The following is a 272334-nucleotide window of genomic DNA, read 5'->3' as shown; positions in this document are numbered from 1 at the left end:
GGGTGTATCTGAGCCGTGGGAGCCTGGGTATCAATGAGACAGGAGCTGGAGCTGGGCCCACGGCTTTAGAGCTGGAGTGTCACCCTGCCCCAGCCAGCGCAGGTGTGGCCAGCGAGGCTGCGGTGTAGAACCCAGCCCCAGCTGCCTCTCTGGGTGGCAGCAGCCTGAGTTTATCCGCTCCACCCCTGAAGCAGGCACACCCTGTCATTAGCCAGAACACCCCAGAGCAGCTGCTCCACTCTGCCCAGGGAAGCGAGGGGGCGGCAGAGCCGAGGTAGACGGGGACAGGGGCAGAGCAATGCCCTGGAGTGGGGGAGAGAGAGGTAAGATGGCAGCAGGGAGCCATTTCACCCTTGGCGACAGGAGAGGCAGCTATGCCAGCTCTAGGGGGCAGCTGGTGGGAGTTAAACCCGCCCCACTCTGCAGGTTAACCCCACCCCGCCAGGGGCTGCCCCTCTCCAAAAATACAGCAAAGGGCATGTGGGTTACAACAGTGCAATGCCCCACGTTATGTGCCAAGCCCCAAAGAAGGGACCCTCTCTCCCCACCGCCATGACCTGTCTGATCCCTTCCCACAGGGCAGAATCCCCACATCACGTTCTATGAAATACCTGGCTAGGGAATGGCACCCCCCCCCCCCAACACCTTCCCCAGACTGGGGTCAAGTTGTTCCCCTCCCCACAGCCCCGCCTGGCAGGCGACCCCAGATGCCATTCAAGGCTTCTGTGGGTCTTAGCGCTGCCCGCTGCTGGCCTCGACTCTGGCAGGTCCCAGCCACTCAGGGCCTGGCCCACACAATTACCTCATTCAGGTCCCCATGTGTGTGCGTGGGGGGCGGGGAAAGAAGGGCCCAGGGGTGGGGACGGAGAGCAGGTGCAAGTGTGCGCGATCTCAGCACTGCCTCAGGCCTCCAGCCCTCTATTCATACCCGGCCCACAGGAAAGCATTCCTCCGCCCAAGGGCTTTTAGGAAGCCAGGAAGAAAGAGCCATGCTGTTCCCCTCCCGGTGCTTATTTCGGGGGCATTCCTGAGGTCTGGGCGCTCCCCCCCCAGCACCCCAGCCTGGCGTCGGCTTTCACACAGCCAACAGCCCAGCCGCCACCCATGAAACAACTGCTGCTTCCTCCCCTCCACGTCCCAGGAGAGAGCGCAGAACCTGCCCTGAGACATTGCGCCGCCCCGCTGTGGGGGGAGAAGGCAGGGACCCGGCAGGGAGCAGGGGATGCTGCAGGGAGGGCATGAGGAGGGGAGCCGAGCATAGGGAGGATGAAGCTGTTGGGCCAGGTGCCAGGACTCCTGGGTTCTATTCCTGGATCCTACTCCCAGCTTTAAAGGGCTTGGTCGTAGCCCCAGCGCTTGGTGTCTCAGTCTCCCCTCCCAGTAACTGCCTGAGAACCTCCCAGCGAAGCGCCTGGAGACCAGAGCAGGGGCCAGATGCTGGTGCAGCCGCCTCGGGGGATTCTTTGCTCCCGGTGGAAGCGGCGCCCTGCCGGCTCACTTCAATATTTGACCTTTCCCAACAGGAGCGGAGCCACAGATCAGACACCCCAGCAGGCAGATGGGCACATGCAGCCTCGCCAGTGGGGCACAGCTCCCCGGCGCTCGGTCCCCCCTCCCCGCTTTGCGAAATCCACGCTGGTGAAACCTGGCGCTGGGTGCACCTGGGGCCGACCAGCCCCTCCGTGGTGTGGCAGCCGGCCAGTTGCCATGGCATCCGCCGTCAGCTCTGCGTGTATTTTCTTAACCAGGGCCTCCGTGGGAACCTGGCCCGCTGCCTCCGCATTCCGCTCGGGCTTTGGGGCAGGCAGTGAAGCCCGGCCGGCAGCCATTTCCTCCTCACGTCCCTCCCTCCGGCCCCGGGCAGGCCACAGGGCCCCCGCGGGCACAGGCCACACAGCGTCTCTCTGCCCTGTCTTGGGCTGAGCCTGCCTCCTCTCCCTCCTCTGAGGAGGAATAATCCTCTGGGTGTTTGTTAGTTCCCACTCCCTGGCTCCCATGCCAGCATGGCACAGAGCAGCCAACCGCTTCCAGCGCCTCACAGCACACCCCTGACGTGTCCAGCCAGGGCCCTGCCACCGTGGGCCAAGTGCCCCTGGGCTCCCACTTACAGCCCTGCTGATGCCCCTCAATCCTGACCCGTATCCTAGCCCTGGGCTCCTGTCCTCTGCTGCTACCTCTCAGTCCTGGCCAGTGGCCTCCCTCTACCAGTCCATACCTAGCTTGCTTTGCACCTCTACCAACACCGCTCTAGAAAACTCCCGCACTTCCGCTCCAGGTCCCAGCCGAGCCCCCTTCCACTGTGGCTTGCTCCAAATTCCATGCAATGAGATCACGAGTGACTGCAAAAGGCTCCTTAACCCTGATCCGCAGCCTTTCCCCGCACCCCCTCGCTACACGACTCCGGCAGTTCAGATCTTCCATCTGCTGCTACACAAGACGCCCTCCAGAGCCTCTGCTCTTCTGGTGCACCTCAGCCCTGCCCTAGAGCGCCTCCCGCCGCTCCAGAGCTGCACCCACCCCTGCTGGGCTGACCTGGTCCAGATGTTCATGCATCTGTCCAGCACCCGCAAAGAACCAGCTGGCAGGACACCGCCAAACCCCAATTCGATATTGCCAGCTCCTTGCATGGCAACCTCCTGCTTTGGCATGGATGCATCCTAAAACCCTCGCATCAGAAAGGGGGTGATGCCCCTCAATCTTGACCTGCATCATCCCCTAGTGGGAGAGCCCCAGTGCCCAGGAGAGGTGTGGTGATTACGGCAGGGGAGCCAGGACTCCCGGGTTCTATCCCCAGCTCTACCTCAGCATGTGGCCTTGGGCACATCACACCCCCAATCTCTGCCTCAGTTTCCCCAACTGGATAATCTCCCCAACCTGGAGGGTTTCCAAGGCAGTGAGATCATTAGCCAAAAGCCATTCTACAAGTGCCAGTCGCTCTGGCAATGGCGCCCGCGCCCCCACCCCTCCCCGCTTGCCACCGACAAAATCCAGCAGGAAGGGTGGGAAAAAGAAGGAAAAACCCATCTCCTCCCCTTAGCAGCTAAACTGCTGACAGGCCACCAGCCTGCGGCCTTGAAACGCTACAGCTCCAGCACCACCTACAGGCATGGAGAAAAACCAACACCAAGGGAAATCCAGTGACCAGAACCGAGAATCCATGGTAATGGAAAACCGAGAGCATGGCGTTCACAGCCTTGTATTAATACGATCGTAGGCAGACACACACGCCGTGTGTCCAGGTGACAAGCTTCCCACTCCGTCCCTGCTTTGCAGGGCATTTCAAACACCGCCTGGGATTTTCCACTGGGTTCCACTCCACCCCAGCATCGGCTCCCAGGAACAGAGGCCTTCTGTGAAGGTTTATCTCTGTTCCCTGCTGTGTGGACTGGGTGGGGTGTGTGGGTGGAAAGGGGGAGGCAGTATTTTCCAGTGCTGGAAACAAGGCAGCAAGGCTATGTGGATGGAACAATTAACGAAGCGGAGGTTAATCATTAAAGAAGCCAATGGCCCATGGAATAGCAGGGCCCAGCATTCCCTTTGGAGGAGGAAGTGCCAGAAAACTCCTTCAGAGGCACCCAAGGGTGCCTGGGGACACACATACTGGTTAACACCCTAACCTGGCCTTGCTGTTCCAGCACACCGCACACCTGGCCTTTCCAAACACACCAGCTGGCACCATGTTTTGCTACCCCAGAGAACGCAGAGTCCCCGTTATTTGGGCCTTTTGGAGCAGGGCTGGGCTGGCCAGCAGATGGGCTAGGAATTTGCTCTGTGGAGTTACTCTGGAAAGCCTCAGCCTTGCAAGAGTGGAAGGGCTGGGACTGGGGAGGAAGTTATCAAGGCAGAGCAGGCTCCTGAGAACAGCATTCCCAGACAGCCCGTCAGCCTCCCAGCCCTCCCTGCTCCACACCTCATTAGTGGAGAGGAGCCCCAGTCAGCCAACATCAGACTCAGCTGCACAGGGGAGCAATGGATGGGGGTGGGTGGGAGATGGTGGGGGGTGTGTGTGTGATAGTCATTCCCCTCTGAACTGCTCCTGTCCCACACAAGGCATGCAGAGGGTGCTACCAGTGTCGGTGCATAGACACTGGAGCGTAAGTACTACATAAGAACGGCCAGACTGGGTCAGACTAATGGTCCATCTAACCTAGTATCTGGTCTTCCAACGCTGGCCTGTGCTCAATGCTTCAGAGGGAATGAACACAACAGGGCAATTGCTGAGTGATCCATCCCCTTAGTCCAGTCCCAGCTTCTGGCAGTCAGAGGTTTAGGGACACCCAGAGCCTTGCACCCCTGGCCATCTTAGCCAATAGCCACTTATGGGCCTACCCTCCATGAACTTATCTAGTTCTTTTTTGAACCTTCACAACATCCCCTGGCAATGAGCTCTGCAGGCGGGCCACGTCGCGTAAAGTACTGCCTTATGTTTGTTTTAAACCTGCTGGCTATTAATTTCATTGGGTGACCCCTGGTTCTTGTGTTACCGGAAGGGGAAATACACTTCCTTATTCACTTTCGCCAAACCACTCATGATTTTACAGATCTCTACCACATCCCCCCGCCATCGTCCCTTTTCTAAGCCCAACAGTCCCCGTTTTTTAATCTCCCTGTATGGAAGCTGTTCCATATCCCTGTTTGTTTTTGTTGCCCTTCTCCGTACTTTTTCCAGTTCTAAAATATATTTTTGCAACTGGGTCAGAGCAGGTATCCCCTTCTGAAACGCACTAGAACGACAGGGCCCTGCAGCATTCAGAATTGGCACGGAGAGCATGGGGGGTACGGGGAGAATGTAGGGGAGTCAATCCAACAGCAACCAGAGAGCTCTGCTAAAACCACTGCAGCCACAGCTCAGCCTCTTCAGCCTTTCCCCTGCATTGGAAATCCGGGTAGAACCAGGGAAATATCTTCCCCCTTCACCGTCGCTCCCAACTACAGGGGTGGGGAAATCGGGTGCTTTGGAAACATTCCCTAGCAGGATCCACCCCCTGTTGTAAATTATTCCCTGCAAGAAGAGACGCCAAATCGGCTGCCACCAGGCCCTTAAGAGACACTGATGTTTCAGTTTCCAACCGTTCCCTCTCCGCTGGCTCCCCCATCCCTGTGCAGCAGCCGTCCATCTGGCTGAGATATGCAAGTCATGACCGAAAAACCCCTAATGGAAATAAATGACATGCTCTCCCCGCTGCTCCAGCATGCAATAAATTCCTCCCCAGCCACCCCACCCCCACCACCGATCCAGCTTTTTTCCAGTCAGCCCTTCACTCCTCATTAACATTCCCCTCTCATGCCCACCCAGGGCCATGTAAAGCCCACAAGGCAAAGAAATTCCAACCTGCCCCATAACAACAATGCTTTTCATCTATCCACCCCACAGTGCTCTACAGTCTCTTGTACAGTCTGTACAAGATGGGGAAACTGAGGCAGAGAAGGGACATGACTTTCCCAAAGTCAGACAGCTGGCCAGAGGGAGAACTAGAATGCAGGGTTCCCAAGACCCAGTTCAGTGCCCTAGCCCTTGGGCCATGTTCGCTGACAGCAAGGGGTGCCCCTTTTCTCCCTTAGACCAGCCTCTGACCCCTTCTGTAGTTGTACCTTTCCCCTTGTACTCATGCCCATCCCAGGAGAACCAGAGCTGTTCTTTGCTGGAGTTGTAGCTATCATAAGCACCTTGGCTGAGCAACCTCCTGCCTTCCTAGAAACAAAGGAGTCTCATATCTCCACCCCCAGCAGCAGCCAGGAGCTGCTGCCTTCAAAGAAAGGTGTAACCTCTAATAAATTTGTTAGTCTCTAAGGTGCCACAAGTACTCCTGCACTTCTAACAGGGACTCCCAAGCTTTTCCTTAGCATGAATCACATCATCCCGGCCAAGATGTCTCATGGGGCACCCCCGCACTTGTCTCCATGGGGAAGGAGTTATCCTTTAATGCAAGTAAGCAGTGGGAAATTAAGAGAACCATGAACAGCTGCTAGGCCCACCACAAAGGGCCCTTTGCCTCACCTCTCTCTGTCCCATGATCCAAGCATGTACACGGAAGGAGATTTTAAATCCCCTGCCATGCCCCCAATCAGCGTAGATGCCAAAGCACTAGGGCAGGTTATTTTAGTTTGGGTAAGATACAAGCGAGATCGTTGAGCAGAGCAAATCAGCCGTAGCTTCCGGGCAAGCAGCAGCCAGAGCCCGTGGCAGCGAAAGGATGGGACAGATGCTGGCTTCCTAGTGGGCAGAAAGCTCAGCTCAGAATAAGCTGGGGGACAGGATAACATTGCTATATACATAACAATCCTGGCAATCAGCGCTGATGGGGAAGGAGAAACAGGTTAGCAGGAGGGGACAGTATCTCCAGAGCCTGGGCAAGGGGGGTAGCAGGCTATGGGGGGTGGCAATTACTCCCAGGGGACAGAGGGACTGGGGGACACTTTTGCAAGATGCAAGGTGACCAGCTTATGGGAAGACAGCTTCCAGCACTGCCCCCCGGGGCAGTAGTGAGCAAGGTGGGATGTACACACCACGTAGCAGGAAGTATTTCTGGATAACCAAGAGAGCACACAGATCTAGTGCTGCTGTAAGAGCTGAGAGTCTTCCAGCCCCCATGCAGCATATGCCGATGTTTACCAGGGCAGCCCGATCACGTTGCGCTAAAATCCTAATGACCACACACCCGGAGCAAGGAGCTTGGACCAGCCCGGAAGTTCTCAGCTCTCCTTCTCTGTTGTCAGTCGTCGCAGAGGGATCTGGGGCCTGGCTGGTCAGGTTTCTGGGAGGGCACCGCTTGCCTGGTAAGATGAACAGAGCAAGTCGCAGCTGCCCAGAAGTGCAATCTGCGGAGACTACAATTCCCAGCACCCACCACTTTACGCAAGAGAAGGGCAAGTGCAGAAGTGGACACTGGCCATCATCTGCCATAAAAAGAGGTGCACACCCCCGAGTCTCCGTCTCTGACGGTCCCTGTGCCCACGATCACCCTGCATCTTTGCCATTGCTAGCCGGAGCTGGCAAAAGATGCTCTGAATAGCTAGATGGGTTGCTGATGGAGACACTTTTCTGGTCCTAAAAATAGCAGCTGGCCATTTCCCCAGCTTCCCGGCCTCGCCAACGCTCTTCCATTAGATGGAAAGGAAAAAAAAAACCCACCTTCCGCTGGAAAGAGAGATGCAGGCAGGCACACGCGAGCCACAAATAGAAGCAGGGGAGAGCGCGCAGAAGAGGAATCAAAGCGGTTCCATCCCCAGTTACTCCCAAGACATTTTAATTAGCACTCGTTCTGACTTTGAGGCTTTGCTTATGCACAGTGCAATGCCTGACCTTTACAAGGAGCAGCGATGGGAAAGGAAAACGCACTGTAGCAGCAGAGAAGTCAGCAGAGCTCCAAATACAACGGGCATTTAGAGGCTTTTAATAAATGACAGTGAGGAATTTAACACCATTGGCGCTATTTCTGATCAGGGGAAGAAAAAGAGGAGGGGAGGGGGAGGAGACGAGGCGGCAGCCAAGGGTACATCCTTGGTGGCAGCGCTGAAAATAACCATGTTACACTCAGGCGCCGTTACCGCACAGAGTGACAGTGGGGGGCACACCGCAAAGAGGGGAGTGAGCCACTAATTCTGCCGCCCACTGACCTTTCCTGGAGTCTCAGCCAATTGAGATCACCAGCAACAGGACTTGGATGGTCTCCAGTGGATGCCAAAAGATTGAGAAGAGGTGATAAGAGCACAGGAAGAGGGAGGGCCGACTGATGGGCGTCCTTAGCCAAGTCACTCCCTGCTCTGTGCCTCACGTGGGCTTCAGGATACTCCCCAACTGCCCGGAGGCCCCACTGAGAGAGGGCTTTGCAGTCCTTCTCCCGAAGGAGCTAGGAGGTCAGTATCAGATTAAGACTCTGGAGGCAGATGGTGCCATTTGTGAGACCCACTTCCTAGCACAGGCTCTGGGACAGGAAGGAGGAGAACCAGATTTTCCGCCCTGTTCCAGCCCACTCCTCCCCCTAGGTGATGCTCATCTTCTCTGCCATTTGAGGTGGCAGGTGGGGATTCGCTAGCCCTCAGGGAGACACACTAAGCAGATCACTCCTACTCCCAGCGGGAAGGCTGAGCACAGCACCAATCCAGCCTCAGACACTGGCCAGAGCTAAGGAGCCTTCACCAATATCAGGGTCAAAAATCCCAGGGATGGGCCACAGCCAACGGCCATCCCAGTACATGGAAATATATTGGGTACTCCCATGCCATTCAGGAAGGATCTGTCCCCCTCTCCTAATCTGGGAATGAAGCCAACTCAGAGCTTCCATGTTGGAGGATTGGGAAGCTCTCAGGACGCCTGGTGTCTGGGGAAGATGGAGCAGCATGCTCCAGGGAGGGGGTCAGACACTTTCTGGCCAGCGGCACACTCCTCCCAGAAATGCAGACGAGCGCTGACAGGAATCCCTACAGGCATATGCAGAAGACCATTTCACAGGGAGAGCTGAGGTGGGTGATCAGGGCGGGTGGGACGTAGCGTTTTGGTTTTAACTCCCTGCAAGCCATTACTACGCAGAAGGAGATAAGATCCGAGTCTAAGGCTGCCCCACTGGGCCGTCGGCACCTAGGTTTGCACAGCACTAATCCTTCCATTCAGGCGGATTGTTCTGCAAGCTGGTGCCAGGGGATGAAGAATGTGACTTAGACGAAACCTTCAGCATGGTTCTCCATGGAGATGCACCCCGCTAAGGGGACCCCTCACAGACCAACCCTACATGCCTCTGGGGCGACCGCTCCCAGCTTCACCCATCCAGACCACAGCTGGGGCAGGAACACCCTCACAATTAGCACGTCACCTGCAGAGGAGCACTGTGCAATTTGGCTGGTGCAAACCATGGGTTCCGTTCCACAGACTGAACCTGCCTCAGAAGAAGGTCACACACGGCAAGTTGGGGCTTTTGTTTTCTTTAATTGATCAAAGCGATATATCGGCATCAATCTGTCTCACGCCATCTGTACAAACGGGCGGGGGAGGGAGGGGAAGTCGGGCCCAGCCCCAGTCCATGGCTTCTGCACATCGACAACAGAATCCCTGCAACACACACAAGTGGAAAGGTTTGAAAGGGATCCAGGCTGAGGGAACAATGAGGAACACAGTGCCTTTCCTCTGGGGGCTTGGAAGTTGTTCATGGCCAACAGCCATTTTGTGGCCTATGTGAAACAAGGCATTGAGAACCACGAGCACCCTTGACAGCCCCAGGGGAGTGGACAAGGAGCAAACCGGCCATACAGACCAAGCTCTCCTCTCATCCATGAAGATGACCAGGGGCTAACAGCTGGGCAACCTGTCCTCTTATACCTGCTCAGGTGGTCTCTGGGGCTTCCCGTGCAGCACCTTTCAAACCCAGCAGGCACTCAGCCAAGCGCCAAGGCTCAGCATGCCATATGCTGGCAGGATCGTGCACTGAGCTCAGGGGGCACTGGGCAGAACCACAGAGACAGGAGAAATTCGCTCTCACTGAGGAGATCAGCGTCAAAATGGGGGTGGAGGCATGTGTAGCTATTTAGCTTAGGATGGCACAGCCTGCCATACCCCCCACCTGTAAGTCAGACTCCTACTACCAGCCCATCCCCAAATTTGCCCTGCCGTGTCCGAGGCTATATCTAGAAGCCTTCAGACCCCACAGCGAAGTCTGTAAATAGCAGTGAAATCAGAGTGCCACTATGAATGCAAAGACTCCAGCTTGGGTCAGGAACCGATTGTGTCCAGGCATTAGCTACCTTCCAGTCATTCGCTAACCAGGCACCCCTCCTGCCCTGCAGCCATGATCAGAGACTGACCTGGCCCATGCTGCCATCTAATGGCAGAGGTCTGCTATGGCAGGGGCATACCCCTAACTGCTTTCGTGTCTGCATCTGGTTGTTCACCAAGGGCCAGGGCTGCAAGAGGGTTCCCTCCTCCATCAGGGCAGTCAGGGAAGCTTGGCTGTTGATACACCAATCTCCCACTGGGCTGAGTAGCCCTGCGCCGTGCCGCCTCAGCCCTTCTAGATGGGGCTTCAAAGAGGACTGAGTTAACAACAAAGATCGGAGCTACCCACCAGGCCACGTTACAGATGAAGTGAGCTGTAGCTCACGAAAGTTTATCCTCAAATAAATTTGTTAGTCTCCAAGGTGCCACAAGTCCTCCTGTTCTTGTTACAGAAGATGCTTACCCTAATTACTCCAGGGCTTTTACAAGGGCCTCACTGGCTTCTACGTTAATCTGGGCTTCTACTTTAGCTGTTTCGTCAGGTGCTGCAGCCAGCTGGGATAAGGCCTTATCCAGATTCGACTTAGCAGTCTGTAAACACACAAGCAAGGGGAAGAGTGGTCACTGGGAGATTAGGAGCAGGAAGGTACGTCAGATCACAGCTGCCTCTGGCACTGCTGGGGATTCTGGGGCTGGAACAGCTACTCCCTGAAGTGCATCACTGAGCTGAGCGGGTGGCTGTTATTATGGGGACTGGACGTAACGAGCTGGGCCCCACACCAGTACTGGGTGCCCAGGGTGGGTGCTTAGGGACATCCTTATACCACACACTGCTCATTCAAGTCAAGCCCCTTTTCAAGCACACAGAACCTACGAGGACAAATTTGTCTCAGCAGAGGCCATGGAGACAGACCAAGTGACCTTCTCAGTCAGGGGCACTGTCTGGGGTGTCCCTGGGCTGTGGTTAGACAGGACCTGCTGCCCCAAGTCAGCCAGCCAGGCCCCTTTCCCCAGAGCAGCTGTCACTTTAAGAGAGTCAGCAGCACTGCAGTAACAAACCACTCTTAAAGGGCAAGGGCGTATTCAGCAACGCCACACCAGGCAACTGCTGAGCCAGCAGCATTAAAACCCTCCTGGGAGGGCACCGAGGCGGCTTGTCCTTGGCTGCAGCAGCAAACCCCAGCAGCCCAATGTTGCAGCCTTTGCAGTGCAGGCCAGCCCTGCGCACCGGCACTCATCCACACACAGTGTGTGTAGAGAGACCTGTTCCGTGGGTCTGAGGCCAGCCTGGGCATCGGGCAGCCTACTACAGGGCCCCAGGTTTAAAAGATGGGCCCCCCAAGACTTTGAAGCAGGTGTGGCATTGTGAAAGATCGCTGAACACTCTAGGACAAAGGGAGGCAGTTTGCAGGGAGGGGTTAACTCAGCTTCTGTCCCCTGTATCCTTTAAAGGAAGGTTTAATTCTATGATCCTGGGCAGTGGGTGGAGAGCTCAGGGTGAGGAAACAGACCTTGATCTGGGAAAGCCTTCCTCAGCCACAAGAAGCTCCTGAGACAGGCAGCCCACGCAGGAGGAATGGGGAGCGAATCTCCCATAGGAGACCTCAGCATGTAGTCTGATTCTTTGCCCTGCTAGCAAGCGGGGCCCAGCCCAGCCTGTTCCCCGCCACCCAGGGTGGGCAGGCAACTGCAGGGTACTCACAGTGAGATCCAGCATGTCCAAAGCGGCCACCTCTTCTGCCAGCAGCTGCACAGAGGAGTCTGCATTGACTGTGATGGAACCACTGCTCACTGCAAACACAACAGCAGGGGGTCGGAGTCAGTGGCTGTACTGGGTGGCCCCCAGGTACAGGGCAGGGCTGTGAGCTAAGCCTGGTTTGTGGGGCCAGGTCACAGGACCACGGTGGCAGGAAGGAGTCACAATGGCTGGCACCCCCGTCTGTATCTAGTGGAGCTTACACATTCTTAGCCTGCCCCCACACCAGGTCTGTTGTCAACTATCACTGCCCCAGGCATCAGGTGCTCTAGTCACCAGGACAGACTACCCAGACCTGCCAGGGGACTGGCGTACGTTCTAATGGTGGATCTTCACTTGCCACTCACCCAGGTCATTTCTTCGCTTGTTCTAGGACTCTTACAGCATCCTCCAGCTGAACACCTCAATGCACTTCGCAGAGGGCTCACAAGCCTGCCAGAGTCCCTCCCCTGCCCCAGGAAGGAGGGATTATCCCCATTTTACTGACAGGAGGGCTGAGGCAGAGAGATGAAGTGGCTTACCCAGACTCACACAGTACTAGAGCCATAAATAGGACGCAGGAGTCCAGATTCCCAAGAATCCATCTGTTGGACAACAGCCCCCTCCCAGACCCACAGACAGGACCTAGGAGGAGTCCAGGCTCCCATGATCAATGGTGAAGCAAAGATTCTCCCCCACGGTAACCCCAAAGGGGAGTCCTTCCCAGACAACAATTCCTCCCTGAGGCCTCCTTTCACACTTTCAGGACCCCACCCAGTTTCACACACCAAAGTACTTGGTCACTGTGCCATCCTCGGCAAAGACCGTCACAACTCCGGGTTTCAGGACCTGCAGGGTGGGAACGTGAGCCGCCAAGATGCCAAAGTTGCCGCTCAGTGTGGGAACGTCCACCTGCTTCACAGTGGCTCCGTTGTACAACACCTGAGAGAGGGGAAGGGTGGTTGGGAGCAGTTCTCTACCCCGACAGCAGGAGGCAGTACCAGGCAGACATCAAGCGTCCCTCATCCCATCCTGCAGCTCACTGGCTGAGCAAGGGCCAGAAGGGACCCAGGGAGTCTGCTCTCACAGCATGGGCATGACCTGCTGAGTTAACAGTATCCCTGCCCTGCCCTCCCAGGCTGAAGGGTCGAGCGGGTTCAGCGTAAGCGTACAGCCAGAACGCTTCAGAAGGGTGGGACTCGGGAGGTGGGGAGGGAGTGGGCCTGGCAAACACTGACTGGGAAAGCGCTCCAAGCGCAGGGGGGCGGCGTGAGGAGTCATGGAGTCGGGAGTGGGCGAGAGAGACAAAGGGAGCGGTTTGGAGAAGCTTGGGAAGAGCGTAGGGAGGCCTTAAAGTGAACCTTGGCCGAGGAGGCTGATAGGAGAGAGATAGCGAGGCAGGCTCCTCGCAAGTCCTGCCTTGCAATGTTAATGCTCTGTTCCAGCCCTGGGCATCCCCCGCCCCCCCAAGGCACTCTGCCAGTGTAACCTCAGACTGGAACTGCAGCACCCCCTGCTGGCCCAACCCTTGGGCACCCACCCCGCTCCCCCCATGCACCTCAATCCTAACCTGCAGCACCCCTTGCTATCCCAGCTCCGGAACATCCCCCACACAGCTCTGCCAGTGCACCTCAATCCCAACCCACAGCACCTCAGTTAGCCCAGTCCTGAGGCCCCATGCTAACCCTGGGCACCTCCGTGGCAGGAGACGCAAGCCATGCCAACCCACACACAAGAGCCACCAGCACCATTAGGAATCAGACAGACCAAACATCTCGCTTGTGAGCCAACCCTGACTACACAGGTACGGGGAACACAGCAGCCACAAAAAGGCAGGACTGGAGCGTCAGGAATGCTGAATGTAAGGGGTGTGGCAAACTGGAGAAGTGTGGGCGCAGAGCTGGCATAGCAGGGGGTGCTGCAGGGTCAAGAATGTACTTCGGCTGTAAGATCCTCAGGGCGGAGCTCGCCTTTTCGCTGTGTGTGCAGGGCCCAGCATATCGGGGCCCTGATCTACAACTGGGGACTCCAGTGCTACTGCGGCACAAACGCACAACAGAGCTGGGGAGCTTCAGAACTGGGTGCTGCAGGGTCAGGTTAAGGTGCACTGGCTGAGCTGTATGGGGGCCCCAGGACCAGGCTAGCAGGCTGGGGGTTCAGGACCAGGACCGAAGAACACTAGCAAAGCAGCCTGGAAGATTAGGTTATAATCTGATAATCCAGTGTATTGTGCCTGAACTACTGTCTCCATCTCTTAAAATAATAAGATTTCTATATCCCTTTCACCCCCAATGGTTGCTCCATTAGGGCCTGACCCCGGCCTTCCCCCCTGCTTGCACTGGGCAGCCAGGGCAGATCGTTTGCCCAGCATCTGCTCAAGCACTTCTCTCCATTTGGCAGAGAGCTCGTGCTGGGTTTAAACAGGCCGTGGACAACATTTCTCTACCAGGTGGACACTCTTTGCAGGGTCTGTTATCGCTATGGAACAATCCACAGAGGTTAGATGCATAAATGGCATTTCATGGCTCCCATCAGAGCCTCGGGATCCGCACCCACCTCCCTCCCTCCCCAAGCACTGCCACAGCCCCTTCCTCTCGCAGGGCCCTGCATATGCTCTGAAGGTCACTACACCCAGGCTCCTGATTGTGTGTGTATCTGGGTGTGTGTCTGTGTGTGACAGAATTCCACACCTGGGGACTCTTCCTTGCCATCCCCACATGGCACAGCCGCCGCTTGCTCTAGCATGGGGCTGCATGTTCTGGCACAGGTCTAACTGGGCCGTACCAGCACCCTGCAGAGAACAGCCCTGTGCTAGCCACAAGGCAGGCTCCCAGGGGAAGCTCACAGAGGAGACAGGAAAACAAACAGCCCAGCCTCGAAGGAGAAGAGGCCTGGCTGGTTGGGGACCAACACGACCAGTTCTAACACTGCAGACTGCTGGGAGCCGGGGGCAAGGCCTGGCCTCTCCCCTACTTAGGGAGCCCCCAGGCCAGGAAGTGCAGGGAGATGTGATGGGGGGGTTCAATTCCCCCCTTCACTCCCCGGGATTGCCCTACACACACACACTCAGTGCCCCACCCCTCATACCCCCCCGGCCTTGGCCTAGGACACCCCCCCACACACCCCTCTCGTACCCCCCGGGCCTCGGCCTAGGACCCCCCCCACACACACCCCCTCGTACCCCCAGGCCCCGGCCTAGGACCCCCCCCCACACACACCCCCTCGTACCCCCAGGCCCCGGCCTAGGACCCCCCACACACACCCTCGTACCCCCAGGCCCCGGCCTAGGACCCCCCCCACACACCCCCTCGTACCCCCAGGCCCCGGCCTAGGACCCCCCCCACACACCCCCTCGTACCCCCAGGTCCCGGCCTAGGACCCCCCCCACACACCCCCTCGTACCCCCAGGTCCCGGCCTAGGACCCCCCCACACACACACCCTCGTACCCCCAGGCCCCGGCCTAGGACCCCCCACACACACACACCCTCGTACCCCCAGGTCCCGGCCTAGGACCCCCCCACGCCCCCCCTCGTACCCCCCGGCCCCGGCCTAGGACCCCCCCCACACACACCCTCGTACCCCCAGGCCCCGGCCTAGGACCCCCCACACACACACACCCTCGTACCCCCAGGTCCCGGCCTAGGACCCCCCCACGCCCCCCCTCGTACCCCCAGGTCCCGGCCTAGGACCCCCCCCACACCCCCTCGTACCCCCAGGTCCCGGCCTAGGACCCCCCCACGCCCCCCCTCGTACCCCCCGGCCCGGCCCGGCCGAGGGCCCCGGCACCTGCGTGGGCGAGGCGAAGGTGAAGGACATCTGGGCCGGGCCGGCGGCCGCCTCGGCGTAGGAGCGGGCCGGGGCGCGGCGGCCGGGCAGGCGCAGCGCGCGGGGCCCGAGGGCCAGGAGGCGGCGAGCGGGCAGCATGGCGGGGCCGGGGCGGGCGCGGGGCGGGCAGGCCACCAAGGGCAACGGGGCCAGCGCGGGGCACCCTGGGAGAGGGACGGACTGCCACGCCCACAATGCACCGCGCGAGGGGCCGCCCTGATCGCGCTGGAGACCACAAATCCCATAAGGCACCAGGGCAAGGTGTGTGTGTGGGGGCCTCTCTTCTGCCGCGAGGTCTCATGGGAATGGTAGTCCTGATAACGCCCCAAACTACAAATCCCATGATGCACTAGCGCCAGGGGGCTTTGCCGCCGCGAGGCCTCGTGGGAATTGAAGTACTCATCAAAATAATACTGAGGCTATGAATCCCACAATGCACTGGGGCAGGCCTCCGCTGCCTCTAGGATTCCTGGGAGTTGTAGTTTTTTCCTCCCGTGCCTTGCTATTTACTTCCCACCTATTTGTTTATTGTAGGGTCGGGTTTTCCTCCTACCTCCCCACAAAACCACTCCATAGTATTTATGACCAGGGCTCTTTGTCCCAGCATCCATTTCCACCTGGCGGGTAGTGGCATGCACAGGGCCCGTTGCATGCAGAGCAGAGACCATTTTATTAATAAAAGTAGGGTAGTGGAGTTACGTATAAAGAAATGATGTGATTTACAGCTGTGTAACGGGACTCAGCCAGCTTGCCCTGGCCCTGCCAACGCTCTTGGGAGGGAGAGTCCCTGTGCCACTGTTTTGCATTAATTTTTAGGCAGTGTTAATAGTAATAATGTAATTAATTAATAAATATAGTTAGCTCATGTCCAGTGCTTTTCATCTTTAGCTCTCAAAGCCCTTTACAGAGGAAGTCGGTATGACTATCCCCATGTTATGGATGGGGAAACCAAGGCACAGGGAGAGAATCACTTGACCAAAGAAAAGTATTTCCCTCTGGCGAGGAAAGCTTTTTAATTTTCTTTCCCCTGCAGCCTGTGTGTGTGTCTGGGGTATTGAAATCTCACGGTGTCTGTCTCTTACATCTCAACAGCCTTGAAACGCAGTCCCTCAAAACCCGAAATGTGCAACAGGAAAAAAAAATCAGTTCAGTTTAAACTCCACCAATTCTTTCGCTATTGGTCCGATAGTCTCTGGAGCCACCATGCCACTAACAGTGCTTGAGACTCAGCAGATACCAGCTACCTGTTCAGAAATGGACACACGGAGGGACTGTGTACTGTGCATATTACCAGCTCTTAGCATGAAGGCCTGAGAAATAGCAGTCTTTATGCCCAATTCTGAATCATGATAAAATGAATGGAGGGGAATGGGAAGAGGGCCTCACAAGGATAGTGTGTGTGTGTGTGAGTGTTACCTGGCAGGGTATACATAACAACCCTATGGCACCAGAAGAGGGCACTCCATGCATGGAGATAGGATCCATTCAATCTTCTTTTCCAGTGCCAGGCATTTCATACACCACAAGGAGGAAACAGCAACCGGAAAAGCTCCATCTTTAAAAGGAAACCCAGTTTGTCCATGCATGACTGATTGGTGGAAGTGTTTGCAGGTGTCTCTAGGTATGAAGGAATCATAGAAGATTAGGGTTGGAAGAGACCTCAGGAGGTCATCTAGTCCAACCCCCTGCTCAAACCAGGACCAACCCCAACTAAATCATCCCAGCCAGGGCTTTGTCAAGCCAGGCCTTAAAAACCTCTAAGGATGGAGATTCTACCACCTTCCCAGGGAACCCATTCCAGTGTTTCACCACCCTCCTAGTGAAATAGTTTTTCCTAATATCCAACCTAGACCTCCCCCACTGGCAACTTGAGACCATGGCTCCTTGTTCTGTCATCTGCCACCACTGAGAACAGCCAAGCTCCATCCTCTTTGGAACCCCCTTCAGATAGTTGAAGGCTGCTATCAAATCCCCCCTCATTCTTCTCTTCTGCAGTCTAAACAATCCCAGTTCCCTCAGCCTCTCCTCATAAGTCATGTGCCCCAGCCCCCTAATAATTTTCGTTGCCCTCCGCTGGACTCTCTCCAGTTTGTCCACATCCTTTCTGTAGTGTGGGGCCCAAAACTGGATGCATTACTCCAGATGTGGCCTCACCAGTGCCAAATAGAGGGGAATAATCACTTCCCTCGATCAGCTGGCAATGCTCCTACTAATACAGCCCAATATGCTGTTAGTCTTCTTGGCAACAAGGGCACACTGCTGACTCATATCCAGCTTCTCGTCCACTGTAACCCCTTGGTCCTTTTCTGCAGAACTGCTGCTTAGCCAGTCGGTCCCCAGCCTTCAGCAGTGCATTGGATTCTTCCATCCTAAGTGCAGGACTCTGCACTTGCTGTTGTCGAACCTCATCAGATTTCTTTTGGCCCAATCCTCCAATTTGTCTAGGTCACTCTGGACCCTATCCCTACCCTCCAGCGTATCTACCTCTCCCCCAGCTTCATGTCATCCACAAACTTGCTGAGGGTGCAATCCATCCCATAATCCAGATCATTAATGAAGACGTTAAACAAAATTGGCTCCAGGACAGACCATGGGGCACTCCACTTGATACCGGCTGTCAACTAGACATGGAGCCGTTGATCACTACCCATTGAGCCCGACAATCTAGCCAGCTTTCTATCCACCTTATAGTCCATTCATCTAATCCATACTTTTTTAACTTGCTGGCAAGAATACTGTGGGAGACCATATCAAAAGCTTTGCTAAAATCAAGGTATATCACGTCCACCACTTTCCCTATATCCACAGAGCCAGTTATCTCCTCACAGAAGGCAATCAGGTTGGTCAGTCATGACTTGCCCTTGGTGAATCTATGTTGACTGTTCCTGATCACTTTCCTCTCCTCCAAGCGCTTCAAAATGGTTTGCTTGAGGACCTGCTCCATGATTTTTCCAGGGACTGAGTTGAGGCTGACTGGTCTGTAGTTCCCCAGATTCTCCTTCTTCCGTTTTCTAAAGATGGGCCCTATATTTGCCTTTTTCCAATCGCCACGAGTTTTCAAAGATAATGGCCAATGGCTCTACAGTCACATCAGCCAACTCCCTCAGCACCCTCGGATGCATTAGATCCGGCCCCATGGACTTGTGCATTTCCAGCTTTTCTAAATAATCCTTAACCTGTTCTTTCACCACTGAGGGCACTCACCTCCTCCCTGCACTGTGCTGCCCCCAGGGCAGCAGTCTGGGAGCTGACCTTGTCTGTGAAGACTGAGGCAAAAAAGAATTGAATACTTCAGCTTTTTCCACATACTCTGTCACTAGGTTGCCTCCCCCATTCAGTAAGGTTCCCACACTTTCCCTGCCCTTCTTCATGTTGCTAACATACCTGTAGAAACCCTTCTGGTTACCCTTCACATCCCTTGCTACAGGCAGATGGATCAGATTAGATGGGATGAGTCCCCAGGACAGTCCCATCCATTGTGTCAGATTTGTATGAGTACAAATTAGATTTGAGAATGGAATATGAATTTCAGATACATGGCATAGCCTCAGAGTTGGCCCCCCCATGCGCCCTCCCGCACCCCCATCCTTGACCCCAGAAAACCCCATCCACTCCTTCATCAATTATCACTCACTCCCAAGTCAAGACCCAGCTCCCTCCAGCTCCTTAGCCGCCTCCCTCTGCACCTGTCAGTGCATGGGTTTCTATCGGTATTTGTCAGATACAAAGAAAATAGATCCAGGGCTTCCAGTCAGAGAGAGAGAGGAGAGAGAGAGCACTACAGATCCATCAAGGGAGTTTAGCTGACACCATGGTAATAAACCAAAGCCCCAGTGGCTTGCGGTGGCCTGATTCACAGTTTTCTTCCCCTGCTGTTGCATTCTGTGGACCTGAGTCTCTGTTACTCTGATCCTGCACTTGGGGTGCTCTGTTGCATTCTGAGGCCATGCCCAGCCCCCAGTGGAAGTTAGAGCAGCCTGAGGGTTTTATTTACAGAAAATAGCTGTAATGCACACACCCTACACGCACCCCATGCCAGGGGCTGGGAGCAGGGACAGTGAAAAACCCTTGTGGCCATTCTACACTGGCTGGAGAGGCCCCTGCCTAAGAGGGCTAGTTCTGGACACTCTATGCTGTAAAGGTGCCTTAGAGTAATGGTAACTCAGGCCCTGGATGTTTAAAGGTAATCACCAAACTCCAGATTCAGAGAAACCTGCATGGACCCCAGCCTACTACACCCTGACTCTTCCACGAGGACAGAGCCAGTCCCTAACACCCCTAGGAATCAGGGCAGTCCAAACCCAGATCCCAATCTTTGGTGAGACTCCATTGGAGTCATTGGGGTGGCACCAGGTTGGACACAGGAGGATCAAGAGGGACAAACAGAACCAACAGGATTAAAGGTTGCAGGGGGTTAAGTGGGGGTGGGGGGAACTGGGGCATCAGACGGGACTCAGCCAAACATGCAGTGAGACCTCAGGGTGTCTGAACAGGGCTGGCCTGTCAGAGCCCGATCCTGCAAAGTGCTGAGTGCCTTCGACTCCCAGTAACTGAGGGGAGTTCTCGGCACTGAGCCCCTTGCAGGACTGACCCATGTGCCAGGCAGAGGATTCCTAACCCAGTTACAATCCAGAGGAACAAACCACCTGATTAATGCTCTCCTACTTTTAACTGAGTGTATGGGGGGTGGGGCTGCTAGAAACCAGCTCCCATCCCTGGCCCTAGAACCCCTGGGGTTGTCTCTAGAACCAGCTGGGTGCTACACTGGGGACACCCAGCTGGTGTCTGCCTCTGCCCTGACCAGCCACCACTGCCTCCAGCAGGCAAGAGCCCAGATCTGTCTCCTAGGCCCATTGCAGGGTATTCCTAGAGGTGCCCCTCACCAGGGTATCTGGCCTCTAGGTCTGCGGTAGCAGGGGCCTCTTTGCAGGGGCGAGAAGATGGAACTGAGAGAAGGGAAAGGCAAGAAGATGCCCTGGGGTCTGCTGGGAGAGGGTCTCTGCCCCCTTTCTGCCAGCTCTGCCCCACCCCTCGAGTCCTGGCTGCTTCTCCCCAGGGCACCAGGCTAGAGGGAAGGGGCGGCTCTAAAAGCAGAGGCTAAATCCACTGAAGTCAATGAGAGTTTTGCCAGAGATGGCACTCGGGGGCGGGTGGGATGCCGGGGGCCAAGCGGGCTCACCAGAGGGCCTGGGGAAGGGGGTGGCTCAGCCCAAGGAGGGGTTTATACTCCCCCCCCCAGCTGTGCTTTGTCTCCCGCCTGGGCCCCCTGCTGAAGCCAGCCTCTGGCAGCCTCTTCACATTCTCCTCAGCACCAGCTCCTCCATCAAAGGCATCTGGAGGTGTCGGCATCACTGCGTGGGCACCGCACCTCAGCGGGAGCCAGGGGGGAGCAGAAGCGAGGCTGCCAGGGCTGCCCACCCCCTCCCATTAATCCTCTCCTTCCAGCGAGCCCCTCCCCCTGCCATTAACCCCCTGCCTCCCCCCATTAACCGCCTCTTCTCCCCTTGGCTCCCCCACTAAACCTCCTTCCTCTCCTCCCCCAAAGCCCCACCCCCCGTTCCCTCTTCAGCCCCACTTGGGGGCACAAACACACAGCCTGCTCCACCAGGCTCCTGGTTTGTTATCAAGGGGCTGGTGTGGGGGGGTTGATTATCTGTCTCCCCACAACGCACACATGCCCTCTGCACAGGGGGCTGGGAGCCCTGTCCCGGGGAAGGGGGCACGGCTCAGCTGAACGGCTCCAATGGCTGAGGTATAGGCTTCCTCCAGCTTGCTTCTAACCTGCTGCTTTCATTCAGGAGCATGCTGCCACCTAGAGGTCAAGCTCACAGAGACGATAAAGGACCTACTACTACTGCCAGGGCAGGGAGCGCTCCTTTCGCTCAAGGAGCTGACGCCTGAGTTCAGAACTGCAGGTCAAGGGGCCCAGTGGGAGCTGGCTTTGTTGTCTGTAGCAGGCCAGCCCAGGGATGACCTGAGCCACTTTAACCAGAGCTGTGCCTCACTCTCCCACTCAGCCCAGCCCTTGTTATCTCTCAGGCCAGGCCCCGCACCCCGGCCAGCCGGCTGGGACAAACCGAGTAGCTGGTGGTGCGGTTGTTGCTCTGAGCAGGGCTGATTTATTTGCTGTGGGGCTGCAGGCTGCAGAGCCGGGGCAGGGGGGCGGCACCTGGGCTGTGGCCGGACCATTTTTTGGCTGGGGTAATCCTGGGTGGCACTGTGACCCCATGCGCCAGGTGACAATGTCACTCACTCCCATTTGGAAGGGGCGGGTATAGGGGCTCATGGGGTGGGTGGGTCAGACTGCTGGGGGGCACCTGTGAAAGGAAGAGGGTGGTCAGGTGTGGGGGGGACCCAAATCTATGGCTCCCCCGCTTTAAAGGGTGCTCCGCAGCCCCTGTGCTGGGGGTAGGCGTTCCCCGCTGGGTGCCAGGGCTTGTGGGTAGGTGGGGAAGGGGCTCCCAGGGACTCCCACTCCAGCTGGCTGGCAGCGCATAGTGCTTCCCTGAAGCATGGCTCCTGCAAGCCCCTGGCCCCGTGGGTCTCTTCCTCCCCAGGGCAGGGACCTCGCTAGCAGCTTCCTGCCCACTGTCTCACACTCCCTCCAGGGCAGGGATGGCAGCCTTGCCGCATGCAGGGGAACAGAGCTGCAGCCAGTGGCTCTGGGCTGCACCAGGCTCCCTGGGGAAGGGAGGTGATGCAATCCAAGTGATTGGATTTAGCCACAGGGCTTCCAGTTGGCAAAGGGAAGGAAGCCTGGGTGGATTCTGGAGCCCTGCCCACTCTCCAGGCTGTTCAGTTACTCATAGGAGGAAATGTGACCTTGGGGCACGGCACCCTGGGAGTCATTCTCTTCCACCTGGGCTCCGCTCAGTTCAGCCTGCAATCGCCATGTTCTGACTGCCCAGGATTGCCAGCGGGGCTAGAATTGCAGGCTGTTGGACCTGAAAGCCCAGGCCTCCAGACCTTGAGCTAAGGTCAGTGGTTTGGAGTCAGCTGAGCCCCTGTCTACGCTGGGTGTTTTGTGCACTGAAGCAGCTGCACCCAGTGCCAACTCCCAGCATAGACAGGCTTGCACAGATGTGAGATGGGGCTGCACAGGTGTGAGATGGGGCTTGCACCAACACAGTGGGCCTATGTGAGGGACGTAGTAGGATAGCCACAGCGACGTAGTCACACCAGAGCCAGTTCCCCTAGTCTAGACAAGCCCTGGAGTTTTCCAGCAGCCAACACACCTCCCCTGGGGATGGAATCAAATGTCCCTATGCTGGAGCTTAACCCCTGGGACAGGGCAAGGGGAAAAGCAGCCAGTTCATGCTACACAATTCCAGGCTGGGATATGTTGCCGGAGCGGTGCCTAGGTTTGTGCCAATGTCATTCGCTCTCCTTGATGCCCCCGGCAACCCCAGGATCTGCGTCCCAGGGGAGGGTTGGCTCAGCACCTCCTGGAGCCAGACATCTACAGCCCATGCCATTATATTCCCAGCACCCACACAGACGGATTAAATAAAACCCTACTATCCTCTTGCTGGAAGGTTGTGATGTAACACAACTTTATTTCTTAGAATCCAGAATGATAGCACACAAGAACCTAAAAACAGAGAGAGAGAAAGAAGGCTGCTCCCGAAAACAACAAGGCACAACCCAACCCCACCTTACGCTAGGCTGGATGTCTACAGACTGACTGCTGCTAGCTGAGACCCAGATCTCACACTTCCCTACAGAGCCCCTCGCTGGCCAGCAGGACCAGGAAACCCCCTGACACTTAAAGTGATAGCTTAAAATTTTAACAGTTTCTATACTTCCCATTCCCAGATCTCTCTGTTCCCTTTGTGATCTCAGGCCTGTCTACACCTAAAACTTAGGTCAATGTAGTGATGTTGCTCAGGAGTGTGAAAATTCACACCGGTAAGAGCCATCGTTAAGCCAACCTAAGCCCTGGTATGGACCCCTCCTGGGGTGACTGAAGAATTCCTCCATCAACCTAAGGACTGCCTCTGGGGGGAGTGGATTTACTACAGCACTTGAAAAGCCACACCCATCTCAGTAGTGAGTGTTTCTACTACAATGCTCCAGTGCTCCTCAATTCCTGCAGCCCCAAAAACCCAATAAATTGGTTAGCCTCTAAGGTGCCACAAGTACTCCTTTTCTTTTTACTTCATGTCTGTATCCATGGTTATTAATGATCCCTGTAAGGGTTTGCCCTGCTGTCCTCTCCCTGCACAAGCTGTGTACTTGTTGGCTGCTGCACACCTCCCTAGAGACAGCCGCATTTCCCTGGGGCTGGAGATCCTTGTAGATTAGAAAGCACTTTGGGATTCTTCTGGGTGACAGGTGCTTACAGAATACTGTCGCCCTCCTGAGAGGGTCTCCCACAAGCTCTGGTGCTTGCTCAGGGGATCCCTGCAGGTTATAGACATCTAACCAGTGGGATATGGTCTGGGCAAAGAAGTTTGCAATCAAGGGGAAACAGTTTCCAAACTGCCTTGCCCCTGTTGCATTTTCACGCCTAGAAAACCACCCCTATCCTACCCCACTAGCTTGTGCAGCAACCACCCCAGCACTGCTGTTGCCTTTTATTTATTGGGTACCTGCAATCTTCCGCACCATAGCTCCAGCCTCCACCATTTGAGTTAAAGGCCAAACTCCAGAAGCCAGCAGCAGTAGGAGGCTGTTATCCTCTGGTTAGCCCACCACATCCACTCGGTGCAGCACCTCTAGAGGTGGCTGGGACGTGTAGAGAGGCTGACGAGCCCGCTACTGCCTTGGCCCACAGAGATGGTGCTTTTAGGACAGGCTCATGCACTCAGATCCAGAAGGCCCATGTTCCATTCTTGCTACGAATGTAACAAGTGGTGGCCCATACGGGCATAAAGCCACGAACTTTGGGCACCCAGCCACTAGGGACGTGACACATGCTGCCAGCGAGTCACACCATCCATCCCGTCATCACGCGTCCCCTCACAAGGGTGATTCTATTTTTGCAAGCGGCCACCAAAAGTCCTCCTTCCCCCAGGGCTCTCTTGCGGCTGAGGAGATAAAAGCATTGACGGCTGCTGACTTCCAGGAAGAGCCCTGGTAGCTGGCAACCCCAGCCCAGCATCAGCAACTTGTCACTCCTTATTTTGTAACAGAGGAACCAGAGAGTCAGCAAAGATTCCAGTGAAACTCTGGTGGCCTTCGGCCCCAGCCTAGCCAGCGCTGAAAGAAAACTCAAAGCACATCTCCCCTAAAGGGTTAAGACGCGCTGGGAACACGGAGCCTGATTCTCAGTTACCCTGCCCCACACTCAGCACAGGGGTGAGGGAGTGACTTGAAGCCACCTGTGCACTCTCTATATTCAGGGGCCGTGCAAAGCCCCACCTGGCTTGTGGTGTAAATCAGAGCTGATTCAGGGCTGCTCTAGCTTATGCTTGGCTTCCCATGGCTCCCTGGGATGCAGAGAACTATCCCAGTGCAAAGCGCTATGGCCACATGCCCTACACCAGGGGCTGGGCGCAGGCCCAGAGCACAGCCTTTGCACCAGCTTGGGGTGTCCCCATGGGCAGAATGGGCCTCAGAGGACCTTTCCACCCGCAAGGCCTCTTGATGCTGACAGAATGGCATGCAGCCCAGAACAGGCCCCACCGGGGCTGAGGGTTCCTACGTCTACACTGCAAAAAAAACCCAGATGCAGCCATCTCCGAGTTGGGTCTCCTGACCCCGGCTGGCACGACGGGACTAAGAATCGCGGTGTAGATAGTCCTGCTTGCACTCCGGGCTCTAAAACCCAGCAAGGGGCAGCGGGGGGGGGGACGGGACTCCAGGGGGGAAAGTCTGCGCTGCGATTGTAGGGCCCAACCCCACAAGCCAGAGTCAGTCGACCCGGGCTCTGAGACTCGCTGTCATGGGGTGGTTTTTTTGTAGTGTAGCGGTACCCTGGCTCTGAGCCTCCCTTGGAGTGGAGTCGTGCTGGGGTGAGGGAGGGGGGACCATGGTTTATACAGCTGGGCAGCCTGGATTGTTAGGGAAGATGCAGAACATCCCTTATTCTAGGCAGGTTCTTTTGCAGAACGGTTGGACTATATATTGCGGGGTGGGGGGAGTCTTTTACACCCCCCCCCCATGATGTGCAATGCTTTCAGCATCCCGCCCCCCCTTCACCCTCCCGCGGCTCTTGTATGAGCGTTCCATCACGTGACTCCCCCCCGCCCCCCTCAGAGGTGGGCGGAACCCGTTTCATTCATAAATCCTCTGGCTTTTCAATCAAAATTAAGGTGCTGGAGATCGTTGGGAGCTCATTGGTTCCCCCCGTACATGGAGCCCCCGCGTTGCAATTAGGTGAGTGCCCCCCTGCCCCGCGCCCCAGCCCCGATTCCGACCCAGGCAGAGAAGCCTCGGGGCTGTCATTTCCCTCTCTCTCTTTCAACCCTCGGGCGCTTGCCGGGGGCGAAAGAAGAGTTAACAAGAAACGGAAAGGCAGCAGGGTCCCCTCTGGCGCGGATCAGGTGCCTGGCTGAGGACCTGCATGCGTGATCTCGGAGCGCGTGTTCGGGGGGGGCCGACCAGACAGAAAAGTGGTTCTTTACAGAGGGGGGGGGTCCGGGGGCGCTGCATGGCCATTCCTTCTGCCGATCGCGTTGTTTTTAAAAGCTTGATCGGACTTGAGGGTGACCCGAAAAGGGGGGGGGGGAGCGGCTGCTCGCCCCCGTCAGAGCGATGCGGAGAGGGCTCCACAAATGAATCCGATTTCCGGGCACACCAGGGAATGCGGGCAGGTGAAAGTGGCGAACAGCGCTCGGGCCGGGTGTGCTTGCCAGCCGCCCGGCAAAGCAGAAAGGCGCCTTTGGACCGATCGCCAGGGAGCGGGGGGTGGCCAGGGAGCAACCCAGCGTGTGACCGGGGCGAGAAATAGCAGCCAGGGGCGGATGAAGCCGCTGGAGTTTGTCGGGCGCAGCAGAGAGGCGGGCTGCGTGTGTCTGTTCCGCAGGCTGCTTCCAGCCCCGGGACCCAAGGCGAGTGAGGTCCGGGTGTTTTCACCGAGATGCAGGAGTGCTGGGTGAAACCACGGCCGCCCGCCATCATCATCTTCATCCTTCTAACAGGCAGCGGGCGAGCCATCCCTTATGCTCATACATTTAAAAGAGGGAGAAAAAAACAAAACAAAAACCACCGCCACAAAAAACCCCTCCAAGCCCCAGTCAAAAGATAGAGCCTGGCTGGGAGAATTAATGGATTACGATTCTGATCAGCTGATCGTATTACTCCTGGCCCTCTGTGTGGGGGATGCAGTCACATCCGTGTGTGGGGGTGAGAGAGAGAGATGGGAGTTGATCACTTTTGTGTAGGGGCGGGGAGAAAAAACCTCCAGGGGTCGTGCGGGGGCTGGGGCGAGCCGGGAGGGGTGGGGGTGGGAAGCTGCCTTGCTTTCAAATATTACCTCTTTGAAAGAGGTGTGGGGAGACAAGAAGGCAGCCCAGCTGCCCCATCCTTTCACAATTGATTTTTGACTTCGGGTGATAGGATGTTGAACTATCTGCTGAAAGCATGAGTACAAAGGAAGCAGCGGAGCAGGGAGGGGGGCTGAACATAGGTGCTGGAATGAGGGGGGCTTCTGCACCCCCTGGCTTCATGTGGTTTCCATCCTATAAAGGGTTTACGGTTTGGTTCAATGGCTCTCAGCCCCCCTCAGCATGAGCTTCTTCTTATCCCCCCTCCCTGCTCTGAGCGAGATGCTATTTCTGAATTCTGCCCCTGGGGAGGCGAGATGGCTTTCTTTTGGGCCATGATGCTAACAGCAGTTTATTATTTTTAATGGTCTGTGACAGGAGTCTGTCCACCCCTTTCCTTATTAGTATTATCGGTTATTTTTGTCTGGTTGAAACAAAAAACAGCAAATACCTCTTAGCCTATATCCACCCTGTCAGCTGACCTCGATTTTTCTCTCCCAGCTGGAGAGAAATACGAAATGTCAAGTAAAAACCAAGCAGGAATCATAATGTTAAAAAAAACAAAAAAAAACCCCACCAGATTTGTATTTGTTGGATTCATTTGCTAACACAGAAAGGAACCTGCCCACAGAGGAATACATACACAGGTGCAGACAGAGGGACATATGCACACAGATCTGCATGCGTATCACCCACAATATGCAGAGAATCACTACACACACACAATCTCACAGTACGCGCTGAAGGCCACAGACACAGTTATGCATTCGTGTTACACACATTAACACAATACACTCAGAGGGACACACACAGATCTGCCGGCATATTACACTTAGCATGCACGCATATTGCAGACACACCATACACATAAACATATGCTTACATCCAGACACGCATGCATGTTATGTCCCTTTTCTGACGGTCACTCACACCACACACCCGTGTGCACAAGCGCACACACCCTGCTCCTTTACACACCCCTCCTGCCGACATCCATGCTCACCTTCTCAGGAAGGAATTTTGCTCCTTTTAAGCCTTGCACACAGCTCTCCTACCAGACCAAGCAACCCCGGTTGCAACATGGCTGATGGCACATGATGGCCCAGAGCTGGCAGGATCAGCCCCCTGGCATGAAGGCGGGTGCGTGGGTATGAGTGTGTGCACATTTGCATGTCTGTGACTTTGCTTTCCCCTTTGATCTATCCACAGTTGAGGTTAGTTCACACCCCCGCTAGTGTGTGATGCCTCTGGACAGGAAGTGAGGAATCTTCCACCCTCACCAGAACAGTCTCAGAGGCAGACAGGACAGGAGAATCAGCCTCTGGAGTGAAGGAAGGCTCTCCTCCCCCACCTCATAAGGGGGGTCAGTTCCCTGAGGCTGGCACAGGCCTCTCTTCTGGCCCCATTGTGGAGTGGGGGCAGGCTATGAATTGCCTCCCTGCTGCCAGACATGGGGAGCTTTGGGGTCTGAGTTACAATGGAGGTATGGGGCACATGAGCACTGAGCTACCCAGACTATGGGAGTAGGTAGGTGGATAGATCCACCCATGACAGGCAGACCCCAAACTCACTGGCCTTGCATCTCTCCTCTGACGCCACATTGCTGGGGATTGGCCTAGTTCTGGAGACCTGTCTCACACAGGTGGCACTGATGCTCCTATTTCTGGCTTCCCCTGAAGGTGATGGGGAGTTAGGTTTGTTCAGCCAAGCCCCTTGGAAGCCAGACCCCAGCTGCCATGCAGTCCCCAGAGAGCCCAACTGAGGTAGCAGCTGGCTTGCTGCATACACGGCGCTCTGTGCGTGTAACAGGGTTTGTAGGCCGGCCGAGGAAGCCGTCCAAGGTGCTGGCGGGGGCGGATTGTAGGGAATCAAACAGCACCAGCTGCCTGACTGGCAGGATGCTCCCACGGCAGATACAGCCCAACTTGACATGTTTACTTCTGTTTATCAAAACCTGGGCTGGCCTTGGAGAGAGATGGTGGGTGTGTACGAAGGCCCCAGCATGGGATTATTATCATCTGCACGATGGTAGCCTCTAACTGTGGCTAGGAGCTGTATGGACAATGTTTTGAGACATAGTCCCTGCCCTGAAGGGCTGACATGCTCAATAGACTAGACAGAATTATCCCCATTTCATAGGTGGGGAAACTGAGGCAAGGAGTGAGTAAGTGAATTTCCCACAAGTGCAGAGGGTAGGAACTGAACCCACATCTCCAGAGTCTTAGTCCAGCACCAGGGCCACAACTTCCTCTCCACGCTCAATCTGCCTCATCTCTCACCAGCTGGCCTCAGCCCAATAGGAACAACCAAAAGGCTGGAGTCATGGGCTCTGCCACTGGCCAGTTGGGTAACCTTGGGCAAGTCACTTCCCCGCTCCGTGCCTCAGTTTTCCCACCTGTAAAATGGGGGTAGCGATACTGACCTCCTTCATAAAGCTCTTGGAGAGCCACTGCCTGATAAGAGCTACTGGATCCTTGGCTGGAATTGGAGACAGCCACAAGCAGGCTGGGCGTTCATGGACAACACAGCTCCACAGCAGTTTGGGTCAGGAACTGGAAGACCCTCTGTCCGAAGGATACTGGGTCTACCTGGAGGGGGACTGAGAGGAGTAGGGTTCAGGCAGGACGCTGTGGTTAACACCCAAGAAGCATTGGAAGGGGGTGGGGAGGGATATTTAATTACCACGAGTGGCCAGAGCCCTGGGGCGAGGTCCCCTTTGAAAGAGGGGTGCCGGCCACTGATGCTGTCTTCATGGAAGCTCAGAGCTGATGGCAGTTTGCAGGGAGAGCCTGTTGCCAAATATACCCGAACCTTGCCAGCCACTGGAAACCAAGAACCCTTCCAGTCAGTAAGCACCAGGGCTCCTTGCTTAGCATTGCCGGACTCCTTCATTCCTCCTGCCCCCTCCTCCTCCTCGCATTCCTGCAGCTCCCTCTAGCCCTCGGCATGGATATGCCTGGAGCTGGGATATGCTGGAGGGACTTGGGGTTTGCTCAGCCAGCCCCAGGGTGTCCAGACAGGCAATGTATCCCCTGACCCACCTTGGAGCCAGTCTTGGCGGCCTTCCCTGCTTCAGGCTGCCTATGCAGACGCAGCAGTCGGGGGGGCGGTGCCGGGGAGGGGGGAAAGATGCTTTGATGCCCCAATACCCTGGTGATGAGCTTGTTAAAACCATACAGTGAGAACGAGATGGCCAGAGCCTGTTTTATGTATCATCCAAATGACATTGGGGTCCATAGACTCCTACTGAGTCCCCTGCAACCCCCTCCCCCACAGCACAGCACCCCCTAATGCCAGGGGGGGTCAACTCAGAGGAAAGAGCCCTCCCTCAGGGCGTGGCCTACAGCCTTCCCTGCAGGACAGTGCCCCCGAGCACTGCGCTGGGGCATTAGGGTCAGCCCTGCCCGCAAGGGGAGAACTCCCCGGGTGGGTCATCCACCCCACTCTCTGCAGCGCTGCACCCCCGAACGCAGCACTGGCTGAGAGAGGAGTGACTGCTCCTGGCGTGTCTCTGACGATCCCCTGCCCAAGCGCTAACCAGGCCCAGCCCTGCTTCGCTTGCAAGGGTTCCCCAGAGCCCAGCTTGTAGGGGACAGCAGCCATTAGCTCACTAAAGGCCTGGTGGGCCCAGCCCAGCCTCCTCCCTTCTTGCCCCACCAGTTCTTCCTTTCTCCCCCCGGGTCCTGCAGCAGGCAGCGTCGACTGGGGCCTGGGTTTCCACCAAGTGTGAAGCGGCCTCTTGCCCGCCTGCCGTGGCATCGCCACGCCTCCCCGCCCGGGCCCCTTTCATCTGGGGCCAAACATTTCCCGGGCGGCGCCAGCCCAGGAGCCTGTCTCCTTGCGGCGCTCGGGCCAAGACAATGGCGGCCTTGTTCCCCCTTTATGTCACCATGGAGACGAAATTCCTCCATGATGCGGGGAAACAGGCCCAACATTCTTCTCATCGGCCTTCACCTCCCTGGTCACAACAGCCCCCAGGCCCTTCCCCAGCTGCCCCCTTGCAAGGAGGAGTGGGGGGCAGGCCAGCCCAGACCCAGCTGCCATTAGGATTGGGGTGGGAGCTTGGCACCAGCTCAAGATGTCCTGGGCAGGGGTGACCTCAGGCCAGTTGAGGCAGGGAGGCCTTGTCCTAGCCATGCTCCATAGGGCTGGCTTTGCTGTCCCCTCCTCACCCTTCCCTCTCCCTCCATTCTGTTCTCTTCCTTTCTTTCCAGCCCCTGATCTCCAGCTCCTCCTCTTTTCCGTTTCGCTGGGGATCCCAGGGTTCTGGGGACTCCGGGGGTGGGTGGGAATCTTATTCTCCATCGCAATCTGAAAGCCCAAGTCTCCCCGACCCCACTCAGTACTATGTTGCCTGGAGCCCCGGGTTGGATGGGAGGGCAGCCAGCCCCTCGCCCAAGAATCTAGAGCCCTGTGCTGGGGGTACCAAGGGAGTATGGACAAAGGGGTGCAGTGAGCAAAAGCTCCCACTGGCACAAGCCCTCCACCCTGCCCTTGGAAGCTCCTGGCACTGACCAGGATGATGATACGGGGCAGTTTGAAACAGCTTTCAGAGCTGGGAGAGGGAGGCAGCTGGGATCTCCCTCCTGGGAGCAGGGGAGGAACTTGCTGAGCTAGGCTCAGGGTGCATCTCCAGGCAGGGACGGAGCAGAAGGAGCAGAGTCCCTGATCTGGGGCCTCCTGCACTGGGGCTGGTCTGAAGAGGCTCAGAGGCCAGACCCTGATGCACAGCAGCCACCCCCCAGGATGGTCCATTGCCGGCGTCAGTGCCTGGCTGGTGGCACCGCTTGGCTAAGAGAGTGGTGCTGTTTCACTCGTTACGCTGCCGCCATCTTCATGGGCACCCCTCCTGCATGCTCCCCCTTCCAGGGCGAGTGCTCTCATCTATGCATGGGGGGGTGGAGGAAGGGAGGTAGGAGGGGTGCCCATCTCAACCCCTTCTCTCACCCCACCCCCTGACAGTAGAGCAGCTAGTGGAAGAAAGGTTGGTCCAGTGGCTAGAGCACCAGTCTAGGCTGTGGGAAGCCCAGTTCAATTCCTGGCTCTGCCACAGGTGCCATGCGTGACCCAGGACAAGTCTCTTAGCCTCTTTGTGCCTTGGTTTCCCCATCTGTACAATGGGGATAATAACACTGGCCTACCTTGTGAGGGGTTGGGAAGAGATGGGGAAATGCACGGGTGTGATAGTAACAAAGACCAGATAAGTAGCAAAGATAGAAACTGACATTGGGTCGGGAAGGCCTTTTCTCCCTGTTGCACATAGCGGCACACAGACAGGTGCATAACTTCTTCTGAAACTTTCCTGATTGTCCGTGAGACAGGACCTCAGCCTAGCTGGCTCAGCTGTTCCTAAACATCTGTGCAATGACGGAGTCGTCCTAGGGGAGTGAACCCGGGACCTTCAGAGGTAAAGGCCTCTGTGGCTGAGAATCCCAATCTGGCGCTACGTGAAATCAGAGGCCTGCTTCTTTAACTGTTACTATTTGTATGACAGCAACACACGGAGGCCCACCCACGATGGGGACCCTGTTGTCCCAGGTGCTTCACAGACACTCTGAGAGAGTCCGTCCCGGTAGACAGGACACACAAAAGATGTGAGGGAAACCAGTGTCACCTGCTCAATTAATATTTTATTCCTGATCTGATTTCAAACGGATTTTCAAATAGCCCCGACCGTCACCAGAGGAAAGCAGAGATGGGGGGAGAACGCCCCGCAGTTTGAAAACTCCTGTCCCTGGCAACAGGCCACGTGGCAGATGAAACAGACCCATGGCCCCGGGGAGAGGGAGTTCCAAGCCCACTTTCAAGCCTGCGCTGATAGTTAGAAGACAGCTCTCTCTAGAGAGGAAGGCTCAGGTACACACTTCTGTATTTTAACATCCAAAATCCAATCCAATCCTTGCCTTACAGCAGGCATCTAAATACCCCCCTCAAGTCCCACACCCGCCAAGTATCCCAGAGATAACATTAACATTGCAGCATGCTCAGGAGTTTAACAGGGCCAGGCTCTGCTCGTGCACTGAAATGCAGCCTGCTCTGGATTACAACGTTAACAGCACACAACACTATACATCTGCTTTCAAGGAGCTAGGAAGGCAGAATGTAATTGCAACCACTGAGCCAGGTTCTCTCGCCCCGGTGCTTGTGGAAAGCACCACTAAGTCTTTAATAACCCTGAGCAATCAGGACATCTTCGTTTCCAATCTGGTCCTAAAGAGGGCACCAATATCCCACTGACTCAAAGAAGGGCACTGCTTATTGGTACTGAGTCACCCCCACCACTCCCTTCCTCTGCTTCACTCTAGGACACAAGCAACATCCACTGAAGCTAATTACAAGCTACAGTAGGAGAACAGGCTCCTGTGTTTCTCCTCTACAGGTCTCCTCTTCCAGATCTCAACAGGCCTGATTCTACTTAGCTTATGAGAATGGACAAGATCACAGTAAAGTGGCAGCAGTGAAAGCTACAGTATCCCTCCCCCTTCTGAAATGTTGTCTAGTTCTCTTCAGAAGCCACCCCTCAGCAATTAGCTGCAAAGCTCTTCCCTAACATTGGATGCGGGCTCGGGAGACGCCCGTGGGTGGTGGCTAAAACACTGCCCATGAACGTCTCCGCGGTGACAGCTAGGGCAGTGAAAGCCAGGAGCCAGCTTCCCTTTAACCTGTTGCAGAGCAAGCCAGAGGAGCCGGGCTAGCTGCACTGGAGGGTGACTTTCCAGAGAGGCAGCCTAAACCGCTGACCCACAGCCCCAGCTGTGACCCAGAAGGTGGAGTCCAGCTGCCACTTAGTGCTACTTGCCGTGGGGGCTTTGGAGACCTCACAGCCCCATTATTTCGTTAGTATTCCCGGAGACCCTACGGCGGTAGGTGCTGTACGCACACAGCGTCTAGACAAAGGGCTCGTTTAGCCTCATTTTACAGGAGGGCAGCTAAGGCCCAGAGAGATTCAGTAACTCTCCCACGGTCACGCAGAACCGGTGGGAATCAAACCCAGCCCCACCTAAGGAAGCCAGTACCTGAAGCACACGGACAGTTTTCCTCTCCTAGCTGGGCCCCCTGAACGCCTTTCCCTTACACTGCCACTTGAGCCGGGATGGCAGTAAGCCAGGGCCCCTGAGAATGAAAACTCCATGGACCATCACCCCTACCCTGAGCCATCCGGTTCTTTCCCTTCTGAGCCCCTGACGAGAGATGGCTGGAGAGGTTCTCCAATCACCTACTGTTTCAGCTTTGCTCATGGCAGCGTTGGGGGGACCCCCTCCTGAAGAGAGGGTTCCGGGGGCAGCTGTTGGGGCTGTTGCCAGGCTGTTTCAAATGCGGGCACCTCGTCTACTGGAGGGCTTCTCCTGAGGCTGTTGCAACTGGAAGGGAGGCTGACTGGGGTGCAAAAAGCCAAGTGCAGACAAGATGGGAGAGGGAGTTTGTGTTTGCGTGTGCATAAGGAGGTGACCTCACCATGTGACTCATCTTAACCTTTGATCATCCAGGCCCGGGATGTGGAGGCTGCCGTTTGTGTGGGGACAGTGTGGGGCTGGAAGGTGAAAGAGCACTGGAAAACTTGGTATGCCCCATGCAAAAGAGAGGCAGCCAGGTGGTCTAGTGGTTGGCGCAGGGGGCTGTATCAGGACTCCTGGGCTCTGCCCCAGCTCTGGGAGGGGGGTGTGGCCCCACCGACCTGCTCTCCATGGCACGTCTAGCTCCCATCCCAAAAGGGGAACGGTGGCCCCAGGATCAGTGAGTGAGACTGACTCAAGGAACTGCTGTTCCGTGCTGGGGACTCACTAGGGAGAGGCTGCGTCTCCTCTCCCTCCACAGGGCAGATGGCTCCTGGGGAGGAGCCATGACAGAGTGGGAGACCGTGAATGGGCCAGGGCGTCATCCCTGCAGGGGGCAGCTTTCCCCGGATCCATTCATCCCCCTATGTCCCCCACCCATTCATCGCCATCCACACACCCCTCCCTCCCCTAGCTATCCATCCCCATATAGACACCATCCATTCATCCCTCCCTCCCGGTCCACACCCCCCCTCCAACCCAGCACTGTGCCCCCCCTCCAGCCCGGCCCCCCCGCCTTGCCTTAGGGCCCGGTTGTACCCCTCCCCACAAGCGATCCAGCCGCGCTGAGCTGGGAGCACCCCCCCGCCCGAGTCACTTTCACGCGTGGGCTCGAGTCAGGCTCTCGGCTTGCAGCGGCTGGGTGGGCGAGTGAGCTCATGGAGCCGCGTGGGGAGGGGACGCTTCATTCCCCGGGGCTGGAGGCGAGGGGGAGCCGGTGTCTGCGCAGCAGCAACCTGCAGAGCAGAGGGGCTGGCGGCTTCCCTGCCGGGCAGAGGATGAGCAGAGCCCCCGGCGCGCTGGAGCAGGCAAGAGGAACTGATGGGGGGGGGGCAGGGAACCAGAGTGAGAAAGGGGCGGGCGGGGGGGACCCCGAGCCCATCACACCCCTGTGTTAGGAGCCCCCTGACTCCTACCAGCCTCCGGACGATCCGCCTTGGGTCCGCTTCTTCCTCCCTTTTCTAATTCGATTTACCTGGGCAGGCATTAGCCGCGAGGAAGTGCAGGGATTGGGAAGGGAGGAGACGGTGTGTGTGCGATGGGGCGGGGGCTGGACGCAGGCAGCATCCGAGCCCACCCGCGGTTGGTGCTGCCGCCCCAGCCCGTGTGAACGGGGTGGTGAACCGGGATCAGATCCGAAGCGAGGCGGGAGGAGGACGGACCGGACCGGACCGGACCTGCCCAGCCTAGCCTAGCCCAGCCCAGCCCCAGCGCTTCCCCTTCACTTCTCGCCTCCACGTGCGGGTTTTTCATTCTTTTGTTCTCGGGGTGTCATTTTTGCCTTTCTCTTCCGGGTTCCAGGAGGACTTTCCAGCTGGGACAGACCATGAGCAATGACTTGACTGCATGGGACAACACGACTGAGAGCACAACGGTAAGTGCCCCAAGGGGGGGGAGCTGGATCCCCCTCCCATCACTCCTGGCCCCTTGCCCTCGGGCACCCTGCCTGCCCCATGTGAGTCTTTGCACCCGCCTCCTTCCCAGGCAGGAGATCCAGGTATGAGGCTGTTTGAGATCCATGTCTTTCCCTTCCCTGCACCTCCTGGGAAGATTTTCTGCTCAGGAAGCTGGAGGGGATCTTCCCCTTGTTCTCAGGAATAGGGGGGAGACGGATCTTCCCATGGACATCCCAGCAGATTATCCCACAGCACCTGTCCCCAATGAGACGCACCTGCTGCTTGGAAATCACTCTCTTGCTGTTCTGGGTGGTGTGAAGTGGGGCCAGCTGCTCAGGGTGTGGGTCTGAGTGCAGTGAGAGAGAAAAGGCCAGGGGAAGCTGCAGCCTGGGAGCTTTGGTACCCACCGATATAATTCTTTGGGGGGTGGGGTGGGGGAAAGGGACAGGTCATTTAACAAAGCTTCCCCATCCGTGATAGACACACCCCTTCCTCTGGGGGTCAGCAAGTCAAACACTCTGGCAGGATTTTGAAAACAGGGCCAGGTCACTTGGTGATCAATACGAACATCAGCAGCTAGGCCACCGAATGGGGATCAATGTTCATGCTCCAGGGCCTTGGCTAGGTATTTGTTCACAGGGATCAGGAAGCCCTTTAACCCCCCCACAAGCAACACTGTCACAATTGGCCTAATGCATTATGAGAAGTGAGGGCCTTTCTGTGATGCCCTGGGTATTGTCCTACCAGATGGGAGTGGCCAAGAGGTGGAATTCTGTCCATCTGTCTAGCCAGGTGCAGTTCCTATGTCCCTCTATCCATAGAACACAATAGCAAAACTCCCCCTGACTTTACCAAGGCCCTGATTCAGCCTCATAAAGGTGGCCACACTGGGTCAGACCAAAGGTCCATCTCGCCCAGTGTCCTGTCTTCCCACAGTGGCCAATGCCAGGTGCCCCAGAGGGAATGAACAGAGCAGGGAATCAGCAAGTGATCCATCCCATCGCTCATTCCCAGCTTCTACAAACAGAGGCTAGGGACGCCGTCCCTCATACCACCAAGCTGGGGCAATCTATACCTGCTTCTGGTACCTGCTGTTAATCCCACTTGCACCTTGGCCTGATGCTTAGGTAAAGAGGAAAATAAGCTTAAAGCCCCCTCACCCTCACCCACAGTACCTCACCCAGGTACATCCCACAATCAATGGAGGTTGCTGGTGAAAGGACTGCAGGGCTGGGCCTTCTACCTTCCATCCTAGGCTACTTCGGTCATCGCTCTGATAAAGGGTCATCCCTCTGATGCCGCCACAATGGTTTACAGACCCCCAAGGCTGGGATCAGGGGAGGGATTGATTCTGTGCATGGTTTTGTCAGCTCTGCTGAGTCACAAAGTCACAGTGCAAATGGAAACACCCCACATCGGGCATTCTACACCTGCTCTGTGGCTAATAATCGGTCTGTGCTCACGGGGACCAGATCCTGTTCTTCAACCAGAGTAAATCCAGATTGACTCCGATGATTTTAGTGGGGTCACTCCGGATTCACCCTGACCTGTCTGTCTTACATGATTGTTAGTCAAGGGAGCCGCCAGGGGTCTCCAGATGAGGGGACTATTCCAGTTTATGCAGGAGTCCGGCCCCAGCTCAGCTCTTGGGGTGGGGGGCGGAAAGGGGAGCCCCAATGATTTGTATCCAGCTGGAGCCCCTGGGGTTTTTCCACCCCTCCCTCTCCAGGGCTAGCCCACCCCTCAGGGTATCGGGCACTACCCTGCCATGACATCAGAGCAAGCCGGAGAAAGCCACTTGGGCTGCCTGTGTCATGTCACACAGCAGCTCCCACCCAGCACAGAACGCCACCTGCAAGCGGGTATTTCCAGGGCAGGAAGACTTCGTGCAGCCAGATTAGGAGGAGGGTGGCACGTGGTACTGAGGTCACTGACTGTCCTGGGAGAGAGGGAGGAGAGGCCAGACTCTGCCCGTGACAGAGACTCAGGGGGAGGAGTGCAAGACAAGCCAGAGGAGAGAGAGATGATGGGGGTGAAGATACCCAGGGCCAGGCGAGTGGGAGAGGGAGCCAGAGGCCGTAAGACACCAGGGCAGCCATGGCAGCAGCCACCCACTCAGCAGTGGACATCTGCTCAGTGACTACAGCAGGGAGTCTAAGAGCTAGCAAGCAAAGTGCATGAGTCATCCACCTTCCCGCTGGGCCCTGGGGAGATGACTCTGCGGGAGCCACGGATGAGGGCTGGGCCCAGATGGGTGCCCAGAGCTTAGCTAGATAGATGCGTGTGTATCACAACGGATGGATGGGTGGGTGGGTTGGTATGTGTGGGGAGGGATGGACCGAGGGAGGGAGGGGTTGGTATGTGGGGGCAGGGACAGACCGAGAGAGGGAGGGAGGGGTGAGTATGTGGCCGATGGATGGATAGATGGGTGTGGGGCGGATGGGAGGGGTGGATAGATGGGGGTGTCGGGGAGGGAGTGGTGCCTGGATACACAGATGCAGGGGGAGGAAGGTGTGGATGGATACACAGATGGGTGTGTTGGGGAAGTGAGGGATGGATGGATAGATGGGTGTGTGTGGGGATAGAGGGATGGATACACAGAATGGGGGAGGGGTGGATGGATACACAGATGGGTGTGTTGGAGAAGGGAGGGGTGGAAGGATAGATGGGTGTGTGGGGATAGAGGGATGGATACAGAGATGGGGGTGTGGGGAAGGGAGGGGTGGATGGATAGATGGGTGTGTGGGGATAGAGGGATGGATACACAGATGGGTGTGTGGGGAAGGGAGGGGTGGAAGGATAGATGGGTGTGTGGGGATAGAGGGATGGATACAGAGATGGGGGTGTGGGGAAGGGAGGGGTGGATGGATAGATGGGTGTGTGGGGATAGAGGGATGGATACAGAGATGGGGGTGTGGGGAAGGGAGGGGTGGATGGATAGATGGGTGTGTGGGGATAGAGGGATGGATACACAGATGGGGGTGTTGGGGAAGGGAGGGGTGGAAGGATAGATGGGTGTGTGGGGATAGAGGGATGGATACACAGATGGGGGTGTTGGGGAAGGGAGGGGTGGATGGATAGATGGGTGTGTGGGGATAGAGGGATGGATACAGAGATGGGGGTGTGGGGAAGGGGGGGTGGATGGATACACAGATGGGGGTGTGGGGAAGGGAGGGGTGGAAGGATAGATGGGTGTGTGGGGATAGAGGGATGGATACAGAGATGGGGGTGTGGGGAAGGGAGGGGTGGATGGATAGATGGGTGTGTGGGGATAGAGGGATGGATACACAGATGGGGGTGTGGGGAAGGGAGGGGTGGATGGATACACAGATGGGGGTGTGGGGAAGGGAGGGGTGGGTGAATATCCCATCATGCCTTTGTTCGTCTCCACCAGGGCAGGACAGGAGCCTCAGACTGGCTGGCAGGAGGCCAGGGTCCCCTCCCCCATACCGTGTGTGATTCCGGGTACCCCCAAGATTCTCCCTTGCACCGGGGCGGCTGATTTAAAGCTAAGCCTGGCCCAGCTTGCTCAGAGTCCCGCCCGGGCAGCAGTGAAACCCTCAAATGTCAGGGTAGGAAAAAGAAGAGGAATAGCCCGGGTCACCCTCAGCTGGTTGATCCTGCTGCTGCGTGGAGAGCACTGGGATTCGGTCACTGTCCCACCCACCCCGGGCTCCCCTCCCCGCTGCCACCCAGTGCCCTTGGCCCAGAGGGGTGGCTCCCGGGGGCAGAGGGCACGCGGCTGGGGCTCTGGCTGGAGCCGGTTATCGTTCCGTTTTCCAGCTGAATTAAAAAATAAGTCACATGATTTTGATTTCCTCCTGACATCCCGATGCGTTGCCATGGCAAAGGCTCCCCTGTCACCAGACCAATTCAACGTTACATTCCTCTCCCCCGCCCCCTTGGCCTCCCCTCCCCTGACAGCCCCAGCACTCCCCCTTTTCCCACCCCCCACACCTCAGCTGTCACTTCCGTCCAGTGAGAGATGCCCCAGCTGATCCACCCAGCAGGGATGGGCTAAACCGGGGGGCAGCCCCCGTGCCCTCTCCTGCCTCCTAAGTTTGGACTAAGGGTTAATGGCCGTGCTCTGGGATGCAGGACTCCTGGGTTCTGTTCCCCCACTCTGCTGGGAGAGTGTGATCTAGTGGTTACAGCAAGGGGCTGGGAGTCAGGATAGCTGAGTTCTCGCCTCTCCCTGCACAGGCTGGCAGGGGCTACTGAAGGGCCTACCCAGAGTCCGTGCCCCTCCCCTCCCCTCCCCACCCCATTGCATGCTGCCTGCCCTCCGTGCATGCATGTCCTTGGCTGGTTCCAGAGGATATGGGAGGGAATTTCATCCCAGGTGAGGTCCAGTCAGACTCCGTTCCCAGGAGGGCACATGGGGGCCAAGGAGTAAAGGGAGGTCAGTAGGGATCATCGGGGTGAAGTCAGGTCAAGTGAGGGCTGCCAGGTTCGTGGCTGGGGTGAGACTCTGGCCAGGGAGGAGTCACTGTTTCCTAGGAGTGTCCTGGCTGCAGTCCGGTGGCCGGGGGAGACTTTGGCACCTGGGAGCGGGGATCAGTGGATGAGACCCCTGGGAAATAGCAGCCATCGCTCTATGGAGCAAACATGCCAGGTTCCGCGGGGGAAGGTGGTGGAGCAAACTGGGGCTTTCCTGATGCAGGAGCATCAGCTTTCTCAGTATGGGGGATAAACCAGCCTCCAAGTCCCTGGGGGAGGAAGAGATGCCTCCCGTAAGCAGCTCAATGCACAATGGTTCATGCACGGCCAGCGAGGACTGCACACTGCCAGAGATGGGCCTCTGCTCTGCCTTCCCGGCTGCCCCCAGGAGTCCCCTTCACGCACGCTGCCATCGGCTCGTGCCACAGGCATGTTTCACGAGGGCCCACTGCTGGCCAGCTGGGAGGGGGGTGAGGAGCTGTCTGTGCCAGCTGTCAGAGCGTGGGCCCTCCTACCCTCGTGTGCCCCAAGCCTGTGAATGCCTTTACCATGCAGCCATTGGGGAGGCGCCTGCCTGAGCCCAAGGGAAAGCCCCTGTGCAGGGCTGCCCCGCACCGCCGGTGGGAGTGCACGGGCCCCGTAGCTCAGTCTGCTCTGCCCACAGACAGTGCCCGGCGAGGTGAACACGCAAGATGGGTATGTGCTGCTCCTCGTGCTGCTCTCCATCTTCATCGGAGGGACCTTGGTCCTGCTGTCCGGGATCCTGATTGTCTGCCGCCGGTGCTGCGAGACGGACCGCAGGCACTCCAGGTAGGGGGGGCTCTGCCAAGCGCTGCACCACCCACAACCCCCGGAGCCCGTCTGCCTCGGTCCCTACAGTGCCCCTGCTGGGAGAGGCCGGGGCTGGCATAGCTGGGAGCTTGGTAGCAGGGGTCCCATATGGTCCAGACATCTGAGTTCAGCAACAGCATTACCATAAAACAGTGCGAACGAAGGGGCTTATGATCAGGATCCACCATGGCTGCGGAGATGCCAGTGGAGTAGAAGAATTTAATTCCCTTGATTAGCAGCTCCATTTCGCCCAGTGACAAACAGCCCTGGCCTCTGAGTCGGAGAGACGGAGAAAGCGCCTCTCCCAGCTGCCAACGGCTTGAAGCCAAGGCCCATGCTGAGCTGTCCATTGAGCCCAGAGCCTGTCGCTGCACCCAAGTTGGCACCCTTGTGCCCCTGCACTGACCTCAACTCTCATCCCCTACACCCAGCCTAGCATCCTGGACCCATACACCTGCACTGCATCCAGTCCCCAATCCAGGTGCCTCCTGTGTTTCCGCTCTGCCCCTCAGCCGGCTCTGCACCTGACCCTGCACCCCCATGCATGCGCCCTGTACCCAGCCCAGCACCCCAGTTCCCTGCATCCACCCAGTCCCTGCCCGCAGCTCTGCGCCATGCCCTGTACCAGCCCAGTTCCCATGGTCCACAGCCATCCCAGAGACAACTGGGTTTTCCTAATACAGATTAAATCCCTTAGCAAAGGCCTGAAATCTCCCACTGGCTCCTGGGATGAGAGACCCCCAGGGCTACCAAAGTGAGATGCCCCAGAATAGCTTCCCCCTCCCCTCCCAGGGACAGCTGGACTCCAGAATCCAGTCCTAAGACCCCGTGCATGGAGATGTGTACATAATGCCTGTGTAGACTGGAGTATGTGTGTGGGTGTGTGCCATATGGGCCGGTGTCGGGGTGTGTGCCCTACAGACCGGAATGTGTGTGCAATGTACGGACCAGCACATTCTACGGCCTGCTGTGGGGTGGAATGAGCATGCCAGGTGTGTGCCGGAATGGACCAGTTTGGGGGTGTTGTGCAGACCGGCAATGGGGTAGGTGTGCACTGGGCGGGCTGGTGGTGTTTTTGCACATGGTATGGACCAGCAGAGGTGTTGGGGTGTGAGCTGAATGGACTGGCACAGGTGTGGGGGGCGTGCGATATATGGCACAGGTGTGAGAGCACGGATGTGCCCTGGAGACTGGCGTGGGAGCTGTACTGAGGGCACCAGTCTGTGACTGTGCATAAACCAGCACCCACTCCCCTGCCAACAGGGCATGTGGCCCGGTGTCTGGCTCCCTGCCTGTGTGTGCATGGTGGGCGGGGGGGCGTGATTGGAGGGACCTGCATGGCTAAGCAGCCCCTTGCACCACTGGCCTGCGGGGTGAGGGACACTGAGAATAACCCATCTCTCCTTTCCATCCACCCTTTGCTCCCTCCCCTCTCTGGGCCCTGCTCCCTCTGTCCATCTCTCTGTCCCTCCCCATGCGTCTGTCTCTCCCTCTCCCTTTGCAGAGCCAGTGATGACCCTGAGAAAACCAACACCACGTACCTGGATGACTCTCAGCCTCCGCAAGGTGAGTGCCCCCCAGCCCCCGAGCCCGGCCAGCCCCAGCCCTGCCCATGGAGATGGTCGCTAGGGCTGGCTATGCGTTGTCATGGAGACCGTTTCCCTACATCTCAACCCCCATCACGTGTAAATATACCTGCTGTTCACTGCGGGGGAGACGGGGTGTAGGGGGCTTTGGCTGCCCCTATCCATGGCACTGAAGGACTGGGGTGGGGGAGCCCCAGGAGCTGCCACCTGAAAGTTGCTGGGGTGCTTCATGCCTCCCCCTGCAGCCCCGCCACCGGGGCCAAGCCATGGGGGCTGTTCACTCCACTCAGCTGCCTGGCGCTGTTACTAAATACCCGCCACGGTGGAGCAGTGCCCCCTGCTGGGAAGGGCCGGACCGGGCACACATATCGGCTGGGCTCTGCCCAGCCCCCTGCCGACACCCCCCTGCTGGCTTCCATAGCCAGGGGCAGGAGACCCTGAGCCTGTCCCCTCCAGCGGCTGGCTGGGGCCTGAGGGCGCTGGCCTACGGGCTCCCTGAACGCCCCTGGGTGGAGCAAGTTTGCCGAATCTCAGCCCAGGGGCTGGTGTCACACACCAGCCTCCCAGCAGTTGGCACTGGCTTGTGCTGCTTCAGCCCTGTGGGTCGGGGGCTGCCAGGCTCTCGCCCCCTTTTTCTCTACATCCCACTGCCCCACAGCCGCGGAGCTGCCAGGCTGCTGAACCAGCCGGCCCTGTGCCCACCAGAGGGGGTTCCCCCGCCACCCCCCTGCCTGGTGAGATGGGGGGCTGAACTTCTGCTCCCCCGTCTGCACAGAGATCACCATCAAGGTGGACGACCCCGACTGCCTGTCGGCCTCCAGCTACCGGGATGTGGAGACGGAGCGTTTCCTCTCGTCCAGCTCCTCCACCGGGCGCCGGGTCTCCTTTAACGAGGCCGCGCTCTTCGAGCAGAGCAAGAAGACCCAGGAGAAGGGGAGGAGGTATGGGAAGGGGGGGAGGGGCAGAGGGGTGCAGCGGGGAGAGGGAGGGGGTAAAGGCTGGGGGGAGGGCAGGAGTGAATGATGTGGGTCCGGTTTGGGGTAAGGGGGTGTGGGGGTATGGGTGTGGGAGGAAGGAGTGTGGGAATATGGGTCAGGGTTGGGGGTGAGGGAAAGGTGGGGGGGATGGGATGGGGAGGGGAGGGGAGGAATGGAAGGGGTGGGATATGGGTGAGGTTTGGGGTAAGGGAGTGGGGGACTATGGGTCAGGGTTGGGGTGGGGGAATGGGGAACGGGAGGAGTGGAAAGGGTGGGTTATGGGTCAGGTTTGGGGTAAGGGGGTGGGGGACTATGGGTCAGGGTTGGGGTGGGGGATGGGGAACGGGAGGAGTGGAAAGGGTGGGTTATGGGTCAGGTTTGGGGCAAGGGGGTGGGGGACTATGGGTCAGGGTTGGGGTGAGGGAAGGGTATGTGGGGGTGGTACGGGGCAGGGCAGGGGAGGAAGTGCAGGGCCCCCAGATGGGCACTGACCCAGTGCCCCCTGCAACGTGGGCGTGAGTCTATCGCCTAGCTGGATGGCTCAGCCCATGCCCCGGCTCCGTGGGGCAGGCTGAGGAGCTGGGCCGACGAGGGACGAGGCTGGGCAGGCGCCTCAGGTTGGGCCCTGGGCTGGCGTCAGGAGGATGGATCATGGGGAGGGTCCTGCATGTGGAGTAGTAGGCCCGGGGGGCTGCGGGTAGCGTTGGGAGCAGGGGGCTGGCTCTGGCGACTCCCCATCACCTGGTGCCCCCCGTGGCAGGTACACGCTGACCGAGGGGGATTTCCACCATCTCAAGAACGCCCGGCTGACCCACCTCCACGTCCCGCCGCCCGCCCTGAGGATCATCACCATCCACGAGTGCGAGTCGACCGAGAACAGCCTGGCCATGTCGCCCCGTCTGCCCCCGGCCAAGCCCAGCCTCGCCATCTTCCAGGTGAGCCGGGGCTGGGGCCAGCACTCGCCCCCGGGGGCAGAGACTGCCCCTCCCAGGGGGCAGGAGGGGGGCTCTAGGGGCAGTGAGAGCCCTCCCGGTGGGGGAAGGAGACGGGGAGCTCTGGGGGCAGAGACAGCCTCTCCTGTCATGGGGTAGGAGGCACCTTGGAGGCAATGACAGGCCAGTCCCACCCCAGCTTCTGCCCTCTCACCCCTCAGTGGTTTCTCTGTGTCTCCATCCCACAGCCCCCGGGGGACACCCTGCCCCAGACAGCCCTGACCGCCCACACCATGTGCCCCAGTTCCGCCCTGCCTGGCGACACCTACAACTCCACCGTGGACACCAGTTTTGCCGAAGCCAGCCCATCCATCTCCTCCTCCTCTGGGGAGAGCCCTTCGGTGAGTCCCCCGCCCCCCATGGACTGGGAGAGAGATCACAGCACCCGTGGGTGCTGGGGGAGCAGGGGGGAGTGAATGGCAGGGAGAGTGGGGGCAGGAGGTTGGAAGTGGTGGGGGTGGGGACTCTCTCAGCCCCTTTGCACCCCACACAGACTCAGCGTGCCCTGGAGGGGTGACTTAGCAGGCCAAGCACCGGGTGCCACTCCCCTCGGCTGCGGATCCCAGGCAGGTTGAGCTCAACTCTTCCCTGTCCCAGCTGCAGAACAGGGAAGGGGGCGAGTGTGGAACCAGCCCAGGAAAAGCCAATGCCCTTCAGGCCCCATGAGGGGGAGCCCTTGGCCAGCTCCCTCCTCCTCCTGCCTGTTGTGCTGGGCCCTGCCTGGCCCCCTCCCTCCCCAGAGGTGGCTGCATTTCTATAGTTAGGTACAGAGTTAAGCACTTTGATGGTCTTTGGGAGTCAGGGGCTTTAGTTGGGGTAGCCCCCTCCCACGCAGCCTGAATGTTGTGGGACTGTCCCAGTCTTTATTGCAGTGTATGCCCCCCCCCCGTCACACTGGGGGACCCTCGCTCCGTAGCATGGTGACCTAAGAGCCTTTTGCTGGCGCTGAGGGGAGCTGGGAATAGACCAATATGGGCTCTGCCTCCCACTCCCCTCTGTAGGCCCATGCGGGGTGGCAGGGTCCTGTGCCCAGCGCGCTCTGGGAGCAGGACGGGGCAGGCGCGAGCTCTGAGGGCATTGTTCATGGTTGGCCGGCCGGCCGGCAGGCAGCCCTGGCATTGTGCGTGTCCGCTGTGCCGTGCCTGGCTCCTTGCCGCCCCGTCGCCTCCAATCGCTCTCTGCGGCACCCACCCCCAGGAGTCACTCCTCCCCCTCCCTCTGGCCCTCCCCTTCCCCCGCTCCCAGTTTGAAGGGGCCGCCAGGAGTGGGAAAGGCACGGGCGCAGGCAGCACCGGACCCGGGGAGCCCCCGCCACCCCCTGCCCAGGGCACCGTGCTGCAGTTCTTCACCCGCCTGCGGCGTCACGCCAGCCTCGAGGGCACCAGCCCCTACTTCAAGATCAAGAAGTGGAAGATTGAGAGCAACCAGCGGGCATCCAGCCTGGAAACCAGAGGTAGGTGCCCCACCCCCACCCCCGCAAATCCTCGTGGGAGGGAGGGTCAGTCCTGGACCCAGGAGGTGGGGCCGCCCATCCCCCATCCGGTTGAATCCAAACTCAGGGGCCCCACTGAGCCTTTAGCTTCTCCCAGGCAGCTGCCAGACACAGGGGCCGGCGGACCCAGCGGCAGGGGGGCTCGCTTCTGTGCCCCATGTGCCTGTCTGCCCAGCTCCCATCCCCTGGGGCCCCGTGGGAACGTCTCCAGGTCACTGCCAGGTGGTTCTGTCTAAGGCCACCTCCGCCGTCGGGAGTGGACCCCACAGCCTCGCCGGGGCCCTGGGGAGAGCAAGGTGGGTCTTGCCCCCTGTGACCTGTCAGACACGGGCCAGATCTTCAGCAGGTGTAAATCCGCCGAGGCTCCACGGAGGCCAGTTCTGATCTGCCCCAGCTGGGTCCCTGCCGCATTAGTGAAGGCCAGTGAACAAGCCGGAGGAGATCAGCCTGTCCAGAGGGGTCAGAGCGGTTAGCCTGGGCGGGGTCTGTTACCCAGCATGCCCAGGGCGGGAACCCCATATTTGCCATGGGAGGTGCTCGGGGTAGGGGCAGTAGGATTAGAGCAGTGAGGTGATCCCTGGAAATGGCCAGCGAACGCAGCAAAAATGACCCAGAGCCCATTTTGCCTTGTAATGACATCCCCACCGCCTCAGCCCCCCCTCTCCTGGCGCTCCCCCCTAACATCCCCCCCTTGCCTTTGCCTGCCTTTCAGGCTCACCCAAGCGGCGTCAGTTCCAGAGGCAGCGGGCGGCGAGCGAGAGCATGGAGCAGGAGGACAGAGACGCCCATCAGACTGGCATTATCCAGTACATTGCCCGGACAGACGACATAGCCTTCCGCCCCATGGCTGGGCCCTTCCTGCCATCCCCCTCCAGCCCCTCACCCTCTCTCGGCAGGTATTTTTCAGTAGATAGAGGGGATAGGGATGGCTGGGTCAGGGCACAAGGCCAGGGGGTGGGATGGGTTGTCTCATTCCCAGATGTCAATGAAGGGGACATTCCCACCCCCAGGAAACCAGGTCATAGGTGGAGAGAGATTTCAGCCACATTCACACTCCCCTTTGGAAGGGCCTTGTCACAGGGCTCCCCCCCCCCACTTCAGGCACCCTCTGGCATGACAGGAGCACCTGCCTCAGTTTCCCCTCATTTCAGCCATAACAAGCACTCAGTCTCTCAATGTCCCATGCAAAGTTGCACCCTGGGCATATTTTATTCACAGGCATGTCCAATTGTCTGGAGGGTGCTCACGGTAAAACCGCCCTCCCAGGTCGCACAGTAAAGCAGCGGAAGATACCTCGATTTTCCACACCCCTGCTCCAGGGCCATCACTTCCAGGTTCCCTCACCTGGGTGTCCCTCAGCGCTCGGTGTCCTGTTCCTCTCAGCACCTCCCGCCCCCTCCTCCAGCCCATCTCCCGCAGAGTGGCCAATCTCATGACTCCTTGCCAGCCCCCTGGCTCTGGTTCTGCAGCTCTTGGGGCTGGGCAGCAGGCCAGCCCCTCTGCCGGACGTCTACCCCTTTGCTGGGCTCCTCCCATCTGCCCAGGCCCGCCTCCTCCTTTGCTTGGCCCACCTGCAGCGGCTGGGAGGGGGCTTATCAGTCACAGGTGCACTGGCCTCTTATTGCTTCAAGGGCCAGTGTCGCCCCACGACAGGCCCTCTGTAGGTCTGGCGGTGAGGCCCCCAATCCACCCAGGGAGCCCTGGAATTCTCCCTCAACAGCTCTGGGGCAGCAGCTGCTTGGGAGGTGCAGGGCAGGGGAATGGGCTTGGCAAGGAAAGGGACCCTGGCCAGCACAGGGGGGGCAGCAGGAGGTTGGAGCCGGACACCCACCCCAAGCCCTGTCTTGCTGGGGCAGAGGGGCTCATCCAGCCCCTCCCCCTGGGTGACTGCCCCCTGGTGCTCTTAGTGCCATCAGGGCCAAGCAGGGCAGAGACAGTCACTCCCTTTGCCCGGCTAAATGTTGGCACATGGAGCTGCGTAGCGGAGAGCCAGTCCCGCCCCAGCGTGGCCAGAACAGTCGTGGGATTGGGGCCATCTCCTGCTGCACCTAAGCCTCAGGGTCAGCTGGAGAGATACCCAGGGCAACCTTTACCCTCTGCCTAGGCCTGGACGGGGCAGCAGGGTCAGAAAGGGAAGGGAGCTGGGGATGCTGAGGGGGGAAGGCGGGGTGGGGGGAGATGGGGATCAGGACAGAGGGAAAGGGGGCTGGCAGTGGGTGTGTGGGGACCAAGAGGGGTGGGAATTTCTGCTTGCAAGGACTTGCAGTTGGATGGTAAGAAATGAAAATGTCTCCGTAAGGCGCCAGGCCGGTGCAGAGTTGGTGCCAGCCCAATGCTGGCCCAGCGTCTGCGTGCTGCTTCCCAGGGCAGCCCCTCTGCCCTGCCGGTGCTATAACATTCGTGGGTTCTGCCCCCAGGTTAGAGCCAGCAGAGGCGGGCGGGGGCAGCGTCCCCAGGGCGCCCAGCACGGAGCAGCAGACCATCTACCACGACATCTGGAGCCTGCGGGCCTCCCTGGAGCGGTGCGCCTCGTCCGAGCAGAGCAACGACCGGGACTCCGTGCGCAGCGACGGGGGCGACGGTGTCTGCTCGGCCGGGGGTGGCGCCCCCGCCTTCCCCTCTTCCCTGGAGGAAGCCGAGGGCCTGGACGAGTGGCCGTGGGCCCGGCCCAGGCAGGAGAGCGCGGAAGCAGAGCCGGGCACACGCAAGCTGCTGCAGATGGACAGTGGCTACGCCTCCATTGAGGCGCCGAGCCGGGCGGGTGAGGACGGGCATCCCAAGGGCCAGACGGCCTCGGAGAAGCGCATCTGTTTCACCAGCGCCGGACGCAAGGGCACCATCTTTGAGAGCTTTGAGGGGCACGAGCCCGAGGAAGAGGAGGAGGAAGAGGGGGCGGTGGGGGGGCCGCTGCCCCACAGCCCCCTGGCCCGGTCCCCCTATGGGCAGATCTTCCTAGCCCGGGATGCGCTGCCCCGGCGGGACTACAGCATCGACGAGAAGACGGACGCCCTCTTCAACGCCTTCGTCCGTCACGACCCGCAGTTCGACGACTCGCCCCTGCGTGCCAAGCACCGCTCCCGCACCCACCTGCGCAAGCAGTGGCAGCGTTCCAAGCAGCACAGCGACCCCGGTGTGCGCTACCCCCCTGCCCTGGAGCGCCACCGGACCCCGCTGCGCCGGGGAGGCAGCCTCAGCTACCCTCCGGACAGCCGCTACCACGGCACCCGGCCCCGCGTCGCCAGCACCGAGGCGGCGGGCGAGGCCGGGGACGGCTCTGCCGTGCCCAACGCCGACGCCAAGATCCAGGTGATCGAGGAGGAGCCGCCCGAACTGGCTGGCGACCACAAGCTGGCTTCCGATCCCTACGACGAAGATTGCCCTGGCGATGGCCAGGGCCCAAACTGTGGGCCCCAGCCCCTAGGGGCTGAGCTGATGGACAAGATCATGGGGGGGCTCGAGGACAGGCTGTACGGGCACTTGAGAAAATCGAGAGAGAGTCCGGAGCGTCTGGTGGCCGTGGCCTCTCCCGACCACAGCCCCGTCTAGGGGGCGGGAGAGCAGACCGAGCTCACTCATCCACTGAGTCAGGCTTCAGGGCTTCAACCCCTTCCACAGCTGGCACTGCCAGCACGTTCAGGGCATTCGAACGGCGGCAGGGGGGTGTGGATCTGCCCGGACAGATGCGCCCGGTTCGAGGGGATCGGGCTCCGCCTGGACGTTCCTGTCGCCTTGGAACGGTCCAGGGCAGAGGGCAGGCTCAGCCCGCCCTGTTTGAGTCTGGAGTGGGGGGTCTACTTGGATGTACCCATTGCATTCAAGGGCTTTGAAGGGCGCAGATCTGTACAGAGGTACCCGCCCGTGGGCGGGATCCAGGGGGGCACAGATCCACCCAGATGTACCCGCCACAGGGTCCAGGGGGGCACAGATCCTCCCAGACCCACCTGCAATGTGGGTGGGTTCCAGGGGGCACAGATCCACCCAGGCACACCTGTCACAAGGGCGGGGCCCTGGGGGGGATCCCCTGTGAAGCAGCCCCTGGCCCCATGCAGGCCTGGCAGCCGGAAGGGGTTGTTACAGAGGCGAGGAGTGTTTGCCAAAGCAGGCGACTCTTCCACGGCCAGGAGGTTGATTTTAAGGGACTTGTACTAATAACCCCCCAAACTCTTACCTCACACCGTAGAGCTGTGTAGCACATATGACACCCCCCTCCCCCCCAGTCCTGGGGCATGGCCCCCTCCCCTGCACACCCCACGCCCCCCACCCTCCTCTCTCTCTCTCTGATTTTTTACAAGCAATAACGTCTCTGTCCGGAATCGTCCTCGCAAAGAAGGGATCGGGGCTGGGATCCGCGGTGCTGGGAGTGGAGATGGGCCACTGAAGGAGGGGGAGGGCAGCTCCAAAGTTTCTCCGGGAGGGAGGCATTGCTGGGGGCAGCAACGCATTAGGGGGGTGGGGGAGGTTTGAGGCCTGAGAAAGCTGCTGCCCCCTTGTGCCAGTTACTTCCCTCTTCCCACCCTGGGGACATCTCGACCCAGGGCAGGGCTCATGGGCTCTTGGCTTGAAGCTCTGGTGCTGGGACCTACGGGACAGGGGGTACATGGAGCAGCTAGAGAGGGGGCCCAGGAGATGATGGTCCAAAGGGGAGGAAGGAGCAGTGGGGCAGTTGGATGGGAGGCCAGGTCCCAAGCAGAATCAAGGGGCCAGCAGGAGATGGTGGCAGGTGTCACTCACTTCCCTCCTGGGACTGAGACTGAACCAGGCCAAGGGCCTGGCAGGGAGGGGCAAGAGGGGGGACCGCACCAAAACCAGTGAGGAGTGAGGCTGAAGGAGCCTTGCTCCGCAGCTCTGCCTCTGGTACCCCCATACAGAGGGTAACCAGAGCCCCGGCTGGAATGAGTATCTGCCCCGGGCTGCGTCCCCTGGGTCGGGAAGCGGGGAGAAGCTGAGGCTTCCAACTGGACAGGCCCTTCAGCAACTGCTGCTAGAAAAATCTCATTCTCCAGGTGCCAAATTGAGGGTGGGATGGACACTCACACAGTGCCATGGGGCGGGGCGGCTCCTGGAATGGCCTGGAACTGGAGCCTATCCCCAGGTATCAGTTTCCCGGGGGGGGGGGGGAATGCTTGCTCCCCATCCCCCAAAAAACTAACTGGCTCCTCCTTTCTCCTTCCCTATATTACTGGGCCCAAGTGGGAGAAGGGCCTAGATCTAGCATGCCTTGTGGGGCTGGTGGCAAGATGGGGCAAAGGGGGAGTCAGATCTCCTAACTCCCCTTCTCCCCCCAACAACTTTATACCTGGAAAGCCAACACCCCCCCTCCTGCTTCTCCTTGAACTGCGCTCCCCCCAGTTCTCCCCCAGGGAGCAAAGTGATGGGCTTTATTTATTATTTATTGATTTTTATAGAACTGGATGGATTTGCTGCTCCATGGGGGGGCAGGTTCCGCTTTTTATAGGGTTTTGCTCATGTATCAAAGGATGAGAAGCAAAAAGCTTTGTTATCCGAAAGACTCGGTCAGCGCAGGGGAGGGGGAGGGGCAGGGTGGGGTGTGGGGGAGGAGATGCCAGCCACATTCGTATCCTGCCCTCCCCCCCCATCTTGGTGCTCTTGTCACCCCCGTTCCTGGCTGCGCTTCGACATTTGCATGTGATCAAAGAGGCTGGGTCGTTCCTCTGCAGAGTCTGTCCAAAGCACTAACATGAAACCACAACTCTGCCTTTTTCAACCTATAAAGACCAAGTGTCGAGAGTTTGCCCTGCTTTGTTATTGCCTAAGCTCCTTCTGTCAGCTCCCCCGACGCAGCCAGGGCCAGCCCCCCCATTGGGACCATGCTCCAGGGGCCTCCTGGGCAGCAGGACGGGCACCAGGCAGGCTCCCACAGCAGGGAGCTGGTGGCAGAGGCAGCCGAGCTAGGACTAAAGTGCCAGGCTTTGACAGCAAGGAGGGTGAGTCTTGCCTGGGGCCCCTGGAACTTTTCAGCATGGAGGGTCCATTTGCTCTTGCTATCGTTTACCCCAGTACCAAGTGGGGGCTGTTCTGATTTGGGCATGCCCCAGTGCCCTGGAGAGAATGATGGCACAGCGACTTTGGCCCTTTAAACCCGACAGGAGGGCTCCTTCCAAAAGACCTATTTTAGCCCAACCCCAAATTCCTGGGCCAGAAGCAGGGCTCCTGGAGAAGGTGCTCTGGCCTATGCTCCGGGGGTCAGCCTGGCTGAGCACCCCAGGCCCTTCCAGCCTGCAGAAACTAGGACATGCATGTCCCCTCTCCCCAGTGACCCCTTCCAGAGCAGAAGACACCAGCATTGGAAGCAATTCTTGCAGGCAGGTAGCAGCTTCCGCTCCTGCAAAGGGGGCCCAGGGCCCCTGTCCAAGGCCTCGGCACTGGCTGAACCTGCCTTTCTAAGGACAACCCAGCCTGGCAGAGCCCGTTGCAACTGTTGGAACGGAGCCCAGCGAGGCTCAGGGGCTGACAGCTCCTTCCAGGGCTGGGGGTGAATGCTGGGCACTCCACTGTGGGTCCAGGATGAGTTGGGCCTAGCTCCCCAGGCCTGGGGAAGGGGCTGCCCTCTCCAAGAAGCTGGCGACTGGTGAGCACCACAGCAGGAGATAGATGAGCAGTGGCAGGGTGTGCCCAGCACCAACCTCCTGGCACAGGCAGGGCAGCTGTTGACAGAAGTCGGAGGGTGGGGATGGGACTCAGCTGAGGCAGCGGAAGCCTAAAGTCATCCATTGTGTGAACGAATGGAGAGTTGTCCTGCAAGAGGATGGACTTGGACACAAGCCACCAGCACCTGTAAAGAACAGGGGGTATGGGGGACTATTTACAGTTCGCTAGACAAGGGGTTCTCAAATTTCATTGCACCACAACTCCCTTCTTACAACAAAAATTACTGCACAACCCCAGGATGGGAGACTAAAGCCTGAGCCCACCCAAGCCTCCCTAAGAGGGCCAAAGGCCAGCCCTGGCGACCCCATCAAAACAGGGTAGTGACCCACAGTTTGAGAACCGCTGCACTAGACCCGGCAGCAGGCCCATCATGCAAGGTGCAGGGTAGATGAGCAGGATTCCTGCGAAGAGCAGGTAGAGGGAGGGCCAGGCCTGGCTGCTGCAGCAAAAGCTGATTTCAGGGACCTGCTGCCCCATCCCTTATATGGGGAGAGCCCTAGGCCCTCAAGGATTCAGCAGCACCGCTGCCCCCTACAGCTGGCTCAGGGCAGCGTTGGCAGCAAGAGCAGCTGCAGGGCATTCCCCTAGGCTCGCAGCATCCAGGGGGGTGCATTCTACTTGAGGAGCTCGGGCTGAGCTGGGGCCCTACCTGCCACAGCCACCCCAGCACAGACCCACTGTTAGTCTTGTGCTATGACTTTTCCCCCAAGGAGGAAGCCTGAGAGGAGAGATTTGTCTCTATCTCGGCTCAGGCCTGGACAGTCACTGGCCTGACAGGAAGCAGAGAGCTCCTGACCAGGGCAGTGCCGGCTACACAAAGATAGGGAGACACCATGTACATTTGGACAACAAGGAGTCCGGTGGCACCTTAAAGACTCTGAAGAAGTGAGGTTTTTACCCACGAAAGCTTATGCTCAAATAAATTTCTTAGTCTTTAAGGTGCCACCGGATTCCTTGTTGTTTTTGTGGATACAGACTAACACGGCTACCACTGAGAAACTCCTTCCCTACCCAGGGAAACGCCAGGAGCCTTGACACCCAAGCTCTCCCCGTGCTAGCCCCTCAGACCCCCATCCTTCCCAGCACTGGGAACAGAATTGAGGAGTCCCCACTCCTCCACCCTGAGATGAGGCTAGCACAGGGTCAGGATCACTATGCGGGCAGGGCAGCTGTGCCTGCTGCCAGTGGCTGCCCGCAGCAGGACGACCAGGAGATCCACCTCGCAAGATTGGTTTATTTTCTTTTAAAAAAAAAATTTAAAAAAAGAAAAGACGCAGCAGAGCGCAGGCCAATCCCCCTCCCAAGCCCTCGGGCAGCGTGCAGTTCTTGGATGGTCTCACTACCTGGTTCTTTTCCTCGTCGGATTTATTTTAAACACATCACGATGTGTAGGAATCTCTAAATATACCGCAAATATAAACAAAAAAGAGGAAAATATATATATATATATATATATGTATCTATAGAACAGTAGTCTAAACCATAAAGTGCACAGCCATGGCTTTACACAATTCTACTCAGTGAGGGGCGGCAGGGGGATACCCCCATGCCCCGTAGGGGGAGACCTCCACCCAGGCCCTCCCCCACCCACCTCACCCTCCAGATCCCAAATTAAAAAAAACAGAGGTGGTGTCTTGATTGGCAAAGAGTCGATGCAGAGGAGGGGCTGGCTTGGGCGCAGCTGGAGAGAGATGGTGGGGGAGGTCGAAGGCCCCTGCCAGCTTCGGGGGTCCGGCGCCGCTGAGAGGGGGGATTGGGAGGGGGAAGGAGAGGGTGGTTCTGTTTTCCTCCAGGGTTTCTCTTTTTGGATTGCAAGCTTAGTCCGCTACCGGGAGACACGGCGCTGGGGCGAGGATGGCGGGACGTAGGCTGGCCCAGGCTCCAAGACAGGCTCTGGGGGAGAGGAGACAAGACGCTGTTAGAGGCGGATGGGGCCTGGGCAGCAGGCTGGTGGCACAGGCCTGATTTTCCCCCAGAGCAGCTCTGGCCTGGTTCCAAGCCTGAGGCGAATGGCACCGCTGGTGACTGGAGACTCCGGCTGACTACAGTGGGGAGCATGGTGGGGGTCACACACACACACAGGGGTAAAGTGCCAGGCTAAGTCAGCGGCCACCCTGAGGCCTGGGCAGTGGGTGGGATCTCAGCCTAACGCTCTGCCATAACCCTGGGCAGGGCAGGCGAGAGAGGGAGGAAGGGGCTTGGGTGGGAATTCCCAACAGCCCTGCAGCCCCCACTTTGTCCAGCGTGTCTTGGCATGGGCGAAGCCCAGCTGTTAACACACAGGCACCACTGAGCCTCCAAGGGAACAGGGACACTGCAAAGAAAAACAGGTGGGGCTGAGTCTCCGGCTCAGGCCAGGTAGATGTCTGGGCTGAAAGCCAGTGAGGGGCCAGGATCCGAGAGTCCCACTTTCTACACTGCAGTTGTAACCCCGCAGCCCCTGCCTGAGCCAGCTGACCTGGGCTCTGATTCGGTGTGCAGTGCAGAGGTACCCCTAGAGACTCCTTCCAGAGGCCAGCTCTCACTAAGACTCCCCTGCAGCACCAAGGATAAGCCCCACGCAGAGCCCCAGGGGCAAGGGGTGATCAGGAGACCACAGCTAGGGCAGCCCCCTCCAGGCCAGGACAGGAGCCCCTGCCCCCAGCCCTATAAAATAACCTGCACTTCCATCGCACCTTTCAGCCATCAGTTTCTCCCAGTGCTTGGAGGAGGTCAGTCTCACTAACCCCTCTGTGGACAATGAGGCACAGGAAGGGAAAGTGACATGCCCAGGGTCACCCAGCAGGCCAGTGCCCAAGTCGGGACTAGAACCCAGGCACCCTGACTCTGTGGCATGACCATAGGCAAGGCCCATTGTGGCTCTATAAAACAGGGCTAGCAGGGCGTTCTGCCTCACAGCTAGGGGGTTAAATTGGGGAGGGAGCGGGAACTTATGACCCAGAATTAGGTTTTGTTAAAAGACTATGAACACCCCCAGTCCTGAGAAACGTCCCTGTTCAAACCATCAGATGAAGACTCCCTTCCACCCAGCCATGACCCGCCCCCCCAGCGCCAGCCACGACCCTCCCCGAGCAGCGCCAGCCTGCAGGAGAACCAGAGCAAGGCAGGGAAGGAGTCTGACCGTGTGGTTAAGGAGCCCTTGGTTCGATTCTGCCCCCAACTCTCCATGTGACCATGGGCACGTCTCTGGCCTCAGCTGTATAATGGGCATAACCAACCTTCCTTCCTCCCATTAGCTGCCTTGTCTATGGAGATTGTAGGCAGGGCAGGGCCAGTGTCTGGCACCCTGGGAACCCCCATCTCGGAAGGGGCACTTAGGCCCTCTTGTCCACAATCACACTGCTCTAGTCTCCTTCTCCAGCATGGGCAGCAAGAAAACGAGTTCAAAAAGCTCCATTAAAGGCAAGGAACAGATGAGGTTGGTTTGTTTTGGTTTTTTAATGTTTCAAGGTGTAAACCAAAGGGGAAGGACAGCAGCAGCCACACAGGAGTGTCCCTTTGATTAGCCCTGGGGAATTATGCTTTGAGATTTGACTGCAAGTAACCAGACTGAAGGGTCAATCCTCAGCAAGGGGCTGGAGGGAGGGAACAGCTCCAGCACTAGGGAGCTGGACAGGAGGGAGAGGAAAACCAGCTGAGGTTTCTCCCCCCAGTGCTAATTCCCCCCCCCCAGGTGACTCACTCCCAGCCATGAATTAAACATTAAAGTCACCACATGGGCCTCATACGTCAGCCTGCCAGCTGAAGGGGGAGGAATGGGCTTTTATTCCTGGCTTGCCCCCGAAAGCTGGTTGGGAGCCAGACACCAGCACCCTGGCCCCATGGAGCGCGTGTGACGAGCGAGCGGGGACCAGGGATGAGTCAGCACTGCCTGTGCTTGTGAATTGGAGCGGCAGCAGAGCCGCTGGAGGGGGTGGAGGGCAGGCTCGGCTCTGCGAGCACCGCAGCCAGGAAGCGAGGGCCACGTACGTCAGCCAGCTGACATGGGCAGGGGATTGGCATGGCTGCTGGCCCACGCGCCCACCGCCTGGGATTTGGAGCTACAAACCCTGGTGCTAAAGCTGCTTTCCCAAAGACAACATGCCCCGGCTGTTTTCAGGGGAGAACCAGCTCACCTGTCTTAAGCAACTCTTGCCCCACTTCTGCCCCTGACCCCTTCAAACTGCCTCAAACCCTATTCAGGAGTGTGAGAGCATGTGTTAATGGGAGCTGGCCCTGGGGTGGGGGTTTAGCATGGTGGGACCTTAACCTGAGCCCAGGGGGGAGGCATGGGGTGAATTTTGGGCTTATGCCAGCGGCTCTGGCCTGGCGTCTCAGCCGTACGGCAAGGCTTCTTTTGACGCATCAACTCTGCCGAAGCGTCCCTGTGGAACAGAGGCAAGGCCGGGGGGGGGGGGGGTGAGGGGGGCAACGCCCACTCCCTCCCCACAGCCATAGTGCAGCAGCTGCAGCCCCTCTTGGCTCATCCAGACGCTGCTGCGGCATGTGAATTTGGCAAGGTTTCCAAAGGGCAGCTTGGCACTCAAGGCCCATGGAAAGCCGAGGGGAGTTGGGGGCCTGGGGGGCCACATGTCTGTGGTATTCTTCCCCGGTCCCCTTCTGCAGCCGGTGGTGGGGCTGCAGAAAGCAGGGGATCCATCACCCACCTTGCCTGAGCAGAGGAGCAGCTGGGGGCTGGAGCCCTGAGCCAGGACTCAGCTGGGCCCCCTTGCTACCAGCCACAGGGGGACTGACTTAACCCCTTCCTGGAAGGCAACAGGCAGACTCAGCCCATTCTCCCTGCATCCTGAGGACACTGCCCATATGCCAGGGCTACACAGGGCGTGGGGACAGTGGAAGTTCTCTGGGGGCAGATATGATGGGCCTTTCACTGCCCCCCAGGGTTTCCTGTGCCCCTCAGGCTGGGTGCAGCCCAATCGCTGCTCTGCGGTTGACTTCCATTCACCCTGGGCCTGCTAACCAGAGGCAGCTGAACTGGCCACTTCCTCAGGGAGCGGGGTGGTGATGGTAGCAGCAGGGGGGTGTGCACGCACGTGGATGGGTTCAGGTCACAGGAGCCTGCGAGGGCATTTTGCTTGAGTCTGACCCACTGCCCCAGCCCAGGAGGTAGCAGGTCAGGGAGGCTGGAGCAAATGGAGGCAGGTTCTCAGACCTGGTTCCATCACTGTGGGACCTGGGTGCCGACAGGGAGAGCAGAATGGCACCATCCCTGCCCTCCAAGGGCAACAGAGGCTGCCCTTCCCGTTGGCTTCCAACAGTTGCGAAGGGCAGAGACCCCAGCGCCCTGGGCTGGGATGCCCCTGCGTGGGGTGCTGCTTTCCTCAGAGCTTGGCCACGGCAGATGGAGACACCTGCATGGAGGGGGCCCCCCACATCATCAGGGGAGGAAGCAAAGCAGCCAGCTCCCTCCTCCCAACCAGGAGCTGCACTGCTCTTAACCCCCAGCAGGCTTGGCAAGGGGACAAGGGGGAGGCTGCGGGGGTTTGCTGGTCATGCCCCATTGCCTATGGGCGGCGAGGATGCGTACCTGCGAAGAGCATGCGCACATCGGGCTCACTGCTGCTTGCAGGTGGAGAGCTTGCGGATCTTGCTGCTGGCAGAGCAGGCCTTGCGTGAGGGGTTGGACGAGGCGCTCGCCCGCCGCTCCGCTTTCGATTTGGTGCTCAGCTGTCCCGGCTCCGTCCCATTCATGCACACCGGCTTGGGCAGCCCTTTGCTGCGGTTCTGGCCATTTGGCGCTGCCTCCTCGTCAGGCACCTGTCCTGGAAGGGAAGCAGGAACCAGGGTTAGGCAGGTGGGAGAGGCGGAGAGGCAGCATGCTCTGGTGGATTATAGTTGAACACCCGTTCTGCTGTACTTCTGGATGGATGTTGCTTGCTAAGTGCTCTAGGATCCATACGCTCACTGGGATTACTCGACATTTGCTGTTCCTCATGGGGACGCAGGGTAGGGTTAGTGGCCTGAGTCATTAGAGCAAGGGATTCCCAAGACACAGCTGTTTGCAAAACTCACACTGTGTTCTCACTTTTTTTGCATGCACCTGGAGCTCAACCGGTGCCTCTAACCCTCACAAGAGTGGCCACACTGGGTCAGCCCAAAGGTCCATCTAGCCCAGCATCCCATCTTCTAACAGTGTACAATGCCCGGTGCTTCAGAGGGAATGAACAGGTAATTATCAAATGATCCACGTGGGATTTCTTTGAGCCCGGTCCTGGTCCACACTGCCCCCTTGGGGCAGGAACACTACAAACTTTCCCCTGAATAATTGTTGTAACTCCAGGTTGGCACAAGCTGAACCAAGGTGCTAAGAGAGAAACGCGTGTGTATAGCAAGGCTCAGGCTGTTACCAGCTGGAGGGGTTCCCGGGAGTCTGGTATCACTGAACCTGGATGGCTCAGGGTGATCTGCTGTGGCTGCTGAACCTGGGTTATGCCCATTCCCTGCCCTCACCAGTGTTCACGTTCCTCACATCCTGCAGAGGCTCCCTTCAGAAGCTCCGCCCTGAGAGCAGCATTTCAGAGTTAGGAACGTCCCTTCCCTGTGTGTTCCCTGGTGGATCTGAGAGGAGCCGAACCCCACATCCCAGAAGAGTACGAGGCACAAGCAGGCAGCCGTACCTTGCTGCAGGAGACAGGTGGGTTGATGCACTGACAGCTCTTGCAGCGGGTTCCTTCATCTAAAGTGAGCGCCGCTAACAGGACATCTGGGACTCTGGGAGGGAAGCTGCTGGCTCCCCATCCGGAAAGGGGGCTGAACGACCCAGATCAGGAGAGGGTCGCAGGGGGAAAACGAGTTTACACCAAGCAGCAGGAGAGACAGCACTAACTCGAAGCAGGAGCTACTTCAGTAAGGATGCAATTCACCCCCACGCAGAGGCCTCTGTGCCACTTATGACCCAAGGGGGTGGGGGGTAGGCCTGGTGCTGGCCATTCTGCATGGCAGTGAACTGCACCCCAGCTGCCCTAGAGAACCCCATGCATGGATCACGCCCCCAGTGCCGAGCGACCCAGCGGCAGCTCAGAGGAGTGACTCAGCTCTGCAGAGAAACCATTTCCAGTGGAATCAATTTCACAGCCTGCTCACATTCTGGCTCAGGTAACGTGTGTTTGGCAGGGACCTGGAGGAGTGACATTAAACGAGAATGGCAAACACCCACCCAGCTCAGCGGGGTCCCAGGCACTGAGGAGCGCACAATGCATGTTGGCTTAGCCTGCCCTGCTGCTCAAGCTACCCCCATCAGATGTAGGGCTCACGAGGAGAGGAGTTGTCACATTGCTTATCTCTCCCCCTCCCTGCCTCGCCACTAGACCCATCCAAGGTAATTTCCATCTTGCAGAAACGTCACGCTCCAGGGCCCTTCAGTTATGACTCAGAGGCTTGAGTGGAAGCAAAGGCTGTGAGGCAATTATGTATAATTTTCTTTAAAAGGATGCGCAGATCCTTTCCCCACCAAGGCCATGTCACGTCATCACTGTGCGTGTGCCAACCATCACCCCATCTCTGCTGAGCCCCCCGGTAGGGAGGAGAGTGATACATGGTGGTGGTGGTGGATGTCGTTTCCTTAGGTGGGGATGGGGGTGGGTGGGGAGAGTTTCAAGGGCCACCGGGTTCATCTGGAATGGCTTCGACTGTCTCCAACAGGGGACGATGCACCACAAACCCCAGTCACTGCACGCACACCCCTTCCAGAAGGGGTGGCCCTGTCCTCACCTGGCTATAGCTCCCTCCGAGGCTTCATGTCCCCTCATTGGGACAGGCTGGACAGCTCGGGGATTTTACTACGCTGAGACCATGGCTCCCACCAGCAAAGCGTCAAAGCCCCAGAGAGGGCAGCACAGTGTATCCTGCCACACCTGGTCATGTTTCCAGCCTCTGCCAACCCCAGATTTCCCACGGGGCAGCATATTACCTCATAGGTCTCCGCAGCAGATTGTCTCTACCCCCATCAGGTCCGCAAACCGCCCCCCACCCTCGGCCTCACTCTGATCTCCCCTGCCTGCCCCCCATTACTGCACGGGCTTTAACATGCATCCCAGTGCTAGGCATTTCAAATCCTAGTGGCAGTTGGAAAAAAAGTCATTTAGAAAAGCTGGAAATGCACAAGTCCATGGGGCTGGATCTAATGCATCCGAGGGTGCTGAGGGAGTTGGCTGATGTGATTGTAGAGCCATTGGCCATTATCTTTGAAAACTCGTGGCGATTGGAAAAAGGCAAATATAGGGCCCATCTTTAGAAAACGGAAGGAGAATCCGGGGAACTAGAGACTGGTCAGTCCCACCACAGTCCCGGGAAAAATCATGGAGCAGGTCCTCAAGGAATCCATTTTGAAGCACTCGGAAGAGAGAAAAGTGATCAGGAACAGTCAACATGGATTCACCAAGGGCAAGTCACGACTGCCCAACCTGATTGCCTTCTGTGGCGATAACTGGCTCTGTGGATATGGGGAAAGTGGTGGACGTGATATAGCGTGACTTTAGCAAAGCTTTTGATATGGTCTCCCACAGTATTCTTGCCAGCAAGTTAAAGAAGTATGGGCTGGATGAATGGACTATAAGGTGGATAGAAAGTTGGCTAGATTGTCGGGCTCAAGGGGTAGTGATCAATGGCTCCATGTCTAGTTGGCACTGGTATCAAGCGGAGTGCCCCACGGGTCGGTCCTGGGGCTGGTTTTTTTCAACATCTTCATTTAAGATCTGGAGGATGGGGTGGATTGCACCCTCAGCAAGTTTGCAGATAATACTTAGCTGGTGGTGGGGAGGTAGATATGCGGGAGGGTAGGGATAGGGTCCAGAGTGACCTAGACTGGAGGATTGGAGGTTCGGGCTAAAAGAAATCTGAAGTTCAACAAGGACAAGTGCAGAATCCTGCACTTAGAATGGAAGAATCCCATGCACTGCTACAGGCTGGGAACCGACTGACTAAGCGAAAGTTCTGCAGAAAAGGGCCTGGGGATTACAGTGGATGAGAAGCTGGATATGAGTCAGCAGTGTGCCCTTGTTGCCAAGAAGGCTAACGGCATATCGGGCTGCATTAGTAGGAGCACTGACAGCAGATTGAGGGAAGTGATTTCCCCCCTCTATTTGGCGAGGCCACATATACTGGTGAAGCCACATCTGGAGTATTGCATCCAGTTTTGGGCCCTCCACTCCAGGAAGGATGTGGACAAATTGGAGAGAGTCCAGCGAAGGGCAACAAAAATGATCAGGGGGCTGAGGCACATGACTTATGAGGAGAGGTTGAGGGAACTGGGTTTGTTTAGTCTGCAGAAGAGAAGAGTGAGGGGGGATTTGATAGCAGCCTTCAACTACCTGAAAGGGGGTTCCAAAGAGGATAGATCTAGGCTGTTCCCAGTGGTACTAGATGACAGAACAAGGAGCCGTGGTCTCAGGTTGCAGTGCAGGAGGTCTAGGTTGGATATTAGGAAAAACTATTTCACTAGGAGGATGGTGAAGCACTGGAATGGGTTCCCTGGGGAGGCGGTGGAATCTCCATCCTTAGAGGTTTTTAAGGCCCAGCTTGACAAAGCAATGGCTGGGATGATTTAGTTGGGGTTGGTTCTGCTTTGAGCAGGGGGTTGGACTAGATGACCTCCTGAGGTCTCTTCCAACCCTAATCTTCTATGATCTCAGAGAATTCATTGGTAGCAATAAGCCATGAAGGAGGGGAGGGGATGCTGTGCTCTAACACACACAACACAATGCGTTCCCTGCCACGTAAGGGAACGCATCCAGCCTGCCTTCCCCCAACCCCGGCATTTGCCTTTCACTGGCACAGCATTGGGGCAGGGGGTGCCCACATGGCAAGGGATGGCAGAACCCACGCAGAGGCTCTGACACAGGAGAGGGAATGTGATAGCATACAAAAGCATGCCATGATCCAAGAGCTGGAAGCAGAAGCTAGCTAAATTCAGGCTAGAAATTAAGTGCATGTTAACAGTGGGGGTATTATCCCCAGAATATCTGATCTGGGAAACATGGCAGATTCGCCATCCCTTGAAACCTTAGAAAGAAACATCCAATCTTGATTTAAGAGACACACTTTGAGCTCAACCCTGGGATATTGGGCTGAGGCAGGAATGACTGAGTGAAGGGTCCCTGGGCTCTGTTCGCCGGAGACCAGACGAGAATAGCATCATGGCCTTACAAATCTACGGCTGTCAGAAGCAGGTTTAGCTCCTTGCTCTCAGAGCCAAAATAGCAGTTGCCAGAGAGTGTGATGTGGAAACCATGGCCCATGGCTCTAGAAGGGATGTAAAGCAGGGAGGGCCCCGGTCCTGCAGTCACACTAGCATGCCCTCCAGGGGTGTGGACTAGTCCCTTTGTTTTCTCTGCAGAGGGAGCACAGAGTGGGTAACACCATTCAGAGCAAAATAGTTTTCGCTCTTCCTCCTGCTGCAGTTCATTCGCTTGATTTTTTTTTTAGCAAGACAAATACTCTAGAGCAGGGCCAGTCAGGAGGTCACAACCACTCTCCCTTTTCCTCATATAGTTGAATGGGGTGGAGGCTCCTGGCTAGATCTCAGCTACATGATGATTGGGGGAGGAGGGGCGGATGTCCTGCTATGAAAGATTGAGACCCATTTAAGACTGAAGATTAGTGCCGGGGGGAATGGGGGGTGGATTTCCTAACCTCGGGATGATTTCAGGACAAACATTTGCCCATTGCCTGTCTGAAGGGGTCCTTCCCGCACCAGTTTCACATCCAAGGCCATTGTCCCAATGCCCCGTCTAACCTGCTGGAGAACATGGCAGTTAGTTTTGTTTTGCATTCAGATTCTGGGCTGGCTGTGGGATCCGTCTTTCAGGCCCAGGTTGACATTTTTAGGGGTAATTCACTAGTTTTGGGTGCCCAACTTGACAGTCATGGGGGCCCAGCGCGGGGACTCCAGCTATCAGCTCAGCACCCTGCGACAATCAAGCCCCAAGAGGTTCAGGGTGACCACCCAACCCGAGAGGAGAATTTTGGATCACATTGGTTTAAGCGCCTTGCATAAGAGCACACAGGGCAGACCATGAAACCCAGCTGTCCTAGGCCACGGTCCAAAGCAGCATGTGATTCTGGAAGCCCCAGCCTGATGCATAACAAAGTGCTGGGCACCATCCTCTGGCAGAGGAGGCCCCTGTATAAAGCTGTCCTGGTGGGACCCCCCCAAAATCAATAGGCTTAGCCCACTGCGCCAGACAGCACCCCACAGCCACACCTCCCCACGGAGAGGATTCAGGGGTTTATCTCACTTCTCGCCAAACCCCAATTACGTGGCTGCAGCACCTCAAATAACCCCGCTCAAATCGGAGCTGAGCATTTAAAGCTCCCCTCTTCCCTGCTCATCTGAACACGAGCCAAATCAATTAACGCTTCCAACTGGGGGAAAAAAAATCCGACTCATTCATCTGTCTTTTGTGCAACGGCTCCCTGCCCCCCCAAAAGGAGAATTCCAGAAAGCTTCTCTGGATTTTGGGGGGGAAGGAGGGGGCAGGAGACACGAACATCTCACAAAGCTAATTTTATCTCCTTTCTCAATCGCTGAGCGTCAGCAGCTCTCAATGAAACTAAAAATTTAACACTTGATGGAGTTCGGCATCTTTCCGCCCACACGGAAGCCTGTGACCCACTGTGTTGCGGCCGTTAGAACAAGCATTATTCTGCCTTCCCATTATCAGCAAAGCGGCGGTACAAAAAAAGAGGGACAACAGCCACTGAGAGCGTGCGTGTTTGTCCTTGCCACCACTCAGGCTTGCCAATCATGCGGTCCAGCTCACAGACACAGAGCAGGTTCAAATGAAAACGCCTCTTTCGCAAAGTGCTTTTGAACCGACTGCACGCACAAACACAAAGGATAGAAATACACTTTTGCAAACACTTGACACTTATTTTTAGACTCTCGTCTAGGCTTCGTTTTCCAATCCCTTCCTGGATGTCAGGGAGTGAAAACAAAAACAAACAAATACAGCAGCCATTTGTGTCTGCATGAACCTGCGGATTGCGGTTCAGGCTGAAGAGGGTTAACAATGGGGGATGGACGAGACAGGGTGCATCCCTTTTAACCTGAAGTTTTGAGACAAAGCCAGCAAGCAGGATCCCTAACCTCACTTAATGTCACCCTTGGAGTTGAAAAAGGTGAACACCTCTGGAAGCGATGGTTTGTGACGTGCCAGACACCAGAATGTGCTCTCTCCAACAATTTCCTCCGAGGAGACATTTAACAGATATTGAGTGAGGGACACCATGTTTAAGGCTCTTTGCAGACCAGCATAAATCTTTAAAGAACCCTTTAAAAATAAAGCACATTCTAAAAATCCCCTTCTTCCTCTGATCAATGTAAGGTTTAATGAGGCTCCTTCCCTCCTCCCCCAACAGAACTCCCACCCCCGCCTATGAGTCACTTGTTCGCTCGCTCTCTGCTGCCCGATGGAACCACAGCTCAATTGATCAGAGCCATTTGCAAGTGTTCTATTTTAATGGAATTTCACTCCATTAGAAAGCGAAGGCTGGCAAAGCAGAGCAAGTTCACGAGGCTGGGAAGGGAAGATAATTTGTTCTCTTTGCAAGCTGTCCCTTGATTTCGGAAACACACACACATACAGAGCAGAGCCCAGCTTGCACTGACGCCCATGTCCTCTCCCTCCTGCTCCCCAAACGTCCATTCCCAGGGAAGGTTTCACTCACCGGAACTGCAATCTGCATGTTACAAGTTGACAGATGCCACGGCTGGAAGGGACCAATGTGATCATCTAGTTTGACCTCCTGTGTCTGACAAAGGCCACAGAACTTCCCCATATAAGTCCTAGGGCAGATCATTTAGAAAAAACACCCAATCTTGATTTAAAAATTCTCAGTGATGGAGACCCTGGTGAATTGTTCCAATGGTTAATTATTCACTGTTAAAAACGTACACCAAATATCCAACCCTTGAAAGCGGCTTTCCTGTATATGCAGTTTCACCGTATCCCAGTTCACTGGTACCATTATAATTGCCTTAATAGCTATCCCTATTTGAAGGGTCTTAGGGAGCCCTGTGGAATGACCATCCCTCGGCGGGGCTGATCAGAAGCCACGGAATAAAGTGGGCAGCAGGTCTCTTTAGTCATGTACCCAAACTTGGATCAAACCAGCTTCTGGCAGGCTCATGGAGGCAGTCTGTATGTACTTTGCTTTATAACCTTTGTAGGTCACACACACAGGATGAGCCAAGCCATAGCTCATTTGTTTGACTTAAGAAGGAGCTGTACCATATTAATCAGGAAGGAACTGTGCCCTTTATTTCAGCAAAGGCATCTCTACAATAGATGAGCAGTCAGGGCTAAACAGTGATGGGGCGTTTCGGGCAGTCACTCTCTCAGCACTGGCCTGCGCCAGCTATCTCATCACCACTGTACAACTGTTCTTTAGGAAACTGGGGTTCTAGGAACATCAACAGCCAAGTCTTAATACAACAAAAGATGTGTTACCACACTCACGTAATTGTAATGAGTGCTGCTCTGTGCAGCTGCTATTAACCAGAGTGCTCTATCCCTTTGAAGATGTACAGAGCATGCAAGAGAACTCCAAACATCTTTCAGTAATCTGCATGTCAGCTTGCTGAGTGACAGCTCTTATTTGGGTTTAAATGCTGTTTGCATCAGAAGCACATAATGGTAGAGATGGCTGCTCCAGCTACAATCTTCCCTTGTTACAAAGCACCTGCCTGCCGAGGGCATAACATCCGCTGAGATGAGTGGATGAATGCTGCCGTTAGGATAGTGCTGCTGGAGGCTCAGCCCTGCCCAGGGCAGGGTGCTGCCCAGGCAAGGTAAAGAGCACGGAGCACGGGGACCACAGACCTGGCAGTCCCGAGTCCCTGCCGCACCGCCACTAAGCGTACAGCCAGGCTTCCACCGGAGATGGAAAGCACACCTCCGGCTTGATGTCTGCGCCCTAGATTCGATTGACCTAGCATGCTAAAAACAGAAGTACAGCCGCAGTGGCACAAGTGGAGGCTGGGGTACTTGCACAAGTACCTAGGGGCCTGGGAGGGCTTGTCCTCTGGGCGGCTAACCCATCACGCTGCTCATGCCACAGGCTACACTTCTATTGTTAGCTTGAGCAAAGCTAGCACGCGCCTGTCTGCTTGAGCTGGAAATTACACCTCCAGTGCCAGTGCGGCTGTACCCGAAGGAACTCCTATCTAACAGCAGGCGGGAAGCCAAGGAGGACAGGCAGAGCTCAGGGGCACATTAGCAGGGTGGCTGCACTTAAGACCGTGTCTCCTCAGACACATTCTAGGCACGGGGGCTTGAGGCTCATCACTTCTCAGCGCAGAGCCTATGCCTAGTGCTTGGCTTTACTTGCCCTGAACAGAGACAATCTTATACGCCCTGCTGTGCGCCACAGAAGGAACCACAGGACCAGGACCTCTATTGCCTCTGGACTTGAAAGGAACTCTGCAACACCAGGCTGGAGTGCTACAGCTCGGAGGTTCTGCAGGCTTGTGTGTGACCGGAACCAGCGTAAGGGCCATCCCTGTGAACATGTTCACGTGTGATCGCTCTCTACAGCCGCACCCGTACACAGAGCTGCACCGTTTCTAGCACTGAACTGTAAAGGAATGTAACAGCACAGAACAAACAAGAAATTCTTAAGTATCTCAGCTGGGGTGACAACAGGGAGGGGAACCCAGAAACACTTCAGGGTTAGGCAGTAAGGATTAGTTGGCCAGGGGGTCCAGGCGGCATGGGGGCCGTACAGAAAGCAATCAAAGCAGCACAAGATGGAGCTGCCAGTCAGCAAGGGGCTTGATCTCCCTTGGTGGCAATAGATACCTGGATTAAGCAAACCTTTAAGTACTCAACTCCCGATAACCTTTGTTTAAAAAAAAAAAGCTTCTGTATTAAAAATAAGACTCAAAATAGACAACTGTAGTGTTTCACTGTAGCAACCTATCGACAGAACTAAGAGGGAGCAAGTCTGGCTGGTTAGAGTATGCATCAGTCACAGGAAGTGCCATTGGGACTTCAATGCTGGTTCTCTCTCAGGTCACCTGTACTCTGGGACCATAGGGCTAATCTTTGTTTAACAAAAGGAGCAGACTCCCTCATGGAACAGATATATGGCTTTTTTTAAAGTAATGGTGCCCTGTTACAGGTGGGAAAGATCCTGCTGGGGTGCAGAGAAGTCCGGAGGAGATTCTAAGCCAACACTATAGTTCAAGCAGAAAACGCAACTATCTGTTCTCTCTGGTAGCCGTAACAAACTAGGGTAAACTTCGAACGCCTCTTCAACGTTCCCGTCCACTGGCAGCTCAGCTTCCTCTCCAACTGGCTCGGCAAGATCCCCTTTGTGCTCTGCTCTGTTCTCTCTAAGCCCTGCCTCAGCTTCCTCCTCTGAACCTGGGGAATGCACAGGAAAGCAACAGAACGTGGTTAGAAAAAGAGATGCTTATTCTCTACACTAGACCCTGGGCAATGACGACACAAGGAGCTTGGCACTGTGGGCCCTTCGCTGGGCTGTCAGAGGTGCTAAGTACAACAGATCCATCAGGGAGAAGCAGCGCTAATTTAGGGAATAAATTCACATGATTCAACTTCTCTGTTGAGGAGGAAGAGAGCTGGGTGGGAAGAGGGGAAAAGTGGGGGCTCTGACTCCCACCATTCACTGTTCTAGTCCTCCAAGGGCTGCCACGGGAGCATGTAGCCCCGTCAGACACAGACAGGAGTTACGGGGGAAAGAAATACTGGACAAGAATTTCAAACGTAGCTGCCTCGAGTCAGGCTCCTGTTAGAGCTGCTGGGTGTGTCTCAAAAAAATCAGGTCCCTCAAGCAGGTGTCTAAATATGGCTATAGGCTGGCTATAGCCAGCTTTAGACTCCTAGGTTTGAAAGCACTGACTGCAGCCTCATAAGGCCCCTCAGAGGAACTGAGAAGGCACCAACCGAGTCCCTGGCCCAGGTCCTGGACAGTACAGAAAATATTCTGGCAAATTCTCTTCTCTCCTCCCCACCGCGCCTGCTGTTAGAAAGGCTCTAGAGATGGGGCAGTTTCAGGAGCCTAACGAGTTTTTACATGGAACAGAAGGAGCCTCCCTGAAGAAGCCCTGGCTTAGTGAATGGTCACCTTCCTAGACCATAAACATTGGTCAATGGTACTGGTGGAGAGTGAGGACAGAGGGAGAGAATGCAGCCTTCAGACTAATCAGAACTTCCCAAGGTGTTGAGAGCTCTGCAGTTTGCCCAGCTGGTATTGATACACAAATCCTTATTAGAAATCCTAGTTATTAGGAATGGCCGATTGTCACAGGGGAACCACCACTTGGAAAATTTCACTCTGATGGAACTCCCTTAGTCTTGGAAAGCCAGGCTCCACCCTGCCGAAGTACATGTCCACTTGGCTGGATATTTGCATGGACACTACCCTGGGGTGGATTTTACAAGGAGCTAAGATTCTGCTGGCTTAGCTCACTTTGATCACTTGCCAAAGCAGCAGCAAACAAAGGAAAATCCCACCTACCTGTGTAGGTAGCTGCCTGAGAGGTCAGCCCAAGGCTGGGTTATTACTCCACGCCTTTAAATGTATAGGCCACTCAAAGCTAAAAACTGCCCAGGTTACCTTCATGGTGCTCAGGGATGAGTTCCCAGATCACATGCAGTCAGGAAGCACCCACAGTCTAATTAGGGAGCAAAGGCACAGATTGTCCTAAGGCCTAGCTTCTGCATTGAGGACACCGATCTCACCTTTATTCATACCCTACTCAGAGGCGACGTGGGAGGGGGAGCATGTGAGGTTATGGGTGCCCCCCCCCCACGCCGGTTCGCTGGTTGACTTGTACTGAGCATGCTCAGTAACACTGCTGAAGCCGGCTGCCCTCACTCTGTCCCCCCACTATTGGCAGGCACAGGTCACCTCGGACCCAACTGAAGTCCATGTGAATTTGGCTCAGTCTGGCAATCCTAGACCGCAGGAGCTGGAAGTCTTCCCAAGAGCAGAGATGACCTATCCTCAGACACTTAGGATCACCTCGTCGTAGAGGAAGTCATCTCCTGTACAGGCATTAACCGTAGCATCTCCTTGCAAAGTGACCATCAGACCACCCATACCCGGATGAAGCAGAATGAAGACAAGGGAGCAACTGACATGTTTATGGTACGTAGTTTGTAATCTATTAAGCAGGTAAAGTAGGAGCGAGAAGACTGAGCAACTAATTTGATGGCTGCTGGTGTTAAGAATGAAAGTGATCAAGCCAAGTCTTTGTACTGTGCCCTCCCGGCGCCTTGGCCCGCCAGCTCTCCACATACCCTTCATTTCTTTTTCTCCAGCCAAGTTCCAGGATTTACATGCATCCAGACATTGAAATTTCCAAAGCCAACTAGGGTATTCAGCTACACAATTCCCACTGATCAACGGGAGTTGCATGGTTAAATTCTATCTGGCTCTGAAGACCTCAAGCTGTTTACTGATTTTTAGAATTTGGGATTTTTTCCTGTAAGGCAATTCTGTAACTATAGACAGTTTCAGAGACTGGGACAGGGGAATATAAGCCTCAACAAAACTGAAAGTTAAGCATAACTCTCTGAACTTCCCCTTCCTCCACAAATATGCTATCTGCTATGAATACGGAGTCATCATACCGGGCTTCAGAATAACTTTGAGATGGTCTTGTAAAACTGGCTGTGGAATGAAGCACGTGGAACAGTAAAATCCATCAGGTAGAGGCTATTACTGGATGCAATGAAGGAAATTGGCACATGAGTAGCACACAGGAAAGGGTTTCCTATTTAAGAAATAAAGGACCGATGCATCTGGAGCACCATAGCTGGCTCAAAGATCGTGCATCATTTAATAATTAGGCGGCTTCTCAGCTATTGAAAGCATTTGGCCATTCAAACCATGTTTTCTCCAGAAGGTTTTAAAATTGGCCTGAAACGTTACCTCCCCCTCCCCAGTCCCGTCACCTTCTTCTTGCTTACCTGGTACTGTGAAGTCCTGAGTGTAGATGATATCATCTTCAATGTCATACAAGTCATCATCCTCTTCCTCATTGTAGCCATGGAGATCTTCCAGATAAGGCACCACCGTCATACTCCTCCACCTGTCCTTTGTCTCTGGGCTGGGAGGTATGGGGACCAGAACCTCTGCCTGAGTGTGTTTCTTACGAAACCAGCTGCAAAGAGTCCAAGGGACAGGTTTTCAGCATGGCCTCCCTTTCAACAGGAAGCCCTCAGAGTCTGAGATGCCCCCTACCAATCCTAGCAGAGCGATGCTGGGTTTTTTTTAAAATTAATGGAAAACATCTTGCACTGGTTTTTGCCCTTGTAGGCTTCACCACAGGGCATAGTCTGGAGAGACCAGTGGCAAAAAAGGTGAATCCTGGGGCCTCTTGTCTCTGCAGCAGAAAAGAAAGTACCAGGTGAGCGCGCCACTCCTGAGGGCTGCCACTGAGCTAAGGAGAACCTCTGATGGATCTACAAAACCATCTCTAGCATTATGGCAGCAATGGCTATACACTGCTAGATATACAGGACCATGACAAATACCCACAATAGGATGGCTCAGGGGACAAGAATAGCTCACCGATTCCAACCTGGCCTGAACGAACATGGAGAATGAATTACTGCCACTGCATATATACAGGGGGTTCCTCAAGAGCAGGGTTGGCAGTGAGCAGTGTGAGGGAAGCCAACACTTACTGGTGCTCTCTGAGCTGTACCTGATCTGCAGACAGGAGATTTTTGTCTGTAGTGATGAGAATCAAGCACTTTCTCCCAGCTTTAGAGAGTCATAAAATAGCATAACAGGAAGAAAAGGGAACTTGCAGCCTATGAGTTTAAGAGCTATGGATCTTGACCCCAATCTCCCCCTTCATGGGGATATACAGTGGGATCATGGCACAGTCACTCAATATTTTACCCTTCCACCTCACCCGTCTCGTTGGAATTCTACCACCATTTAATCCATCACCCATAGCGCTGTTCTAACTTGCCATCTGCCCAGAGAGGAATCTCAGCGCCAAATGCCATTATTAATCAGATCAAGAGTCTAACAGTCTTGCATTACATCAATATCTCAGGAGCCAGATGGGTGGCCTTTTCCACTTTTCACTGCCCTATAATAGATGTGCTCCTGTACAGCTCTCAGGGCTGTGCAGTGGAGTTAAAAAAACATTTCCTAGAAGTACCATTGGAGTCCCTGTACACCTAATCTACAGTCCAGAGGAATCCAGCGCACTTGGGTTCTCAGCTACATTCCAAATACCATTTGCCTGTAACAATTCATGGAGTCTTCAGCATGCAGCTTTCTCTGACATGCCTTACCCAGCCTTCACACATTCAGCTGTCTGTAACAAGTGCCCGAGCCCCCAGTCACGCACCCTGACGACTCCACCAGCCTGAAGGATCAATGCCTATGGATTAAGCATTCAGGTGGTCAGGTTTTGGTCATCCAATTGCTTCTTCCCACATCCTATGTGAATCACGCTGCTGGGCAGCTTCAAATCTGGCATGCAGAGCAGCACGTCCTCCAATTTCAACAGGCAGTTCTGTGGGCTCTGCCCAGGAGGGTTATCCCACACACAGGAAGTGACAGGGGCGTTCAAAGCATTCTCACTTAAGGAGTGTCTGGTGTAGAGCAGCTGGGTCCCCGGATGGGCTGCTATCCCAGCATTAAATATTAACCCCCTGCTTTTGTGCCATCGGTTGAAAAGTAATGAATCCACGAAAGCCAATCCTTCCCAGCACTAGCTTGGTAAAGACAACGGTGCTGTTTATCGGGGCTGCCTGGGAATACCAGGGAGGTGCCCCGCACTTGCTGGGAAAGGACACCGTAATTTGTCATTGTAAGCGGATCTGGTCTAACGAGGCTCTAGGATTTCTCCTCCAGCCTATTAGATTCATTTTAGGGCTCCTGAAAGGTGCTGCTTGAAGTCAGAGACTATGTTCTCTACCCACGGAACAGGTGTAGAAAGCACAGCACTAGCCTCCCTCCCCCCTATGCTACACCCCATTTTCCACCAATGTGCCTCAGACCTGACCTGGAGGGTCCATGAGTTCTGCCTCCATCACCCATTTGGTGCTCTGGCCTTTTTGCTGAGACTGCTGCTCCAAGTAATACCAGGTGCAACATGAATGCTTAGATACTGGGTCACATATGTAAACATTAGAAACAGGTTTTGGCTACTACCAACCTGAGACAGATTTGAACGGTTTACCAAAGGGGATGGGAGAAATCCAGAATGGACTCTTGGGAACGTATGCCATCCTGGTTTGTTTTAAATCGCCGCCCCCCCGCCCCCGGCCCTGACCTGGAATTAAGTTGGGACACAGGTCTCCTCCACAACACAAATGCAATCATGATTGTGTTAGAGACTTAAGCTGGTTAGACAGTAAGCCTAAAAATATGGTGTTAGTAAACCTTGTCCAGTGAAAACAAGCAGTTAATTACATTTTCACACACGTGTCTCATTCTACTGGGACGGACCAATCAATATTCAAAGGAGGAGCAAACCTTGTTCAAAACCCAGCTTTGCAAGCATGGCTGAAAATAAAGCTATGAAGCAGCCTGAAGGGGAAATAGATTCAAGTTTTAATATGATCTGTCTAGAAAGATTCTCCCCCACTCATGAAAAAGGTGTTTGATCTTTTTGCACCTAAGAATGTGCTGTCATTTTAAACTGAGAAGATGACATTTGATATGTATGTGCCACGACTTCTTAGCCAATGGTAGAATCATTTCCTACCCCCTTTTTTTTGGGTGGGTGGACAAGGCGGACAAGCAGTTATATTGGAGACAGTAGAAATTGCCTCTTTGAAGGGTCTGGTGCACTGGTTCAGCATTTTAAGTAATTCACAGTGGCAGCTTTTCCTGCCAAGAGTTTGAAGATGGTTCTCAGAGGAGAAATGGCAGATGTGGGGTTTCACGGATGGGCAATGAAGGGAGCAGCGCTCCATTGCAGGAAGTACCAGCTCCATGACCTCCAAGCAGCGCTTCGTTTGCCAGCTCCATATAGTTCTGAAACAACAGCATCCTCAGGGGGATTGGAGACCAGCACTGGCAGCTTGGAAAAGCAATCTATGCTGCAGCTGCCTTTTGGGAAAGATGAGACAGGAGTACCCAATGCTGCCAAAGAGGCTGAAGGAGAATTCTTGGTGATCGTGGACGGGAGAAGCCCAGGATTTGTCAATACGGAATTCTACATTCTGACTAAACTAGAGAGGAATGTGGAAGAGATGCTCATGTATGGGAAGTAAAGGCTCCAAGATCTCACAAGGGCCTGGGAAACCCACTCTTCTTGTGAGCTTTCAGACCTCTTGCACAGTAGGAAGATTGTTTCCAGATTTCCAGAGTTATATGGGAAGCTGGAATGCAAACACTCCCTCGATATATTGCCCATTATCTGCCTGGAGCTCTTAGGTTTAAGATCAGCCTGTCACTCCCCCAGAAAAGAATCTCACCACCAATAATAGAAGATACTTAAATGCACTTGCTCTTTCCTGTTCCCTAAAGTGTCACAGGCAGACTTATTTTTGTTGATCACCGACTTGCTCGGTGCTACGCAACGAATAGGATTCCTGTCCTAAAAGCTTGCTATTCGAGTGGAAGAGGCCACACAATACAGACACAAACTGCCCTGGATGATTGGAAGATTAAGGTGTTCCCATTTTGTATTGACATAGGTCTACAGGTATTTCTACCTTAGGTGAAACAAGAGTGGCAGGCTTGGTGGAAAAGGAGGGATTTGAACACCACTTTGGTTTGTCAATTACAACCATTTGGCCCACTAAACATAACACCGCTAAAATGAAGAGCGAGACTTTCGCGGCACTGGGCCACCAAAGCAGAAGCGGGCAGGTCCACCCCAATTGCATTTTAATCAGTAGTTACGCCTAGCTCCGGGTATGGGGTTTCTTCGACGTACCTGGCGCACACAACCCCGTACTGACTTGGCGGTTGGATTTCCTTTCCGTGGGAGACGGCTCTCAGCAAGGAAGTGACTGTGCAGACACAGCTTCGCTCTGGGCCGATATGCGGGGGGTCATCTAGCAGAGCCACCACTGATTTTTGTCGTGGGCATGGGGCTGGAGGGAACCAAGGGATAAATGCTAGGTACTTTGAGGGGATGGAGAATAGGGGGCAGAAGTGAGAAAGTGGAAAGATGCTCACGGTTGCCAATAACCAAGGAATTCTGAAAGAAGGGCTAGAAATGTCTAGCAGCTAGTGATGTTTGTTTTCCTGTATTTCAGCTCTGCCTCTTTCCTTCCTCCTGTCCTACTTTCCAGGAGAGTAAAAATAGGTTTTATTAACAACTGAAACCTGAATTGCTGTACTGTAGTCATGTTGATAGCATCCTCTGGGAAAGGAATTCAACCATTTACATAAGTATCCATGCTAATCAGAATGTAAAGTGTGAGGAGAGATTCAATGAAGTACAAAAGGAAACCAAAGACCCGTTGGAAAGAGCCCCTCAAGTAATTTGACACGAAGTAGCAGACAGTATTTCCTGTCAAGTCTCAGACGGGGCAGAGAAAATTCTCTGACATGACTCAAGGTTCCGCCTGTCACTCTGTATTTTTTGCATATCTATTGGTAGCAGGCAAAGGGTTTGCTACTGCAGGTCAGGCTACTGCTCCATCGAGTCTGAGCCTGGCTCGAGAAGTTACGGGCCACGGCTTCCTCGTGAGGCAACCACTCATTCTGTGCTAATCTAGGTGGGATAAAATCCCTGCCTGACCCTGCATTGATCAGCTGACATCCTGAAGCAAGAGACTGGTTTTGAAAGCTTTTGAGACGAGACAACAGGATTTCACTGCTTAATCCCAACCATTTTACTGCTGCTTTGTAGGGGAACTGCACCAGGACACAAAATCATCAATTCACTCAGTGCTAAGAGGCTGATGCTTCAGTGACAGTCACACCCGCCCCTTCTTGCTTCCCATTATGGGAGTGGACAGGAGAAAAGCTTTTGAAGGTCTCAGAAGCACCACTCACAGAAAGCACAGTCTCTGGGAGAGGCAGATTCACCTGTTGCTTCTCTTCCCCACCTCCAACAATTTGCAACCAAGTGTAGCAGGAGGGGGAAGAAACCCTTTCTGGCCATTTTGTGGGCTGAGGGAGGACACATGAAGCACAAATGCACTGGGAGAGAAGCATTAGTGACAAAGAAGCCGGTTATGCGGAATGACGTCCAGCAGGGTTGCTGTAATCTACAGGGAGCTAAAGAGGGCAAGGCTTGAGGACAGAAAACCAAGGCTGGAATGAAAAATAAGGTTCTGAAGGCAGACTAGTGTTTAATGAGCATGCCTGGCTTGCAAGCTGAGTTCTAAACCCAAGCCTTAATTCTTAGCAGACTCATGATTCCCTGCTCCTTTCAAGTCACATTTCATCTTCCCTCACACCCAGACTTGTTAGACACGGCTGGAGATCTAAAAGTGCTTGCTGGCTAATTCACTTCTTCTGGGTCAAAAATATTTTAAAATTACTTCTTTACGATAGGGAAGACTGACAACCAGATGCCTAGCTGCAGGCTATTCAACCCTTATCAAAAGGGCAGGTTACTTGCATTTCTCCACCCTCTAGTCATATGGGCCATGAACAGAAACTGGGTTAGGAGAAGGTCAGTACCATTGCACAGAGCTACCAGCAAGCAGCATTCTGATTTCATCCCAAAGACATTATGCAGGAGATTGAGGGAGAAGGAAGTCATACAATAGCTCTCTGCTGGGAATGGCAAGCGAATCAGATGTGTATTCTGGTGGGGGTGCACTAGCTACTCCTACTTAACAGCCAGAAGGTGTCGGGGGCAAACCCTGGTTTCTCCAGCCTCAGTTCAGTGAAAACTGGAAATAAGTACAAAAGAAGAGGGGAGCTGTTTCTCTAGCCGATACTGGATCCGGAGGTCATACTTCAGACTCCAACACAAGAAAAGCGCGGAGGAAGAACGGTGCTCAGAACACAGATGGAGGCGTTAATGCCTTTAACACACTCGCATTAAGAGAGTCATTTGCAGAGTGTGGGTAGAAGAATTAAAAATTCCAACCTCTGTGCCAAACACCGAGAAATAAGCAAGACCCAGAGGGCTGAGCAGGAGAAGAGAAGGAGCAGGTGCTTTCCCATCAGTACCTTGCATCCAGGGGAGAATTTGGGGTTTGCATCCTCCCACACTGCCACAGGCAGGAGAGATGAGAAAGGCCTATTAGACCTCAAGCCCATGGCCCAGCGAGCGCTGGATAGCCCCTTAGGATACCTGGAATATAGGCACGTTACCTACTGCATTACCAAATATGCTCAGAGCCTTTGAAGGGGATTACTGTGGCAATATGAACACAGATTCTGTAGGCTTTCAGTCCATGCATCCGAGCAGCAAGGAAAGCCTTTCCACAGACACCCTTTGCATCTGCTGCTGAGGGCTTTTTGGTGAGTCAGAGAAGAGGTGGCCCACTAGCCTCTGGGAGATCACCAGCAGAGCCCCTGCACTAGGCCAGGCCAGCTTCCACTTCCGCCAATAAAGAGCCAAGTGCTCCCTCTCGCTTGCTATGAACCATTGCAATCATATCTATGGCTGAACAAATCAAGCGTGACATTGTGGGGAAGAAGGCAAGATGGTTGCCTTGGAAACGAGGGGCAGAGGTAGGATTCTGCAGCCACTTCATCACTTTCGATTTTCTTTTTAAGTGCTACTGCAGGGTCATTGAATTAAAGTTACCAAATACAGTTTACGAGCATTAAGCCCTTCAGTAACAGCGCAGGGCACAGAGGAGAGGGTTAGTGATCCACAGGGAACCAGGGGCTCTGCCTCCCTAGCTCTCGGCAGCATGTCTGCACTGGGCCATGTGTCCACACCAGCACTTGTCTGAGTGGCTTACAACAAAGCCTGATTAAAAAAAATTTCATAAAGATGTGCTACTAGGCTGGTTTTCCCCAACCAGCACCGTCCTGGAGGCAGCAGGCTCCAAGGCTCTGTCATTATTACTCATGGGTCGACTATACTCAGCTTAGACTGAATAATTTACCCTGGCTGGCGGGCTAGGAGAATTTTAATTCATTCCAGTTCAGCTGATGGTTCATGAGACTGCAACAGAGAGCGGCTAGTTTTGAGAGAGCTGCCAGAGTGCAGAAAGGGCTGGTACAGCTGAAACAAACCCAAACACTGTGTAAATACAAATTTAATGCAAGAGAATTAATTTAGTTTGGGGGAACAAGGGGAAGGTGAGGAAGGCGTCTGGCAGAAACCAGAGAGTCTACGGCAGGCTCTGTTCCCATTCACAGACGTCATAGGCCTCTACTCACCCACTCCAGGTCATGTGGTGTGAGGAAGTTGCATGTTAAGGGGGGAAGCAATAGTCTTGGGAAGAAAGTGTGGAGAATGGCAGCAGCTGGGAGGGTGGACAATAAGTCTGCACCAAATGTTACCAGGCCCTTTCTGCCATCAGCTCTGCAGTGTGAACAGAACACTAGGCACTTCCACAGCGCGTCATTCGATCTATCATTGGTTCTCACATCTCTGCCTGCACCCAGGGGGCAGGTAACTGCCATTTTATAGCTGGGGAAAACAGTCCCAGAGAGGAGAATTGGCTTGTCCAAAGTAACGTATCTGCTAACGAGCTGGGAACAGATCCTAGGTCTCCCAGCTCCCAAGACTGTTCCAACCAGATTGCTATTTCCCTTAATAGCATGCAGTTTCCTGCACCACAGAGCACAGAACAGAATGAGGACAAGGATGACTCAGGGAACACTTCTCTCTCACATACCGATGGGAGCCTTGTTCTTGCTCATACCCACCTGACTCCAACCTGGAGAAAACACTGGCCTGGATGCCAGAGGCTAGTCCTGCAATCTTCTCGGAGTGCCCAAGGACCTTTACCGTCCACATGGGCAATCACCAGTGACATCAATTCAGCATCTTAACCAAAGGATCAAAATTCTAGAAACAGCATACCAGGGATAAGGAAAGATGCCAGCTACCTCAGGCTTGAGTTGGGAATCTATTCCCAGCTCAGCTGTGGGGCTTTCAGGAAGTCACTTCAATTGCTCTATGCCTCAGTTTCCCACGTGTAACATGGGGATAAATATAGACTTTGTGGGCAAGGGGGCGAAAAGAGGGTGTAAATATGAAGCTGTTACTGATTGTGATGGAAGGTGTTGGAGAGGGCAAAGTGTTATTCTAAAGGTCTCAGAAGAGACAGGACCAGCCCTGCCCCTGGAATTAAAGCTGATCATTTTAGGAATGCGCTTGAAGAAAAGTTTCAGAGTAACAGCCGTGTTAGTCTGTATTCGCAAAAAGAAAAGGAGTACTTGTGGCACCTTAGAGACAAACCAATTTATTTGAGCATGAGCTTTCGTGAGCTACAGCTCACTTCATCGGAAAAGTTGTCTGCCAATCAATATATGGACAGACACCCAAAACTCTCCACTGGCTATGGTCAATTGCATTTAAGCTGATTGTGGCTTATTTAGAAGTTGGGACTAAGTCCTTCCATTTAATTCATTAAAACAAAGCCAGGAGGCATGAATTCTTCTCCAAGCACATTCTTTGCTGCCATGCCAGCATTCGCATGAGGGTGATCGACAGACCTGCCCTGGGCCCAAGGATGTCAGTTTGCAGTGCCTATTGTAATTATTGGGATGTCACAGCAGGAGCAGGGAGGCATTTACTAATGGGGGGGGAGGGAGAGCCTGTTAAGAGGTACTGGCTAAGCCAACAGAAAACTAAGAAGAGATTAATCCTTGGAAATACCAGCTACTGTATTTGCAGGAAGAGAGAGACTCATTACCCTTCCTCTCGGTACTGGAAGGGTTAAAAGCCTCAAGAGCAGCACTTGTGCCCAGTTAGTGGGAAGACTGCCGTTCGAGCATGTGAGGTTTGCCACTGCCCTTTGTGCCTAGAGCTTGCTCTACTTTCTTGTCTCTCCTGCTTGCTCTGACTACCTGCAGGGTCTCTAGAGAAACTCTCTCTTCGCTTGCAGCCTAGCGAGGCTGACTCAAAAGCTCTTTGCCACAAGGGAATCAAGTGCACAGAGCGTTGGATAAGTAGCTCAAATACCTGGCAGCCGACAACACATGGAAGCCAGTGGCCCAGCCCCACCTTTGAGTAGCAGGGACAATGGCAAGCGGTGCATTAATGGTTTTCAGCATCTATTAGCCCATTTCACAGACAGCCCAAGACGTGCTACAATGCAGCACTCATTGACCAGGCACTGGCTTGACTGCAGGAGCCTAGCACCAGCAGCGATGGACTAGCAAGATGGCACGATGGGAGGGGTCCTGAGAAGGGAACAGCAAAAGCATTTGACACTGAAGGAGTCAATGGTGGAGAGGGGAAGAGCAGCTAGTAGCAATATTAGGGTGCAGCAAAAATAAACTTGCATGGACTTGCAGGAGCCCCCGATCCAAGGATCATGGTGCCATGAAGCCAGACGCTTCCTGCTCATGCACAGTTCAAAAGGTCGCCCCTAAAACAGTCCCCTCTACAGGACTAACCCTGGTCTCCTCTACTGCAAGTGCACATTCCTCTCTCAGGCCCAGTCAGACAGCCAGCATGCACGTGTCTCAGAAAGGGGACTGCCAGCTTGCCTGTTAATTTAATGGACCAGGCAGCTGTCTCTTAAAGGCAGCTGCTCTTCAGAGCTTTGCTCTTTCTAGGCGTTAGGGTGAGGTAGCTCTACAGAAAACAAAGTTCAGAGCCCTCTCTGGCTCTGACCCAAGGTCTCCGCAAGCCCCCTATCCCACACTCCCTCATGACAGTCACTAGGGGATCAGACGACAGCACCTCAGCTGCAGCTTTTCCATAGGAAAGACAAGGGGACACAGATGCTTCTGACCGCAGCCAATGGGAGCAGAGCATGCCTAGTGCCTTGCAGGATCAGATCCTGGTCTTTACAGCGTTCCCAAGAGCGTTCTGGGGCAAGCTCATATGCAAGAGCTCTGCTGAGCAGGGGCACTCTTGCCAGCCGCTCTGTCCCCCTACAGGAGCACTTCCTAGTCAAACAGGAGACAAGCTCACACTGCCTCCTTGCTGAAGCATCCTTAGAACACTGTTTGTTCTTGTACTTTCATCCAGCCAGGAAATCTCTGCTCAGAGACAGTATGTTCAAACCGATCCTTAAACCTCAGCGATAACAGGCTGGTTTTTTTAAAAAAAGTAATAGCAGGGATGTGGGGTGGAAATGCGGGGGGAGGAAGGAAGAGAATGATTGGTTAAAAAAGACAGACAAAATATTCCCTGTCCTGGAACCCTTCCTCAAGCACTGGATTCCATATGGAGCAACTCTGCCACTACATTGAAATCCAGTTGTTCCATCTCTTGGACATTAAGAGACAGAAAACATTAATCCAAATCCCTACTTCAATATCCTCAGCTTCAAGGACCCACCCCCTCCCCTGCCCACACTGCTACTATCTGGCCCGTAAATCTCATTATTCATGCGAGAAACACATTTTAAACACCTTCATTATTTACCAGTTAACTGAAATGCTCCAGCTCGATGCTTAAAGAAAAAAAGAACGCCAACTAGATTTACATGCAAGTTGCCAGAGCTCCAGCAGAGCTGGGGGAAGGATACCTAGTGACTTCCATGTGTCTGCTGTCAAAAGAAAAAACAAGTGCACAGCGATAGCACGGGTACATTAGCATAAGAAGCAGAAAGAGAATGACTAATAGGAAGAAGCTGAACACTCACTTGTGCTGCCTTATCTGCTGTATTGAAAATCTCTTCGCTGGGTCATATTCAAGCATCCCTGAAAAGGAGGAAAAAAAATTGAGGTGAGATTCACAGGTGCTCTCAGCCAATTTAGAGAAAGGAAGCACAAAGCCCCACCCCTCCCAATTCCCCCATAACAGCACCCATGGTTTCCAGTCCCCCTGGCCATGGGAGTTCAGTGAGACCTTCCTCTTTAAAATGAGAGGCAGCAGCATGGGATGGAGCGAGGGTCAGGAAAGGCAGCGTTTAACCCCAACTCCACTGCTGACTAGCTGTGCGGATGTGAGTAAGGCTGTGCTCTACCTTCAAAGTGGGGATAATCCTCCCCTCCTTTGCAGTGTGAGGACTGAGGTCAAGTTCTCTCCCCCATTCCCAGCCAGTGAATGGTTAGGGTCTCTAATGCCACAGATCATCAACGTTGGTCAAACCTTACCATAGAGGAGCCAAAGGCTTTGGCGTGGTGTATACTCAACTACACAGCAAGCCAGAGGTTGCATTCTAGGGACAGGTATCTCCCTGAAGCCCCTTGAATTAAGGACTCTTGAACAATGCTTTTCCCTGCTCGCCGGACCTTGTAGTCTGCGATCAGTTATATGAGATCTGGGCATGGGGAAAGGAGCTGGCCAATACATTCTCTCTCACCCAGACCATCCATCAGAGAGGGGGATAGATTCCCCCTCAGACACAGGCTGCCCCACATCCCCAGAGACTCATTTATTGCAACCTCCACCCTTCAAACTCTTTTTAAAGAGTCACAGTTCAAGAAGAAGAGAAATAAAAAGTTTCACACCACTCCCCAGAAACTGGCCAATGAGGCATTAACCAGTCCAGTGCCCCGCACCTCCATCAGCTGCATGCAAGATATAGGCGTTCCCCATGGAAACCACCACCAAGTTACTAACCTGTTGAACACCAACAACATGCGTGGTGCTGCACACAGATTACAACACAGGGACATGACAGTCTAGGGACAGAAGCCAAGGGAACTATAAATAGGGTTCCAGGCACCATATGGTGGGGATGCAGCTGCTGTCGCACTGTGCTTTTCTGGAGTGAGGAATTCCAAGTAGTTTTGTTTTCAAATGAATGGTAACAGTTCAAAGAGCAGAGGGTTAACACAGAGGAACCTTGCAGCAGTAGGGCAGGGAGGAGGGATTAAAAGTGCTCTTATGTGCCACCTCCTCCCCTTCCCCTCCCCCACAGAAAATATAACCATGAATCACAGCTACTTTAGATTGCTCCCCTGGCAGGAGCTCACCACAGCCGGGCATGCAACCTTGGAATGGATACCTCAGATCCGTTTCTACTGGGTAGGTGTTAGACGGTGTTTCTCAAATGCAGCCACCGTGGTCACGTGTGGCCACCACGGGCTTTTCTTGCAGCCACAGCCTCCTGGGCTGTGACTGGGGGAGGAGAGGAGGGAAGGGAGAGAGAGAAGCAGTGGCCCCTCCCGCTCCCTGGTGCTCCTGGATGCACAGCCTTGGTGTTGGCTGCTGGGGCTTCCAGCTGGGCCCTGCCCTGCTCTGGAGACACCTGGGGCACCATGCTGGAGGAGCAGGCAGCTTCCCAGGGGTGGTGGGGCTCAGGCTTTGGGTGTTAACCCAGCGGTGGCATGGAAGGCAGGCTCTGGCTGCGGGGATTTGGGCTCCATCCCTAGGCTCTGGCTGCATTGGTTTGGGTTCTGTCCCCAAACTGTGGGGCTTCAGGCTCTGGCTCCCAACAGCCTCCCCATTCAACCTCCCCCACCCCCTGCCCAAATCACCCGCAGCCCCTGTCCAGGGCTTAATTGGTCCCCAGACTTGCTGGGGCTGAGTAAGTCTACTGTGAAAAGTGATACTTATATGTTTGTTAATATCACTTTTCACAACAGAATTACTAGCTAGCAATAAATAAATTACAATGATTTGGATGTGTATTTGTGCATTTTTTCCCCCCCTTAAAGGTAATTTAAGTATTTTAGAAACAAGTGTGAGAGCAGCCACCAGCAAGAGTTGGTGGCCACACTCTGAGGCCACCAAATAATTTGCCCTGAGAATCCCTGGCCTAAGATCGGATATTTTCCGCCACAAACAACAGGATGAATCCACCCCCATAAGAGCTGAACGCCCTGCCCCGATCTCAAGAGCGTTTTGAGAAGGGCTCACCTTGTTCCATTTGGCGATCCTTCAAAGCTCCATTAGCCTATTATTTCTGCCCCTCTCCAGAACAGTTCCTGAAAATTTAACCAACTTCTTCCGTCGGTGGTACGTGCAAAGTACGTTTTAGTGGCAAAGATGAAAAATCCATTCAGAACCAGTCCAATGGGCTTTTTAGCCTCACTGAGTTAGTTTCATACCTTGTGTAATGGCACTAAACCATGGAGGAGTTTGGCTCACACACTTGGGGCACTAGTGTGGTGACCGTCACCCATGCTCTCCTCTCCAGGCCGAGAGAACTGACTAGGCTCAGACACAATTAACTTGGCTGTCAAATTAGAGCCAAAGTCTTACTAATGCCTACCCCTCCCTTCTCCATTGGGATATTAGCCACGTTTAAGTTATTAGAGAGACAGGGAGGGCGAGGTAATATTTATTATCGGACCTACTGCTATGGGTGACAAATGAGCTTTGGAGCTCCACAGAGCTCTTCTTCAGGTCTGGGAAACTGACTGAAGGCTTGTACACGCTAGCGTGTACTTCGGTATAACTTAAGTTGCTCAGGGGTGTGAAAAAGCCACGCCCGAGCAACACAAGTTACACCGACTTAAGTGCCCGTGTGGACAGCGCTGTGTCAGTGGGGAGGTGGAGTAATTATGCCGATGGGAGAGCGCTCTTCTGTTGGCAGAGCGCGTCTGCACTAGGAGACGCGCAGACTAGGGCATGTCTTCACTAGCAGCGTTAAAGCACTGGGCTCAGCAGTGCTTTAATGTGGCTGTGTAAAGACCAAACAAAAAAAACAACCACCCACCTCTGCGAGGGGAATGGCTCCCAGTGCTGGGGCACTGTCTACCGTGGCACTTCATAGGGCTGAAACCTGCAGCGTGTGTGCGTGTCACTTCTCTGAGTGAGAAAGTTGCAGGGCTGTAAAGTGCCAGTGTAGACAAGCCTTCAGAGTGTCACACCTACATACAAGGTGGAACAGATTGTTTAGCACAAGTAGTTAACAGATATTTCAAGGGACCATTCAAGGTGAAGTGGCCCACTAATCCCAGTCCAGTCAGGGATGGAAAGCTGCTGGGGGTGTTGTTGGTGGGTTATAGATTGTTGTCTTAAGCCATGAATCCACACCCTGGGGCCGACAAGGGTGTGACAGGGGCATGCATCTAAGTTGTGCCGCTTTCCACGATCGTTTCAAAGCTGTTGTGGGGCAGTGCCAGAGATTCACAGGCTTCCTGTGCCCTCAGAAGCCGTGTCTCAGGACGCCGCCAGGTCACCAGTTTCATCTTATCATGGCTGCTCCAAGCAGCAACGAGGCCCTAGTGAACGGCTCCCCCATGACGCGAAGGCAACTCCAACTTCTTAGCTACCGTCAAACCTGGTATCAGCTCAATATTGGACAGGGACTTGATCAGGGGCCTCTTCTGCCAAACTTGTGCTTCTTCGGGTGGGTGTTTCCCCTTTCTCCTCTAATCAGACATGCATGGCACAGCCCAGCAGCTTTCATAGCATATCGAGGTTGGAAGGGACCTCAGGAGGTTGTCTAGTCCAACCCCCTGCTCAAAGCAGGACCAAGCCCCAACTTTCTCCCTCCCTATTCATCGTATAGAAGCAGTAATTGGAAGAGCGGTTAGAAAAGTCCCACACCTAATTAAATACCCGATCAGTACGATTATTAGATGGTCACTTCACAGCTGAACGGCCCAGGCTGTTTTATTTAAAAAAATTAAAAAGATACGATTGAGGTGAAGGCAGATTGTTCATGAGGACCAGAGACACTGAATTCTGATACTGGATGGCTTATTTTTTAATGCAGTCAGAAAGGGATACGGTCAGGTAAGACTCTCTCTAGAGTGGAGACTTTAAAAACAAGAAAAAAAAGAAAAAGAAAATCACATTTCCAGAGGGCATTTCTGGAAACCTGTCTCAATTTCAGCAGAATTTTCTGCAAGCCAAAACATGAAAACCTGCACAGGATAGCACATCCAAGATCCCAGAGACAATGGGGTTGTCTCAAAGCTGCGGTGCTTTTTCATAGTATCTATGGCAGTGGCTCAAACTTTTTTTTACAGGTGACCCCTTTCACACAGCAAGCCTCCGAGTGCAACCCCCCCTTATAAATTTAAAACACTTTTAAATATATTTAACACCATTATAAATGCTGGAGGCAAAGCGGGGTTTGGGGTAGAGGTTGACAGCTAGCAACCCCCCCCAGATAATAACCTCGCAACCCCCTGAGAGGTCCCAACCCCCAGTTTGAGAACCCCTAATCTACAGGTCTGAGACAGCTTTGCTGGGGTGTTGTGGCTTTTGGAAGTAAGCATCTTCAATCTAAGCCTGCTCAGATCATCCGAATAATGCACAAGCATCAACTCAAAGACTGCTTAGAAAATGCCAGTGCTTGCCAAGAGATTTACAGCATTTACTAGATGGAACAGGTATGGGAGAGGATGTGGGTAGGCAAAAAAGGAATTAAGTGTCTAAAACAGGTTATAAAAAAGGGGAATAATAGCACTTCTTACAAGCAGCTGTGGTGCAATACATTGTTCCCAGACAGGGTTCAGCAATTAAAGGAGCAATGAAGGTAACTTGAGCCAAAAAGTCTTTAGTTAAAGGGAAAGTACTGTATTTTGGGCAATGCTGGAAGAAGAAAATCTAATCAGTGAAAATTAAAACTCATGGATTAATCTGTACTCATATATAGCAATTGTGTGGCTAAAGCCCAGCACTGGAGAGAGACTCCATAAAGGCAAAACATCATGTACTATTCACCAGTCAAATCATCTAAAAGTGTCTGCCCACAATAACCACACAGATATTCTCTACCACTTACGGTAAAGATTTCCATTTGGTTTATTTGGGAGGAGAGATGAAACACTGGAGCAGTGAGATTCTTCGGATGGATGCCCAGCTCTTAGATCTCTGCTCCCACAGCATTTCAGAAGGGTTAAGCGTGCCCATCCCATCTCTGATCCTCTGCCCAGCACAAAATACAGAACTACAGGTAGCATGAATCCCTTTTCCAGTAATGCCAAGGACTACCAGAGCACAGAAGACCTTAAATCCGCCCTGCCTCCTTGCCACTGACAACCACCAATGCACCTTTATATAGTCCTGGACAAGCACAAAGATAGAGCACAATGTAGCTGAGTAACTTCTGGCAGCCAGGAGCCTCTTCAGGTACATGTTAAGTAGGCAAAGGTGGTAACAGCTGTAATTCAGGACTTCTAGGTTCTAGCCACTGACTCAACGCCATATCCTGGCCGAGTCATCTCCCTCATCAATTCCTCCATCTGTAAAATGGGAACAAGAGTATCTGCCTCAGACGTATTGCAAGGGTTAATACTGAGTGTATTGCAAGGGTTAAAGCTGAGTGTTCTGGTTGAAAGGGTGCCCTCTGCAGTAAACGCAAAACTCATTCATGCTTACGGGCTCTTTTTGGGAGGGAGCATGAAGAGAGGAGCTCTGCTCCCTCGACCTCCTGGGAACACCTCTAGACTCGCCCCTCCTCAAGCTTTGGCTCCCCTCCTGCACGCTGGGAGACTAGCGGAGTCTTTCAAACGACAGACACAGGGATCTAACACACAGTGACACTGGACTACTTCCTAGACACCAGTATGTCAACTATGGACTCTTACAGCCCTCATTTCTGTAGTATTCAAGCACCTCAACCTCTAACGCATTTTCCCTCTCACCAACCCTGTTAAGTAGGGAAGTAGATCATGTCTTTTTTACAGGGAGGGAACTGAGGCACAAAGAAACTTGCCCAAGATCACACAGGCAGTCAATGGCTGACCGAGGAATTGAACCCAGGTTTCCCAAGTGCCAGACCAGTTCCCTTACCACTGGGCCGACCTTCCTTTGGTTCCTGGCAGGAGAAGCCTATTTCAAAATAGAATTTGGCAAACAGAAGATTTTTAAAATCTCATTTTTCTTGCCCAGAAATGAATCTTATTGGGACACAAGTCATGCAATGGTGATGTCAGAGCTTCAGGTCACCTGGGGAGGCTTCTACCTTGACGAGCTACCCCCACAGACAATGTGGGCCTACCCATGCTAGCCCTCTAATGCAATCAGTGAAAGGACAAGATTCATTTCTCTCTTGAAAAGCAGCATCCCAACTAACTTGTACTAAAATACTATAGTACTGCTCTTGCTAGGAGTTTGAAATAGACCCGTGAAGGGGCTAGAAGCCCCAGAAACTCTTGGCCTTCAGCGATCTTGCGTCTTCTCTGGAAAGATAAAGGCTGGTAAAGACAAGCTCAAGGGGTGAGGAGAAAAACCACACAACAGCTTGAGCAGTTGCAAAAAAGTAGTCAACAGAAAAACAAAGCTTTAAAAAGCATCTTCTTGTATCTGCTTCCCAACCAAGCTGGCACCCCGCTTAATGCAGCACTTCCAGCCAGAGAGGAAACAAATACTTTGCAACATACTGTAGCCTTCTTTACGATGAAAGCAGGAGGAGTGCTCATCACTCTGCTACGTGCTAGAAGAGTCCTCCTGAGGCAATGGAAGGGGGAGTGAGCCAAGCTACGGGGATCTGTGCTGTTCATTCCAAAAGCTATCAGACATGCACTGGCAAGCCTGCAAACAGTACGCTTGAGTTCAATTTCACCAGCTGCAGAAGATGCAGGAGCATAGCAAGGAATGCGGATGTACTGCATAGAAAAATAGGGGCACGTGGCAAAAGTCCTCTGCCTTGTCACCAGTGCTACCCACGAGGGGATGTGGCAATGCTGAACACTTGGATCCCTGCAAGCTGGGTTACACTTCATGCCTTGCGACAGCAGTTTGTGATGCCCATGGTATCCCCATAGGAAAAGTGGGGAGGGACACCACAGAGTTAAATCGCCTCATGTCTATTTGGTACATTGATCTCTACAGAAAGGGAAGGGGCTCAAACTAACTCAAAAGCAACGTTGAGAGGCTCCAGCAAGCTCTGAAGCGAGCCTATTGTTGCAGGGAGTAAGCATGTGGAGTGGGAGGGGTGGAAGAAAACTGAAGAGGTCCCCAGGACTTCATCAAGGGGGCAGGGGAAGAATGCTCGGTGCAGACAGGCAGGAGCATCTCCTGCACAGAGAGCTTATCTGCTTTAGCCGTCACCCAATAGGCGGCACACAGCTGCCAGCCACTGGAAACAGAAGGCAGCAGGGGAGAGATGCCAGAGAGGACAAGGGGAGCAAAGAAAATAGGCTGCTAACCAAAAACAAATCTTCTGAGGCCAGGGGGCGACGGCGCCCCTGTTGCCTGAAAGTAGCAGAAAGAGAGAGAGGCAGGAGATTTCCAAGAGCAAGGACAGGGCAGATCATCAAAAGGGAAAAAAGGCAACTAAGCTAGGGCACAGGTTTAGCCGTTTTTCAAGCCACATGTTTCAGAGCACAAGCAATTTGCACCAGGACTCAGGAAGAAAATGCCACACCCGCCACACCGGAGTTCAATACCAAGGGCACTAGAGAGGCTTATCGCCTGTCTCAGAAGCATCCAGCCGTTATTTTAGATCCAGCTGGCATCAGACTGGATGCCAGTCGAGATGGGCCAGTGGGTTTGCTCCAGTTGAGCAATTTCCATGCTCCCATGAGAGGGGCTGCTTTTCTGAGTTAGCATTTGCCGACTAAAATGCCACGTATAGATCTGGACATCACTCACCAGCACATGTGAGCATGACACGAGACATGCGTCAGTCACTAGCTCCAAGCCTTAGACAATCGCCACATTAGTCTCAGCAGCGTAGCCAAGATGCCAGCTGCACTGAGAGCAATCTCGAGCTAGGCCTTACTAACGGTTTCTGAAGCTATTACAGCTGATTAATGCTTTGCAAAATACAGGGAAATAAACTTATTTCATAATCAGTATGGAGCCAGAGAAGTTAAAATCATCTCCAGATTACTTGAATGGTCGGGGTCAGCAACATCCTAGAAAGGAAGATAAATAGGGGCTGTTCGAAACAATGGGCAAAATCATCTCCTCAAAATGCATTAAAAGCTTCAATCTATACAGATAGCACCACCTACTGAACTACTATGGAAATGCAGCTGAGAACAGTATGCTTAGGCCCCTAAAAATGTCAGGCTGATTTGGGAGTTTGGAACTAGAACCTTCAGGCCCTGAGAGTGGCAAAAAGGTGAACAATCCATCACGTAAGAGATTCAAGTTTGTTTTGTAGGCATCTCTTGCAGCAGACGACCTATCCACACCACAGACATGACATGGTTACAATTTGTAGCATAGATGACCACAATTGTGAAGTGCTCCGGAAGGTTGTTAAGAGTCCATCTAACTACAAATTGCAACAGTGTTGGAACCAGGTCAGAGGGGAACAGTGTTGTAAGCCAGTTTTCCGGCTCTGCTGTATTTGTAGCGTGGGCAGGCTTGCAGTGCTCAACCACTAACCCACTCATGCTTTCCTTCTAGGCTACTTCTGGGGCTTGCGCCAGAGGAGTGCAGGTGTCCAAGTGTGATCAGAGTCATGTCTGGGGTTCAATCACTGTTATTCTGCACCTTTCTTATCACTGACTACTATCAGCGCCTTTTATATGGTAAGACAGAAGAGAACACAATAAGCCCATCCTATGGAGTGAGTGGTGTCCTGAGTGGTAGCACCCAGAGCCAGACCAATGCTAGCCCCATGCCACGCTGCTCCTAAGTGGACACCACCGATTCAGCTGCTATATTAACATGTAACTGCTCTCCATGTTGGCATTCTATTTTATGCAGGAGCAAAAATATCAACGATCATCCCAACCCTCAAAAGAAGAGGTTACACTCACCTTGTGCAGTAACTGTGGTTCTTCAAGATATGTCCCCCTATGGGTGCCCCATTTCAGGTGCACATCTGCCCTTGATCAGAGATTTTCTGTTAGCAGTGTCCGTTGGGCCTGCGCGTGGGCTCTAGACAACCTTGTGGCGCACGCCAAGGGGCTACTGAACGGCATGGGCTCACCGCCCTCAGCTCCTTCTCTATCCAAACGTCCAACAAAACACAGTCCAAAACAGAGGGGATGGAGGGTGAGCAGTGGAGCACCCACAGAGGGACACATCTCAAAAGAGCCAGTTACTGACCTCTTCTACTAGTCCCTGTGGGTGCTCCACTTCAGGTGACTCCCAAGCAATGTCTCCCACAGGGAGGAGGCGGCTTTGGAATGGAGTCTAAGACTGAAGACAGTACAGCAGCACCAAGTGCTGCATCAGATCTGACGGCATGGACCGAGGCAGAGTGTTTAGAAAAAGTATATGCTGAGGCCCACAAAGTAGCTCTGCACATCTCAGACACTGGAATGTTCTTGACTAGAGCTGTGGTAGCTGCCTGTGATCTGGTAGAGGGCTATTATCCTTCTGGGGGAGCGGAGCACCAGCTACACCATAGCAAGCAATGGTGCACCCAGAGCTCCAACTTGGAAGTCTCTGAGTAGAGATCATGGATCCCGGGGATTTCTCTGTGATGGAGACAAACAGTCTAGTCGATTTCCAAAATTGTTTGGTCCTATCTACAGAAAAGGCCAATGACCATGGTACATCTAATGTGCGAACAGAGGTCTCACATGGAGATTGATGTGGTTGGGAGGTAAACACTGGTAGATGAATGGGCTGGTTAAGATGAAAATCCGACAGCACTTTAGCTAAGAATTTTGGCTGAGGCTGTAAGGAGACCTCGTCCTTGAAAAATACAGTGAATGGGGGTGCCATCCAGGCAAGCTGACGTGATAGGTATTTGAAAGGCCGCCGTCACAGATAAATGAAGCAAGGAGCAAGTTGCTACAGGTTCAGATGGAGATCCCAGGTGTGGAGGTTCCCTTAACAAGTCTAGAGGACAGAGTGAGCAAATATTGAAAACCCTTCTAGTGGGGGATGATATGCTAGTATCACAGCCAGATTAACCTTAACAGAGCTAATTAATACAGTGTGTTCTTCAAATCCAACAGGTAATTCAAGATGGCGGAGAGTGAAGAACTCTAGATAGCCTTGATGTGAGGCACTAGTTTGCACAGAGCGCATGTGCGGGCCAAAACAGACACTGTTAACCGAAAATCTCCGATCAAGGGCTCAAGAGGCACATGCGCACCTGACGTGGGGCACCCACGGGGGCACTACTCAAAGAACATTCTTGCATCAAATGGTTGGAGCAGTGGGACTAGGACTCCCGAGTTCTGCTCCTAGCTCTGCCACTGACTTGCTGCGAGAGTGTGGGCATATTGCTTTGCCTCAGCTCCCCCACCATTATTCCTGTTTCCTGAAGGGGAAACAGACCCAGAGAAGCAAAGGGACTTGCTCACATTCACACAGCTAGTCAGTGGCAGAAGTGAGAAGATTAAAAAGCTTTGCACAAAGCAGAGATACTCCCCACAACAGAAGGTCAAAGTATTAATCTCAGAATTATTTTACGTAGAAGCAGTGCTTTAAGAGCAGGAATACCCCACAAGTCAGTGGATTTGAAGCCTGCACACATGACTACTCTTTAAAGACAAAAAGTAAGTTGATTCCCTCAGTTACTTTATTTGTTCTACAGCAGTGCCAAGAACCCCCAAATGAGATCAGAGCCCATTGTGCAAGATGCTGGACACACAATAAGAGACCATCTGTGCCCCACAAAGCTTACAGTCTAAACAGATGACAAAGGGTGGGAGGGGAAACAGAAGCTCACAGAAGGCAAATGACTTGCTCAAGCTCAACCAGCAGGTCAGTGTCAGAGTTGGGAATGGAACCCTGGTCTCCTATGTCCCAGTCAAATCTCCTATACACTGAACAGTGCTACCTCTGCCTGGTCTCTATCATGGGAAGCTCAGCTGATGACTATACTGCTCACAAAGTTCTTCCAAAAAGCTGAGCTGCAGAGGGAAGAGCAGACTCGCTCTTCAGGCCTGTATGCTGAGCTTTTTAAGTGCACCAAGCAGACCCTAGAGGAGTCTCCCTCCGTCAAGAGCACAGCAGGATGCAGCTCCTTAGAATTAGTGCACTTAATACCAGTTGAAGCATTTCATATGGCAAGCCACGAAAGACAGTATTATTAACGCCCTGTCTCAGGCTCCAAGGGAGGAAGTTCAGAGCAGACGCTGAAAAGAAAGTGAAAGCAGAAGCTGTGCCCCCAATGGGCACCATTATGCTTATGTCTTGCTTTATAAGGCTTGGGCAAGGATCTTAACTGAATGTGCTTGCTTCAGAAAAACTAGCATTACAGCGCTGATGCTGCTTTAAATCCACCCTTTGGTGGGTTTGCCCTCCAGGTTTTAAAATCTCTCGAAAGCACATGAAATTGGAGCCATAGTATATGACTTGTTTCTATAAAGGAGATACTTGCAGCTCATTTCATAGGATTAGTCTACAGCACCACAGAACATTCAAAGCCTAATCTTAAACTCTGAAAGGGGCAAAGGCTGATAAACAGACTTCTCTACATTCATAGAATGCTTTGAGTGAGGCAGTTCTCCATCAGTACTAAGCCTGCTGGGTATTTGTTACAGCGACAGTTTTACCCCTTTTCATTCAGGTCATTTGAAAGAGACGCTCACCTCTAAGTAGGTCCGAGAGCGGAGGACCACAATCCTCTGGAATCGTGTAGTCCCCTTTCCCGATGTTTTCAAATAACTTATAGATATTATCCCCCTCAAAGGGATAGAGACCCGTTGTAATGTTATATCTGTAAATGCAGAAAGAACAGTGTGAGGACAAATATATGAAACAGATTCTAGTTCTGCAACAAGCAGATAAATCAGGAAAACTGGACGACAGATGCGGACTCAAATGCTTTCCAACTCCTCTCGACATCACTTTCTGACAGAAACTTCACACACATACACGTGAACCAGAAACTTACCAAGCTATTTCTCCTACAAGCTGGAAAGGAAAAGACTTTAAGCAAATACTTGTGAGGTGCTCAGATACTGCAAGGCTACGAGCCCCAAACACACCTGGACAGACAGGGATTGAGAAATGCCTGGTATGCAGCTACAGGCAGAGAGACTGGCTCAATTTCTCCAGCACTCTGGGCATTTGCTCCTGGATGTACCCACCATTCAAAAGGGAGTGGGAGCCCTAAATGCTCACATAGCACCCCCAGCTGCAGGTCCCAGAACAACACTGTGCCCGAAGCAAGTCACCCATGGAAGCAGAACACAGTCACTCAGATGCTGAAGAATCCCACAGGTGGCAGAAGGGAGTGCAGGGCTACATTAACACTAGTCCATCATCAGGGCTCCTACTAGCCAGCACAAATCTGAACTAGGATTTTTTTTTTTTTGGAACGGGAGTAAAGATTTATCCAGGGTTCCTGCGCAGGTACTTACAACGTGACCCCTGCTGACCAGATGTCCACTTTAAAGCCTGAAAAGGTATCGAGGCCATTGGCAATTTCTGGCGGCTGGAATGCTGGCGACCCTTGGCTCGTTCTGCACGTATCGTCCTCTGCAAACGGATGCAATGCCTGCGGCAAGAGACAGACATTTGAGTGACTCTCATACAATCACAAACTCTTCAGAGATCAAGGATAATATCCACGATAAAAGCTTTACCCTTGTGAGACTCCAGGCGAGTCTTTGTCCATCTTGTGGGTCCAACTACAATAGACCCCCGACAGTATTATATATTACAAGCAGATCTGGTGGGGTCTCCTATAGTTAAGATGTGCTCTTTGACTAGAAAGTGTTGGCATATTTTCAGTTGCTTATAACTTTGCCCCACTGACTGTTTGGACCGAAGTTTTTTATGCTGTGTTTTTTTCCCAGTCTGATTTTTTAAGTTTCAGGTAAAAGTTTAACCATTTCAAAGAATGAGATCAGGGAAAAATACATTTTTTTGCCCATGTTAAAAAGGTTCTTACAACTCTTTTGTTGAGAAACTCTAGTACCTAGATGCTTGGACTTTGGCCTTGAAATTGAATGTTAGAGTCACGGATATGCCTTTTGCTGTCCCTGTGAAAAGTCATCTGAACTCAGCCCAGTTATCAGACTCTAAAAATCTCAGTTTTCACCTGGTCTAATGTGGAAAACTTAGTATAAAATCATGTAATTAAAGTCGATTGTAACTACAGGTGAATGAATAATGCATAGCACAAGGGGTTGAACTAAAGTGGCACAGGAAACCTCAGTTCTGGAATTTCTTAACTTTTGAGTGCTTGACTTTTGCAACCTTGAAGTTCTTTTGATGTAGCTTTTTTGGACACACACGCTTGTGTCCCTCCAAGTCTCCAGTGTGTATGTTTACAGCTGGTACACTACAGACAGAGACGGGAATGGGGTTCACAAGCCATTCTCACATACCTCTGCCACTCCTAAATCGGATATTTTTAGTGTCCCATTGGTTGTTAGCAGGAGGTTCCCCGGTTTTATATCCTTGTGGACAATCCCTTGGCTGTGCAAGTATTCTAAGCCATCTATGAGCTGGCAAAAGTACCTAGAAAAAGTCAGAGGGGGAAAAAAAAAGATAAGTGATTCAAGTGACTGAAGCTCCATAAGAGCTATTGCCAATTTGCATAGTGAGGAACACAGGTTGGGCCAACATTAGCCTTTGCTGCTGGGAAACTAGAGATTAGGTCCATTGTATGTTTAGCACAGAAGCGACTACCTGCTGCAGTTAGGCATCAGGACACTCCCACCCCCCCCACTTGGGACACCGAACTCTTCTAGATCAAAGCTCTCTTCCTATTCTGTATATTGTTGCAAGTTCACATGACGGGCAGCATAGTACAGTTTGCAAGAATTCTTTTTTTACTTCGCGGCAGCTCAGCAGGTGTTTAAAACATGCACAGTTCCACGTGGTGCAAGCCGTGCTGGACTCCTACCTTCCTTACAATAACTCTTAGCAACTAGCGCTCTGTAGACATTACAGGTTGCACCTCATGCGGTCTCAAAGTGAGACACAGTTGCGTTCCTTGCCCTTTTATGTAGCGGGTTATCCAAAGCAGGGCGCACAAGCAGTTGTCCTTTGATCGGACATTCACAGATATAAAGTGACAGAGCCTATTCACCTTTGCTGCTGGGGTACACTGTGGAAAATGCACATCCAACCTCTGCAGGAACTCTGACCGGTAAGTGCTGCACCGAGGCAGTCTACTTCTGCATCTAACCACAAACCTGAAGTGGCTTCTCTCAACACATCGCCAATTTGTTTAAAGTCAAGGTACGGGGCAGAATTACTCGCTGGAAGCTACAAGATTTGGCAGAAGCAGAACGAGAAAGAAAGGGAAGTATAGGATTGACTGTTAGGAGAACCCTTAGGAGAGCTTAGGGCAACTAAATTCATTTCAACCCCTACTTCGCCCCATAGCTAAAGGTGCAGCAGCACTTGGCAAGCTGCAGAGGAGCACTAAATACCCTTTAAGTATTAAGGTTTCTTCAGCTGTGAGCTTCAAGGGAGCATGGAGTCTTAGTGTGCCGTTACCAAAATACACAAAACAAGACTGGGTACTAGACAGATTAAGCATCAGCAAAGATCTGTAATTTCTTCTCTGGTATTTAACTCTACATCTCCCTTCTCAGTTCACAAGAGGTCAGTCTCATCAGTAAAATGCCTCAATTTCCCTCATCTTTGGCTGAACGGCTCCAAAGGGCTTTCCTTTTTGTCCCCTTCCATTTACCATACTTGCCTGAGAGGAAAGGATTTCACTTAGATTCTAAATGCCCCACTCAGGTTGTGCAGGGCAGGATATTTGGAGTCACACTGCTGATGCTCTCCATTTTCTGTCATATTCACTTAACATGCCCTCCCAGTAAAACAAAATCACCATGGAACACCAGTAAGATACATTTTACCTGCTGCAAAATCTGGATCTAACTTAACAGCAAGTTTCACGTTTACTTCTGTGCCAATTGATTAGCGATGGGACTTTTATTTCCCTTCTCCAAACTGGAATCTCATTTTCAGAGGAAAACCTGATCACACCAGAAAGTGTTCTGAAGGAATCGACCTCTGTCAAGCCACAGAGATGCAGCAGGGAGTTCCATAAGGTGCAGCTCAACAGCACCCAGCACGGCCTCAACTGTCTCTTTGTAGCTGCTAAGGCACATGCTAGGCAGAGTTTCAGAAAGAGGATTAAGGAGGCATCTCAGGCTGCTGAGGCACCAAAAAAAAAACAATAGAAAAAAAGCTTTTGCATCCCAGAACCTTCCCCCCCACTCCACCCCACCCATCAGCTTTTAATTTTCTCCATGGATGGTACCTGATGTACTCTTTGCTCATAACAAATTTTGCTTTAAAGTGCAGCCAGCAGCCTAAGTGACAGAGCAGAAGAACCTCCACTTGAATTCAAGAGCCAGAGCAAAGGTGGGAGAGATTGATGGACACAATGTGGGTTAAGAACTGAAGCTGCACTTACCCGTGAGCCTGAAAGACTGGAAACCTTTTTTCTGGGACACTGTCAAGCATCTCCTGCATCCCGCACACACAATATTCCATCACCATATACGTGAAAGCAGAGTTAAGGAAGCACAGAGGTTAAATGCTCACCCAGGCAAGCACTGTGTTATCACCACAGTTCCGATTCTGTGCTGCTGGAGAGCAGCAGTACAGGCAGTAACCTTGCATGGTACGTGCATGGGTCATTATGCCACAAAGCCCATGTTTTGTTGGGCCCTCCCATTCTGCCTTCGTTAGGACAGCGTTTAAAAGGATGCATGGGTCCAATTTTGAAGCTGGGGAAAGGATTCCCTCATTTTGCCGCTTGCCTGTTTAAAGGGAAGGCTCACGGTGGCGGTGGCTCCGTGCAGCAGTAACTTTCCTTAGTTAGGTCTTGCGGCATTCCCAAAGGAATGACCTCCCTTGCATTTCCCTCCAGTTCTGATCCTATGGAAGAGGAGGTGTCATCATCTAACCCTAATATTGGTGGCTATGTCTGATTTTTGCCTCTCTCTTTTGAGACCAGCACTTTTGATGGGGCCCATGGTTCCTAGAGCACCTTTGGCCATTCTGAAAGAGATAGCTGGACTCAGATTAAAAGACACAGGATTTGGGCGGGGGGGGTGGGTGGCATTGTTTTAGGAAGAAACCAAGCATTCTTGCTTTCACTTTATGGCTTTTGTCCAAACCCAATAGAGACAGGGAACTCAGAAACAGGGCTGAGAAATTTTTTCCAGAGTCAAGGTCTGGGTTTCCGTGGGGTGATCTGCTCCTTTGATCTCCAGGTCCGGGCACTCACAGGCCAGGGCTGGGGGAAGAGAAGGCTAATACTTGCCAGAGCTCCTCTTCAGCAATTTTTGTCCAGAATGGCAAATCCCAGGGAATCAATGAGAACTGTGACAAGGAAGGGGCAGGCAGGTTGGTGATGGCCTTAGAGAGGAACTGCCCTTACACCATGGTTTTGTGTGCTCCCCACTGTACAGGGAGAAGGGCACTATCCAGCTAGCTCAGCTTTCCCTAGCTCAGGAAAGGGGGGCCTTGGCTGTCTATTCTTGTGCTGGGCAGATCTCACTCTCGAACACAAGCTGCAGGATGAGCATGTTCTCTCTACCAGCCTACTAGCCATGCTAGGGTCAAGCAGGACACGTGCTGCTGCAGTGCTCATGAGGAAAAAAGCCAAGAATCAAGTGGCTCAGCCCCAAAAGCCAGCCAACCAGTGTCACAGATCCAGGCTAATTAAAGCCCAACATATACCAGAAATGTCACATTGAAGGAGTTGGTTTAGAAAAGTTTTTGATCCAAAGACCAGGATGCTCTGCAAAGAAGAGGTCTGTCCACCCTGTCTGCAGCTGCGGAGGCAGAACAAAACTGGCAGGTCTTCACCTGAAGATGTGTATCCCTAAAGCAGCGAATGACAGGTCTAAAATCCACCAGCAGGCTGAAGTCTCATTGCAAACATTGTGGACTTCACTATGCTGAAGAAGTTAGAGATCCCAGGACACCTTTCAGGAGGCTAGGAGTGGTTATTCCCAATTCCCTGGACAATATTCCCTCTTGAAGTAGCAGTGTATTAAAGTCAGCCGTGCAATGAAGCGTGGTATTCTTCAGTTCCTGTCCCAAATTTACAGGGTATTGCCGTGTGCTGTTTAAAAGCGGCAGCTTATTACCACAGAGGCAGTAGCATTTCTAGGGTGGGGAAAAGCTGCTTTGGGAGCCTCTGGATACTAAAACGTCAGGCGTTATAAAGTGGCTTTTGCCACCCAGACACTTTGGCATTTGTTCCCCTCTCCAGAACAAGCTTTGCATTTGTGAGGTACCTAGCGGGTAAACAACTGAAGCAACTTGGCTGCCAAAAGCAACAGTCGCTGTTTTTTTCTCCTCCCACGGGACTCTCGGGCAAACAGAAAACCCTGCAGGCACTCGCATTAAACCCACGGGTAGCCTGAGACATTGGGTGGCTATGGAAGGGCACAGCATCTTTGGGATGCAGACAAGGGAGCAACGTAACTCTGGGAACAGGGTCTCTAGGAGTGCAGAGCATTAGTCTCACCATTTTAATCACTCCTGGCAGATACCTTTTCAGCCTAGGACAAAAAAACAAGTTGCTGATCTCCACAGATGCTGTGACAACTGTTCCAGGGCTACCGACAGCACAGTTTTAAACGGGATCCTCATGAAGAAGTTGCACTTCTGTAGCACTTTCCATCCTAGGCTCTCAAAGCACTTTGAAAGCCTATGAAATCAGCAATACTGCATATCTCATTCAGGGCTTTTTTCCAGAGCGGGAAACTGAGGTAAAGAAGATATGTGACTGACCCTAGGTCTCACAGCAAATCAGGGGCAGAAGTGGGAATAGAAACCAGATCTCTCAAATCTCACTCACTTGTTCTAACCACCGAGGGAGCAACCAGGCTGGTTGCATCAAAGAAGGGAATAAGTGGGAAGACAGCAACTTTCCCACCTTCAAACAAGTAATGCTAAAGCTAGCTCCTACTTCATGGGAGTCTCCCAGAGTGAACGCCAGCTATTGTTCCTTTCTAGAAAGAACAATCCACTTCCAGTTTTAACTAGCTGCCAGACTGTGCCTTCTTCCCTGCCCTTATCTGGAGCTGATCCTTCTCTAGCTGACTAACTAGATTAGAACCTAGACATCATCCAGGCTGGAAGGTTTTACTGAGTATATTGATTACAGGCAACCATGAAAAGGCTGAAGCTCTCATTTCTTCCAGTCAATAGGGCTCTCCTCCCACACACAATTGCATTTATTGATAATAGAAGCCATCAGGAGAGGGTGCCAGCCAGGAGTTTGCTTATTAAATTGGGTTTATTTTCTGCTTGGATGAGGCTCTCCATTCATCTCCAGTGCCGCCCTCCCGTCAACAGCAGATCTGCTCAATGGCCTGTTAACTGCCAAAGCCCTTTTTTTAAAAAAAAAAAAAATCGATTTATCATAGCTTTCCTGGTACCACAATCAATGAAGCCTGTGACCAGCCAAGCAACTTGTTAAACACTGCATTGCCAAACGTAAGCATTTCACTACCACCACCTTAGTGACCCCAAAGGTGGGTGACACTGGCAAAGCCATGGTGGAGCAGAGGTTCAAAATAGGTCTCTCTGCTGCTCTTCTGGAAACTCACTTTTCAATGGCGAAACCTTTTGCTTCCAGAGCCAAAGATGGTCTTTTATAATGGCAGGAGGGAAGTGGGGGAGGAGAGAGGAGACGCACCAAGAGTTATTCAAATTCTAAACTAAAAAAAAAAAAAGGGTGATTCTGATGGACAATGTTTGTAGGCAACACATCTAACTTAAATCATTCCCCTCCCTGCTATCCAGTTCCCCAAAGCCTCAAAATCCACGCTGAGGCTTTGTTCACATGAGCTGAGCCATTGCCACGTTCAGACAGTTCGTGCTAGAACAACAATTTCCTTGACCTGCAAGAGTCCCCCCTCTGACTGCAGTCAGAGAGCCATGCTAGCAACAGCCATGGATACAATGCGACTATGACCCTGGTCTACACTTAAAAATTAGATCAGCTTAGCTAGGTCGCTCAGGGCTGCGAAAAATTTTGCCCTTTGACCACGTAAGTTAGGTCAACCTAACCCCCGATGTATTCGCAGCTAGGTCAATGAAAGAATTCTTCCACTGACCTACCTACTGTCTCTTGGAGATGTGGATTAACTACATTGTCAGAGAAAACCCTCCCACCAGTGTAGGAAGCATCTACACTGCATTGTGCAGCTACGCTACTATACCATTTGTAAAGCAGACCTAGCAGACCTGTCACAATGCTAGTTCCCTTGTGGACAGGGCCTTAGCAGGTCTTGCTATAAAACATGGACCTTTGGAGGCTGTCTACACTGGGGAAATTTTCTAACTGGTTTTAAAATTAGTTCAGCTACTTATCTGGTTAGTTCACAGTAAAATCCTAAGTAGACATAAGGCACATGTACTGTTTACTGCAAGGCATCTAGGAGAGGTTAGCACTATACCCCCATCCATGGCTGACCTTACTTAGTTTATGTGCCAGTAAAACAAAAGTGCCTTCTCTCCACTATGTTTTCACAGTGGGATAGCTAACCCATGTTCGTTATCACGTGATAAACACGTCTCCACTGAAAAAGGCATAACCTTAGATAACTTCTCCAGTGTAAAGACCCCTCCTGCAACATGAAACTTTGCCCAATGGCTGCCCTCGCTTTGTCTCTCAATGTAGCTGTTTACACATGGAAAGCAAGCAGGCTTGGGAATAAACTCAGAAGCCTCACGGGAATTTAGAAATGGGAGAAAAGCAAATCCAGTGGACTGAACAAAAATAAGGCAGCCGGAGCTTGGAAATTAAACAGTCAATTCCAGTGTTACCCAAGAGCACAGTGCTGGTGGAGAGAGGTGTTCAAAGATTATTAGGGTACAGAGAAGAAGGAAAGCAAAGGTGGGGGGGAGAAATCACCCTCTCTGGCTTTGCTTATTGACACAAGCATTTCTGAATGACAGCTATGAGCTGTCATCACCATTTACAAACACATGATGTCTCCCTTGGGCTCTTTTTCCCTTCTCATTCGGAATTTCAGCTTATTAAATTAAATGGCAGCTTTCTGTGGACAGTAATTGAATTATCCAGAAGTAACTGACTAAAACGATCAAAATAAGGGCAAAAGTTGTGATGCAGTTTTTAATACTGATGACTTGGTTGCAAAGGCTTCGATCTAATTAAGTGCCGGATTAAATTAGCTGGTCACTGATGTACTGTAAAGGGAGCACTCCGTATTTAGAAGCCATTATTGAAAATAAATGCAACTATTTAACATGGAAAACAACAATGGTTGGACTCAATAAGGTCAAATTGGTTTAAGCCAAAAGGCACTTTGCTGGAGTGTAACAGCCTCATTAGGAACTGTCTGGCTGCTCACTTTGGTTTAGTCTCCTTTTCAAAGTAAAAGAGCAGAGTATTTAATTAATTTCTTAACGTTTGTGCAGAGCTTTGAGGATGCAGCAGGCCATGGAAGTGCCAAATATCATTTTGATGTCTTGGTGTTTCTCTTCAGAAATCACAACCCAAGGCTCGGTTTCAAAACCATAATGGTTTGGTCTGGAAAAGTCACGCTGCATATTCCGTGGGAGTGATGCGTTTCCCATCTCTCAGGTCTATCATCAGGTTTAGGCTGTCTAAAGCCATGTCTACACTGCACACCTTACAGCGGCACAGCTGTGACGCTAAGGTACACGGTGTAGCTGCTCTTTGTTGGCAAGAAAGAGCTGTCCTACCAACATAATAAAACCATCTCCAAACAGGAGTGGTAGCTTGGTTGGCGGAAGAGCATCTCCCGCAGATAAAGTGCTGTCCACACCGGTACTTTTTGACGGTAAAACTTTTGTTAGTCGGGGGGTGTTTTTTTCACACCCGACTGACAAAAGTGCAGGGTAGACATAGCCTAAAGCAGCGTCAAGGGACGTTCAAGGGATCTGGAAAAAACACAAGGTGGCTTTAGTCAGTCTGGAAGCTAGTTCTGACCCGTTAAGAACAACAAGCAGCAGACTGCCTCTAGAGAAGGACTCCAGAATTCAGTAGTACACACTCCTGCACAAGGAAGGCAGAAGTGCTGGCAGGCATCCGTACTCCAGAGAACAACTGGATGGTTTAAAAAAAGGAAAGAACACCACACCTGAGGCCATGAGGGAACAGCATTACAAAAAGGAAATTACTCCATTTTGCTGCACACACAGTGTGGGATCTGTTTACAAAGAGGAAGGCACTGTTAGCTAGTAGTAAGGGCAGGAGGTTGGGAACCAAGACACCTAGCTTCTATTTCCAGCTCTGATTTACTGTGTGACCGACAAGAAGTTCCAGTCTTTGTGCCCCATCTATAGACAGTTCTTCTACTTGACAGGAAATGTGGAGAACTTGAGGAATTGTGCTTGGATGGAAAGTGCTACCGAGATGCAGAATGTTTGTTAACACTAGTGAATAATTTCAAGCCCAGGAAATACTAAAATGGGTGTTAACCAACTAAAGCAGAATCCTTTAGAGACACAGAACATCAAATCTATGAGGATTTAGAACTGTCACAATCTAAGTAACAAGCATTAAAACCTTCATATCAACACCTGAGTGAAAATCAAAAGGATATATTTTCTGCTTCTCTTCGTTATATAATACGTCTACCAGCTGGATGACATTTTTGTGTCGTAATCGTCGCAGGAGCTGAATTTCCCTGGAGGAAGAAAGAAAAAAAATAAGAGTAGAATTGCTTCAATTGTAAAGTAGTTTTAGACCATGCTAATCCCAGCTGCTTCACCCAAGATTAGCGATAAATTCTGTTTGACTGACAGAGCTTTGAGCTTGTTTTTGGGGTTTGTTAACCCAGGGTCAGAACCTAAAAATACTTGTGTTAGTTGACTACAATCAAAGGCAGGCATCCTTTTCAAATTACTGCTGCCTGGCCACTCAATACTCCTGGTACAGGCATTCTGGTTCACCAGTGCACAAAAGCAGAACTATACCAGGGAACAACTGCAGCTGCCCTGGTGCACCAAAATCCAGAAACTCCACAGGGAACCAAGCTCCAAAGCCTAGTGTAGTGGCTGGACCTGGCTTGGCATGATCAATAACAGAATCCTGTTTAGCAGTAAATACTATAGAAAAACAGTCAGTTGCAGATATATGCTGCTTTCTTCTACATTTAGATAGCAGCACAGTCACTCGTTAGAAGCTGGGAACCCAGGTTCCAGCCCCACCTTTGGTTGTTTTTCAAAATACAGATACTCACCACTACCACCAGAAATGTTGCACCACATTGCCCATCTCATGCAAGAAGAGCCACATTATATACTCCTGACCACCCATAGTGCCATACTTCCTCCACAAACCTTGGAGAGGAACTAAACCGAAGCCTGGGGGAACACCACAAGTAATACTTTGAAGAGCTGGCCCTGCCCAGTACCTACATATTCCAAAACTTTCAGTTACAAGTCAAACGACAGATTCAATTCTGACAGACATCTAGCTTTCTTTGAAGATGTAAAAGAAAACTGTAGTAATGCAACTTCACCCTGCTACTCGGTTTACAGGATTGATAAGACAGGTGCTTCTAGGGAGAGAATTCTGATCCGAGGAGGGGCACCCTCAAGATAAATCCTAGGTTTAAAATAAGCTTGTGTTGAGAACACCTGAGTTCATTAAAACAGACGATTGTTTTTTTTAAATCTCATTTACTTTCACCATTTATTGTTATGTACCAACTTTCAATTTCCACACACAGAGTCCAGATTTTGGTCTAGGTAACTCCTGCACTCTGTAAAGCTGTAGCAAAGTGCAAAAAAGTTAACTCGCTTAGGCAGGCTCATGCGCAAGGATAGAGATCAGCGTGACTGTGGGCAAGACACTCCACCTGTTGGGCTTCAGTTACCCCCCCTTCTGAAAAACAAAGATAATACTTTAGAGTGCTTTAACATTTACAGACAGCGTTTTACACACAGAGCACTCTAAGTATTTGCATTGTTTCTAGGCAGTTTCTGTTGCATCACATGCACTAGTCCAAAGCTGTTGCGTTTCCTCCCAACACAGCAAGAGGATGTTTAATTGAGAGTAAGGAAATGGTGGAATTGTTCACAAGATTCAGCCGTGCTGGCACACAGTGTTGGGATGAACTACAGCATCTGTCAACCTAAAGCTCATTTTTCATTGCAACTTTCTTTCCAGGGTCGATCTGGTTGCCAGGTTATCCATCAAGTTTGGCTAGGCTTATTTCACTCAATGTTTTACAGAGGAAGACTGGGGGCAGGTCTCCTCCCCATTTGTCAAGCAAGGAACAGCAGAGCAACTGCAAGCTCAACAACAGGAAGAGCAATCTAATGCTATGTCACCCCACATAGGAAGCGGATCAGAGGGTTCCATTGGCATGTCATCCTAGATAGAACACTGCTTGCTAGCAAAGGAAGACACTGCACAGGGACATCCAGGCCCTGCAGACTGCTTGCCTTTACAGGATATGTCTTTCTCCAACCAGTGACTACAGATGGACTCTGCATCCTTTCCAATCAATAGTTCAGGGTAGAAGTCACAAAACTACCCTGAATTCTATAATATGCAGGAAGCAGCTTCATGGAGTTTTTCCCAGATCAAGCACTCTAGCAAGAGACACTAGAAGGCTAGAATTCACAGCTGGCCTCTGTGTCTGTGCCCCAGAGATGGACCATGAGTTTTACATAACATCTACCAAGCTGTTTGGATGCCCAGTTCTAATAAACCTTTTCTCTCTGCACGTCATGATTCTGAATGTATGAACACCATCATCTGTGGTTACATGAGCTAGAATAAAATTGCTAGGGCTATCAGTGCATTCATCAGCAGCAAGAGAAGCAAGAAAAAGGACTGTACTGTGTCACAACACAGGGTAACACTGGATATTTAGGTGCATTACTCCTTTTGATACATTCTACCTCAGGCACTGCAAAAAAAGGGATAATAGACCAGATACACCATCATTCTGTTTCAGGGGGACAATTCTTATGTTCCTCATTTAAGGGAGCTTCAACTTGAAATCAAGTGTTTTCCAAAAGGAGTTAAAAAACCAATTCCAAGTACTACACCTTACCTTAATTCCTATGGTCAACTGCTGTTTTATAGCCACTTTTAAGACTACTCCTTCCTTGTTCATCATGCACACAAGGCTTCCACAAAACACAGGAAACTAATCAACTGACTCTGCATGATTTCAGGCAGATGCCAAAAATCAACTAAAGAAATTCAGAGTCATAAAATTTAATGCCAGAAAGGACCAATTAGATCATCTGGTCTGACCTCCTATCTAACACAAGATCAAACTGGAGTAAGATATTTTCCCCTCTAATATATATGAGAGAGAGAGAGAGAGACGGAACAGCTACGATCACTAACAGTAAATCAAACAAAATTTAAAAATGCAAGGATGACTATTGAGTGTTCTATAAGGTGTCCTGACAAAACAAGAATACTTCATTAGACAGTTAAACAGTAAAGAGTGCAATATGAGGTTAATAAGTTTGCAATTAAACATTCTATACTTCAGACAAAGGTGTCAGCACCTGCATAACACCCTTCTCAGTCACTGCCGATGGGTACCCACATGCACTGAATACATGGGGATGGGGAAGGGACAAGGACTTGTTACTTCAACTCAAGCTTTTCCTGGTTACTATTCCATATGAGAATTAATTAAGGAATGTTAATTATGCAAAGAGAAAGCTTACACATGCTACCGCTCTTCCCGGAGTGGTTATTCAAGGAGATGCACCCTTGATTACTTGTGTGTGTATAAAGGAAATCTATAGTTTTCCTGCATTACCGTAATCCATTCCTCATCTCCCGCATTGCTTTAACACAGGAGAGTTAGCTATCAATGGTGCCTTGAGACTGAGCAACATCATCACTGTCCAAGTGCATTACATATCACACCGCACATTGGATCCATAGCCATAAAAGGGAAGACAGACATCTCAGAGACTGCGAGGGGAGTGGTGAATCACAACATCATTGCAGCAGCCCAGCAAGAGTTGTTTAGTGTTCAGCTTGTTCCAGAGGTCTCCACTGGACTAGAACCACATCCTTCACCTTTTACTATCTATGTATTAAAACTGCAGATGCAAGAATTAGGTACAGGTGGATCATGCTGAATAAAAATCCAAATTCCTCTTATGCAACAGAAAACTATCTAGGCAGCTCCATAGTAACCTCTACTGAAGTGACGATTTGTTCCAAATTAATGCCAAACATTCACATGGATTTAAAGTGTTTGCAAAAAATATTGCATTTTAATGGGACACTGGTATCTCAAGCCCTAATTTTAGTTTCCGAAGACAAAGTTTTTTTTAAAAAAACATAAAATGGTTAAGTTTTTTTAAAGTACATTTGTTTCCATTCAGACATCCCCCCATAGCATTTGCAGTCCACACAAGGAAACTATTGTGTTAACACAGGAGGGCCTGAAAAGTGAAGCCAACTAGAAACAGAGTGAATCTGAGTGGCTTATTTTCAATAGCCACAGCAAGCGAAGCATAACAGAAGATATTTACATAAAAAAAATCTTACATATGTGGGAAATTTTTTTTAGAAGTCTTAAAAAACACAGGGCAAGAAGACTGCATTCAAATTCAGTCTTCACAAGCTACAGGGTTAGACAGGAAGTAGACCTTTTAGCCTCAGGTAGAATCTGACACTCCCTTTTAATCAAAATATTCTCCCCACGTTAGAACATAATCCATGTGGCTGGGCTTTTGTACGCCAAGCACACATTTAAAAAAAAAAAAAAACATAATGAGGAAGACAAATACAGCTTACAGTGCTTGGGTTCCTTTTATGTTGCAGAGTTATAGTAATGTATGTGCCAAGTTCTTATTACAAGCAATATGCTAAGAGAGCAAATGCACAACAGCCAGAGGCTTTAGGTGCTGCAGAACTATCTGCAGAGGACGGCTAGACATTTCTTAGAAGTGGGAGATAAGCCACCCCCTCTCCACAGCGGTAGCACCAGCAAAATAACCTTGGGTGCCTCCCCTGCCCTCTTATCCAGTGGATACTAGTTAGAGATAGAATCATGGGACTGCCTAAATGACTCCCTCCACCCATTTCCAGCCCTGTTCTGTCTTTTGCTCCCTAAAACTAGGGGGGGGGGGAGCTTTGTGCAGGCAGCATACCTTTGCGAAAGGTTTAACCTCCAATCACTCAGTAGCAAAACCTGCTGGCAGATTAGCTGTGGCTTTAACAGAGCTTTGAAAAGGTACAAGGGCCCCAAGCCCAGAAAAAAAGGGGTTACAAGTGAAACACACACATGGAAAGTAGGGGAACAATGTGAGCAGTGAAGCCAATCTAAAGGGCCACAAGGTGAGCCTGGACTCTGTCTGAAAGAACGTCTGTCCTGCTAACAAGCAGAACTAAAGCTATTATTCCATTCCACATTCCCCAGGTTCATGGAGCATCTTCTTCTCCAGCAGGAAGAGCCAGCCACCCATGTCTCCACTGTGCATGGGCTATTCCCGTTCACACAGCGGACTTGTACACTGAACCTGTTTTCAGCACAAAGGGATTCAACATGGGCCATTCAGGAAACACCATGTAAACTAGACACAATACTTCAAGAAGAGGAGCAGCCCACTTCTTTCTGGTGTTTTCACTGGACTACAAAGGGGACACCCAAAGTTGGACTGAGGGCTCCACAAGCATGTTGCTAGGAAGCAGAGAGCCAGATCCAAGCAGCAGTGTGACACAGTTTGCAGCCACCATCACCCTGGGAAGAGGTGCTGCCTGAGAGGAGGAGAGAATGGAATGCCATTCTGGCCAAGCGCAGCACGGCATACTGGGGTATGGCTTTGCAGACCACACCTCCATAGCCATATCACAGGTTTCCATGGCCTCTTATTTTAAATGGGCAAGTTTTAGTTTGGCCACTTATGGTTGAGGTGAACTACCAGCTGAAAAGACGTACCATAAGTTCCACACAATTTAACTGTATAGCTAATGTCAATGAGCCTCTTCTGGAGTGAGCCAATGAGTTAAATGTAACAATTAAAGCTCCAAATAATCTACAGCATGGGCAGTTGATTTGTGTTTTTCCACCCAAAGTGGACGACAGAGTTATGCAAAATGATGTTTGTCTTCTATAGAAGAAAACAAGCTTTTCCATTTTTGGATATTCCACTGCCATGTGCTTGTGAACATTTCTGATGAACCTGCCACAAAGGCCCACAATATGCCACAAATCCGAAAAAGAAAAGCAAATCTGAAATAAATTGGAACTGACACAAAGATGACATTATCCTCCCATGCATTAGACAAGTTGCTTGAATAGTCCCAACTAAATCACAGAGACAATATGGCCCTCAAGCTGTGGACAGAAGTTGACAATACAGGGAAATTTTTTTAAGTAGGCTGCATTAACCTTTCCAAGTCTATACATGGTAATGGTATAAGAAGATAGCCCTTAGTCCTACTAAATGTTTGGAAATCAGCAAGTTAAGACTTCTCACTTGTTGTAGGGGATACTGGGTAGACTCAATAGACATCTAAAAAGTCTTCACTGTGCAGTGATTTAGAAATTTTAAATCAACCTCCCCCTTCCTTCATTTAAGAGTAGAGCTCTTTCACCCCACTCTAATACTAGTATTCCCACTCAGTGTCCATTAACATGGCCTACAGCTAAAATCACCCTGTGCTTTGACTCTGCCAAATGTCCCAAATGAAGCAAGACTGGATCAATATTTGGAAGAGGATAAACAAGAACAGAGAACAAACAGGGGTTTGCAGGAGGTGCATAATAGCTGTCAACTCACTCAGCACTGAAGTACCCTGGCATGGTGGTCTGGGAATGTACACACAGGTAGGAAGGGACTCCATGCTACTTAGAGATACACCAACCAAAAATCTGCAGGCCACCATGTCCAAAGTTAGGCACCCAAATCAAAATCTGGGAGCCTAAATAAGCAGCCTTATTTTCAGTGGTAACCAGCACTCAACACCCAGGGATGGATTAGGGTTTTGTGGGGGTCCCTGGGCCAGAACAAGTGGGGGCCCCTCCCCACCTTCAGTTGCCTCCGAGCTCCCCTTCCCCCCCGGCACTCCTGCTGGGTAAATGGGGTCAGGGCACAGTGGCTTGCTGGAGCGCCAGGCAGGCAGAGCAGGGCAAGCCCCCATGCCCCAGCCTCGCTCCCCAGCTGGAGCACTGGGCAGACAAAGCAGGTCAGCATGTGGGGTCACCCATTTTCCCGGGGCCTCCCAATTGGCCGGGAGCTCTGGGCACAGGCCCCGTTGGCTCAGTGGCTAATCCGCCACTGTCACCACCACCTCCTTTTGGATAAGACACAATACAGATCCCAACCACTCATCACTGTAATCTGCAGCCATACAGAGCTCTGTCTCTGTGGAGTCATTTGCAGACTCTGGGCCTAATATCCCACCAATGCACTTTTAAAATAAAGTAATGTAATAATACCACCACCCGCTAGCTCTTACGTAACTCTTTTCCTCAGTACAGAATAAAGAAATTAGCCCCGGTATACATGCTAACATTTCTTGAAATATCCTGCTTAAAATTCCCCAAGAGGCTTTTGGATACAGTATTATTTACATCCCATTCTAAATTGCTGTGCTCTGTCAAACTGCTAATGGGTTCCACCCCAGCAGTGACTGCACTTCATTAGGAGAGGATGCAATTCTACATTTCTGCATCAGTCTGTATAGTGCTTTGGGATCTTTTCAGAAATGCGAAAGAGTTAAGATTATGAACAGAAGTTTTCCTTTTCATGAGCAACCTAGCTGTAACACCGCTCTTTCATTGACAGCACAACCCAGAATTCAACAAGTGGCTAAAGGACAGTTGCTATGACATTGGCCACAACATTGGAAGCTGGCAGCCCATGCCCCTACACAAGTTTAATACAAAACGTTTTGTCAGGGTGCATTTAAGCCAGGTTCAGATTAGTATAAGTCTTCCTGATTTATGTAGCTTCCCGCCCTTCTAGAGTTCACAGTAGGTTTCTGATCTTGCTCCCCAGTTCCTGGGCTCAGCATCTGAAAAGACCGACAGTTCCAGGAACAGGCAGCAAAGTGCCTTCCAGATCTCCATACCAAATTCTCCACAGCTCATCTCCTGAGTGACTTAGCAAGTTAATTGCCCAAAACAATGCCACTGTCTTCATGTGACAGCGTAGTGCAAACCTTTATTTTCTACAGCATCCATAAAAATGGCAAGTTAATCACCTAGTTTTATTTCTTTATACAATGGCCAAAAGACCTCCTAACTTGTATAAAGCTACAGCCACATAAGATGATAAAGAATCAGGTTATCAGTCACTAAGTAGTCAATGTATTAAAGTCAATTTAAGACTAGTAGATACTAATATTCCATAAAAAAATATATAGTAAACCAACGTATGGTTACCTGCAACTGACAGGCTTTAGGACTAGTCTACACTGGCAACATTAAGCCACCTCCATGGGGGTGGCCCCCAGTGCTGAAACTTGCTGCGCTTGGGGAGGTGAGGGGGGTGTTTTTTCACACCTCTGAGCAAGAACATTGCAGCGCTGTGAAATGCCAGTGCAGACAAGCCCGTAGAAAGAAACCCTAAAGCACTCCCTCTCTCTCCCTACTGCTATCGAGAGAGAAACATCTCAATGCTAATGCCCCAGAATATAATCGCTAGGGTTTGTCAAGCTTAGCTTCTCGTTCTGTATTTCCACACTGCCAAGCAAATGGAAGGGGACTTACAGGTACCTGGGGTTTCCAATTGCCTTGGCCCCAGAAACCAGTGGAGTCCAATGGCCTAGTTCACTTACGGCACCAGTCATAAGCTTGGTTAGTTTTCTGCTGGCTTGAGGACAAAACCTTAGTAACACATTTCTTGTATTTGGGGAGAAGGGAATGTCGACAGATCCCATGGAGACATCTGCCTGCCTGCCTGCTGCATCCAGCAGAGAAAGCAGGGTGAAGGAACTGGGCTCTGTTGCATCTAGGTTTACAAGCTAGGAATAGACTAGTTCAATACTGTACTGGTCCAGTTAGTGCATGGAAAACACAGAAATGGCTTAGCGCTGTGAAGCATGTGCTTGTCGGAAAGCTGACATATGGCAGGAGGCTGGGCAACCGCTGCTCCAAAGGTTTGAACCCTAAGTGGCTTGTGATGGACTGATGGCTTATGGTACAATTCCAGTGCTGTACTTGATGCATTTACTTCTAGAAATCATAGACATTGGAAACAAACCATGTTCAATAAAGTTTGGGAAAAAAAAAAAAAAGAATCCTGAAAATCCCTCAAGGGTTCACAAGAACTGAGTTGCATCTCCGTGCATGGAGATCCTCACTTGGAAGGTGCTGAGAAAGGGAAGACAGTTTTTTACCTTGAAAGGGTTATAACACACAGTGCCTAGCAGACCTCAAACTCTCTCTTTCAGGAAATATGTAAACATTGCAAGATGCCTGACTGATGCCAGCACACAGAGGCAATGCATAACATCAGAGCCAGCTGCATTTTTTACATTCCACCCACCTAAGGGCTGCTCACTAAGATCAAAAGCCAATATGAAAAAAGGTTTCAGAGTAGCAGCCGTGTTGGTCTGTATTCGCAGAAAGAAAAGGAGGACTTGTGGCACCTTAGAGACAAACCAATTTATTTGAGCATAAGCTTTCGTGAGCTACAGCTCACTTCATCGGATGCATAAAAATTTTTTCTTCTTCTATCAGATAACACAAGTAATAGTGTTGAAGACTTGGACTCTGCTTCAGATGGCTGTGCTGATCCAGGAGACAGCAGCAGAGAGGCATGAGGAGAGATATTGCCAAGGCAGTTTCAACAGCTTGGGGGACAGCCTTTCTTTGCTCAGCTTTAAACCCCAACCGCACAATACCCTAAAGGAGTCTAGCAGTGGCTCACCCCACCCCCCCAAAGCACAACTGCACAGTGGAGGATCATATCTCGGGGCTGGTGCTGCTGCCGTGCAGACAAACCGTGTAACAATGGAGGAGACCTGTCCTTGATGTCCTTTAGCACGATAAAGTAATCGCAGTGCAAACCTTGGGAGTCACATTCCGTTCGGGTTGATTACTAGTGATGTGTTAGCAAGAACACAGGAAGGACAAGCGAGGGCACTGGTAGCCAGTAGTTACTTCGTCCCCTATACAGACCCCCTCAGTTACGAGTCATTAACCTCTGGCTAATGTGCAACACAGGTTAAAGGTGATCTACAAAGAGTGGTTTCTGTCTTTAAAAAAAAAAGCACCAGGGAACCCTGCAAACAGAATATTTTGAAATAAAAGGCATTTTTATTCCAGAATAGTGTTCACATGGGGAAATTATACTGGAATAATTACAGTGCAATAGTTATTCAGCTACAGTGACACCAGTCATTTTCCCCATGTAGAAAAGCCCTAAGATTTTATCGTCTCTCACCTTCCAAACTTCCGTGCATGGTTACAACAAATGGGCCCTGTTTATGGGACACGGTACAACCAGGCTATTGCTTGCTACAAAGCCAGCTACAGAGAAAAGGCATCTCCAGACCAACATGGTGTATTGTAGCTTTGTTGAAACTAGAAGAATGAGTCATTTGTAAAAATCAAAATGTTGCAATGGTTTCCTAATTATTTTCCAGGGTCAGAATTTGCCTGTATAAGCCTTAGGTAGGCTCCAATGAAGAACACAAAGGTGTATCTGTACTAATCGCTGAGAAGAAGTGGGAACAAGCTAGCCTGAGTGTTACACGTCAACCTTTAGAGTTGGATGTGAGAAAGAGCCCTGGTTTTGTTATCTGGGCAGTGTCTAAGCCAGGCTTGGGTTGATCAGAGCTATAGGCCACGTCCCGATTCCAGTTCCTAGGAGTTTTAGCTTTGCTAAAACAGTATATCCAGTAACTTCCTTTTTTAAACTGTGTGCAATGCCAAGAGCAAACCAAGGCCAAGAATCATAGAAACAGGTTAAGGAGGTAGGACTGTTCTCTTGACTCATTCTGTTAAGCTTAGGAAGTACTTTTGACTGAAGCCACATGTACCACATGTCTGCTCCACCAGTTTCTGAGACATGGGCATGAACCTCTGACCAGAGGAACTATGGTGGAGACAGAGAGGGTCCTCCATGAAATGCCAGAAATTGCTCTGCTGGGGAGAACGTTTAGGATGAGTGTATATGTATACGTCTCTCTCCCTGTCCCCCTCCCTCCGAGGCATCAAGGTAGAGATGAACTGAGCTAGAGCCCAAGATTTCTTTCAACTGTAGCATAATGTTTGACTGGTCTTTCCTACCACCTCTACTGCCACCTCTTCCCAGGCCTACCCAAAAGGAGAAGCCAGATTAAGCAGCAGTTTAAGGGCCTCTGGAACAAGTCGGGAAATGGAAGCACTGAATTTACAAAACCATAGCCAGCCAACATGAACAGAGTCTCAACAGTTGGTCATCTTGTTCCAGGTGACCCTTCCAGCACTTCTTAAAGGGAAATAGTTTATCTTCCTGAAAAAGCTATACGCATCAAGTGATAATAGCATTTGGTGACATATAATATCAAGCACCGCACTGAAGGTCAGCAGATGCGGGTTCTATTTCCATTCCTATTGCAGGCTATGTCTTTGCCTTCACTAGGAGAAAAGGTCTGTTCTTAGGTTGATGTAAAGAACACAAGGTAAGACTCGTAAAAAGTACAAACTGCCTTGGCTTCACTAGGTTTTTACCTCACGTTAGTTATCATGCATTAGCTAGTATGAGGAAAAATAAACCCCCACACCTTCACCCCGATCCCTAGTAATGATACACCCTTACTTGCAACAGTGATTTCACATTTTTGCTTTTATCTTAGCGTTTTATACTGCTGTCCACAACTCTCACTCCTCATTTGTAATTAGCCAGCTAGTAATAGCAATGACCCATCAACAGTGCAAATGAACCACTTAGATTCTGTTAAGGTATACCAATAACTGCCCTTAACAGATCTTTCCAAAGAACCCTAAGAATCAGAAGTGCAATCAGCTCTGCTTAAGCAGAGCTTCTTCTCAAAATCATGTAATTGACAGACATTTTCCTGCAATTCAAGGGCAGTTACGGGAATCCCATCTGGGCCCTCTGTCCTTTACCATCACCACCACTTTTTTAAAAAAACAAAACAAACAAATCCCGCAACTAACCCATGACCGTAAGATAACAAGTTGAAGCTCAGAAGAGTCTGTTTAGTTTACATGTAGATAGATTTGCAAAGTGATGTAGCAGCTCTAATTATAGTCATGACCAAAAGGCTGAAGTAGATTAAATTAGCATGGAAACTGCAGTCAGCATTAGAGTAGGTCTAACAAGTTTCTTCATAATGAAGGGAGACAGGTTGAGAGCTTAGGATAAACAAGTGGAGAATAGGGAGTTTAAAAGACTGCTGGCTGGGAAGGTGAGAGAAAATTACTAATACTGAAGAGGCTCTTAAATGCCCGACGCATGTGATTCATTCTCTCATACTTTCAAGTACTGCTACAAGCATTAAATTAGTCTGCCTCTATCAGGTTAATAAATATGGTACAGTCCTACAGTGCCTTTCAGCCTGAAGCACTCCATGAACTGCACAGTAAGGGCACATCCACACTGCATCTGGGAGAATCTCTTCTTGCTTGGGTCCACAGACTTGCGTTGGACGGGCTCAATCTAGTGCTCTAAAAATAGCTGTGGAGACATCGTGGTTCGGGCGGGGAAGTGAGGAAGAAAGAGAAAGAAGGGGCGGACTTGAGAACCTACGCTCCAGTCCAAGCAGCAACATCTATGCAGCTGTTTTCTTTAAAGGTACTGAAATGCACCCACCTCTGGTATTGAGACCAATCAGCCAGGCCACTTCCCAGAGGAATGGTTATTCTTAAATTTAGCGAGTGGTGTGATACAAAGCAGTAAGAACAGACAACTGCCAGACTCTGATCACCTACAAATGCACTTCTGTTTCCAAACTTCTCATGGGAGAAACGTCAGTAAGGCATTTGATCCATCCTAGCAATCCTCAAGTTAATGGCAATAGGAAAGAACCTTAGGGAACTGCAAGATCTCTGCACCTGGAACTCCCACCAACATCAGGATGGGCCTAGCTCATCCTGTTCTTCCCCTCAGCCAGGGCAGCAGAGTTCCCTACTCTATGATCTCCTTGTGCTTTTACACTCGTTTAAAAATTTCCAAGCTTCCCTTTCCATTGCTCTGGCTCCACGTCTCCCTCACTTGCTACCATTAAAAAAAAATAAAAATTAACATGCAACTTAAATGCAACACAAAGTGCTGGCCTGCTAAACCCAGGGTTGTGAGTTCAATCCTTGAGGGGGCCATTTAGGGATCTGGGGCAAAAATTGGGGATTGGTCCTGCTTTGAGCAGGGGGTTGGACTAGACATCCTGAGGTTCCTTCCAACCCTGATATTCTATGATTCTATGAAGTTTTAAGTTGAGGCCAGAGACCACCACCAATGCTATCTGAAGTATGTGTGCGGGGGTGGGATTCCCCTCCTCTATGGATACTAACTAGACCAATCTGACCCAGACTTATGAAGAAGGGAGAAGGTGAATTTTTGCTTTTGGATTGAACCAGTGGCATACCTGTTTTTTGGGTATTTTTTTTTAACGTATGAGGATATAACCAGACCATCTTAAGAAGAAATTTACACACCCCTTTTCCTCCACTCCCGGCACCAATCAATGGGGCTGGGCACTGTTCAAATCATAATACAGAGGTTCCTTCTGTACACATCCTATTTATCACTATTGCCTGGGCACAATGGTTTATGTCACCAAATTTCCTCTTTAGTGTCAGATTTCCTGAAACCAGTAGATTTGAGACAGGTCCCTCACGCTGTGAATTTGCTTTGTTGTTGAAGTTACACATGCAATATCCTTATACCTAGCAAGTTCATGTGGGCGTCACCTCTGCTTACTGTCACCATGACAAGGCAGACTGCAAGAGTATGGGTTCATGCCAAAATATAAGCAGGGAAGGGAAAAGACAGTATCTTCTAAAGGGAAGGGTTATGCTATCTCCAGTCAAACTTATTAGACTTGCCCAAATGGATAAGAACACTGACCCATCTGTCCAGTATCTTGCTTCCAGCTGTACCAAGTACTTGATACTTCAGACAAAAGGGAAAAAACCTGTAATGCAGCTAGCTAATTGTCTAATGTACATGATGGGAGGGGGAAGGAGCAAGAAGATGGTGGGAGGGGCAAATTCCTTCCTGACCCCATGCTAGTGAACAGCATATACCTTTAAGCATGAGATGTTAAGGTCCCCGCTACAGTTAATCATAAGCAGCTAATGTGTTTTTAAACCCTAATATCCCTGACCACACTAAGAGCAAAAAATCACGCTTAACACTTTAAAAACATGACATTTTCCCAGCATAGACAAGGTCTTAGGCAGACACTGCTCTAGGTGGAATGTTTACCAATGCAACCAGGGCCATTCAACCTTCTTAGGAAGTAGTTTGCAGAAAGTCTTAAACTATACCCTAGAAGGTAGCAGGATTTGAGTTCAACCTAACCTCCTCAGTAATGAAATTCCACAGGTGAGGACCTTCCACTGAGAATGCCCTGCCCTTAATGAGTTCTCTTAGGCATCCCTGAACACAGGGACAGGTGCTGTTTGCAGATAACTAGGTCCTACCCAATATAGGGTTTTAAAGGTAAGGGGCAGGACCTTGAAATGGACCTGTTGGATGGGGAAGACCACAGAGAGTGACACATATCAGTGTGATGTACTCCACCACTTAGCAGGTGGGCCACTCAGTCAGTTTCTAGGTGACCTTCAGGGGCACCCCAACACAGAGCACATTGCAATACAACATCATTCATAATAAGCTATAATGAGCCCACATGTAGACCGACTGAAAGTTGTCAGCGAGCAGCAATCAATCTTCTTTCGCTTGCCCCTTGAGAGGTGGGAGGCCCTTCTGCTCACTTTAACGCTAGCTTATCAAGCTGGAGCTACAGGCAAGAATTGCTTTCAGATATAACAGAAAGCAGTAGAAAGGCAAATTATGCCTTTCCGCTATCTGGTCCACAAGGTATTTCTGTTAGTTTATAAATAGGTTTAACCCTGTTAAGATTTCGTTGTAAGGGGTTGCCAGTATTGATGAAGAATGATGAATCATTCATTTACTTTTTTCACGAGTGTACAGCTACATTGGTATTTATCCACATGGCTTTTGTGACCCAATGAGGCCCCAGGAGATTTTGCTTTGAAGTACAAGTTAACTTTTCCTTTTTCCTCTTGACAAAACAAACTAAAGTTTATTGGCTACTAACCCAAAAGTTAACTAAAATCAGTTTTTAAACCATACTAAAAACAATCTTGCTATCTGCAAGGACACAAGAAGATTATATTTTAACATTTCACTCAATTGCGACAATAATGGACTGGTCAGTGTTACTTTTGTTTTTAATCATATTCACTTTTCAATTCTCATGCGCTAGCCTAGTGCTATAGCTTTTAGCCAGCAAACATGGGAGTGGAACATTTACAAATGTGCAAAACTTCATTTTCTCCCTCCCAAATATATGTACCATCAATATTGAGTTTTCCAAGAACAGGAAAAGATTCTGATGTAAGCTGATAATTGTTATAATTCAAGGTTCTTTTGACCACCTCTTTGAAGTCTGATTTCAGTATTATCCTTGGAATGAACATACACCTGCTAAAACACCATAAACAAATATAGGAAACATCCTTGCAGCCACAGTTTAGAGACTAGGCACCTGAGCCAAAGTCCAGTGAGTCAATGGAAAGGCTTCCACTGAAGTCAGTGGACTTTGGATCAGCCCCCATAAGCATTACTGACAGTTGCCATGTCCTAAAGGAATAAAGAGTGAATCACTCCATAAAGTTGCAAAACCATCCTCAGAATCAGGAAAAGCAAGCCCGCACTAAACCAGAAGCGTCTAGATGCAAACATATAGGAATCGTTTCTTTAAATTAAAGAATTCACAGTAAGATACAAGACTCTTTGGTATGTATATGGAATGAGGTTGGAGAGGATGAGAAAGGAAATTGCAAAATTAGGGGTGAAAGTTTATTTACTCCAGATGAAAACAGGTAAAGAATCAAAACTAAATTTTTGATCTATTCTCCATTTTCTTTTACAGATCTTCCTTTAATTTTTTTCTGGCTACTATTAAGTTTTTCTTGTCAGCTGAGTAAGGAACTGCTTTAAAGAAATGGACTTTTAGCAAACATGAACAATCTTATGCAGATGATGAGTGGAGGATCAAACATGTTAGAGATGCAAGAGACTTCTGATCAATAAATCCATATTCCCACAAATGCAGGTAAAATCCTGATAAGGTAGGTATTCAGATGCTTGACTAAGATCAAGTGAAGGAATACTGAAGGGTCACAGCAGAGCTGCACATTGCAGAGCTTGGTAGACCAAGGGTCTATCAAAAATTTTATCGTGTTTGAACACTATTGTGAACAATCCAGTTAGATGACCCTGACTTAGTGGTCAGCTTAAACTAGAGCAAATCATGTTCAGCATCACATTCTTCCTTGATCAGAAAGAAATGTGTTTGAATACAATACAACTTTTGTAATCTAGACAGGTCCAAAGAACATTTTTCTACTAGATTTAGAATGGCTTTGCATGTGAATGTAGTAATAGAAAATCATGTCAGCCTCAGAAACTCAAATTCTCCATTTATCCAAGGAAGAAATACAGCTTAACAGGTACAGTGCAAACTTTCTCACACTGCCAGCTGCATGCCTCAACCTGATCTCGAGGTGAGCCTGTGAATGAGAGGAGAGTTCAGACTCATTAATCCTTGGTGTCTTCCAAAAATTGCTAACAAGAGGAGTGGAGGGGACAATTAATGACAATTGTGGAGATTGTTGGTGAGACATGGATGTTTGCTTTCTAGCCAGTCATTTGGCAAGTGTTTACATCATAAATACAAAAAAACACTTTCCCCCGTTACAGAAGCTTCCAGACAAGATTCAATGTGACTAACCAGGCTGCACACCATCAGCAAAGCAGGATCAGTCACTTCAGAAGCGCTTTTTTTTTTTTTTTTTAAATCATACACAATCAGTTACACCATACAAAGGATTTCCCCTCCAACCAAAGTAAAGTGCATGATCTGCTGCAAACTGCTTTTACCTATCGCCAGTGAAAACCTCACCACTGAGAAAAGCTAAGCCTGGCAGATATTGGCATTAGCCCCCCTTTTTGGTTGCTGCAGACGCTGTTAATGCAGGAAGCCTTAAGACTTCTTTTCCAAACCCACCAATCCATCACTGGGAGCTCTCCCCCACTGCAGCTCACCACCCTTTGCTTAACTGTTTTTCTGCCCATTTTTTATGCTTCTAACATTTGGGTAGGACTGAACCAAAGGCACGATAGTACAGTATACAAGGAGCCCAAGCTTGGGGACAACTGCAGGAATATTACGGTCTGTGACAGCGGGGGCTCTGAGCCCTGCAGAAACAGATGCCCTACTCCTTCAGGAAGTGCACATAAGCACCTGATCGATGACCAGTTTGAAGCTGCAGAGACCTCAGAAGCAGCCGTCAGCCTTCTACGCCCCAGGCCACACTGCAGTACAACTGCTGATTCATTTTAGGAGGAGGAAAGAATAGAAGAGGCAGCTCAGGAACAATACTACTGACCTAAAAACTTTGCTGTGGTTGAATAGGTTTGACTCATTAGCCCCATTTTGGAGATAGAAACCCTTATCACACAGGTTCTCATGAGAGAGAGGGGATAGGCCAGGCTCTATTAACATGAACACAGATTTAGCACAGGGGGATACTGTTTTGTATTGCATGGTCAACAATGACCTATCGTCTTCCCAAGCTTTAGTCCCTTGCATGCTCCCTCTCCTGCAGCAGCCCAGGCCATGTTCTTAGTATAGCGCTATTGCCACCATTCCCCACCCTCAACTGCGATACCAAGAAATACCCACGGCTGTTTCTGTGCCTCTTTATTGAGCTGTATTTGGAGGCCTCTGACGGGTTAACACTGAAATACAGGTACAAAGTGTTCCAACAGCCACTGCTAAACACAGTGATCGGATCCCGACAGCTCTCATCTTCCCAGACGTTTAAGCACCAGAAATGCACTAGCATATAAGCCTGCACAGGCAGATCATCTACTCAGAGCTCGACAGATTTCTTCCAGCTCTAACTTCTGTGTGCGCCTCTGGGAGGAATCCTAGAAAAGGGTTAAGACAGCGGGATTCTTTTTCCTTACTAGCTGCAGGCGCTGACGCACCCCACACCCTCTGTCAGGGTTAAGTGTCTGATGTTACAAACACATGCTCATGGAGCAACCACCCCCGGGAGTTCTTCTTTTGACACACTAGGTAGAGGGCCCCACTATTTCACAGCTAAATCCAGGCATCTGGCTTCAAATAGGTTGACATGCAGGTCAGGCACCGAAGCCTTTTCTGACTTACCTAAAGAACAAAACTTGCGATTTGATGGTGCATTACAAGCCAGCTTTAGACAGCCACTAAGCGCAAAATGCATGACCTATTGCAGGACGCTAACAGGTGCCCAGCCCCGTTATAGGCTGCTGCCCACAAGACAGGGTTGACAGGCTCTTGATTTGTCAATCAAAGCAGCAAGTGGTCACATTGCTCGCTGACATACCCATTTCAAACCCTGAGGGGTTTGTAACGAACAAGTTATTCAAACCAGAATGTGATTGCTGAGCATGGTAAGTACTGTACAGGACGCCTGGGACATGCACAGAAAGTCCCAAGCACTTAATTAAGTGAGAGACTATTAAGGTTTAGTTTTATTAAACTTGTGCTGCTGGAGACAAATAAGTCTCTGGTTTTCTTTCACCTATTTTAGCATCCCTCCTAAGCTCACCTTTTGTATTAGCTGGGGTAGCAGCTAACCACAACACGGTCTGGAAGAACAGGCCACGCCAAACCTTTCCCCACACAAAATGGGATGCCCACCATTACACACAGCGGAGTTTAGACCCTCAAGATCCCCATCAGGATCTATAGGAACCTTAAAAGACCATTTGCCATGAGCAGAATGATGAACCAGAGCAGGGGGAGGACAAATCGCTCAAAAGACTCAAATGAACATTTGAGGTCACAGCTTCTGGGCCCATGAAGCTCCTGTGGTAGGAGACAAAATTACAAGACTTATTCTTGCCACGTAAATGAATCAGGGACATGTATTAACAGCCTTGGACATTAGCCAGAAACCATTATTTAAAAAAAAAAAAAAAAAGTGTAGACAGGATTAAACTGTGTGTTAACAGTCAGACTCACATGTTGTAACCAGGTCCGACAGCATGATTGTTTTATGATGGGATTTCAGAAAGGGCTCTAACTTCACCCAACTGCAGCCATGATAGGGCACCAGGTTACAATACAATTGTGCCAAACTGTAATAACATGGTTTGATTAGGAGTATTATGGCTTGGGCCCATTTGCACAATCATATTAGAGGACAGTGCTATGGCCAGCAAGAAATCAGGGCTAGAGCATGGCCATTAGCATCGTTGGCTTATTCACCACTGCGAGGACAGTGCCTATATTGCAACTTGGTGCCCAGACAGCATATGTAGGACAGATGCGCCCTTAAAACTCAAGCAAGTAAGGGTCTCTTAGCACTGAGAAGTCAACCTTACCACAGGAACATTCTGTACAGTCTCCCCAGGTCCCCAGACACTGTGCCAAGACACTTTCACCCTCATTTGCAACATCATACATTTAGAGTCCTTGGTCTAGCTGGAGCAAAGACCAATAATCGTGCCATCATGCAGTTATTCTGTGCTGGGGACAAACACCCAGTAGAGATTCAACTGGGAGCACTACACTCATTGACACTTCATACATTCTTGTGTTTACTGGAGGTGAACAGATGCAAGGTTTCTACAGTTCTAAATCTCCCACTTACTGCTTGTGTCACTCAGCTATTACTTTGCTATCCAAACTCAGTTATGCTTGAATTTGAAAGTCCAGTTGCAAAGTGCCATATTATCTGCTAAATGCAATGCATCCTTGTCAACCCCTACTTTGCTTGGAGGAGCCCTTTGTCTGCATGCATCAATGGGGGCATGGAAAGGGAAGGAATAGTGTGCAGTGGTCTGGTCCTGATGCCAGAGGAAGGGAGAGATTTTGCTCTCAAATGGCATTAGCTAACAACCGGGATGCTTTAAGGTTAGATAACTAAAGTCACAGCCAGATCAAACTTTTGCCCAGCAGCAGACTGCCCCATGGTTAAGGAGACAAATCAGGAACTTCACCAGTACATTTGCAATAAAATCTACGCGCCTTTTACAACCTTTTGACCCCTCCTCCCCAAAAATAGAAAGCAGTGATGCAGGGGTGAGGTTGGAAATACAATCCCTGCGCTCTATGAACAGCGCATGTCTCTCATTATGACGAACACAAGAGAAATCTCAAGGCAAGTTAATTTTAGACCCCCCCAGGATTAACAAGTCACAGTCTCCTTGATCTTATGGGGTCACACACTACAGCCACCTTTGACAACAGATGTTTAAGGACTATTTCCGATATCCTTTGACATTTTGGGAATCTGATCCACTATGCAGAGAGAGGCAGTGCTCTTCACCCAGTTCTTCACTGGGATCGGTTGATTACAAAAAAAGTTGTAAAGAATTTAAAGTATTAACTTTGTAATGAATGCTGTGCTGGTGAATGGTGTTAGATCAACATTTATCCCCACAGCAGGTAAAGGGAAAGAGTGCAAGCCAAGCCTCCCTTCCCCCCAGTTGTGTGCCTCAACCTCATCTGGAAGATGTTATATCTCTAGGGAGGAGAAGGGAGTTCAGTCCCTGTAGCCCATTCTATCTTGGGCCTCTCTGGTGAGGCCAAAAGAGACCAGCTAATGCTAGTCACAGACGTGACTTCTGTGATGTGGACACCTGCCCAATGGGAATTAGGCCAAGACCAAACTTAGGTCAAATCAGCCACTGAGCAGCGATCAGGCAGCAGCAAGTTTCAGGACATACCAAACTGAACCACATACAAACTGCTAATCAGGAGGTTAGAGGTTCTGTATCCTAAGCTAACCGCTCAGAGCAATTCAGTCCTTTTTAAGCATTGTTGGCATATATCCAATGGGACAATTACTACTCAGCTCAGAGCAATAAGGGGGAAGTCTGCCTATTAACTATGGGCCCAATCACAAAGGGTCTGCAGAGCAAACAACTGCAAGTGTGCCAACAACACTGGGCCAACCGTGTTCTCATTGAACCACTCCTGCACGGTTTATGAGTAGGCACCAATATATTTAAAGTTACAGCTCAAACTATAGACAGCAGACTCATTCATTCTCAAAATCTTGGAGTAAGGAAGTGGAATCTTGTCAGGATGTGTCAGAGAGGTTAGCTTTAGTTTAGAAAGTGGACTAATAACCATTCTGTAGCATGTGAATAGCTCATTGGGGTAAACAGTTTAAATCACATTTAAAGTAAGGCTGCTCAAATCTGAAGTTTTAATGGAGTTTGGCTGGATAGCATGACTGGAACCAAGCCACATTAGAACAGTGTTCAGATGCAGTGCTATTGGGGTTAGGTCACTACTGGGATTTGGTCCCCACCCATGCTGCCCAGCCAGATAATCCCATATCTCTACATGCTGCCGCAACAAGCCTTGAGCACAAAGTTTAAACTGGTGGAGACTGATCTAAAAGACAAGATGGAACAAGTGGATGGAACAAACGAGTGGGGGAGGGAAGAAAAGGTGATAAAAACCAGACCAGTTTAGCACAGTTCTAGAGCTAAAATAGACCCTTGCTAGAAGACTGAAGTGAAAGTCTGACTCCAATACAGTGCTTTGGAACTATGGCTAGTAATAGCCTGCAGCAACTGAATAGACAGCCCATGCTGGTCACATAAATTAAAATATCTTCTGGCCAGACTGCTCTGATAACTAAACAAGCTAGATAAAACTGAACAAAAACATCCACAGAGAAGCTGAAAACAGTAAACAGGACACAGGAGATTTCTACATCAAAGTTTGGGGGGAGCGATAGCTCAGTGGTTTGAGCATTGGCCTGCTAAACTCAGGGTTGTGAGTTCAATTCTTGAGGGGGCCATTTAGGGATTGGTCCTGCTTTGGGCAGGGTGTTGAACTAGATGATCTCCTGAGGTCCCTTCCAACCCTGATATTGTGTGATTCTTTTCAGAATAAGGCCTCTTCCACAGTTGCCCTCCCTCATTAAGCTGATAGGTTAATTCAGGGAATTCTTATGAACTGAGAGGGAGGAGCTTTTAAAATAAGTTTAATTAAGGAGAAGGCAGCCTTTCTGTTCTTCTGGAGACATTCTGGATGTAACTGGAGAACTTGGGCGGGGGGGGGGGGGGAGAGAAGGGGACAAAGTGATACACATGCCTCTACAGGGGAAAAAAAACAAGAAATGCACTGCAGGAAACATTTTATTACACATTAACCAGCAGTTTACTTTTATAATGAACTGGAGCCAGCACAGCAAAGTCCCCCTATTTGATTTTATTATGCGGTAGCTGAACCTATTCACTCTGTACTCTCAAGGTTAGAAGGTAAACCTGAAGAGCTAATCGACAGAAGGCCTAATACAGGATGAAGTATCATCCAGCTAATCTTAAAAAACACAACACAAAACACCCCCCACACACACCCCTCCACACCAAAACATGAAGAGTCCACTAGGTCAGGGCTCTACACACAGCATGCAGCAGCTGCATGCTGAACACCAGAAAAATCACAAGAGACGTCTAAAACATCTTGCAAGTGTTCCTCCTACTTCAAGATAAGCTATTGCAATTAATTCTTTTTGGCGGCAGCAGAGTCTTGGTCACTCCAGATAAACAATCATATCTTGCATGGCTATACTGAGCAGTTTGTTGTGGAAAACGCAGTGGTCTCTGAAGGGTCATTGCACGTTAAGTGTAACTTCAAGAAATGGAAAGAAAAATGAACAATGTTTGCTAATGAAACAGACCAGGTTTATCCCTACAACATACTTTAACTACTTTGCAGGACGGTGTGTGCACAAACACCTACCAACACATAACTTCGCTCTCACTTAAAGTGCTTTAACCAAAAATCTTGAGGGATGTTTTAAACAAAACAAAAGCAAAAAACAAAAACAAAGGGTGGGCAAGTTTCATCCCCATTTTACAGATGGAGAAACTGACTGAGACAGAGAGATAAGTGACTTCCCAAGGTCATACTTATCAATAGCAGATCCAGGACTAGATCCCAGGTCTCCTGATGCACACTGGGTGCAAATGCACTGGATCATGCTGCCACCTATGTAATAGGTACCTAGGCATATAACAATAGGTCCTTAGGGCACAGGCCGCTAAATGCAATGCACACTGATAATACTACATAATGTACAGGACTAGGCAGAGTTTGTTTTAATTATACAACCTTGGTTAGATCAAGTGAGCACCATGCAATTAGCCACGTGCCTCTTTTGTATAAGACTTTAGAAACACGGGTTGTTCTTTCTGCTCTGACATGTGAGGGAACCCCTAACATGCCAATTTTTACACAAGTAGAAACATTTGCTCCGCCATGCCTCTGAGATGAAGCTTTCTTTCCCTGTTCCCCACAGTTGTGTGGTATTTGAGAGCCACTCTTCACCCCACAATTGGTTGCACTTCAAGGGGAAGCAACTCTTGCATGTGTATAGTTCGTAAACCTCTTTCAAAACATAAGACTATACACAGTGTTGTACAAAATACAGAATGCCAGCTGGAAAATACTGACCAAAGTTAACCTTTTGATTATTAGCTACAGGAATCTCATACTCACTTTTTAACATTTGCCTCCCCATTGGGGATCCTGCGGAGTTTCTTCTTTTTTAGGATTTTGACAGCTCTCCTACAGAGGGTTTCAGAGTCCAACATCTCCTTGACTTTGCCATAAGACCCTTCTCCAAGTAAGTCCCCCATTAGGTATTTGCCAATGAGCTTGGCCCTTTTGCGCCGTGGCTGGTAGATTACTTCCGTGGAGTCAATGCGATGGATGAATGTGTCCATCCCCACAGACATCAGTTCACTCTCTGCAAACATACTCAGTTCCTGCGGCTCCTGCACATCCATCCTAGATTATGTTCCTTAACCTGTTTTCCTTAAGTGCTCAGGGTTTTAATCCGGTTCTTTAATTTCCAACGCTCCCTTTTACTCCTTCTTGAAATAAAAGTTATCCAGAAGATTGTACGAACATTAATTTTAAAAAAAACACTATTAGCTGCTTCCAGCCAAGGGTCCTACAAATTCCAGTGCCTGGTTCCAATAACTCAATGTCTCATTAATAAAAACAAAAAAGTCTCACCAGGTACTTTCTCAGTTTGGATTTGTTTTACTTTTGACCTGATCCCACCACTTGGGTTCTTTCAGGTCAACCTGTTCTCGCTTGTCCTTCAGCTGGGTCACAAACTGGTTCTTAAGTGCTAGGTCATCCTCTAGGACTTTAGAACCACAGATAACAAAAAGATCATCAAGTCTCTTTCATAACTTTCCATTACTAGCAGGTCATGGTTCCCAATTCCAAACTGCGAACTGCAGGGTCATTTACTCTCCCCTGATACCCTCACCTCCCAGGTAGGAACTCGGATGGTTTTCTCAGCCGTTTGGTAGCTGGAACGAAGTTTCTTGGAAGGCGTTTTCAACACCTATTCTAATTTCTTCTCTTTCCCCCCCTATGAAAGCTTGAGGCCTTCTGCGCTTATCAAAATCTCCCAGGGGCATCCTTCAACCACTTGGATTGTGCCTGACACATGATGTGTCACCACCACTGGTCTAGGTGTCAGGTAGACAACACAAATCCTATTAAAACTTCACCCAGCCTGTCCACCCCTCCTTAAAGTGTGATAGGAGGAATGGGCTCTTTCCCCCTTACAAGACCTCAAAACACACCCTTAGTGAGAGATCACTCAGGAGACGCTAATGCTGCTGAGATCTTTCTTCCCATTTACAACCCCCACAAGCCTCCCCACAGGTGTCAATCAGGAAGGACTGATCCAGCTAATTTCTCCACCCCCCCGACTGTCACCACACAGCAGCCCCCCCACAAAAAGGGGCAAAAAATGAACTTCCCCAGTACACCCAACCCAAAAGGAGTTAACCTCCCCCAGCCCCCCCAAGAGGAAGCTGGCCTTTACCCTCCAAAACGCACCCAGCCTCCCCCCTCAACAGGGGATCAGTCGGGGGGAGTGCACCGTCCCCCCCTTGCAGGACTTCCTCCCTCCGACAGGAGATCAGTTGGGGGGGGGGGGAGGAGCTGGCCCTACTCTGACACAGAGATGGGAAGGAAGCTGTGGCTACTTGTTTCCCCCCCCCTCAACGGCCTTCCCTGAACAAGGGGCCCCGGTCCCCCTACCCAAGCCGGAGCTCTGCCGGGGGGCCCGATCCCCCTACACGGCCCAAGGGGACCCCCCCCAGGGGGCACCCCGCCCCCGCCTCTCCCCCGGCCCTGTCCCTGGTGAGAGGCCCCGGTCTCCCCGCTCTCCCCACCCCCTCCTCACTTCCGAGCGCTCCGGGCCGCCTCACCCCCGCCTCCTCCAGCCGCCGCAGCTAACACGCCGCCGCCATTTTGTTTACCTCCCTCCCTCCCCACCCTCTAGCTCCCGTCCCGCTACCTCCCTTCCCCACTCCAGGGCCTCACGCCTCCCGAGCGACCGACGTACCCTCCCATTGGCTACGGCCTCAGCCCCGCCTCCGCGTTCTCCTCCTCTGATTGGCCAGTAGGGGTGGGGGTGGGGTCGACCAGGTTTCCTTGCTTCCGATTGGATCGTTTCATTTAGTGTGCTCTCCCCACCCCGCCTCCGGCTGCAGCGGAGGGTTTTAATAGGCTGGGAGAGGCCTTCAGTCATACCCGAAGGGTGGGGCTCGCGTGGTGGACCTGCGGGGTGGGGCAGGTGAAATGACAGAGGGCAGAGAGCAAGGGTCAGAGGGCAAAGGGCAGAGAGCAAAGGGGAGAGGGCAAAGGGGAGAAGGATTTGGGTATCACCGGGAGAGACAGGTGGGCCTAACTAGGTGGGCTGCCCTCCCCAAGGGGCTGCGTGACCGGGGAGCTGCCCTGTAGGCTGCTGGGCTGGGCTTTACTAGCTCCCTGGCCCATGGCTGCTGGCTCTCCCCATCCTGCCTCACACAGGCTTGCCCCACATCCAGCCAGCTCGCGTGGTGAGCAGGGCCCAGGTGATGCTGGCGGGCAGAGGGGAGCACGTGGAAGCATTTGCGGCCTCTGAAGATGCACCACCTCAGTTGGGAACTCAGCACCTGGGCTAGGTGCGCTGCTGGATTCCCCGCTGACCTCTCGCATAGCAGCATCCACACATAACGCTTTCTGCCATCTTCAGTTGGCCAGGAGGCTCTGTCCCAGCCTGGTGGACGATGACCAGGCCTTTGGTATCCCACCTACTTCTGTCTGGACTATAGCAATGCCACGCTTGGCATGAAGCCATCCGCCCTTAGGAACTGCTGGTTAGTGCAAAACACTGCAGCACATCTGATCAACATGGGGTACTGCAAGCACATCAGACTTGTTCTCTGCTTTCTATGCTGACTTCTTATAGAATATAGGGTGAGCTTCAAGACGGTCCATGGTCTGGACACAGGGCAGCTAAAAGGGCCTAAAGCTCTGGAATGGAAACCGTGGTAACATCTCCGCTCCTGTGGCACAATGGAACTTTCCACAATGAGGGTAAAGCATGTCTGTGCAGGAGACAGAGCTTTCTCCGGGCCCAATCCAAGACCAGATTGTGGAACAAACTCCACCAGGAATTAATAATCATCTCAAACATCACCACCTTCTGTTCCAAGGGCAAAGTGCACTTTTCCAACCTGCCTTCTTTAATATAAACCCAGAGCAGTGTGTATGTTAAAAAAAAATATCAAAACCCTGGATTGCACACACAGTTGTCTCCATGAGAAAACAGCAAGAACAACTCGCACGTCAGATATTAGTCAGACCACTTAATGAATGACTGAAAAGTGCTCAGGTACTGTGGTGATGAAGGTGGTATGAGAACCTTCATAGAATAGATAGCCTGTCTAAGGGCATTCCTGTGGACTGCGTAAGGCACTTGGATATGTGCATCCATGTAGGTGATTTGGCAGGAGCCTGGAAGGCACACCTTAATCCCCATTAAATAAAGACTGTGTCAGAAGCCAACCTCATCTTTGACACAGAGGGGACAACAGGTCCCAGCATGAAGTGTAGCATCTGCACAGAACAAGATACAGAGTTACCAACTCTTGGCATTTGGGTGCTTTTCTCAAAGCCCCTGCTCCTGTGATTACATGAGAATCTCAGTTTTCATTTTTTAAAAGTAAGTTTGTAGCCAGAAAAAATCTAACAACATGACCTCTGAAGGCTACAACACCAGAAGAAAAATAACAAGAACCCCACAATTGTTAATTTAAAAAAAATCTCTATTTTTCAGGCCTAGCTGATGATTTTTGAACACTTGGGATTGCAATTCTGAAGATATAGCCCTTCTTGCTGGGATGAGCATTGCCTCCATGCTATAGATGAACATTGTTCTCTTCTTATCCTGATTGCTCTCCTGTGACTCCATCCTCTGTGGTCTCCCTGAGTCCTAGCTCCCCAGGCTATGCAGGATGCTACATCTTTCCTTCTTGGACGCACCAAAAACAATAATTCCATCATCCCCAAACTCAAGCCAATTCCACTGGGATCACTGCAGCACCTAGTGCCTTACTTGTTTTTAAAACCCTCCACGGAGTTGCTCCAGCCAACCTTACGGAGGTTGTCTCTCTATATTTCCTCCCTTTTTCCTGCTGGCTGACTAAAATTGAACTCATCTGTTCCTCCAAACAATCTGGCCACTGTTGGTGAGATCTGCAGAGGAGAAGGCTCTCACACCATCTGAGACACCCCATATGCTGTTGTGGTAATTATGCATATGAACATAGGTGCAGAATGGAACACACTTGTAAGGCACTTTCTTTTTAAAATGTTGTCCTAGAAACATCCTAAAATGTCTTTGGGACCAATGTGATGACATCAAGGTACAGTGTGTAAATAGGATGGTCGGCCAGCCAGCAAGTCTTTCAGTAGCACAGTCAGCGCTGGTACTCTCAGGCCAGGGCAGAAAGCCTTGTGTCATTCGGTTCAGGGAGAGCTTTGTTTAAGTAAGAACTAAAGGCCTGATTTGGCTCTCACACTGCTGTAGGTTCGGAGTAACTCCACTGAAGTCAGTAGAATTACATTGGCATGACAGGGAAATCAAGCCCTTAAGATTCAGCCAATAAAATGCATTGTGCTGCTGGGATTTTTGTCATTTATCATGTGCTTGATTTACATATGCACATGTAATTAAAATACTAGCCTGGTGCTGTAGACCGGAACCCCTCCATGGACAACCTAGGGACCGCTGCTCTTCTGACTGCTCTGCCCTGGCTGTAGATGGGTCTATGCCCTGCCAAGAGGGAGAGCCAGACATTCTGGCTTCATGAGTTATGAAAAGGTGGGGAGGGCAAGAGCGCTGGTACTGAGTCATCTGGGGTGGAAAGGTGCCTTGTGTTGCTCAGACAACATCGCTTGCTGGCTGCTCAGGAGCAGGATGAGCTCCTCCAGTGCTCCTGGGTGAGGGACAGGCATGCTGAGGTGAGGGTTTTATACAGGCAGCAGGAGGGTGGAGGAAGATCATCTTCAGGCAGGGCAGATTTGACCCAGACCCCAGCTTTCATAATGTGACCAGCACCCCAGCCTCCATTGAGTTTATCAGTACATCCTCTCGCTACCAGGCACTCAAGTAAGAACATCTGACCAGGCAAGTACAGAGTCAGGGTGAGAGAAGGAAAAAGTTGAATGAGCCTCCGCATACTCTTTTTCACACTGACGAACCCCTCTAATCCTTTTCCTTTGCCATCCCCTCTTTAACACCCTCCCTGGTGAAGAGGAATCTGACCTCCCTCCTCCCCACTCGAACAGCCAAAACCATCCTAACTCTGCCCACCCCAAGGCACCCCTGCCCCTCTCTTTACTTTGCCGGTGGCCATTGTCAGTATTACACACAAAAATACCCTCTTCTGGCAGATGTTGGATGTCTCTGCTCAGGAGCAGTTGGCATCAGCCACAGGAGTCCCAGCTAGAGGGACCGTTAGTGTGTCCCGATGTGGCAGTTTCCTTGGTCAGCACCAGTTGGTACTTCTCAGCGTTGGTGTATTGCCTGGCCCACTTCCCTTCCCTTCCTTCTTGAGGCATTGTACTAGTTGGTCCTCAGCCCAAGCTTCCCTCCAGGGTGTGGGGTCCAGCTCTTCCAACACCCTATAAGGGAAAAGCAGGTGAGAAGGCTGCTCCACCAACCCCACCCCTGTTAGGAATGGTTAGCGGCTTGGCACTGCCTGTTTTAAGCATGATGCAAACTCCTTCGAGTCCAACTGTATCTTCCCCAGGAACCTGTTCTGCTGAGCTGTACGTTTGGTACTAAATTTAACCTGTGTAAAACCTCAGCAATGCATGCAGGGGATCTGGTTACAGCGGCTCACTCAAGCAGGATACGCTTTCCCTCCTCTCCTTTCTAATTCCTGGCCTGTCCTCTTCTTTCTGCTTTTCACCAGCTTGATCCCTCTTTTCCGTCTCTCCCTGCTTCACTTCACACCTTCACCCGTTCCCTGTACTCTGCTGTCTCTACTCTCTGCCAAATACTCCTGATGTGGCTGCTTCAGTTCTAGCTCACTCAGCCTCGTATTTTGCTCAGGGCACTGTCTTTTCACAGCATCTAACTGGCTCCACTCCCCCTTCAGGATAATCTTGGACGGTAAATAATTAAAATATAAAAATAATAATAATGACAATAGCGCAACACCTTCGACACAATGCCCTGCACAGATTGCATGCATGCAAGGAATGCTTCTTCAGCATCTGAAATGCAGCCACCTTTGCGGTAGAAGGCAGCAGCTTGTGGACAGCATACTATGCTACACAACAGGAAGTGAAGTGAAGAAGAATTCTGTATCTGATTTTAAATGCAAATGGGGAAGGATATAGATCAGCAGAAGTTAGTTACCCAAGTTGGAAACTACCCTGGGAGACGAGAGCTCATGAATCATAATCCTACAGTTCCTAAAAGCTTCTAGTGATCTTGATTACCTTCACATGCTTGGGACCTTGGTTTTACATTTCATTCAAAACCAAGCGCCTCCTAGCCCTGTACAGTAGCATTGATTCAGCACAGACAGCAGGAAGAGCGTCCCAGGTTGCATCCCCCCATACCACTTCCTACAGCACTTTCTTTAATCCGTGGAGGTCTCCTGTCTTCATACTGTCCTGGCCAGACCCTTCTCAGCATGGGAGAGCTGTAATGATCCCAACACATGGTGTTACCTCTGCTGGCTCTGGGGGGTAGGCTAGTTTTGTTAGGAAAGTTTGAGGGTCATGGGGCAGCACAAAGGGCCAGCCAACTTGCATGATTTTTACCATGAATCACACTGTTTTGGGGTTTTTCTTAAAGCCGCCAGCTGCTGGAATTGGGTGATCTTAAGAGCCCTCAGTATCATTGTTGGGCTGGGATGATGGGCCAGGAGCAAGATGATTGCTTAGGGTGCCACTACTTTATCAAGACCTTTGACTGTAAGCTCTTCAGGGAAAGGACCACCTTTTTGCTCTGTGCCTGAACCTCTCCTATCACACTGGGGTCCTGGGCCATGGCTGGGAATGGCAATAATGTAAGACAAAAGCCCTGTGAATGGAAAACAAAGCACTTACTTCTTTATCTTTATCCTGATGTCCACAACAATGAACATCTGGATTAACCCTGGCTCAGAGACTGATGCCAAGTGATGGAAGTTATTTAGCAATCAGAAGAGACTGGTGTTGGGGGATAGGATGGCTCAAGGATGCTGATACTAGGCTACAGAGCACTTCGCCTCTTAAGTCACTACTTCAACTCCATCCTCTATCAGCAGTGATCAAAAGCTACTATCATCTGAAGGCTGCCTTGGGAAATTCCAAGGGATTGCCTATCTCTTTGATATTGATTAGCTGCTTTTAATACAGGGGCATCAGCTCAGATGTCGTTGGGATCTCCTTAGTGATTTCCATTTGGGTCAGTATGGATCGATGTTTTTGGAGTCCGGTCTGAACAATGACTACAAAACTACATTTCACACATCTAACAGCTGCGAAATGCAGACAGAATCTGAAATGATATTAATTTACCATCTCGAGACATGGATTTGAAGTTATATCATTTAGAAGATACATGGATTTTGCTTTAAGATTATTTCCAGCTACCGTTATTCTGATATTTTTTAGTCCCTCTGAGTGCTGCTTCACTGAGAAAGTCTCTTATTCAGCAGGATCTTCAAATGTGTGGCTTTTCTTCTTTCCATTGTAATTGACAACCTGCCATCATTGTAGGTGAAAGGGATTCTGTTGAGACAAACGCAGTTATTAGCCGTGTTACTAATAACACCTGAGCTTATTTATACAGACATTTTAAAGAATCATATTTACTTTTCATTCTGGATGCCGCTTGTTTATTATTTGTGTAATGTTCCCAGCCTCCTCACCCATTTGTCAGCCTCTCTTGCAATCTCCAACTTATCGTATCGTTAATCATGTTTATGATGTGCCGAGGGGGTCAACCAAGATCAGGACCCCAATGCATTAGGTGCTGGACAAACACAGAATAATAGATAGTCCCTGCCACAAAGCATTTACAATCTAAATCTTCTTGTTCAGTGTTTGTACAGGCCCAGCACAAGAGATCCTAGCCCTTGGCCAAGGCTCCTAGGCACTATGATAATACAAATAATAAATAATAATCAATATACAAAACAGACACAGCGTGGGGGAATGGATAGAGCATACAAGCAGAGTGATCAGTGGGATGGCAGCAAATGCCAGGTTAGTTCCATAATTTTTTAAAATATTTCTTCCATACCGCTTCCCATGCATGGTCTGACCTTTCTGACATCTCCCACAGGGCTCCACCTCAATCACATTTAAGCCCTATTAAAGACACACTTCAGCCAGTCATGTTGACATATATAAATTGCCTATTGTTGTTCCCTTTCCCCCTAACCCCTGTCTGTTTGTCCTTAGATTGTGAGATCCTTAATGCAGGAGTGGAGCCATCCCTTCTGGAGTGTTTAGAAAGTGCCTGGCACACCCTGGACGCAACTGTAAGTAATAGTATTAATACCTAGCTCTTAACTAGCACTTTTCATCCATTGATCTCTAAGCACTATACAAAGGAGGTCACTATCATTCTTCCCCGTTGTGCAGATAGTGAAACTGAGGCATAGGGAGATAAAATAACTTGCCCAGTTTCTCTCACTGCACTCAGCTTGGCAACTAAAGAGTACAGTTCAGTTCAATTTTCTGTTCCTAGTCAGTTTCACATTTCCCCCACACCTTCTGTACTAGCCTCTTGGTGGATTCCTAGTCAGTTACAGACACATATCTATCCTGGTTCTCCTGTAGTAGCCAGGTGGTAGTGTATTTGAGTTCACAACACTAGGCGGAAGGTTTCAGTAACAAAAAGAGGGATTTAAATTTAAGCAAAAGATTCTGAAAACATTTCTGTCCCTACTGGGTTTTTGTAAAACACTACCCCCTTCCAATCTCCCTAAGCTAAATGAAGAGTGGCCCGTTCATTTGGATGCTGGCTGAGGCCTGGTTTAAGCAAAGCACTTGGGCGTGTGCTTAAAGATAAGCATTGAAGTCAGTAGGACTTATGCATCTGCTTAAGTGCTTCGGTGAACTGGAGCCTAAGTGGACAATATCCCATGAATTTGGGTGCTGGTAAAGTCAAGCTCAGGAAGAGAGAGTGTTTGTATGGGAGTTGGATGGTGTCCCAAGCCAGAAGCTGGGAATGAGCAACAGGGGATGGATCACTTGGTTCATTCCCTCTGGGACACCTGGCATTGGCCACTGTTGGATGACAGGGCTAGATGGACCTTTGATCTGACCCAGTATGGTCGTTCTTATGTTCCATATTGCTGACAGCTAACAGCATTAGAATAGGGGTAACATTTTCATAAACACTTTAGAGATATAGGGCCAGATTTTTAAAGGTATTTATGCACTTAAAGATACAGTTGGGCACTTAGTGGGGTTTACAAAAGCATCTGCATGCCTGACTCCCAGAGAAATCAATCTTTACGAATCTGGCCCCTTCTGCTTATATTTTAATGAGTGGATTTGCACCTAGGAAGAACATTCGTTCAAAGAGGGGTATAGAATAAATATCATCAGGGGCAAATTGTTCCATAGTGTAACTCCTTAGTGGAGTTACACCAGGGATGAATGTAGCTTATGTGTTTTTCTAAGGATGTGTTGCTTATTCCACATTCTTTCCAGATGCTATCATTTGCTTCTGGTCAGTGGTTTACAAAACGCAAGAAAAAAATGTTGAAATCTTCCCTAGTTTGACATGCACAATAGTTTCATTTGACTGAGTAAAAGACTATTTTAGGCTTTTAAGAGCCAATTCTAAAATCCCATGTAGATTTCACACTGGGTTTGCTTTGGATCATATAAGCAAGATTGGCTTGTATTTACTTTTTTAAGGGATCTATGCGCTCAGATTAGATAGCTAGAAGGATATGCATAGGGATGGGTGGATGGATATGGGTAGCTAGATAGATACATAGGGTGATACAGCCTTGCCAGCTTTCATTATTTTATCATGAGCCTCAGATTATTTGATATTGATCTTAAAGTCCCAGCTCTGGGAGTCATGTGGCTACATGAGAATCTCAGCTTTCATTAAAAAAAAAAAGTAGGTTTCTAGCCTTTGTGCTGGCGGAGAAAAGCTTGTAAAGGTTATAAAACCAGAAGTAAATAAAATGTACCCCAAATGTAATTTAAAAAAACCTCACGATTTTTAAGCCAATCTAATAATTTCGTTGCCTGAAGCATTTCAGAGCGTGCCCTGAGTGTTGTGAGCCTTAGGGGTTAGTTGGGCAGACATTACAGTGTTCAAAAGGCTCCTCCCGGGGGGAGTGACACTACTACCCATGTTACGTCGGGGAGGAAGCGAGCGCTGAGCAGGATGAGTTCAAACAGCTGCATGAATGATCTCAAAAATAGTGATAAGGTCCCTATGCAGTTACGTGCTAATTACTTACTAATCTGGAGATCTGATGAAGGAGAGGAATCTGTTGCAGTACATTAAGAAAATTATCTTACTAAGATTCCAAAAAGAATCGAATGCTTAGATTATCAAGAACAGCATCTGCCTTGACATGGGTGAGGATTCAAAGTTGCAAGTGTTCCTAAATCCTCATGCTTCATGGTGTAATGCGGTTGCTAGCAGGGTTCAGGAAGAAATTCCTCCCCCTTATCTCACAACTGTGGAGTGGATCAAGGTCATGGCTGGGAGTCAGGAGACTTGGGTTCTCTTTGTTGACTCACTGTGTGTCCTTCAGCATGTCACTTCCCCTCTTTGCACCTCAGTTTCCCTACATGTGAAATAGGGCTAATAATACTTTTGTATCTATAACTGTTTGCATTATAATAGCACTAGAGGATCCATCTGAGATCAGGGCCCCATTGTGCTAGGCTCTGTATAGACTCACAGTGAGAGACAGTCCCTCCCCGAGAGAGTTTGCAATCTCAAAAGACAAAAGGGAGGATTATAATCTTACATCTGGGGAATTGAGGCCCAGACCCACAAAAGGTATTTATGCTCCCAACTTCCACTGAGCCTAAATACCTCTGTGGATCTGAGTCAGAGAGATTATGTGACTTGCCCAAGGTCACACAAAGAGTCTGTGGAAGAGCCAGAACCTGAATCCAGCTCTTCTGAGTACTAGGCCAGTCTCTCAGCCTGAGGCTAGGTTCTTCTGTCTGCTGAAGCATCCAACGCTGGCTACTGCCAGAGGCCGACTAGCAGACCAGGGTATTACCACCTGTAGTTACTGTTATCCCTAAAGCACTATAGTGGTGGGAAAACACTTTACAACCCAGTACAGGTACTTTGTGGACCCAGTCCTGTGAGGTGCTGAGTGTCCGCAACTCCCCCTGAAGTTGATAAGAAACTGAGGAGTTCAGAATCTTATGGGACCAAGGATGTGGCAGAGACTGGATGTAAGCAAGTCATGTGGCGGTGTGTTGCTGAGGTTCGGCAGCTGATTTGTAGCTTCAGATGACATAGGGCTAGATCCTCGGCTGGTGTATGTCGATGTTGTGCCAGTGCCTTCAGTGGAGCCGTGCTGATTTACACCTGCTGAGGATCTAGCCCAGAGTTTTTTTGTAGAGTGTGTTATAGACAATGAAATGCCTTACCATGGCAGTCCTTACATTCCTGGCAGGTATCACTGTGGGGAGACTGGAAGTTTGTTTCCCCTCTATCTCCCGCACCTTGATCAGGGATTTCATTGAGGAGGTGCGTTTCAGTAACCCTATTAATTTAAAGAACGAGGAGGACTTGTGGCACGTTAGAGACTAACAAATTTATTTGGGCATAAGCTTTCGTGAGCTAAAACCCACTTCATCAAATAAATTGGTTCATCTCTAAGGTGCCACAAGTCCTCCTCGTTCTTTTTGCTGATAGAGACTAACACGGCGGCTACTCTGAAACCTATTAATTTAAATCGCTTGCTCTGCAGCTGCTTTGCCCACCCGATCCCCGGCATATTTACTCAGTGGGCTCTGCAATCCCCCGCAGCAATTTCATCTCCTCCAGCACATGTTATGTCAAGAATTTCCCACTGTCCCCTTGCGACTGAGGAAGGACAGGTGAACAGCAACCATTCCCCTTCTCTGCTGTTAGCCTGGAGCCCTGCTCCCTGCATTTTCCACTGCATGCATCCGATGAAGTGAGCTGTAGCTCACGAAAGCTTATGCTCAAATAAATTGGTTAGTCTCTAAGGTGCCACAAGTACTCCTATTCTTCCAGTAGGTGGCAGTGCAGGCAAACGAACAGGGCACCATGCTGGTGGGCCCACATGGCCAACATTTTCAGAAGTGGCTACTGATTTGAGGGCCTGGCTTTTTGGGTGCCCAGCCTGAGATTCCCTAGGCTAGTTTTCAGAAGGTGCCAGCAGCAAGCGCTCCCAGTGACTGCAAGCGGAGTCGTGGAGGCTCCCTGCTTTTGAACGCCAGGCCCTAAGTATGTATGTCTCATACTGACCAGCCAAAAATCTTGTGGTATGGTCAGGTCATCTCTGGGTCTAGGTTAAAAGTCAGCATGAGAGGCAGAAGTCACCCAACTGCCATTTAAGGGGCAGTCACCTGGAGCTGACCATAGATTCTAAGGCCAGAATAGACCATTGTGATCATCTAAGTCTGACCTAACACAGGCCATAGAACTGCCCCAAAAATATTCCTAGAGCAGGAATAAGGCCATATGGCCTTACAAACTACACGGACGAATTTCAGTCCAGATTATGGTAATAGACAAGCCTGCCACACACTTTTGTGCCACGGTCTCTCGTCAGACCAGGTTTTTTTCTTTATCAGCTGAGGGGATGGCTGATTGCAGCAGTTAGTGAAATATGTCCCTGGGCCTGCAGTTAGACATTTTTCAGAGGAACAGCCGTGTTAGTCTGTATTCGCAAAAAGAAAAGGAGTACTTGTGGCACCTTAGAGACTAACCAATTTATTTGAGCATGAGCTTTCGTGAGCTACAGCTCACTTCATCAGATGTTTACCGTGGAAACTGCAGCAGACTTTATATACACACAGAAATCATGAAACAATACCTCCTCCCACCCCACTGTCCTGCTGGTAGTAGCTTATTACCATTGTACATCCCAGCCTCAGTGCGCGCACACAGCAGCCAAAATATGGGCAAATGTCGTCAATGAGTGTCACCTGCAGCACAAGATCGTGCTGCGGTAAAGAATCAGCTGCAAAAGGAGGCCTGCAGTGATGGGAGATGGACCCAGGCTGTCTGCTTGGCTGGCAACTTCCAGGCAGAGTCCCAGCTTCACAGAGGTCTTACTGTTAATTCAGGAAGGAAAGGGGCCAGAGCTAAACCCCTGTGTCTTGAGGTTTTTAATGGAACCGCTAGCTCAGGGTTTGTCTACACTGAAAAGCTACAGTGGCACAGCTGCAGTGTAGATGCGATCTACGCCAGTGGGAGAATCCCTCCTGTCAGCATAGGTAATCCACCTCCCTAAGAGGTAGTAGCTAGTTGACGGAAAAATTCTTCTATGAAACTAGCGCTGTCTACACAGGAACTTAGCTTGGTTTAACTACATGCTCGGGAGGGTGAATTTTTCACACCCTACAGTGATGTATCTGGGTTGAACTAACTTTGTAGTGTAGGCCAGGCCCAAGTCTTACCCAAAGCAGTACCCTTGGGAAAGGAGGCAGTGTGTCAAGGGGTTAGAAGAAGAGCGCCAGGACTCCTGGGTTCTACTCCCAGGCCTGTTGCTGATTTGCCACATGATTAAAGCCAAGATGGTTCCCCTCTCTGTTCCTCAGTTTCCTGATCTGTGAATGCTGGAGTAAGGATGCCTGAGGCAGGGAGGATGTGAGGATTAATGACTGTCTGGATAGATCTGGAGATCCTTAGCTGACAGAGAATGCAGAGGGCCATCGTTATGAACAGAGTCACCCGCTGAACTGCCCACAGCTCCCACTTTCACAGAGCTCCCCTGCTGCTGCCTACAGGACGTCCTTGTGACGATAAAAAGCCATGTGTGATTTTCTCCTGATTTGGCACCAGTTCTAACGAGTTGGAAAGCGATCACCCCAATTCAGGTGTGTGCCGTGATTCCCCTCCCCCAAAAAAGGGGTGGGTTCCCAGAAGCAGGAATTGAAAACAATCCACAGCAAAGAAACCTGAGCAGGGAGGCAGGATTGGGGTAGCTCTCCAGTGGCTCTGGCTGCAGTTCCATAGTGCTTCTATCTGGGTTGCATCAGCTGCATTCTACTCCCTGTCTTTTCCCCTCTGCAAGCTGGCAGGAAAACAAGTCTTCCTCCCACCCGCAGGGAAACCATGCCAGGCCATCCCGTCTGTCCCTCCCCACAGCAGATAGTGGGGTGTCACGCTCTCCGTGGAGCCTGTGATGCAGCTGTCCCGATTGCTGGTATTCTTGCTACGGGATTTTCCCAAGTGGTGCATGCTACACACTTACAGGAAAATGTCCAGCACAGGCTGCTGGAAATCCCAGAAGTGAACGGAGCTGCCTTAAAGCCATGGAGAGTGGAGGCCTCCAGTTATCCAAAGAGCAATGTCAGGACAGCATTGGAGTCTCCCATACACCATCCCTCACCCTGGTGCCATTGGGCGGGATCCACTACTTCAGTGGGCTTTTGATCAGCCCTTTAGTCCCTGTTGGCCACCAACAAGGGGGCCAGTGACTGAGTTGGACGCCTGGGAACTGGAATGAGACCCAGCAAACTCATGTCACACAAGGCACCAAACAGCCATCCAATGGGAACAATGTTCAGTCACCGATGACTTGGGCGGGGAAAGAAACCAGTGAACTGTCCCCATGCCATGCGCTGTCCATTCCCCCTCCATTTGTTTTATTGGCAATGCATATCGCAGAACAGCAGCAAAGCCATTTCCAGTAGGGGATGGTTAGCCCAGGGTAGGACCCCGCAGTCTCTCGTGGTCTAAGAAGTGATGGTCTCTTTTCCACCGTCTGTGGAATGGACAGTGACCAATCTCCTTGAAAGTACCTCTGCTGGGGGATGGCCGCAGATGGAGATCTCCCACTAGCTTTTGAAACCCTTTGATGAAAGCTTTACACAGCTTTTATTATACATGGCTGGAGAGGAACTTGCTGGACCGGTTTGGCGTTACGTTCCCACATCTCACACTGCGCAGGGGGAGATCTCCCTCCCCCAGCGCAGGTATCGAAGAGCAGCTGAAGTCTCTCTCACACAGTGCAGTGCAATCTGAGAAAGCAGCCAGGTCTCTGTGGATCCCTCTGAGCAGGATTCTCCTCACCCACCTTCCTGAAACAAGAACCCAGCCTAACTGCAGGTCTGCATTGGGGCCACCCCTTGCTATCTCTCTGCAGATGCCTCATTCTCACAGCCAGGAGGAGGGTAGGGGTGGGGCAAAGCCAGCTGGGCCTACTGCTCCTCACCCAGATGGAAAATCAGGGGATTTCCAGGCTATGGAAAAAACAGGAACTGGCTTTGTGTGACAGAGGTCGGGCTTCACCCTGACACAGCAGGTCTAAGGGCCTGACCTTGCAAGCGAACGATTCACCGGAGTAAGGACTGCAGGATCGGGACTACACAGGACAAGTATCCTTACCTCCCTGATAGCGGCCATGACACCTGAAGGTGCTGCTGAAGCCAGTCACATGTTAAGCCTACCCCCATGCAAGAGGCCTTTGTCTATTTCACAGGTTTCCCTCCCCTCTGCATAACACAAGCAGAGGAGTTAGAGCTGGAAGATACTCTTTGACCCCATCTGAGCCCATTTCTTCTTGGCCAGCGCATGATGGTCCCTTACAGCACATTCCCCAGTGCTTGGCCCCAGTCTAGTTTCAGGTGTTGCAAGCAATGGAGCTCCTTCCATCACGCCCATGTGGAAGATTTCATCACCATCCAAGGGCTCTTCCGGTAAGGAAGTGTTTCCCAATAATCATTGTAAATCAGCTATGCCTCCATTTCACTCCAGTGCTCCTCCTGTTGGTTCGTTTCTCTGAGCCTCTCTCTATAGATCTGACAAAGAGCTGCGAAGTCATGCAGAGAGGATAATTGCCTTCCTCAGGAGTTTTCCTCAGATTTCCTAGGATCACAGTTTCCTGTCAGGCCATTTCCCAGTCCAGAGATTTTGAGTTTTCATGAAATAGCCCATCTCGAGAACTGATCTTTGCCTGAGGCACAGGGTACCTTCTCTTGAGCCAAAGAGAAAGGGAGTTTTCCCTGGCTGCTCCCCACTCCCATTATCCCAGTGGGAGCAGACCTAGGCACAGAATAAAACAGAAAATACAGCAGATCTCTTGAAAGCAAAACCAAATTGCCACTGAGCAGTGAATTCTAGCATGTAGGAGTTGTCAGACAGGATCAGACCCCAGGTCCATCTAGTCCAATAGCCTGTCTCTGACAGATGCTACAGAGAAAGGAAAGGGTAAAAATCCCACAGTAGACAGATGAACAATAATTTACCCTCCTTATTGGTCTCATATTGATCTCTGAAAAGGTGAGGCTGAAACACCTTCTGGACTCCAGTGCCTTTCTGTCCTAACCCACTCACTGATTTATATGTCCAACCCTCGGGGAATGATGTACTGCTGCCAATGGTGCTCATTAACATCCCTGAAAGGAGCACCTCCTAATCTGCCCATTCAGATTAACAGGGACAGTTGGGGGAGAGGTTTTAATTTCATCCCTGCCTGAAGACTCCCTCCACCCTTCATCGCAGGCGGAAAAATAGATGGTTGCAGAGACATAGATGAGCAAGGAAGCACAAAGGGGCTAGGGCTGTAGAGAAAGGAAGTCAGTGCCCAAGAACTTGGCTAGGTGTTCAGTGCTGGGGAAGTGAACCAGCTGGGGGGCCTGAATTCCTGAAAGACTTTTTAGTGGAGCTATGCCAATGCAACCATAGGTTAAAGGGTGGGTACAGTGAGAAAGGGGTGGGAGTCAGGGGAGAAGGCGGGGGGAGGCTGTAACGTGCGCCCTCCCCACAAGGGAGAGGATGAACATCTAGCGATCCGCCTTTCAATGCAGATGAAATGACTATTCAATGGAATGTGGAGTTCCTCACAGCTGCTGGGATCTGGAACATATCTCTGATCCTCCCAGCAACAGAGGAGAGGCTGGTGAGGTGGCCTGGGCTTGAGTTTTCTTCTTGTGATGGATGGCTGCAAATGTGTAGATGCATGAAACAAGTACATCAGATCTCCTGTGCAGGTGAAGGGGGGGACTGTGGGAGGAGGGGTCCCGGATTCTTCCACTCCTCATGGCGGAGACTGCACGGATTTTACCTTTCAGTCTAACTCTTTAACCACTGCAGTTTCTTATTCATTATTATTCGCACGGCAGTAACACCTAGAGGCCACAACCAGGGATCAGGCCTCGGGGATCAGCATGAGGTGCAGCACATACACACATAATAAAGGATGGCCTCTGCCCAAAGGGCCTCGCAATCAGGTATAAGATGAGACATCAGACCAATACAGCAAACAGCTGGGGAAAACCCAAGGTAACAGTGAGGTGATTATGTTGAACGTTATAAGTCATAGTCACAGCAGACCGGCTGCCTAGGGATTGTCAATTATGGGAGGAGACCGTTTAATTGCAGAGCAGACTCTAATATTTGTGCTTCCAGTATATGTATTTATTCATCTCTATATTACATTAAACAAAAGAGCTCTGGGACTCTTTAAACTCTTAAAAATACATCTTGAAACAAACAGACTCCAGCAATCATTCCCAAGGGACACAGATGGCATTCTTAAAGCAGAAGCAGGCAGCGTATTCACTGCCTGTCCTAGCTACCAGTGGGGAGAGATCTGCAGTCTAGCAAGGACGCACATACTGTAACACATTTCCAAGGTGCTCATATATCCCAGCACTAGTACTGGGTGTGGCATAAGGACCAGAAAAGAATCACACATTAAAGGGATATGGTTTAACAGTCAACACCCCCAAGTTTAGTCCTGGAAAGAAAAGATTTTACAAAGCCAGCAGCTGCCTTGAAATTGTTTTGTTGAAATCACACACAAATGAACTAAGTTATTGGCTATAAACGTTCACCATCAGCGTTAGAATCCCTAACACAACAAGCTCTGTGCCTGGGTCTGAAAGTGAAAGTGCCCTGAAGATACCAACCTACTGAGCCTTTCATAAATACACATAGAAACAGAAAGGGAAAGTCACCATCTGGATTACTTCTTGCTCTTTGTTCACGACAGCTGTTGGTGAAAAATAAGTGAATCATACTAGACATTATTAGAAAGAGATAGGTAAATGAATCTTCTCTTGACACTGATAGTTGAAAGGGAGGAGTGTAAAGTCCAATTCCTAAACTGATCCCAGCGGGAGAAGGCGGAGAGGTAGGTTGGGAGTGCAAGGACCATTTTGCAACTTCATGCTCAACTTCTGAGTGTTTCACTTACTGTTTTTCAACATCCAATTAAAATGTGAACTGGTCAGTTTCAAAGCCTTTTCCCAGTGGGGATCTAGACTCATGTGTCTTGTCACAAGCAGTGTAGCCAGAATAACTTCCCCAGTGTGGAGAGCTGCAATGGGACAGTGTCAGGGCAGCGAATTCTGCAACAACTGGCTACATTACGTAGGACTCTAGCCAGCTATTATCTGCCGTACACTTTAACTAGCACTGAAAAGCTGACCATTCTTGGGGGTGGTCATATCAAGACAGGGGTGGGGGCATACTGGCAAGGGATGGTGTGTGGGGGGAAGATTGCACAGTTGCTGACCTGGCTGTGCTGCTGCAGGTGAATTGATCCCTCTGGCCCTGTCTCTCAATCTGGGCAGGCAGGAATGGTGAATGCTCTGCAGGTGGCATGCTCTGCTTCCCGAATAGGAGAGAGAGCTTTGTGTCACTCAGCAGTGGCTGGTGAGGGAGCATAGCTTATAGGCTCCCACACACTTCCCTGGACTGGTGGGAGAATGGGCTTGGAGTTAAAACAAGGGCTGTATGGAGGAGGTAGAGGCTGATGTAGTGCGGGAGAGGCAAGGAAGTTGAAAGGTTCCGTTATGTTTTGTTGTTCTTAACTCTGGATAAAATCCAGCTCGACAAAATCTGGGCGAATAACCCCCAAAGATATGGAATGGAAACAGATGTCAAGGAAATTGCACATATAGACAACTGAGCATGTTTAATTAAATGCATACTCAGGACTCCCAGGCAGGATGATGAGTGGGAGGCAGGCTGGCTTCCTCAAAGGCTGTTATGATAAAAAATCCTTTTGTTCTCTTTACCTCCTTTGAAGTTAATTTCTTTTGATGGCGATAGAGTGGCTCTTAGATGGTATTTGGTGGTGGCTGAGCAGAACTCTACAATGGGGATGTTATTCCTGCTGGGGTTCCCACTTAAACTGATCCTGTTCAGTACCCCTCCTGTTTTAGCATCTCCCATGTGTGGGTTTGAGAATTTCAGTAGGGCTTCCGGTATAGTTTTTAGAGTCCTTGAACCTGTTCGGAGGAATTCCTGGTGTCCCAGCTGCTTAACATATGAGCTGATAGGGCCATGGTCCAGAAAATTCTAAAGCTGTATATAGAATCCCTTCAATCATTGTTATGACTTTGGGGAGGGGACCTGTAAGTCTGTGACCCCAGGCTCTAGCAAGCTGGGCCCCATTTTAGCTGCTGATGTTGGGGTTTCATAATTGTGGGGTTCAGTGATCGGCTATCCCTGTTAGTAGGTGTGATGGCTATTACTGAGGCCCTCCAGAGCTAAAAGCATGACCTGCTACTACTTGAACTAAAGAGCCAAGCTCCTTAGGTGGCTCCGAAACAGACTCAAATCCTGTATTGGACACAGAGGGGGACCTGCAAGACACACTCACGGGTGAGTTCCACAGAGAAACACTGCCAAAGGATGAGCCCGTCTACTTAGGCCCTCTCTATAGTGAGTGAAACATGGGCATGGCGAGACTAGCCCCTGGCCTGGCCCTTCTGCCTGAGGCCTCCCCCTTCCAGTAGCCCCTCCCCCCCAGCCCTGGGCCACCCAAGAGCCTCCAGCCACCCCAAGTCCCAGCAATAGGATAGCTGTCCTTGCCCCAGCTCCACCCAGCAGGCTTCACGGAAGAGGAGGCAGCCTGCTTGGGCTGGGGCAACTAGCAGCAAGAGGGGGCCTTGGGGCAGAACATGGGCGGAGCTACGTGGGGCTGTTTGGGGAGGCACCACCCATGCTCGGTGTCCTCATAGCCTCACACCCCATCTCCTGTATTGGGTTTTTTACTGGCTGTGGCCGGTGAACACTGGGCAAGAACAGGCTACGAGCAGAGGGGAAAGGAGGGCTTTCCACATCAGACATAAGTAGCATGAACGTGGCAACCAGCACGTGTTGGCACTGCCAGGCATGAAAACCTTTTCATTCCCCACAACAGCAAGTAAACCAACACCTGACCCCACAACAAACAGAGGCTCCTTATTTTACACTGTCTGGGAACCCTCCTGTTTTATTCATGCTCGCAGCCATTCTTCTCACTAGCCTGTCACACTGGACGTTGATATGGTAAAGGCAAAGTGGATGGCAGTGCTTCTGGGCTGTTGGTAGTTTCTATCTGAGGAGATGGAGCAAAAGTGGGATATCTGCATTGTTGTGCTCGGATTAGAACAGTTAATGCCAACATAAAAATAGCCCCCTGTGGAATGCACTTTTTACATGAGCCCCTCAGGGTTTATTTTTGTCTAGGTGTCCAGGGAATTAAAAGTGGCAAAGATCCAACACAAGGGACAGGAAGAAAACCAAAAAGAGACCATTGGAAAGGTAGCTGGGTTCGTTTCCAGAACAGAGAGTTTCTTTCACTTCTGTTCAATGATTCAGCATTTCTGTTGTCAATTCACAGAATGAGAACACTGGGTCTGGGTGGGACCGAAGCAACCGTAGCTCTGCCGCTGTGACGTTCCTGGAAATCCGGTCCAGTTCCAACAGTGCTTATCTAGCCCTTTCCAGCCTTACCCTGCTCCTCTGCGAAGTAGGTTATTGCCAGCTCCTTTTTGCGAGTTGGAAAACCGACGGACGTTGGGTGCATCCGCACAGCGAGTGGCAGTCCGCAGCACTGAGTCTCACAGCCCAGTCAACAGACTCGGGCTCACGTGACGGCACAGAAATTGCAGTGCAGCCGTTTGGCTTGCTGGAGCTTGGGCCCTGAAGTCCTCCTGGCTCCCTAGCTTCAGAGCCCAAACTCGAATGTCTCCACCGCTCTGTGGCGCCGCAGTGCAAGTCCCTGAACCAAGGCTCTGCAGCTGGCTGTGTAGATGCACCCAAGACAAGCAAAGTGCCTGAGGTGTCAGAGCTAGGAATAGAACCCTTACCCAGCAGTCCTGTCTCAACTCCTTTGTTCTTACCCACACCACAGTGTCAGGGAGAAAAGAGCAAGAGATGTTCTCCCACTATTCCTACAGCCCCGGTAGCAATCTGCAGTGTCAGCCCCAAATACCACAGCTGACACTCGTGGCACCGCAGCAGGAAGGACAGTGCAGGGGGTTGGGGATGGCAGCAGGAGGTGGGGTGGGGGCAAGGGGTGGCAGTAAGCAGCAGAGGGCAAGGGTGGTGGTAGGTAGCGGGGGCAGTGGGTGGCAGCAGGAGGTGGTGGTAGGTACTGGGGGCAGTAGGGGCAGGGGGTGGCAGCAGGGTGCAGCAGGCAGTGGTGGTAGATAGCAAGGGGTGGGGGTAGGGGTGGTGGTAGGTTATAGAGGCAGGGAGCGGAGGTGGGGACAGGCGGTAGGGGTGGGGGTAGGTAGCAGGGTGGCAGTAAGGGCAGGGAGGCAGTAGGTGGCAGGATACAGGAGTTGGTGGTGGTGATAGGTAGCGGGGGAGCAGCGGCAGGAGGCGGGGTGGGATCAGAAGGTGGTGGTAGGTAGCAGGGTGGGGAAGAGGGTGGAAGCAGAAAGCAGGGTGGGGGGCAGTAGGTAGTGGGGGTGGGGTCAGGAGGTGGTGGTAGGTAGCAGGGGTGGGGAAGAGGGTGGAAGCAGAAAGCAGGGTGGGGGGCAGTAGGTAGTGGGGGTGGGGTCAGGAGGTGGTGGTAGGTAGCAGGGGTGGGGAAGAGGGTGGAAGCAGAAAGCAGGGTGGGGGGCAGTAGGTAGTGGGGGTGGGGTCAGGAGGTGGTGGTAGGTAGTGGGGGGGTCAGTAGGGGCAGGAGGTGGGGTGGGGGCAGTAGGTAGCAGGGGTGGGGTCAGGAGGTGGTGGTAGGGGAAGGGAGCAGCGGCAGGAGGCGGGTGGGGGCACAGTAGGTAGCAGAGAGGCAGCTGAGGCAGGAGGGGGTGGGGGGTCAGTAGGGGTCAGCAGGAAGCAGGGTGGGGGGGCAGTAGATAGCGGGGGCAGCAGGGGGTGGTAGGCAGCAGGGGGCAGGAGGGGTGGGGTGGGGGCAGTAGGTAGTGGGGGGCAGGAGGGGTGGGGCGGGAGGCAGTAGGTAGCAGGGTAGGGAGCGGGGGTAGGTAGCGAGGGGAGGTGGGGGACGGTAGGTAGTGAGGGGGCAGGGAGGGGGCAGTAGGTAGCGGAGGGGCGGCGAGGCGGGGGGAGGTAGCGAGGGGGTAGGGGGCGGGGGGCAGTAGGTAGCGAGGGGGCAGGAGGGGCGGGGGGAGGTAGCGAGGGGGTAGGGGGCGGGGTGGGGGGCAGTAGGTAGCGGGGGGGCAGGAGGGGGGAGGAGGTAGCGAGAGGGTAGGGGGCGGGGTGGGGGGCAGTAGGTAGCGGGGGAGGAAGCGAGGGGGCAGGAGGGGTGGGGGGAGGTAGCGGGGTGGGGGGCGGTAGGTAGCAAGGGGGTAGGGGGCGGGGTGGGGGGCGGGGGGAGGTAGCGAGGGGGCAGGAGGGGCGGGGGGAGGTAGCGGGGTGGGGGTCGGTAGGTAGCGAGGGGGCAGGAAGGGCGGGGGGAGGTGGTGGGGTGGGGGGCGGTAGGTAGCGAGGGGGCAGGAAGGGCGGGGGGAGGTGGCGGGGTGGGGGGCAGTAGGTAGCGAGGGGGCAGGAGGGGGGAAGAGGTAGCGAGAGGGTAGGGGGCGGGGTGGGGGGCAGTAGGTAGCGGGGGAGGTAGCGAGGGGGCAGGAGGGGCGGGGGGAGGTAGCGGGGTGGGGGGCGGTAGGTAGCGAGGGGGCAGGAGGGGCGGGGGTAGGGGGCGGGGTGGGGGGCGGTAGGTAGCGAGGGGGTAGGGGGCGGGGTGGGGGGCGGGGGGAGGTAGCGAGGGGGCAGGAGGGGCGGGGGGAGGTGGTGGGGTGGGGGGCGGTGGGTAGCGAGGGGGCAGGAGGGGCGGGGGAGGTAGCGAGGGGGTAGGGGGCGGGGTGGGGGGCGGTAGGTAGCGGGGGGGCAGGAGGGGCGGGGGGAGGTAGCGAGGGGGTAGGGGGCGGGGTGGGGGGCGGTAGGTAGCGGGGGGGCAGGAGGGGCGGGGGGAGGTAGCGAGGGGGTAGGGGGCGGGGTGGGGGGCAGTAGGTAGCGGGGGAGGTAGCGAGGGGGCAGGAGGTAGCGGGGTGGGGGGCGGTAGGTAGCGGGGGGGTAGGGGGCGGGGTGGGGGGCAGTAGGTAGCGGGGGAGTAGCGAGGGGGCAGGAGGTAGCGGGGTGGGGGGCGGTAGGTAGCGGGGGGGTAGGGGGCGGGGTGGGGGGCGGTAGGTAGCGGGGGGGCAGGAGGGGCGAGGGGGTAGGGGGCGGGGTGGGGGGCAGTAGGTAGCGGGGGAGGTAGCGAGGGGGCAGGAGGTAGCGGGGTGGGGGGCGGTAGGTAGCGGGGGGTAGGGGGCGGGGTGGGGGGCGGTAGGTAGCGGGGGGGCAGGAGGCGGGGTGGGGGGCGGTAGGTAGCGGGGGGGCAGGAGGGGCGAGGGGGTAGGGGGCGGGGTGGGGGGCAGTAGGTAGCGGGGGAGGTAGCGAGGGGGCGGTAGGTAGCGAGGGGGTAGGGGGCGGGGTGGGGGGCGGTAGGTAGCGGGGGGGCAGGAGGTAGCGGGGTAGGGGGCGGTAGGTAGCGGGGGGGCAGGAGGGGCGAGGGGGTAGGGGGCGGGGTGGGGGGCAGTAGGTAGCGGGGGGGCAGGAGGGGCGGGGGGAGGTAGCGAGGGGGTAGGGGGCGGGGTGGGGGGCGGTAGGTAGCGGGGGAGGTAGCGAGGGGGCAGGAGGGGCGAGGGGGTAGGGGGAGGGGGCGGGGGGGCGAGGGGATGGGGGGCGGGGGGGGCAGTAGGTAGCGGGGGAGGTGGCGGGGGGGCGAGGGGATGGGGGGCGGGGGGGGCAGTAGGTAGCGGGGGAGGTGGCGGGGGGGCGAGGGGGCAGGAGGTAGCGGGGTGGGGGGCAGTAGGTAGCGGGGGAGGTGGCGGGGGGGCGAGGGGATGGGGGGCGGGGTGGGGGGCAGTAGGTAGCGGGGGAGGTGGCGGGGGGGGCGAGGGGATGGGGGGCGGGGTGGGGGGCAGTAGGTAGCGGGGGGGCAGGAGGGGCGGGGGGAGGTAGCGAGGGGGTAGGGGGCGGGGTGGGGGGCAGTAGGTAGCGGGGGGGCAGGAGGGGCGGGGGGAGGTAGCGAGGGGGTAGGGGGCGGGGTGGGGGGCAGTAGGTAGCGGGGGGGGCGAGGGGATGGGGGGCGGGGGGGGGCAGTAGGTAGCGGGGGAGGTGGCGGGGGGGGCGAGGGGATGGGGGCGGGGGGGGCAGTAGGTAGCGGGGGAGGTGGCGGGGGGGCGAGGGGATGGGGGGCGGGGGGGGGCAGTAGGTAGCGGGGGAGGTGGCGGGGGGGCGAGGGGATGGGGGGCGGGGTGGGGGGCAGTAGGTAGCGGGGGAGGTGGCGGGGGGGGCGAGGGGGTAGGGGGCGGGGTGGGGGGCAGTAGTTAGCGGGGGGGCAGGAGGGGCGGGGGGAGGTAGCGAGGGGGTAGGGGGCGGGGTGGGGGGCAGTAGGTAGCGGGGGGGCAGGAGGGGCGGGGGGAGGTAGCGAGGGGGTAGGGGGCGGGGTGGGGGGCAGTAGGTAGCGGGGGAGGCGAGGGGATGGGGGGCGGGGTGGGGGGCAGTAGGTGGCGGGGGGGCAGTAGGTAGCGGGGGAGGTGGCGGGGGGGCGAGGGGATGGGGGGCGGGGTGGGGGGCAGTAGGTAGCGGGGGGAGGTAGCGAGGGGGTAGGGGGCGGGGTGGGGGGCAGTAGGTAGCGGGGGAGGTGGCGGGGGGGCGAGGGGATGGGGGGCGGGGGGGGCAGTAGGTAGCGGGGGAGGTGGCGGGGGGGGCGAGGGGATGGGGGCGGGGGGGGCAGTAGGTAGCGGGGGAGGTGGCGGGGGGGCGAGGGGATGGGGGGCGGGGGGGGGCAGTAGGTAGCGGGGGAGGTGGCGGGGGGGCGAGGGGATGGGGGGCGGGGTGGGGGGCAGTAGGTAGCGGGGGAGGTGGCGGGGGGGGCGAGGGGGTAGGGGGCGGGGTGGGGGGGGCAGTAGGTAGCGGGGGGGCAGGAGGGGCGGGGGGAGGTAGCGAGGGGGTAGGGGGCGGGGTGGGGGGCAGTAGGTAGCGGGGGAGGCGAGGGGATGGGGGCGGGGTGGGGGGCAGTAGGTGGCGGGGGGGCAGTAGGTAGCGGGGGAGGTGGCGGGGGGGCGAGGGGATGGGGGGCGGGGTGGGGGGCAGTAGGTAGCGGGGGGGGCGAGGGGATGGGGGCGGGGTGGGGGGCAGTAGGTAGCGGGGGAGGTGGCGGGGGGGCGAGGGGATGGGGGGCGGGGTGGGGGGCAGTAGGTAGCGGGGGGGCAGGAGGGGCGGGGGGAGGTAGCGAGGGGGTAGGGGGCGGGGTGGGGGGCAGTAGGTAGCGGGGGGGGCGAGGGGATGGGGGGCGGGGGGGGGCAGTAGGTAGCGGGGGAGGTGGCGGGGGGGCGAGGGGATGGGGGGCGGGGTGGGGGGCAGTAGGTAGCGGGGGGGCAGGAGGGGCGGGGGGAGGTGGCGGGGGGGCGAGGGGATGGGGGGCGGGGTGGGGGGCAGTAGGTAGCGGGGGGAGGTAGCGAGGGGGTAGGGGGCGGGGTGGGGGGCAGTAGGTAGCGGGGGGGGCGAGGGGATGGGGGGCGGGGTGGGGGGCAGTAGGTAGCGGGGGAGGTGGCGGGGGGGCGAGGGGATGGGGGGCGGGGGGGGGGCAGTAGGTAGCGGGGGAGGTGGCGGGGGAGGCGGGTAGAGGCGGCGGCGGCGCTGCTCTCTCTGTCTCCCCCGCCCGCTCCCGTTGCCCCGGGTCCCGCCCCGCCTCCCGCTTCCGGTCTGGCGGGCCGGAAGTTCGTGTACGCAAAACGCCCCCAAGATGGCGGCGGCGAACCCGGAAGTGAGGAGCCGCCTCTAGGAGGGAGTCTGAACCCCGAAGCCCCCGGGGACCAGGTGAGGGCCGCTCGCTACCCCCCCCAGGGACCCCTACGTGCGGAGAGATCCGCCGGGCTGGGACCGGAGAGCCCCCGGGTCCGGGTCTCTGGGGAGGTGGGGGGGGGGGAGCCCTTTGCTTCCCCTCCCCCCGGGTCCGGGTCTCTGGGGAGTTGTGGGGGGGGGAGCCCTTTGCTTCCCCTCCCTCCGGGTCTCTGGGGAGTTGTGGGGGGGGGAGCCCTTTGCTTCCCCTCCCCCCGGGTCTCTGGGGAGTTGTGGGGGGGGGAGCCCTTTGCTTCCCCTCCCCCCGGGTCTCTGGGGAGTTGTGGGGGGGGGAGCCCTTTGCTTCCCCTCCCTCCGGGTCTCTGGGGAGTTGTGGGGGGGGGAGCCCTTTGCTTCCCCTTCCCCCGGGTCTCTGGGGAGTTGTGGGGGGGGGAGCCCTTTGCTTCCCCTCCCTCCGGGTCTCTGGGGAGTTGTGGGGGGGGGAGCCTTTTGCTTCCCCTCCCCCCGAGTCCGGGTCTCTGGGGAGCTGTTGGGGGCAGGACCCTTTGCTGCCCTTCTCCCGCAAGACAGGGCCTCCATGGAGGGGCAGGTCTCTGCTTCCCTCCCCTGGGTCAGGTTCCTGGGGAGCCACGGGGACGGGGTATGTCTCTCTGCTTCTACTCCCCCTTCTTTCAGGTCAGGGTCTCTCAGCGTTTCTGGGGAACATGTTGGGGGAGGGCTCTTTGCTTCCTCCTCTCTTCCCTCCCCGGGGAGGGGGTCAGGGGAGCTAAGTTATGGCCAGGTTTCTCCTCTTCTCCCCCCTCAGGTCAGGGTCTCTGGGGAGCTCTGCTATTCCTCTCCCCATGGTCAGCTCTTGGCGGGAGAGTTGTGTCCTGCACCTCCTTCCCTGTCTGTCACCTCATTTCCTTCTCTTTTCTGGAAGGGAGGGGATAGTGCTTCAGGTTTTCTCAGTTCCTCCAAGGAGGCTATTCCTCCTCAAGTTATCTTTATTAGTCAGAGTTTTAACAGCCCTGAAGGTGTAGCAGTTTGAGTCATTTCCTGAAGCACAGTCCAAGCAATGCAACTACCTACTTGGGCCGAAAGTTTGGTTTACCCATTCTAGTCATGATGCCTAGAGTTAGGGTGGATAATCTGGATTGATATTTAGTCTGAACCATCCCCAGGTATTGTATAAGATAATCCTACCTATACATAACCCCTTTTATCCGAAACCCATTTACAAGAATCACCTTGCTCATCATTAAAATGCAATCACTTCTGGGGTGCAGTGGGAGAACTCTTAAAGAGTGTAAAATAATACCACATGATAATTTGGGACAGGAAGGGAGGAGCTCTGTTGGTAGCACCCAGCCTTTGAAGGACCTTGGTTATTGTATTAAGGTGTAACACCTGGTGTTCTGAGTCCCCTGGTAGTATTTGGGGACAGGTAGTTTGTCCAGATTAACCCTCAATTTGTGTGTACAGCACCAAATACAATGGACCCTTCCTTCGCCCAATCCTGATAGGGCTGCTTCTGTTATACAGCTAAATAAAAAACATTTATTTTCTTAAAAGTCTGGCCCTTTTGTTGTGGGGAAAGATTGTGGCTTTTTACTTCAATGTTAGTGATGGAAAAGAATTATTGCCTTATCTACCTGTCTGTTGCAACTGACAGTGTAGTCTTGTTCCTGACAGTACATTCTCTAGGGGCCTTTCCGTTAACTGTTAAATGACTTGCATAGCAAGACTTCCATCAATTCCGTAGGAGACTATTCCACATGCTAATATGCCTCTCTCTTACATTTTGCCTGGTTATTTTTAGATATTATTGAAGAACAAGAAGGAAATCTCTTATGGAAGTAAAGTAGCTCCTGAACTTATGAATACACTCCCTTTTTAGGTGTATTATGGACCAGATTCTTCTACCCTTTCTGAGGCTGAGTGTCATGTTACTCTACAAGTAGACCGAAGGACTAACGTGATTATTTGTGGATTATTTGGTGTGAGTAGGGGTATCAGAATCTGTCCCTATTTGATGTCTAGACCCACCAGCCTTTTCCATGTAATTACTTCACAGCACCCTGGATTTTTCTAGCATGAAAATGTATTTTTGAAAATAAGTAAAGTTTACTATGCATATGAAAAAAAAATTCTAATGTTAATTCCTAGTCTAAAGCAAGGACCAGGCTTTTCTAATCCCACGTAAAACTTAATTCCCAAAAGGAAACTCTTTGCACAGGGAACAGGCTGAAGCGACAGAAACCAATGAGTGTCTCACTTCTGATTTAAAAGTAGCAGAAATCTGCCCTGCACTGAGACCCTGAATGTCAAGTTCTTGCCCACAATGGTGCTGATCTTAATTGCCCAATTCATAGCCCCTGAAAAATGGAGTTTATGCTGTGACAGACTCTTAACTCTACTGGTGCTAGTGGTCATCTATATACTTGGATCTTAATGTTGTTAAATATCAGTGCAGTGCTTAAAGCGGTGTTCTGCTATGACAAGAGACTGTAAAAAAAAAAAAAAAAAATGGAGTTAGGTTCTACTTTTATTGTGATTCCAAAGCAAATGTTCTCAATTTACAATAAAATTAGATGGCTTTTCTAAATTCTAGCCCTGCAAACTCACCAAGGGATCTGAAAGTTTCCTTGGGTTCTCTTTGGCTTGTGCATCATCACCAGTTGTAAATTCTGCAGGCAAAAACATGCCCTTTGTTGTATCTGTGCAATCCTATTGTCTTTGGGGTGGGGTGTGGCAGAGAGGGTGGCACAGGCCTAACCTGAGGGAGAATGTAGCCCTACAGTTGGAATTTGTAAGTTAACAGTTCTGTTGAAAGCGTTTGAGACAGGAGGGATTCCAGATCCCTCTTGCGTAGCTGGGTTGGTTTTGTCAAGCGGGCGTGCAGGGGTTGCCGAAACAGGCTCTTGTTGATGGAAGATGGCTGTATTGTACTTGATGGAAAAGTAGGTTGTAATATCACCATGAGTACAGTGTGTGTCCATTGGTCCCATAAAGAAATAGTTTTCCAGCAAAGTCTGATGGATAGGAAGTCAAGTCAGGAGACCTTTTCCCATCCCCTTCTCTTGCTCTTCGTGGGATGCCTGGCAAATCACTTAGCTTTTATTCATCAGTTTTCCCATCCAGATAATGATACTTTCCAGCTATACAGCCTGGTGGTCAAACCCCTATGAAACCTGTATTGCTGAAACCTTGCACTTTTTTTATATACCATTTAAAGGAAACATACGTTCGCTTTAATTGTCTGAACTTTTTTAACCCTTCGAAGCAAGAGTCTAAAATCTTCAGGTATCTTGATACTTGGCAAAATTAGCATTATTCTAGAGCACCAAAGTTTAATAGTTGCATTCTAGTTTCCTAATATTTGAATAATATAGGTCTGGCAGAGCTATAGCTGCTTGGTATTATCATCAGTGTACAACATAAGAACAGCCAGGCTGGGTCAGATCAAGGGTCTGTCTAACCCAGTGTCCTGTCTTCCAACTGCGGCCAGTGCCAGGTACCCCAGAGGGAATAAACAGAACAGGTAATCATCAAGTGATCCTTCCCTTCACCCATTCCCAGCTTCTGGCAAACAGAGGCTAGGGACACTACCCCTGCCCATGCTGGCTAATAGCCATTGACAATAACACTCTGCCTGGATTTTTTTTTTTTTTGTTATACCTGAGGTGACTAACAATTAGAAAGAAAAAATATCTTCCCCGATTTGCTTACCTTGACAGCACGTGCCTGTACCTGGTATCATGTTTTATGTGGGCTTTCTCACATCAAACAGTGATAGGAAAATGATTTTTATAAAAAGAGGGAAATATTATTGTGAACCCACCGAAATAGGCAGGACAACTCTGGAGCCAGAATAGCACCTGACGCTACTTCTAGCTCTTTTTTTTTTTTTAAAGTAACTAGGTCTCGATTTGACACTGTCCCTTTAAAAATGCTCTGAAAGAACCTGCTGAGCTGCCATAAAATTTTTTCTTTCACATACTAACTTGCCCTTCCTACCCCTAGGGGTCCTTAACCTCCTGTCAAAGCCATAGAGTCCTCCATCTTTTCCCATGCTTTATGCTCCCCACTCTTGAGTAGGAGAGGACTCCCTTTGGGTCACTGCTGAGCATTGAGACATTCCCTCTTCCACAGGCTGCATCATCTTGTGGACACCCCCACGCCCCCAGCCCCTGTTGACTGAGGTAGGAGACAGCAGGAACCAGTGCCTTGTATAGCGATATAGAGCATTACCACCTGAGTGGACACGTGCTTTAAAAATTGGAGCTACTTTCCTCTTGTTTCAGTAAGATTCTTTTCTTTACATTAACATATAAATGGACAGGAAATATTTTTTTTAGGCACATTGTATGCTTTTAAAATCATTCCCATGCAGGGACCTTGTACAGCAAGTTTCAGCCTGGAGTAGCATGGAGTAGTCTTTTAAACGGCTAAGTTAGACCCCTGAAATGGTTTATAATGGAAATGCTGACACAACTTTAATTTTTTTTTGAACAGTAGCACTGTAATAAAGAGCTAACTGTGCAGTCAGTGAAAACTGAGCTGTGATTTTAATCGCCAGAGTCTGAATCTGTCAGGAAAGCCTTCTAGGCTTAATTAAGAGAGGTTTATATTCTTCTTTGAAACATTTTTTTAAATTTAAAATCTTTCCAGTCTTTTTGGTAACATGATCTAGAACTGTAAACATATTACTGTGAAAAAGACTGACATAGCAAAATACATGTTGAACCAGCCTGAAATGAGCTTAAAGTGATATGTTTATGTATTTATGACCAGTAAGGAGGCATGCTTTGATGTCTTTGTACAGCTTTTTCCAGTGGGAGTGGTGATGTGGTCAATCAGAGCATTCATAACTTCTCTGGTAGTGTTCCCCATAGGGCCAGGATCTTTTGGGCTAGACAGACGCCATGCACTCCTTCTGAGGCCTGGCATACACCTAGAACTTCTGTTGACGTAGCTCTGTCACTCAGGACTATGAAAAATTTTACACCTCAAAGTACCATAGTTAGATCAACCTAACCCCTGGTTCAGATGTGGCTAGGTCGATGGAAATATTCTTCCATCAGTCTAGCTATTGCCTCTCAGAGAAGTAGATTACCTGTCCTACATTGAGGGAAAAATCCCTCCCATCAATGTAGGAAGCAACTACACTACGGCCTTACAGCAGCACACCTGCAGTCCGATAGCTGTACTGCTGTAGTGTAGACATACCCTAAATTAATTCCCTGGCTTCCCTAAGTAGTGATTGGGGCACGAGGCAGAGGAAAGATGGTCTTGTGGCTGAGGCACAGGACAGAGAATCTGGAGACTTGGGTTCCTCTCTTGCGTCTGCCACTGACTTACTGTTTGACCTTGAGCAAGCCACTTTCCCTTTCTGTGCCTCTGTTTTCCCCATTAATAGAATGGTATAATATATGCCTACTTCACAGATATGTTTTGTGCTTTAATTCATGTTTGTAAAGCACTTAGTCCTTTTGATGGAAGTACTGCCCAGGTGCCCCAGTCATGCCGGGTACATGTATATCATGCTGCACACGTATGTCAATGCCAGGTATTAGGATTATTTATGATCTTCTCACATGTTGTCTTGCAGGTTGGAGTACACAGCTAGTCTGAGCAGGTACGACTCCCTTGAAGTTAAAGACACTATGCGTTTTTGCCAGTGGTGATATTGTCCCGATGTGTCAGATACTCGATTGAACGTACTGCGGCTCTTAGTCACCCATGTTGCCTGAGCCTCTCTTTGTGCTCTCTCGTAGGGGTTGTACAACCTTTTGTGCCTTTGAAATTTCAGAGCACAGCCAAGTGTATATGTGGTGGTTTGTAGGTTTCCACAGAAATGTTCTGAGTTTCTTGGCAGAGTTGGGGGAGGGAGGCATTTTCTTGTGTATGACTTTTCTACCTGGAAATAGAAATACGTCATTTTATCTCTTCTACCAGTTAAAAGGGCTCTGACAGATGGATTCTGCCTCTTCCCTCCCTATAATGTGCTTCACTTGAAGTAATCCGTCCTAAGACTGTATTTGGGTCCTAGTTTAAGCAATATTCCATTGATGTAAACAAAATGTTTGAATTTCAAGTCGAGCCATTAAAGCCAAGGCAGCCTGTGAGTGAAGGGAGAGACTGTGCTTTACAGCGAGTCCTTTGTGGGGAAGCAATATGAAACTCTGAACTGTGAATTGGTGCTCTGACAGTTCTGCTGATGGAACTGGGGTCTGGGGAAGCATGAAACAGTGTCCTAATGTCATTCTGCAAGCTGAATGAATGGCAAATGAGGTCAGAATTACAGATAACTCAGCAGCAATAAAGTTGTATTGTGCTGTCTTGAAATGAAAGATTTAATGTAAAATATATCCACATTTGGGTTAACGAAAGTTCCTCTCCAGTGTATGTTGTCAGTAAAGCAGCTGAAGCATGGGACTGCTTAATCTTACTAGGGTGCTCAGTTTATTAAGTTTATGGGGCAGAATAGAAAGTTTCTTGCCTTTTTCTTGGGGAATTTGGGGAATAACCTCTCGGGGCCTACATCAACAGCAAGACTCAAAAGTAAGCTTTTTTAGATTTCCATATATGAATATTTATTATTGCTTTTCTATAGTGCATTTCACCTGTGAATCTCAAAGCACATCATAAACATTAGTGAGGTAATACAACAACCTTATGTGATAATATACCCGTTTTACAGTTGGAGACTCTGAAGCACAGAGGGGTTAAGTGACTTGCCCAAAATTACAAAGTCATTTGTACACTAGAATTGCCTACACTAGAAAGTTGTACCACTTTAGTTACTATCTGTGTAGTTGTGAAACAACCCTCCCAGTGTGGATGCAGTTGCATGGGTATAAAGGAGCTTTCCACTGGTAATCCTATTCCATGTGGGAGGAGGAATAACTATAGCAGTATAAGGCACTTTTATTATACTGGTATGACTGCATTCATACTAGAACTTGTACTGGTCTAACTCTGTTGGTAAAAAGCCACATCTTTAACTGCCATAGTTATATCAATATAGTTTGTAAGTGTAGACCAGGCTTAGTGGAAAAGCAAATAAAAGAATTCAGGAGTCCTAGTTTCCAGTGCTGTGGTGCTTCTTGAGAAGTTTTCCCCCCAATTCCATTACTCCCTCTTCTTGAGCTTGGCAGCCCTTTTGTAGTGTCCCAGTAGAGGTGGATGAAGTAGGGATGGAAATAAAATACTCAGGGTTGAGCTTATTTCACTGTTTAACTCTGCAGACTACAGGTGAGCACGCCTTCAAATAAATGCACAAAGTGAATTTATTACAGCCTCACATAGCATGTTTATTTGAATGTATGCTCAGTCAGTTCTCCATTTATTTTTTTAAACAGTAGAAAACTCAATAGGGGAAGCTGATAATGCAGTGTTATATCTGAGAATGTAAATGTGCAAGTCAAGACATTCAAAGATTCCCGCAGCAACCGTAACTCATCTGCTTTGTACATTATAGATTAAGACATTTTAACAATGTACCGAGTGATATAAAATGCTACAGTTGTGCAAAGGGGCTGAGTTATTATTTTTAGAGAGATTTCCTGATTCTTGTTCATTTTAGATTCCCAGCCACAGTGTTGCATTAGTGTGGCAGCTTATATTGAATTAGACCCACATTTCTTTGCAGAGTGCAATTTCTCTGGTAGTGTCCTCCGGCAGTTTAAGTTTTGCCATGACTTTGTCAAATAGGGTTCATTGTTTGTACTTCTATTTCCTTCTGTTTTTATAATCCAAGAGGCCTCTCTCTGGGTGTGTTGTTTTCCAACTGCTGAGTCTTTTCTTGGCACCTGTAATTAAGTCTGTTACACCACTAATTTAAACCCACCTGGCTTTATCTTTTGGCTTGACTGGATTGTGGGAGAGCAGATATTTTCATTTAAAGGAATAAATTCCCTCCCAACAAGCACCTTTGATTCTGCAGTATGGTCTGAGCTTCAAAGAGGTGGGGTTAGGGCTGCTTAAAAGGTGATGCTTTTCCTCTTGGTGCCGTAGACACTTGTCTTCAGAAGTAAAGTTTGCTTTTTTTTTTACTTTCACCCGTATAGATGTCAAGAAACTTGGAGGTGATCTCAGCTTTTCTCCCCTTTGTTTACTGAGTGTACAATTCGAGCAGTTAATCTGCCAAATACATTATTTGCAGCCATGCCGTGACTCTCTAATAACTTGCACAGCCAAGGTAAGTAGCAAGGAAGATTTTACACCTTTCTTGCTCAGTTCTATGAACAGTTCTGATACGCTGGGAATGCAAACTTTACATTGTTAGGGTCGTGTAAAATCTGTGCTCTTAAATCAATGTATCTCAGGTACATACAGGTGTGTCCGGAGTGTACCATAAACTGTGTGGTACGGCATGCCCTATAGTGACCCCATTTTAATCACATACAGAATGTTTAATATCTTTCACGTTGATGTTATCCTCTGCTGTCTGTCATAAGTAGACTTGGTTCTATTCAGAATCAGTGTAAAGTTAGGTTTAAGTTTCTTCAGTTGTTTTCCCATAACTTTCTAAATTGCACGTTAATCTGTGATTGGGTGAGTTGGGTTACAATTTGCTATATTTTGCACTACAGTTGGTAATACGCTGATTCTTTGTTTTTATTTTAAAAAGCAGTTTCAATTGACCCATTTGAATCTACCGTCATAGTCTAAGTTGGTAGGGAACAAACTCTAGATTCTGAATATCTGTCTTTCAAACATAAATTCATCAGTCTATTGCTAGGGCATTGTAAAAAGCCCCTCTCTTTGAATTATCCTAGAGCAGTTCTTGCTCTACTCCTGCGTAGTCTGATGCCTGGCTAGTAGAGGGTGCACAGATTAATTTGGGGGAGCCCTTGTCCAAGTGTGACTGATATGCAGATCCTCAGACAAGGAGATAAACAAAGCAGAATCGCGCTGAGTTTTGCTCTTGGAGAAACTAAGTGTGCCAAATGAAAAGGGACTAAACCAGTTGGGGAAAAACTTTTTCAGTTTTTAAAGATTACTGCAAATAATGGAAAGAATTAAAAATAATTGTGTGGCACTTCCCATTTAAATATAGAATTGTGGGCTAAGGAGGCAAGCACCTGCTAGTTTTGATCATATTAAACTTTACACTCAAATAGCATCTCCCATCTGAAAATCTCAGTGTTTTTCAGACTATGATGAGACCTCTCAGATCCCCTGTGAGGTTACTAGACCCATTTAACAGATGGGTATACTGAGGAACAGAAAAGATTAAGGTTTGCCCATTGTCACAAAATAAGTCATTAGCAGAGCAAATTACTTGAGGAGTCGTGACTTCCAGCTTCCTCTCTCATGACAAATTGCTGCTTGGTATGAATTAGTACTTCTCTCTGTATATTGTTTGAACATAAAGGGGAACTTGCATCTGGCTTGGCTGTTGAGATGTGAAAATCTTTTTTCAGTTTCCAAAGTTCCTTAGTTCCTATTTCTCGGGTTACGTACATACATGTGTGTGTGTGTGTGTGTTTTTATTAAGAGAGTTTAGTTTAACTTTTAGCGCCCCTGCTAACAAAGGCAGTGGTCCTTGCAAGTTGTATGTGCCTGATAGATATTGTCAGTTGACATAAGGAATCAGGGAGATGGCTGGGTGTAGCAAGCTTCCAGATTTCATTTGCATGCAGTGTCTGTGGATGGACAGATGGGAAGGGAATAATCACTGTGATAGATCTTCAGGTAGGAAAAGGAACTAGATCAAGCTCCCAAGGGCTTTTTGTTGTTATCAGGCCCATATAATTCAAGAATGGCAAAGTTGGGTTTGACTGTGTATACTGTACATACCTGTGGTTTCCTAGCCAGCTTTCTGTAACAGCATGGCATAGAGGAAATGCTTGTATTTATAGAAGATGAAATATGCAACTGGTATTGTACAGTTTTCTTAACGGTATATGCCCATGAAATGGGCACTTACTCACGGTGTTATTGATCCTGATTATAGCGGAGCTGCTTATTGAGTTTCTCCAGTCGCCAGTCAGTGTGAGTTCAAACTAGATTGCCACACACATCGCTGTTGCTCTCTAAAAAGCCTAAGCCACTTTTGAAAATCTAAATCTCTCTGTTCTTCACTTCCAACTAGTCGTATTCCTTAGCTGCAGACAAAAGCTGCCCCATTGTGGGCCTGGAATGGGTAGGGAAACTCTATCATAATGAACTGTTTAAGTGAAAGTCTATTTATATTGAAACTATTCATATATCTCAATCAGAATGATTCCTGATATAATTAGACTGCTCATAGCTTTATCTTGCTGCGTAGGAAAACAGTTTCATTATTAAGCATAGGATGTCCAGCCATTAAGGAGTGAGCCTAATGGTTTTTTCATGAGTGTGTGTAATCCATCACTTGAGTGCCTCTGCTGTAAATCACGTTGAAAGATCGCTTCATTAGTTCTTCGTGATCCTTACAGAGGGAAATTACTGTTCCTGTGTTTATAAACATTTACTTTATTCTGCTGGGGTCCCTCTTCTGCATCTGCCTTGGCAAATGTAGAAGAGCCTGCTTATTGCTTAGCATGGGGTTATTACTGGTTGTGCTCAACTGTTTGTCCATAGGAGTCATTCCAGCGGCTGCTTTGTGCCCTGAAGCCTGAGAGTTTGTCACTTATAAATGTATCCTGTCTAACATTACGCTGGATGTTGTGTTATAAGTGTCTTACACTCTTCTGCTCAACTGCATTTTGTGGCAATGAGTTCCATATGTTACGCTTTTAGTAAAATAAAGTGTTTGCTTTCATTAGCTATATCTTTTTTGAGATGGGGCGACCAGAACTGAACTCACCCTGAATAGTGTGGCTATATCAGTGATTTATATCACGATATTTTCAGTATTTTCTATCACATTCTTCATATATCCTAACACTGTGTGCTTTTTTTTGACCGCTATTGGTCACTAAGCTTTTCACTGAGCTTTCTGTGGTGATGCCCAGGTCTCCTTCTGTGTCTGTTTTACCCACCTGCAGAGTAAGCATAATGACTTCACAATTACGTTTGGAGGCATAATCAGTTTGGAAAGTGCTTTGAGATCTTTGGCTGGAAGATGCTAAACTCTATACTAATGATTACATAAATCCATGTATTCATGCCTGAATATCAGTGAGATGACAGAATTTTCAGAAGCCTTTGTGATCCATTGCTAACTTTGACCACTCAGCAGCTAACCTTCCAGTGATAAGCCTCACACCATCCATCCATCCATCTCCTTGCTGCTTGTCCCCTACTACAATGACCCTCCACCATGCTTTCCATAATAACTTTCTCAAGGTTGTTTCCATCTCTGTGCCTAATGTGATGAAAGTACTTAAGTTTGTGTCTGTTGATTTCCAACATCAGTGTTTGCTTCTCTCCAGTAATATTTATAACATAGGTATTCATCTTTTTCTCCAGTCAGGAGATACTCAAGAGTACTCTGCAGCCCACGTTTCAAAAGCTTACATTTTCTTCTTGTCAGCAGTATTAACTTCTGAGAACTTGCATCCATAAATTGCTATGGAAAAAATTCAGCTTTTCACTAGTCGCACCTCTGTACATTGTGAGACGTGACTGTTTTTCTACACTTTCTCAACGGAGGCCATAGCTGAGTGAGCCATCCCTAATCTTCCGATTTCTTTGGAACAGCCTCCTTGGTTCGATATGTATTATCCTAGATCAGGGGTCTCAAACTCAATTTAACTTAGAGCCAGTGCCAGGCCTCAAATCCTCCCAGTGGGCCAATATGTCACTCATGCTGCCCAGAACCTGCCCCCCAAAACTCTGCCCCTCACCTGCCTAAGGCTCCAGGAGGGAGTTGGGTGGGGGAGGAGGTCTGGAGTAGGGGATTGGGGTGCAGGCTCTGGGAGGGAGTTTGCGGGGGGGATTCTGGGGTGCAGGCTCTGGGAGGGAGTTTGGGAGTGTGGGGGATAGGGGAGGGGGTGCAGGCTCTGGGAGGGACTTGAGGGGTGCAGCGCTTAGATTCATAGATACAAAGGTCAGAAGGGACCATTATGATCATCTAGTCTGACCTCCTGCATAACGCAGGCCACAGAATCTCACCCACCCACTCCTGCGAAAAACCTCACCTATGCCTGAGGTATTGAAGTCCTCAAATCGTGGTTTAAAGACTTTGAGGAGCAGAGAATCCTCCAGCAAGTGACCCGTGCCCCATGCTACAGAGGAAGGCGAAAAACCTCCAGGGCCTCTTCCAATCTGCCCTGGAGGAAAATTCCTTCCCGACCCCAAATATGGCGATCAGCTTACCTGGGGCCCCAAGTCAGGGCAGGTCGGGGGGCCTCTGCCTGCTGCATGCTGCTGCCCCCAGGCGCTGCCCCTGCAGCTTCCCATTGGCTGCAGGGGCTCTTGGGGCAGGGGCAGTGCGCAGAGGCGCACCTCCACCCCACCCCGGGGCTGCAGGGAGGGGCTGGCAGACATGTGAAGCGAGCAGGCAGACACCACACAGCTCCACTGCGCTGCCGGGGCTCCGGGCCATTGTAAATTGCCTGGAGTGGGGGAGCGCCTGGGGGTGGCAGGTGGGGCCAAGGGAGAGACCCAGCCTCAAAACTGCTGGAGCCCCGTGGGCCACATTGGGGAGGTTCCGCAGATGACCCGCAGGCTGGGAGTTTGAGACCCCTGTCCTAGATAATTAAATTCATCTACTGCCTCTACAGCTTGTCTATTAATTGTGATGCCTTCTTGCATCCTCTTTTTCTTTGTCTTGTCAATGTACGCACATTTTGTTTCTGTTGTGTTCAGGAATAGTCTCTATTCCCCAGTTCCTTGTTATAGACGTATTGCATCAGGGATTGTAGCAAAGAGCGTGGTGTCATCAACGTGTCTGAGGTCAGTTAAAAGATGTCCACCAATGGAGATTCCAGCTCCTTCCATTTTGTCAAAACCTTCTAAGGCTTATATCATAATAAAAATCTGTGTATATCTTGAAGAGGCTTGGGGGAAAAAAAACATACCCTTGTCTAAGACTCTGTGTAGTAGAAAACCCCTCAGTGTTGCTTACTACTGTTTGTATCTTAGTCTGGTGGTGGTGAAGACTTGTGCTGAGTATATTTAGATCCTTTGGAAATCTCTCTCTGCCAGTATCCTCAAAAGGTGGTCATGTCAGATGGTATCGTATGCTTTTGGGTAATAGATGAAGCACATGATGAAGGCATGATTGTACTCTAATCTTAATTATTAGGATAGCGCTAAAACTAAGGAATTGGCTTATGTCTTGAAATAAAAGTGTCCAAACTAAGTAGCAGGCTTAGTAGTAATAGTGTCCCATTTTTAAAACTTCATAGGCGAAAACTAGAGTGGAATTTAGATAATTTTGTTTCCTTTTGTTGATACTCTATTGGCACTTTTCAAGGATAAGGAACTGGCAGCTAAGATTATGTGACAAAGGCTGGGCGCTGACGTACATGTCCGTTGCAGGAGTTTGCTACTTCATGATGTACATGATGAGTTAGATGACTTAACTTCTACCATTGACGTTGCTTTCCTCCCCCCCCCCCCCATATCTGCATTTCATATTCTCTAGCTCTCAGGAGAGAATGGGGCAGTTTATGAGTCTTGAAGTTGGAACTGTTGTTTTACTGCACAGTTTTCTCCCAAAGAAGAAGTCATAAGTGTTGAACAATCCCCAGATGCCTGAAGGCTGGTAGGACAAAGTGATCCTTGAATAGGTTTTCCACCTATGACTCTAGTTGCAGAGAACTTTGCCTGTTGAGTCTTTGTAGGTGACTTCCAGCAATGTCTAACTTAGAAAATCAATAAACTTCCGCTTATGTAGTAAAAGTGTGATAACTGCTCCCATTGTTAGGGTCAGAAGTCTTGCAACTCTAAATTATCTCTGTTCACTGCTTGCCTTGGAGGTTCTGATGTTTCTAGGATAGACGAGATGCTTGTAGGGAATAATTCCTCTTTAATGCTTTGAGTGGCTCTTATAAGATCTTAAGATGAAAAGCTCTAACTTGCCTAAAAAATGGGGGTTATTTACTGCCAGTTTGGGAGGAGAGCCAAGGGAGGAGGAGGAATGGATTGAGTGTAAACTTGCTGAACCATTTGATTTGGGGGTTGTGGACTTCCATTGCATCTGTCCTTGGTAATGTAAAGCCTGGAACAGCAGCACAGTGCATGGAAGTGAGACAGCTGTGGCCTTGTACAAAACTTGCTCTCACTTTTGTAATTTTCCATGTGCTTTTGGGAGGCTGCTGAAACAGAAATAGCTCCCTGGGGTTGTCATCTCTTCTTGGTTTTTCATGATCAGTGTTGACCTTCATTCATAGGGTTCATGGAGTATCACTGTGAATGGCTTTAGAACCTTCTGGGAATTTAAATATGCCAGCCAGCCAGCAACTGGCCCATATCAAAGTGTGAGTGTACAGCGAGGTATTAAAAACTCTTTGCATTCACCACCCCTGGCACTTGATGTAACTGCTGTATCTTCCTCTATTTAGAACTGGAGACATTTAATGGTTCTGAAGTTGTGGCAGAGTGGCAAATGGTTTTGTTTTGTTTTTTTTATGGCACCCACTATGCTATGCAACCACAGTCTCTGTTCAGAAAACAAACTGCGTTCCGCTGGAGGCCGGTTGGTTTTGTGGTAGCAAATCTAAAAAGTGTGTGATGTCAGGATGAAAAAGTGGATCCCTTACATGTCTCAACTTTCTGGCTTTTTTGCCTCTCTTGTGACATCCTTTTTACCTAAAACAGAGACCACCAAAGGACCATAGTACTGCAGTGTGCCAGCTTTCTCCAGTACTCAAATTTAGAAGTAAATACACAACTGCAACGATGTTTTGCATCAATTCAGGCTGATCTAGAATTGTGTGTACATGCTTGAATTTATCGGAACCAACAAAAAGCTTACGTGTATAGATAATTAAGTGTTATCCATTGTGGATCTTTAAGTTAAGTTAGATTTTCTCTAGCGGTGCACGTTACCTTTGATCTGTTTTGGGTATGTGGATGATTTCAAAGGAATTAATTTACTTTTAGTGTGGAAGACTTTACAAGGAAGTGGTTTCTAGTGGTTAGATGTCAGGATATTTGAGGTCTATGTCCAATTATACCACTGGCTTTCTGGGTGTCTTTGTACAAGTTATCTTTCTGTGCATGAGTTTCCCCCTTTGTAAAATGGAGTTATTACTCACTCTGAGGTCCTCCTGAAGAAGTCCACTATCTTAGTGCAGAATATTGTTTTGTATCTGAGAGGATTTTAGTATCTCTGGAGCTCAAAAGTTTTACAGTTCCTAAGCTGTTTTTCTTCATTTTGCTAATTGGGTACAGGCTGTTGTGTAAGAGTTTTCTGAGGGAGCTAAGTACATTTTTAGAGAAATGCACTCTATGCTGTAGAGAACCCATCAAGTGAAATGTAATGTTGCCAAGAGCCAAGACATGAGATAATGTAGAACAGACAGGGAGAATTTCTGATATTGATTTTACCCTTCATAAGTTACTGTTTGTTAGATGTATAAGTGAAGCTGTACATTTGCTACAGCTGTTACGGGAATCATGGCTTCTGATTTCCTATCAAAAGCTGTTACAAACTTTAAAAAAACCCTCTGGTGAAGAGAACAGACGTGCTATTGTAAAGGCACCAGAGTATATCGATATCTCTAAAACAGTCTCTGACTTTAACCCGTAGGTCAGTAGACCTCACCACCTCTGCCCAGTAACTGCTGAGCTTGCCTGTTTGCCTAGGAAAGGTGATCTGTAAAGAAAAAACTGTGTAAGAGCAGTAAATGGCAATCATAGAGGACCTCAGAGTTTTATGTAAATCACCCCCCCCCACACACTTTTGCTTGTTTATATTAACAATATCAGGTTGCGACATGTCTGTCTGGTTGGAGGACATCGTGATGTTTGGAACATCTGGATGGGGACATCACAGGAGAATGAAATTTGAGCTGGAGGTCTCATCTCTGACATTTCATTTAGGGGCTGGGATATTGCAGCTCAGATTTCACCCTCCTAGGATGAAACCATCTATGTCCTCCAGCCCAAATCTCCCAGCCAGAAGATGGAAGTCAGGAACTTATAAAAGCAGGCAAAAAAGTTAAATCAACTATGATGTCATTTTTGCAGGGCATAAAGGAGGTCAGTAAAGAGCCCAGACAAACGACCACCTTTGCTTTGCATTTAAACTTCAACCCTCTGCTGCTGTATTCTTTTTAGATGTAACTTGTAATTCGTGTAATATCACAGGAGCATGTCAGGAACAGTAGGTAGAGTAAAAAGGAGCAAGAGGGCAACCCTGAAACCAAAAAAGAAAAGATCCAATGAACTGAAGACCACTAATGATCAGTAGCTGGGGCTTAGGGCATCTCTTCAAAATGTATCTTGGGTTACCATCTAAAACATTCCAGATATGAATTCACGCCAGCATATTCTCTGTCCCCCTCTTGCAAATTCCATTTAATAAGCTAATGCATGTGATGTATGGTGGGAGGAAGAAGTCCTTAGATGTTCTGGGGCTGCTGAAGATTGGTTAATAGATCAAGGGGACTGAAGTCCACGTAATGGCATTAGCTAGTACCCAGCATGCTAACTAAACGTTTTGGGGTATTTGCACTTGTGGACTTACGACTGTAAAATCAGAGTATGGATTTTATAGAGTAATAAAAAGAAATAATTCTGCACATGTAAAACTCTGGAAAAAGCAGGCAAGTGGAAACTGATTTAGGTGACTCCCTAACCCTAGGAAAGAGGTGTTTCTTCTACTAGCCATTAGTTAATTATCTGAATGAACTAAATGTGGTTGATAGCGTGTTCAGATAACTTGACATTATGTTGCTGACGCTACCTTGCCACTATCTAAACTCTGTTTTGGGGCAAGGTTTTGCTGTGCTCTTTCAGGAAATTTGTCCTTTTTCTAAAGGCACCTTGATTACTTTTCAGAGTAGCAGCCGTGTTAGTCTGTATTCGCAAAAAGAGAAGGAGTACTTGTGGCACCTTAGAGACTAACAAATTTATTTGAGCATAAGCTTATCCGATGAAGTGAGCTGTAGCTCACGAAAGCTTATGCTCAAATAAATTTGTTAGTCTCTAAGGTGCCACAAGTGCTCCTTTTCTTGATTACTTGGAGATTATTTTTTTTTATTTTACTGGGGTGAAAAACATTTAAAATGGGGAATAAATTCTGACAGTTATTATAATTTGTCAGACAATGGGGATGGACAAAAACCTGATTAGTTGTCTTGTTGAGGTTAGATCAGATTTCTGTAATCAGTTTAAACCTTCCCAGAAAAAGCTCTGCTTTAATTTGTTTAAGCTTACAGTTGCTTTGAGCATAACCGATCAGTTTTACTCAGCATAATTTGCGTTCTACTGTACGGCCACACCCTGCTGAGCCTGCAGCTTCTACCTGACATGGATTTATAAGGTTGCATAAACCATCTGAGTCCCAGTATGACTGCCTCTGTATTTAAAGGGAAACCTTTTAAACCACAAAGTGCTTAGCCTCTGGCAAATGATTTATTTCAGTTTGTGAGCCCCAGTCATGTGAGAGCATTTAACCATATGCCCTCAATGCTTGCATTTAGAACTGTAACTTTTTTTTATTTTTAATTTGTTAGCATGATCTTCTTTTAAAAAGTATTTGCAGATCTATTCAGAACTAGCACATTATATTGGCAGCCATCCTGAAATGGCTTTGAATAGGGTAGCACTTGCACATCCATGAAATAGCAGCAGCAAAGTCTTCAGAGGTTCTTATTATCAAGCTGGCCAGTATTATGCGGCACTCTGATCAGGGATGAGTCCTACTTAACATTTTGTGTGTGTGTGCAGGTGGTTTTATTAAATGTCCGACAGACCCAGTCCTGAAACCAGTGGGAGGGATTGCCTAAGTAGGGAATTCAGGATCCTGCAGTATGGCCAGTTCTACGCTCAAAAGTTAAGTCGACCCAGCTATGTCGTTCCGGCATGTAAAAAAAATCTACACCCCTGAATGTACTTAAACTGACCTAACCCCTGGTGTAGATAGTGCTAGGTCGACGGAAGAAGTCTTCCATAGACCTAGCTACTTCCTCTCAGGGAGGCGGATTAGTTTATGCAAACGGGAGAACCCCTTCCGTCACTGTGGTGAGTGTCTACGCTGAAGTGCTACAGCATTTCAAGTGTAGACAAGCCTTAAGATTCCATCAGCAGCAGGAAATGTTATTAAAAGTGTGTTACAGTAAACGTGCAATGTCTGGACGAATCCCTTGCAGACCTTGCTAATATTATTGCAATGAAAAACAGTGTTTACAGAGGAATACATTATTTCTTATCTGTATTGCAGCAGTGCCTAGAGGCCCTGATCAAGTTTTGAGTTCCCGTCTTGCTAGGAACTGTACATACTTACAATGAAAACATGATCTTTGGCCCAAAGAGCATATAATCTAAGTATTACTTTGAAAAAATAAAACAATGATTTTTCCTTTGTAGCCTATCAAATTGTAGCTCTTTCATAAAGTGTTGGAAAGTTCCATGAAGTCTTGGCACAAAGCATGTGTTAAAATAATGTTTTGATTTCTGGACAAATAACTATATGCTTAGTGATAGAATTTCAATATAGAAATTGGAGCTTCAGCAGGTTTGTATTGGGGGATGAAGCACAGCCTGTTTGATAATTGGCCTATTACAAATTCAAACTCCCACATATTTGTGTGGGTGATATATTTAAAGGGACCCCTTTCACTTGAAATCTAGTTGGGTTTAAAAACATGAGCTAAAAGTCATTTCAGTTATTACACCTGCCTCAGTTAATGTTTGTGGATTTACAACCCTAGGTTTTCATAGCTTTTAAAATATTTTTCTCTCCCCTGCTGCTGTGTAATCGGTTTCCCAAGAGTTGTCAGATATGTAAAATAAACTAAAAACATGGGGAGTACTTTTTCTCTGTTACCATAATCTTTGTTGGGGGGAAAAATAATCAGGCAGTGTAAATGTAAGTGAATATATTTGTGTGAATTTGAGTGCTTGCAGAGAATACTGATGGTCTCTCAACTCTTTACCCACAGAACAGCTACTACATCCCTAGTAGCCTTGCAAGCTCCCCAGCTGTGTTGCAATGCTTCTTGGAGAAACCATCTAGTTCACTTTCCATATCCATAGACCTCTGTGTGCCAAAGAGGCTGCCAGTTCATGCCCATTGTGGTACTAGTGGCAGAGGGGATGGAGTTAAGCTGTGGACTCCTGTCTATTGTATTTCAGCTGGGCACGGTAGCTTCTCATCACTATTGGTCTAGGCTGGATTTAAATGAATAACCTGGAAATGCATTTTTCTAATCTATTATCAAGCCCTTTAGCCATCCAGTCGTCTTCAGTCTCGGCTTTTTTAACAAATAGGGTTGAGAAAAGAACGGTCCTTGTAGTCAAATATGGGATTGTCATTACAACTATTTTGGGGTACAGGTTTGCTATAAAATCATGGTGGAGCAATTCATATCCTAAATGCATGGATTATTGACTTTTAACTTCGAACTAACATTATACAAGTGTGAGCCCTTGAGTCTCTCTAGGTTTCAAAATACACTTTGCTCTCCCAGCTGACTGACGAGCCCTGTTCCAAGAGGTGTCCTGCCATGGATGCTACACAAAGTCAAGTTCACTTCACTGTCTGTTACAAATGCAGGAATAAATTTGCCAGCTGAAATTTGTCACTTATTTTTAAAGGGATGCAGTTGAGTCAGAAAGGATTTTAAAAAATGTCTCATGTTACAAATGACACCTTTAAAGGATCAAAACTGAACATTTAAGAACTCTCTTACTTTCTGTGCTGTTTAGTTTTTCTGCTTTACTCAGCTTGGACAGTGAAAATGCACTAGTTAGTTTCACTTCTCAAGTTCTCGTGCACCAGCCCACTGCTGCAATGTTCAGGCAGCAAATGCTGCAGGATAATGTGTTGTGGTTTTTGGGTGTTGGTGTGGAAGGGAGGGAGGAAACGAAAGGGCAAAAAAGTCATATTGAAATCAAAAAGAAATTGTGGAAATCTCTCTTGCTCCTAGGTTTTTCTAAATGTTTGCTTTAACCATAACATTATTGGTATCTGAATTAAGCCAAATTAGACCTGAGTGTGCCCCTTTAAGCCTGCAAGAGCAAATGGACAGTCTAGCAAAAAAGGTAGTTGATAGTGTCCTTTCCAGTTACTTTACAGGTGCTGAAAATCATTTGGATTCTGCCTAGCTGTTCAGGATTAATTTCTGTCACTGAATTGGAGGTCATGGTATGGGCACATTAGTAGTCCTTAACTGGTGACAAATGGGATGATGCAGTTTTAGTGAGTAAATCTGTTTAAGAAGAAATTGAGTCCCATGGTCAATATTTTCTGCATCAGACATTGTATAGGACTGATTTAGGAGGGGGGGGAAATCTCAGGTATGTACTTTGCCTTTTTTCTGGTGATTTTGGGGTTCTGGCCGCTGTGCTGCATAGCTGTTACTCATCAGTAGGATACTCAGAAAGGAAATCTCCACTTGTCACTTCTTCCGAAGCAAGATAATATGTGACAATAAAATACCACATGTAGCTTTTAGTAGGTGAATATTTGAGCGAGAAAGAAAGTGAGATAAATTGAACTGGGTTGAGATACTGGAAATGAGGGTAACAGATTTACACAATCATTGGTGTGACTCAGGTTGGCCAGTCAATTACAACTGTGGTAATTACTAGAAGAGGGGTATAGTCCAGTTGCCATGGAAATCAGTTTTTCTGTTAACTTCAGGGAGAGTACTCTCAGCCCCGTCTGGATAGGTGGTGAAAGGTCATTTGACTTGGCCCTAAAGAGTAGATGTATTTAAATGAAGGTCGCTGAAGATGAGTGACTATCGGAGTAGTGAAAAGAGAGGAGCAGAGAGGGTTTATTAACAGACTCTTCCAGTAATAGGCATAGTAAGAGAAATAGAGGGGAAGCTACACTTAGGGATGGGAAATGAGGTTATCCAATAAAACATGTTTATAGTCTACTTTTTAACCCCTTTTTTGGCTCTTTCTCCTTGTTTCTTTCTTTCCTCCTGATGGAGCATCTCAAGGGAAACTAGTGTAGGGCTAGAGAACATGATTATTAAAATGCCAGTGGCCAGTCTACACTGGTGGCAGGCAACGCATCCATGAATACAAGAGAAATGCCAAACGTAGACAAGGTCGTTGATTGATACCAAGCCTACGCTAGCTAGGAAATGGTCTAGCTCAGGGTATGTCTACGCTGACAACCCTACAGCGGCACCCTGCATCTCTTCATAGAATCTCAGGGTTGGAAGGGACCTCAGGAGGTCATCTAGTCCAACCCCCTGCTCAAAGGGTAACCCTAGCTACGCTGAATGGAGGAATTCTCCTATCAGTGTAGGTAATCCACCTCCCCGACAGGTGGTGAAATTCTTCCATCCTCCTAGCACTTGTCTATCCCAGGGGGTTCGGTCAGTATTGCCACGTGGATTTTTCACACTCCTGAGAGAAGTAGCTATACTGATGTAAAATCCTAATGTAGACTAGGCCATAGTAAACCTAGAGGCCCTTACAAGCCTCAGAACAGCCTTCTTCCTTATCCTCTTGGGACCCAAATTAGCTGTTTTTTTAATTAGGTCGGACTTTGAAGGAAAAGAGGGCTCCTTACTTTTAAGGCCTTGCAGTGTCTTTATGAAGTTCCTTTATATCGTGTGCCTTTAGTTGTAGCCTGGGAACTTAAATTCATAACTTTGCTAGACACTAAAAATCATGGATTCAGTAAGGGCACAGGATTTATAATTCATTACACCAATTTGTAACCCACTGACCTCATGTATCCTGCAACTGTGAAAGGATTGAGTCTGGTATGCACAGGTTTTAATATGTATTCTAATTACTGATCATTCGGGTCTGTCCCAAATTGACTTTGTGGACTTTACCCAGGGCCCTGCCTTGCATTTTAGCTGCTTTCCAAGAATGTGAGTTTGCCACATTGCCCATCAGTGGAGAGCAAGCGCTTGCCTCTTGTGCCATACAAAGATGAGCAAGTATTGCAAAATCAGAGAAATTTCACAATTGGATTAGATTCTCAGCTGTTCAGAATCTCAGTTTTTTAAAACCCTCCTGTGTGTGAAATAGACTTTGGGGTGTAACAGTACTTTCCAAATGCTTTGCTGCTGTTTTGAGTGAAAATTGCGAGCCCTGTAGGGTGCATCTTCATTTGGAAAAAAGGTGTGTTCTTAACTTGTGTTAGCTAACATGTGGTAACCAACTACGATCTTAGTGAAGACAAGGCAGTTAGTATTTTAAGATGAGTTCCCCAGTCTAGGTGAATCTTAGGCTCCCTCATAGTAACTCAATCTGTTAACACTTGTGAAACCTACAAACTGCTTTGTCTTTACTGGGATTTTGCCTCATGTTAGTTACCATGTTAGCGACCTCAGGTTAAAAACAGACGTAGTCAGGACTGTCCTAAGGGGGTGTGGGACCTGGGACATAGGCGCTGAGTTTCTATCTGCTGGAGGGTGGTTCCCCCCGGCTCCGCCCAGGCCCCATCCCCCACTCCATCCCCTCCCCTGAGCACACTGCACCCTTGCTCCTCCCCACCTAGCGCAGAGTCCAGATGCCCCAAAACAGCTGATTGGTTGTAGATGCTGGAAGGGAGAGGGAGATGCTGGTCGGCGGGGCCCGCTGGTGGGCAGGAGGCGGCTCTGGGGGAAGAGGGAGGTTGGTAGGGGGGCTCCTTCTTCCCCTCCCCCTACCCCCCACTGACTTCTGTCTCACCTCCCTGCCCACCTTCTCAGGAAGCATGGGGCCCCCCCAGAGTGCAGGGCCTGGAGCAGTTGCCCTGATTTGCCATACCCTAGGGACGGCTCTGCACCTGGTGAAGACAAGGCCTTAGACTTTATGGTGGAGTAGGGGACTCTATGCAGCCTGACCTCCACGTGCTGGTCTCCTAATTAGATGGGGCTAGCTGCATTTCCTCCCACTTTACAAACTGACAATAGGTATTTCTTTTCTCTCCTAGGCCATGCTGCAGGGTGAAGAGCACAGATAAAGAACCTTCCACCACTCCTTAGAATAGTCCCACCAGCCCTGACAACTTCATGCTGCAGGAGACAGCCTGATGCCCTCAGCACATCCTGCCATGGACGGAGGGAAGAACTTTCCACAGCATGAACACCAGCAGTCAGGCAGTACATTATACAGTATGCCGAACCTCCAGACCCAGCTCAGTGTACCTGCCATGGAGGTGAGGGTCCTGTCAGGTTAGCATGGAAATGATTGGATTTGGGAGCTTTTGCCAGGGGCGGGGTCACAGCAATGTTGAAATCTTGGAAAACAAAGTAAACGTTTACAGTTTCTATTTGGTAAATTGGCTTTCCAGGCTGTTGTCCAGTGGTATAAAGTATTTATTTTAGTGCTAGACATTTGAAGCAGCAGCTGCCACAATCCATGTTGACTTTGAAGTTGGGAGGAAAAGCAAGATTGTGACTGAAACGACATAATTTTAAAGTCCATTATATTGCAACCTGCTAGGGCAAGAGATGAAGAGTCGAAGCTGGATTACCAGCTTTCCATTTGTTTCTACCCCTGCTGGCTATCAAAGTACTGGATCTTAAAAGTGTCACTTGTAGCTGTGTCTTTTCTGACACTGTTACACGACTGAATAGTATTTTATTAGGATTTACAGTCTCCAAGCAGGATTGGGTCCTGTACCAGGTCGCAGACTCACTGGTGCGGCACCTCCTGCTGGTTAGTCTGGGAATTTAGCTCTTTTCCAGCCCTCCGAGCACCTCCTGTTGACCGGTGTCCCTCCCGGATCTCAGTGCCCTTTACCTTGCGGTTCTGCCCCCAGCAGTACCCCCACACTCTGGATCTCCCCTTCCAAGGGAACCCCCTCCCGCTATACCCACCTTGCCTCAGTGGCTACTGCCAGTCATCATCTAGCCCCCTTTCTGTAGGGCAGACTGTAATGGCCACTCATCACTGGCAAGGGAGTTGGACCTGCTGCCTTTGCCTATCCCCAGGCTGCACCTCTGCAGCCCCAGTACCTGCTTAAGCCTTTAACAAAGCCCCAGCCTGGGGCGTTGCCAGGCTGGAGCTCCCCAGCTCCTCTTGCCCTTCCCCAGCACTGCTCTGCTTCAAGTACCCTGTGCTCCCAGGCAGCTAGGTCCTTCCCACTCCAAGGCTGGAGTGAGACACTGAACCAGCTCCTCCCTCGCAGCCCTCTTATCAGGGCCAGCTGAGCCCTGATTGAGCTGGCCACACCTGTGGTCAGCTACTCAGTCAGCTTCCCTCAGCTGTTCTTGCTCCTCTTACCTCAGGAGTGGGGCCCCGCTACTGGTCCCTATTGTGACCTGCTGTACAAACCTATGATTTTTTTAAAAAAGCCCCTCCCCTAGATAGCTTTACAATCGAAACAGAGTGTCCCTTGGGCACCAGTACTCTTTTGTCTCTGATTATAACTAATGGCTGCTGCTTTCCTGAAGTTTGTACCCATCTTAGTCTGGCTACATGGAGGCATTCAGCACCTGCTGCATAGCTGGGGAAGTTGGGCGTAAACAATTTTGAGGTCAGCTTTAAACCGATGTGAACTCTTAATGTTTTCAGAGAGCACCTGCCCTCACAAAATCAGACACTCTATAGATGACTTAAGTCAGGCCCCCAAAATGAGACACTTCGAATTACTAGTCACTTTTGAAATTATTGGCCTTTGAAAACCTCTAGAAACGATCATATTTTTTTCACTCATTTCTCCGAATTGCAGCCCATTCAACATGCTGCAACTAAAATCATGTTCCTTGCCTGCCACTCCAATCACCTCTTTTTCTCTCTCTCTCTCTCACGCAGCCTGGAGTCCCTGCATTGACTTCCTTTCTCTCCAGATCAGGTGTAAATTCTGTAGCTAAACAGTTACAACTCTGGGTCTGGGTTTTGCCCTTATATGGACATAGAAATAATAATTAAAAAAACAACTACCTTGTTTTCTTGTACAAGTCAATGCCACTTTGGTCAGTGAACAATTGACAAAGGAGATTAATGTCAGTAGTTGAAAGATGACACAATATCCTGTTAGCGTTGTGCTTATGTTGGAGCCTCACGCTGAAATAGAACTTGCCATTGGTACTGAAAGCAGCTGGGGAGCAGTAAATGTAGCTGTCTAGGTATAAACCTGCCCCGACTCACTCCAGGTTAGCCAAGGCAGAGTCCAATTTCTACAAAGTTTGTGATTAACTGGGTAGGCGGGGAGAATAACCTATGAGGATAATGACCCCAAAGCTCTTCCTGGAATAAGTAAGAACGCAGCAGGTTTGCAAGTCAGACGTGGTGTGTGGCGTTAGACTAACCACTTGTGAACGATTAAAAACCATCACTGTTTGTTGCATGCAGGGAGAGGAGGGGTCACAGGACAAGGCTTGAATTCTGAGCTACCAGTGTGATTTAGCAGAGTTGCAGTTTTCTGATGCTGGAATTTTTCTCGGTATTGTTGTGCTTTCAGAACTCGATGCTGGCTCCTGATTGGTGGAATCCCTTCTATTCATCTGTCCCTTTCTCAACTCCATCTTTTCCAAGTGAAAACCAGTAAGTGCTGTTTATATAATTCCCCTACATATGTGCACACCCAATGATTCAACTGTTTCTTCAGTGCTTTCTTCGTTTACTTTTTGTTTCATTAATTTATGGGGAAATAATGGCATCTCACAGTGTTTGTGGCATTTCACAAACTGCTACATCTTGGAAAAGAAAAGAAACAGCCTTTGTGAAGACATGGGAAACTTTGACTTTGCGTAAGCTTTTAAACTGATTTAGGGGAGTAAAGGCCTTGTTAGAGTCTAGATTTGTTACACTAATGGAGTTAATAAAATACACCATTAATACAATCTGGCTATACTAATATATCATAGAGGCCTGTAGCTTTATATGGCCAGTGCAGGGAAGAAGGAAGTTATTTCTGCTCTGAGGAAGGTAGAGTGACACATTTGTGGATGAAGCAATATTAAAAGCTATGGTAGGAAGCTAATAATTCTTAGTAGTATCAACCCTGCTGAATTAAGCTTTCATTTTAAGTTGCTAGCATGTTTATATTCAAAATGCACATGCCATATAACTAACTGTGAAAACCAGAGCATATCAAGATCACAAGCTTTGCTAGTAACCTCATTACTAATCCTGCAAGGTGTGCAGTGGTGAGAAGTATGAGCTGATGTGAGAAATTGTAACTTCCTCCTGAGTAAATCCCCACCACCTGCATACACCCTGCATAGCTTCAGCCTGTGAAAGGCACAGCTGTAACGTTTTCAGTAAACTTTGCATACAAACAATTGCCCTTCCTATGGGAGAATTCTGCCTTATATTTTTCCTTATAGATTCACTGGAAAACCTCCTGTTCAGTACCTTGAAGATAAGTGCTTTGAATAAAGATGTGTTGAATGTTCTCTGTCTGCTCTAGATCAGTCTGAGCCCCTGTGAATACCACTCCCCTCTTGGTCACAAAACTATGCACATTTATCCGCCTGAGTAAGAAGGATACCAGCTATGATGCACCTTTGGGATTTTCTCAGTTTGGGGGTCTAGTAGCAGGGAGAAGTGTTAGCAGCAGTGCATTATGCCACCACAAAAAGGATCAGAGCTTAGACTGAGAGACTCTGACCAGTGAGTATTGGGAAAAGGTGTGCAGGGACATCATGTTGCTTTCTGTCACATCTAGTGAAAGGAAGGAGTGGCATAGATGGGGACTAGGGTGAGCTGCATCTGTCCCTTGTTTCCCTTGGGAGGGTTGTTTTGGGCGGCGGAGAGGGGCTAATGGAAGAAAAGTACAGTCAGGCTCCCAAAGTTGAGTAAGGTTGTTAACTTTTGGGATAGACCCTTGGGCGTAGTTCAGGGGTGTGAGGACTTAGCCCAGCCCCCCATCTGAAGGATTTGAATGTCTCGATAGGCAAACAGAAAGATCCTTTCTAATTAGCCTTCCCTTTCTGGTGTTAGGCTGTGGGTTTACTTACACTTTATTTTAAAACTTGCTTCAGTGAGTTTCAGAACTCCGGTCTACAGACTTGGGCTTGCACTATGGTGCTAAAAACAGCAGTGTAAACATTGTGGCTCAGGCTGGAGCTCAGGTTTTGAAACCTTCCCCACGCCCCGAACCCCCATGTTTCAGAGGTCACGCTCCAGCCCAAGCCTGAATGTCTACACAGCTGTGTTTAGCATCATAAAGTGAGCCCCATGAGCCCAAGCCTGTTGACCTGGGCGCTGAGACTCATGGCCGGGGGTTTTAAATCACATACCCTGTGACTCCCAACCTAGTCACCAGCCATGAGAATCCAGCTACTCTGTTCGGATAACACTAGTGTTATCTCCCTTGTTTTTCTTTCTGCTTTTGTCTGCCATCCCCATCCCACCTCAGTGTGGGAAACAAAATAGCCAGCAACCATGAGGTGAACTGCATTATAAAGCAGATTTTGCTAAATGGTTACCAAAAATCTGTTGTGCATGTGGTGGAAGTTATTCAGCCTTGTTAGTTACTCCTCAAAGCAGGAATTTGGGCAGGAGTGGTGGGATAAGTTCAGCCTCTTTGCTCTTAGCCAGGCTGTCTGCGTAATTGGAAGAGGGTGTGCTTTTTTTTTTAAGATGATTCCTGTAAATTACATTTTCTGTATCCTCAAGGGAGCTATAAAAGAATTTCTGTTTTGCTGTATGGAACCACAGACTGAGATGCAATTTATCTATTGTTTTTTCCCTTCTGTTTGATCATTTGCTGTCTTTTTATCCTTCACTTTCTCCCTGTTCAGTGCTAGTACTCACTATTCACATCCACCATGCTGGCGATGTTATTGTTATGGCCCTGATCCTGCCAAGACTTAAGCACATGCATAACTTTACATGCAAGAGTAGTCCCAGTGATGTAATAGGATTCTTATCACATGTAAAGTAATACACGTACCTGAGTCTTTTCAGGATTGGGAGCCTATAATAGCGTTTATTTGGAAGAGGATGTTAAAGTTAAGGGTGTAGAATGGTTTCAGTTTTAGCTTCCTATCTTAGTATTCTCATAAGATATCAAAAAATTCACCTTTCAGGTGAAATTTTCCATTATTTTATTCCATATAAAGGAGACACTTAAAAAAAACAAAAAAAGAGAAAATCTGGAGCAAACTCTGTAGCAGGTTAGCAAGGTGCTTGTATATGGGAAATATGTTTTTTGCTGGAGAGGAAGAAAATGACCACACTTGTGTGATTACGCAATTTTCAGGCAGTTCTTTTCCCCAAATGTAGATGAACTCACTGAGCATTTACTAAATTTTTAAAGTTGCCTGTTTTGGTACTGTGTGTGATGGGCATGCGCAATAGAAACTTTGATTGTTCCATCTTACACACTGCTCACTTACTTATTTAATTGCAACTGCTGTGTCCTTACACTTTTCTTTAAAAACAATCTACAATGTTAAAAAAAAAAGTTAATGAAACATTGCATTCAAAGAGTTAAAATGGCAAAGTCAAGGAAATACAAGCCAAGGTACTGGCAGTAGCACTAACTTGGCCAAATTGAACATGTGCCATGTTTTTCTTATTAAATGTATAGATTAATGTATTACTGTTCAATGTATAGTCCCAAACATACAGGATGTACAGTCTGGCCAAGCTGATGTTACTACTGGAATCTTAAAAGGACACTGGCAATATGATAATGGCTCATTTAGATCACCCTTTAAATGTATGGTAGCAATTAAAAAAAAATTTGATTTCTCTCTGCTTTCCTGTTAGAAGGGACTTTTGGATGGATCTGAGAGCAATATCAACAAGCAAGCTCAGGCCAGTCGCTCCTCCCACCTGTCTGTCTTTCTTTCTGTGCACACACCTATTTGCTGCCTGTCCAACTTCATTTTCAGCTCTGTTGCTGTCACTGGTAACTCCCTGGTGCAGGTTCTGTGAGAGGTCATGGTGGCATCAGTATAGCAATGAACTCACTAGGCACAAAAGTGCTGTCAAATGAGCAAAGTAAACCAACTGAAACAAAGGAGGAAGGACAATAAAACCTTTCCTCTAATCTGTCAGTGATGATATTCTTAGGGAGGTGAACTGTAATGACAGTAGGTACATCACAGTCAGTGAGATTATTAAGTAGCTGGTGTCCCTTTCACCTTTCTAATTTCCTTCTTTTTTTTTGCAACAATAACTCTGCAACTTCAGTATTGCATTAATGTATTTTGCATTTTAATTTATATGGCATTGTAGTTGAAAAGCCCCTTGTTAAACAGTGAAAAAGACAAAAATTGATAAAAAAGAAAACCAGTATGGTGGACCCCTCTCTGTTGCCACAGACTCCATGTGGGAGGAGTCTCATTTGCCAGTGGCTGTATTTAGATATGGCTTGTTCTCATAGCAACAGCTTTGTTTGAAGCAGGTTCTTCCAGTTTCTTGTAAGTACTTAACTTTTATAGTACAAAGAATTTGGTTTAACAAGAGGTAGCAAAGTTTGCACCTTTATTCAGAACTTTCTTAGCCCACAAAAAATTACAATATGATAAAAATTAGTCTTGTAAAATGCTGAACAAGGCAGATCAAGAGGATCCTACATAGGGAAAATGTTTATATGTACAGTATTTCTAAGGCAGTGATCCCTCTAATAGCTGAGCTCCCGTTCCAATAATAGGCTTGATACTTTCCTCTCATCAGTGTAAATCTGGAGTAACCCTATTGATGTCCGTGGTGTTACATGTGTATAACTCCACTGTTGTCAGCTGAGTTACACTTCTGTGAATGATTGGAGAATCAGGCCCCGTATGTTTAGCAGACAGCATTTCTCAAATTTTGGAACAGTGCTTTCCTCCGTGACTCCCCCACACCAGTCTGAATGTGGGATAACAGTGGTTGTAATAATACATTATAAAACAAGCTCAGAAGAAGCATTAATTGCAATCTAACAGTGAAGAGGAAAAGGGCTGAGGGCTTGTCTATACTGGAAGCTGTCGCGCATCTGGTGAAGACTCTCTGCTGGCGGGAGAAGTTCTCCTGTCGACATGACACTGTCCACACTGGCGCTTAGGTCGGTGTAATTTATGTCGCGCAGGGGGGTGGCTTATTCACACCCAAGAGTGACATAAGTTATACTGACAAAACCTGTAGTGTAGACAAGCTCTGAGATGAATGCCAAGGCAGGCGTGGTTTCCATGGCCTAGGCCCTGTACCAGCAAAGGGCTAATCACTTGCGGATGACAGACTCCCAAAAAGGAGGCTGTAATGGCAAAGCACAAAAGTCCGATGAGATGCAAAGAATAAGGTCTCAAATATAGCCAGAGCATGCCCCAGTAAAGCTTCAAATACCAAGAGGACATCTGGTCCATCACTTTTTATAGACAGCTGGTATAAAGAATAATATCCCAGTAAGTTTTGCTGCAGCCTGCTTAAGCTGCCAGGTGACTGAGAACCTGCTGGTGGAAGGAATTGCAGCATTGGGCACTGAATCATTTACGAGACAGATACCTGTAGACTCTGTTCTAGCATGCAGGCTCTGCTAACAAGAACCTAAGTTTCAGAAAGACGGAGGAACCGATCAGAAGTTTAAACAACAAATTCTCTTGTTGGAGATAGTTGTAAAGACAGGGCCATTTCACTATGAGCTGCGCTTACATCAAATGACCTGGGTAAGTTAAAGTGCATCTTAGTTCAATGTGTCCAAACTGTACAACTGCCCCCAGTGTTTAGGGTTGGTGGGCAGTGAGAAAGCCATCTCATTTCTTGCTCTTCTATAAAGTACTTGGTGTGTATGGAGACCCATCTCCTTCCCAGATGTCTGCATCTAGATATCGGTTAAGCCTCATCTGAGTCCACAGCCTAAGTCTTCCTTGATTGTGTCCAGTAGCTTATTTGTATCTGTCCTTAGAATGTAGATTTTTTCTCAGTCATCACTCAGTTTAGCTGGGATAAATCTCTCTTTAAAATGTATCCATCAGACCTGTCTCTGGGCACATTTACACTGTTCTTAAACCAATACAAAATTAACTAACCAATGTCAACGTAATAAATTAATTAAGCTATGCATATTAATGTAACCCCAACCACCCCCGATGCAAATGTCTGAGTTGACAAATGGTCTTTGTACTGTGCTCTCAAAGTCAATAGGCTTGGGCTCTATCAAACCGAGAGGAGAAGCAAATTCCAGAATTGAAAGCTCTCTGCTGCAAATGCCCTATTCCCTACTCATTCAAATCAAGGGATTGTAGCAAGAGCACATCAGCCAGTCTGAGCTTGATAAAATCAAAAGATTCATAGAGAGGTTCTCGATTTCCAGCTCGTAGTATCGTAGATCTGAGAGATGAAAGAAAGGCACCAGGCCATCTTATTTCTTCAGCAAGGGCAAGCTTGTTCTCCATAGTAATATGTAGTGCTTGGTCTGTTTATCAAAAACAATGTGCTCAGCTGTACCCAAGACAGAAAAAATAGACTGTCCCTGCCTGGCAGTAGTAAAAGATACACACAAGATGGGGCAGGGATACCCTGGGAAGTTCCAGAGATGGGGTTTACTTGGTCGGTAGTAATCTTATTTTGAATGTCTCAAATGGCTAGTTTCCTCCATTCTTCCTTGGAGGAAATGTTCCACTTTTAAATACATCCTAGGTTCATAAGATAGGTTTCTTGTAGCCAAATCTTTGGGCATTATCTGAGTAGCTCTGTGTAGGGGGAGGAGTAGAATCTTATTTCCATAACTTGTATCCATTTGAAAGGAGAACACTCAGGTCAGTCTGTATGTATCGCTTTCCCTGCTTGTTTGGATTAAGCTGTTTGTTTTAAGTGTGAGATGCTAACCTTCCTTCTCTTTTGTCTGTCCAGTTTCAGTGGAGGTGATTAGATGTCCCCAAAATAGAAGGTGGCTATACAAATTGTAATCAGCCAATAGGTATGGTAGCTTCTGGCTTGACCTGTTATGTGTTTGGGAGATGGAGTATAGTAATTATGCTGGTGTTGGTTGCAGCTCCACAGTTCAAGAGGAGTGCTGTTCTGTACCTAAGGCAGGGATGGAACCTTTGAAGAATACAGTGGATCGTCTCCAATCTTACAGCATGTACTCTGGGTTCAGAAAGAATTTTCAGAGAATTTTCAAGTAAATGGGTTAGTAGTTTGAGTTTAAAGGCCCGGTTGTCATTAATCTTAAAATTCAGCACCTGGTGCTCATTTTCTTCAGCCCAAAGAAATTATTATGGAATAACACTCTTCAAACTTTCCATATAGTTCAAATGTACTGAAATCTCAGTGTGAGCCACATTTGAATAAATTAGGTTTTAATTCAGTCAACTTATAAACGGTTGTAGCTAATTGTTATGATTATACAAATTAGTCAGGGCCAGACCAGTAGCACATGTCATTTTAAATGCAAGCACTGAAGCTAATATGCATGGTCCAATTGCATTACTTGAAATGAGTCAGTGGAGTGAAGGGGCTGTACATGTGTGTCAGGGTCTCACTGATAGATGACTTGAACCCAACTGTCACTCGATTGGCCCCAACTGTCATTGGCCCTAAAGGTTCCATGGCTGTGTGCTGGCTTCTGTGTTTCATTGCAGAGTGTCTTGCTCAGGTGGAACGGATCAGGTTAGTCAGACTGACTCCTGCTGGGCAAGGTGGTTTCTGTGGGGAGCAAGGGGGAAAGAGGAGATTGTATATGTCCCATGATTCTTTCCCCTCTGCCCTATTACCCTTACAGAGAGCTTACCTTAAGGGACTTTTCAAGTCACACAGATGAGTGGCAGAACCAGGAACTGAACCCAGAGCTCGGGAAGCAATGTGATATAGTGGATAGGGCACAGGGTTGGAAGTCAGGAGTCCTGAATTCTAATCCTTGGTCTGCTACTGACCAACCGTATGCCCATATGCAAGTCACTTACCCTCTCTGCTTCTATTTTCCCTCCCACCCTTTGACTGTCTTGACTACTTATACTGTCAGCTCTTTGGGGCAGGAACTGGCTCTCTCTCTCTCTGTGTATAGCACCTAACACAGTGGGGCCTTGATCTTGGTTGGGACCTTCAGGTGCAGCTGTTATCCAAATACTAACATCCTGAATCACAACCTAGTACCTTAACACAAGACCACCCTTCCTCTCAACCCCCCCTTCACTACAGTGATTTTAGGTTATGTTTCATCAGTTGAACCTTGGGTCAAGATCAAGCCACAAGTAAAGTGCCTGTCAGCCTAGCTCCTAGCAGATATGAGGCAGACATCAATTTTCTATGTATATAGTGTATGCTAGGGTGAGGATGCACATTGGAGTTGAGGTGCATTGACAGTCACATCTGGGAAACCTTGCCTGGCACCTGCCCATAGTGTGCTTTGCTTTAATGAATTTCTACTAGAAAGGAAATTGAAATCTGGCTTTGATTTACAGAAATCTTCCCTATTCCTCACCTCAGTAGCATGCGCCTTGGCATGAAAGCGATGTCAGAGTGGCTTGCATTGGGAAGTTTTTTCTTTTGTCGTAGTCAACTGCTGCCATGAGGATCTCTTCTCCCTTTGTTTTGGCAGAGCTGCTAGGTTCACAAGCTTTGGAGCCCCTCTTACTTGCATTGGTTTGGTGGTGTAACGAAAGGTAATGTGGTGGTGGCGGCCATCTTCCAACCTTTCACAGCAAAGCAAATGAATGTGCCAAAGTCCTTGCTAAATAAAAAGCAAAACAATAATACGAAAGGCACTGAAAAAGTTTGGCCTATCATATTAGCAATTCTGTAGTGGCTTTCCTGTGAGGATCTTTACCAAGTTGCAGTTAGTCTTTTTTACAACATTGCCTGTGAGGAGATGGCATCCCCATTTTACAGATGGAAAAAGTGCAGTCCAGAGAGGTGAAGTGATTTGTCCCAAGACCAGATGAGGAGCCAAATTCGTCCCTGGTGTAACTCCATCAAAGCTGGTGGACAAACACTGGAACGGATTTGGCGCAGTGAATATGCAAGAGCTGGGAAAGGTGCCTCGTCACTCAGAATTGAGAGTGATTAGAGCTTGGACTGTCCTGGATTTTTTAAATTCTCTCTCTGTAAGAGCACATGGATAGGACCTGCTTTAGGGCTTCTTAGCAGAAGGTAAACCAGTTGCAACATCAGTAAGGATAGAGAAGAAATTCAATGGTAGCAGTTCATAGGCTATTGTGAAAAGTGATTTCTGTGCTGCCCTTTGCTAGGATTTTACCTTCAATGATGTGGCAAAAGAGGGGTACATTTAGTCATAAATGGGAGATAACTATGTGCCTATTTGCATGTAAATGCAGCCCATCCAGTGTATTTACAAGTCCTGCAGTGGATTAGCTAAAGGCATGTTGTGTTAATGAACAACTAGCTATGCAAGACATTTTCATTGCTGGATAGTACTTAGGCTGCCCAATGATTTCAATCTCCTCTCCCCAGTTGATTTTTCGTGTAGCTTGGAAGTTCACTGCCTGTGGGTTCTGTGGCCTTGACATCACATGGAATGTCTGACTTTCCCCAAGGACAATTCAGCTGGACCGTGTGAAGTGTTCAAACAGTTTTTAATATGAAAATGTACTGGGTGAGGATTGTCGAAACTGTTTGAATGAACATCCGTTACAACAGCCAGATTACCAGAAGGATTACTGAACACATTCCTCCCTCTGCATAAGAGAGTTAACTTGTGCATGCAGTGTGTAATAGCAAAACCAAAAGCAGCTCATGTAATGTAGGCCAAAGGCTGCTGACTGGTGGAATGGAAAGACTGCTATCAGTTCACAACCCTTACCTGCCTAATAGTTACAGGATATAAACCCTGGGAGTGTCCACTCAAGAGAGCATAATCAGGAGACCTTGCTTTGTTCACTAATTGGTGCCACTCTGAGATCTCCCTAGATAGTGACAGCTCAGAGCCATTCATCCCCATAAAACCCTTCCTGGGTTAGTATGCATGTCCCTGCCCCTCCTTTCAAGTTCTAGTGCTCCAGCCTAGCAGCATAGTATGTCCATGATTGATGTAGCTATCTGTAAAACTACTTTCCACCCTTGCCTTAGTCCCAAATGGAAGAAGTGTTGTGGCCTTTGGACCCCCCACCTTGGAAGATCATTAGTGGTTGAGTTTTCCCAGGGGACTGTTGGTTCTTATGGGGTGAACTATGATTCTGCTTTGTAAGATTTAATATTTCCCCATATATAGCATATTTGATCGTAGGGTCCTATTGTGCCTTCCAAACACTAATTTGTCTGGTACCTTTACAGCAGTTTTATTTGCACTCCATTGTTAGGATTGAACTAGGATTCCTCAAAACCCAATCTCTATCAAATCCACCCAGTTTATATGAGCCACTCAGAGTTGAATTCTTGGCCTCTTGATTATGCTACAGCTCAGTAGAGCAGTGTACTAGCATATGAGCCTGAGAAAATATTGTTGGTAGGTTTATTATATTTTGCCCTGTACACATCTGTCCTGCACAAAATCCCCTGTTAAAATCAATCTCTTGCATGAGTCGACTTTAAGAACCAGTTAACCCCGTGAAGGTGGAATCTGAGACAACTCTGAGAAATGCCCCTTGCTAGGAATGAGAGAAAGTCACTGCTCTCCTTGTCTCTTTACAGGCAATATTTTAATGCCACTTCCGATTTTTACATGAATTCCATCAGCAGACAACCTTTCACAGAGACAAACTATACATCTGTGGGCCTCGCTGACTTCTCACCAAAAAATGGTGATTTTCCTCAGGTAGGTGCCTAGTTTGTTATGACTGTCTGTCTTTGGGTGAAATGGGGTAAGACTGAGGGCAATGCATTGTATGGTTTTTAAATAGCCAGTGCGATATATCTGTATTTCGAATACTCTGATTCCTCAGATGCATGTCATTGGCTTGGTGGCCGTGCGGTGGTGGTAAATTCATAGGTGATGCAAGTTACATGTTGGTAAATTGATGTGACATACATACCAAAGGGAGTGTGGGGAAAGATGTAAGTGAAAGAAGGCTCCCACTAGTTAGACCATCACTTAATCTTCTCTGAACTAGGCTTTTAGGGTTTTCACCTCATGTATGTTACATGGGCTGTTATCTCACTACTCAGTAGGTTGAATTCATGAAGAGCAACGTTTTATAGGGCTATAGGCTCTGAGAGAGCTGCACCTAGCAGAGAACTTATCATTCAAGCCCCTCCTTCCTCCCTGGAATGTGCTCTCCTCTGACGGGTAGGAGTGTGTGAACTGGATCTGAAAAGCACCAGTCATCCTGGTTGGGCTGGTACCTCTATGGAGTGACAGACCTGCTCATCCTCCAGGGATCTCATTGGTATGAAATGAGCTCATCATGTTAGACTTGCCTCTGACTGTGTCTCATGGAAAGGTTGGTCAGTCAGGACTGGGAAACAACTTAGCATGGGAAAGAGCTGACTTTTGAAAAAACAGTTAAATCCTTCCCAAGAGTTCAAAGGAGTACATTGTGTCCAGCTTGCACAAGTTCTTTGCAGTAGCTTCTCCCAAGATATTGTGGGACCCAGTGAGCAAAACCAGATAGAGCTGCCCTGCTGGCTTACCAAGGTAAAGGCCCAGTTGAAGTTATTTCCAGAGTCTGGTCCCATCTCCAACACTTGCACCTCAGAATGAGTTATGCTATCAGTCATCCTCTGGGCAGTCTGTAAAGTACCTAAAACTAGACCCCTGTGTGGATACAAAAATGTGGATCCACAGCTGATCCGCAGCTGCCAGAATCAACCTGCCATCTGCTAGCCTAGTTGGTAGTCTTTTACCTGTATCCGCACCTGCAGCAGCAAGCTGTCTCACAAGGGCTAGTGGGGGGACGGGGTCTTTGAGGGAAAAGGCAGCATGAGGGGACTGGGGGTAAGGTGCAGTGCAGGGACAGGGTCTCATGGAGAAGGGGCGGGGCGGAGGGAGGGACTGTGGGCAAGGGGCGTCGCATCATGTTTTGCTCCTGGGGGCTCACGAGCGACAGCACATGGCAGCAGCAGTGTGTGTTGCATCACAGTGGGGCGGAAGGGTAGGGCGCCAGGGCCCCACCCACTCCAATCCCTGTGGCCGGGGGCAGGTCCTGTTGCCCAGGCCAGGGAGCACTGGTGGGGACACTGGTGCCGCCTGAGGGGCCAAGCTACTGGACAGGAGGTGGTGCAGCAAGCAGGTGCTGGAGAGCCCTGACTCCAACCTGCCCCCCAACCACTGGCTGCTAGCCGCCGGCTCTGAGCACACTGCGCCCCCCCCGGTGCTGCCAAGCCGGACGCTACAGGTCAGGCGCCGCTGGTGAGTAGAGCCCTGCGTGGTTGTATCTGCAGCCGATCCATTGTCCGCAAAAGTGGTCTGCGAATATCCACAGATTGGCAGGACTCTACCTAACACCATGCAGTTTTCCCATCAGAACAGAGATGGCACTGGCCCCTTTAGCACTAAAATGAAATATTGGAAGAAGTGCAGCCAAACGAAAAACAGTGAAGACTGGACCTAGTACTTCTACTGCCCCCAAAACATGGCTTGCATCCCCAACCCACCCTGGAGCCTGATTCTCCCTCCTTAAACAGTCTTGTGGCCCATGTGTAGTAGCAGAATTCCAGCAGCGTTGGAGGAAGTGGAAATGCCTTGGCTATGCAGCCAGTAGGAAAGGAAACTGAGCAGCAGTGTGCCCAAATGCTGGGATTTCCAATCCAAGACAAAGTCAAATCAGTGTTCAGCAGCCGCTGCTGCAGGAGAGCAATCCAAATACTAGGAGTGGATTAAAAAACCCACCTGGCATAATATTGACCATTAATAACACATGTAGCTGGGCAGGATAAGGTAAGGGTAACCTAACCCACTGCTTGAGTGTAAACTGATTGCTTGTGGAAGTCAGGGATTTTCCCATCACATATAGCATCAGATGTTTGATTAGACAACAATACGCGGAGTTTTGTGTCCAAAGAGAGGATAGTGGGCTAGACAAACCACTGGTCTGACCCGGTATGGAAAAGCTATGTTCTGAGAGAGCCACCCTCGTTACGACATTAAGACCTATATTTTCAAAAGTGACAAGTGATTTTGGATGGCTGACTTGAGGCCTCGTTATCGGAGGGCAGGTGCTGAGAAGTTTCTGAAAATCAGGTCCCTTCAGGGTCCCTCAACTGAAACACCGAAAATTACTGGTCGCTTCTGAAAATGTGGGACTAAGTTAAATTTAAAACCATTTTGAGCAGTGTGTCTGGTCGCAAAGAAGGCAATTTACTGGCAAAATCAAGTAAGGACAAGATCTGTCCATATCTGTGTATTTTATGCCAGTCATGCTTTGACAAATTAAAAAATAATATTTTAGCAGAGTCCCATCACGCTGCCATGTACTACTTCTGAATGTCTTTTTTGTTCCCCCAGTAGCATTTGAATGCCAAGATACATGTATAAACAGAAGCTTGCTCCTTTATAATCAGCCTCTTCTTCCTGCATGATTCCTTGAGGAATGTTTCAGCTGTGTGCATTGTAGTGAACTGCAGTGTCACGACACTGGAGTGTGACAGTGAACAAATATATTAGGAAGAGTTGGTTGATTCTAAAGGAGAGACCATCTGTTCACAAAGGAGTATGTCAAAAAAGCACATCACAGTAATAAAGAGCAAAACTGACAAACTTTTCATTTCTCCTACCCTGCAAAATCTCTCTTATTCTCCAAACACTGATGCAAATGTGTTGAGGTGTGCTTTTATTTTCTTACTGTGTCTTCAATGATATACTGTGAACCTCCTTTGGACTCTGGCTTTTGCAGCCTTGGGCCTTGTCTACATTAGGATTTGAACCATTGGAGGCCAGTCTCTGATGTAGCAGACCTGGTATGACACCAAATACCCCATCCCGCAGGCAAGGCTGTTGTAAGACCCAATTTGCATCAGTGCAGTTTGCCTCTGCTTCAAATAAAGGTTAAACTGCACCAGGGCAAATCACGTTTTATAGAGGAGGAGTACTTGGGGCACCTTAGAGACTAACCAGTTTATTTGATTTGCCTGTTTGTGCTCTGGGAGCTGATCACCAATGACTGTTAATGGGGCCAAACCTTGGTGTAGACAAGGGCTCCCTCTGCTGGATAAAACCAGATAAGTAAATGAATCCTAATACTGTAGCAATATAATTGCCTGCAGCAGAATTCATTGTGGGAGGAATAAGACCGAAATGTGACTTTCTCATGAGCCTGTAGAATCCCTGTAACAGGCTACAGTATTCGAGATTCAAGCAGTAGGACTTGGCATAGGGATGGCTGGTGTGGATTTGCTGCTGGGTTTAGTGGGAAGTGGGCTTAACCTTATTTATTTTGTAGAGTCTAAGGCAGGGGTTCTCAAACTGGGGGTTGTGACCCCTCTGAGGTCACAAGTTTATTACTTGGGGGGGGTCACGAGCTGTCAGCCTCCACCCCAAACCGCGCTTTGCCTCCAGCATTTATAATAGTGTTAAATATAAAAAAGAGTTTTTAATTTATAAGGGGGAGGGGTCACACTCATAGGCTTGCTGTGTGAAAGGGGTCACCAATACAAAAGTTTGAGAACTGCTGGTCTAAGGGGTTGATCAGTTTCCTTCCTCTGTTACATCATGGAAATTGAGTGCAGCCAGCTTGGCAAGAACAATCTTTGGAGAATCTCTGTTAAAGGAATATGCTTCCATAAATGTTGGTGTATTCAGATTAGCTGCTGATGCAGGGGATGACCATGGAAAGGGGAAAAAAAAAGCCTTTCTGTTTAAAAAAAAAAAAAAAAAAAGCGGGGAGCCTGAACTGCAGACAAAAGTGTGACTCATCCTGTTGTGAGTGGCCTTTCTGTGGTGCCCGACTTTTTGCCCAGAACAAGAAATTATTCTTGTGGAAACTTCATGGCTTTCAGAGTTCTACCAGTGCTACAAAGTGTGCTTTGTGCCAGCCCCGTAGCTGCCGCACCGGAGCCTTGGGCTGGGGAACGACCTTGGCTCTCTGCTGCTTGAGCCAATGGAGCTCAAGGAGAACCACAAAAGTGAAGTGCTCAAACTCTGGCAGGTGGGGGAGGAAGGAAGTGTCTATGTGAAGATCTGACGAGAACCATTTTATGCAGAAGCAGTGAACGCAGTCTGTCTCCCTTGCTGTCCTGATGGGTAGAAAGTGATTGTGACAAGGAAGATTTGTGGAAGGGGTCATGATTGTGCTTCTCGGAATGTCGGCTTGGGGAACCATCATGTGGAGGAACAGGCATGGAAAGAATCTGTATGTAAAGTAGTCAGGAGATTCTGGCAGGAGTATTTCCCTATCTAAAAAGGAGTACAAGAGCATGCAGTATCCTCAGCCAGAGAGAAGCATGTCTCACAATGAGAAATTGGGCAGAAAGTACAGGAAAGGGGTACAATGGATAAAGTCATTGACACATTCCATCTATTGTGTTTGATAGCTAATGCATTCTTAGTGGTATCAGAACTTTTAAAACTTACAGTATGGTAGTGCCCAGAAATCCCAGTCAGGATCCGGGCCCTGTTTTACTAGGGCCTGTACAAACACCAATGAAGATACAGTCTCTGCCCCGCTGAGCTGATAATCTAAGGGTATGTCTACCCAAGCTGCAATCACACTGCTGAATGCAGCATAGAGATATCCCCATTAGCTTTATCCACACCAGCATGGCTACGAATAGCGTTGTAGATGCAACAGTGCAGGTTGTAGGAGCATGCCAGGGACCCTGCGGGCCTACTCGTGTTGAAGAAATCCTCGTCACCACATCTACATTGCTATTTTTAGCCATGCTAGCACAGATAGAGCTAGTGTGAGTATGTCTACCCAAGCAGTGGTCACACCTGCAGAGCAGACACCCTAAGACGACAATCTGTAGGAGGATGGAAAACAGTGCCAGATCCTTTTGCATCTTCCCTTCTGCCTATTGTTTGTTTGCTCCATTATTTCCATTTTCCCAACTCCATAGATGCTGGCCTACCAGATAAAGGGAACAATCTCCCTTTTTTTTTTTTTTTTTTTTTGGTCCTAAAGACGCTTGGGCATTTTGGGCCATGAGTAAATGCTTTAGCGTTGGAGACTTGTGCTTCTCTTGGAGCGGTTGAGAAATGGATTTCTCTGACTCTGGGGGACTGCTTGGCAGATTGTTCCATTCAGGTTAGTCTTTGCCTGTGACAAGTATTTCCTGATGCTTGTTTGTTTTTTCATGTCATGTTCCTTTATCCCATTATTTCTTAAATGGAAATGAGCAGTTTGGCTTGGAGTCTCTAGCACTTCATGCTATAAACTTTAATTGAACCCCCTTCTTGTCTTTCACTGGAAAATACAGAGATCTATTTTTCTTAAACATCTTTTAATACTAGTGTCAAAATCTCAACCACTTTATGCATTTATCTTGCATCGCCGGTAAAGCTGTTTTACTATATTTTTTTCTTTTTAAATCGAGCACTGTCAGGATGCTCTGAGGCTGGCAGATGAAATTCATGGGGCCTGTTCCCGAGACCTTACGATCTACTTAAACTGCTGATACAGTACAGGGAGACAGTACACTGGGTGATCCTATATAGATACCATTTTTTTGGGTGTCTTGATCATGTTACACTAGTCCTGCTTTGGTGGAATCTTGTTGGTAGGTTTGGCAGTTTTGGCAGATTTGGGTATTAAAGGTTTATTCTAAATTGATGAATTAAATCTACCAGCAGCCTTTTGTGCTGTTGATCATGAGGTAGTATTGACGCACCACCTCAGGCAGGAGTAGATGGAGTAGCCCTTGAATGGCTTATGCTCATTTTTAGATGGAAGATCAGAGGGTGACTGATTTGGTTTGCTTCTGTTTCTACCCTTGCAAGTAGAATACAACAAGGTTCTCTCTCATTCTCCCTCTTATTCAGTGTGTGTAAAATGAGGCTGCTAGGCTAGTGAGCATGGGCTCTGCCGATGCAATACCAACACGCTGTTGACATCCAGCTTCGTTTTCCTCCCAGCCAATCCTGTTGCGGCCGTGGAGTGTAAGACCCAGCATCTAGCTTACATCTGGACTAGCTTGGCTGTGGCTCAGGCCAGATGAGATGTCAGTAATATTGATAGGCCGGGAAAAGTATTTGGCAAAATTGGCAGGAATTATGCCTTGTTTGAGGGAGTGCGTTTCATTTGTGACGCTGCTTCACAATCCAGGAGTCTTGCTCCTTGGCTGCAACCTGGATGCAAAGACAGGAATCATACCATTAATTTCTGCAGCTGCATGGATCAAGGTGGATGTGACAGTCTGTTAGGTGTGGTCCTCCCTGCATTTGCCATTGGGAGATTAAACTACTGTAATGTGTTTTCCATGAGGCTCCATCTCAAAATCTGGATGCTTACACTGGTGTAGAATGCTGACTGCACATAACACAGTGAATGGCTCTGTGAATGGCACAGGTTGCCTGAGCAGTTCAGGTTGTTGGTATTGACCTAAAAAGATCTACCTAGTTTGCATCTTTACTGTCTGGGCGACTGCTTCTCTCTGCTTTGCTGCGGTGCTTGTGACCGTCAGAGGTGCACAAGCTGGAATGTCCACAGTGTAAAAGCAAGGGAGATGGTGGTTGGACATGTTGCATGAAGGCCCCATGGCTTTGAAATTTGGAAATTTCTGTGGTCTGTAATGCCCCAGATTTGTTGTTGTTCTAGACATGTTGTAAAGCTAAACTTTTTTTCTTGGTCATTTGAGGAGTAGTTAGGCAACGTCTGGTTCCGGGATTAGGGTTCAAATGTGGGATTTTCAGGTGAGATGAGGGTGTATATTGATGGTATGGGGGCAGTCTGATTTTTCTTGCAGACGATTTTGTGATATTATGCATTTTAATTATTGTCAAGAAACCCAGAGTATTTCGGTGGGTGTTTTTTATAGTAACTTACAAATGAAAAGAACTAGCTTCCTTTAACCTACATTGTTTTCCATGCTGTGCCTCTCAGAACTCTTTTTTTATTTTATTTCTCTAATTGATCTTGGCTTTTTGAAGAGCGAAGACCCCTCTTGGAGATTTCTTTGTAGTTCATTCCCTTTCATTTTGGGTTTTGTGATGGTGTTTTTAAAACCTCATATTACTACATGCTTGTCAATGCTCAAGGATATTTGTCTCAAGGCTGTTACGGAGTTGATTCCAATTTTTGAATTTTTATAAGTTATCTATCCCTGAACACACATACCTGTCTTTCTCTGAATCTAACATTTACAGCCAGCCAATGCTCTTGCTCAAGTAATACACCAAATAAGAGTAGGAAGTCAAGGGGTACTCATGCATAAGATGACCCACTCATTAATAAATGAGCCTATTTATCAGTCCTCCTTTCTCTTCTCTCCAATGGCTCTCAGATGCTGCTCTGTAACTCTGCATCCAAGCATTACTGCATGGGACTTTCTGAAGATTCCAATAGATGGCATAAGTCAGTGATGTCACCCTCTGTATAGTAGATGGTTGTATTGTGAGTAACGTTGAACAAGACCTTTTGTTCCAGGACTTGGCTTTTGGGTTTAAAAACACTTTGACAAATTATTAATGCCTAAGAAAGCAGTGGTGTTTGGCTAGAATCAAACAGTGCAGGCTGACAATATCAGTGCAACTGAATGCTGACTGATACTCCTGGTCTGGGCTCCTGGATGTTTCTGCCAATATACCTCGATCTTTGGCTCTCTCCAGAGCAGACAGCCCGTTAATGCTGTCCTGGGTCATAAGCCAGGCAGTTTCAAGGCTGTATTACTGTACAAATCAGTGTCCAGAAATGTTGATTCTTTTGAACACTCTGCACATGCTTTGCTCCCAACACTCTGGGGCTGTGTTATTGTATAAGAAATTCCCAATAGTAATCTGAGTTTGTCTCCTTTAAACATTTGTAGGCAGATCCTGTCTGCCCCCAAAGAGCCAATGGGTTTGATTCAGCCCTTGCTTTAACCATCCCAGGATTAATTCAGAGTAGGACCTGGAAGAGATTTGCAGACTTCTCCCTTTGCAAACATATTAAAGGAGGGGTTTGTATAACATTAAGGCCATTTAACTTTGCACTGTATTCCTACCTCTTCCTGGGCAGCCATGAAAAGGGCTGACTTTCTTGGGACTGGGGGCAGTTCACCTCTTGTGGAATCTTTCCACTTGAGTGCTAACATGGAAAACAACAAGACCTAGGGGTTTGCTCAGCTTTTAGTTGTAATCTCTTCCAAAGAGAAACTGCTATCAGGGGACTGTTCCTTGGGAGCCAGGACCATAGTGTGGCTCTCTGAGCAGTAGCTCATTGGTTACCTGCAGGCGTTGGGATTAGCGCTGGTAGGTCAGATCTCTTCCACACATTACTAGTAAAAAGAAAAGGAGTACTTGTGGCACCTTAGAGACTAACCAATTTATTTGAGCATGAGCTTTCGTGAGCTACAGCTCACTTCATCAGATGCATGCTGTGGAAACTGCAGCAGACTTTATATATACACAAAGAATATGAAAAAATACCTCCTCCCACCCCATTGTCCAGCTGGTAATTACTAGTGTCATTTTTTCTCACTTTGCTGATTTCACACTGTCCCAATTGCCAAACTGTTAAATATTAATAGTTTGTTCTCTGCCTGAAAACATGAAACTTGGACTTCAGAAGGTGGGAGGGGATGAATATACTACCTGTGACTGATGCATCTTTCCAGGTGACTACATAGGAAAGTACCTGGCTTTACCACATTCAGATACCATGGTGATGGGCGTGGTGTTAAAATCTTGTTAGACCTTTCCCTGTAATAACCAGGCCAGCAGATTAGTGATACTGGAGGGAGAACATGAGGAGCTCTCTGCAGGCTTCTGTAAGTGAGTCTCTTGTTTTAAAATATACATTGGTTTGTCTTGGGGGGATGGTATGTGAGGAAAATTGTGTTCTCTTCATACATCTAGACAGGAGAGCCAAGTATGCCTCTGGATCCTAGAAAACTTGACTCCTTAATACATTCCCAAATACGACTTTGCTGCATAAAATCCACAGGGGACTTGGCAAAAAGAGACCTACATGTGTCTTCCCTTTGGATGCTGCCTAGATCCAGTTTGATAGCAAGTTGGTGAGCTGCTACCTCAGGAATGTAAGAGAGCCATTCTGGGTAGATATGGGATTCTGACCTGGCCTCGGGCTGTGTTAACCCTCCAGGTGCTTTGTCTCTCTAAAGGGTTTCCCAGGAATGCACATGTTGTCAAAAATGGATTTGCAGGGTTTAAAGAGTAAACGATGAATGACACTGTAGAGGTATTCATGCAGTAAATGCTCTCTCCGTGCTGCTCTTGGAGATCAGCTGAGATGCTCATGTTCGCAGCCTGCAGATTTGTCCATCTTGGGTTGCAAGGAGGAAGGTTGTTCTTTCAACCGTGGCACTTGCCTCTACCCTTGTTCTGGTAGGTCCCAGGTCTGACCTTCAGGGCAAGTTGCAGAATCTGTTTTGCCCGAAGGAGTGGGGATGGCCACATTAAAAAAAAATTCCAGAAGAAAACAATTACATCATGGATGTTGTTGGCTAATAATGATTTTCATATATGTCCCTACAATCTTGATGGCTGCCTTCTGTGCACTGAGAAAGATCATTTCACTTGCATGCTCAGAATAATCCTGTGTGAACTTGAAACTTAAATCCATTTCCTCACCAAAATGTTGTTGTGATCCTTTGACTGGTTGCAGGGTGACTCATCCTTGCTGCTCTGCTGGCATTCTTTACGCAAACAAATGGGCTTAAATAAGGTTAAGAAAACAGTTACATGAGGCCATTTTAGGGGTCTTATAACATCACTGGGTTTTTGGGAAAGCTGGTGCTGAGGGGCATATCAGAGTTTGTGGTTATTCAGCCCCATGAGGCCAGGGTGGATGGCGTAACACAGGAGGAGTTATAGCATTATCTAGTGATGGGAGGGTGGTGCTGGGTTCCAGAGAGAGAGCTGTCCATTCCTCTTCCTCTAGGGGATTATGCTGTGAGGCAAGTTTTCCATTGTGGGTTGGGGAGAGAATTAAAGCTGAAAAGAAGATTGGATCCTTGAGGCTCGCAAGTTTCCCTGGGGATTGGGCAATTAAGTGGACTTTGAAATGAGTCTCTGTTTTGGGCCTGCTAGTCTTACAACTTCATGTTTGATTATGGGGGAGTGAACATAGTAACAGGTTGCCATTCTTTGGTGCATTTTATATGGGGATCTCAAAGTGGTATGCAATAAATTTAGCCAAGGGGAGGATTTTGTCTGTGTGATACAGATTGGGAACCAGGCTCCCCACAGAAGGGAAGAGACAAATTTAAGGTCACACTGAGTCAGTGGCAATGATGGGAGTAGAGCCCAGGTGTTCCTGTTGCCCAGCCCTGTGCCTTAGCCTAACTGATAGGTCTCAAAATGTAATTGTAAACGGGAAATCATTGTAGAGCAGCTACATTCCTAGTGGGGTCCCTCAGGGATCAGTTCCTGGCCCTGTGCTATTTAATGTTTTTATCAGTGACCTGGACGAGAACATAAAAATCATTACTGATAAAGTTTGCAGATGACACACAAATTGCGGGAGTGGTGAATAATGAAGACTGGTCATGGATACAGGGTGATCCAGATCACTTTTAATAAGCTGGGCACAAGCAAACAATATGCATTTCAATTCAGCCAAATGTAAAGCTATCCACCAGCGCTCCGCCCCCTTCCCCCAAACCCCCACTCCTGTCCTGCCTCTTCCCTCCCAGAGCCTCCTGCATGCCATGAAACAGCTGATTGCGGCAGGTGGTAGGTGCTGGGAGGGAGGTGGAGGAGCTGATCGGCAGGGGCGGCTTGGTGGAAGGGAGGGAGCTGGCTGCCACTAAGTGCTAAGCACCCACTAATATTTTTCTGTGGGTGCTCCAGGGCTGGAGCACCCGTGGAGTCGGCACCTATGAAGCTATCCATCTAGGAACAAAGAACGTAGGCCATACTTACAAGGTGGGAGATTCTATCCTGGGAAGCAGCAACTCCAAAAAAAGATTTGGGGGCTGTGGTGGATAATAATCTGACCATGAGCTCCCAGTGTGAGGCTGTGGCTAAAAAGGCTAATATGATCCTTTGGTGTATAAAGAGGGGAATATAAAGTAGCAGTAGGGAGGTCATTATCTTTGTATTGCCCACTGGTGTGACCACTGCTGCCACACTGTGTCCAGGTCTGGTGTTGATAATAACTGAAAAAGAATGTTGAAAAATTGGAGCGTGTTCAGAAGATTACCACAGGAATTAGTAAAGGATTGGAGAACAGGCCTTTATTGTGAAAGACTTGGAGCTCAATCTATTTAGCTTAACAAAGAGAAGGTTAAGGGGTGACTCTCACTATCTATAAATATCTACATGGGGAGCAGAAATTTCATAAGAGAGCTCTTCAGTCTCGCAGGCAAAGGTCTAACAAGATCCAATGGCTAGAAGCTGAAGCTAGACAAATTCAGACTGGAAATAAGGTGCAAACTTGTAACCATGAAAGTAGTTAACCATTGGAACAACTTACCAAAGGCTGTGATGAATTCTCCATTACTGGAAATACTTAAATCATGATTGGATGTTTTTCTAAAAGATCTGATCTGGTTCAAACAGAAATTAATTCAGGGAAGTTCTATGGCCTGTGCTCTGCAGGAGGTCAAATGATCACAATGATCCCTTTTTACCTGAAAATCTGTGAATCACAAGACCATATTTCCTTGCTGCCTGGGGACATGCTTTCCAGTATGCAACCTCTTCTGTCCTCATTAAAGCCACCTCCGTTTCAGGAGAAGTGGACACAAGGACTAGCTTTTTTACTTCAAAACACTCTTTCACGGTCTCTTTTAGTTTCATCGTTCACCCCTCCAGTCAAACGTGACCACTGGATGTTGCCACTCATGCTGCTGCCTCATTTCCGAAAAGCCATGAACTTGTGTTTACCATTCAGATTAATGGTTGCTGAACCCAGGTCGTCTTGTGTATGTCAGGGAAATTGGCCAGGCTCTCGCTGACTCTGTTTGCTAATATTTTCACTTTTACTGTGGTGGAATAATTTAAATCTTGAATCTTGCATGTGGTGGAAACTTCATTTTTAAGAAAGAAGTTCATGGGAGGTATGGAAGCTGTTAACTGACAGTTGACAGAGCCTCACTGCTGGAACACATTCTACCACGCAGTAATGTCCAATGCAGGAAGAAGGCTGCGTTTGGTTTGAATTATGTTGGTTAGAAAAGCTGAACTTGATATAGGCAGGTGCGGGGTGGGGGGGTGGGGGGGTGCTGGGTAATAATAATCTGTGTTTGCATTGAGGTTAGAATTTTCAGAACTTAGACTTGTTTAAATGTGCCCTGAAATGAAAAGTCGTTGAGCCAACTTGACCAAACAAACGGTAAATGGTCTAGTTCATGCAGAAGAGCAGCTATGCTATGCTTGTCCTGTGTGTGCTCAGATGGACACCCAGACTAGGATTTCTTCCCCATGCTGCTGATTGATATGGCTTGTGTGACTCAGTGATTTCACTGAGGTCTTTATCATTCATTCTGCTGTACCCATGAAAAGACGTGTCTCTCACCACCTTCTATGTCTTTTGCTGACTCTTCAAAGTGTCATTCCATGGATCATCAGGAAGGGTTAGACGGACCATAGCTCAAGAACCACTGCCCTGAAAACTTCGCCCTGATCAGGTCCTGAACTCCCTGGGGGAAGACCCTTGTGACCATGCAGAACTCTTTTGAAATTGCTGGGGATCTAGGTCCACCTGCACAGAGCTTGGTATAAGAATCAGGGCTTTGGTTTGTCCAGCATTTCCTCCTCTTTGCAGTTTACGTCCTTTCCTTGTCCCCTTGAAGGAAACCTAGAGCATGTCTTGACTTGCCATTTAAAGCAGAAAAAGTCCCTTTTCTGTGCAAAAACCTCTCAGAACCAATACTGGGTAAGATGGCAGGACTTGTAATGCTGGCAAGCCTGTACTGGCATGCATTATACAGTAGAACCTCAGAACTATAAACACCTCGGGGTAACCCGACACAGGCTCACCAGCGGCACCTCCTGCTGGTCATCTTGAGGAATTAGCGTTCCAGCCTCTGGAGCGCCCTCTTCAGGCCGGTGTCTTGACTTGCTGGCTCCCGTGTCCCTCCCAGGACACCGGTGCCTCTTTCACTGGATGCTGCCCCCTGGCAGTACCCCACAGTTCTGGGTCTCCCCCTCCCAGGGGAACTCCCCCACCCACTATCCCTACCTCATCTCAGTTGTAGGCTCCTGCCAGTCACCAGCTAGCCCCCACGCCCTGGGGCAGACTGCAGTATGAGCCACTCATCACAGGCAAGGCTGGGTTTGGACCTGCTGCCTTTGCCTACCCATGGCTGCCCCTGCAATCCCTGTGCCTAATAGGCCTTCCCAGGCCTGCAGCCTGGGGCTTTCCTAGGCCAGAGCTCCCCGGCTCCCTTGGCCTTTCCCCAGCCCTGCTCCAACCTAGGTCCTCTATTCAGGTCTCTACAGCCAGGTCCCTCCCTCTCAGAGGGAGAGTGCTCTCTGGGCCTCTGGCTCACAGCCTTTATAGAGCCAGCTGGGCCCTGATTGGGGTGTGGCCCCCAGCTGAGGCTGCTTCCCCAATCAGCCCTGCTGCCTTTCTTCTGCAACAGCCCTCTCTCAGGGCTGTTTTAAACCCCTATGGGCCAGAGTGGGTGTCCACTCTGCTACATTTGGGAATGGAGATTGTTTATAATTCTGAAATGTTTATAACTCTGAACAAAACATTATGGTTGTTCTTTCAAAAGTTTACAACTGAACATTGACTTAATATAGCTTTAAAACTTTACTGTGCAGAAGAAAAACTGCGGCTTTTAACCATCTTAATTTAAACGAAACCAGCACAGAAACAATTTCCTTACCTTGTCAAATCTTGTTATAAAAATTTCCCCTTTATTTTTTTGTAGTTTACATTTAACACAGTACTGTACTGTGTTTTTGTTTGTTTTTTCCTGTCTCTCCTTCTGCCTGATTGCATACTTCCAATTCCAAATGAGATGTGTGGTTGACCGGTCAGCTCATAACTCTGGTGTTCATAATTCTGAGGTTCTACTGTACTGAAATATTGTGCTTGCGTCAGTAGTTCTACTGCATAGACATATTTATTATAATAGTGCTGTCCTGTGTCCCTGTTGCAATGGCAGCTCATTACCATTATAAAGTGTTTATTTTGGGAGGTTGTAACTTGTGCATGGATTTATAACACTTGTACCAAAACATTTAATTAAGAATAAAATATATTATACAGCACTACATGTGTGCCCAAAACTGGTCTGCTCTTCTCCTTGGCCTATACTTAGCTTTCTTTAAAAACAAACCCAAAAATCATTTGGCTAAAAGTTGGCATACACAGCATCCTATGTGAAGCAGATTTTCATTGAACTAAACTTCAGATTTGGATTCCTTTGTCTACAGTATATGCATAGACACCCCTTTATGCCCTAGGAAGAGAGAAGGGAGTTGAAAGTGAATTGGGGAAATGCAGCCCATGGTGGAGTCGCTGAATATGTGTTGGGTGTAGCTTGTGGTAAGATTGGTTCTTTAGGACAGTGGTCTCCAAAGTGGGGTGCGCCAGAGGATCCCAGGGGGTGCGTGGCAGGAGGAGCGCCGCCGGACAGCACTCCACCATTTTTTTTTTCCTTCGGTGGCTGCTCTGGACGCCTGCAGCAGGTCTTCCCCTCTCCTTTCTTCGGCGGCACACCTGCGGTAAGTCTTTCCCTCTCCTTTCTTCAGCGGCACCGTGGGGGTGCACGATCCAAAAACTTTGGAGACCACTGCTTTAGGATATGTCCTATCACCCAGGAGAGGGCAAAACTCCCTATCATGGCAGGAAAATAATTGTTAAACAATAATGCAATTCAACTGTAGCCCACATCTGTAATGTGGGGATATGATCTCTGAAGAACTTGAGTCAGAGTGAAAGTGAATCAAGATATTTATAACAGGTTAATCTTTGATAGCTTCTGGGTGCGTATAAGAGACATTTCAGTTGGTTAATATTCCTGAGATAATAGGAGATAAATAAGAGAGAGACACTTTCATGGGCAAAATGGCATGCAAAATAAAAAGACCTTGGAGAATCACTGGTTTAAAGCACAACTCTAAATGTGGTTTTAAACACACACACAGCTGTATTCCCCCATTCACTGAGTCTCATGCAACACCTTCACAAAAATCAAAGGCTTTGGCATATTTGTGTTTAATGCTATCATCAGTCTTTGGGGAGACAACAGCCATAAAGCCACTGAAACAAGGCACCATCCAGACAAGTCCATTCAAGATTAGGATTCCCAGGGCTCAGAACTCAAAGGTTAGGCAACGCTCTAGATAAATCGTACAGTTATAAATTGCACATGGTGGAGATGTCACATGGAAGGTTTGCAGTTTCTCTTGGAGATGGGAGCCCTCACAGTGCACACCTGCTTCAAGAGATAAGTGCTTGTGCCCTAAGATTTAAAATTTACTCCTGAGGGCATTCTGCTCCAAAAAAAATTCTGCACACAACATTTTAAAATTCTGCAAATTTTATTTGTCAAATAAATGTGGAGCCTCTGGCATGGCTTTGGGGAGCATAGGCCACTGGCTGTACAGAGATGAGAGATCACTGTTCAGCTCCCCACCCCAGAATATGGGCTCAGCGGTGAGGCTGCACCCAACCCTGACACAGTGCAAGAACTGGGCCTACCCCCAAAACACCCCAGGGCCTTGCCCATCTGGGCCAGGCGCACCAAGTGTGGGCAGGCAGGCTCAGCAAGGCAGGATCCAAGTGTGGAGGGGCTTAGAGTGGAGGGTTGAGAGGGTGGTGTTGAGAGGGTTCTGTGTGGGGCAATCTGGATGCGGGTAGCTCAGTGGACGGATCTGGTTGTGGGATGGATCTGGATGCCCAGGGGCTTGTTGGGGGGGTTCTGGGTGCAATGATAATGGGACTCTGCAGGTCCAGGTGAAGGTGGTTGGGGCTCAGCGGACGGGAGGTCTGGATGTGGGGGGGATAGAGCTTTGCAGGTGGGTCTCAGTGTGTGGGGCTCAGTGGGGAGTCCAGATACTGGGGGAGTGGGGCTCAGTGGGGTGGGGATCCAGGTGCAGCTTGTTGGGGCTCCGTAGCTTGGGGATCTGGGTGCAGATGGCTCATCAGGGTGGTGCAGGGGGTGTTGGGCTCGGTGGCAGGGAGTGGTGGTTCTGAGTGTGGGGGGTGAGGCTTGGTGGGAGGGTCTGGGTATGAGGGGGTCTGGATGCATGGGGGATGGGGGAACAGCTCCCTGTACAAGAAGGAAAAATTGAAAAGAGTCCAGTGGAGGGCAACAAAAATGATTAGGGGGGCTGGAGCACATAATTTATGAGGAGAGGCTGAGGGAACTGGAATTATTTAGTCTGTAGAAAAGAAGAATGGGGAGGGGGGGATTTGATAGCTGCTTTCAACTACCTGAAAGGGGGTTCCAAAGAGGATTGATCTAGACTGTTCTCAGTGGTAGCAGACAACAGAACGAGGAGTAAAGGTCTCAAGTTGCAGTGGGGTAGGTTTAGGTTGGATATTAGGAAAAACTTTTTCACTAGAAGGGTGGTGAAGCACTGGAACGGGTTCCCTAGGGAGGTGGTGGAATCTCCTTCCTTTGAGGTTTTTAAGGTCAGGCTTGACAAAGCCCTGGCTGGGATGATTTAAGTGGGGATTGGTCCTGCTTTGAGCAGGGATCCCTTCCAACCCTGATATTCTATGATTCTATGATCCCTGCAGCTGAGGAGTGATGGGTGCAGGAAGCTGGTGGGTGGGGGGGATGACTTTGCAGAGCTTCCTGCAGCTGCGGGAGAAATCTGGGTGTGGGTCTGACCTAGCCCTGGATGCTGTGCAGGGGAAGAGGAAGTGCTATCCTCCCCAGCCCAACCAAGACTAGCAGCTGAGCCTGGCGCAGGGTAGGAGCCACCAGCTGGGTCTTCCCCAGTCCCGCCTCCTGCCCCACAGTGATTTATCTCTCTTCTGGCTGCCTTGGGCCCCCAAAACATACTGCTAGGAAGGGTGGCATGATCACTTTTGTAGCTTTCCCAGAAAGTCATTTTTCTGTGGGGAAGCAAAGAAATATGTGGGGGGACATAAATTCTGCGCATGCACAGTGGTGCAGAATTCCCGCAAGAGTAAATAATTTAACTAGAATTACCATCCGAGATATGGACTCAGAAGCTCTTTGGAAAGTTGTTTCCACAAGACATTTGTCTGTACAATGTATAGTGCTGCTGACTGGAGGGTGTGACAGTTGCTGCTGGGACCAAAATGCAGTTTTTCCTGTAATCACTGCAATAAATAAGTACTAAGAACATGACAATTCTGTGCTATTTTGCCTGCTCTTAATGCGTCTCACTGTGGTGTTCACAACAGCCTCTGTTACAACCTACAGCTCATCCCAGAGCAGTTCTTCATTAATGTTAATTTTGAAGGAGACCAGTGCCTCCCACCTCTTGCTCCCTATGAAAATGCACCAGCGAAGCCTGCAATGGAAGGAACAGGACTGCTGCTTGGATGGTAGATTGGACATGAGACACCAGAATTAGAGACCACAGATCCTTAAATTCCACTGATCAGAAGAGGCTGGAGCAGGGCTGAGCACCATCCTAGAACTTATTCACAGGAAACTTGTAAATTCTGAAAGAGAAAGTCAAGATCTCCCAAAACACAATGAATTATGTAGTCAATCCCCTCCTCCCCAGTAAATTGTGGATGAGTGTGCTTGATCTAGGGATGGACTGCCTGTGAAATCCAACACCCACAACTAATTTGGTGTGGGGTGGGGAGAGGGGGAAGAACCAAACCCAAAAAGTACAAGTACAAAGCCATATCCTTAACCTGTACTTAACCTGTAAAATCAGCCTAAACCAAACAAATGGGTCATTTTCCCCTTCTCGCCTCCTACTGAAAATGCTGTTTTAAGACAGTGACAAGTCTCTCACATCTCCTCTCTTTCCCCCCTTGTCCTGTTTTCTTCCCCTTGGTTTGGGGAGGGGAACAGTCGATAGGGACTATAAACTGTGCACCCATGTGTTCAGTTTAGTTTCAAGATGCTGAAAAGTTCCTGATTTCTAATATCACAAAGTGTTTGAAGTTAGATCTGCTGTTGTTTATACAGCTGCATAGGTGAGCAAGATGGATCACTGAGAAAAGTCTAGGAAAAGCTCTTTCTGCAGGAGGTGGGATTAATGCTGGATACTTAGAGCTGGCTGTTAATTCATAGCAATAATGCTGCTTTGTCCACCACAAGTTGATTCAGGATCTAAATGTCATTAGGAAGATATCAAAATGTTAGCTAGTATGAAACTGAACTGGAGGATGGATATCAGTATTCTTTGTGAAGTATAGCATAAATCCATGATCATATTTGTGTATAGATAGATGATGCATATTAATATTTGCTGTGAAATGCTACATAACTGCTATTACTGAATTGTGCTGTCGCTGGAGAAAAGAGGACAATCAGCAGTTGATTGGCTGGGTTATGGGAGAAGGAGTTGGGGAAAGAATGAGCTAATGTTTTATGAAGAGTCATTTGTAATAAAGTTGTAAAGATGCAATTACAGCTTTTGCCTGATCTGATTTTTATGCAGTTTGTGGTGTGTGTGGGACTCTTGACCACATGTTAATCATAAACAGGCCCTTTCTCTTCCACTTTCCACCCCTTGCAGTTTCCTGTTGAAGTCTCCATTTTGGTACAAAAGAAAAAGGTTAACCACTATCTCAAAAATATTAATTGAAGTGCATCTTTGCGTGTACCAAAGCCGGGGTGATTTCAAAGAAATCAATGTAAGAGTTATTAAATTATATGAAAGACTTGCCTCTGGATGGAATAAAGAGCTTCCTGGAATAAGAAACCACCTGGAATTTCCTATTGGTGTCCTGTAGTTATAGGCCCATGGGATACAGACATTAAAATAAATTTGAAGACACTTAACTGTGTGTGCTGCTTACAAAGCACTTTGCTAACACATTGCTTTACCTGCCAGTGGCTGTACTGCTGCATTTAGACTGGTTTTTGCATGGTCTAATCACAGTTAGAAACCACTTTCATTGCAGATAGCTCATATTTACTTAGGCCCCAGCTTGGTGATAAGAACAACTTCAATTGTTGTAACACCTCATCTTACCTGGTCACAGTGAATAAGAAGGAATTGTGTCCTTGTTTCCACAGAACAGCCAGGTCTCCTGCTTGTGCATCTACACCTGTCATGCTGCCTAATCTCATTTCTATCAGTGCATTCTGGGAAAATCTGGGCAACTATTCCTTGGTGCGTCAGCAGTGTTATAGAGTGCCCAGACGATACCTGGAACTATAGACTCTGGGATGCTCTACCAGACAGAAGGCTGTACCAAAGCAGGATCATTACCCAAGCATTGTTAAGGGCTCTCAATCTCAGAGCTAAATAAACCTGGCACCCTGGAAACAAGAAGACAGCTATATGCCAGTGGAGGCCGCTAGAAAGGGTAACACAAGGTTTGGCTGCCATGGCTACTAATTACGTAGTATGTGATGAGCCATATTTGGAGCCAGCCATGTCAGTATTTGGTTATGAGTATGGATAAACACTACAGGATGACACTGAGGGCCCTCTCAGAGTTTCAGTGCAAACGGTACCTGTGTTCCTCTTCTGTGGTCCACCAAGGGCACCCATGGTCGGCTCTCAGCTGTCGCGTCTCTTGGCTGGAGGCCCTGCTCAGAAGGGAGTGAAACATGGGGTTTAATGTTGCACAACTCCCTGCCATTCACTGTGATATCCCCAGGAAGCCAGACTGCCCAACAGGCCAGCGCCTGAGCCTAGCTTTCTGTCTGAAGGCTATGACCAGTATATACATTACCACATGGACCTTCTAAGCAAGCACATTTATTCTCAAGGGAAACATGAGAGAGAAGACATTAAATCCATGAAAGAATCTACATGCATGCTAAAAAGTTTACCAGAGATCACCTTCAGCTCCAGGCTAGGGCTCTGGTAGGTTTTAGTCCTTCAAAACCTACAACTGTGTTTTGATTCATTTGTCTTAGATCCAGCACCAGAATCCAAAGGCTGGGCAGATCAGACATTTGTTCATATAGCTTGGGCCTTTGATTCTGGCATTCTGTAACAGGTAATCAGCAGACAAAGACCTCAGGGCATAGCTTCAAAGGGCTGTGATTTTGCATAACTGGGGTTGGGTAATTTGCATTTACCTCTCTAGGGATTTCCCCAGGAAATCCACTTAACACTTATTGGACTTTGGGGATATATTTGCCTGGCCCATTTTTAATATAGTCTTTTGAACTCCCAGATCTAACATCTGTCACCTCTCCCCTCTCTCCCCAGAGAGGTGACATACAATCCCAGCCCACGATAATACATTAGCTTAATACAATAAGGTATTTCAAGGATATTTCAGGAAATTTCTCTGTTTGTCATAGGCTCAGTTCAGCTAAGCATGTAAGCAGGTGCTTAAGTCCATCCTTGTTCAGTGCTTTGCTGAATCCGGCGAAAGAGATTCAGGACATTAAGAGCCTAATCCTGCATCTGTTGAAATCAACAGGAGTTTTGCCTTTGACTTCAGTGGAAGTGGATCAGGCCCAGTAAGAGTTTTGGAGATGTGGTTTTACCTAAAAAGTAACTAATTGTCCTCCTTCAGCCAGCTGCAGCTGGGCATGTGCCCAGAAAGGGGCTACCGGTACTCAGACAAAAAGAATTTTGGATCAAACTTCAGCTAATTGTGTGGATGCTCATGGCTGAGCCTCCTTCATTACAGACTGTTACTATTGTTTTGGTTTTTTAAATCTATTTAGTTAAGCTGTGGTTTAAGCACAGCATCTCACAGAAGGCGAGGCAGAGACTCCACAAATAGAAGGGAATAGAAAATCAAAATCCTTTCATGGAGTCCTCACAGAAATTCTCAGTAAACTCATTTTTTAAGTTTCTCTCTCCCGCCCTTTGATACAGCTCACAAAATCGGGGAAACCTGGTGTGAAACAGTGCTTTTAAGATGCCAGTAATATAATTTAATAGGGAGATTGGGAAATATTTTTAAATAGCTGCTTTAATTCGAAGCAGAATTGGCCTGAGTCAGTCTGTTCATCTGAGTCTCCCTGCCTCCAGTTATGTTTTCTTGACCACAGCTACAAATTTGTAGCATGCCAAACAAACTTCTTTCCTGTTCCATTGGGTTAGATGGGATATTCTGAGTTGTAGATGCCTATCCAGGGGAGAAGTCTCTCAGATAGCCTTAAATTCTCCAAATTGAGCCCAAACCACATGTACACTGCTAGTCCCCACTCACAGTGGTCACATCAGTAAAACACTCAGAAGTAGCAGTATTTCAGTCCCTTTTCTTCAGCCTGGGTTAACTGTTCCCCAGATCAAAAGAAGCCATGCCTCAGAACAGGACTGGCTGTTATGCCAAGTTTTCATTTTCATTGTGAACTGTTTCCCAATTTCTCTGTTGTTATTTTTAATATATATATTTTAAAAGTAAGACGTGTGTTTGGGTCTTGCAGAAATCTTTGCCCAACTCCTTGTCACAGTTTTGGGGTAACTCCAAATGTATTTCTCCTCCATGGTCCCTTGAGGGCACGCATTTAAAGGTTCCCGGCTCCCACCTCTCTTGGGCAAAGACCCGTGTCTTACTCCCCTCTGCTGTACGGCTCCCTGGATTACATTGCAATATCCCCAGCAAACCCAGAGCCTGCACTTTGCTTTCCCTCTGAAGGCTATGACCAGGGTATTGCCCACAGTTATAAGTTACCACACAGCTCTTTCTGAGCAAGCACATTCTTTCTTAAGGTAAAAGCATGACAGAGGAACATATAGACACCATAAAAGTTCCTACACGCATGCTAAAAGCTTGCCAGAGGTCATCCATCAGTCTTATGGCTAAATCGTCCCAATCCTTCCACAAGGGTTGGGGGCTTGCCCTTGGACAGAAGGTCCTGTCTGTTTGCTGAATCAGAAAGAAGGCCCTGAGTCATTTTAAAATGGGGCTATTTATTCAAAAGTCCTTTCTTTGCCTGTTGGTTTCTGGAGAACAGAGTTTGAACTAGTATATGTAAACTTCCCCCAGAGGTGGTACCTCTCTGGGGGGTTACAACCTGGTTTGATTTGCCTTATTCGCCACCCGCTGTTTTTAGTTCCTGGAGGAGCGCTGGTAGCCCTCCCTTCTGGAGTAGAACAGAGTCATACATAAACCATTCATTTGAAACAATGGACTTCAAAGATACTTAAATTTAATTCTGCAAGGTCTCCCAAGGATATGCAGGAAATGGCCATATCTGTCACAGACCTCTCTTCATCTCCCCCTCCTTTAGCTTTCAGAATTAGACCAGAGGATTGCGCATGTATTTTTACTATTCAAGGCAGCAGTGACTTTTTGACACTGAAGACTGCCAAAAATTAAAGCAATTCCTTGCTCCAATCTTTGGTAAAGTCAGTGATAGTGAAACAGGAAAAGCTAGGGCTGGTATGTACAGTACATGCTATCCCATCATTCATACCAGTGGAAAAACAACATTGTGAAGAAAAACAGAGCTGCTTGAACTTTCAGCCCTCTTTTCCCCCTTAACTAGTATTTGATCATTTTTCAAGGCCAATAAGGACCTGCTTTCTTCCATTCACTGATCACTTAATATATGATGCTGCCTCTGTTGTGGGGATTATGGGCCAGATTTGCAAAGGTATTTAGGCATCTAAGGATGTAGTTAGGCACCTAGTGGGAGTTGAAGGCACAATGGGAGTGAAGGCAGCTAACTTATTTAGGCGATTTTGAAAATCCCACTAGGTGCTTATCTGCATCTTTAGGCACCTAAATACTTTTGAAAATCTGGCCCTCTCTCTTGTCTGTGCAGGAGACAGACTAGCTACCTCATCTTCCCATCTACAGTTTCTCTGCTTTTATTTGATTTTTGTCATATTAAAACTTGTTTTCTAAAAATCCAGCGGATCACAGCAAACGGCAGCAAATTCTGTACAACCACTAGTGTTCTGGGCTGTAGCCCATTGGTTAACAGACTGATGAGGGTAATGTTAATGTTGGAATGGAAATAGATCAAATAAACGAAAGTGTTGTAATGACTGAGGGACAATATTTCATTGAGCTGAAAGTGTGTGCAGTTAACATGGTTTTACATTCTGTTTTTCATTGAATGTTAGAGGGTGAAGTGAATATTGGTAGCAACAATAGGATACCACATTTCCTCAGAACAGTTCATCAGCATGTACCTTCATTAGTCAGTGATGTGCAAGTGGATGAGGAGTTGCATATCTTCACCTTTAGGATAGGTAAAAGGCACAGGTTGTTATTCCCCAAGGGGTTATTTTATCCCTGGGGGATTATATTATTAAAATATTATTCAGTGAAATTAGCAATCCTGATAAACTATTTAAAAATATTTTTCACAAGTCTCACTTCATCTTGATGCTAAACTTTTGTGGCTTTCATTTTGCCTCATTTGTCCACTGAGAGGGAAAAAACAGGAAATAACCCCCCTGATTTTCAAGAGTTGTGTTAAGCAGCGAGACCTTGGTGGTCTGTAGTTTTACTTTATTAGACAGGAGGTAGTGGTTTAATCTAGTGCACATAGCAATTCAGTTACCGGCAGCAAGTCTCTCAGTAATTAAGACTTTCTTTTAAATTTATTTGATCTGTCTCTATTCCAGCATATAGTCACTAAAGCACCTGTTTCGAGCTCTTGGGTCTCTACTAGGTGATTAAAAATATAGTTGAATGACACAAGCAGCAAGGGTATACTAACTGCCTTTCTCTACCCAAAACCAGCTGCATACAAAAATCAAATTCTTCAGCTTCCCCTCAACCCACGGAACCTGTCTTTCCCTCAACCTACTCTATTCCTATCCAGATCCCACTCTTTTTGTTTGTGGAAGAGTGAAATCCATGCAAATTCATCCTCCTCTATGCTGAGAAACCTTACAGAGGATTTGAGATGGCATCTTTCTGCTTAAGCAACCCCTCCTCTTCTTTTCCTTGTCATCCACTCTTCTGGCTGAGACTACAGCCAGAGATCTGGTGCCACAGAGCACCAAAGGAAAGACATTTTCTTTTCCTACTTAGTTAATGTGGGAAAGTATTCCAGGACAGGCATCAAATCTCTATTCTAGATGCAATTCTAATGCACCTGCCACCATGACACTAAAGCACCATATAGGTGTCACAATTATATACCCAAACAACAGACCTAGTTCTCCTTCCTATTTTAAGGTGCCTTCTCAAGTGGAGGTCCTATAAGTGATTTTCCAGGCTTGGAATGTTGCGCATCTCTGTTATTAGGATACTCCTGAAGAAATGTATCTTGACCTGAAACTTGGGTTTCACAAGATTATGGCTCACTGGGATCTCCAGTAGCAGGATGTTCTGTAGCGGAGGATCCTTGACAGAAAAGAATCTGTTCCATACAGCATGTGTCCTCCCAATTCTCAAAATCATTAGCGGGTAGAAGAGACCAGTCTATCGTACGCATCTCAGGTCTCAGACACACTTCCCCTCTTCCACAGGTCCCCTGGATAGTTTGCTTCTTCTGCCAATCTCTTGACCAAGGAGCCCCTCATTCCAAACACAGATGCTCACTCTTTGGCTGTTTGCTTTCATGAGAAGTGCCATTTCAGTAAGTTGGGCTTTTCCAGAAGTTTCTTACATGTGGCTAAAAGCCCATTTATTCCTGATGTTTACCGCTGAGCTAGGAAACTTTTGTCAGGTGTTTCTCTTCCACCTTTGCCAAACAGTCTCCAAACCTCCAAATCCAGCACAGGAAAACCATAAGTGTGATTTCAGTCTGATGCAGTTTTGAAAAGTGTCCTCCTTGGATGGAAAGGCTGGTGAAGGGAAGGATGAAGGGATTTCCATCCAGAATACCAATAATTGGCTTCAGTGCTCATCAGGCTGAGAAACATGCTATATAAAAGCTTGTTTAGCCAGGTAACTAAAACTCCCTTACTGGCACAGCTGGTTAAGAGTATTTATTAGAGAGCTGCATATCTAATGCACGCACTGTCACTGCTGGATCTGTGCCTCTGGCTTTTGACCCTCATGGAATTCAGTTCCCACACAGTGAACCAGAACAATAAAGCGGATGTGGGCAAGGTGAAGTTAATCAGGAGCAGATCTCAATTTGAAGGAAATGAAGTGGTTCACTCCCACTTTGCAAGGCGCTAGAAGGAGCTGTAATAGTGTCCCTTGCTCCAGAATTTGATCTGTGTTAGTGCTGTTATTAATCTCTCTGGGGAGAAGTGCACAGATGCATCCCATTCTGTTCCCCAAAACCAAACAGATACGTTCAAACTACAGGTTCCTCGTACCACAAAACTTTGCAAGTAACATTTTACTTCTCCTTTTGGCATCTACCTTTTCTTTAGGGCAGTTTCTTGTTAAAGTTGTTGTAGTGAAATCCTGTTTAGATGCCTCCTTCTAGTCCCCTTCTCTACTTTCTCCATCCCGCAGCAAAAACAGGTTATCCCTAGTAGTAATATCTTTACTTAACCAGCAAAGATACAGAAAGCTCAAAATGAAGTATTTGGAAAGGGAAGGGGGTGTGTGTAAAATCATAACCATTCAGAGCACACCATTAACTAAGGGCCTTATTTTTGTTGAGGAACAGTTGGGCGAGGAAGGAAGGGAATACAGCTGGCAGGTTCATCTGAACCCCTAAATCTCTGAGGAAAGGGAAAACAAATAAAAAGATGGCAAATGTTTTTCTTTTGTCCAAGCTAGCATTTTTTCTCAGACTCGGGTTGAAGGGGGGTGGAAATGAGCTATGTGCTGGCTTATTGAACAGATAAGTACTTGACATAGACTTTGCTTCTGTCCCAAGTCAAACTGAACACATTGAGGAGCTCAGCTTTGTTTACAGTGTATCTGTGGTTGAATTACACCACATACAGTAATTCTCATCGCACTGCCAGTAATTTCACTGACTTACCAAGCAGGCATCATTTCCTGAAAGTCAGCTCCCATACTTAGAGGAAGTAAGAGCACTCTGCTTCATGACTAAACACTGTATGCAAATTTCTACAGGCTTAGGACAGCCGCACTGTATGGACTGGCTTTTTTTCCACCATTTTCACTCCTTCCTTTGGCGTGTAACATTTCTTTAAACCTTCATGAGATCTTTCTCTGGCTGCTGCCGCTGCTGCTGTCATGAATGAGGATCTTTCTCCGTTATGTACTGAAAAAGCACGGCTCATTGTTTTGCCTGAGTTCTCTTCTTGTAACGAGTTGAATGCAGTTTTAAAATGTCCCAAATGCAATTTTGGCTAAAGGTCTCATCTCTCTACAAGGTAACATTTACCTCTTTTCACTTGATAGTTTGCGTTCTGTTCGTAGGATAGGTATCTTTTAGCTGCTATTGTGGATGTGTGCCTGTTTATACATAGATAGAATTTCAGAGCCACAATTCTTGATGTAAGTGGATAAGGAAAGGGTTACTATTTTTAAGCTGCACTCTGTATTATGTGAAAATATTCAAAACACACGCATCACTCCTAACCAGTCAGAATTCTGAAACTCTGAGGAGGGGAAGGAGTGTGGAAGATAAATCTGTGTTTTTTTAACTCTAAAGGCATTCAAGAGTTTTATTCCGAATTCAGAGAATTTATACAGAAGGGCAGAGAAGCACTTGCCAATCAAACCAGGACTGTGAGTTTATAGCATTATGGTTGGAAGGACTTTGATTTTCATGGCTAGAAAACTTCCTCTTAACTGCACAGGCAAGTTGCAGCTCAGTAAATTAGAAGGAGAAATGAAAAAGTAATCTGAAACCCAGTTTGCTTACTTTGTTCTTTAGAAACGGAATGGTAGCTGACTGGCTTTTCAGCTTTTGTGTTGTGCTGTTTTTTTATTATTATTATTATTTTAAAAGACCAAATGGAACAGGTGTTGTCCTGCCTTAGTGTAGAGGAACTGACTACGGTTGTGCGAAAGAAGTATGTTTCCTCTGTCTATGGGGAGGGATTACCAATAAATAAACCATTCATACCAATGGGTTTATGGTCATAAAATATTTTTAGGTGCACACACTTTCTATAGTTAGATTTCACCTGTTCTTCCGTTTATTTTAATAAACATTTGCTTTGACCGAAGTAGAAACCGGAGCTCTAGTGGCGAGGAGAAAGAGGTGTAACTATATTTCTTTTACACTTGTTCCCTCTGATCACTTTCTCAAGAGTGAATCAATTCTTGCTTTCGATAACTTATCCATTTTAGGAAAGTGTCAGAAGCTAGCTAGAATGCAGTACATCATTAATACCTTCCACAGCCGAACTGGGAATCTGAAATAATCAGAAGGCAGTCAGGTAACTAGCCTGTTGCTAAATCATCTTTTCACAGCTCGTTTTGAACTGAGGTGCTCAAAGCACTTCGTGAACATTAATAAAACAGTGAATTGTACCTATTTGAGCTTTGCTGTAAATGTACAACACGTTGGAGAGATGATATCGCCAGCATCTGCATAGCTATATTTCCCCATTGACTTACTGTTCACCCATTGTAAAACTCTATTAAATGTTTAACCTCTATAAAGGGGTTGCCCTTTAACTGACCATTTTATAATGCACTCCTATAAACTCCCATTTCTTTTGTAACTTGCAGAACTGTTAGTTCTGAACTTTATTTTCACCAGAAAAGACTTAAATGCTTTTGTTTCCATTTCCGTCGTCCTGTCATTGCGATAGGAAAAACTGGGAAAAATCTGTGCCAGGAGGCAGTGGATTCAGAAATTAAATTCTGAAACAGACATTCTCTGTGCTTGCCCAGAATGAGCTGATGAGTTTGTAATGCCACAATGTAGAGATCAGGGACATGTAGTCCTGCCTCTCTCCCTTACAACCTCCTGCCGAAAGGCCTACTCATAACGGGCTCATCCAGAATTTGCAGTTCAGACTGTGGAAGTGGATTAAACTAAACCAGAAAAGGACAGTCTTATTCCTGAATAAATTCCTGTCCACACGGGGAGTTATTCTGGAATAGCTGTGGTGCTTTTAAGTTCGCAGCCTATCTTATTCCAGCACAATTTGCCTGGATTAGATAAGCCCTAAGAATTCCATCCGCTTCAGTTTCTCTTTCTGTAAAGTGGAAAATAACTATCTCTAAGTTTCTATCTACTCTGATGGGAGGTGCTAACTACTACTAGTCAGTCTGGAGCAGAACAAAACAAGCACCTGGAGGATTAAATGGGTTGATCGCTCCAGAACACCTTGTCCAGGTGGCCACTGTAGGGTGTTAAGCCACTTCACCAACAAAAGGATTTACAGTGCTCAGGTGCTACCCATTTCCAGAGGGGCAAAAGGCAGCACAGCAAACAACATTCTTTCCAAATCAGGGATCTTGTCACAGGAGCTTGGAACCTACTCCTCTTTTGAGTCCTTGCTGCACCTCTATTGCTCTGACTTCCCTACCCTCCACTGTTAACTTAACCATCTGTGTCCTGGTCCCCTCCCGCCCCACCGCTCAGTCTTGTTTCCTGTTTTTCCCAGCTGCTTATCCAGGATTTGACACCTTTCTACTAAAGACCTCCCTGTAGCCAGCATAGATTAAACTCCCTCTCATTACCAGGTGATAATGCCCTTTTATGGGGGGTGCTAGATGTATCCCATTTAGAACAGTCACATTGCAGAAGGGGACACTTCATGGTGTTTAAACTCTGACCCTCCTTCTCTGCTTTTCACAAGCTGTTGGCTGAGGGCAAGTCTGTACTGGCCCTTTTGATGTTAAAATGTTTATAGCTCGGGTGTGAAAAAACCGCACAGCCCGGAACCACAAAAGTTTTAACGACGATAAGCACCGGTGTGGACAGTGCTTCAGTGGCGGGAGCCGCGCTCCTGGTGACAAAACTGCCGCCTTTCATTGGAGGTGCTTTTATTTTGTCACCGGGAGAGCTCCCTCCTGGCGATAGAGAGGCCACACAATGCACCTTAGAACGGTACGGCTGCAGCGGCACAGCCGTGCCGTTGTAAGGTGCACTGTGTGGACATAGCCTTAATTAACTAGTGTCCTTTCCTTTGCTTTCTGTCCCTGGAAACTAAAATAGTTCCTGGAGCTTCCTATGAGACAGTGGAATGACCTGCCAAGGCTGGTTGTGGAATTGCTGATACTGAAGGTACACAAATTAAGTGTATGGGTCCGTTTGCATTTAAACAAACTGGCGTTTTCCATCTGCCTGAATTACATTGTGAGCCTCCTGGGGCAGAAATCTAGCATGAGTCAAGAGGTCATTTTCAACACTAATATGTCTGACATTGGAGTTAATTTCCTATTCCCTGTCCCAGCCCAAAGTGACAAGCAAAGAGTTGGATAGGTTAGTCGCGAGAGGCTGGGCAAAGGGTGTTCGCATCGAGAAGACCTAATGAGCTCACTCGTGTCTGGGTGTTTGCCCTACTGCAGGGTGAGCGTTCAGCAGATCGCATGGTGAGTGCCCACCTGTCACTCTGCTCCCTCAGGGCTAATGGAGAATGGCTACTCTATCTGCCTTCATAGCTGCCACCCTCCTGTGTCCTCGCTGCCACTTCCTCCTTCCTCCACTTCTGCCACATGTGTTTGCAAATATTTGCTCCTGAGCTGATCCCCTTCCAGAGGAAAAACAAATTAATAAAACTCACCTAGCTGGGATGGCTCCTTGGCCCTGGCTGTCGCTGGCACGTGACCGTGGTGTTTGCTGTCGTGTCCCGCTTGCTCAGGCAAGTTCCCAGTGTGATTACTTTGAGTAGGGCTTTTGCTTTGAAGATTGAGGACGTTTCCTAGAGTTCCTTGGCATTTCTCAGTTTTCGTGATATAAAATAAAGTCCTCTGCTATCACTGCTCGCTTATACCCTCACTAAGTGACTAAGACAGTCGTATTCAGGATGGTTATTCACTAGCCAATAAGAGCTGGCTCCCAGGGACACTTTTACTCTTGTAAATTGTACTTTACTATGTATTTCTTTCCTTCTTGTGATTCATTTTGATCATCTAATATACTAAGCCTCATCATATGGCATTTAAAACAAGACTGTTAGACTAGCCCTTGGAGAGTATTCTTTAGGGACCGAGAACAGTCCTGCACTTGGTGGAACAAGGGAAGGGACCAGACTCCATTGCTAACTTCTCTGATAAGTCATTTTTGGCCAGTAGGTTGCTACAGGGCAGGAGCTGCACTTCAGAGTCTGAGCAAGAAACAAGAAGTGCTGTGTTCCTGTTTAGTATGGGCCTGATCCAAAGCCCATTGCCGGGTATGAGTGTACCTCTGAAGTCTTTACCCTGTGCTTAGCACTATCTCAGACAAAAATAAAAATAGTCCCTGCCCTCAAGAGCTACAGTGTGAGAGGATCAGGGAAGAGAGACAGTTCTGAGAAGCCTAGAAGAAGAGGAGTTTAGCTTGGCTCTTGGGGGAGTTGTAGAAGAATTGAGTTTTCCTGGAGCCCTGGAATGCAGGCAGTAGTGGCTTGGGAGCTGGCACGGAGGGCGGGGGGCGTTGATGCAGTATGGGGGGTGCTGCACGAGACCTGTAAATTACACTGATATTTTTGTTACCTATATTAAACTAATGCTTATGCTCAAAGCACTGCATGGATATTAACTAATTCTCAGACCACCTCTGGGAGATGGGAGGCAGGAGATACGTAGCAGTATCCGTATTTTACAGATGCGGAAGTGGAGACAAAGTTGAAGTGACTTATCCAAGGCTAAACAATGAGTAAGCAGCACAGCCAAGACCTACTGACTCCTAGCCCCGTGCTCATGCCTTGAGACCACGCTGTAGTTGTTCTCACTCTGTAGATTGGGAACCGGCAGTGGTCCTCAGATTGAAAAGTGTTGAATTAAGTACTGAGGTGGATCCATCTGTGAGAGGGGCTATGAAGGGGTCTCCACAGTAAAAATATTGGAGAACCACTGTGTAAACTAAATAGTTCTTACATCCAGTGCCCTACGGCGTGTGTCCTTTTTGCCCTTTCTCATTCGAGGTGAGGTCTCCGCCATGCCCACTCTCCCTCTGAGAACACAAATACAGATGCTTATCATTTAGCTCTGCGGCTTTCAGCAAATCCCTGTCCTTTTCCCAGATTCCAAACCAGGGTTGCAATGTTGATCGTGTTCTCACATTGTGTAATGTGAACCTGAACTCTTTATTGCACCTCCTTGCCTCGACTGAGGGCTCATCTACACAACAAATTAATGCGAGGCAAGCCAGGGTATGAATCTGCAGCGCACCAGCTTGCTGCGCAGTAATGTCCTGTGTGGACACTGCTACACTTCAGTGAAAATCCTGGAGCACAGCTTAGCAAACTGCACTTTGAAGCAATAGGGAACTTTCACTGTGCTGCAGTAAAAGGAAAAGGAGGACTTGTGGCACCTTAGAGACTCACCAATTTATTTGAGCATAAGCTTTCGTGAGCTACAGCTCACTTCATGGGATGCATACTGTGGAAAATAGCTTCTGCTCAAATAAATTGGTGAGTCTCTAAGGTGCCACAAGTCCTCCTTTTCTTTCTGCAGATACAGACTAACCCAGCTGCTCCTCTGAAACCTGTGCTGTAGTAGTGTCCACACAGGATGTCACTGCGAGGCAGGCTGCTGTGCTACAGATACACACTCTGGCCTAAAGAAAAGGAGGACTTGTGGCACCTTAGAGACTAACAGATTCACACACTGGCATGCCGCTCAGTAACTTGCAAACAACCCCTGCGCTATGAAAGATGAGCAGAAGCAGGTGTCTGCTTTTCTCCCTGACAGTCAAATACCAAGTGATTCTCCTGAAATGACCAGTCCTGGGTTGGGCTCCTCTGTATTCGCATTCAGGATCTTTTAAAGAATTACTGAAACTAGCACAGCCTTGTCTCAGGACTGGACATTTTAGCCGTGGCTGTTCTACGTCACGTGGACAGAACAATGACAGACCCCACCGCTATAGCTATGGATTTCTGGACTGAAGTTCTAGGAGAAAAATCTCTCCCCTCACTTACTTGTATTACCGTAGCTCCCAGATGTGCTAAGTGCTCTGTAGACATACAGGGAAGCACAACTACTGCCTCTTTAGCTGGTGTTCTGTGAGTAACTTCTGCAGAATCACTGAGCCACCTGAAACGGGTGCAGTTTTCCTGTGAGAGCTACTGCTGAGAGGTTCTGTCCAGCCCTCACTCTTTCATTCATTGAATAGGCCCTGATGTGTTAAATACTTGGAACTGATTGTATCGAGAAGAATTCTCTCTCACTTGTTTTTGTACCTCTGAGTGAACAGAACAATTGTTGCACTGGGGGGTTTTGGTTCCATAAATTAAATTCTACATGGCCCATATCTTTGCTCTTTCCAGGGTTGCAAATCTAGTACAGGAGGCTAGATTTTGAGGGTGGTCCCAGGCAGCAGGGACCATTACACTCCAGTAGGATTTGTTCTTGGAAGTGAGAGTTGGGAAAGAGGAAAAGCAGTGAGGTGACTTGACACATTTCAGCAGCATGGAAAGTTGAGTTGCTCAGCTGGTGGCATTGCAGGGGATTGGAATTAGGTGGGATAGTTGAAGGTGACACAGATCTTGAGAGCTGGGAGATTAATTTAAAAATATCTTAATTGTATGAATAACTCTAGCTTCAGTACGACATTGACTGTCCTGCAATTCTTTAGTTAAGCCCTATATTAGATTACAGGAAGGGGGGCGTTTTGCTGTTGTCGGGGAGACTGGGAGTCGTCTTTGAACCTGGCCTTGTGCTCCTTTAGCTTTGTGTGCGTGGACTGGGGTGACAGCGCCTTGTATTGTTCAGCTAGCTCCAATTCTATTAGGAGCAGAGCTGGCAGGCCCAGAGCACTTCTGTATGTCAGGCACAGCTGGAGGCCAATTCTTGTGGTATGGAGTCTCTCTGAATGGACACGTTGACACTGCGTCTGGTCAAGGAGGAGGATATCAATGGTGGTGCTTACCCAGATACTTTCCCTGTCATTACCCTGTAGCGTGACTCTTGTTTCTGGAGACTGTTTAATTCCAACATGACAAACCCAAATGTTGAATTCAGTTTTTGAAAACTCCTGGTGCTGGGTGACCCAAAACACAGCCACAGGACTGTTAAGAGCTAGAACCCTAAATGGGCGCCTGAGCTTCCCTCGTTGGGGGGGAAGACTGGTAAGAGCGATGCATTCACACAAGCATTGATCTCTCACAGGGAGGATGGGAGTACCTGTCTAAAAGTGCCGTGTAAGCGCTACTCCCATGTCCGTTAGTCAGCCTGTACCCCGTCAATGCTTCAGTAATCCCCAGTGTACTCACCGTTCCCACAGCCTCTCTTACTTCGTGTACTGGGCTCCACATGTCAGCTGCTGGCTACCACACCTACAGCTCCAGTGTAGCTACAGGGAGCCATATCAGACATTAGCTGGGACGGGAATGAAAGGACAAGTCCTGCTGGTTTTAAATACTGCAAAATAGCAATCAGGAGGGAGTCTTCGCTAGCTTTTGGCCAGAAACCCTCAGGAACAACCCAAGGGAATTCAGCAAAGAGTCCTGTGGCACCTTATAGACAGACGTATTGGAGCCTAAGCTTTCGTGGGTGAATACCCACTTCGTCGGATGCATGTAGTGGAAATTTCCAGAGGCAGGTATAAATATGCAAGCAAGGATCAGGCTAGGGATAACGAGGTTAGTTCAATCAGGGAGGATGAGGCCCTCTTCTAGCAGTTGAGGTGTGAACACCAAGGGAGGAGAAACTGCTTTTGTCCTTGGCGAGCCATTCACAGTCTTTGTTTAATCCTGAGCTGATGGTGTCAAATTTGCAAATGAACTGAAGTTCAGCAGTTTCTCTTTGAAGTCTGGTCCTGAAGTTTTTTTTGCTGCAGGATGGCTACCTTTAAATCTGCTCTTGTGTGTCCAGGGAGGTTGAAGTGTTCTCCTACAGGTTTTTGTATATTGCCTTTCCTAATATCTGATTTGTGTCCATTTATCCTTTTACATAGGGACTGTCCAGTTTGGCTGATGTACATAGCAGAGGGGCATTGCTGGCACATGATGGCGTATATTATATTGGTGGACGTGCAGGTGAATGAACCAATGATGGTGTGGCTAATCTGGTTAGGTCCTGTGATGTGTCTCTGGTGTAGATATGTGGGCAGAGTTGGCATCCAGGTTTGTTGCATGGATTGGTTCCTGAGTTAGAGTTACTATGGTGTGGTGTGTAGTTGCTGGTGAGAATATGCTTCAGGTTGGCGGGTTGTCTGTGGACGAGGACTGGCCTGCCTCCCAAGGCCTGCGAAAGTGAGGAATCGTTGTCCAGGATGGTTTGTAGATCACTGATGATGCGTTGGAGAGGTTTTAGCTGAGGACTGTATGTGATGGCCAGTGGAGTTCTGTTGGTTTCTTTCTTGGGCTTGTCTTGCAGCAGGAGGCTTCTGGGTACACGTCTGACTCTGTTGATCTGTTTCCTTATTTCCTCGTGTGAGTATCGTGGTTTTGAGAATGCTTGATGAAGATCTTGTAGGTGTTGGTCTCTGTCTGAGGGGTTGGAGCAAATGGGGTTGTACCTCCGTGCTTGGCTGTAGACAATGGATCGTGTGGTGTGTCCGGGATGGAAGCTGGAGGCATGAAGGTAGACATAGCGGTCGGTGGGTTTTCGGTATAGGGTGGTGTTAACGTGACCGTCACTTATTTGCACCATGGTGTCCAGGAAGTGGACCTCCCATGTAGATTGGTCCAGGCTGAGGTTGATGGTGGGGTGGAAGCTATTAAAATCGTGGTGGAGTTCCTCCAGGGTTTCCTTCTCATGGGTCCAGATGATGAAGATGTCATCAATGTAGCGTAGGTAGAGAAGGGGCGTGAGTGGACGAGAGCTGAGGAAGCGTTGTTTCAGGTCAGCCATAAAAATGTTGGCATATTGTGGGGCCATGCGGGTGCCCATAGCGGTGCCACGGGTCTGGAGGTGTCTATGGTCACCAAATTTGAAATAATTGTGCGTGAGGATAAAGTCACGGAGCTTAGCAACCAGTCGTGCTGTGGCATCATCAGGGATACAGTTCCAGACAGCTTTCTCAGTCAGGGCGAGGATTTTAAAATCCTTTGGCTGTCTTCCTATTCTGCAGCTAGATCAGTAGAAAACAGGCCTTTAACTGGAAATGAAGTGCAAAGACAGCTCGTATCAGAGGCCTGTTGGCAGCCATACTGGGATGCCACCACAGACATTTGGTTATCTGTCCTAGCAGCAACAAAGGGCCTAAATTGTCTTCATGTCTACAAATTTCACCCCCTCACAAGAAATAGCAAGCTGTTTATATTGGCAGACTCCTCATGGTAGAGACGGAAGGACCTATTGGTCCATCCTGCAATACCTGCAGCACACTAATACTTCTCCACCTGAGCACTGGACGGCATAGCACGGCACTTTAAGATAAACTGCTGTAAGGTAAACAGAAGGCTGACCTTTCCCTCCGTGTTTTACAGAGAGATTTAATGGCGAGAGTGAATGAAGTCAATGGGTAGAATCAGGCAGTGTGCTAGGCGGGGATAGCGTTCTACGCAAGTTTCCCAATAGACTCTCTGTTTAGACCTGCGTTCTTGGCTTTTGATTGTCATGCCTATTTGGAGATCATACAACCAAATAAGGAGCTGGATGGAGAAGTGGAGGAGATTGTAAATGGCATGGGGTGGGGCTCATTCCAGTTCTTAGTTACGAGGCGTTCACATGCTCCAAACCATCATAACTGGACTGGCGCAAAGTAGAGCTATCGTGGGCAGTCTCAGCAGAGACACCAAGGAATGATTAAGGATGGAGAGTGACCCCTTAACTGAAAGGTGCTCCCTTTTTGTCCAGTTGAGGAAGGGGTGGCCTTGTGGTCAAGGCCCTCGACTGGGACTCAGGAGACCTGAGTTCTATTCTCAGTTCTGCTACAGGCTCCCTGCATGACCTTGGCAAGTCACTTCATCGTTCTGGGCCTCAGTTCCCCAGCTGTAAAATGGGGCTGATAATCCTCCCTTTGACTGACTTGTCTGCTTAGACTGTAAGCTTTTTGTGGCAGGACTGTCTCTTGCTAAATTTTGGTGCAGCACCTGGCATGATGGAGTTTTGATCTTGGCTGGGGCCTCTAGGTGCTATTGTAATACAAATAATAGTAAGAGATAGGTAGCATCATGTTGGGATGGGAGAATAGTTAGTGCTGTTGCTATCTATGCTGTACCTGTTTTGTGGATACGTAGAGGACTTTAGATCTGGCACCTTTCACTAGTGCTCAGGTTTTTTTAATTAAATATGAAGATCAGAGTGACTGGTGCTGTCCTGTCCTTTGATCCTCTCTCATACTGATTTGCACTTGGCGAGTCACAACCTAAAAGTGTTTCCAAAGAGTCTGACTTGGGTTCCTGTACATTGCACCAGCACTTTTTCCTACTGTGTCAAGAAACTGGGATTATAGATTTTAACCCAGCTGTTCTGAGTGGCTGTCTTCGTTTACCAGTTCATTTCTAAGCACCATGGAGCATAGATGTAACAAAGCTGTCCATTTAATATTATGAAATTAAACTCAGTCTGTGCACGTGAGTACAAGACAGAACCTTTGAGGCACCTTGTTATCATCTCCTGTAACCAAGGGCTTTTCTTTCCATTTCAGGATTCTTCATACCTCGATGAGCTCTCCAACAACTCCCTCTTCTCATCCCCCGCAGACTCCCTCTCCGACATTGCTGATGCTCAGGACTTCCTGCCTGCCGACAGCCTGAACCATGTGCCAACAATATGGGATATAAACACGTCGCAACAGAACCAGATAGAGGTAAGTGAAAGTCCCTCTCCTTTCCTCCCAACTCAGAAATTCAAGTCTCAAGACCTGATCTTGCAGCTCTGTTACCAAATATCTGCCCCAGGAATTAGGAAATCCATTAGGGGTGAAGCAGTCCTCCCTTGAGACCCAGATGACGTGCTGCTGCCAGTGAGGCTGATTCAGTGTCTCAGGGAGGGCTCTGGACACCCCATTCTAATGACATTTCAAAGGGCTCCAGCTTTGAAATCAGGTTCAGTCCCTGATTTTGAACCTCTTCATTGTGGGACCTTGTTGCACTGGCGTAGTCCATTGAAATGAGTACACACCTGTAAGTAATACTTTGCACTCTTTCAAAGCACTGTACAAACATTAGCTTAGCCTCCCCACAGCCTGGTGAAGTAGGTATGTTCAGCATCCCAGTGAAAGTGTGTTCTTAGGACATTCAGCCATCAAGCTGCCCACAGGAAGGGTAGCTACAGTGTATGTTGCATTGGGTCCATTAGAAATATTTTCAGCTAGATTGTTATGCTACGTTGAGCTGTCCCAGTACCTATGTCTATCATACATTCCTTTTCTATGGCAAATATTTCTTCTTCTTTTGTGACAGCAGGAAAATTCAAACCCTATATTGTTTTGAAACTAGCTCCAAAACACTCTAGTTTTTAGTGTGGATGCCCATTAAACAACACCCCACTCCCTCCTTTCCATCCAGTTAATTAGTACTGCTCATTTATTATTGTACAACCTGATATCAGCCACTGGTATTGGGGAGGAGTTTGGATAGTTAGATGAACTGGTAGCACAGAAATGTGACAAATCTCTAGTTTTGATTTCATAGTGAGTGCTCACTATCATGCACTTTGTTTCCCAGTACACCACTGTCCTTTGTTAGCTGTCATACAGACCCCTGTGGAAAGCAAGTCTAATGGCAGCCTTGGCGACCCCATTAAAACCGGGTTGCCATCCACTTTGGGGTCCCGATCCACAATTTGAGAACCGCTGATCTAAGGCTATGTCTGCAATACGAGCTAGGGGTGTGATTCCCATGCTCAGTCTTGGGTTTAGTATGTAGGTGATGGATGATGTTGGTGGCCTGTGATATGCAGGAGTTCAGACTAGATTATCTGGTGATCTCTTCTGGCCTTAAATTGTAACTCTGACATTCTCTCTTCGAGCAGACTCACTGGTTTCAGGTGAGTTTGTACTCACTGCTACCATGTCTACGCTGCTGTTTGTACTTACGCTAGCTCAAGTATGCACAGCCCTAGCTTGTAGTTTAGACATAGCCGAAGGTAGATAGGCCAGTAACTAGACAAGTTTGAACATAGAGCACAAGACGCTTGAGGGGAAAGGAAGAGCTGAACTGTTTTAATCAAAGAAATGTCTGAAGAGACCACACTTGGATGCATTGAAGTTGCTGATGTCTTATTATGCCCATTCTTTCATTTATTTTTTTTAACGTGGAAGCTTAAAACACTGTTAAGAATGTAGCTCCTTTGAGTGTATGTTTTTTAAACACATAAGCTATGTTCAGGATTTGACATGTGAAAAGTCTTCAGTTGTAGATGTATAAGATATACAATAATAATATGCCGAGCAGCACAAAGAAAGCAAGAGAAATGGGTAATGTTTTGTGGGTGTGTGAAACTAACTCACTTTGTCAGAACAATAGCCACTGTTACTGTTGGATGCTGCCATTTATATCTTCCTGTCTGCCAATTAAAATGACCTTCCTTCACACTGATTGGGTTCATAACAGGACAATTAGCTCAGTGGCGTTCCATTTGTCAGTGATTTCCTTGTGGAAAAAATAGCTAATTGTTTTGAACATTGTTTTATCTTTGCTCTCCGTATTCTGAGGGTTTTTTAATTGATTGTTCTGAGCATTCCGAGCATTTCCTCACAGAATGAGTTAATTTAGTACATGCAGCACCAGGATTTCAGTTTCATTTTTGCATAGGTGTCTGGAATTCGCAGTATACTGGCAAAATAGATCACCTGATAGAGAGCACTGAGTGGTATAGTTTTTTTTATCTGAATTTTCAGTACACAATTTTCATTATATTAAAGAAGACAAGCGAGCAATGTATTGCAAGGTCATGAGGTGAAAGTTAGCCTTCAGCCCATGATAATGTGAGATTATTACACTGCTTGTATGATTGTTGCAAGATAAACATCATGTGAATAATCTCCTCTGGTGTATTCATACCACAATAATATTAATATTCCATAAGATTGCAGATGTTTTTGCTTTTCCATAGCCATATACTGCTTTAACAGAGCTGCAGTATAAAAATCAGCCATCAGTTGTGTGATGTCAGGAATAACTCAGCCTGACGTGATCCTAATCAGTTCTGATATGGTGATTTTATTCCATTTTGGTTGATCAAATATCTGTTTCCATAGAAACAAGATAGAGTCATGAAGCATTGTTAGGACACTTGTAAATTTCATTGTCTAACTTCGAAGCTCGAAATGTCTGATGTGTTAATTTTGGAAGTTTTTACAAGTGAAGGCTAGTGAGGAGGTATTAGCCAGCATCTCCCTTTGACATGTCCCAGGCTCCAGCATGCACTCTGCTAATGGGAATTGCATTGCTGGTCCTGCTAGTCCAGGGTCCTATTTCTGATAGTGACTAGGACCAGATGCTTCAGAGAAAGGTGCAAGAAGATGCCTGTTCTGGAATAAGCTCCCTATAGGGTAACCTTCTTCCTAACCCCTATCAGTTAGTAGTTAGTTTATGCCCTGAAACATGAGGGTTTGACCTTTTATTTTTTATCATATTAATGTAGCAGTAGAATTTCTCGTATTTAATACTGTTTAAAATCTTACTAAGCTCTCTGCGTCAATAATGTCATGTGGCAGTGAGTTCCACAAGCAAATGGTAGGTTACGTAAAGAGCATTTCCTTTTTTTCAATTTTACATCTGTTGCCTTTTAGTGGGGGAGGATGTTTACTCAGTGTGAGAGGAAGAAAATTTGGGGAACACTTCACAATTAGACTCTGCATTTCTAAGCCTCACTGATAAATTTTGATCCATATGCTGTAGATCGAGCCTCCATTCAGAATGTGGGTGACTACACCCTTGAGAAGGGAATAGATGGACTCCATGACAGGCCTTATTTGCTCATCCCAGATGAGATGTTACAACTAATAGGGGGAAGAGGCGTTTATAACGACACATTAGTTCTGTTTTATCATTTCTGGAAGAGGGACTGTGGGAAGGCAAACCACCCCGCAAAATATCTTAGGCATTCAGCAGACAAAACGCAGTTGCATAATTTGTACGGGGATTGTGAAATGTCATTTAAAAATACTCATTGTAATCTAATATGATTTCTCACGACCATTTTAAAGAACCCCTTGAGTTCTTCAAATCAGTAAAGCAAAGATTAACCCTTTGAAGCATGCAGCTGGAGTTTTTTTGACCTGTCAATGCATTTTAGTAATGTTGATCATTCAAGGCACTTTTTAAAAACTTCCTCCCAGCCAGATCTAGAGGAGTAATATTTATACAGAGAGGAGTCAACTTGTCAACTGACAATTTCATTTCCTATTGTTGTATTAATGAAATAGGCACAAAAGGGAAATAAAATAAGACAAGGAGGGAAACAATTGAATAAAATGAATATTCAGTTATACAAATGTCAGTTGCTTTATTAAGTGAGCATCTCTCCTGCATTCTTCCCTCTGTTCCTATATGTGGAGTGTGTATCTTTCACACAGTATTTTCCTACATGGAACATATGTTACAGAGAGGAGTAAACTAGTGTGTGGATCGGAATAGAGAAGGGGAGGAATTGTAGAAATTAGAATTGGAACTGGCCTATTAGATCATCCAGTCCAACTCCTTATCGCTGCAGAATTGTTCCCTGGAGTACATTTTCTTAATGCCCCAAGCAGTGGGACATCCACCACTTTCTTTAGGACACTGTTCCACCTGAGATGAAGATCTAGGGGCACCAGTGAGATCTGTACACAACAGCCATATTGGTATATCTAAGCTTATACGCTGAAGATGCCATGAGTCAAGGAAAGATCTGGGTTATCTTTGCAATAAAGAATCATCTTTCCTTGTCAGAGCTGAGGCTACTCTGCCCTTCCATTCCAATGGAATGGGGAGGTCTGAGTCTTTTCTAGTGCCTGAGTAGAAACTTTTGTACCTGCTCTCCAGATTTGTTGGCACTGCAAACATCTCTGCCAGCTTCTTTCTGGTAATTCTGACTCAGACTTCCAGTAATGGAGGACAATTTCTTTCTTGCTTGCTTTCTTAGTAAACAATTATAGAGAGTTTGCTTATGACCTTCCCATGGCTCACTTCTGCCTTTGGAGGGTGTCTGTCTGTATGTACTTGGCACCCGTCTCTGGCTGTAAATTGGAAGCGCTGGTGCTTGTGGAGCAGTTGATTACTTTTGGACTCCCTGATTTTCTGGCTTGACTTGGTTCTTCCTTTCAGGAAATTCCAGTATGGTTTTGGTAGTGCAGAGCCAGAAAAAGGTTCTCATCAATTGTGTCTTCCCAGCTGGAAGTGTCTTGGGAGCCCTCTTTACTAGTTTTGGTGTGGTGCCTGCAGATGTTATGACCATAATGAGCTCTGACGTAGCACTTTTCATCCAGAGATCTCCAGCTATCCCATACTGCAGTATGATCCCATTGGTTGATGACTCCCAGGGTTCCTGGTTGAGTTCCCCAATGCAGAATGAAGCCACTGATGCTGCTGAGCAGAAAGCGTTGAGAAAACCCGCAGCACTGCTTTAGAGTCTTAAACCACAATGTTTCGGGAGTGGCGCGGCAGTTTTCTACAGAGCTGCTTCCAAGACAGACAGGAAAGCAGCCCTCTGTTCATGAATGCCCACTGCAGAGAGAACTCATGGTGCCCTTGAGAACACCATTCAGATGTTGAAAGGGATACTTGACTTATAAATCCCCTGAAAGTGGCAGGATTTGTACACATAATTCATAAACATGATTGGAAGGCAGGTGAATAAACACAACATGTCAAAGATGAAGCTACGCCCTGGGGTGTTCAGCATTTGAGGGCAAAGGTGGCATTTCAAGATGACCCGTTTTAACACACATGCTGCTGTTACGACGTTGTAGGTAAGACTGCTGTTTTGCAGGCACGTTCACAGCATGGAAGGAAGCACACATGCACACTCTCGCCATGTCTGCGTCCACATACAAAACATTCTCACTCTTCATGGGAAAATAGCCTTCTTGGCTAGTTCTCCAGCATGCGTGTGATACATACAACGTGGAAGAGGCATGCAGAGCAATTTTCATTTACTTCCTGAATCAAGCCACTGTAATATATAAGTACCTCAGTCCTGGGCACAGGGCAAAAGTGGATTTTGTGCTTTCCTTTCATGACCTGTCACTGTTGGTTTGGATGGATGGGTATTAAGGCTGCTTTCTCAGATGTGTGTTTTCTATTCCAGCTGTTCTCTCCCAGCAGACCGTTCACAGGCTTAGAAAGTTTGGAAGACCATCCCCCAAACACCCCACTCCTCATAAGCTATCAGGTGAGGAAGAGCATCTGACTCTGCGGGAACAGGCAAGAGGCACTTACCCAGATATGAAAAAAAGGATCTGGCTAAAGGTCTCCCCTGGAAAAGTCATGATTTAAGAATCAGTCAGATGTTTCTCTAGCCATTGCCCTTCCCCCAGAGAGTCTTAAATTTCCCTCATTGGAGCCTCACTGATTCGAGGGAGTCATATCTGCTTCCTCTACAACTGAGCTCTAAACCACATTAGCTAACAGTATTTAAAGGCTATTCTGGTTTAAAATGATGTGGTTTGGCACCCACGGTAAGTGGGACCATGCCATGTTCTAAACTGGTTTTGATCCCTTGTGTGGCTCAAGTTAGAGCACAGTTGGGTCCTGCTCACACTGACCAGCCAAACCATCTTAGAAACTGCTCTTATCGCTGCTCCCTAGTACAGTATGGACTGGGCTGTAAAGGTGGCTTGCAGTGCACTTCCTGGACCACATGGGAGAGGCCCCCTCAGTCAGTTTGCCCTGTGCTGCTGTGTTGTATCAATGAGATGAGTTGAAGTTGAGGGGCAAGTTTGTGTGCTTGGGATGGGATGGTTTAAATGATGGTGCTTGGCATGTACCTAAAACCACATGTCCAAAGCTCTGAGGGATATTAATATTCAATCAACATTATGTTTAATTTCAGTCACAGACTCAGGCAGAGGAGGATGATGAAGGTGATGAGGAAGAAACGGAGGAGTTGGGGCACACAGAGACCTATGCAGATTATGTACCTTCAAAATGTGAGTTGTGTGGCAGCTTTTTCATTTTGCCTTGCTGTCAGATGGTGGGAAACTGATTTTGGAGCCCTTGCTGCTCGGCCTAATATTCCCTGTTTTTTGCAGCTGAGGACATTGGTGTTGCATTGCAGCCCCCTACATGCACATTTTTGTAGCTAAACTTTGCAGGCCGGCTTCCCTGGGCCTGTATGCTGTTCCAGTCTCTGGGGTCTCCCTGGTTTAACAGCAGATCTGGCCGTTGCTTTTTATTGAAGGTGGGGCTGAGCAGATTTTCAGCAATCTACATTTTCCCCTGAAAAAAGGGGCTGGCGATTTTGGGGATTGCCAGGAATCCTTTTGCCAAAGGGAGCAAAGTGCAGTGTTTAGAAGAAACATATAGTCAGGACCTCTTTGTTATATTCCCAACTCTGCTGCTGGCTGACTGGCCTTGGAGAAGTCACTTAACCTCTTTGCCTCAGTTCCCCATCTGGAAGATGAGGATAACACTTAGCATTCGGGTGTTGGGAGGTTTGTGAAGTGCTTTGAGGTCCTTGGATGAAATGCTCCATAGAAGTGCAAACATCAATTATTTGACTGTTTCCTGTGTCTCCCTTCCAGCTAAGATTGGGAAGCAGCACCCGGACCGCGTGGTTGAAACAAGCACTCTCTCCAGTGTTCCCCCGCCTGACATTACCTATACCCTGTCCCTTCCAAGCTCAGTTGCTGACAACGGGTTACTCTCTGCACTACAGCTGGAGGCCATCGTGTATGCCTGCCAGGTATGCCAGATCCACCTTGCTCAGCTCTCTTTCATGGGTAGATAGTAATAAAAATACACTGTGCCATTCTTAAATAAGATATTAGGCTGAGTTTCCAAATAGCCTCTTGTATAGAAAATAGAGCTTGGAAGCACTGGATTTGGACACAGATTTTAAATGTCTTGTAAGGGCGTGTTGTCTAAAGCAAGGGGACTGGGAATGAAGACTCATGGGACCTGATTTTCAAAGGTGCCAAGTGCCCTCAGCTCCCATTGACTTCAGCCAGAATTGTGGGTGCTCAGCACTTCTGATGATCAGGCCCTGGGGACCTATTCCCTGATCTGCCACTGTATTGTCACTTAACTCTCCAGGCTTCAGTTTACTTTGAGACGTGTGCAAGACCTGCCTCTTTGGGAGCTCTGAGGGTTAATCGGTGAGGTGCTCTGAGCCCTGCAGATGAAAGGCACTAGCAAAGGGCAAATCAGGGTTAATTCCTAATTCTGGTTTTGAATTTGCAGCAACATGAAGTTTTACTACCCAACGAGCAGCGAGCTGGGTTCCTCATTGGCGATGGTGCTGGGGTTGGAAAGGGCAGGACAGTTGCTGGGATCATCTTTGAAAATTATCTGAAGGGGAGGAAGAAATCTCTGTGGTAAGTTTCCCTTCTTTACTGTAAGAGCTTGGAAAGTTAACTTAAGGCCAGGCGCCAGGAATTCCTGAGTGCCAGCTTTGTATCTGACTCACTCTGTGGCCTTGGGCAAGTCATTTCCACCTCTCTGTGCCTGTCCGCTGAAAATATTTATGCTGTAGAGGATTAGTACAATACTTTGGAGAGGCAAACCATGTACCAAGTGGAGAGGACGCTAGAGCTTGTTCCTGCTCCCTTTGAAGTCGATGGGAGATATCCCTGGACTTGCGTGGTGCGGAATCAAGCCCCTAACGGATGGGTGTATAGTGCAGAATCTCTGCACATCTTATCACAAATGGCAGTTCCTGTTCAGGACTTGAGGCTGCTGTAGTGTCTTGTGTTGAGGTGTATGGGAAGTTTTGCTACACCTCCCGTTTCTGTAGTCAGAACTCTTGATCTCATACTTGCATATGCACTAAACTCTACACAGGCTGTCTCCTCAAGACAACCAGCTCCTCTGCTTTCTTTTAGGTTCAGCGTCTCCAATGATCTCAAGTATGATGCTGAAAGAGACCTGAAGGACATTGATGCCCCCAACATTCCTGTGCATGCTTTAAACAAGGTAGGGAGGAGAATTCAAGACCTTTTTCCGGGGGCGGAAGCTTGCTACTGGCAGCGGGTAGATGAAATGGTCCTAAGCAAAGCATGCGACTCAGATGTCCTTGCCTTTGGGTCGTGTTCATGCTACAGACAATAGCAGTGAGTGGCCTGGTTATTGTTACCGTCCTGCCATAGTTACATACTTGTGAGGCTCCTGTGTTGCATCACAAGGATGTAGCAGCTTTGGGTACTTTGATTTCTGCAGCAGTATTAATCCGTGGCTCAATGCGAGTGCAGCCTCTAGTGGAAGGGCCACGTGGCATGTGCATCATGTTCATTGTTCCTGGCGTGGTTTTGTAATGGCGAATGTTGGACCTGGTACAGCTGTATTGTTAAGACCTTAGTATTCAGAGGCCACAGCTGAAGTGGCCTAAATCCACAATTTCCAGTGGTGCTTCCATGGTGACCCTTTTCCAGGCCCGCCAACAGCAATTCCAGGCCCCAGGGCAGAACAGTCAATGGGCCCCCAGCCTGCGTGGATGCGGTCTGTGCAGCTGATGCCCAGTGAGCTGCTGCTGCCTGCGCTGGCTGGTACCTAGCAAGCTGCCAACTGTGCGGCTGGTCGCGCTCTTCCGGCATGGCCAGGGCTTCCACATGCCCGCCCGGCGGCCTTCGCCGACGCCGTTACCGCCCCGCGCTCGCTTAGGAGCCTGTTCAGCTGCCCGCCCGGGCAATCTAAAAGGGCCAGAGGCGCCCAGCCACCACTGTGGTGGCTGGGGGCCCCCGAGCCCTGGGTAGTTGCCACCTTCCCCCACCCCCTCCATCCACGGGCTTGTCCTTTTCTGATCTTGTTAGGGAAGAGGGACATACAAATCCAAGTTTTCTCCCTGTAGGGGCTGCCAAGCATACAGTACTGTTGACTCTCTAAACATGCATCTAATTTCAATCCAGCTGAGTTAGTGCATTTCTTAACCACCTCCTTTCAAGTTTGTGTCAAGCAGGCACGAAAATTAAATTGCCGCTTAAAGGAAATCGCTAAGTAGTAATTGTTCAGCAAGATCTTCCATACCCCTGTTCCAGTCTCCAGATCATTCACAGCCCGGTTGAACCTGTCAAGCTGCCTGCTAGTTTCTCAGAACGCTTCTGGCCTGATTTTCAGAGGTGTTGAGCACCCAGAATTCCCACTGAAATCAATGGGATGTGCATGTGGTTAGAACCTCTTAAATCAGGCCATTAGTCCATTGAGCCCACTGTGTCCTCATAATCAAAAGGGCTCTGAATAGCACTTTCTTCACATTGAGGCATATTTTTTTCCTTCTTATAGTTAACTTAGTTACAGATGAAGTCGAATGATCCTGTAAGCTAAACAATAATCTCCCCTTCAATCTCTGCAAAAGAGGAAGCCATCTCTAAAAAAGGAAACAAACCAGAGGAGAGGATATTTAAAATAAAAACACATTAAGCCTTCTACATTGTTGATTAAAAAGAATTAAGTGACTTCGGTCAGCCAAGAAATTGAAGTCCAAGTAAAGTTTCCACTCTTCGTTAAAATGCATACAGATGTGTGCACATGCTGATGATTGGAGGGATATATCTAGGAATGTAAAGTCCTTGCCATCATGGAATCTCTGTGCCAAATACTAGCATTAAAGAAGTCCGTTATTAGCCAGCTTTCTTGACCATTCTCTTCCCATATGGGCTCTGTGATGTAGCAGTTGCTTATATAAAGCAGATGTGTACACCCTGTATCATCACATTAAAAAGTCATCTGCCTTCATCAGTTTTGGGTTTGGACAGGGGATGGAATAAAATGAGCTATAAATAGCATTGTAAGTGTCCTCTTTCTTTTTCCTTCCCCCCCGTAGATTAAATATGGTGACACAGCTACCTCAGAAGGAGTCCTATTTGCCACTTACTCTGCTCTGATTGGTGAAAGCCAAGCAGGCGGACAGCACAGGACGCGATTAAAGCAGATTTTGGACTGGTGCAGGGAGAACTTTGACGGAGTTGTATCCTAGAGAAATAGCAACATGCCTGTAATTGTGCTTTCACAGCGAACAAAGATCACCGAGATCAGCTTGGGGCTTGTGGTGGATGTTCCAGTGGTGTAAGGGGGGAAAGCCCTCCGTTCTCCAGAAAACAGTGTAGCTGTGAAACGGGTGGGCGTTTCAGAAGAATCTAAGTGATTTAGGAGCACAGTTCCCATTAAAAGTCACTAGAATTTATGTTACTGAGGCCCATTTGAAAATCCCACCAGTGCCAGCGGGTGGGCATGGGGAGAGTCGCGTGTATTTGTGAGTAACAAGCATTTTCAGCATTCATACACCTTGGTGTGTGTTTGGGTAGTGGGGCATCATTCAATAGGAAATAACAGAGAGGGTGGAGATCTACCACAGACTTTGGAAAGCCGGGGCCAGGGGAGAATGGAGTACAAGGCTTCATGCAGCTATGGAGCTGGTCCACGCCCTGGATGTTTGGTGGTGGTTCAGTTCCACTGGAAGGAGATGGATCGTATGTTTCTCTCTTCACCCAATCATTATTAGCATTAGTATTTATTTATATGACCATAGCAGACTGCGCACCCTTTTGTCCTTGACTAAGATTCCCTTATAGATTGTGTTTGATGAATGCCACAAAGCCAAAAATGCCAGCTCCACTAAAATGGGCAAAGCAGTGTTGGACCTTCAGAACAAACTGCCTCGAGCTAGGGTCGTCTATGCCAGTGCCACAGGTGAGAGTCTGTACCAGGTGATTCCCAAGACCCCAGGTGTAAACATGCAGAAGTGGCCCAGTGCTCTAGTCCTCCCCGTGTGGAAGATGTCCATAGCCCAGGTTAACTGCTATGGGGCTGATAAAAAAAAAAGAACAAAACATGTTGTAAAATTCAATTTTAAACAGCAGAAATGGACACCCCTAGAGGGTGTGTTGAAGCATCAGATGCTCTAATCCCGTGTATCATCTTAACGCAAAGGAATGCAAAGCAGGACTCCTAGATTCTGTTCCCAGCTCTGCCACTGACGTGCCATGTGATCTTTGGGCAAGTCACTTTAACTTCCCTCTACCTGTTTGTTCATCTGTATAGTGACTCTGACCTGGTGGGTGTATTGTGAGAATTAGCATTTTTAAAGCTCCCTGAAGCCTCTGCTGAAAGACACCGTGGAAGTGTGAGGAAAAACTCTCCTTTTTAAAATGCTTACGTATATTTCTAAGCTCTCCAGAGTGAGGGTTCACTTGAGGCCTGCTGCCCATCACTTGAAGAGGTTACCTGAGGCAAAACTGTTTATAGTTGTTGTGTCTTTGCTAACAGCACATTCTATTCATACAGGTGCCTCTGAGCCAAAAAACATGATTTACATGAGCCGGTTGGGGATCTGGGGGGAGGGAACCCCCTTCAGAGCGTTTGATGAATTCCTCCATGCAATTGAAAAGAGGTAGGTCATGGGAGACCTTTCTGGTTTCCCTTTCTACTAATCCTGTATTTGGCAACAACCTTCATTTGGGTTGAGGAAAAAACACTGACTTTGAACCAGTAGCTCGCTGGCTGTGCTGGTTCAGCTCCCTTGTGATATGCAATGTATGGCTAATACTTTCCAAGCCATCCCACAAATCTTACAGCGAATGCTTTGTACCTATTTCATGATGGGTGTTAAATGCCACAGTAACTGCCAATATCTCTGCAAAATAAAAGGAAAAATTAATTTTATTGGGCCAGGCAGTGAGGAAAGCAGTGCGGTGTAATGGTTAGCATAGGGGATTTACAGTCAGGCCACTTGACACTGTTTCTGGCTCTGTCACAAACTCAGTAGGGTGTGAGAAAACAGAAAGGTAAAGTGACTCACCCACCTGTGAAATGGGGATAAGGCCTGCTATGTAAATGCCAGGATTGTGTGGTGCATTCTATTACTATTTGAAGACAACTTAAACAAGATGCCAAAGCGAAACCTCCCGAGAGGTTCTGAATCTCCAGACAAGCCTACTCCACACTGCAACTGTGCAAAGGAAAGGAATTTCGTCACTGGCTGTGTCTCTTTCTTCCTCTTCTGCGTAGGGGTGTTGGTGCAATGGAAATCGTGGCTATGGACATGAAAGTGAGCGGAATGTACATTGCCAGGCAGCTCAGTTTCTCTGGAGTCACTTTCAAGATAGAGGAAATCCCACTGGATCGACAGTACGAGCTTGTCTACAACAAAGCAGCGCAGCTGGTGAGCTAGTGTTTCTCTGTAGATCCCCAGCATCCCACATTCCTTCCCAGAGAGCTACTGTATAAATCTGTTTCAGAGTAACAGCCGTGTTAGTCTGTATTCGCAAAAAGAAAAGGAGTACTTGTGGCACCTTAGAGACTAACCAATTTATTAGAGCATAAGCTTTCGTGAGCTACAGCTCACTTCATCAGATGCATATCGTGGAAACTGCAGCAGACTTTATATATACACAGAGAATATGAACCAATACCTCCTCCCACCCCACTGTCCTGCTGGTAATAGCTTATCTAAAGTAATCATCAGGTGGGCCATTTCCAGCACAAATCCAGGTTTTCTCACCCTCCACCCCCCCCACACAAATTCACTCTCCTGCTGGTGATTGTGTGTGGGGGGGTGGAGGGTGAGAAAACCTGGATTTGTTTCCACGATATGCATCTGATGAAGTGAGCTGTAGCTCACGAAAGCTTATGCTCTAATAAATTGGTTAGTCTCTAAGGTGCCACAAGTACTCCTTTTCTTTTTGTATAAATCTGTGTTTTGGTTTGGGGGATGTGGAGGGGGGTTGTGAAGAGGAATATTGTGCTCAAGAAGTTGAATCCATTTAACTACTGCCTCCTGCATCATTAACAAGAGCATGGGGCTCATTCAGTCATTTGATCAGCTCAGTTGACATTGTGGCAGAGGACAGACTCGTTGGCATGGATTGATTTTCTGGTGGGGTGGTATGCAAGATCAGGATGGGGTGGGAGGCGTCTGCTTTTGCTGTTGTCTGTATATATGAAATACATGTGTGTGTAACGTACATTTGAAACACATTAGAAAGTTGTTCAAAAATCATAGAGTAAAAAATAGTCATCTGTTCTCAAGTACGTTTGCTCATGTTTATCATAAAACAGCGCCAAGAAACATCAGCATTCATTCTGAACTGTGGGACATTAAACACCTGAAATCCCCTATTAAACAACATAATTAAACAACATCATCCCCTATTCCATGAACATCTGTTCAAACGTACTTGAGAACAGATGGCTCTTTATTTTTACTCTATGATTCTTGAACAACTTTCTAGGGTTTTTCAAACGTTAAGTGCTGAATACTGATAGTCTCATTAGTATTCATTATTATTTGTCTTGTGGTAGCACCTGAGAGTCATGGATCAGGATCCCTTTGTGGTAGGCACTGTGGAGATGCGGAACAGAGTTTAATCATCCTCCTGAATCAGCGCATGGGAGGGTGTAAGGGGACATCAGAATAGCTGCAACCCAAAACTTAGGTTTGATTTTTTAAAAAGGAAAGGATGGGGTTAGCTTATAAAATTTCAAGAAATATTTCAATGGTGCTGCTGCTTTTTTCACATCATCATCACTGGCCCTTTGGTTGGATTTAACAATATTCCCTTGCAGCGTTTTCAACCCAGACATTGCAGTGTTGGGCAGAAGGTGGAAATTGACCGGTCTCTTCATTGTCCTAGCTAAATGGAGCACAAGTAAACAAAAAGCATAAATAGGGAAAATAAATTTGATATTCAAAACCCTGATAGTTTTAATAACCTTGTGTGTTATGGTGACATGAGTTAGGGACTGGAGTATTAACCTGGCCCTTTTGTCTGTGCTTTCAGTGGGCAGAGGCGATAGCGGTGTTCCAGCACGCGGCCGACATCATTGGCTTGGAGTCTCGAAAGTCCTTGTGGGGTCAGTTCTGGTCCGCTCATCAGCGCTTCTTCAAATATCTCTGCATTGCTGCTAAAGTCCGACGCCTCGTTGAGCTTGCCAAGGAGGAGCTGGCAAAGGACAAGGTACGGTATTAGAAGCCAGGTGCAAAGGGTCAATAAGTGTTAGTCCAACGACATCCATTGTGCATCCCTCAAGGTCTTATGTGGGCATTCAGGTGAATCATCGCCGGTGATAGTCATCTTTGATGCCTGTTGTCTTTCTGCAGAATAAAACCTCTTTGAATGTTGAGGCCCAAACATGAATTGTATAGAACACAACCTCTGTACAAACAGAGGAGGGTGGGGTAAAAAACTGGAATGAGGGTATTTTCATGCACTTGGACACTAGTCCGTGATTGTACGCAGTGAAAAGGTAGCATATATCTTCTTATATCCTTGACCTAAAGGCGTCTAGCCTCCGTAGGTGAAACCAGGATTTCAGGTGCTTAATGTCCCACAGTTCAGAATGAATGCTGATGTTTTTTGGTGCTGTTTTATGGTAAACATGAGCAAACCTACTTGAAACAGCATTCTGAGTAGAGTTAGAGTTGAAAGATATACTGGATTCTCCAGCTCTGCATGGTTAAATACACCTGGCATTGCATTCATTTGAATGGGCTTTGGAAATTTCAGAGAGAGATGCTGGGGAAATCAATTAGTTGTAATAATAAAGCATCGTAACAATGTTTCTTAACATCGTGGATGCACGTATAACCTCAGGCAATGACAGGCAAAGTCTTCAGCAGGAACCCAGTTTTAGGGCCAAGATATTACTGTGTGTATCTGGGAAGAGTTGGGGTTCAATGCAGAAGGTGCTGGCAAACTGTGAAATGTAATCTCTTCTTGAGCTGTTAATGGTTTGCTGAGAGTGTTGCTGCCCAGCAAAATGTAGCGTGACCTCATCTCGCTAACACACGACCGTGCTGCTCTTTTGATTTCTCCCCAGTGTATTGTCATCGGGCTCCAGTCCACTGGAGAAGCTCGCACCAGGGAGGTCTTGGACGAGAATGACGGGCACCTAAACTGTTTTGTCTCTGCTGCAGAGTGAGTTTAACCCCCTTGTGCTTTGAAGGGCAGGAATCATGGGAGGCTCAAAGGCACAGTGAGGAGGGCTCTGTACCGGGGCTGCTTGTACTTTATGGTCCTGTGAATGCAATTCCTTGAATCCTAAATGAGCTTCACATACAGAGGACACTTATGCTGGACTGTTTTAAGACACTGTGTTTCCAAAAGTGAGTTTTTGTACTAAGAGCCTTGAAATCTGAGTGCAGTGGTCTTTCCTGCTCTTCCACACGCAGCTTTAGTAATTGTGTGCACACGAGGACTGCCAGATGTGCAATAGCCTGATTTGTGCACCCAGATACAGATTTGCATGGGCACAACAGGTGCACACGCATTTCTGTGGGAACTTCCATCTCACCCACTCTGAAAAATGAGACCCTCAAAACTGAGAAGTGGAAAAATAAGTGAGCAATAATCTGATTCAGAGACAGATCTTGAGATCTTACAAACATGCTGTAAGGTGAGATGGCATCCCTGGATTTTGGACTATCTCTTTTTGTCCCACCAAAAATCCTGGTTTCAAGAACGTTGTCTTTCAGCATCAGTCCAAAGCAGAACATAGCATTAGATTGCCTTCCCCCAGTAACGCACTAGTTTGTGGTGGTTTGATTTATGTATTTCTGCCTTAGTTAATTTGAGAGCTGATTGTACCCAGTGCACAGTCAGCTGTGGACAATGGGGAACATCTTCAAAAGCACTGAGTCCCATTTTCTAAAGTATTGTGGGCACTGTAGGAGCCTAAATCCTTGGCTTTCAATGAGACTTAGGCACCTAACTCACTTAGGTGCTTTTGAAGATGATCCCGTATTCCATGAACCTAACTGTCCCTGCACATCAGGTGGCAGGAAACCAAACTGCCTGACTGATATAAGACCCAGGTGAGTTACGTTTCCTTAGGGCCTGTGCAATCAGCAGGGCTTGTGTTAGATTATTTTTGTTTGCATCAGTTTTTATTGCTGATGAAAACAACTGGAGCGAGCTAGACTTGGTGTGAGCTATCGAAGTGCCAATCATCCCTGCTCCTCCAGGGTATCTCAGTTTTGGCCTATTCCACCCCACTCCCCCAGAGCAAATACTCGCTTGTTACTTGCTGTAGAGTTGAAGCAAGTCAGGCTCCAGCAGCTAAGTTGGTTTCTCACTTGCGTTGGATATCTGCATAACACAGGCCAGAAGAGGTCGTAGTAGAGGATCATAATGGTCCCCTCTGACTCCTTATTCAAAGGTGGTGCTGTTAGTGACCACTTGTGCTGGCCAGCTCCGTCCCCCTCCTGTGGGGCAGACGTTTACTTGCTGGGCAGTACCATCTCCTAATGTGTCTGCTTCACAGTGTCTGATTGCAGCTTCCTGGTTCTGAAGCCCTTCAGCAATAGGCGGGTGTTCTTAGGGGAGTGTGTTTGCAAAGGAACAGTTGCTGACAAAACAAGAAGGGAAGGGCTGCTTGCTGTTTGTGCAGGGGAGTCTATAAAACTTTGTTAATGGGGATTCCAGTGGAGAAGGAGAGAACACGGATGGCCAGAAGAATAGCAAGCCGGATTTCATGGCGAGGAGACTCAGAACCTGAATCCTGGCTTGAAGGAACCAAAGTGACTCTCAGCCTTCTCTGGGTCTCAGCTCTGTACCCAGAGCCAGCCTGGCACTGAGGGCAAAGGGCCTTTCCAGTACCACATAATAGCAATTGTTCCTACCCCCTCTGTTCCTTCAGGGTCTGGTGGTGTCTCTCAGTCCCTGTAGCACCGTTCCTGGTGGACCAGTCTGGTCTGAGAGCCCCTCCTTATTCCCCAAGTACCCCTGTCTCACAGCAGGTGGGAATCATGCCCATACCTCTCAGCTGTTGCTTTCAACATTTGTTTCAGCCCAAGCTCATTCAGCGCTGCCTTTTCATTGCACATGGCCCAGTCCCTCCCAATCCAGCCAGCATTGAAGCATTTACTCTTTCGTTTGCAGTACAGCCCACCAAAGCATCCATTTGATTTCCACCTCTTCTGATTTTTCCATCCACCTAGACCCACAGTGTGTTCCATGTTTTGTCACTGGCCTTTGCCCTGCGGGCAAGCACTTCCGCCTTAGGTTAATCAAAGCACATTCCGTTAGACAACCGGGACCCAGAGTCTCCGCCATTTCAGGCGGGTCAGTTACACGGCACAGGGTTGGAACTGCTAGGCCACATCACACCCAGAGAAGATGTTGGCTGTTGGAACGTACTGGGTTTTGCAGTAACAACTTCCAAACATAGAGCGCGTCACACTTAAACCTTGCTCTCAGTTGCTCTCTGAAGTTTGTGCTGTTTTGGGCGGTCCCATAGCAGTGCGATGCCCGTAGCATTTTGTGTTTCTATTGCAACAGCACCCTGGCACTGCTGTGCTGCCTCCATTCAGCAGGAGCAGCAGGCAGTCTAAAGCAGAGAGCATTTCTCCCCGTGTGCAGCAACACACAGCATTCACTCAGTGTGCATCCTGTAAGGCTGAGGTCCTGCTGGAGTGAGCCAAGCTCTCTCGCTTCACTCACACAGTTTTCCATCAGAACACTCTGGTGAAATGCTGCAGCCAGCCTCCTCCTCCTCTCCATTCGAGTTGATGTGATGCCTCAGATCCAAGCTGTACTAATCGATAATTGTTCAGAATCACTAACAGTTAGAGAATGCTTGGTTTAGCCCATTTTCCCATAAATATATCGATCTCCTAAATACCCATTGATACATTATAACCAGTAGATGTTCCTACTCCTGGTAGCTAGAATAAATTTTGCATCTTACTTTCAGAGGCGTCTTTCTATCACTAATTCAGAAGCACTTTCCTTCAACCAAAAGAAAGAGAGAAAAAGGAACTGGCATTAAAAGAAAACGTAAGACCACCTTCCACCGCCCAATGTTTGACCTCCTGCCTTTCCGCCTCGCCCCAGCTATCAGCCTTTTCATCTCCTGTTCCCTTCCCCACTTCATGCTTTGCCTGGGTTTGGGTTTGCCCTCCCTTAGATCCCTTGCTAGTCTCTCACCCTAGGCATGTCGCTAGTTGCAGCTCTCCATGTCATCTTTTTCCCCCACAACTCACCTCCCTTCCACCAAATCACTTCCTAGCCCCTGGGATTGCCCAGTAGCCATGCCCCTTTCCCCCTGCAGTGCAGACTGCTAGACTGACAGGCAGATTTTGCTAGACTCCCAGCTGCATATCTGAGGCCCTCTTGCAGCAAGGGGTTTTTCTCCTCTACCCCTTACATATAGGGTGGCAGGTGCCCTGGAAAATACTCAGTTATCTACCCTATTCCTGGCTGCAGGTAAGAACTGTCTCCTGTACAACCTGTGTTCCCTCTGTGCTGGGTTCCTTTGCAAGAAGGTTGGACCCTAGCTCTCATGCCCATGGTTACACCTGGGAAGTGGGATATGGGAAAAGGGGGAAGAGGAGAGAGTGGTAAAGACTGATTTACAGAGATTGCCCTGGCAAATTGCTGGGGTTCTCTGCCAGCTGAGACAAACAGATCTGTAATATCTTGCATGGCTGGGGCATTTTCACTGTGCTGGGAATTCAGTCCTGATGCGACTGGTTTTCCTTCCTGAAACACTAATGCACCAGCCCCTCTCTTTGCCTAAAGATTTTCCTTTAGGGATAGCTGAGCCTGTGGGTTCTTTCCCCCCAAGGGGAGAAGAGGAAAGTAGCTGCATGGCCAGGTGAGAGCAAGGTGCAGTTTGCACATTGCCATGTGGCCGTCTTCAGCCCTGGTAAAAGACTGGCTTGTTCTTCCTCTCTCTCTTTTTCCCCCCATGCCCAAACGTCTGCCTCTCTGATCTGCCTTTCGCTTGGGGCAACCTCAGCTCCCCTGTGACCTATCCTCCATTCTCTGAGCCAGTGCTTGCTGTTCTGTGCTGACCTGCCCCTTGGGCACTCTCCCCCCCGTGCTGATGTGGCTCGCTCTCCCTCACAGGGAAGCAGAAAGGCCGCTGTGCGAAGGTGCTGAAAGGAATGTACGACATGGCGGGCGTGATCAAGATCAGCGACGACAGCAGCACTGATTCGGAGGTAGGGCTGGACAGCGACTTCAACTCCTCCCCGGAGTCCCTGTTCGACAATGACGACGTCATCTTTGTTGAACACACCTACAATGGCTTTGCATCCGAAGACAGAGGTAAGCTGGGGTTAATCCCTTCCCAGGCCAGGGACAAGCCAGGCATTTGCGAAAGGTCAGGGGACAAGTGTCTGGGCTTATCCTGGTCCCGTACATGTGCAGAATAACATTCCGAATGGATCTGACCCTGGCTTTGCTTAGCACCCTACGTGGGACAGCAGCGTTGAAGTTCTGCTACAGAGGCGTCTCTCCAGGTGTCTCCCCGGGGACAGTGAGGGTCCTGTTATGTATGGGAGTGGCCGTGCTTCCTTGGCAGGGATTGGTCGGCTGTCGCACCCACCAGCTCAGAGCCATTCCTTGAATCTCTTTAGGGAGGTTGAAGAAATGATACCTGCAGACTTCCTACCCTCCATGTTGTTCCAGGCTAACGCAGACTTGCTTGGCTATCCTGCACTGACCAAGTGGGGGACCACCGATTCCCGCATTAGGAGCAAATTGACGTTTGTATAATAGAATGATTGGCTTGTAGCTGATTTATACCTAGTTGTGGTCAGACTTGGGAGGTGGGGTGGAGTGGAGTGTGGAATACCAGCCGACATGAGAAATCTGTCCTGCACACTCCACAACAACATCCAGCAGCAGTCCTTGCTCTCTGAATCAGACCCCTCCTCTCTTGAGCTTCAATCTGGGTCACTCTAGGGTTCTTCTTCACGCTGGTCCTGAGCTCTGTGGCTGTTGAGTTCCTTGCCATCTCCTGGCTGGATTCTAAGCACCTGCCTTTCCACATTGCAGGCAGTTTGCACTTTCCAGGGTCCCAGAAGGATGTGCATGGCCCGGGAGTGCTAGAACATGTGGAGAAAATGAAACAGGACCTCCTATCAAAAGTAAAAGCACTGGGCAAAGAGCTACCTCTCAATACCTTGGATGAGCTGATAAATCACTTTGGGGGCCCAGAGTACGTGGCAGAGGTATGTCATATTATGGTCGCCTGGCGTTGGGCTCAGCAGCTCAACCTGCTGTTTGTGGCTCTGACCACTAGAGGGTGCTGTAATGCCAGCCCTTGGAGAGATAGAGTTGGGCTCCCAGCCCCACGGGCACATCTAGGCTCTGTGGTTCACATCTGAGTGGGCAGCCTTTGGCTAACATTGGCGCTCCTGTAGACTAAGGCCATGTCTACGCTACTATTTACGTTGGCAAAACTTACGTCACTCGGGTGTGAAAAAAATACCCACTTGAGCGACATCAGTTTCGCCGACAGAAGCGCTCGTGTCCACAGCTCTCCTGCCGACATAGCTATGGCTGCTCGTTGAAGGTGGTTAAATTATGTCGACAGGAGAGTTCTCTCCTGTCGGTGTAGGGCGGCTTCACGGGTGATCTTACAGCAACGCAGCTGCATTGGTACAGCTGTGGTGCTATAAGGTCTCTAGTGTAGACATGGCCTTAGTTCCTGACAGTACTTATCCAGTGTGTGATGGCGAGGTAGCAGGAGCTCCCTGAGGGATGCCCCCCCCCTTTATGCTTTTTGCATTATCTTCCTCATATTGAGGCGCTGGGTTGTAACCCCCTTCTTTCCAACCCAGGACAGGCTGGACCTTGCTACTACTTATATACTGTGCTCTTGGCACTTCCTTACTGTGACCTTGGACTAGTTACTTCACTGCCTCAGTTTCCCTAATTGTAAAATATAGTCTCCAGGGCAAAAATTCCCTCTGGAAGCAGTTTATTGCTCCAGGTCTGGCCAGTATAGACCCCTGCCCAGGTGTCTACCTTTATATTTACTTCCCAGATGTTCCATTTCAACCTTGCGCCCCAACTCTGTCTGTCCGTCTCATTAATGACCTGTTTCTTCCCTGGCGGGCCATGTAGATGACTGGCCGGAAAGGCCGGGTGGTGAGCAGACCCGACGGCTCCATCATGTATGAGTCCCGGGCTGAGCAGGGCCTCTCCATAGACCACGTCAACCTGAAGGAGAAGGAGCGTTTTATGAGTGGGGAAAAGGTGAGTGAGGCTCTGAACCAGAGACCCCTGCAGCTGCACACTTGAGAAGATGTGGACTGGCATAGTGCTTGTGGGCAGCTACCCCAGACGCATGATGGACCTTGCAGTCACTGGCTTGCCCCAGATGTGTGCGCCTGTCTCTGTCAGTCCCTTTGTGCTTCACCCTGGAAGCCTGGCACTTGACCATTCGCTTTCCAGAGGAGAGCTGGGCATGACAGTAGAACCTAGAAATGCTGCTCTTGCAGTGGCCAGAGGGGGCACTGCAGAGTGTCCTGTGGGATTGCCTGCCCCAGAGTCTGAACACCCTGCTGGACCTAGGATGGAGGCCAAGGATACAGATCTCTCACATGAGTAGGGCAGAGCACTAGACAGCTGTGCCAATCCCTCAGGCACATAAAACAAATATGAATTGGGCATACTTGACCTGCTGGGAAGTGACACGGAGGCAGGGGGCCCTCAGTGGATCAGGACGAACTGTATCCTGGGTTTTCTCTGGGCCTGTCCCTGAATGCTTTCCATGTAGCAGTTCTCCCAGATCTCTGGGAATACCATTGCATCTCCTAACTCCTGCTGTGTCTCTCTTAGCTTGTAGCAATAATCTCCGAGGCCTCCAGCTCAGGGATCTCTCTCCAAGCAGACAGGCGGGTGAGGAACCAGAAGCGCCGGGTCCACATGACACTGGAACTGCCCTGGAGTGCAGACCGAGCCATACAGCAGTTCGGTGAGCGCTGAACATTCTCAGTCACTTTCTCCCTCTGCTCAGTGGCTACAGGGTATAGTTCTGCCCTGTGATTTTCTAGCCGCCCTGCAAACGAAACACCCGCCTGGCCTTGTTCTGGAGCCACAGGGAGCCCAGTTGTGTTCAGTGGCACAAAGGGCTAGCCCCAGAAACATGGGGCTCATGCAGCCTGCCAGGAGGCCAGTCCAGGCACGAGGCAGCAGTGATCAACTTTCCTTCAGGGAAAGGTGCATCGCTGCCTTGGGGTTGGGGTGGGGTGTAGTTGATAAAGGGAGAGGGTAGCTTATCTGTGGGAGCAGAACACTGAGCTGCTCCCCCCAGATGCTGTTCTGGAGCCCATCTTGGTGCCTAGGGGATAGTTGTCAATGGCACAGAACCTTTGAAAGTCTCCAGACTGGAATAACTAGGGGGAAATGAGGGGCTGGACTGGAGTGTCATCTCATGGTGCATCCAGGATTGGGATGCACTGGCAGAGCTGTGTGTGTGAAGCTAGCTTGGCACCCGACCATGCTCTGAGCCTGGGGTGAAGCCAGCCTCTCATCACAAGAGCAGCAGAGGAAATGAATGTACAGCTCCACTTTAAACCTGGAGTGATTTTGTGACTGGCCAACCGGCTGTGATCCTGGAGAGGTCAGGGCAGCAGCCCTGCTCTGGCAGTGCCAGGTGGGAAGGTCTGGCAGCACAAAGCTGATGAGAGAAACTATGTCCCTACTCCCCAGAAGAGAAGCGTTGGATTTGTTTCAAAGCTGGTAGGTGCTCTAAGGGAAGCTGCTTTAGTCTGTCTGCGTTCCCCACTTCCTTCTCAGCAGCTGTTCCCCATGCTTGTGTCAGATTCCACATCATTCACCCCCTTTGTATCCACATCTCTCTCCAGGTCGAACCCACCGATCGAACCAGGTCTCTGCTCCGGAGTACGTCTTCCTTATCTCTGAGCTGGCGGGGGAGAGGAGGTTCGCGTCCATTGTTGCCAAACGCTTGGAGAGCCTCGTAAGTGCCCCGGAGGGTGGCTAGAAATAAAACCCATGCTGTCTCTGAACATTGCCGAGTGACTCTGCTTCTGGGGCACCTCTTGTCCCAAACTGAACTCGGATGAGAGATTGCGTCACCCTCGGCTGATGTGCAGCCACCTCTGCTGCAAAACGAGGAAGCTGTTTAACAGCCTGCAGAACAGGAAGTGAAGAATACGCTACGTAATTGGGATGTCAGGGGAATTTCGGGGAGGGATGTAAGTCGGGAGGTTGGAATTTCCCAACAGGCAGGAGGTAACACCCATTCTTTTCCAGGAAAGAAATAGGCTCTCTAATGACCCCAAAGTATCGTTGCCTCGGTTCAGTGTTCCATCATTTTTAATGAATCCATGAGTATCTCTGAGTGTTAAGATACTAGCACCTCGCTGTCTGCCCGCGGCGTTTCTTTGTACAGACTTCTGGTGAAACTTGTGCTGCTTTTAAACCGTTCCTCCCTGGTTCTTTCCAATGGCTCAAATTAAGGGAAAAACCTACATATGAAAATATAGGTGGCATGTAATCTAATCACTGTGTTTAGGTTGAACATCGTGGCACATGGTGCCTCAGGTAGCCGGAAGAAAAGTGGCATTTTCCAGACACCAGAGCTGGCTGGTGACAATCCCCAACAATCCCCGCACGTGCAGTTGAGGCTGATCAGATTCAGCCCTCTGACATGGGGTCACCTTAGGAGTCCGTCTTTAATCAGGGGTTAACTGAGCTTTGTTATGGATGCAGTTGCTTTTCCCCGTGAGTCTCTCCCCAAACCTTTCTGAACAGCTTTGTGCTTTGTCTCTTCTTCTAGGGTGCCTTAACTCACGGAGATAGAAGAGCCACTGAATCCAGGGACCTCAGCAAGTACAACTTTGAGAATAAGGTGACCATTAGCAATTCTGCATGGTTGTTTAGCAAGCTTAAAATAACCAGTACACCCCTTTGGTAGGACTCTGAGCATGGCGAAGAGCCAGTGCTGGGGCTCACGGATCATGGCAGGTTAGGGATCTGGTCTTGTGAGCACTGGGAACAAAGCTCTTGGTTTTGGCACAAAATACAAACATACGGAGAGCATAATAAGAGAGCTTTCGAGACCTCAAGCCTTGTAACACCCTGCAGGAAGAAGAGAGGTGCACCCTGGTCTTAAGTACAGGGCAACTGAGGCAGAGATGCTGCATGACTTGCCTACGTGCACAAAGGGAATTTGGGTTAGGGCCAGGACCTCCCAAGCTCCCAATAATAGTAATACCCAGCTCTTATGTAACACTTTTCATCAGCAGATCTCAGTGTTTTCCAAGGGAGGTCACTATTATCCCCATTTTACAGGTGGGGAAACTGAGACACATAGAGGGGGTGACTTGCCGAAGTTCACCCAGCAAACCAGATCTAGGAAGAAAACCCAGGTCACCTGAGTCCCAGTCCAATGCCCCATCCACTAGGGCACACTGCCTCTCCCTCCTGTGCTTAGGCCTTGCCTTTCATAGGGCTGGAAGAAGACTCATGGGTGAGACCAGCTACCTGACTTGGGTCTGTACCCGAACACATTAGTTATCCATCAGGTTCTTGATGGACATGCCTCTGGTGGCTGCATCTACTTCAGCATCTGCTAGGATGTCTACGTGCTTCCCATCCATTGCTGGGGAAAGCAGCATCCCAGATCCCTTCTCCACCCCTAAAGTGTGTAGTGAGATCAGAGGACAGAACTGCTCCCCACCCCCATGTGACTGTTCTCTCCTTTCCACAGTATGGGACCAGAGCGCTAGACAGGGTCCTCACCACCATCCTCAACCAGACTAAGAGCAAAGTGCCTCTGCCCAAGTATTACCAGGAACGAGAGGCTGAATTTTTTCAAGGTGAGAACATTAGCCGGGGTTTCTACTTGCAAGTGCTTCTTGCTGGCTCAGTTAGTGTGTGGTAGGGATAAATCACTGCCAGGAAAGCTGGAGTGGGCACGCGGCGCCATTCATTGCCCTCGTCCTGGGGGGAGAAGGCACCAAAGGGGCCAACAGGAGGCTGACGTGGACAGCTAGAGACCGAGGCGGAGAGAGGGACAGCACTCTATGGTAAGTGAGGCAGTGGGGTGAGCCAAGTGGCAGTGTCCCTCCCCAGGCGTGGAAGAAAGCAGAGGTGGGATCTTTTCTTACTGGAGTGTCACAGTTCAGGGCAACTGCACCTGTATTTCCCCTTCATGGTCCAGTAAAAGCACCCGTTTTAGACTCCTGGCTGCTACCTCTCTTGGGTAGAGACTCGTGCCTTTCTCCCTCCTGACTGGGGTATGTCCAGGCTTCATAGGTTCCTGCCTACACTGCGAATTCCCCAGCAAGTCGGACTGCCTAGGCAGGCCTGCTTTGCCTTCCCCAGAGAGGCTATAAACAGCGTAATGATTAGCAAATACCACCTCGCCCTTTCTGAGCAAGCACATTTATCCTCAAGGTGAAAGCACAACAGATAAAATCATTAACGTGGTAAAAGAACTTGCACGCCTGCTAATGGGCTTACCCCAGCTCCCACTGGTAGGAGTCAGTCCTTCCAGCCCCACACGGGATTTTCAAGTCCATAACAGCTGTTAGCTCGGAACAAGCATGCAGATTGTGCAGATAAATCTGTTCCTTTATGTGGCTTGAGCCTTTGATCTTGTCCTCATGTAACAGGTGATCTGCAGACAATGGCTGTCTCCTCGGGTGTAGCGTCAAAACGGCCAGGCTTTTGCACAGCCAGGGGGTGGGAAACCCGTGTTGCTTGGTTGTCCCCACACTTCATTCTGGTCTGGCACATTTGTTTCCAATAGTCCTTTGACGCTCCTGACACTTCCCAGGGTTTACCTCGGTCACAGCTCCCCCTGGAGAAGTTACACACAGTCCCACCGTAATACATCAGTGTCACATTTTTAATACAAGGGACTCGAAAGCTACTTCACCTTACTTCAGTAAGGCTTTGCCAGGAGATAGCCCTCTCTGTCGTTGGGGGAGTGGCCATCTCGGCAAGCAGGGGGAGCAGCCCTGCAGCAGGACTGCTGAGATAAGGGGCTTCGTGGTATTGGGGTGGAGGCAACATGACAGCTCACAACCTTCAAGGCACGTGCTTCCCCTTCTGTCATTCTAGAAATGAAACAAGGTCTCATCTCCGTCGGGATCTGCTGCAAGGAGATGAAATACGGCTATGTGTCAGTGGAGAAGGGTAAGCCTGGAATCTTTCCTCCCTGCCCCGCGGAGGAGCAGGCTAAGAGACGCAGTTACCATAGCACACGTTCGCTGCTGTCCTCCTGGCCCACGTCAGACTTGCCCTGTAGCCGACGCGGGACACGGCACTTGGGAAGCCAGAGGGAAGCTCTGCAGGTGCTTGGCCAGCAGAAGCCGAGCATCTTTCCCAGTCCTTGGTCTGCAGGGCCCAGCCCAACTACCAGCCAAGCTCTGGGGGCCCAGGCAGTGTTGGCTTTCAATGCGTCGCCCTGCCTGCTCTCCTGGAGAAAGCAGAGATGCTCCCCTGCTCTCTGGGGTGGTGGTGGGGAGTTGTCACTGAGCTGCTCAGATTCCCTGAGCTGCGCGCTCCATTACTGTTGCAGACTGCTCCATAACCAAGTTCCTGAACCGCATCCTGGGCCTGGAGGTGCACAAGCAGAACATGCTCTTCCAGTACTTCACCGACACCTTCGACCACCTGATTGAGAAGGACAAGAAGGAGGGCAAATACGACATGGGCATCTTAGGTGGGAGAAGGGAGAGGGGGGAAAACTCCTCTCTGCTGGGAGCCCGCTGGTGTCGTGTCCCCAGCTGACCATCCCCTGTTGCCGCACTCTTCAAACCCAGTCACTTCAATGGCCAGTGGCTTTCTGTGCCAGAAGCTGGGTGTGACCGGGCTGCCTGGTCTGGGCTTCACACTCCGGTGACCCTGCCCCCGGCTGGGCGCTCAGACCTAGAAAGGTCGGTGCCCTTCCATGCTATGTGAGCACTTACTGGGGGAGCAGGATTCGAACCCTAGCCTCTCTCCCCCACCTAGGCTTTCGAGTGCTGGGAGCTTGCCCCTATGCCTCAGCCTATGAGGTGGGATGCTGGGAGAAGATGTTAGTGCCGTGACTCCACTGGCTAATCCAGGGGAAGGATGCAGCGCTCTGAAGAACTCTGTGCCCCCCCACACACACAAGGAAGGTGGGGGGCCCTGGCTAGTGATAAGCCTGCGCTGTGTGCTCTCTCACAGGAAGGATGCTCAGGATGGGCTTGGGGGGAACGGCATCCCCAGGTTGAAGCCCCAGGCCGCTCTGATGCCCAGACCTTGGTGGGTTTTCTACAGCAGGACAAACCCCAAGAGAAGAGCAGGCTGCAGTGCAGCTGAGGGGCCTGAGGGATTAGGGACTCTCATCTTCCCCTAATAACCCTCCACCCCCCCAGCTGAAGGGCCCCTGCCTGATCCCCTGCCCTGCAATGAATGTGAAGGAGTTGTTGCACCATAAGGGTTGGTTGAACCAGTGCAGGGCGCCCAGTGGGCAGGGCTGGGAACCCCAGCAGTAAATGGAGGTGGCCTGGGGATGTGGCCAGGCTGTGACATGGAGCTCTGCCACTCACCAGAGATCTAAGGGCTGTTTCTTTCTGCTGCCTCCACAGACTTAGCTCCCGGCGTGGATGAGATTTACGAGGAGAGCAAGGAGGTTTTCCTGACCCCGGGACATCCCCAGGATGGGCAGGTGGTGTTCTACAAGGTAAGTGGGGCTAGGTAAGGTCTCTGCCAGGGCAGCCCCGTCCATGGGTACCCGGAGCACAAAGCCGCTCTTGGGCAGCCCTCGCTTCAGCTGCTGTTCCTGGCCTGGATCTTGGTCCTCCTTGTCCAGGTGTAGGCTGCGCAGCCATGGGAAGGAGACTGTGCCCCGCACACTGGTATTGAAGTGGTGCTGGGAGGCCCCAATCAGGAATCAGGGCCTCCTGTGCTAGGTGCTGTAGACAGGAGCCAAGGAGAGTCCCTGCCTCAGATAGCTCAGGTGGAGAGCGAGACTGAGGGTGGCCTGGAGGGGACAAAGTCACAGCAAAAAGCTGGCTTTGTTCGCACCAGCCAGTCAGCTCACCTCCATCCTAGCACACAGGTACGTCAGCAGCCAAAGGGTTCTCTTCCCTGTCTGGGCACAGGAGGCACCTTGGCCAGCCCCAGTTCCCTGAGCTGAGCGAGCTGGCAGGTGTTCTTGCTGGGTCTTCAGCCCGGCACTTCCCGGATACTCCCATCCCATGGGGCATGTCTTGGCAGAGATCTCGGTAGCGCTGTGCCCACCCACTCACCTTTACACAGACCCTGCATTCGCCCCACTTCCTGTGTCTCATCATTCCCATGACAACGATAGCAATTGCTTCCATGGTAGAGTCACCCCAGGGAAGCACTGGCTGCAATTTAGCAACTGGGACTAGGCACCCACCCAGCACGCACGACCACAGACCACAGCTGCTCTGGTGGGAGGAGAGGCAGCAGGAGCCACAGGCTCACATGGACCAGGCGTACTCTGGCTCTGGCCCCTTGGAAGCTGATGCTGCTCATCTTTAGGGCACAGAGGAGGGTGGAGGTGGGGGGTGAGAGAGAGTGAATGTGAGTGAAGGGGACACTCCGACACCTGCCATCCATAAAACAGGAGGCTCTCATTTGTCCTGTTAGATCAGCGTCGACAGAGGCCTGAAGTGGGAGGAGGCTTACGAGAAATCGCTCAAACTAACAGGCACCTACGACGGCTTCTACCTCTCCCACAAGGTGAACTCCCCAGGGCCACCAGGGCTGCTGCCCCACAGGTCTGAGATGGGCTCCAACGGGGGTGTCTGGTTGCTGGCAGTCGGTGAGAGGCCAGCGGCCACAATTGATCCCTTGCTGATCGGTCACCAGGAGCCCAGAAAAGCTTCTGAGGAGCTTATGTTTCATTTCACCCAGTGCGGGAGGGGGGTTGACTTCAAATGGCCGAGGGTGGAGATTGTAATGGGAGTAACAAAAACAAGCCATCTCAGCTCAGCCAGCGCATTCCCCGCCATGGAGCAAGCCCAGCTCACAGCAGGAGGAGTGAATGGGGGAGGGTGCAGGCTGGAATTCCCCTGCCCCCAGTGTATGGCCACTGCAGAGCCAGCATCCCCGTCAGCCACCCCGCTCTCGGAAGCAGGGGTGCAGAGACACACTGGAAGCGTGGCCCTTCTGGGGCGGCACCATGTCCAATCCACCCATGGCGTACACAAGTGTAACTGTGCACCTTGTGCCCACAGACACGGGGCTGTAAATACACCTGCCTGCTGGCAGAGCAGGGCCGCGGGAAGAACTTCATCCTCTACAAGCCCAACATCGGCAAGCAGAGCCAGCCCGAAAGCCTCGACAGCCTCTTCAAGAAGTACCGCCAGGTAGGTGGGAGCCCCAGGAACCAACTGCTGCCCGTCCCCTCCATCCCCCGCAAGGCTGAACGGGAGGAACACCACCTGTGCCCCGGCTGCCCTCTGCAGCATGGGAATTGCAGCTGATCAAGGAAACTGTGACTCAACCGCAGACGGGGCAGAGGGAGAGTCCTTGGGGCTGAACGCTCCCTTGGTGCATGGTTCTGTAGGCGCAGATGTAGGGATGGGCTCTGCCTTCCCAGAGACAAGCGCAGCAAATCTCCCCCCTGAGCCAGCGTGGGGCTGAGCTGTGACACGTCCATCTGAGTTTTCAGCAGGTCAGTGTTCTTGAGACCCAACACTGACACTCAGGAGGGATACGGCAGGCACCTGGAGAGGACTGCTGGTATGAGGGTCTCAGAGTGCATGGCTGCCCTTTGCCAGGGCTGGACGCAGAGTATCAGACTCGACAGATCAGTGCTCTGCTCCCTGCCTGGCAGTGTGTGTCCAGTTGTTTGCTCCCTTGTGTTCAAAGGCTAACACTGTCATCAGCACAGGCAAAAAAGGAAAATCACCAGGACCTTCCGTGCTTGCCCTTGCCTAGCTGCCATGTGAGCACCTCCGTGTGCCATGCACACTGATCAGTGGAGCCTCTCGGCACTCCTGGCAGGAATCGCTGTTCCCAATTTACAGCTGGGGAGACTGAGGCACATGGGTGCCGTGACTTGCCCAAAGTCCCCTCACGTCTGGCAGAGCTGGGGATAGAACCCAGGTGTCCTGACTCCCAGTGCTTGGCCTTAGCCCTCCACCATCCTGAGGAGAGTGGAAAAGTCTAGTTTGCCTCTGGCTGTGTCCCTTGCAGGTGCTGCCCGAGGAAGCCAAGGAACATTGGGAGAGCAGCTACCTCTTCTCCTTCACGAACTGTAACCACGCTGTCTGGTAAGTGATGCCCAGTGCCAGAGGGCCTGGCCTACTCTGGGCTCCCTGCTGGGGAAACTCAGAGCCCGGTCTGAACAGGGGTAGCTGCTGCTGTCTCTGGCTCTGCATTAAAGGGTCTTCACTGCCCTGGCTGTGGAGCTGCACTGAGTGTTGGCTGTCTGGGGGCAGACTGCAGCTCTGTGAGACCCTGCTCCTTCTGTGAGCGGCTTTGCCCGACCTGTCCCAGTGGTCCCCACTAATCCTGCAGGAGCTAGCCCCCTGCTGCCCTGCCTCTGGGGTCAGCCACCTGTGGGGGAGAGGGGCATTCTTCTTCCACTCACTCCCAACCCCCAACAAGCCGGGGGAAGGGAGGGGCTGTTCCCAGGGGCAGGGGCTGCTGGTAACTCTTGTTCTCTTCCTCTGCAAACCTGAAGGAACAGAACCTGCAAACTAATCCAAGAGGGAAAGGAGTGTTTCCAGGGCATGCGCCTGCGCCGTTACTACATGCTGTGCGGAGCGCTGCTGCGGGTCTGGAGCAAGATCGCCAGCATCATGTCAGACATCACCAACACCAGCTATCTGCAGATCGTCCGCCTCAAGACCAAGGAGAAGAAAAAACAAGTCGGTGAGTGCAGGGGTCAGCGTGCTGGGCGGCGCTGTGGCGGCAGGGAAGGGGAAGGGAGCTGCGTGCTGTGTTCCGGGGGGAGGGGGCATGGTAGGGTTCAGGAATTCCCTTCCTTTCCCAAGCAGGGCTCTGCATGTCTCTCTCCTGTCCGGGCAGTTCTGTGATTAAGGAGATCCTGTGGGATGCGAGCAGGAGAAGCATGTAACTGATGGCCCATTCGCTTTGCGTGCTCTGGGCCAGGCCTTGACATGGAGCTGGGGATCGGTGTCCCTTGCGGGTAGGGGCGGGAGTTAGCCCAGCATTTGAGCGTGACCCAGGCATGGTGCATCCTCTGCTCGGGTCTGGGCTGCCCGGTCTGGGTGTGAAGGCAGTGCAGCCCCACTACACTCCTGCCCCCTGGCACCCTTCACTGCAGGGACTACTGATGCCGTCACACTAACGCAGTCTGGGAACCCGGCTGTGGACCTCCTGCTCTCTACACTGCTGCCAAGCCTAGGTGCAGCCCGTTCCTGGGGTGGGACTGCAGAGCCGTGGGGATGCAGCGTGTGGTGTAGGCAGTGAAACTGGCAGCCTTGCAGAGGAGGGGCTGAGGGATGCGATTAGCCCAGACACTGGGTCCCACTCCCAGGGCCCCTCACCTCTCCCCTCCCAGGAGCTCATGTGCTTTGGGGGCTGACACAGCATGTTCCATCTCCCAGGGATAAAGATCCCCGAGAGCTGCGTCCATAGGGTGCGGGAGGAGCTGAAGCAGATGGACGAGAATGTGAAGCAGAAGCATAACCGGGCCCTTCTGGCCCAGGACCGGAGCCTGCTGTACTCCATGCCACAGCATGTCCTGCAGCAGCCCCATGACCTCTGCCAGCCTGTGGCCAGGCTCCCCGTGCCCAGACACTCCCTGCACCAGGACGAGATCCTGGACTTGACCTACAGCCCTCCCAGCGACAGCCTCTCCAACCTGGCCTTGCAGCCCGACCCCCTGGGTGCTTTACACTTCCCACCGGAGCCTGTTCTCCAGCCACACCAGCAGCACAGGATGCCCTTGCCTTTCAGCCTTCCTCCTGTCTTAGAAAGCCCGGTCCCAGCCCTGGCGGGGACCGTGCCTCTCAACCCACCCCCACACAACCACTTGCCTCTCCCCCATCCCGACCACCTGCAGACACTGCCACAGCAGCAGCTGCCGCCAGAAGACTTAGCCCAGCAGGAGAGCATCAATTTCAAGGAGGTGCTGGAGGACATGCTGAGGACGCTGTACGTGGCCCCTCAGGACAACACGCTCTCCCAGGAGCGCCAGAGCGTCATCCAGTTCACCAGTCCCTTTGAACACTTCTGAGGGGCCAGCTGAGGGCCAGGGCGGAGCTCAGACACAGGCACCGTGCCCCTCCCGAGCCTCTCGCCTGCCATCGTTTGGCAGAAGGGCTGGAGTGGAGGGAGCCCAGGCTCTTGTATTGCTTTGCAATGACCCGCGTGTGTCAGTTGGGGGGCAGGGGGGGATCGCGTATTCCTTACAGCAAAGTTTATTTATATATAATATACAGCCACACATGTATAGAGTTGTACATATCGTGTGTATAAAGGGGGGATGGCAAAGTGCTTTTATCACAGAGCTCAGCTGATCGGGACCCATGTCCTCTGCTGGGGGACGGACCTGCTCAAACAACAGTGCCCAGGTAGGACAGAGAGGAGAGCCACTGACTGCCCCAGCCCCTCCCCACACCCATCTCCACACCGACTATTGAGTTGAAAGGCCGGGATTCCGTCCCTTCCAGGGGAGTGTGCAGCAGCTGCTAACTGCAGCGTCCACAGACGGAAACGTTCTAAGCCCCAAAGCGATCCTGTTACCAGAGCGTGCGTGATGGCGAAAGCCATGGTTCCCAGCCGCTGTGGGCAGCTGAGTGAGTTACCAAAGCTTGGCTGGGTCACCTGGAGCCAGCCTCACACTTGGGCTCTTCCATCCCAGCCCTGGAGCTTGATGCCACTCGAAACACCAGATTCTTGAGGAATGGGGGGCAGGCACCTGGGACTAATACAGAGACAGGGACTGAGGGGGGAATGACAGAAGTCCCAGTGCAGGCTGGGAACCATGGAGCTAAAGCATCCATCTACGTAGGATTGGGTGGGGCCAGCTGAGGAGACATTCATCTGACTGCAGGTCATGTGCTCGCTCTCTGCTCTCCAGTTAGTCCAGCCACCCCTTTCTCTCGGGAGGGGAAACTGACATGCGTTGGGCTGCCCTGACTTCCCCAATGGGATGGGGAACAACTCTTCTGCACTAACATGCCCACTTTATCAGTATTCAGCAATGAACTCCTTAGCCCCTGGCCAGCCTTCCTCCCCCTCATCCTCTTCTGCCTGATGGCCAGGCTGCACACTCAGCCCCGGGGCTCCTCGTGATGGTGACAGCTGCAGCGTGGCCGCGCTTTCCAAGTTTGCTCCCTGTGGCATTCTCTCCTGGAGCCAGCTGGCTAGTACTGTTCCAATGGGCTCGTTCGCAGCTGGCTGGCGGGGCCAGGCCTGAGTCTGGGAAAGCAGGAGGGGCCCCATGTCTGGATCTTAAACCTCTAGCACAGGCCACTGTTGATTTCAGTGGCTGCCCCATTGAGACCCACTGCCAGGGAAGAGTAAATGGCAAGCGATCCAGGGCCATGCACTGTGTTTGTGCTCAGCTGTTACAGCCTGCTCCACTTTGAATACCAAAGAGCAAACTCCTGCTTAGCCAACCTAAGCAGAACACCCCTGTAGTCTCTCCAGGGCAAGCCACACCTTGCTCCGCCCACCAGCAGTAGCCCTGAGCAGAAGCACTAAGGCCTGTTGGACCAGTAGCTTGCTAGGCTTTGTGCTGCAGCGGGGCTGCTGGCTTTACACAGAACATATGCAATCCAAACGGAGAGCCACACAGCACCTCGACAGCGACACTGCTCCTAGGGCCGTGCACCTGCTTCACGGGAGCTCTGACTTGGGCAGCTCTGTCTTTACTCGGGCAAAGATTTTTGTTGCCGGCTGCGCTGTCACCCTCCTCTCGCTGCCTCAGCCTCCTTTTACTGAGTCGTCGTCCTGGCATTTCTTGGAGCATGCCAGGCATTACGGAGGGGAGGAGGTGTGACCCTAGTGACTGGTGATGCCCCTTTAGCAGGCAAAGCTCCCATTGCCTATCACACACCTTTCCTTGGCTAGTTCTTATCAGACACAGCAAGTCCCTGGGGGGCATGGCGGGGGCAGATCTGCTGGAGCAGGGCAGTCAGTGGGATCTGCCCAAAGCTGTAAGAGGAGTTAATGGTGGAGTGGGGCGTTCTCACCCCCTGTGGAGAGAGCCCCAGCCACATGTGGAGATTTTGGAGATTGTCACCTCATCTGTCTCACTGACGAGTTTAACCAGCTGCGGCCCCATATGACTCAGTTTCCCCTTCTGTAACACAGGGATGTGATATTTCCCTACCTTTCTAAAGTGCTGTGAACTCTGTAACCCGGTGCAAAGGCTTGGTAGCACATCCTACCTGGGGGACAGGGAAGCACCTAGTCTCCCAAGCCAGTGGACCATGGTCTCCTTCTCTTCCCACTTCACTCCCCCTCCTCACCCTGCACATTCTAGTTCCCACTTTCTAGGCCAGTCCAGGTGTGGTCTCCGGTCCTTCATTCTGGGGTCTTGTGTCTTTTTACACCCTTTGCATCTCCCCGGCCAGGAAGGAGGAGGAGGTTTATTATTTAGATTGCAGCAGTGCCCATAATGTGCTGGGCAGGCCCTGCCATTCCCCCACTTCCCTAGAGATGGGGGGCTTTGCAGGGGCCAGTTCTGAGTAGAATTCTAAATATCCTCTATGCCCCCTTGCCTCCGACTAAACACCAAAGATCAGAAAAAATCCCCCCTGAAACTGGAAGCCCAGACTGTGAAGTCCAGATGACATGATCCACTGTTTGGGCAGGGATGCTCCTATCCTTGTTGGTGCGCTGTCCAGATAGTGCATTTCCAACCCCCAGGAATCTCTTTACTTTTGTTCCTAGTTTATCACCTAATTGCACTAACCCACCTCTGCGCTGAGCTGCTGGAGAGCCCTGCATTGTGCTGCGTGTGCACAAGAGTCCTGCCCATCTCGTTCCGCTCGTGCATTCACCCAAATTGCCAAGGAAGGGGCAATTCCGCCCTGCTGTCCTCTTGTAGGCAGACAGCAAAGATGCCCCTTTCTTGTGATCACAGAGAACATCCCTTTTCCAGTCCTAGGCAGGCCCCTCCCTGGTTCTATCGAATACACTCCCCCACTGTATTTATAATGCTCCCTGGATTCACGACACTCAGAGAGAATCTTTGAAAATCTTTTATTTCCTTGGAGCCCCTGAGTCCTTATTTAATTTCTGTCTCATTCATTTGGGCAACTGTCAAACTCTCAGCAAAAGTTAAAAAACACACCAAGAAAACCAATTTCAAACAGGCGTAAACTCAGGAATAATCATCAGGTGCTCTCTTTCTAACCACCCCCACCAGTGGGTCCCCCACAAAAAATATGACCTGGAGTTTTATGTGGTTGTTTTATTGCTGTTTTAATTCTAAGATATATGCAATTTTTCTCTCCCAATCTCTGAAAAAGACAGGGCACCTTCAAGAAAATACTTCCCCTGCCTGATCCTGTGTTTTTGTCAGGGTTAATAATATGTAACAGTATCTTTTAACTAAATTATTATGCAGTTGTCCTACTGATTGTATGTATTTTTTTAAATGAATCCTTTTCCCTTCCTTACACCTTTTTGTTAGCACTTTTTAATCCGCTTGTTCGTTTGCCTTTGTTTTTCTGTGTGTATTTATAATGAATTGAGATGTATATATGTAAAGAGATTCTTTTTTTTTAGAATATGTGCCTTTGACTAATTCCTAAATTTTCTACTTGCATCAGAAGGATAATTTTTGCATTCTGCTCAGTAAAGATGGAAAGGAAGCCACGCATGAGATCTGTGTAAGTTCCAGCTCTGTGTATGTATGTGTGTATGTGTGTGTGTGTCTCTGTCTATCTAGATTTATACTCGCCCAAGGCTCACCTATCTGGAAGCTAGGTTAGGCAACTGGAGACCACCAGGGTGATGGACAAATTTATAAAAATCTTGGGGTGAGACTTGGTGGTGGATTTGATTTATGCTCCTGTGTCCCGTGATTTTGAAAAACCCTCCCCAGGTTGATGCATGGGTTACTGACCCCAGATAACTCTCTTGATGACAGCCAGCCCTAGAGCTCCAGGATCTAAGACCTTGTCTACACTGGGGACAACGCTATTTATCTCCACTGCTGATAGCAAGGGGGGAGCCCTACTGCAGTCAATTGACTAAATGACATGGGGCTTAAAACACCAGAGGCGATGGTAAGCTACCTCCCCTTGAGCTCCTAGGGCTGCTATCACCTAATGTGGACAAGTCTTAAAACCAAACCAAGCCTTAGTGGCAGGAGGCCCTAGTGTCGCTCAGTGGACAATTAGAGCTGCATTACCTTGAATCAGTAGTGAGAGCGGAAGTGGGTTGACTGTATTGGGAGGAGGGGGTGGGATTCTACTCTGCAAAAATTCCCGGAGCCTGCTCCCAGCCTGTCCACGCTTATGGAAACAATTCCTGCACACGTACGCACATCCCCCAGCGTCTTCAGCATCAGTTCTCTGATCATTAGTGACTTTTTTCCCCCCTGTGCCATGTCTCTCTGTTCAGGGTACCTGCATCTGTATTTTCCTCACGTTCCACCAATGGCACCCACCCTTGGCTCCTCAGCCGTCACCTCTTGGGCAGAGACCCGTCTCTCTCTCCCGCCTGACCGGGATTTTCCAGGCTGTACAGTTCACTGCCTACATTATGAATTCCCCAGCAAGTCTGACTGCCTAAAAGGCCAACGCCTCTGCTTTGCCTTCTCTGCACAGCTATAAACAGCATAATTTCCCACAGTTAGACCGTACCCCCCAGCTCTTCTAAGCACATTTATTCTCAAGGTGAAAACATATGAGAGAAAACACATTAACACAAGAAAAGAACCTAACTGCCTACTAATAAGCTCACCAGAGATCACCCCAACTCCACCCAGGGCTCTGGCAGGAGTCTGTCCTTCACACCCCACATGGGGTTTTCTGTAGCTACATGTTCATAACACCTTTTGCGCAGAACAAGAACCCTCATGAATTTGAGTCTCCCTCCTTTATACAGTCTGGACCTTTGCTTCGCAGAGAACATGCATAGATAATCAGCCAGACAGTAGTTCTCTCCCCAGGGTGTAGCTTCAAAAAATGGAGTGTGGAAGTGAGAATTTGTACTCCCCTTCTGCCAGGTATTTCCTTTGGTGGTCCTGCAAGTTCTTTCTGGTCTGGCACATTGTTTCAAATAGTCCTTCGAAGTTCATGCCACATCCCAGTGCTTACACTGGCCATGTCTCCCCTTTAGAGAATTTACACACAATCCCGCGGCCATACATAAATGTTGCTTTCATAATATCATGGACTCCAAAGCTACTTAACCTTAATTGAATAAAATCTCCCAAAGCTGTTTCAGGAAATTACCGTATCTGTCACACCATATTTATATCCAGCACCTCCATAAGGAGTTGATAGCACAATCCTCTGAATAAGAGACTTTCCACCCTGAGCTGGGGAAATCATGCTGGCAGCCACTATGTTTGGTACATGGTAGCTGGCTGTATGGCTTCCAAAAGCACACAGAAAGAACGCCCCTCCCAAGTGCTCTGAATGCTGCTCTTGCTGTCTCACCTGCGAGGAGGCTCCAGCCTGTTTGCCCTGGCTATGCTGGGTGCTATTTGATGAGTCCTTGTGTTAGCCGACGGCCAAGGATGTTTGGTGAGGTGCCAGCTATGCCCGTTTATACCATCCGTGACTTTAACCGCTAGGACGCACTGTCCCTTCGCGGCGGGCAGCCCGGGCTAGGCTGACGGATGCCCCAAGGTCCTAACCACCCGTGACTTTAACTGCTAGAGCTCAGAGCTCCTTCGCAGCGGGCAGTCAATATTGACTGACAGGTGCCCCAATGGCAGCACTAAGAGCCTCTCCACACCCGTGACTTTAACTGCTAGAGCTCAGAGCTCCTTCGCAGCGGGCAGCCAGGATTGACTGACAGGTGCCCCAAGAGTTTGCCCTGTGGAGGCAGCACAACTCAACGCTAGGCTCTTAGTACTCTCACCTAATGGCCAGGCTTTAGAGCCAAAACGGCTGAGGTTCTTTAATTGTGTTGGCTGCTTTGCAGTAAACCAGAGAAAACAAGTCAGGCTTATGCATAAATGGTTACCAAAATTTATTAAGCTAGATTCTAATCATGTGGTTACAAAATTGCTAGTGCCTACTTATTTAAATGTAGAGATGTTACACACACAAACAAGTTACAAAACTGAAGCCACAATCCCAAAGAAAGAAAACAAAGTATAGAGCTCTATTTCAAAATATGTGTACACTAAAGATAGGAGATCAGGTGTGGGTGCTTCTTACCCTCCTTGCATCTCTCGATTCCAGTGGTGCCAAGCCAGGATCGGTCACTCAATTCCGCGGAAAGACGAATAAGGGACAAGGTGTAGGGACCCTCTTAGCTGCAGAAGCCTTGGGAGGCTGTCACTTATCTGACCAGCAGATAGATAGTGAAAAACACTCAAAAATCATGGTGCTGTAGGTCCCCTACTTATACCTCTGTACTCCTTTATTCTCTTTCTCCTTTCTTATGCCAAATTGAGGCTGGTCTGTCTGGGTGACGCCAGCTTTCGCAAGAGTAGTTTACACTTGCAAGGGAGAGAAACAATAAGTTTCAACTACTGGACATTTCTTTTATCAGGGTAAATATTTTCCCACCTAGGATATTGGTGTGTGTGCATCACGCTACTTAGTAGGGGCTAAGAGCCATGTCTGTCACAGGGCCTCTGCCTGCTGTGAACTTAATCGTTGTATATGTTCCCAGAGGCACATTGTAGCAGCACACCTATGCTTTTCACAGCTTCAAAGACTGTGCTGGAATATATGTTAAGTGCCCTGTTCCGGCTTCCTCCTGTGTTTCCAGCAATGCGGGGGGGGGGGGGGGGGGGGGCGCTGGCTGGCTGGCTACACCTTGTGACTGTTACCATCACAGTACGCTGCAGATTTAGCACCTCCCATTAAGGGGAATGCAGCTCTTGTAAACAAGGTAGCAAAGTTCCCTTGCAGTGCAAATCTGCCACTAATCCCTCTAGAGCTCTGCTGTGTCAACTCAGCCAGGCCCGTCTACAATGGATTCCCCTCCCTGGGCAGAGCATAGGGGTGTCACAGCACCCAGCCTCCAGCATGGTCACAACTAATGTCATGGCATCAATGATCCTCTTGTCCTGGGTATCAATCCTGCTTAATCTCTGCTGTCCTATCCCAGCAGGGAAACGGCCTGGTAAGAGCTTGTTGCTGAAATGTGCTTCCTTTTGCACAGCACTGGTCTCTCAGCCTGGGAGCTTTTGCCTTACACAACAGGGCCTTTCTTGGGCCTGAGAGGGGTCTATTGGAGTATGTCCGGCAGCACGCTTTCCTGACCATGCCTGCTTCAGTCGGCTTCTCTGCCTGTGTCTGCCCACTCCACTGGTGTTGATTGTTGGGGGGTGTTCATCCACGGGGCTCATTCTCATTTCAGCAGTCAGACAAGCAGAGTTCAGGTAAGGAAATCCCCACAGAACCCAAACCTGTGGGAGTGGGGGATGGAGTTCCTGACCCCTGTGCCAATAGAAGCAGCAAGGGTCTGAGTCAGAGCTGGCTTCTATTGGCTGTTGCCTTCCCCCTTAGCAAGTCCCTAGGTGAAGATGGGCCCTCCTTGCCCAGCGGTGCTGCTCTAAGTCTCCTCTCCTGGCAATCGTTTGTGGGGGAGAGAGGTGGATGCTTGTCACTACATCTTTTCAGTAGCCCTGTAGCGAAGCAAAGGAGACAATAGTGGGCAGTTTGAAGTGAAGAACCAGACTCAACATGCCTGGCCTTGCTGATCTTTAGTGCAGTTAAATCCTCTCCCCTTTTAGTTTATTTCCGTCCAATGCGTTGTTTGCAGAGCACAAAGGTGCCTGCTGCCGTGTATCCATGTTTCTCAGCGGTGCACGTCAGCTTCTCTTGGTAGAGAATGAGATTACCTGCCTCCATCCCCTTTCTAAAGCACTGAGCTGTAGAAAGGGGGAGCACTGTAAAGCCCAGTTGGTTTACAATGGGCCATTGCAGACAAGTTCTCTAGACAGTTACTGCTGAGACCAGGTCCTAGCTGCTTTAGATATTTCTGTGCACATATACTCCTCCCAGCTAGCCAGGACTCCTACTCTGGTGCTGCAGATATATTTAATTGCATCTGTAAATCAGCTTATTCTCATACATTTTTCATTGTTAGTTAATTGCTTCTGGCTTTAACTCACGCTGTTGGGTATTCAGTACCTTTTCATCATCTTTTTACCAGTTACCTTCCTTGCTCTCCTCCTGCTCCCTGTCATCACAGTTATTAAGCTACTCTTACCAAAAAGGAAAGAAGTTGAACTCTCTAGAACCACACAACACATTTCCTTAGCCAGGGGCCTGCACCCCTCCTGCCCCTTAAGAGGGAGTCATGGTGAATGATCAGCTGAATGAGAGCTCACTTTGGCCAAAAGAGCTAATGCAATCCTGGGCTGCATAACTGGGGGAATCTCAAGTAGGAGTGGAGAGGTTATTTGACCTCTGTTTTTGGCACTGGTGTGACAGCTGCTGGAATGCAGTGTCCAATTCTGGTGTCTACAATTCAGGGATGTGGATAATTGGAAATTGATCAAAGAGCCATGTGAATAACTAAACAGTTAGAAAACTGACTCTAGTGACAGATGGAAGATGCTCCCCCTCTTTAGTTTAAGGAAGAGAAAGTTCAAGGCTGACATGATTATAGTCTAAAAGTACGTGCAGAGGGAACAAGTAGGTAACACAGGGCTCTTCAATTTAGCAAAGGAAGATATAATGCCATCCAATGACTGGCAGTTGATGCTAGACAAGTTCAGACTGGAACTAAGGTAATATAACAGTGAGTAATTAACCATTGAAACACTACCAAAGAGTTGTGTTCCATCACAGAATTTAAGTGAAAACCAGATGTTTTTCTAAAAGATCTGCTGTAGGAATTACTCGAGGAAGTTCTGTGGCCTATGTTACACAAGGTCTGATGACAATGGTCCCTTCTAGCCTCAGAATCCATAAAACCCCCCTGAAGACATTTTATAATACAACTCTAGGCCAGTGCAAGACTCACCCAAGTAGGGTTGTTCATGATGCTGTATCATACTAGTTAATTAGGGTTGTGCATAAAGCAGGGCCATCCCATTAACTGCCACACCCTGGCTCATGGCACACTTCCTACAACTGAGGGTGCAGGCTGGGGCAGTGGTCAGACATCATGGGTCTTCAGTCTCTCTCCCCCCACCCCTGTGTTTGTTTCACCAGGGAAAGGTGTGGAGGTAGGAGCCTTTAACCTCTCCCTCATGCCCATCCTTTCACCCAGGGGGGCTGCCTCACTACTACAGCAGTGTAAGTTGCTGCAGCTGGCTTGGCTGCCTCATTAATAGACAGGTTGAGGAGGTTTCTTTAAGCACATTTGTCTCTTGTGGGGAGATCCCAACCGTCTGGCTACTTTACACTTAACCCTTTAGAGACAGGCTCCTGCAGCATGGCAGGGTAAGAATTCTGTTGAACAGAGGTTTGATATTTGCATTCAGATCAAGCAACTAGATTCACAGCTGGTGTGAAATCACCATCAGGTGACAGAGCAGCTGGCCTAGTGCTTACAGCCACAGCATCTGAAAGGGAGGAGGCCTGCAGGCAGCCCAGCTAGTCAGAGCCCTGCTGTAGCTGAGCTGCCGAAAGATGCTGCCTTTGCCTGGTTAGGAAATCTATAATAGCTCCAGGGAAGGCCTAGGCACTTGCTGCTTAATTCCTCTGGGCATTACCAAGGATTATCCCTCTAATCCAGCTGCTGGCCTCCAAGAGCAGGAATTACATAAATTCATGTTTTGCACAAACTTGGGCAGAATAAAATGTTTCCTGGATTTAGATTACTTCCCCAGGATCCAGCGAACCTGTTTCAAACTCCTAGGAGCTGAGTCAATGGCTTTCTGCTCCCCCCTCTGACAGTGGCCAGCAAGGAAGTTGCCAGTACAACCAGACCTTTTTTCCCCAGTAGCTAGTCCCTTGCACTACAGGGAAGAGCATCCTCCCCCCCAGAGATTGTATCTACTTGGAAGAATGACTGGAGCTTCCTGTTCTGCACCATGTTACACAGCAGCTTCCAACAGACTCAGACAAGACATTGGTCAGTTTCAGCATAAACTTTTATTGCCATGAAGCCAAGTGCCCATGTCAGGACTATGAAAACTGCCCAGCAACAGCCACCAGCCCAGTGAACCCTTCTTCCCGCAGATGCACGCCAAGTTTCAGGTCTGCCTCACCAGCAGGCTGGCTTTAAGGCAGGCCATCATTAGGGCAGGATGGGAAGACTCCACAGGGAGCAGGTGAGATGTTGCTAAGCAGAGGGAATGGTCCAGTGTCTAAGTGAACAGGTCTACAGGAAATCAGGCAGGTCCTTCTCAATCACCTGCAGAGAAGAGGAGGAAGGAGTCAAGTGCTGTTTCTCTTGAGGGCCTGTGGAGAGACCACCACTGTCCTGTCCATGAAGGATCATACTGAGTCCCTGCCTGCTGTATCCAGAGCTCTGTAGCACTGAGCAAAAACACACCTCCCTTTGCAACACCCCCACCAGCTTTGGACAGTGCTTCTCTGCTACTTGAATCCCACCCTGCTCATTTTCATTCCTCTGCATTATGCTCCTGCAGAGGTAACTCCCCACCCACTACAGGGTGCCAGGGACACTTAAGTTTTGTTAGCCTGTAGAGTGGCAGGAAACCCAGCAGCTTTCTTCCCATGTGTTCCCTGCAGAGATGTTCAGGCTTGGGAGAAACAGACCTGAGTCATGATGCTGCATTACCCAAGTCTTGGTACATGACTAATAGCAAGGGCAGTGCAGGAAGCTATTGGCAAAGTATCTTTCTTCCCTTCCTCCCCCAGGTTTGGACCCACTAGTAAAGCTGTGCTTTGAGACACAGCTTGGCTGTTCAGTTCCGGCAGAGCTAGCCCCCGAGGTTACCGCTTTGTGATACACAGACAGGCTGACTTACATATGGATCATCCATTGGGCTGTATCTCTTCACCACGTGGCCGTCCTTGTTAATGAGAAACTGTGGAGTTAGAAGACAAGCATGAATAATCCTGGACGCACATGCATGCTCTGCCCCACTGGAACTCAATGCTTGAGTCACGCACAACACACTACAGGAGATGAGCTTCAAGGCCAGGTTCTGCTATTATGGCTAACTCCCTGGGCAGCAGGGAGGCCATGGGTGGAGAAGCAGCTTTGGGGGCACCTGGCAAACAGCACTGTCCCTCCCCAGGTCACTTATAAGAAGTGCAGCTCCTTTGCAGGGAGATTGAGTGCTTTGAAATCTGAGCACATGTACAAGGCCTCCCCATCCCCAAATGCTGAAATGCAGCCACCTCTGGCATGAGGCACGCTCTTCCTCACCACCACACAACAATTCAATACACAAAGTGAAGACTGATGTATCCCTCTGAAACTGAGAGGTAGAATGTAGTTAACCCAGCTGGAGCCTGGCCAGACACCCCTATCCCTTAGGGGGTTTGCTCTAGGACCCACATGCAAGGTCAGGGTCTCAATTTTATATCTAGGAGCTATGGGTCAATGCCTGCTCAGGAGGCGCAATCTTACTAGGCTCCCCTGCCCATCTCCAACACCTCTTCCAGCAGCTAAGTGTTTCTTCGAGCCTCCCACCCAACCTTGCTTAGCTCCTGGGATCTTAAAGGATCACACCACAAGTGGTCAGCCCATTTTAGAGCCTAAAACCCCAGTGAGAAGAGAGCAGAGTCCTACCTTTGTGAAGTTCCACTTTATTGCACTAGGAAGGAGAGAGACCACCAGTGAGACAGCAGCTGTTTTAAAGCAGTCCCAGCACTGACAGGAGTGCCCACCCACCACAGCCCCACACCTAACCCAACAGCCTGCTCTGCCACTACTTCCAACAGGCCCAAGCTGGGGACTGCTGTGTGACCAATCCATCCACCCCACATCCCCTTCCTCTCCAGTCCAGTGGGTCACTGTTGCCAGTGGTGCAGCTGAAGTCTCCTCTTTTGGTTTCATCACAGGATTGATTTGCTCCCCCGCACCCCCCATTCCAATGACACCAATGGGGCCAGGCTGTTTCTCTAATGCTACCACTTCCTTCTGGGTCTGTTCCTGCTCAGGGTCTGCACTCACTTTCCCAGGGTGCCTCTTCCTTTGGGCTGGTCTTTCATCCATTTCCAGAGAGGATGGGCATTGTTCCCATTGACCTCTACCTTACTATAGAGGTCAAACTTCACCCCATAGCTTGCAACAAATTGTTTGATCTGTGACTCATCCCCAGGCTCCTAAGAAGCAAAGAGAAGGGTTACTGTGGGAAGTGAGTGGTCTTGCATTATTAGGCAATGACTGACTACTCAAAACCCCATTCCATTTCGATTAAGCGCAGTTCCAGGCTCAGACTCTGAGGGCAGGATGCGTGTACATTGAAAGAATGAAGTTGAGCGGGCTGGGTGATGAAGGACACGAGCTTCCTGCTTCTAGAATATCCCACTCATTGCTAGGACACAGCTGGCAGGGAGCATGGTTACTTGAATACAACTGGGCTCGGGAGAGGACTCGAGCCACATGGTCCACCGGAACGCCTGGCAGAGCTGTGGTTCCATGTTCTAATGCACACAGTCACCTACAGCCTCCTTGTGCCTCAGGCGGACCAGCTGAAGACTGGGTAGAGCCCAGAGGAGCTCAGCAAGTCTGGGTGCATTACCCCAGATTGGTGGCAAACAGCCTAGCTCTTTTTTTTGGTAGAGACATCAAAGAGTCAGTGGGCCAAAGACTAAACTGTACTCCCACTCATATGCTAGGGAGGCTGTGTTAGCTGTTTATCTGATGGTAGTACTCAAAGGCTCTATATGCTGGGAATACTTGCTAGGCCCATGCTAACTACAGGCATCCTTCAGTCTCATGGGCTACCGAGCCAGCCCCCTTTGCTAGGGAGAAAGAGTGACTTTTTCCCCTAGAGGAACCCCCTTTCCTTAGCAGGCAGGGTGTGCCACCGACCTGGTTTCCAAACTGGTTGCAGGGGAAGCCCAGGATGCGTAAACCCTTCTCAGCGTATCTGGCGTACATATTGACAAGCTGAGTGTAGCTTACAGCAGTTTTTCCTCATTTGGATGCTACATTGGTGATGATGCAGACAAACCCCCTGGGAAAGAAGCAGGAGTCACTGACAGTTACTACAAAAGGGTTGGGGTTGATCTACCCCACAAAGATAGACATATCTGCAACAAGGGACCCTACCTACATAATGGCTATTGCTTTTCTGCCCTGTTGGATATAACCTGCTAACTGGATCCTCACATGCACCCCTTTCCCGGACTCATTCGCATCAGATGTGAGTAACAATTTTCCACACCTCTTCCCATCAGGTGCAAGTCACAGATCTTCTGAACCCCACCCACAGTCAGGCAGAGCCTGTCCATCAGGAGCCAAGCTGTCCCTGCTTAGTTCAGTTGCCTGTGTAGTCCCTTTTGGGCACCCCTCCTCCCCAGGGCCTGGTTGTGATGCTCTTTCAGCAGCACTCCTCCCTGAACTGGGAGTATTAACAGTTTTTTTGGTGTTGGCTAGACAAGATTAGGGGAGACTGAAGTATTAATAGCCTAACTACAGGCTAGTCACATGCTTGTGCTTTGGGTACCTCACTGAGCCAGCCCAGCTCACAGCATCTGGGTTCCTCACCACTTACCTGTACTTTTCCAGGGAAACATCATTGCCATCAATATCTTTGGCATGGAATTCATAGATTGATTTGGCAGCTCGCCAGTCATCTGCCTGTGCACACTGCAAGACAGCCAGGGCTCAAGATCAGTTTTGCAATAAAGGGATCTCATCCCAGTCTGAGCACAGAAGTCAGATATGCAGCATGCCAGGGGAAGGCAGCAGCCACATATTCAAGAGAGGCTGTTCCACTACCATCAAAATGCCTCTCTTCAGACAACTACCTTCACTCACTGTTCCTCTCTTGCCACCTGATCATTATCAAAGATAGGGACCTACTCCTACCAAAAATGGAAATGGTTCAACTGTCTAGAACCATACACGATACCCCACTTCTTTACCCAAGGGTCTACAGTCCTTCCTCCCCAACAGCAGTACTGGGCGGGGCTTGCTGCAGGTTACCTTACACACAGGTCAAAACCTCCACTGTTCAAATTGGTATTAGAGACTTAAAGCAATTTACTGCACACAAAGCAGAGGATCAAGAGGGTCAATACCCTGGAGGATTGCTGTGAATCACAGCACTAATCTCGGCTATAAAAGGAATCAACACGGGGCACAAGAGGTACTAGGGCTCCGGGGACAGGAGGAGGTCTTGTGACCGTGACTCAGAAGCAGTCTTCTCCCCGCTGCACTGGGCTGAGACAGAGCAGCCTCCGCCGAGCCAGCCCCCCCAGCCCGGATCTCGGGGCTGGTCCGGGGCGGCTGCTGCAGGAGCACCCCCATGCCGCTGTCCCGCGGACCGGGACCTGGGCACTGCGCTGGGGCAGCCCCGTATTGCCCACGGGCCTGCTCGTGCCCTTAAGAGTCACAGGACCCGCCACGCCCCCAGCCCCTCGTCCCACTCCCCGAACCCCCCCGTCCCGGACCCCGCCCCTCGTCCCGGACCCCCTCGTCCCCTTCCCCCCCCCCGCCCCTCGTCCCCTTCCCCCCCCGTCCCGGACCCCGCCCCTCGTCCCCCGCCCCGGACCCCCTCGTCCCCTTCCCCCCCCCCACCCCTCGTCCCCTTCCCCCCCCCACCCCGGATCCCGCCCCGGATCCCGCCCCTCGTCCCCCGCCCCGGATCCCGCCCCTCGTCCCCTTCCTTCGTCCCCTTCCCCCGCCCCGGACCCCCCAGCCCCTCGTCCCCTTCCCCCGCCCCCCCACACCCCTCCCGCACCCCCTCGTCCCCTTCCCCCGCCCCTCAGCCTGCGCTGGGGGGGGCCTCCCTCGGGCCCAGGCTGGGGGAGCCGCCGAGCGGGCCCCCCCTCCCGGCGGGGGGGCTCGGGCCTCTCTAGCCGCCCCGACGGTAGGACCACAGAGAGGCGGCGGCCGGAGGGGAGCTCGAGCCCGGCCCCGCACTCACCATGCTCCGGCTCAGACCCCGCGCGCCGAGTGCCCCGCACAGCAGCACCCGCCCGCCCAGGCGGCCCCAATTCATGGCAACGGGCCCCGCCCCAACGGCCGGCCCCGGCCTCGGCCTCACCCGCTCCGCCAATCAGCGACGGGCGCCCCGCCCCCCTCGGCTCCCAGCGCCCCGCCCCCGGCCGCTCCGACCAATCAGCGGCCGAAGAGCCCCAGCAGCAAGCGACCTAAGTCCGACCCCTACAGTCACGTGAGCTCAACCAATCGGGAGAGGGCGGGGGTTATCGCGCTTGTTTAGCCGATTGCAGCGTCCAGGGGGAGGGGCGACCCAGGGTGGAACAGCCCAGAGTGCACCAGGCTGCAGGGGGAGGGGGCGACCCAGGGTGGAACAGCCCAGAGTGCACCAGGCTGCAGGGGGAGGGGGCGACCCAGGGTGGAACAGCCCAGAGTGCACCAGGCTGCAGGGGGAGGGGGCGACCCAGGGTGGAGCATGTAGGAGGGTGGTGTTTTGCAAAGCACCAGGCAGGGCTATCTAATAATTAGCAAAAAGAAAAGGAGTACTTGTGGCACCTTAGAGACTAACCAATTTATTTGAGCATGAGCTTTCGTGAGCTACAGCTCACTTGAAGTGAGCTGTAGCTCACGAAAGCTCATGCTCAAATAAATTGGTTAGTCTCTAAGGTGCCACAAGTACTCCTTTTCTTTTTGCGAATACAGACTAACACGGCTGTTCCTCTGAAACCTAA

General features: G+C 49.8%; 5 protein-coding genes and 1 long non-coding RNA gene across 25 annotated transcripts; 2 read left to right on the top strand and 4 right to left on the bottom strand.

Moving 5' to 3' along the window:
* Positions 1–8903: 8903 nt before the first annotated feature.
* On the bottom strand, positions 8904–15452 carry ATP5F1D (ATP synthase F1 subunit delta). Its single transcript, XM_073323992.2, has 5 exons — positions 15229–15452; positions 12230–12383; positions 11409–11497; positions 10170–10297; positions 8904–9046 (listed from the first exon to the last, which is right to left on the bottom strand). The coding sequence occupies exons 1-4, from the start codon at positions 15364–15366 to the stop codon at positions 10175–10177; spliced, it is 504 nt and encodes a 167-aa protein (XP_073180093.1). The 5' UTR covers positions 15367–15452; the 3' UTR covers positions 8904–9046; positions 10170–10174.
* Positions 15453–25488: 10036 nt separating this feature from the next.
* CBARP (CACN subunit beta associated regulatory protein) lies at positions 25489–51715 on the top strand. Of its 3 annotated transcripts, none has more exons than XM_073324254.2 (10): positions 25489–25587; positions 35552–35624; positions 40751–40896; positions 42422–42483; positions 43279–43444; positions 44241–44415; positions 44661–44813; positions 45718–45925; positions 46677–46860; positions 48382–51715. In XM_073324254.2, the coding sequence occupies exons 2-10, from the start codon at positions 35577–35579 to the stop codon at positions 49508–49510; spliced, it is 2271 nt and encodes a 756-aa protein (XP_073180355.1). In that variant the 5' UTR covers positions 25489–25587; positions 35552–35576; the 3' UTR covers positions 49511–51715. The 3 variants fall into 3 exon arrangements, with proteins under 3 accessions (XP_073180355.1, XP_073180357.1, XP_073180356.1); XM_073324256.2 differs by lacking the exon at positions 25489–25587 and adding an exon at positions 34860–35058; XM_073324255.2 differs by lacking the exon at positions 25489–25587 and having other exon boundaries at positions 35130–35624.
* A 2134-nt stretch (positions 51716–53849) lies between these two features.
* Positions 53850–127628, bottom strand: STK11 (serine/threonine kinase 11). 3 transcript variants are annotated; one of them, XM_073324257.2, is made up of 10 exons: positions 125998–127624; positions 102878–102961; positions 96733–96822; positions 94679–94811; positions 93707–93843; positions 92933–93060; positions 81274–81331; positions 70573–70766; positions 58161–58395; positions 53850–54526 (listed from the first exon to the last, which is right to left on the bottom strand). In XM_073324257.2, exons 1-9 carry the CDS (start codon positions 126285–126287, stop codon positions 58187–58189), a joined length of 1323 nt encoding a protein of 440 aa, XP_073180358.1. In that variant the 5' UTR covers positions 126288–127624; the 3' UTR covers positions 53850–54526; positions 58161–58186. The 3 variants fall into 3 exon arrangements, with proteins under 3 accessions (XP_073180358.1, XP_073180359.1, XP_073180360.1); XM_073324258.2 differs by lacking the exons at positions 53850–54526; positions 58161–58395 and adding an exon at positions 65038–65417 and having other exon boundaries at positions 125998–127625; XM_073324259.2 differs by lacking the exons at positions 53850–54526; positions 58161–58395 and adding an exon at positions 67244–67998 and having other exon boundaries at positions 125998–127628.
* A 24248-nt stretch (positions 127629–151876) lies between these two features.
* On the top strand, positions 151877–260472 carry SBNO2 (strawberry notch homolog 2). Of its 15 annotated transcripts, none has more exons than XM_073324654.2 (36): positions 151878–152047; positions 153909–154010; positions 156164–156314; positions 157623–157649; positions 160084–160214; positions 174957–175181; positions 177432–177514; positions 187493–187616; positions 224357–224518; positions 229945–230028; positions 230689–230785; positions 231380–231540; positions 232038–232171; positions 232679–232769; positions 234613–234756; positions 235361–235478; positions 236073–236178; positions 236796–236949; positions 238568–238744; positions 239607–239704; positions 242481–242563; positions 243638–243838; positions 244571–244746; positions 245645–245776; positions 246362–246497; positions 247390–247502; positions 248325–248396; positions 249258–249366; positions 250616–250690; positions 251076–251219; positions 252112–252206; positions 253142–253234; positions 253732–253863; positions 254696–254772; positions 255186–255376; positions 256075–260472. In XM_073324654.2, the coding sequence occupies exons 6-36, from the start codon at positions 175056–175058 to the stop codon at positions 256704–256706; spliced, it is 4320 nt and encodes a 1439-aa protein (XP_073180755.1). In that variant the 5' UTR covers positions 151878–152047; positions 153909–154010; positions 156164–156314; positions 157623–157649; positions 160084–160214; positions 174957–175055; the 3' UTR covers positions 256707–260472. The 15 variants fall into 15 exon arrangements, with proteins under 15 accessions (XP_073180761.1, XP_073180755.1, XP_073180753.1 ...); XM_073324652.2 differs by having other exon boundaries at positions 153831–154010; positions 160084–160101; XM_073324650.2 differs by having other exon boundaries at positions 153831–154010.
* LOC140903389 (uncharacterized) lies at positions 240237–250457 on the bottom strand. Of its 2 annotated transcripts, XR_012156239.2 has the most exons (3): positions 250013–250457; positions 245546–245740; positions 240237–244620 (listed from the first exon to the last, which is right to left on the bottom strand). It is a non-coding gene; the product is annotated as an uncharacterized LOC140903389 (long non-coding RNA). The 2 variants fall into 2 exon arrangements; XR_012156238.2 differs by lacking the exon at positions 250013–250457 and having other exon boundaries at positions 245546–247500.
* A 6176-nt stretch (positions 260473–266648) lies between the features above and the next one.
* On the bottom strand, positions 266649–271698 carry GPX4 (glutathione peroxidase 4). Its single transcript, XM_073324665.2, has 7 exons — positions 271590–271698; positions 270213–270307; positions 269528–269672; positions 268664–268815; positions 268280–268304; positions 267510–267569; positions 266649–266929 (listed from the first exon to the last, which is right to left on the bottom strand). The coding sequence occupies exons 1-7, from the start codon at positions 271662–271664 to the stop codon at positions 266897–266899; spliced, it is 585 nt and encodes a 194-aa protein (XP_073180766.1). The 5' UTR covers positions 271665–271698; the 3' UTR covers positions 266649–266896.
* Positions 271699–272334: the final 636 nt, after the last annotated feature.

The sequence above is a fragment of the Lepidochelys kempii genome, chromosome 25 (genome assembly GCF_965140285.1).
Source record: "Lepidochelys kempii isolate rLepKem1 chromosome 25, rLepKem1.hap1, whole genome shotgun sequence".
Classification (NCBI taxonomy): Eukaryota; Metazoa; Chordata; order Testudines; family Cheloniidae; genus Lepidochelys; species Lepidochelys kempii.
The sequence above is the reverse complement of the archived record's forward strand: the minus strand, read 5'-3'. Positions and strand labels throughout refer to the sequence as shown.

Excerpts from the sequence above, each read along its gene's own strand:
- CBARP (XM_073324254.2), top strand. The coding sequence starts at position 35,577 with ATGAGCAATGACTTGACTGCATGGGACAACACGACTGAGAGCACAACG. Across the intron at positions 42,484-43,278 it reads TGACTCTCAGCCTCCGCAAG|AGATCACCATCAAGGTGGAC; the intron begins GTGAGTGCCCCC and ends CCGTCTGCACAG. Across the intron at positions 46,861-48,381 it reads CCCTCACCCTCTCTCGGCAG|GTTAGAGCCAGCAGAGGCGG; the intron begins GTATTTTTCAGT and ends TTCTGCCCCCAG.
- ATP5F1D (XM_073323992.2), bottom strand. The coding sequence starts at position 15,366 with ATGCTGCCCGCTCGCCGCCTCCTGGCCCTCGGGCCCCGCGCGCTGCGC. Across the intron at positions 12,384-15,228 it reads CCTTCGCCTCGCCCACGCAG|GTGTTGTACAACGGAGCCAC; the intron begins GTGCCGGGGCCC and ends CCCCTCTCTCAG. Across the intron at positions 10,298-11,408 it reads TGGACATGCTGGATCTCACT|ACTGCTAAGTCGAATCTGGA; the intron begins GTGAGTACCCTG and ends GTGTGTTTACAG.
- STK11 (XM_073324259.2), bottom strand. The coding sequence starts at position 126,287 with ATGGATGTGCAGGAGCCGCAGGAACTGAGTATGTTTGCAGAGAGTGAA. Across the intron at positions 94,812-96,732 it reads CCAGTCTTTCAGGCTCACGG|GTACTTTTGCCAGCTCATAG; the intron begins GTAAGTGCAGCT and ends GACTTTTTCTAG. Across the intron at positions 93,061-93,706 it reads TGGTCAGCAGGGGTCACGTT|ATATAACATTACAACGGGTC; the intron begins GTAAGTACCTGC and ends CTGCATTTACAG.
- SBNO2 (XM_073324658.2), top strand. The coding sequence starts at position 175,056 with ATGCCCTCAGCACATCCTGCCATGGACGGAGGGAAGAACTTTCCACAG. Across the intron at positions 230,029-230,688 it reads CACTCCTCATAAGCTATCAG|TCACAGACTCAGGCAGAGGA; the intron begins GTGAGGAAGAGC and ends GTTTAATTTCAG. Across the intron at positions 252,207-253,141 it reads GGCAGGTGGTGTTCTACAAG|ATCAGCGTCGACAGAGGCCT; the intron begins GTAAGTGGGGCT and ends TTGTCCTGTTAG.